This window comes from Tamandua tetradactyla, chromosome 18, assembly GCF_023851605.1.
Source record: "Tamandua tetradactyla isolate mTamTet1 chromosome 18, mTamTet1.pri, whole genome shotgun sequence".
NCBI classification, from domain to species: domain Eukaryota; kingdom Metazoa; phylum Chordata; class Mammalia; order Pilosa; family Myrmecophagidae; genus Tamandua; species Tamandua tetradactyla.
Window position 1 is genome coordinate 66,656,820 of NC_135344.1, and position 288,358 is coordinate 66,945,177.

The 288,358-nt window shown below is 38.9% G+C and overlaps 3 protein-coding genes and 4 pseudogenes across 23 annotated transcripts in view; 3 read left to right on the top strand and 4 right to left on the bottom strand.

Moving 5' to 3' along the window:
• Window positions 1-200: 200 nt before the first annotated feature.
• Window positions 201-162,078, bottom strand: LOC143662295 (uncharacterized). Its single transcript, XM_077135900.1, has 4 exons — window positions 161,874-162,078; window positions 159,217-159,290; window positions 140,340-140,433; window positions 201-447 (listed from the first exon to the last, which is right to left on the bottom strand). The coding sequence occupies exons 1-4, from the start codon at window positions 161,990-161,992 to the stop codon at window positions 420-422; spliced, it is 315 nt and encodes a 104-aa protein (XP_076992015.1). The 5' UTR covers window positions 161,993-162,078; the 3' UTR covers window positions 201-419.
• On the bottom strand, window positions 33,365-64,887 carry LOC143662770 (heterogeneous nuclear ribonucleoprotein D-like pseudogene; annotated as a pseudogene).
• On the top strand, window positions 95,391-99,370 carry LOC143662771 (mitochondrial import inner membrane translocase subunit Tim9 pseudogene; annotated as a pseudogene).
• On the bottom strand, window positions 101,606-106,952 carry LOC143662689 (G1/S-specific cyclin-E1-like; annotated as a pseudogene).
• A 198-nt stretch (window positions 162,079-162,276) lies between the features above and the next one.
• Window positions 162,277-169,761, top strand: TGIF1 (TGFB induced factor homeobox 1). 7 transcript variants are annotated; one of them, XM_077135896.1, is made up of 4 exons: window positions 163,020-163,177; window positions 163,511-163,546; window positions 167,707-167,933; window positions 168,709-169,761. In XM_077135896.1, exons 3-4 carry the CDS (start codon window positions 167,751-167,753, stop codon window positions 169,282-169,284), a joined length of 759 nt encoding a protein of 252 aa, XP_076992011.1. In that variant the 5' UTR covers window positions 163,020-163,177; window positions 163,511-163,546; window positions 167,707-167,750; the 3' UTR covers window positions 169,285-169,761. The 7 variants fall into 7 exon arrangements, with proteins under 7 accessions (XP_076992009.1, XP_076992012.1, XP_076992011.1 ...); XM_077135894.1 differs by lacking the exons at window positions 163,020-163,177; window positions 163,511-163,546 and adding an exon at window positions 162,277-162,505; XM_077135897.1 differs by lacking the exons at window positions 163,020-163,177; window positions 163,511-163,546 and adding an exon at window positions 162,914-163,013.
• Window positions 169,762-195,893: 26,132 nt separating this feature from the next.
• The window catches only part of DLGAP1 (DLG associated protein 1), a 1,070,811-nt gene continuing 978,346 nt past the window's right edge, over window positions 195,894-288,358 (bottom strand). For 6 of the 15 annotated variants that reach the window (XR_013165259.1, XR_013165253.1, XR_013165258.1 and 3 more), the window contains exons 8-14: window positions 278,482-278,852; window positions 264,829-264,920; window positions 222,735-223,156; window positions 207,074-207,165; window positions 203,347-203,499; window positions 199,831-200,588; window positions 197,150-199,613 (exon numbers count right to left, since the gene is read on the bottom strand). Coding sequence is in view for 2 of the 15 variants with exons in the window: in XM_077135901.1 (XP_076992016.1) it covers window positions 200,379-200,588; window positions 203,347-203,499; window positions 207,074-207,165; window positions 222,735-223,156; window positions 264,829-264,920; window positions 278,482-278,852 (1,340 nt within the window). In the remaining 13 variants the exon portion in view is untranslated. The other 9 variants (XR_013165266.1, XR_013165264.1, XR_013165255.1 and 6 more) reach the window with 9 other exon arrangements.
• LOC143662772 (polyadenylate-binding protein 1-like) lies at window positions 255,062-264,803 on the top strand (annotated as a pseudogene).

Below are 288,358 nucleotides of genomic sequence, written 5' to 3' on the forward strand. Positions count from 1 at the left end.
GCATCAAGCATCGTCTCACCTCTGAGTCATTTCCCCACGCAGATAGAATAATCTCCCTCTACTTTAGGTCCCCATTATGCACGCTCCATAGTTCTAGCATAGCCCCAGAAAGAGGTTTCAAACTGTTTTCATTCACAGGTCTCTGCATAGAATAGAGTTCACCTCTCTAGCCCCTGTGTCAATAAACCAAGAGAAATGAGTGACAAATATTAACTCCTTTTAAAAGCCATCTTCTCTGGTTTAAACTAGCAGAACTCCTGGGCAAGTCTTCCAAAGACCACGATATGCCAAAGACCCATAAATTTTCTAAATTCTCCTCTGCAGACCTGGCAGTGCAGGCAAGAGATAGTGGGGCTGTGGAACAGAAGAGCAGGGCTGTAAAAATCCACCATAATCCCCACTGTTGGAGTACTCTGCCGTCAGGTCTTTGCAATCCATTTTGGTGTTCTGAAAATAACAATGATAAAATAACAATGTCAGGCATCGTTCCAAGATCTTTGCATAGATTTTCATTTCAGTCTCAAAACAATCCTATTTGTAAGATTACCCTCATGTACACTAAAGAAACTGACACTAAAACGTTACCTGTATGATTCCATGTTTGCAACAACCCCGTAGGAAAGTGAGGCTCAGAGAGACCAAACAACTTGCTGAAGTCACGTGGCTACAGGGCTAGGGAATGGGATCAAATCCAACTATGCCACTGAATTGTTTAAATGGTTGGGAAGCACCACCAGATGGAGTTTAACAACTGCTATGCCAGTGAGATACTTTTGCCTGCAACCACAGGTCAGATCCATTTAAACAGTAACCAGAAGTCCTGAGATAGGGTGGCACCAGGCCTGCTCTGGTTAGGACCTTCACTCCCTTCTCTTTTTCCTCTCTCCCCTCTGCATGGCCTGGATATCATTCTGAGGCTGGGTTCGTGACACCCAGACACAGCAGGCTTTTCCTAACAGATCAGGCACAAGGCGGTGGAATGGCCATGATCCACGCAAGGGTTGGAATGGATATGGGGAAGCAAACTGCAATCTCCATCACCTGGGATACTCTTGCATAATGCTTCTTTCTTTTGATTTTCACAACATATGTGATACGTGAGTTGTGGGGTTGTCTTCAAGGATGTTTTGTGCAGAGGAAAAAAACTAAAATTTTATTACATTAACATATGTGTAAAATTCCCCATTTTTAATTGTATAATACAATGGTATTAATTGCATTCACAATCACTACCATCCATTACCAAAACTTTTTTATTTTCCCAAAAGAATATCTATATACTTTAAATGTACTTTTCCCTCCCCCCAGATCCTGGTTTTAACCTCTAATCAACTTTCTGTCTTTACAAATTTATATCTCACAAAAGTGGAACAATACTGTCCTTTTGTGTCTGGTTAACTTTACTCAACATCAGTGTCCATCCATATCGTAGCATGTATCAGAATTTCATTTCTTTTTATGGCTGAATAATAATAACATAAACTTTTGGCCATTGTATGTATATACCACGTTTTTGCTTAACTATTCATCTTTTGATGCACACTTGGGTTATTTCCACCTTCTGGCTACTGTGAATAATATTGCTATGAATATTGGTGAACAAGTATCTGAGTCCCTGCTTTCAATTCTTTGGGATATGTTTCAGTTTGCTAAAGCTGCAGGCATGTAATATATCAGAAATGGGTTGGCTTTTAGCAATGGAGATTTATTAAGTTACAAGTTACAATTCTAAAGCCATGAAAATGTCCAAATTAAGGCATCAAGAAGAGGACACCTTCTCTGAGTAACAGCTGCTGGCATCCAGGGTTCCTCCGTCACATGGGAAGATACAAAATGACCTCTGCTGGTCCTTCTCTCCTAGTTCTTGTTTCAATGGCTGTCTCTAAATGTCTCTGAGCATTTCTCTCTCAGCTTCTCTGTGCTCTCTGACTTTCATCTTTTATCCTCTCATAAAGAACTCCAGCAAGGGGATTATGACACCTTGAATGGGCTGGGCCACATCTCCATGGAAACAACCTAATCAAAAGGTCCCTCCAAACTATAGGTCTGCCCCCATAGGGGCAGATTAAGAGGACATGGTCTTTTGTGTGGGTTCACAACAGCTCCAACCAGCACAGGCTTATATATCTAGAAGTAGAATTGCCAGGTCATATGGTAATTCTGTTTCACTCTATGAGGCATCACCAAACTGTTTTCCACTGTAGCAGCACAATTTTATATTCCCACCAACAATGTATGGAGTTCTAATTATTCTGTGTCCTCAATAACACATTGTTTTCTGTTTCTTAAACAATAACCATTCTACTCTAATTTAAAAAAAGAAAAAGCCATCCTAGTGATGTGAAGTGGTATGTCATTATGGTTTCGATAAGCATTTCCTTAATGACTAGTGATATTGACCATCTTTTCATGTGCTTACTGGTCCTTTTTATGTCTTCTTTGGAGAAATGCCTATTAAAGTCCTTTGCCCATTTTTAAATTGGGTTATTTGTCTTTTTGATGTTGAATTGTAGGAATTCTTCATATATTCTGGATATTAAGCCATCATCAGATACATGATTTCCAAATATTTTCTTCCATTCTCTTGGTTGTCTTTTCACTTTCTTGTTAATGCCCTTTGCTGCACAGAAGTTTTTAATTTTGATGAGGTCCAATTTATCCAGTGTTTTCTATTGTTGTCCTTACTTTTTCTGTTACAGCTACGAAACCACAGCCAAATACAAAGTCATGAAAACTTTCCCCTATGTTTTCTTCCAAGAGTTTTATGGTTTGAGTTCTTAGGTCATTGGTCCATTTTGAGTTAATTATTGTATATAGCTTGAGGTAGGGGGCCCCATTCTTTTTTTTTTAGCATGTGAACAGTCGATCTCCCCATTACCATTTGCTGATGAGACTATCCTTTCTCCATTGAACGTTCTTGATACATTTGTCAAACATCAACTGAACAGAGGGCTGTGGGAAGATGGCAGAGTAGGAAGCTCCAGAATTAAATCTTTCTATCAGAACAACTGTTAAGCAGGCAGGAACTATCTGAAACAACTATTTCAAAATTTCCAGAGTCAAAGAGATTGCTGTAAAGCATCCAGGGAAAAGCAGGAGGAAGAGGTGTAAAAACCAGTAAACTGCTGTCTCTGTGCAGTGGCTTTCAGTTCCCATGCACACTCTCATGGCAGACCACCATGGGATCCAGTCCTTAGCTAGCTCATTGGTGAAAAAAAGGGACATAAAAATACTCTTCCCCAAGAGCAGGGGTGGGTAGGGCCAATTGCTGATCACAGCTTTTGATTAGTGACTTTGGATTTCTGGGGGCCGGCCTCTGAAAACAGCCATCGTCCCAAACAATCTGGACAAAGGCAGCTGAAGAGACTTAAAGTTGCTATGCAGAGCTGCAGGGGACAGTTCAGGGTCTGCATTTGCTGGGCAGATCAAGAAAGTGCAGCTTTGGGAAGCTGTGGAATGAGCCCTTGATGGCCTTTGCGATTCCCTCCCAAGGGCAGTTTGGAGCCAATCTGTACCCTCTTTGTGGGTTCCTGGCCTCATTCCAGCTGAGAAAGACTAATTTGGGAAACTCTTCTCTGGCGTGGTCCCCTGTGGTGCTTTGAAGCTATATGTACCCCTAGGAAAACACATCTTAAACTTAATTCCTGGGCATATGGACCCATTGTAAGTAGAACTTTTGATGAGGTAACTGCAGTTAAGGTGTGACCCACCTCAGTCAGTATGAATCTTAATCCTATTACTGGAGTCCTTTATAAACAAGACAAAATTCAGACATAGGGAGAGAAAGCCACAGAGAGAACAACCAGAAGCTGAACATCAGCAGACTCTGGAGGAGAAAGGAGAGACCAGAGAAGCTGTCATATGCCTTGCCATGTGACAAACTAAGAACTAAGGCTCTTCAGCACCCAGCCCCAGAACACCAGTCTTTAGGGAGAAAGCATCCCTTGATGACAATTTGATTTGGACTTTGTTTTGGCCTTTAAAAAATGAGCAAATAAATGCACATGGTTTAACCTGGTCCATTTTATGGTATTTTCTTGAGCAGCCTAGGAAACTGCTCTTCCCAAATTTGCCCTTCAGGTGATAGCCAGTTGCCATGACAACAATTACAAGGAAAACAATATAGGAAACTATCGAGGCAGATGGCCTGAGGCAAAGGATTACCTGCTTTAAATGCCCAGAAGAGGGAAAACCAATGTCTTCTGGATGCAGAGGTGGCATTCAAACTCCTGTAAATAGGGGAACTCTGAAACCACCACCAGCACAAGCCCAGGACAAGACAGAGGTCCGAAAGACAGGGGAAACCCTGCAAACTGCATTCGCCTTGGGCAGATGGTCCTAATAGAAAGACTGAAGCTCAAGAAAATCTATGCCTTATCACCGGCTGGTTACAAATCCAAGAAACAGACATCCCAGGTAGTAAATCCCAGAGTTAGCGTTTTAAAATATTAAAATTTACAGTGTGCAACAAGAGTACAAGACAAAGAAACAGGAAATGATGGCCCATCCGAAGGTATAAGTTTAAAATCCAGAAAATACCAACAAAGAAGATAAAACTATGGATATGCAGGAAAAGACAAAAAAAATCATTTAAAAATGCTCAAGGACATGAAGGAACATAGGAAAACAATGAATTAACAATATGAGACTCTCTATAAAGAGATAGAAATTATTAAAAGGAACCAAACAGAACCACTGGAGTTGAGTGGAAGACCACAGTAACTGCAATGAAAAATTCCCAGGAGGGCTTCAGCAGCAGAATAGAGCGGGCAGGGGAAAGAATCCATGAACTTGAAGACAAGACAACTGAAATGAGTCAAGCTGAGTAGCAGAAAGGATAAAAAGAATTATAAAAAGCAAAATTTCTAAGAGACCTTTGGGATGCTGTGCTAGTTTGAAAGGATGTATGTACTCTAGAAAAGCCATCTTTTAATCCTAATCCCATTTTGTAAAAGCAGCTGTTTCTTCTAATCCCTATTCAGTACTGTATGCTTGAAACTGTAATTAGATCATCTCCCTGGAGATGTGACTCAATCAAGGGTGGTTGCTAAACTGGATTAGGTGGAGACATGTGTCCACCCATTCGGGTGAGTCTTGATTAGTTTACTGGAATCCCATAAAAGAGAATGACAAGAGAGAAAGGAAGGAGATTCAGAGAGAGCAGAGAATGCTGCAGCACCACGAAGCAGAGAGTCTCCCAGCCAGCACTTTGGAGACGAAGAAGGAAAACACCTCCCGGGGAGCTTCATGAAACAGGAAGCCAGGAGAAGAAGCTGGCAGATGATGCTGTGTTCACCATGTGCCCTTCCAGATGAGAGAGAAACTGTGACTGTGTTCACCATGTGCCTTCTCAGATGAGAGAGAAACCCTGAACTTCATCGGCCTTCTTGAACCAACGTATCTTTCCCTGGATGCCTTAGATTGGACATTGTTATAGACTTGTTTTAATTGGGACATTTTCTTGGCCTTAGAACTGTAAACTAGCATCTGATTAAATCCCCCTATTTAAAAGCCATTCTGTTTCTGGTATATTGATTCCAGCAGCTAGCAAACTAGAACAGACAAGGAAAGAGTTCTAAAACTGCAAGAAAAAAGCAAGGTGTTATGTACAAAGGAGTCCTAATTAGACTGAGTATTGATTTCTCATCAGATCCAATACAGGAAAGAAAGTAGTGAGGTTAAATGCTTACAGTGATGAAAGAAAACAACTGTCAAACAAGAACTGTATATTGGGTGAGATTTTTGTTCAAAAATGAGGGAGAGAGAAAGATATTCCCAGATAAACCATCACCACTAGATCTGCCCTACAAGCAATGCTGAAGGGAGTTCTTCAGATTGAAAGTCAAGGACCCTAGACAGTGGTTCAAAGTGGCATAAAGAAATAAGAACCTCCAGTAAAAGCAACCAATTATTTTGGAAATACAATATACAAAGATATAAATGGTAACAGGTACAAAAAAAAGATGGGGGGCAGTATGGAGGGGTATAGGAAAAGTATGTGTATATGCTACTGAAATCAAGTTGATATAAATCCAAATATGACATGTATTTTTTTAAATTTTTTATTAATTAAAAAAAATTATAAGAAACACAAACATTCCCAACACATACACTCAGCAATTCACAATATCATCACATAGTTGCATATGCATCATCATGATCATTTCCCAGAACATTAGCATCAATTCAGAAAAAGAAATAAAAAGTGACTTATGTATTTAGGATGTTAAATTTTAACCGCATGGTAACAAGGAAAATGTATCCAGTTGGAAATGAGAAGGTGCTCAATAAAGTATAACACAAAAAAGTCAAATAAATGTAAAAGTCAGCATTAACAGTAGAACTGAAGGACAAAAAAAGTTGAAGGCTAAAATAATAACTCCTGGGGAAGGTGGAGGAGTAGGGAGCTCCAGGACCCACTCCTTCCACCCAAAAACAACTGTTAAACAGGTAGGAACTGTCTGAAACCATTATTTTAAAACTCCAAAGGTCAGAACAACATTGTACAGCATCCAGGGGAAAGTGGGAGAAAGAGGCTGATAATCATGGTAAAGGATTGTAAGTTGCTCTTTCCTTGCGGCAGCTACCAGTGCCCATCGTGGGAAACAGCCACAGACAAAGATATTGTGCTTCCTCAGGGCTGCAGCGAACAGTTAGCTGAAGGGCTGCATTTGCAAGGCAGGCTGGGAAAGCTCAGCTTGGAGGAGCTGTCAAAGACCTGGGTGCCCTTCCTGACGCCATCCACAGGTCACTTTAGAGCAGGTCTGCACCTCCTTCACAGGTCCCTGGCCCTGTTTTGGCTGGGAAAGAAAAATTGGGGAAAGTCCTCCCCAGGTTGATCCTCTTTCCAGAATTTGCCCTCCAGGCAAAAGCAGCGTGAGACAATGAAAAGAATGGAAAAACTATAGATGCAGACAATATGGGATGAAGGTCTGCCTGCTTCAAATACCCAGGAGAGGGAGTTTGTCCCTGGGAAAAAGAAGGGACAACCAAACTCCTTTAACACAGAACTCCAAAATAGCTAACGAGCAAAAGCCCAGGACAAGACAAAGGCCCAGAAAGACAGAGAATGTATATCCTGCTGTTTGGGGGTGCACTGTTCTATATATGTGAGCTAAGTCTAGTTCATTTATCAAATTATTTAAGTTCTCTGTTTTCTCATTGATCCTGTCTAGATGTTCTGTCTATTGATGTAGTGCTGTATTGAAATATCCAACTGCTATCATAGATACATCTATTTCTCCCTTCAGTTTTACTAGTGCTTGTTTCATGTATTATGGGACACCCTGGTTAGGTACATAGATATTTATAATTGTTATTTCTTCTTGGTGAACTGCTGCTTTTGTTAATGTTAGGTCGGGGGAACGGGGAAGGGCACTGCAACTGGAGCTGCGGAAGCTGTGTCGCCCCTCCCAACCTGACTTCCAGAACTAATGAACCACCCCTTCCAGACGTCACCTGACCTCCATCCATAAAAGCTGCCTGTGCCAAAGCCCACACGCGCACTCACCTCCCTCCATCTTGGGTTTGGTGAGTTCTGCCTGGGAGCACAGAAATAACCCACACACACACACTTTAAATTTCCTGGTGTACCTTTCTTCTTTCTCACCCTTTCGCCTCCTAAACCTTTCAGTTAACATATTGTGTCCTTCTTTATCTTTTACAACATTTCTGCATTTAAAGTCTATTTTGTCTGATATTGGTATAGCTACCCCAACATTTTTTTGGTTTCTGTTGTGTGGAATACATTTTTCCAGCTTTTCACTTTCAATCTATTTTTATCCTGGGGTCTAAGGCAAGTCTCTTGTAGAGAGTATATAGCTGGCTCACATTTTTTTAAAATCCAGACTGCCAGTCTGTGTCATTTGATTGGGGAGTTTAGTCCATTAACATTCAATGTTATTCCTGTAAAGGCAGTGCTCACTTCACCATTTTGTCCTTTGGCTCTTATGTCATATCTTATCTTTGTTTTTCTTTTTATAGTTTTAGTTACCTTTACTGATAATCGTCATTTCTACATTCTCCTCCAAATTTCTCTCTCTTCTCTTCTCCTGTCAGCCTGCAGAATCCTTTAATATTTCTTATAGGGCAAATCTCTTGTTAACAAGCTCTCTCAGTTTCTGTTTATCTGTAAATGTTTTAAAAGAAGAGTTTTGCTGGATAGAGAATACATAGAGCTGACAACTTTATCTTTCAGTATCTTAAATATATTATACCACTGCCTTTTTGTCTCCATGGTTTCTGATCAGAAATCAGGACTTAGTCTTACTGGGCATCCACTGTATGTGATGAATTGCTTTTCTCTTGCTGCTTTCAGAATTCACTTATTATCTTTGGCATGTAGCATTCTGATTAGTACATGTCTTGAAATAGGTCTATTTAGATTTATTCAGTTTGGAATATGTTGTACTTCTGGACATGGCTATCTCAGTCTTTCATAAGAGTTGGGAAATTTTTTACCATTATTTCCTTAAATATTCTTTCTATCTCCTTTCCTTTCTCTTTTCATTCTGGAACATCCATGACATGAATGTTTATGTGCTTCTTGTTATAATCAATTTCTTGAAACCCTCCTACATTTTATGTATTCTTTTCTCTATCTGTACTTTTATCTGTTTGAAATTTTAACTTAACCACAAGACAAACAATCCAATCTTAAAATGTACAAGAGACTTGAATGCACACCTCTCCACAGAAGATATTCAGATGAGCAAAAAATACTTGCAAAGATGCTCAACATGATTATCCGTTAAGGAAATGCAAATCAAAACCACAGTGAGATACTATTTCATACCTGCCGGAATGCCTGCTATTTATTGAAAAAAAAAACAACAACAGAAAATTACAAATTTTGGAGAGGATGTGGAAAAAGAGGAACAATCATTCATTGTTGGTGGGAATGTAAAATGGTACAGCTACTGTGGAAGACAGTTTGGCAGTTCCTCAGAAAATTAAATATAGAATTACCATATGACCCAGCAATCCCATTTCTGTTTACATACCCCAAAGAATTGATATCAGGGACTCAAACAGACATTTGCACACCGATGTTCATATTAGCATTATTCACAATTGCCAAAAGATGGAAGCTAGTGGGGTTGAACATCTTTTCATCTGCTTTGTAGCCATCTGTATTTACTCTTTGGAAAAATGTCAAGCTTTTTGCCCATTTTTAAATTGGGTTGTTTGTCTTTTTATTGTTGAGTTGTAGGATTTCTTTACATTTTCTGGATATTAAAACCTTACTGGATATGTGAGCATACTCAACAGGTTTTTTCTCCTATTTTTCTCCTTTGCTGCCTTTTCACATTTTTGTCAAAGTTCTTTGAAGCACAAAAGTCTTCAATTTTGTGCAGGTTCTACTTTCAAATATATATTTTTTTACTGCATTTACACATTTTCTATTCGATTTCATTAAATAAATGTCTGGCTTAATAAAATCTTCCTGAACACTAAATAATTCTTTTAAATCTCATACATTAAATTAAATTTATATTTTGAATGTGAAGTTCTCTTCAATATTTTAGTCCTGGCTCTCAACTTATTTATGTGTCTGCATCAATAATGCATTTGCTCATTTAAAATTGAATTTACAAGGCCATTACTCTGATACCTCAATTATCTTAAAACATAACAAGTTTATGAAACGTATGTACAAACTTATTAACACAAAAAATACAAATTCCATTCATTTTGTTCCTTCAAATCTTCTTTGGCTTATTAGATGTTTCCCACTTAGGTTATGATTTTTCCATGTACTTACTGTTTGAGGTTGCATAACCATCAAAAATTTTGGCCAGGGTGCTAATTGAACCATTATTTGTGAGCCTGAGAGGACAAACAGAATTCTACTTGTTGTTGCAATGTCAATTACCCTTCATTTCAGAAAATGAAAGAGCAGGATCCTCTAATTCACTTCCTGGGAAGTCTGGTCCTTCCATATTACTTGACATTTTTGCATTTCTTTGGCTCTTAAGTTATGTAAATGTATTTTCCTTGACTCACTAAAGAATGTTAAATTTACTTGATTGCTCTATCTTTTCTATTTTTAGGGACTGGTAATTCATGTTGGTATTAAAATGATATCCAATTGAGAAAGTTGTTTCACCACTTCCTAGGTAATCTGATGGATTAGCTCTATACTAGACATATGGGCTGGAAATCACATGGTTTGGCTCTAACTCAGTGCCATACTTTCTCTCAATGCAAACTTTCTAAAATCCAGATTAGAAAACAGCCACCTGTCTAACTCGCAAAACTGGCTAGTGACAGGGCACCAACTTAAACCCAGTCTCCCCAGCACAAGCTGCAGCACCGTAACAGTACTGAATTTTACCTGAACCCTGTGATCTTAGAAAACAGTATAGGTCAGGAACCCCCACCCCACCCTCACCTGACCATTGTGTTATTGACCGAGAGACATCCTTAACTTACCCTTACAGTGGCTAAATTTTAAACAGGCTTCTTCCTTACTCTAAGATGCTGACCTCCTTCACTTGGCCCGTAAGAATCTAGAGAGAACCTGTTCCACCTGGCCTGGACAGCAAACGCAGGAGATAACATCATGTAACTGACACACCCAATTTTTTTTTTTTTTTTTATCTTCTCCCTCCAGGATTTTTCCATGAGCTCATCCCATGGGAATCCCCTGCTCAGAACCTTCTATAGCTGCCTTAGTCTGCCATGCTGCTACTATGAATAACACCCTTGGCTAAAACAATGGGAGTTTATTGGCTCATGTTTCTGAGTCCAGAAGAATTCCAAAATCAAGGCATCGGGAAGATGATACTTTCTCCCCAGAGTTTGTAACATTCTGGTGCTGGCTGCCAGCAGTCCCTGGGGTTCCTTGGCTTTTTTCCTTGCCTTCAATCACCTGGTGATGTCTTCTCTTTTCTTTTCCAGGTTCCTTTGACTTCCTGCTCCTTCCAGTGGCTTTCTTTGGCTACCTGTGAATTTCTTCTGCTTACAAAGGACTCCAGTAATTCTGATTAAGGCCCACCCTCATTCTGTTAGGCCATACTTCAACTAAAGTAACATCTTCAACGGGTCCTATTTACAATGGGTTCACACCCACAGGAATGAGGATTAAGATGAAGAACTTTTCTAAATTGTCGATCTACACACTGCCCTTTCTCCTTAGAGTAAAAGCCAGGTTCTTACAGCACCTGCAAGTCCTATACGATTGGCTAGCCTTGTCCCCCCTTTCCACACCTTTCTAATCTTATTTCCTCCCCTGCTTCCCCTCCATTCTGTTTGAATCCCTGGGCTGCTTTGCTGCTCCCAAACATGCCAAGCACATCCCTGCCTCAGAGCCTTTGCGCTCGCTGTTCCCTTTACTTGGAATGCCCTTCCCTCAGTTCTTTGCAAGGCTCACCTCCTCATGGCCTCCAGGTCTCTGTTCAGATGCTTAGAAGTCGCCAACTGGAAAAACTTTCACCAACAACCTTTTATAAAATAGCTGCACACATTCTGTTGCAAGTTGGGCTCCTGGACAAGATTGTTGTGCAAAATGTTTATTAGGGATCAGCACCTGTGAGGGGAAAAGGGAAGCGCAGAATTGTGCAGAAGGAGAAGTTGAGTTGCTATGCAGGCCCAACAGGTCTCGGCCAGCCCAGTGGGGACTTCTAGAGCAAGTGCTGCAGCCAAACTTGTCCCATACTGGCTGAATTGTCCGGCCCTTTCTACCCCTATGTGCTCAGCCACCAGACACAAGCTGCCTGGGGAAGGGCATGACCTCCTATAGCTGAGATGACACTGAAGGAGTAGCAAGTTTTTTTCTTGAAGGGGGATCTGAGTGGCCATCATGGTCCCCACCTGTCCCCCACCATCTCCCTCCCCTCACACCCACTATAACGAAATTCCATGAGGACAGGTCCTTTTTCTCAAAAAATCACTGATATATCACCAGTACCTAGAAAAATGATTGGTTCACAGTAGATCTCAGTAAATGTTGGTTAAATGAATGAATGAATGAAATCAGTTACTAGACCGGTAGGAGACCTTATTAAGACTATGTGTGAAATGATGTATTCATTCAAATTTGTATCCCAACAAATAATAGAGCTCCTTTGATCTTTTTATTATGCAAATGTTTTAATCTGTCTTCCCCCATATCCGATAACATTGTAGAATGAAGAATAACAGAAGAATGATGTACCTTTAGCAACCTGAGTAAGAACAGAAATTCTCTGTGAATTTCTTCCTTCAGGTTTCTTCCAGAGAGACTGTGTATTAGTTAAAGTTCTCTAGAGAAACAGAACCAACAGGAGATATCTGTAAATATGAGATTTATAAAAGTGTCTCATGCAACTGTGGGAATGGAAGAGTCCAAAATCTGTAGGCCATTCTGAAACCCTGCAGCTCCAATGAAGGTTCTCAATGAACTTCCCAGGAAGACTGGCTAGCTGAAGTAGAAAGACAAATTCTCTTTTCTGAATTCTCTTTAAAAGCCTTCTGGTGATTAGATTAACATTGCCTATTGCAGAAGACACTTCTCTTAACCGACTGCAGATATAATCAGCCATGGATGCAACCGATGTGCTCATGATTTAAGTCCATGAAATGTCCTCACAGCAACAGATAGGCCAGTGCTTGCTTGACCAGACAGCTGGGCACCAACAGCTGGCCTAGATGACACAAGAATCTAACCACCACGGGCAGCATGGCAGAGTAACAGAGTACTGCACAGGAGTTCTGGGGACCCTCCTCTTTCAGGCACGGTCTGTTCCCGAATGACTTTGACCCTGAGCAAGTCACAGCTTGGCTGGATCTCAGTTTTCTTCTTTCTTTTGCATGGCCAGGCACCAGGAATCAAACCTGGGTCTCCAGCATGGCAGGCAAGAACTCTGCCTGCTGAGCCACCGTGGCCCTAAATGCTACTTTCTTATTTAAAGGTCTTACAAGTGTCATCTTGTCTATGAAGTCTTTTTTTTTTTTTTTTTTAACATTTTTATCAACAAAACAACATACAAACATTCCATACATGGTGTACAATGGCTCACAATATCATCACCTAGTAGTATATTATGAGATCTTCTTAGGTCATCCTTTATCTACCCGCTTTTTAAATTCTTCTAGCATTTTAATTCCTTCAATGCCACTCTTATATGTATAGTCTAACTAGAATATAAGTTCTTGAAGCTAAGAATTAAGTTTTATTTATTTATGATAGCATTTACTAACAAAAAATATACTGATTGACATTAACAAAGTCACTGCAAATTCAAATTCTTCCACATACTGAGATAACAAATGGCCAAGTAAGTAAAAGCCAGATTCTTTGAAATCCAGGTACTCAAGGTTATAAAAAAATCCCTTTGTATTTCTTACTAAACTTAACTGATTTCTTAAATAGAATGTTTGGATCATTAGCATATTTTAATTTTATATTTACATATTATATTTATATATTATAAAATGTATAAGTTTACTATACTTTATTTATATTATCATTACCAGGTACATTGCTCAGTTTATGTTTATATTTCCCTCTGTCTGTTCCAATATACCAGAAAGCAAAAAGGAATATTTACATAATTATTCAGTAATTGAAATCATCCCTTAAATCTTAATTTCTCGGATATGTTTGGTGATAACAATTACAGAGTAAGTCCCAGCTAATTCAGACATAGCACAGATGGGGCCAACTAGAGTAGTATCAGTCCTTAGCGACTATATAATAAATACAACCTCCTGGGCAATTCTCACATAAGCATGTGCTTATTTAATAATGCATTACATTACATTACATTTAATAATACCATAAAGTCTTTTAGTTTCTTTAGGTGGAAGATCACTTGTTCCTTAAGGAACTGATGACAGGTGGTACTATAACTGTGGCTCTGGAGGTTTAAAATAATTTGCCAGCGCCATTGACTCACTAAATGGAAGCCCTAGGATTTAACTTCTAGCTTTCTTGCTGAGGGCTTAGCCTCTTTTTATTGCGTCACAATAACATCTCACTATAGTAAGCATCATCTTGAGGATTCCCAAACAGGATGTGCCTGTGAACTTGTCCCAATATGTTTCAGGTCAGCTCCTAAACCTATCGTCCTTCCAACCAGACACCTAATATGGTACACACAGAAGGAAGTAAATCTGGCTTAATTTAGCAGCATCTAGAAGGAATTGCTCACACCTCCCATTCTTGAAAGCTTCCCCTTGACTATCACAGATAGCCATCTGATCCGGAGAGTTATCTGCGGCCACGATCTGGAGGGTACTTTAAATCAGAACAAGATAAAGCAACAAAAAGAGTTATTCAGGAATGAAGGGACATGCACCAAAGGAACATGCACGCACTCTGAAGAGTTTATTGTACAATCAATATAAATGTATAACAAACTATGAGTAACATAGAGTGAGTTTCTTAAGCCAACTCCCAATTTGTTCTCACTAAAATTAATTTAGGAAGGTTGCTTTTGTTCTGTTACAGTTCAAATATCCTTTAGCTTTTTTCTTTTGCAGTCAAATTTCTGTTCATCTAGTTCTTTGTGTCCAACTGTCTACGCTTGATCAATTATTTCCTTGTGCCAAATATTGCCAGTTCTCTCAATCTCTGTTAACAACTGCTCAAAGTGTAGATTTTAAGAAGATTTAATAAACCACACTGCTAAAGAATTTGCAGAATCCCTGTCTTCCTTTCTACCTGCCTGAGGACAGCTAGTCTCTATTTGCTGATCTGCAGCTCTTGGCCTGTCTCTGAGCAGTCTCTGCCACCTCTGAGTTCTGCGCCAAAGTCAAATAGGAAGAAGGTTTCCATTGTCTTGTTGTAGTGGGGAGGATTTTCTAGAGAGTGGCTCAACCTGCAAACAGTTTTCTCCACCATCCAGTCATGAAGGCCTCATACTTTTCTCTGCACTTGCTACCGTAGTCCCTTTTTTGCTAAAGTGGAGAGAAGAGACTGAACCTCAAATACCCAACACCCCAATCTTCCTCCTTCAGCTCCTGTCTGGGCCAGAACTGAACTAGGGAAGTGGGAAGCCCGTGGATTTCTTGGCTTGATCTATCAAGGTATCCATCTGGACAGGAATCTGTGGGTGGATGCTGTGCGTGACATTTTCCTTGGGGCTCCTGGAGGAGGTGAATTTTGAGTGGGACTGATACGGGAGGTAAGGCTGCTCTTTGGTACAGATGAAGTCCTCCCATATTGAGGTCAAAGAGCACGAGCAAATGCTGGGAGATGTGACCAGATACGGAGTGGAATTATAGGCTTGAAAACATTGTAAACCACAAGCCGAGCTGAGATAAGTCTAAATGACCTACTTTTTCTTTGTTATTTTTTAATAATTCTAAATTGTATCTAATTCTATAATTTTAAAAGTATTATTATTAAAGAGTAGTTTAGTTTAGTTTAGTTCTGTTTCCTCATTGGGTTTGTATAAATAAGAAAACTCCCACACTAAACCACAGAGTTCATTATCTGTGGCCAGCAAGTCCCTATTTAGAAGGGAGAACCCCAGGACAGTACAGAAATCTTTGAGCTGCTCTTTGAGCATCAGGAGGCTCTGAAGAGGGGTAGACCACTTAGTATAGTAGAAAGAAGATGGGCTTTGGAGTCAACAAACCTGGGATCAAACTTTATGGTTGTGTGACCTTGAGCAAGTTAATCTCCTTGGATCTCAGCTTCTTATGGTTAAGAAAGGAATATTAACTATCAAGTAGGGTTTTTTTGAGAAATAGTTAAAAAATGTAAGTAAAGGACTTAGAATATACCAAATTAGTTATTCTTAAGCTGTGGAGCTTTCTAAAAACACACGCTCAGATTCTGCTCCAGTTGGAGCTCCACTGCTGATTTCTATGCTTTAAAACAGTCATTCCTGCCAAATATTCATGCAAAACTCCTTTCCTAATTTAGTTGTTCAGTGTTTTTGACACTTCTTGCCATTATCTACATTGCATTAACCTTGATAAAGTTTATGAAGTTTCTTTTCTTTCATGCCACACCTGTTGTAACACAACAATCCACCAATATTTTCTCTCAGTGTTTTAGATATTGGGTTTTCAGGTTTGATTGTTACCAGATGCTCTCCTGGCTAATTTGGTGATCATATCATGGAGGTGAGAGAGGAAGCAGTGGGCTAGGCAGTAGCTCTGCAAGAAAAGCAGTGTAAATTCCAGCAGCAAGCCTGAGACCATTCACTCAGAGCATCTGGAGACAGGTCAACCCTTCTGGGTCGCCTATTTCCCTTTCTTACCTAGAAATGCATTACCCTTCTCACCTCCACCCCCACCCTTCTCTGTGCCTTACAGAAAAATTTCCAGATTTCTTTTTAAAGTATGCAACACTGATGATAACAAGTTATTCTTCCACCTAGGAATGGCCCAGGCTTGTTGGTTAACAACTTGTTCCTTTACAAGTACCAAAGGCTAAATTTAATAGTTGTAACCATTTAATGGATGGGGTCACTGATGCCTAGAGAGAGGAAGTTAACTTGCCCAGAATCAAGGCCATGATGGCCTTCTTGCTGATTAACAGATAACTACTGAGCACTGTCCAAGGGCTCTGCCTTTACTAAATCATGTCATCCTCACAATATCTACAATAGTATCTTCATTTTTTTAGAGGTGGAAAATGAGGCACCATGAGGTGAATAACTGCATGTGGTCTTACAGGTCATACGTGACAGAGCAGTCAGCTTCTGGAGCCCACCCTGCACTATCTCATTAGGGGTCCAGTCACTGTGTCTGGAGTTGGGGGCATTTTAGAAAACAAACAGAAAAGGCTCAGCTTCTATTTGTAGAAATGCACTGAAACCCAGCTGCTTCGAGACCTTATCTCCTGTTTATTGCCCCCAAAGTAAAATATCAGATAGTAGGATGTTTAATCTAAATAATGAGCTTTTTGATTTAAAAAAAAAAAAAAGCAAACCTGCTCTATAGAACGATAATTCTGTAAAAGGTTATGCAAAACAGAATTTTAAAAATAAGGACGTAGAGTGGTTTTATCTCAATGATCCTTCCTTCCCAAGACTGAAGGAAGATGGAAAAAGAGAGATCAGGCCTGCTAATTTTATAGCATTTCTAGAAAGCAGCATTTGAGTATCATTGCCTCTAGTTTCCTTGGTGAGCAGATTCCTGCACAAAGGAGAAAGAAGGTCAACACTTCCAAATAACTTCAAACCAACTCCATAAAGCAAGGCTGGCCAATAACTGCTGCCAGCAGGTAAGAAGAGTTCCAGGGAGAGCAGCTCAGCTGGGTGCCTCCCAGCTAGGCCTGCCAGCTTCAGCAAATATAAATACAGATGCCCAAGGAAATTTGAATATCAGATAAACAATGAATAATTTTTTTATATAAGTATGTCCCTATTGTTTATCAATTCAAATTTAACTGGGCGTTCTGTATTTAATCTGGCAACCCTACTCCCAACCCTGAGAAAAAGTGTACATTACAGTAATGCTCACGGCAGCATTATTCATGATTTCCAAAAGGTGGAAGCAACCCAAGAGTCCGTCAACAGAGGAATGGATAAACAAAATGTGATGTATACACACACAATGGACTATCTTTCAACCTCAAAAAGGAATGACGTTCTAATACATCCTACAACATGGATAAACCTTGAAGGCATTAGGTTGAGAGGCACAAAAGGACATATATTGGATGATTTGATTTATATGAAGTAACTAGAGTATGTAAATTCATAAAGACAGAAAGTAGTTTACAGGATATCAGAAGCGGGAGATGTGGGGAGGTGGAGGACTGGTCAGTTAGTTTGATGAGTACAGACTTTCTTTGGGGGCTGATGAAAAAGTTTTGGTAACGGATGGTAGCACAATATTGTGAATGCAATTAATGGCCCTGAATTGTATATGCCAAAGTGATTGAAGCAGGAAATTTTGTGTTGTACAGAAAATAATTTTTTTAAAAAAAAAGAAGAAAAAGTGTAGTTTCTTCTAGATCCATCCAACTTCTTGCCTCGTTTTATCCCAAAGAGGTGAATTTCTTGCATTAAAGAGAAAAGTTGTATGTGAAATGACCTAGGAAATTTAAACATGACTGCTGTAAATCAAGGCAAAGCACCACTGGTATAAAGTGGGTTTTACTGTTGTTATTCTTCCCAAGTAAAAGAAACAATTCAAAATCATGTAAAAACTTCTGGCTTGGGAATGAAGAGAAACAGGCTGTAGCTCAGTGCTGTTGTCTGACCCTGTCATCAGCTCCCTGTGTTCCCCACAGCTGCTTTCTTCTCCTTTCCTTCCTCCACCCAGGAGCTTCAAGCCTGGCATCTGTTACTGGCAGTGGGAGCTCACTCAGTGGTAGAGGCTTGAAGAAGTCAGGAAGGAAGGTAGAGGTGGGAAGATGTGTGTGTGTGTGGCTGGCAAGTTGAGAACAAACCATAGTTTAATATTTTAAAGTATTTATTAATATGATTAGATTTTAGTTATTCTATCCATAATATATGCATGTTGTTTTAATAGAAAATTAAAAGTATCCGTATCTGTCCTTGAAAAGAGAGCTAGAGAGAGCTGGGTAGCAATGCCGTGCTGCCACTAGTTAGCTCCAGCACCTTCCTGAGCACAGGTTTTGCACAGATTCTTCCCGTGTGAAATGGCAGAGCTGGCCTGGAAGACCTTGAAGTTCTCTTCCTGCTCTAGAATTCTTTAAATAATTCCTCAATGGGCTTTTGTGGGCTGCAGGCGTTTCATAACTCGGGCTTTTGTGGGCTGCAGGAGTTTCATAACTCAAAAAGAGAATCGTATCACCATTTATCTAGTTCCAGCTGAAGGGACAAACTAGCTTCAGCTTTGCTGCTGCATAGCAACTATAAAGTGAAAAAGACTGAACCTAAGTAAAAAAACAAATAAACAAACAAACAAAAAACACCCTCCTTATTAAGTAATAGTGGCATTCATTCTCCTGCACTAGAAAAACTTGCCAAAGGAGCAGTTGTTCAAAGGCAATTGCCTTCAAGCCCTGGCTCTGAAGCCTCCTTTTGAATTAACATTAACCCTTTTGAGTCCTGACCCAACAAATAGGAAAGGTATAAGATATATAATCTTAAGCTTTCCACCCCCAACTGTCTAAGGATGTTCTGAGGATTCTGAAATTCCATCTTTTGGAGCTATTTCCCAGCAAAGAAAATGCTTTCCTAATCTCTGTGTTTCCTTGCTTACTATTAGTCACCACGTGTTCCCCAGCCTTCAGTCAAGAAAAGTGCTTACCTCTCTGGCTGTTCTCAGTTCCTCGGGTATATGAGCATACTTCTCTTACCCACATAAATGTTTTGTACCTTGATTATTTAATTCTAAATATCAACAAGATCCGTTAGCGTATGGCTGAAATAGGTACAAATTTTACAACTCCTATTTATTTTGTACTACAAATGAGAAAAAACGTAACAGCTATTTAAATACAGCCAGGCAGAGCCAAATGTGGTTCAGTTGCATATAAAAATGCATGAGTCTAAATTTAAAACTCATTTCAAAATTCAAAAATTTTTGAAAACTATGCTTTAATAGCACTTTCCAAAGTTGTTGAACTGTGAGATGAAAAACTTCAAATAGAAAAATCGATTGCCTTTAAAGCGATATTAATAACAATAAAAATTTTATCATTATTATAAAAATATTTGGCCTTGAAACATCCCTTTCCTCAAACAACTTGAAGCACTTAACAATACACTTGTCCTCAAGACACAAGGGTTATGGATGGGGAACATTATTATAAAGGAACAGAGAGAGTTTTGCATTACTCGAGCTATATATCAATGTTCAAAATGAAGGGAGAAAGCTTCCTTTTTCTATTTTCTTTTTGAATCAATATGGATAACTAATCAAGATAAATTAGTTCCCAAAGCAGATCTAGGTTAACTCTCTATCCAGCTTAAATTAACCAGACAATTGCCAACTCTCTTATATTCTTGGTCAAATCTATCCATGCTTAACATCTGGCTTGGGATAAAAACTATCTTTAAGAAGAGTGTAAGTTCAGTTCTGTCCCCTGGAGCTCAGGGAGGGAGGGAGGAGAGCATTCCTGACTTTCTTTCATCTGTTACCCACATGAAATTTTCTTGATGGGGCCAGTCTTATGTCTGCCAGTCCCCAGAGACTCCTGCCCACTGCAGCCGTTGTGGCCCCACCAGTGAAGTACTGAGAGTGTTGACAAGAGCCTACCAGCAAAGGCACTTCTGGGGTCTGTGACAAGATGCCAGGGTCACAGCAGAGGGCTCCCTGTTTCACCATGGCCTGAGTTTCCCAAGGCCACTGTCTAAGATGAAGGGGGAAGAGACAAATTTGAGGTACCCAGAAGTTATTGAGTCACCTCCACAATGGATTCTAGTTTTGGATCAGACTTTTACATCCCAGAATGGTTTTTCTTTGGGTTCAACCCTTCTCCTGCATCCCTGAGTCTCCCCAAATTCTACCTTGGCTCACCTTCAGGGAAATCAGCCTTGCAGCCTCATCTTCCATTATCTTATCTTCAGCTTCTCCCTCCCTTCCTTCCTTTCTGAACTGTTTTGTTCCTTTCTCTCTCTCTGCTCTTGCTAAACCTCCCATGACTTTCCCACCTTTTACAACTAGAGCCTTTCAGAAGACACTGTATTCTAGAGCAGCACTGTTTAGTTGAAATATAAGGCAGGGCAAGTATAATTTAAATTTCTCTGGTGGCCAAATCAAAAAAATAAATAAACAAAAGAACCTAATTTTAATAATATATTTTATTTGACCTAATATATCCCTAATATTTTCACTTCACTATGTCATTAATATAATAACTATTGGCCTGTTTTTTAATTCTTTTTCATACTAAGCTTTTGAAATCTAGTGTACGTCTTATACTTACAGCACTCTTTGATTTCAACTAGCCACATTTCAAATGCCTAATAATCACATGTGGCTTGTGGCCATTATTTTAGTTTCTTTGTTGCTAAAGCAAATACCATGCAATGCGTTAGCATAAACATTGGAAATTTATTGGTTCATGGGTTTGAAGCTATGAGGAGTCCAAATCATGGAATATCATCAAAGGGATACTTTTCTCCCTGAAGTCTGAGGTCCTGGGGCTGGCTGCTGGTGATCCTTGGCGTTTGGCACCTCTGTCAAATGGCTATGCACATGGTGGCCTGTCCAGGTCTGCCCCCTTTCTCCTGGGTTCTGTTGGCTTTGAGCTTCTGCCTGCTCCCTCTGTGGCTTCTCTTTCTCTTTGGAATCTAGCTCCTAGAAGACTTTCAGTGATTGGATTAAGGCCTGCCCTGATTAGGGTGGGCCACACCTTATCTAAAGTAACCTCATCAAAAGGTCCTTTTTATAAGATTTCACACCCACAAGAATGGATTAAGTTTAAGAACATGTTTGTCTGGGGTACATGGCTCCAAGCCACCACACCATCATATTGAACAGTACAAATCTAGAGACTAATTTGTCTGCTACTGTGGCAGAGATCGATCATTGCCTCTCAATATTCATTAGGCAGTTCTAATTTAAAATTAGAACCCCAAGTTTTAGGTTCCCTTTCTTGGTTTCCCCTGTCAAGGGTGTGGTCATGTGGCTAAATTCAGGCCACTGAAAGGTAAGTGGAAGCATGCAGTGCCCTGAGGATGGGCGGTCTCCTTAAAGGAAAAAGGTACAGATTCCTGTTCAACTCTTCCTGGGCTTAACATCCAGCTTGGGATAAAAAAATCTTTAAAAAGAGTAAGCTCAGTTCTGTCCTCAGGAGCGGGAAAGAGAAGAACATTCCTTGCCTTCTTTCATCTATTGGAATGAGCCTGGGTCCCTGAGGCTTCAAGGAATTATTCTCCCAGTCTGGGGCTTCCACATGACAGAGAACTGAACTTCTACCTGATTTTCTGAGCCTAATATTATTTGATACCTCTACATGAGATGGTTTTTGCCTAACAAAATCAGTTACAAGAAGTAGCAGGAAACCTTGGAAAACATTTTGTGGCAGTATCCTCCCCAATATCTTCTCTAAACGCAGTCTGTCTTCCAGAGATGGAGGACAAAGACCCTTTGATTCAGTACATAAACTTAAAAAACCGGTGTGATCGAATGAATCATGTGCCACAATTTAGACATGTTTTTTGTCTTAATCCACATTCCTGTAGGTGTGACCCATTGAAAGAGACCCTCTGGAAGATGTTATTTTAAATTAAAGTGTGGTCCAGCTGAATGAGGTTGGGTTTTAATCTGGATGACTAGAGACTTTATAAAGAGAAAGAAACCAGAAACTAGAGTGAGAGAAAGCCACAGGGAGGACCCAGAACCTGGAAGTCAGTGGGAACCTGGAAGAGAAAGGAGAGGATATGGCCATATGACAGGAAGCAGAGATGAAGGCCAAGGAACCCCGAGGATTGCAATGAGCCAGCACCAGAACCCTGAGGGCCCCAGGAGAAAAGCAAGTCTTCTGGCTCCTGAAACCATGAGACAATACATTTCTATTATGTAAGCCAAACCACTGTGTGGTAACTGTCATAGCAGCCTGTCAAACTAAGACGAGGAGGCTCTATCATAGCTCGTTCACAGATACTGAGAAAGAAATAGAATCACTGCATCTCTTTTTTTAATTAAAAAAAGATTTAATTAGAGAAGTTGTGGCTTTATAGAAAGGTCATGCATAAAATACAGAATTGCCATATACCACCCTATTATTAACACCCTGCGTTGGTTGTGGTTCATTTATTACAACTGATGAAAGCAGATTTTTATAATTATGATGTTAACTATAAAGTCCATGGTTTAACCTAGGGTTCACTGTGTTGTACAGTTCAAGGTTTGTTTTTAAATTTTTATTTTAGTCTCACAGGGAAATGCAAATCAAAACCACAAGAAGATACCATTTCCCTAGATACCCACTAGAATGGCTACCATTAAAAAAGTAAAATTTACAAATGTTGGAGAGGATGTGAAGAAACAGGAACACTCATTCATTGCTGTTGGGAATGTAAAATGGTGCAACTAATGTAGAAGACAGTTTGGCAGTTCCTCAGAAAGTTAAGTACAGAATAACCATGACCCAGAAATCCTACTTCTAGGTATATACAGACATGCCTTGGAGATAATGTAGGTTCAGTTCCAGACCACCACAATATAGCTAATACTGTAATAAAGTAAATGTTTTGTTCCTCAGTGCATGCATTTTTTGGTCCTCAGTGCCTATAAAAATTATGTTTAAACTATACTATAAATGTGCAATAGCCTTATGTCTAAAAAAACAATGTACAAACCTTAATTAAAATGTGACACAGAGACACAGAATGAGCAAATGCTGTTGGAAAAATGACACCGATAGACCTTCTCATTGCAGGTTGCCACAAACCTTCAATTTGTAAAAAAAAAAAAAATGCAGTATCTATGAAGTACAATTAAACAAGGTGTGCCTGCACTCAAAAGACAGGAAAGCAGACACTTGAACAGGTATTTGCACACCAGTGTTCACAGCATCATTATTCACAATTGCCAAAGGATAGAAGCAACCCAAGTGTCCATCAACCAATGAATGGACAAATAAACGTGGTATATACTCATGGCATCTTTTTTTTTTTAACTTTGTTTATTCTATAATATAACATATATACAAAGCAAAGAAAGAAAAAAGCAATAATTTTCAAAGTACTCTTCCACAAGTAGTTACAGGACAGATCCCAGAGTTTGTCATGAGTACCATACCATCCTCTCAGATTTTTCCTTCTAGCTGCTCCAGAATACAGGAGGCCAGAAGGAATCACAATCAACTTTTTTTCCTTCTTTTTTGTGAAAAATAACAAATATACAAAAAAGCAATAACTTTCACAAAAAAGCACAACAATTAGTTGTAGAATAGATTTCAGAGTTTGGTATGCATTACCATTCCACAGCTTTAGGTTTTTACTTCTAGCTGCTCCAAGATACTGGAGACTAAAAGAAATATCAGTTTAATGATTCAGCAATCATATTTGTTTGTTAAGCCCTACCGTCTCTGTATAACTCCACCATCACCTCTGATCTTTCTTGCCTACTCTTTAAGAGTATTTGGGCTATGGCCATTCTAACTTTTTCATGTTGGAAGGGACTGTTAGGGTAGGAAGATGGAACTAGTTGATGTTCTGGAGAGGTTGGGCCCTCTAAGTTCCAGGACTTATCTGGTCTAGGTATCTGGACCCATCTGGAGATTGTAGGTTTCTGGAAAGTTACCCTAGTGCACAGGACCTTTGTAGAATCTTATATATTGCCCTAGGTGTTCTTTAGGATTGGCTGGAATGGTTTTAGTTGGGGTTTGGCAAATTATAATAGGTAGTAATGTCTAACCGAAGCTTGCATAAGAGTGACCTCCAGAGTAGCCTCTTGACTCTATTTGAATTCTTTCTGCCACTGATACTTTATAAGTTTCACTTCTTTTCCCTCTTTTGGTCAGGATGAAATTGTTGATCTCACAGTGCCGGATTTATCCCTGGGAGTCATTTCCAATGCCACCAGGGAGACTTTCACCCCTGGATATCATGTCCCACATAGAGGGGTGGGCAATGGTTTCGCTTACAGAGTTGGGCTTAGAGAGAGTATATACTCACTGCATCTTGATTGCCTGAAACTACTTATGGCAGTGTGTTCTCTTGAGTGGGAAATGTCAATTATATACACTAGAGTTTTAGACTATGTTTACCTTTCTTTAAGATTTAACATTTAAAAATAAAAATTTCCTTTTCCTGGTTCACAAGTGTCATGTCATTATATCATGATACACAAAACTAAGTGTCCTCCATTTCATTAAAAATGAAAAGTGTTTCCTCATGTACTTTAGAACATGTTGTCTTTGAACTGAAAAATACTCCAAAGGCAATTTAGGCCAAATAAAAGGAAAACGAGGTCCAGCAGGCAGAGCTACATGAGAATGACTCTGGGAGACCTTCCCAGGTTACTTATAGACTTTTGGGACCAGAGCCCCATTTTTACTTCCTATGGGACCAATGGCTTCTTTCCCTGGTAAGGAAAGCTAAAACTTCCCAGGACACAGCAGACATTGGCTGGCAGATAGTGGCCATGAAAGGGCTCACCTAATACAATTGAAGAAGAAATTTTTTAATATATCTGCCTGAATCACTTTGGGAAAAATTCTGGAAATTTCTTTATACACTGAATATACACCCACCCTATGACCTAGCAATTCCACTCCTAGGTGTCCTAGGTGTTTGCCCAAGAGAAGTGGCAGCAGATGTCTACAAAAAGCCTTGCACAAGAATGGCTGCAGCAGTTGATTCCTAAAAGCCCCAAACTGGAAGAAGCCCAGGTGTCTCTCAACTGGCTAAATGAATGGTGGTATATTCACTCCAGAGATTTTGTTCAGCAATAACAATCAATTACTGATACAATCAGCAATATGGGAGAAACTCAAAAACATTATGCTGAGTGACACTGTATGACTCCATTCATGTGAGGTTCTAGAACAGGCAAAACAATCTATGGTGGGATAAAATTAAAACAACAGCTTTGTCTGGGGGAAGGAGGAAAGATTGACTGAGACCATCACTATCTAGAGAGGCATTTGTTAACATAGGTGTATGCAGTTGCCAAAACTAATGAAATGGTACTTTTAAGATGTCATTGAAATTTTTGTATTACGATAATACAAATTACATACAAAACTGTACAAAAATATATACAACATAAAATTTCCCATTTTAACACTTTCAAGTATATAATTCAGGGGTATGAATTACATACCCAATGTTGTGCTACCATCATCATATTCCATTTTCAAAACTTTTTCACCATGCCAAATTGAAACTCTGAGCCCATTAAAGCATTAACACCCTTCCCAGTCTTGTAAATTGGCTTGTGTGGGTTCCAACTTTCATAATTTAGCCAGCCTAACAATGAGCCTAAAGAACAACCCAAGAAGAAAGTCTAGTCTTTGCTGAACATGCATCTTGTTTTGGGCATGTAGATGTGACCTTAGAAATTCCCCTATTAGAAATCCCCCCTTCTCCCAGATGCTATTTTATGTCTTCAAGCTGGCAATCCTTCACCTTAGGTTTTGAAATTGGATTGTTTCTTACATTGTTTTTGTTCTGTGAGCTGCTTCTACCTCAAGAAAAAGTTCTAGGAAGGCAGGACCAATTTGAGTGCCCTGGTTCAGTCATTCAAGCTTCCACCAGACAGAGTGGTACAAACATACATGCCTTCCAGCATGCCTATAAGGTTGCTCTGCTTCTTCCAGAGATGGGACAATGGACCTGCACAGGGAGCCTGAGCTGGCTCCACACTAAGCTGGGGAAACTTTTATATCGCCTTTTCCTTGAGTCAGTGTTCACCCAGTCACTGTCAATCCTTTGTTTTCTGAACCTCTGAGACAGATGTTTCTCCCAGTTTTTGCTTTTTGTTTAAAAATTCTGTGGGGGAACAACCTCCTGGAACATCTCACTCTGTTATCCTAGTGACATCACTTCTTCATTAAATTTTACTTTAAAAAAAGAATCACAAAATTATTTTGAACTCAACTTAATGAATGCATGAAGTATTTAGGGATGAAGTTACTGATGCTTGTAACTTCCATTCATCTCATTGCTTTGAAATTAATCAAAACATAAGATAGATTGATAGATAGATAGATGGGTGAATAGATATGTGACAAGACAAATATAGCAAATGTCAATTATAAAGTTGTAAGTGTTAGATACATTGGTGTTTATTGTGGAATTCTTTCAATTTTTTTGAAATATTGAAAAGTTTCACAATTAAATATGGTGAAAATTTACCTCTGAAATGTCTAAATTAAAAAGAGAAGATGGGGCGGTACAATGGTGGCTCGGTGGCAATAGCCATGCTGGAGACCCGGACTCGATTCCGAGTGCCTGCCCATGCGAAAAGAAAACAACAACAACAAAAAAAAAAAGGTAGAAAAAAGAGAAGATGCTACTTCTAATAGAGTGGAACTCAGGTATTGTGATAGACATTAACAGCTCACATAACAGCCCATAATGGCCCACATAACAGCCATTGCCCTCCCCCTTCTTTCTTTTTGACACAGCCTAATTGCCACTGAAAAGGCTTAAATTGATAACAAAGCTTTCCTGGCATCCATTGCAGCTAGGCTGTCCACATGACCCAGCACTGGTCAATGAGACATTGGAGAATTCTGCTGGGATTAAGTTCTCTTCTGATTCACCCGCAATGAATAACTAGAATCACGAGGAATCCCTGAAATATTCTTGCTTTCTGTGGTTCATGCCTTTGAACTTTGTCATGTAAGGCCAGGATGTCTGGCACTTCAACTGGCATCTTGAAACCATCAGCTTCTTCTAGTCTGGGAGCAAAAGCCAACAAGATGATGGATCACAGGATGGAAAGAGCCTGGGTCCCCTATGACATCACTAAGTTGCTGAACCAATGCTGCCTAACTCCAATGTCATGTTACATGTAATGATGAATGCTTTTAAATAAAGTTGCTGATGGTCAAATATTTTACTTTCAACTAAAAATATTTAAAAAGACACGACTCTTAAAAATATGTGGTGGTCACAGAAGACCTAAATAGATGGAAGGGCATACCGTGTTCATGGATTGGAAGACTAAATATAGTTAAGATGTCAATCCTACCTAAATTGATTTACAGATTCAATGCAATACCAATCAAAATCCCAACAACTTATTTTTCAGAAATAGAAAAATCAATAAGCAAATTTATCTGGAAGGGCAGGGTGCCCCGAATTGCTAAAAACATCTTGAGGAAAAAAAACGAAGCTGGAGGTCTCACGCTGCCTGACTTTAAGGCATATTATGAAGCCACAGTGGTCAAAACAGCATGGTATTGGCATAAAGATAGATATATCGACCAATGGAATCGAATAGAGTGCTCAGATATAGACCATCTCATCTATGGACATTTGATCTTCGATAAGGCAGTCAAGCCAACTCACCTGGGACAGACCAGTTTCTTCAATAAATGGTGCCTAGAGAACTGGATATCCATATGCAAAAGAATGAAAGAACACCCGTATCTCACACCCTATACAAAAGTTAACTCAAAATGGATCAAAGATCTAAACATTAGGTCTAAGACCATAAAACAGTTAGAGGAAAATGTAGGGAGATATCTTATGAAACTTACAATTGGAGGCAGTTTTATGGACCTTAAACCTAAAGCAAGAGCACTGAAGAAAGAAATAAATAAATGGGAGCTCCTCAAAATTAAACACTTTTGTGCATCAAAGAACTTCATCAAGAAAGCAGAAAGACAGCCTACACAATGGGAGACAATATTTGGAAACGACATATCAGATAAAGGTCTAGTATCCAGAATTTATAAAGAGATTGTCCAACTCAACAACAAAAAGACAGCCAACCCAATTACAAAATGGGAAAAAGACTTGAACAGACACCTCTCAGAAGAGGAAATACAAATGGCCAAAAGGCACATAAAGAGATGCTCAATGTCCCTGGCCATTAGAGAAATGCAAATCAAAACCACAATGAGATATCATCTCACACCCACCAAAATGGCCATTATCAACAAAACAGAAAATGACAAGTGCTGGAGAGGATGCGGAGAAAGAGGCACACTTATCCACTGTTGGTGGGAATGTCAAATGGTGCAACCACTGTGGAAGGCAGTTTGGCGGGTCCTCAAAAAACTGAATATAGAATTGCCATACGACCCAGCAATGCCATTGCTAGGTATCTACTCAAAGGACTTAAGGGCAAAGACACAAATGGACATTTGCACACCAATGTTTATAGCAGCATTATTTATAATTGCAAAGAGATGGAAACAGCCAAAATGTCCATCAACAGACGAGTGGCTAAACAAACTATGGTATATACATACGATGGAATATTATGCAGCTTTAAGACAGAATAAACTTATGAAGCATGTAATAACATGGATGGACCTAGAGAACATTATGCTGAGTCAGCCTAGCCAAAAACTAAAGGACAAATACTGTATGGCCCCACTGATGTGAACCGACATTAGAGAATAAACTTGGAATATGTCATTGGTAACAGAGACCATCAGGAGTTAGAAACAGGGTAAGATAATGGATAATTGGAGCTGAAGGGATACAGACTGTACAACAGGACTAGATACAAAAACTCGAAAATGGACAGCACAATACTACCTAATTGTAATGTAATTATGTTAAAACACTGAATGAAACTGCATCTGAGCTATAGTTTTTTTTTGTTTTGTTTGTTTTATATATATTTTTTGTATTTTGTATTTTTATTTTTTTCTCTATATTATCATTTTATTTCTTTTTCTGTTGTCTTGCTATTTCTTTTTCTAAATCGATGCAAATGTACTAAGAAATGATGATCATACATCTATGTGATGATATTAAGAATTACTGATTGCATATGTAGAATGGAATGATTTCTAAATGTTGTGTTAGTTAATTTTTTTAATTAATAAAAAAAAATATATATATATATGGTGGGAAGTTCATGTTAGTGTCTTAATTAGAAGGGATCAGTTTCCTATCTGTCTCGGTTTGCTAAAGCTGCCAGAATGCAATATACCAGAAATGGATTGGCTTTTATAAAAGGGATTTATTAAGTTATAAGTTACAATTCTAAGGCCATGAAAATGTCTAGATTAACACATCAACTATAGGATACCCTCAATCAAGAAAGGTCAATCCCATCTGGGGTTTCTCTGTCACATGAAAAGGGATATGGCCATGTCTGCTGTCCGTTTGCCCCCAAATTTCATTTCTTTCAGCTTCTGTTTCCAGTGACTTTCATTCTAAGTGTCTGTGTGCCTTCACTTAGCTTCTCTGGGGCAGACTCTAGATTTCATCCTTTAGTTTAGCATCTCTAAACACCAGTGTCTTGGTTTCAACTCTCCAGGCACCTGAACTCTCTGCTTTTTATGTCAGCTCTTTTGAGGACTCCAGTAAACTAATTAAGACCCACCTTGAATGGGCAGGGTCACATCTCCATATACTCAAAAGATCACACTCACAATTGGATGGATCACATCTCCATAAAAGCAACCTAATCAGAAGATCCCACTCTAAGCAATAGGTCTGCCCCCACAAGACTGGATTAGGATTGAAAGAGCATGGCTTTTCTGAGATACATAACAGCTTCAAACCAGCGCACCATCTAATATAAGAAGTCCTCCTACAACTTCTTTGACAGGTTGTGCTTGAACTAGCTGCTTAGACTTTCAAGGACAGAAGGCTCACTGTTTTCCTGGGCAGTGGCCAAGACTACCTTCACTTCCCTTTAACTTGACTAAGCTTTAGACAGACTTCTCCCTAGGCACTTGAACTCCCTCTCACCCTGGCCCTTATGCTATCAAGGTGTGTGAGAAGCTTCTAACCAGGTAGTTCCTAGTTCATTATCTTCTAGGGCTTTTCCTCCTTCAGCCCTTAAAAGCTTGTTATTCCTTGTTTCAATGGAGTTGAGTTCTACTCTCTCTCCCTTACCATAGTAGCTGTGCAGTAAAGGCACCCTTGCCTGTATTAACCAATACAGTTTTTTCTTTGACAGCACTGTAGTTGTCAAATCTCATTTAACAAAAGTCAACCAAAATATACCTCTTAACTACTTCTACCTTTGAGTTCCTTGTTTAAAAACACACACACACACACACAATAATGTTACTCCTTTCTCCATATCCCATATATCTGGAAGGATCCAACAAATATCTGAAAATGATTCCTTCATATTTTTTTTGCATTATCTCCTGAAGATTTAACATTCCCAGTTGTTGTGTTGTTGTTGTTGTTTTAACTATTTCTTATGGGACACTGTTTTAAAATATTTTGATATCCTAGTCACCCTCTAGTTTATGCCAGTTTGTTTTTAAAAATTGTATCTAGAACTGAACACAACACTCCAGATGAAGTCTAGGAAGGACATGGTAAACTAGGATTCAACTAGGATTAAGCTTAAGATTACCTAGGAATGTCATCAAACATCTAAATCATAAACTAGAGTCTGCAATATGTCCAGTTCTTTTCTGTCCTGTACTCATGAAATAGGTGTTTTTTAAACTAAAAGCATTTTTTCTTATGATTTTAATTCATGCTCTCTCCCTGGAAATTTTTGTGATTCTTTGCTTTTGTCATCCTGCATATAAACCATCCTTCTCAGCTTGACACCCAGTTATTTAATGAGCCTACCTAATAGATTTTCATCTAAATCCTTGATTAAAATGTAGAACAAGAGCCCCAAGTTACATCATCGGGAACTTATCTGCAGTTTCACACTAATCAATCAATCCTTTTTGGGTACAGTTGTTCAACCCACTGAAGTAATATAAAATGTTATTAGCTAGGCACAATTAGTACTCAGAAAAAGCCACTTCAAGAAAATCCATTTAAAATTGAAAAACAATCTAGTAAATATTGAAAATAATACTTGATTGGAGTTCATCTTAAAACCAACAGTTTTGCAGATAAATCCATTTTGCCTCAAGGTTAATATACATCCATTCTTTATTTTTTTTAAAAAAACTTTTTTTTATTGTATAATATAATATACATACGAAGCAAAGAAAGAAAAAGCAACCGTTTTCAAAGGACTTTTCAACAAGTAGTTACAGGACAGATCCCAGAGTTTGTCATGGGCTACCATACCATCATCTTAGATTTTTCATTCTAGCTGCTCCAGAATATAGGAAGCTAGAAGGAATAAATATTTTTTTATCATCACAATTGCCTTTTTTTTTCTTTTTTGTGAAAAATAACATATATACAAAAAAGCAATAAATTTCAAAGCACAGCACAATTAGTTGTAGAACAGATTTTAGAGTTTGGTGTGAGTTACAATTCCACAATTTTAGGCTTTTACTTCTAACTGCTCCAAGATACTGGAGACTAAAAGAAATACCAATTTAATGACTCAGCAATCATATTTGTTTGTTAAATCCTACCTTTTCTGTATAACTCCCCCATCACCTTTGATCTTTCTATCCCACTCCTTAGGGGTATTTAGGCTATGGCCATTCTAACGTTTTCATGTTGGAAGGGGCTGTCAATAATATGGGGTAGGGAGATGGAACTATCTGATGCTACAGAAGCTGGGTCCTCTATATCTCAGTACTCATCTGGTCCAGGGACCCATCTGGAGGTTGTAGGTTTCTGGAAAGTTACTCTAGTGCATGGGACCTTTGTAGAATCTTATATATTGCCCTAGGTGTTTTTTAGGATTGGCTGGAATGGTTTTGGTTGGGATTTGGCAAATTATTATCACACATTCATTCTGAGAATGAAAAAAGAATAACTCAAGTTGTGAATTTTTTTTGAAGGGGAGTTGGAATTTTTTTTGACAAAATTGTATGAGAGCCCAATATGACAGTCTTCATTTTACTTTGGACTTTCAGATAGCAATCATAATGATGGTCATTTTTGCAAATATAGTCAAAGGCTTTTTAATTTTCCAAAGGTCATCACTTTTCCTTATATAGCCAATGAATTCACAGAGGTCCTTTGACATCTTCATTAATTTTTTCCTCCTCAATGAATGAATCTGCCTCTCCTAGATCCTCCTTTGTCTTTTTTTCACAAAAGGAAGCATTTATTTGAGGTTTAACATGAAATCATACAAATAAAATTTGTACAAACAAATCCACACCGAGGTATAACACAGACAGCAAAGGACAAAAAACCAAAGAGAACGAAATGGCAGCATATACAGTTGGACAGTTATGTCTTGTTCACTAAAAAGTCTTTTACAAAATAATTATCTTAGATCAACAGAAGATCAATCTTCAACATCGTTGTATTAGTTAGGGTTCTCTAGAGAAACAGAATCAACAGGGAACACTTGCAAATATAAAATTTATGAAAGTGTCTCACGTGACCGTAGGAATGCAGAGTCCAAAATCCACAGGGCAGGCTGCGAAGCCGATGACTCCAATGGATGGCCTGGATGAACTCCACAGGAGAGGCTCACCAGCCAAAGCAGGAATGGAACCTGTCTCCTCTGAGTCCTCCTTAAAAGGCTTCCCATGATTGGATTTAGCATCACTAATTGCAGAAGACACTCCCTTTTGACTGATTACAAATGGAATCAGCTGTGGATGTAGCTGACGTGATCATGACCTAATCCTATGAAATGTCCTCATTGCAACAGACAGGCCAGCGCCTGCCCAATCAGATGAACAGGTACCACAACTTGGCCAAGTTGACACCTGTCCCTAACCATGACAATCGTCTTGCAAGATGGGTTACTTTAGCATTTCCTCCTGTTTTCTCCAAGGTCTTCCTTTAACATGGCTGGTAATTGTTTTGGTGATTGCCACCCTCTCACGATGCCTTGCCATTTGTGCTCTGTTGGCCACTGTAGTCTGTATATCCCTGTCCATATCCATAGTTCCTGTAGTTACACACACCTGCCATAGCCACTACAGTTCTGATCACCACCATAGGCACCACTGTAATTTCCCTGTCCTTGATCCATAATTGTTATTGAATCCTTGGTTCCGGTTTTGGCTCTGACCTCATCCACGACCCCTAGTACTACCTTGGCCAGTAGCTGCAGTTCCTCTTCTCCTTTCTGTTGTTGCTGTTGCTGCCTATATGTCTCTTTGGATTGCGCGACCTTGATTTCCCACTTCCCAGAATCAATTTGATGATATCTGCTTTCTAGTAATTTCCTTACTGGCTCTTCCTCTGTATATGAGTTAAAACGAAATCCTCTTCTTTCATTTGTCTTTGTATCCATGGGAACATGAATATTTTCAATCTCTCCAAATGTTCCAAAATATTCTTTTATTTGCTCTTCAGAAGTATCCAGACTCAACCCACCCGGAAAAACTTTTGGGGGTAGGGGGTTCTTTCCCTTGTAAAGCCTTCACCCTTTAGGGTCTATTGATTTGCCATCCAGTTTATGTTCTTTCAGTTCTAAAACCTTATCAACACTAGCATCTTTGAAAAGCAGAAATCCAAATCCTTTTGATCTTCCAGTGACAGAATCTGTTTTACTTGTGCAGTCTACAACCTCTCCAAATCGAGACAAAGTCAGATCTTTCTTGCTTGTATCCTAGCTCAAGCCTCCAATAAACATTTTACCATCATCCTACTGATTCTTGCTCGTGTTAATTTTAGATCCCTCTGAGAATTCCTCTATGCGTTCTACTCCTTCACGTCCTCCATGGCGGCGGAGTGGTTGGCAGGGGGATGTTGATGCACAGACCAAGTCCCAGTAGCAGCAGCAGTGGAGCATTGCATGGAGCTGGATTTAAATGGGCAGTGATTTAAAATAAAGGAGGTGGAAGAGGCCTCCTTTGTTTTTTACTTTGAGTTTCATTCAAGAGTTCTCCAAAAGACTTCTTGAAATCCTAGGTCTTTTGTAAGATTTATAATTTCAATTTGCAATGGATTTGAATTCCTATACATAGGATAGCTCTTAAAATGTGTTCTGGATCTAGATCATCTAAGTTCAAATCCTATTCTGACACTCACTTGACCTTGGGGATGTTAGATCACTTTTCTATGCCTTGATGTCATTGCAAAGTGGGTTAATAGCAATGTTTACCTCATATGGTTTTAAGGAGGATTAAATGAGTGCATATAGGTAAGCACATGAAACAGTGCCCAGTACCTAGTAAGCATTCTATTATATGGCACCCATATTTATTATTGTTTTGTACAAGACAATCAGCCAGCTACCCACAAAGAAATTGTCACCTTGGACTGGGACAGATGCTGATGTTAAGTGAGGAGGCATACTTGAATGTAACTGTCTTAGTTTTAAAATTCACTCATTTAGACGGGTTCATGGATTGAAAGACTAAATATAGTTAAGATGTCAATTCTACCTAAATTGATTTATAAATTCAAAGCAATACCAATAAAAATCTCAAAAATTTACTTTGCAGAAATAGAAAAACCATTAACCAAATTCATCTGGAAGAGCAGGGTGCCCCAAAGAGCTAAAAATATCCTGAGAAAGAAAAATGAAGTGGGCGGTCTCATACTACCTGACTTTAAGGTGTATTACGAAGCTACAGTGGTCAAAACAGCATGGTACTGATATAAAGAGAGATAAACTGGCCAGTGGAATCTAATCTATGGATAATCGATCTTTAATAAGGCAGTCAAGCCAACTCACCTGGGACATAACAGTCTCTTCAATAAAATGGTGCTTGGAGAACTGGATATCCACATGCAAAAGAATGAAAGAGGATCCATATCTCATACCCTATACAAAAATTAACTCAAAATGGATCAAAGACCTAAACATTCAAACTATGACCATAAAACTTTTAGAAGAAAATGTAGATAAATATCTTATAAAACTGGAATAGGAGGTGGTTTCCTAGATCTTACACCCAAAGCACTGAGCATTGAAGAAAAAATGATAAATGGAAACTCCTCAAAATTAAACATGTTTGTCCATCAAAGAACTTTGTCAAGAAAGTAAAAAGACGGCCAACACAATGGGAGATAGTATTTGGAAATAACATATCATATAAGGGTTTAGTATCCAGAATATATAAAAAGATTGTTCAACTCAACAACAAAAAGACAAACAACCCAATTACAAAATGGGCAAAAGCCATGAACAGATACTTCTCAGAAGAGGAAATACAAATGGCTAAAAGGCACATAAAAAGATGCCCCATTTCACTGGCTATTAGGGAAATGCAAATCAAAACCACATTGAGATATCATCTCACACCCACCAGAATGGCCAATTTCAATAAAACATAAAAAGACAAGTTCTGGAGAGGATGTGGAGAAAGAGGCACACTTATCCACTTCTGGTGGGAATGTAAAATGGTACAATCGCTGTGGAAGGCAGTTTGGCAGTTCCTCAGGAAGCTAAGTATAGAATTGCCATATGATCCAGAAATACCATTGCTAAGTATCTATTCAGAGGGCATGAGGGCAAGGATGCTAATGGACCTTTGTACACCAGTGTTTACAGCAGCATTATTTACAATTGCCAAGAGATGGAAACAGCTAAAATGTCCATCAACAGACAAGTGGCTAAACAAGATGTAGTATATACATATGATGGAATATTACGCAGCTGTAAGACAGAATAAAGTCATAAAGCATGTAACAACATGGATGGACCTTGAGGACATTATGCTGAGTGAGATTAGCAAGAAACAAAGGGCAAATATTGTATGGTCTCACTGATATGAACTAACATTAATGAATGAACTTGGAGAATTTCAGTTAAGAACAGAGGTCATCAGGAATAGAAATAAGATAGATATTGGGTAATTGGAGCTGAAGAGATTCAGATTGTGCAACAGGACTGATTGCAAAAATTCAGAAATGGATAGCACAATACTACCTGATTGTAGCACAATAATGTAAGTACACTGAATGAAACTGAATGTGAGAGTGATAGAGGGAGGAGGGCTGGGGGCACATATGAAACCAGAAGGAAGATACATCGTAAACACTGAGATGGTATAATCTACGAATGCTAGAGTGTACAATGATAGTGACTAAACATACAAGCTAAAAAATGTTTCTGCATGAGGAAGAACAAATGAATGCCAATATTGCAGGGTGTTGAAAATAGATGGTCATGCATATTTTAAAACTTCAACTTCTGTGTGAGACTAAAGCAAAAAATGTTTATTTGGTACAAAATTTATATTTTGACTAGTGCATTTCCTAATGTAACTTATATGAACAGGTTAATTGAACACCCTAAGTACACGGAACCTTGAATAGGGCATGAGATTTTGTAGGATTGCCCAGTGTGATGCCCCTGATAAATCCCAAGGTGATTTGAACTGTGAATAAAGAAGTATTTGCAAAATCCCCTTGAGGGAATGGTAAGAAAGGGGGAAATTTCGACTTCCCCATTTGAAGAATTCTTGATATTCTTGCAAGCAGTGGAGACAACCAAATCAATATGCTGAGCTCTTAATCTTGGGGGTTGTTCATATGAAATTTATCACCACAAAGGATAGGCTAGACTTACTTAAAATTAGTCCTAGGGTGCATGGGTAACTCAGTGGTTAGAATGCCTGCATTTCATATAGGGACCCGGGTTTGATTCCTGGACCATGTATCCAAAAAAAAAAAAAAAGAACATTAAGCCTAAGAGTCACCTCCAGAGAACCTCTTTTGTTGCTCAGATGTGGCTTCTCTCTCAGCCAACATGGCAAGCAAACTCACTGCCCTCCCCCTCTCAAGTCAGTGGGACATGACTCCCAGGGATGTAAACTTCCCTGGCAATGTGGGACAGAATTCCTAGAATGAGCTGGGACTTAGCATGAAGGGATTAAGAAACCTTCCAGCTGAAAAGGGGAAGAGAGAAATGAGACAAAATAAAGTGTCAGTGGCTGAGAGATTTCAACAGAGTCAAGAGGTTATCCAGAGGTTATTCTTATGCATTTTATAGATATCCCCTTTTTAGTTTAAGATGTATTACAGAGGCTAGAGGGAACCGCCTGAAAATGTAGAGCTGTGCTCCAGTAGCCATGTTTCTTGAAGATGATTGTATAATGATATAGCTTTCGCAATGTGACTGTATTGACTGTGAAAACCTTATGTCTGATGCTCCTTTTATCTACGGTATGGACAGATGAGTAAAACATATGGATTATAAATAAATAATAAGGGGAACAAATGTTAAAATAAATTGAGTAGATTAAAATACTAGTGATCAGTGAAAGGGAGTGGTAAGGGTATAGAAAAAAAAATATGGGGAACAGAGGTTAAAATATATTGGGTAGATGAAAATACTAGTAGTCAATGAGAGGGGTAAGAGGCATGGTGTATATGAGTTTTTCTTTTTCCTTTTTATTTATTTTTCTGGAGTGGTGCAAATGTTCTAAGAAATGATCATGTTGATGAACATACAACTACGTGATGATATTGTAAGCCATTGATTATATACCAAGACATATACTTATTCTACCAAGAAGAATGTTTGTTTTTGTACGTTGTTATATTTCGTCAATAAAAAATATTTTAAAAAATTGAAGCAAAAAATGTTTTGTTTTGTCAATGAAAATATAAAAATAAATAAAAATTCATTCATTTAGAAAACACTCCTTAGAAAAGATTTCTGGTCTATAGTTTATTGAGGTCTCCCAGGTGAATACTTGGATATGGAGAACCCCCAGAACCGCTCAGTGCACATTCCTCTGTGCACAGGATGTCACAAGAGACTTTCGGCAAGTGCCCTGATAAAATAAGTAATTTCTGACTATGGTATGTTCCTGACCTTCCAGTCGAATGCTACAAAATGGAAACAAGGTTGGCTGGCATGAGCTCAGGTTTCAGGGAACTCATGATAGTACCTAGCAGTCACCACTGCGTGTAGCAAATATGCACAAAACCCCTTTAATCATCCACTCTGGAGTTTTGCTGAAGCTCAACATTAAACTTAGGCATGGCCTAATCCATAAGTCACTTTTCCTGTTGTGTTAGAAAATCTGGAACTCATTTGCCCATCTCCGGTCTTTTGCTGTCTTTAATCCCCCCTCATTTCTCCCAGGTCAGCCAGTCTTTCAGGACTCAGGGGTGTCATTTATTTAAGCCAACAGTCCAGCTCTCATTTTAAGCACTTAGATGCTCTCTTTGCATCTGTCTTGGGTTGAAGATCACTCTGCTTGAGAGAGAAGAAAAAAGCTGGCTCAACGCTGTCTCATCATATACGTTACACTTTATTCATTTACACTGATTACCTTTCTTCGTGTCTTTCCTGGTTCCGCTATGCAAAATTTTATTCCCTGCCACAAATATCCTTTATACTGCAAAATCCCATTAAGCAGATATTAGCTTAAATTCAATACTGCACTATCCAAGGCTGCATCAATTCCTTTGCTGATTATAGGATTCACTGATATTATTTCATAAATATATTTAGGGATTGCAAATACAATTCTCTGGTTTTTCCCTACTTCCTTGAGTTTGGAACTAATATTGAGTCCTTGTCATATACTACAAACAATATTTTTAAAGGTATAAGTATCAGAAAAGATATAAAACATGTACTTAGACTTTTAAAAAATATATTTTTATTTAGGTATCTTCACACATCATACAGTCCATCCAAAGTATACAATCAATGGCTCACAATATTGCCACATAGTTGTGTATTCATCACCATGATCATTTTTAAAGAATTTGTATCACTCCAGAAAGAGAAATAAAAAGGGAAAAAATCCATACATCCCATATCACTTACCCTTCCTTCTCACTGACCTCTAGTATTGCAATAATCCTTTTTTTTTTTTTACCCCATATCCTTCCCCCACTCATTATTTTTTTTTTTTCCTCATCTGTCCATACACTGGATAAAGGGAGGATCATGCACAAGGTTTTCACAATCACATGGTCACATTGTAAAAGCTATGCAGTTATACAGTCATCTTCAAGAATCAAGGCTCCTGGAACACAGTTCAACAGTTTCAGGTACTTCCCTCTAGCCACTCCGATACACCATAAACTAAAAAGGGATATCTATATAATACATAAGAATAACCTCCAGCAGCACTATTTACAATTGCAAAGAGATAGAAACAGCCAAAATGTCCATCAACAGACGACCGGCTGAACAAACTGTGGTATATACATACAATGGAATATATTATGCAGCTTTAAGACAGAATAAACTTATGAAGCATGTAATAACATGGATGGACCTAGAGAACCTTATGCTGAGTGAGACTAGCCAAAAACTAAAGGACAAATACTGTATGGTCCCACTGATGTGAACAGACATTAGTGAATAAACTTGGAATATGTCATTGGTAACAGAGACCATCAGGAGATAGAAATAGGGTAAAATATTGGGTAATTGGAGCTGAAGGGATACAGACTGTGCCCTGTCTGGATGCAAAAACTCAGAAATGGACAGCACAATACTACCTAACTGTAATATAATTACGTTAAAACACTGAATGAAGCTGCATGTGATAATGATAGAGGGAGGAGGGCTGGGGACATAAATGAAATCAGAAAGATAGATGTTAAAGATTGAGATGGTATAATCTAGGAATGCCTAGAGTGTATAATAATAGTGAAATGTAAAATGTACAAATTTTAAAAATGTTTTTGCATGAGGAAGAACAAAGGAATGTCATTATTGCAGGGTGCTGAAAATAGATGGTAATTAATATTTTAAAATGTCACCTTACGTGTGAGACTAAAGCAAAAAATGTTTCTTTGTTACAAAATTTATATTTTGACTAGTGCATTTCCTAATATAACTCATGTAGATAGTTTGATTGAACGCCATAAGTACGTGGAATCTCAGGTAGGACATGAGATTTTGTTGGTTTGTCCAGAGTGATGCCCCGATGAATCCCAGAGTGATTCGATCAGTGAGTGGAAAAGTATTTGCAAAGCCCCCTTCGGGGAATGGTGAGAACGGGGAGAAATTCAACTTCCCCAAGTTGAATTCTTGATATTCTCACAAGCAGTGTGGACAACCAAAGCTATAGGCTGAGCCCCCAGTCTTGGGGTTTGTTCATATGAAACTTAACCCCACAAAGGATAGGTCAAGTCTACTTAAAATTCAGGCCTAAGAATCACCCCCAAGAAAGCCTCTTTTGCTGCTCAGATGTGGCCTCTTTCTCCAGCCAACACGATGAGCAGTCTCACCACCCTCCCCCTCTCTGCATGGGACATGACTCCCAGGGGTGTGGACCTTCCTGGCAACGTGGGACAGAGATCCTGGAATGAGCTGAGACTCAGCATCAAGGGATTGAGAAAAACCCTAGAATGAACTGAGAATTAACATCAAGGGATGTTTGGTAGAGAACCTTCTTGACCAAAAGGGGGAAGAATGAAATGAGACTAAGTGTCAATGGCTGAGAGATTCCAAACAAGAGTCGAGAGGTTATCCTGGAGGTTATTCTTACGCATTAAGTAGATATCACCTTGTTGTTCAAGATGTAGTGGAGAGGCTGGAGGAAACTGCCTGAAAATGGAGAGTTGTGTTCCAGTAGCCATGTTTCTTGATGGTGATTGAACAATGATATAGCTTTCACAGTGTGACTCTGTGATTGTGAAAACCTTGTGTCTGATGCTCCTTTTATCTACCTTGTCAACAGACAGATAGAACATATGGAATAAAAATAAATAATGGGGGGAACAAATATTAGAATAAATTTAGTTTGAAATGCTAGCGATCAATGAAAGGAAGGGGTAAGGGGTATGGTATGTATAATTTTTTTTTCTGTTTTCGTTTTATTTCTTTTTCTGCAGAGATGCAGATGTTCCAAGAAATGATCATAATGATGAATATGCAACTATGTGATGATATTGTGAATTACTGATTATATATGTAGAACGGAATGATATCTTAATGTTTTGTTTGTTTGTTATTAATTTTTTTAATTAATAAAAAAAATTTTTAAAAAAAGAATAACCTCCAGGATAACCTCTCAACTCTGTTTGAAATTTCTCAGCCACTGAAATTTTATTTTTTCTCCTTTCTCTCTTCCCCATTTTGGTCAAGAAGGTTTTCTCAATCTCTCCCTGGGTCCTGGCTCATCCATTTGAATCATGTCCTATGTTACCAGCAAGATTTATCCTTGGAGTCAAGTCCCAAGGAGGGCGGAGGGCAGTGAGTTCCCCTGTTGAGTTAACTTAGAAAGTTCACATCTGAGCACATCTGGAGGTGACTCTTAGGCATAATTGTAAGTAAGTTTAGCTTCTTTGCAGGAATAAATTTCGTAGGGGCAAGCCCTAAGATTGAGGGTAGAGCCTACTGAATTGGTTGTCCCCATTGTTTGCGAGAGTATCAGGAATTCCCCAGGTGGAGGAGTTTAATATTTCCTCTTTCCCACAGCCGCTCAAGGGGACTTTGCAAATACTTTTTAACTCTCTGCCCAAATTAGTCTGGGATGTATCAGGGCATTGCACTAACCTGCACAAACCAACAAGGTTTCACTCCCTACTCAAGATTCCATGTAATTTAGGTGTTCAAGTAAACTGATCATACAAATTAAATTAGATAATACACTACTAAAAATATAAATTTTGCACCAAATAAATATCTCTTTCTTTGGTCTCACACAGAAGTCGAGGTTTTAAAATCATCCTTTATCCTGTATTCTGATTTACCTTAGTCTTATCCAGATCAGCTTCATTCACATCTCTAATTGAAGTCTAATAATTTTTTCAACTTTTTTTTACAGTTGCTGAATGGGGTAATGCTGACTTTCATAGCTTCAGAGCTCTAACTCTGAGTCTCAGGGTCACAAAAATACCCGAAATTCCAGGGAATGACCACGTTATACACAAATAGATCAACATCTCCGAATTTAAAAATAATAGTCACAACTCCAGAATAGATGTGACTGCTGTAAGAGCTTACAATCTAGCACCCTTTACAATAGGCCCCAATCTGATAACCCATGCTCTCAACTTCCATACTCTGAATTTGTATGTTATAGTCCACATGTGTGAGGCCTGATAATATTTGTCCTTTTATTTCTGACATTTCATTCAACATATCGTCCTCAAGTTTCATTCACATAGTTGTGTTTATCACAGTGTATTCAGTCTTGCCATAGTTCCTAAATTAAATTCTTTTCTCATCTCTCACCAAATTAAAATAAAATGATTATGGTTTAGAGGGGATAAAGTGAGGAGAAGAAGAAAAGAAACATCTAGAAATTTCGATCTTAAAGAAAATTATATAACTTAATTTGAAAACGTTCCAGTTAGGCAGGAATGTTTAACAATGGACTGAACATATATATTTACATTTATATTGCTATTCCTTTCTGAAATGCTATTGGAAAAAAAATGGCATAGGGGAGAATAAAAGCCGTAAACCCACAGAACAAAGAGATCAGGAGGGAAGACGAGAGCAACGATATTTTGGAAAGCAGAAAGAAGAAGAAAGGGGGTAAACTGACAGCGGTCCATAGAAAACCACCTGCTTTCCCTAGAAACACAGGAGGACTCAGGAAAGGACAGCACTGGGCCACGGGAGCATGAGGACAGGAGGGGTGGAAGACAGTCTACCTCTGAAGCAGTTATATCCTTAGGACCCCTCCCCCAACCTTCAGTTAGGTAAATGTCCCTCCCCTACCTTTTCAGAGGATCTTAATTGCTTCCTGAATTCTAACTGTCTGGTTTACACCTCCCAGGTAGGAAATGGAAAGACTTCTGAGGACACTGATCAATTCCAAAGAAAATTCCTAAGAATCCTGAGACTGGAGGTAGGCAATGTCCTCAATGAAGAAATCCAGCTGCCAGGAAAGCCCAAGCCTAACCCTTGTGAGCAAAATGTCCAAACTGCTTTTTAGTATTTAAATTATAAGTATTAACAAGTCAAGGATTAACACAGCGCTGGGAAGACTGGCTATCTTCATGCAAAAGAATGAAGGTAGACTTCTGCCTCATACCATGTGTGCCGGTTTGCATATATTGTGCACCCCAGAAAAGCCATGTCCCCTTTAATCCTCATTCAGTATTGCTGGGTGGGATAATTTTTATTATTTCCACGGAGATATGACCCACCCAATTGTGGGCACTGACTTTTGATTAGATGGTTTCCATGGAGATGTGTCTCCTCCCATTCAAGGAGGGACTGCTTACTGGAACCTTTAAGAAGGAACCATTTTGGAAAGAGCCAGAGAGCCACCAGAACCAACACCAATGTTTATAGCAGCGTTATTTACAATTGCAAAGAGATGGAAACAGCCGAAATCTCCATCAACAGACGAGTGGCTAAACAAACTGTGGTATATACATACGATGGAATACTATGCAGCTTTAAGACAGGATAAACTTATGAAGCATGTAATAACATGGATGGACCTAGAGAACATTATGCTGAGTGAGTCTAGCCAAAAACTAAAGGACAAATACTGTATGGTCCCACTGATGTGAACAGACATTCGAGAATAAATTTGGAATATGTCCTTGATAACAGAGTCCAGCAGGAGGTAGAAACAGGGTAAGATAATGGCCAATTGGAGTTGAAGGGATACAGACGGTGTAACAGGACTAGATACAAAAACTCAAAAATGGACAGCACAATAATACCTAATTGTAAAGTAATCATGTTAAAACACTGAATGAAGCTGCATCTGAGCTATAGGTTTTTGTTTTTTTTGTTTTGTTTTGTTTTGATTTTACTATTATTACTTTTATTTTTTTCTCTATATTAACATTCTATATCTTTTTCGGTTATGTTGCTAGTTCTTCTAAACCAATGCAAATGTACTAAGAAATGATGATCATGCATCTATGTGATGATGTTAAGAATTAATGATTGCATATGTAGAATGGTATGATCTCTAAATGTTGGGTTAATTTCTTTTTTTCCGTTAATTAAAAAAAAAAAAAGAGAAGGGATAATTGGAGCTGAAGGGATACAGACTGTACAACGGGACTGGATATTAAAACTCAGAAATGGACAGCACAATACTACCCAATTGTAATGCAATTATGTTAAAACACTGAATGAAGCTGCATGTGAGGTATAGGTTTTTTGTTTTTGTTTTTGTTTTTTTTTTCTTTCTATTATTGTTTTAATTCTTATTCTGTTGTCTTTTTATTTCTTTTTCTAAATCAATGCAAATGTACTAAGAAATGATGAATATGCAACTATGTGATGTTATTAAGAATTACTGATTGTACATGTAGATTGGAACGATTTCTAATTGTTTTGTTAATTCTTTTTTTAATTAATAAAAAAAAAAAAGAAAGTAGAAAGACAGCCTACACAATGGGAGACAATATTCGGAAATGACATATCAGATAAAGATCTAGTATCCAGAATTTATAAAGAGATTGTTCAACTCAACAACAAAAAGACAGCCAACCCAATTACAAAATGGGAAAAAGACTTGAACAGACACCTCTCAGAAGAGGAAATACAAATGGCCAAAAGGCACATGAAGAGATGCTCAGTGTCCCTGGCCATTAGAGAAATGCAAATCAAAACCACAATGAGATATCATCTCACACCCACCAGAATGGCCATTATCAACAAAACAGAAAATGACAAGTGCTGGAGAGGATGCGGTGAAAGAGGCACACTTATCCACTGTTGGTGGGAATGTCAAATGTTGCAACCACTGTGGAAGGCAGTTTGGCGGTTCCTCAAAAAGCCGAATATAGAATTGCCATACGACCCAGCAATACCATTGCTGGGTATCTACTCAAAGGACTTAAGGGCAAAGACACAAATGGACATTTGTACACCAATGTTTATAGCAGCATTATTTACAATTGCAAAGAGATGGAAACAGCCAAAATGTCCATCAACAGACGAGTGGCTAAACAAACTGTGGTATATACATACGATGGAATATTATGCAGTTTTAAGACAGGATAAACTTATGAAGCATGTAATAACATGGATGGACCTAGAGAACATTATGCTGAGTGAGTCTAGCCAAAAACTAAAGGACAAATACTGTATGGTCCCACTGATGTGAACCGACATTCGAGAATAAACTTGGAATATGTCATTGGTAACAGAGTCCAGCAGGAGTTAGAAACAGGGTAAGATAATGGGTAATTGGAGCTGAAGGGATACAGACTGTGCAATAGGACTAGATACAAAAACTCAAAAATGGACAGCACAATAATACCTAATTGTAAAGTAATCATGTTAAGACACTGAATGAAGCTGCATCTGAGCTATAGGTTTTTGTTTTTTTTGTTTTTTTTACTATTATTATTACTTTTATTTTTTTCTCTATATTAACATTCTATATCTTTTTCTGTTGTGTTGCTAGTTCCTCTAAACCGATGCAAATGTACTAAGAAACGATGATCATGCATCTATGTGATGATGTTAAGAATTACTGATTGCATATGTAGAATGGTATGATTTCTAAATGTTGGGTTAATTTCTTTTTTTCCATTAATTAATAAAAAAAAAAAAAAGAGATGACCAAATACTTCACCTATGAAACAAGAACAGGATATTACTTAAAAGAAAAATTCAGAAAAAAAACAGCTCTTAGAAATTTAAAATATCCATATTAAGATGCTATCAACTATAGGACACACCATTCTCTTCTGGACTGTGAAGAAAGAAAAAAAGAGCTAAATAGCTTTTTTACACTTAGAATTTTTATTTTTGCCTTTTGAGGAACTCTTTTAACATTGCTTGAGATCATTTCATCATATATCATCATTGTGCACATATATAAATGAAAATATAAGCAAAATATATTACTAAAAAAAAATCCTTAACCACTTTGCATCAGAATCTGTGTCTTTGGGAACCACTTCCCAGCTCCAAATCATGGATATTCTTTTTTCCCAATTTCACATATTTCTACATGCTAATTAGAGTACTGATCATGTGTGATTTCTTAGCCAATTACTTTTCTACTGTCTCAGGGATTTTTCCTGAAGCTACTGACACCCATTGCTCAAATTCTCAAAGCAGCACTTTTTATTTGCCTGAAATCATAGTATCCTCTTTTCTGAATTGAATCACACATTACTGGATGTCATGAAACATCTGTTCAAAGTCAGGAGGAAGTTTCTGACAAGCAGAGGTTCAATACTCTGATAACAATCCTGCAGAATGCACAAATTGGTCACACCAGCTTCTCGTTGCTTTGAAAGTTCTTTCACCTATTCCAAGGGATTTGGCATCTTTCCTCCTTGAGCTACATTTCTTCACACATGTTATCAATGATGCACATAACCCAATTGAAGGGATGACACCGCGAGCAGCCATGGCTCAGGGAATGACAGCCTTGCTGTGACTGCCACCTGAACAACATTCCTTTAAATCAATGAGAAAAAATTTTAAAACAAATTACTAGAGATAAAATTTAAGAAGTTTCTCAGAAAGTAGGGGGGAAAAAAGATGTAGAGAAGGAAGAGAAGAGGTTCATAAATAACTGGAGAATCAATCCAGGTTGTCCAACAAATTACTGAGTTTGAAAAAAAGAAGACAAAATGGAACAAATGGAGAGAGAAAACAACGAAGAAATAATTCAAGAACATTTCCTGAAACTGATGTACTAGAGTTTTCAGATGGAAAAGGATCACCAAATATCCAGAGCAATGGATAAAAATAGGGATATTCTAGGGTTTGTCATTGTGAAATGAGGGAGAAGAGGAAGATCTTTAAAATTTCCTGAAAGGAAGAAACTGATTTCTCATAAAGGAATCGTATTTTAGAATGGCTCAAAATTTTGTCTTTCTTATTTTCCTTGTCTTTTTTATTTTTTTAGTAATTTTTTTATTGTGATAACATGTATATATTCCATAAAATTTGCAATTTTAACCAATTTTAAGTGTACAATTTACAATGTTGTACTTTCCTTACCACCATCCCTTAACAAAACTTTTTCATCACCCTAAACAGAAACTCTGTGCCCATTAAGCAATAATTCCTTATTCCCCCTCTCCCCAATTTCTAATCTACTTTCTGTCTCTATGAACTTGCTTATTTTAGACATTTCATGTAGGTGTAATCATATAATACCTGACCCTTTGTGCCTGGCTTATTTAATTTAGTATAATGTTCCATATGACTTAATAATCACCTTGTAAGTGAAGAAAATGGGATAATACAAAAATTCTGAGGAAAATATTTATATTTGACAAACTGTCAGTTGAATATAGGACTAGAATAAAGATATCTCCGGATATGCAAGTCTCAAAAGTTGTATTTCCATGTACCCATTCCCAGGAAAAAAATAGAGGAAGTACTCCACCAAAATGAGAGAGTGAACCTAGTAAGAAAGCACTGAATTCAGGGCATCCAGCAAAAGAAAAATGTGAAAAGAATTCCTAGGAGAAAGGGGAAGGAAGACCCAGGATGAAAACCAGATTGCAAACCTAGAGAATAAGCAGTCCCAAAGGAGTAGGTCAGAGGCCTCAGGGAAAGGTGATTCCAAGGTGAAACTAATAGAAAATCAGGTGTACTGAGAGGAGAGTTAGGCAAGTGGGGAAAATATAGTTATAAATAAGTTGCCTGGAAAACTAAGCAAAGGGGAATAACTTGGCAATTATTAACTCCAGGAAAATACAAGGTTAAGCAGTAGAGGAAAAGCAATCACAGTATACTGTTTGGCTCAGCTATTCAGCAGTGACCAGAACTTACAGAGTCATTAAAAAATCATCACTGAATACTGATGTAACCAGAATTATGGTCCACCTAGAGCAGGACTATGGGGGTGTCAGGTAATAGTTGTATGTGAAGGGGGCAAGGGCAGAGGCAATGAAAAGAAACCATATCCTCAACTTTTCGGTGGAAAAAAGTCAATAGATACTGCCAAAAATGGTAAAATCAAGAAACAGCAGTGTAAGCATGTTGAGATGTGAGGATAAACACCAAAGGTCACAGCTACAGTGTGAGAGTGTTAACTGCTAGCCACTGGTAACAGGGCTTGGATGGGAGGGCAGTGCAGGGGACCGCTCTTTTCCACAAGAAATCTTCCAGAATCATTTGATCCTTTAAAACTATATGCAGTCCTACCCCAATCAAGATAGAGTGACACACTTCAGGGTTCCATCCTCCCCCAGAGAAGCTTTGAACAAACGGTAAGAACTGGAAGAAACAATTTCTCAAAGCTCCAGAAAACTGTTAAAAGCCTAGAGTAACAGGGCAAGCACCAAATCAAGGAAAAGTTACTTTAAAATGGTAGGATTTTTGGGTGCTCTGGATGGCCCCACCCCTCCCCTTGTGGACTCAGCAAAGAGCTGGGTCATGTTCCCAGTGTGAATCCTGCATCCTGGTACCAGGGAGAGCAGAGTAACCCTTGTGCACATATTGGGAGTGTGCACAGCTTGTCCAATCTGCCTGGTAGTACCGTAAGGGACTTGCTGTTTCGGAACTTACACTGTATGTAGAAAGGGGCTCGCAGAGCTCTCCTATAGAATGCTGTGGGAGAACAGTTAAGTTGTGCTGCCTGGGCAAGGGATAGCTGATAGAACGACATAGAGTGCAGTGCCTGGGACCGTGAGGCTACTGCTTCCTAGGGAAGATGGGACATTGGTATCCCTGTAAATGGGGAAATTCCTAAGGCCACATGTGCAGATGCAAGAAAAGATGTATGTGTAGGAAGGAGCATGGAGGCCCTAAGCTTTGGTTCAGAGCTATTCTCTAAACTGTTTGTATGCATATGCCCTGAAATAGAGTGTTTGCATGGGTCAATCTGCAAAGACTAGGGAAAATGTTTTCTTTCCTTTTTTCATTTTTATTCTTCATTCTTCTTATTCTTTCCTTTTCTTTCTTTTTTTACTTAGTTAGCTCCTGGTATTCAAGAAAAGCTCTTTCATAATACTTATGGATAAATCTGAAGGAACAAATATCTTAGAGTTTAAAGTCCAACATAATACATTAAAATATCAAGACGTCTAGACTACAAAACATACAAGAAACAGTAAGTGATGGTCTAAGCAAAGGAGAAGAATAAAGTATCAGACCCTGGACACACCAGATAAAGATTTTAAAAATGGTACTAAATTCAGCTGCTGTGGAAGACAGTTTGGTGGTTCCTCAGAAAATTGAATATTGAGTTGCCCTATTACCCAACAATACCACAATTTTGTATATACCCAGAAGAGCTGAAAGCAGTGAAAGGAACAGATATTTGCACATTGATGTTCATAGCGGTGTTATTCATAATTGCCAAGAGAAGGAAACAGTCTAAGTACCCATCAACAGATGAGTGGATAAACAAAATGTTAATAAACATAATGGAATATTATGCAGCAATAAGATGAAATGAGGTCTTGAAGCATATAACAACATAGATAAATCTTGAAGACATATTACTGAATGAAATAAGCCATACACAAAAGGATAGGTACTGTAGTATTTCTCTAATATGACCCTGGTAAAGGTAAACTCAGAGTCTAATAGAGCAGAATATAGTGGATCTAGAGACACACAGAATCTTGAGGTAGGTGAACAGTTACCTAATGAGGTTGGACTTAAATGTATAGGAATGGATAGACGTGATGGTAGTTCTTTAGTGGGTTTATAAGTGATATTTCTGTATTAAAGGTAACTATGATTGAAAGAGGTTGTTTAGAGCTATGTATCTCAGCAATTAATGTTACAAATATAAATAAGTTCTTGCATGAACTACTTCAAAGGTATGAATCTTGTACAAAGAGTCAATAATAGAGGTGCATGGGGAGAAACTACTATTGCATGATAGGGCCTGTATTTAACAGGAAGACATCATCAGTACCACAACATTGCTAGGGGTAAATAATTTGTGGGAAGGGACAGGAGTTAAGGGGAGTTTTGGATTTTCTCTTTGGTGAGGGTGTGTTTAGCTGTTGTTCTTCTCTTTGGAGCAGTGAAAATTGTCTAAAATTGAGAGTGGTGATGATCGTACAACTAAATGAGGATACTGTGAGACATGGATGTTTTATTTTGGATGTTATCCATGATGGCCAATGAATGGAGATGGTTGAAGGGTACAATGACTGAGAAGCAGAAGGGCAAACTGTTGTGTATATAGATGATGGAATATTTTATGGCTACAGAAAGGAATGAAGTCATGAGGCATGAATGAAGTGAATGAAACTTGAAGACATTATGTTGTACAAAATGAGACAAAACAAAAGGACAATATTGTATGGTCTTTTAGAAAATACTTAGAAAATTGGGGCCTCAATTGTAAGCCCTTATAGCAGTCACAGTTATTCCAAAGATTTAAGCGTTATTTCTAGATTCTGAGATGCTGTGCTATATGTGTATAACCATGGAACTTGACACCTAAGACTCAGAGCTGGAGTTCTGCAGCTCTGAAAGTCATCATTGCTACATACATCAACTGTTAAAGAAACCAAAAAAAGAGATCAGTCTTCAACTAGAGATAAGAACGAAGCCGATCTAGTTGGGATTAAGGTAAATCAGAATACAGAATTTATCAGAATACATCTGTAAAATACAGATGACAGTGTCTGTATTTTAGAACTTCACCTACTGCATGAGACCAAAAGAAGAGAGCTTTATTTTGTTCAAAACCTAAATTTTCTGTAGCATACAATCAAACTCAACCTATCTGGATCGTTCATTTAAACAACCCAAATACATGGAGCCAAGAATGGGAATGAAGGATTGCGATTCTGTATAGCTTAATATAATATGTGGCTACATTCCAGACTGTGTTGGGTAGATAATTTAAAAGATTTGGCAAAGTCCCTTGAGCGACTGGGGAAAAAATATGGAACTATTAAACTTTCCCACCTGGGAAACACCTGCTACTCTTTCAAACACTAGGGACTCCCAAGTTAATAGGTCCAGCCCTTATTCTTGAGTCTTGTTCTTACAAAACTTATTTCTATAGCAGAGAAGGTAAGCCTACCTATAACTATGCCTAAGAGTTACTTCTAGGCCTCTCTCTCTCTAAACTCAACTGTGCAAGTAAAATCATTACTTTACCCCAACATGAGACATGACATTCAGGGGTGACAGTCTCACTGACAACATGGAATGTGATTCCCAGGGATGAGCCTGTCTCTGCCATTGTGGGAGTGAAAATGCCTTCCTGACCAAAAAAGGGGAAATAAATGTAACAAAATAAGTATCAGTGGCTAAGAGAGTTCAAATAGAGTCAAGAGGTTATTTTGGAGGATACTCTTATGCAAGCTTCAGCTGGATATTGTTAATTGCTACAGTTTGCCAAATCCTAACCAATTTCCGTTAATATGAAAAAAACACCCAGGGCTCTGAGATCCTAGAGAAATTATACACACTAAGTACTTTTCAGAAACCCCAAACATTCAAATGGCTCCTAGACCAGTAATTCCTGAAACTCAGAGGTTCCAGTCTCTCTAGGAACATCAACCGATTCCATTCCCCATACCATACTGTAAATATCCATTTCCAACATGAAATAAGTTAGAATGGGCATAACCCAAATATCCCTAAAGATTGAGAGAAGGATCAAAGGAGGAGTTGTAACAGAGAAGTTAGGATTTAAAAAATGAGTATGACTACTGAATCATTATTTTTTTACCTGATTTTCCTTTTTATTTAATCAAAGAGTGGTGGATAAATATAAATATAGAACAATTACTTCAGATCATTCTTCATATTGTATACATACAGACCAATGAATGTAATTGAATGTAATCTGAAAGAAACCTGAAATCAGCAATGAAATGCATACAGCTTTTCCTTCCTTCACTCAAAAAAATTTTTAAACCGCACAAACTTAGAAATTCATCAGCACACACTCTCCTGTGATAAATGTGAATCATTATATTGATATTTCTTTTCAGTCTCTAGTGTCTTGGAGAAACCAGAAGGACAAACCAGAAATTGTGGCACTGTAACCCATTCCAAACTTTGAAATCTGTTATATAACTCCTTGTTTCAATGTATTTTGAAATTTGTTGATTTTTTGTATGTATATTATAATTCACAATAAAAAATGTTAAAATATTAATACTTCCTAATACATATGCAGAAAAAAATGTACTAAATATGCTCAAGGAGTTAAATGAAAATATGAACAAACAATTGAGGAAATGAGGAAAGCAACTGATAAACCCAAAGAGAATATCAGCAGTGACACAGAAATTATGAAAATGAGGCAAACATAGCTGAAAACCACAGTAACAGAAATTTAAAATTCCCCAAAGAAGTTCAACAGCAGATTGGGGCTGGCAGAAGAAAGAATCTGTGAACAATATGAAGATAAAACAATTTTAAATCATCCAATCTAAGGAGCAGAAAGAAGAAAGAGCAAAGAAAAGTTAACAGAGCCTGAAGACCCTCTGGGAAATCATAAAGTTTACCAATATATGCATTGCGGTAGTCCTAAAAGGAGAAGAAAGAAAGAAAGGGCAGAGAGAATACACAGAGATAAATTTGTTATGAAAGACATGAATATGCACATCCAATATATTTAAGGAACACCAAAAGGATAAACCCAAATAGTCCCACTTTATGGCATATTAAAATCATACTGCTGGGGGAGGCAGGGCAAAATGGTAACATAGTGAGGTTTGGAATTTAGTTCATCCTCCAGAGCAGCTATTTAATAGCCAGGAACAGTGTGAAACAACTTCTGGGGGGGGGGGGGGGACAATAGTGACCAGACACACAGTGTACACTACTAGTTTGGAATGGGTAGAATGGCTGAGATCCACACAGAACTGTAAGTCTCACAAGCCATGAAGGCTGGTACCCCTCCCTGATGGGCATGGCAGGCTGGTTCCCTGAGGGAAAAGGAAACAGACATTATCATTAGTAAAGGCTTAGCTCCACCAAGGTCCAATTGCAGAATTAATGAACATATTCTGACTACTAAAAACATACCAACCTAAATGGGTGGAGACATGTCATCACCTAATCCAGCTTAACAACCACTCTTGATTAAATTACATCTCCAGGGAGATGATCCGATTACAGTTTCAAACATACAATACTGAAAAGGGATTAGAAGAAGCAACTACCTTTACAAAATGGGATTAGGATTAAAACATGGCTTTTCTAGGGTCCATACATCATTTCAAACCAGCATAGGCAAACATAAAAAAGAACTTGAAAGTTTGAAAAAACAAATCATAGAACTTATAGGAATGAAAGACACAACAAAAGAGAAGAAAAAAAACAATAGAACCCCACAACAATTGAAATTGAAATTGAAAAATTTCAATTGAAAAGCCAATTCAAATTGAAAATTAGAATTGAAAAGCCAGAAGAAAGTATTAGTGAACTAGAGGACAGGACATCTGAAATCTGACACACAAAAGAAAATATAGGGAAAACAATGAAAAAATAGGAGCTGGGTCTCAGGAAATTGAATGACAACATGAAGCACATGAGTATACATTTGTGGATGTCCCAGAAAGAGAAGAGTAAGGAAAAAGAACAGAAAGACCAATGTAGGAAATAATGACCGAAAATTTCTCATCTCTTATGAAAGACATAAAATTACAGATCCAAGAAGTGCAGTGTATTCCAAACATAATAGATCTAAATAGATATACTCCAGGACACTTACTATTCAGATTGTTAAATGTCAAAGACAAAGAGAGAATTTTGAAAACATCAAGAGAAAAGCAAACCATCACATACAAGGGAAGCTCATTAGGACTATGTATGAATTTCTCAACAGAAATCATGGAGGGAGAAGGCAGTGGTATGATATATTTAAGATTCTGAAAAAGAAAAACTGTCAACCAAGAATTCTATACCCAGAAAAATTGTCCTTCAAAAATGAGGGGGAGATTAAAATATTTTCAGACAAAAAGTCACTGAGAGAATTTCTGACAAAAAGTCACTGGATCTATAAGAAATACTAAAGAGAGCATATAGGCAGATAGGAAAAGACAGGAGAGAAAGATCTGGAGAATAATATAGAAATGATGACTATCAGTAAAGGTAAAAAGAAAAAAAAATAGATATGACATATGCTTTAGTGTGAAGCCTCCTGGAATGTGAAATAATAGAAAGGGAACAGCTTTTAAAAAGGGAATTTATTAAATTGCAAGTTTACAGCTCTAAGCCTATAAAAATGTCCAAACTAAGGTATCCAGAAAAAGATACCTTAATTCAAGAAAAACAGTTAGGTCTGCAACACCTCTGTCAGCTGGGAAGTCATGTGGCTGGCATCTGCTGATCCCTTGCTCCTGGCATCTGTGGCTTTCAGCCTCCATTTCTGTGGGCATTACTAATTTGCTTCTCTGGGGCTGGCTTTCATCTCGTGGCTTCCCTTGCCTCTCTTCAGGTTCTTACTTGCATAGCATCTCATGGCTTTGTCTTCAGGGCTCCAAGCATCTTCAGACATCCATAATGGAATGAAACTGGAAATCAATAATAGACAGAGGACCAGAAAATTCACAAATATATGGAGACTACAGAACACACTCTTAAACAACTAGTGGGTCAAGGAAGAAATGAGAAGATAAATCAGTAAATATCTTGAAAAAAATGAAAATGAAAACACAACACATCAAAATTTATGGGATGCAGCAAAGGTAGTGCTGAGAGGGATATTTATTGCCTTAAATGCCTATATCAAAAAATAAGAAAGGGCAAAACTTGAGGAATTAACTGTTCACTTGGAAGAACTAGAGAAAGAACAGCAAACTAACCCCAAAGCAAAAAAAAAAAAAAGAATGAATGAAAATTATAGTAGAAATACATGAAATTGAGAATATGAGAACAATTGAGAAAATCAAGAAAACCAGAAGTTGGTTCTTTGAGAGAAAATCAATGGAACATCATGGGGGAGACCTGGGTTCTATTCCTGGACCAAGCACTCAAAAAAAAAATTGATGGAACATTAGGTAAGTTGAGAGAGAGAGAGAGAGAAGCAACATAGATGAAATGGACAACATCCTAGAAAGGCATGCACAACCAACACTGACTCGAAAAGAAATAGATGAGCTCAACAAACAAATCACAAGTAAAGAGGTTGAACCAGCCATCAAGAAGCTCCCCAAAAAGAAAACTCCAGGACCATAGAGCTTCACATGTGACTTCTACCAAACATTCAAGAAAGAATTAGCACCAAACCTGTTCAAACACTTCAAAAAAATTGAAGAGGAGGGAAAGCTACCTAACTCATTCTATGAGCCATGTCACCCTAATACCAAAGCCAGACACAGATACTACAACAAAAGACAATTACAGACCAATCTCTTTAATGAACATGGATGCAAAAATCCTCAACAAAATACTTGCAAATTGAATCCAGCAGCACATCAAAAGAATTATACACCATAACCAAGTGGGATTCATTCTAGATATGCAAGGCTGGCTCAACATAAGAAAATTGATTAATGTAATACACCATAACAATAAATCAAAGCAGAAAAACCACATGATCATATTGATTGATGCAGAAATGGCATTTGACAAAATTCAACATACTTCCTTGACGAAAACACTTCAAGGGATAGAAGTAGAAGGGAACTTCCTCAACATGATAAGGGAATATATATAAAAAAAAAAACTACAGCCAAAAATCATCCTCACTGGGGAAAGACTGAAAGCCTTCCCTCTAAGATCAGGAACAAAACAAAGATGTCCACTGTCATCATTGTTATTCAACATTGTGTTGGAAGTTCTAGCCAGAGCATTAGACAAGAAAAAGAAATAAAACACATCCACATTAGAAAGAAAGAAGTAAAATTCTCACTATTTGCAGATGACATGATACTATATGCCAAAAATCTCAAAAAATCTACAGCAAAGCTACTAGAGCTAATAAATGAGTAGAGTGAGGTGGCAGGGTATAAGCGCAACACCCCAAAACCAGTAGTGTTCTTATATACTAATGATGTGCCTGAGGAAGAAATCAAGAAAAAATGCCATTTAGAATAGCAACCAAAAGAATAAAATATTTACGTATAAATTTAACTAAGGATACAAAAGACCTAAATGCCAAAAACTACAAGAAATTGGTAAAAGAAATCATGGAAGACCTAAATAGATGGAAGGGCATACCATGTTCATGGATTGAAAGACTAAATATAGTTAAGATGTCAATTCTACCCAACCTGATTTGTAGATTCAATGCAATACCAATTAAAATCTCCAAAACTTACTTTTCAGAAATAGAAAAACCAGTAACAAAATTTATTTGGAAAGGTAGGGTGCCCCAAATAGCTAAAAATATCTTGAGAAAGAAAAATGAAGTTGGATATCTCACACTATCTGACTTTAAAGCACATTATGAAGCCATAGAGGTCAAAACAGATTGATACTGGCATAAGGATAGATATCCTGACAAATGGAATCTAATTGAGTGTTCAGAAATAGACCCTCTCATCTGTGGACAATTGATCTTTGATAAGGCGGTCAAGCTAACCCACAGGGACAGAGCAGCCTCTTCAATAAGTGGTATTTAGAGAACTGGATATCCATCTGCAAAAGAATAAAAGAGGATCCATATCTCACACCTTATAGAAAAATTAACTCAAAATGGATCAAAGACCTAAACATTAAAGCTAAGACCTTAAAACTTTTAAAAGAAAATGTAGGGAAATATCTTATAAGCCTTGCAACAGGTGGTGGTTTCCTAGACCTTACACCCAAAGCACAAGCATTGAAGAGAAAAATAGATAAATGAAAACTCAAAATTAAGCACTTTTGTGTAACAAAGAACTTTGTCAGGAAAATAAAAAGGCAGCGTATGTAATGGGAGACAATATTTGAGAACCACATATCAGATAAGAGTTTAGTATACATAATATATAAAGAGATTCTTCAACACAACAACAAAAAGATGAACAACCCAATTACAAAATGGGCAATAGCCATGAACACACACTTCTCAAAAGAGGAAATACAAAAGGCTAAAAGGCACATGAAAAGATGCTTAATTTCACTGACTATTAGGGAAATGCAAACAAAAACCTCAATGAGATATCATCTCACACCCACTAGAATGACCATCATCAAAACAAAAACAAAAAATGACAAATGCTGGAGAGGATGTGGACAAAGAGGCACATTTATCCACTGTTGGTGGGAATGTAAAATGGTACAACTGCTCTGGAAGGCAGTTTGGCTGTTCCTCAGGAAGCTAAGTATAGAATTGCCATATGAACCAGCAATCTCATTATTAGGTATTTATTAATAGAAACTGAAGGCAAAGACACAAACGGACATTTGCACACCAATGCTTTTAGCAGCATTATTTATGATTGCCAAGAGATGAAAACAGCACAAATGTCTGTCAATGAACGAGTGGCTAAACAAGCTGTGGTATTTACATATGATGGAAAATTACACAGCTGTAAGACAGAATAAAGTCATGAAGCATATAACAACATGGATGCACCTTGAGCACATTATGCTGAGTGAAATTAGCCAGAAACCAAAGGACAAATACTGTGTGGTCTCACTAATATGAACTAACATTAATAAGGGAACTTTGAGAGTTAAAGTTAAGAACACAGTCTATCAGGAGATAGAAATAGGGTAGAGATTGGGCTTTTGGTGCTGAAAGAATACAGATTGTGCAACAGGATTGACAGTAAAAATTGAGAAATGGATAACTCAATACTACCTGATTGCAGTACAATAATATAAGTACATTGAATGAAGCTAAATATGAGTATGATTGAGGGAGAAGGGCTCGGGGCACATATGAATCCAGAAGGAAAGATGGAGGCTAAAGTCTGAGATGGTATAACTTAAGAAAGCCTAGAGTGGAAATGTACAAACATAAAAATGTTTTTGCATGAAGAGAACAAATGAATGTCAACATTGTAAGGGGTTGAAAATAGACAATAAACAGGGAAAACTATGATCAATGTAAGCTAGGGTTTTGGCCAACAGTAACATTATAATATGCTTTCATTGAATGTAACAGAGGCATTAGGCCAAAAACTAAATATCAACAAATGGGGGGTATTGGGGAAGGATATGGATTCTTTGTGGAAGAAAAGGAAAATTCTTCATATAGATTATGGTGGCTAAGGCATATCTATTTTAGATTGAATGATGTGCAAATAAAACTGTTTAAAAAGAATGGGGGGAGGGGTCCCAGACGGTGGCTTAGTGAGGTGTGGAATTTAGTTAGTCCTCTAAAGCAGCTAGTAAATAGCCAGGAAGAGTACAAAACAACTGCTGGGGCCACGTCAGTGACTGGACACACAGTGTACACCAGTCTGGACCAGCTGGACCAGCTGCAATCCCACCCAGAACTGAGAGTCCCCCAACCGGCAGAGGCCAAGGCCCCTTCCCCACAGGGTGCCTCCCAGAGGGGAAAGTAAAAAGACTTTACTAACAGCAAGGGGCTGAGCTCAACCAAACTCCAACTGTGGAATTAATTAACAAATTCTGACTACTAAACTAGGCCCCCAGTCAGCTGAACCTTGAGTAAAAGCTGAGGTTGATGGTTTTTGCCCCAGCTCAGAGGGCACAAGGCTGACAGAAAAAGGCTGATCAGACAGCACAAGTACTTGAAAGGGTCTGGGCCCTGAATGAAAGGAGGGGGCACACAGGACCTGAAGATACACAGAGCAACATACCCACTAATGCTTTTGATTGGCAACCCAAGGAACGGGGGTCCTGCTCTGAAAAGGAATTTTTTTCTTTTCCTTTTTGTGGCTGTGTTTCTATGGCTTGATTGCTCTTTGGATACAACTGCAGGGCTTCTCAAGCTCCAACTGCCCCAGGCAAGGGTGGAATTATGCTTGTCTGAGAGCTTGTCTGGAGGCTGTGCCTTTCCCAGAAGAGAGGTGGGGCCCAGCTCAGGTAGAATCCCTGCCTCAAGGAATTCAGACCCCAGGGTCTGGAAAACTGCAGCACTAGGGGTGCACGGGTAGTTTAGTGGTTAGAATGCCCACCTTTCATGTGGGAGACCCGGGTTCGATTCCCAGACCATGCACCCCCCCCCAAAAAAAAAAAAAAAACTGAAGCACTTAATGCCAGCCTACAACCTTTCCTCTGTCTCAACCAGACCCCCAGCAGGGAGAGTCTGCTGCAATTAAAGGTATTGCATCCCTTATGTTTGTGCAACCCAGAGGCAGACAAGCGCCACATACTGGGCAGAACAGAAAACACACAGAGTCCAAAGGCTCCATGGAAAAGTCTCACAACCTGCTGGTTCTCACCCTCATGGAAATCTGACGCAGGTGACTCTTTCCTCCTGAGAGGAGGCCAGTTTGGTCTGGGAAAATCCAGCTGGGTTCTATAATAACTAAGTAGACCCTCCTAAGGGGGGAAAAAAGGCACCATTCAGGCAGGGCAAGAAACAAGAAAACAAGAACTGAAAAATTCTGATCTGTTAAACAAAACCTAAGCTAGAGGTCTAGAATAAGCTGAACTGAATGTCAAAGAACAGACAGACAACAAAGTCATCCAGCAAGAAAATCCTAGGTTAAAAAGAAGTGAAAACAATCTCCAGAATAAACTAATTAAGGAAATTAAATGCCTAGACTGGCCAGCAAAAAATAACAAATCATACTAGGAAAATTGAAGATATGGCCCAGTCATAGGAACAAACCAACAATTCAGAATGAGATACAGGGGTTGAAACAATTAATTCAGGGTGTTTGAATGGACATGGAAAACCTCACAAAAATCAAATCAATGAATTGAGGAAGGATATAAAGAAGGCAAGGAATGAACAAAAACAAGAAATCAAAAGTCTGAAAAAACTAATCACAGAACTTATGGGAATGAAGGCACAGGAGAAGAGATGAAAAAAACAATGGAAACCTACAATGTTAGATTTCAAAAAGTAGAAGATAGGATTAGTGAACTGGAGAATGGGACATCTGAAATCCGACAAACAAAAGAAAACATAAGGAAAAGAATGGAAAAATATGAGCAGGGACTCAGGGAACTGAATGACAACATGAAGCACATCAATATATGGTTGTGAGTGTCGCAGGAGAAGAGAAGGGAAAAGGAGGAAAAAAAAACTAATGAAGGAAATTGTCACTGTGTTGTTGAGCCTCCATGTATTTGTACCTACTCAGAGGACATGAGGGCAAGGACACAAATGGACATTTGCACACCAATGTTTATAGTAGCATTATTTACAATTGCCATATAAACAAACCAAAGCAGAAAAACCACATGATCATCTTGATTGATGCAGAAAAGTCACTGGACAAAATTCAACATCTTTTCTTGTTGAAAACACTTCAAAGGATAGGAACAGAAGGGAACTTCCTCAACATGATAAAGGGAATATATGAAAAACCCACAGCTAACATCATCCTGAATGGGGAAAAACTGAAAACTTTCTCCCTAAGATCAGGAATAAGACAAGGATGTCCACTATCACTATTGTTATTTAGCATTGTGTTGGAAGTTCTGGCCAGAGCAATTAGACTATATACATATATATATATATATATATATATATATATATATATATATATATGGCCTCAAAATTGGAAAGGAAGAAGTAAAACTCTCACTGTTTGCAGATGATATGATACTATATGTCGAAAACCCTGAAAAATCCACAGCAAAACTAGTAGAGCTGATAAATGAGTACAGCAAAGTGGCAGGTTACAAGATCAACACTCAAAAATCTGTAGAGTTTCTATATACTAGTAATGAGCAATCTGAGGGGGAAATTTCAAGAAAAAAATTCCATTTACAATTGCAATCAAAAGAATAAAATATTTAGGAATAAATTTAACTAAGGATACAAAAGACCTATACAAAGAAAACTAAAATTGCTAAAAGAAATAACAGAAGACCTAAATAAATGGAAGAGCATACCGTATTCATGGATTAGAAGACTAAATATAGTTAAGATGTCAATTCTACCTAAAATGACTTATAGATTCAATGCAATACCAATTAAAATCCCCAAAACTTACTTTCCAGAAATAGAAAAACCAAGAACCAAATTTATTTGGAAGGGCAGAGTGCCCCGAATTGCTAAAAATATCCTGAGAAAGAAAAATGAAGTCAGAGATCTCACACTACCTGACTTAAGGCACATTATGAAGTTATAGTGATAAAAAAAAAAAAAGCATGGTACTGGCATAAAGACAGATATTCTGACCAATGGAATCAAATAGAGTGCTCAGATATAGACCCTCTCATCTATGGACAATTGATCTTTGATAAGGCAGTCAAGCCAACTCACCTGGAACAGAACAGTCTCTTCAATAAATGGTGTCTATGTGTGACTGTGAAAACCTTGTATCTAATGCTTCTTTTATCTACCTTATGGACAGATGAGTAAAATATATGGATTAAAAATAAAGAAATAATAGGGGAACATATGTTAAAATAAATTTAGTAGATTGAAATGCTAGTGATCAATGAAAGGGAGGGGTAAGAGGTATGGTATGTATGAATTTTTTTCTATTTCTTTTTCTGAATTGATGCAAATGTTCTAAGAAATGATCATGATGATGACTGTACAACTATGTGATGAAAAAAGGATGTTCATATTGTATATTGATTGGTTTTATTAAAAAAAATTTTTTAATGGAAATAGCAAGTCTTTGAAAAAAAGAAAAAAATAAATGATGTCTAGAGAGCTGGATATCCACATGCAAAAGAATGAAAGAGGATCCATATCTCACACCCTATACAAAAATTAACTCAAAATGGATCAAATACCTAAACATTAGATCTAAGACCATAAAACTTTCAGAAGAAAATGTAGGGAAATATCTTGTAAATCTTATAGTAGGAAGTGGTTTCCTAGATCTTACACCCAAAGCATGAGCATTGAAGAAAGAAATAGATAAATGGGAACTCCTCAAAATTAAACACTTTTGTGTAACAAAGAATTTTGTCAAGAAAGTAAAAAGACAACCTACATAATGGGAGACAATATTTGGAAACAATCTATCAGATAAGGGTCTAGTATCCAGAACATATAAAGAGATTGTTCAACTCAACAACAAAAAGACAAACAACCCAATTACAAAATGGGCAAAAGCCATGAACAGACACTTCTCAGGAGAGGAAATACAAATGGGTAAAAAGCACATGAAAAGATGCTCAACTTCCCTGGCTATTAGGGAAATGCAAATCAAAACCACAATGAGATATCATCTAACACCAGAATGGCCATTATCAATAAAAACAGAAAACGACAAGTGCTGGAAAGAATGTGGAGAAAGAGGCACACTTATCCACTTTAGGTGGGAATGTAAAATGTTACAACTGCTGTGGAAGGCAGTTTGGGAGTTCCTCAGGAAGCTAAGTTGGAATTGCCATATGATCCAGTAATACCATTATCCACATGGTAACTACAAAGAAAATATCAGAGAATGTGCAAGCTCATAAAGACAGAAATTAGAGTAAAGGTTGCCAAGGGTTGGGGACAGAAGAAATGGGGAGTTAATGCCTATTGTATATGCCTAATATAGAGAGTTTCTATTTGGGGAGGTGGTGAGAGTACGAATATTGTGAATGTGACTAATTCTGTTGTACGCTTGGCGGTGGTTGAAATGGGAAAGTTTATGTCCTGTATATGTTCCCACAATTAAAAACAGAATGGAAGAGCAATTACAGAGACAATGACAATTAAACAGAATACATGATCCTGGATGGAATTTAGCAAGAGCAGAATAAAGGTTCAAAGGGACAAAATTGGGACATGTGGAAACATTGGAATATAGACCATAAGCTTTATCTCAATGTTAGATTTCTTAAACTGGATAACTGCCCTTAAGGTGGTTTGGTTACTTAAGTGAATATCCTTGTTCTTAGGAAATGTACATGACAGTGGTAAGTATTCAAGTAGCATGATATGTACAACCTACAGACAGGTGTTCAGAAAATGGATTGATAGAAAAAGAGAGAGGCAGGGAAGGAGAGAGAGAGAGAGAGAGAGAGAGGGTAGGAAAATGAAACCGTAAATGTGGCAAAATATTAAAATTGGTGCATTTCGTGGGGGGGGCAGTATGTTGGAATTCTCTGTATTGGGTTTGTATTGTTTTTATAACTGTGTGTACATTTGCATGTATTTGAAAATAAAACATTTTTTAAAAGCAACTATATGCATAATCTTCCCAGCTGAGAGAGGTGTTCTGGACTGATCAGCCTTCCCTTTTTTTTTTTTTTTTTTTTTTTTTACATGGGCAGGCACTGGGAATCAAACCCAGGTCCTCAGGCATGGCAGGCAAGCATTCTTACCTGCTGAGCCACCATGGCCCTGATCAGCCTTTCTTGAGTCAAGATATCTTTTACTGAATGCCTTAGTTTGGATATTTATATGGCCTTAGAACAGTAAACTTGTAACATTCCCTTTTTAAGTCCTGCTCCCTCCAAAAAAAACATACGCATAATAAAAAAAAATAAAGACTAAATGCTAACAATATATGCAGAGAGTAGAACAAATAAAAGACACATTGTAATGTGGTGATCAAGAGAATGAGAAACCTATGTCTAAGTCTTTAGACCTCTGAAATAAACCTCTCTGAGACTCATTTTCCTTGTTTATAGAATATGTATTGTAGTACCAACCCTAACTTCCTGGGTTGATTGCAAGGTACAAATACTGAAATCTGCATGTAAGTTTTTGTAAACTTAACACAGATATGTAAAGAATGGTATTTATTAAGTGCATGGCGGCAAAATGCAGCCTTTTAGTAAATAAAACTAGTTTAATACAAATAAACAGATGGTTCTGTAATACTTGTTTACAGCCCTCGGAAAAACTGAACTGTAAATCACTGCCAAAGACAATGTCATGGCTGAACCATGGAAAAGGGAGTGCTGCCACCTTCCATAGGAAACTAAGGCTGCCCCTTTGCAGAAGTCCATGGAGTTCAAAGTCAAACCACAATGTTTTGCAGTATGTGCTTTATCCCAGGATATTTCCTGAGGTTGTTCCTGTGCCGTTTCTTTTAAATACCACATAAAGGTGGCCAGATCTGTGGTATAGTTAATTATATTCTACAAATTTCAATCTCCTGGCTTTGATAATATATCCTGATTATATAACATATTATCATCAGGCAAATCTGGGTAAAGGGTAACCACTGGAATTCCACTGTTTTTGCAACTTCTTTAAATCTGAAATTAATTTCATACAAAAAAAAAAAAGATTGAAAAATAGAAGTGGCCAGACTCAATCAGCACCCCCGTTTCAAGGGAATCCAAACCATCTCTGGAACCCAAAGGACTCTGAGCCTACAAGACACTGGATTGTGCGATAGCTGCATCTATATGCTCTCTGTTCTTGCCAAGAAGGAACAGTCATTCCCCAGTCAGCTTTTTGGAATCATGTGCTCAATACCTCCTTCTCAAATCACTATTTCATTTATGTCACTCAGAAAAAGTACCAGGTATGCTCACCAGCCTTGAAGAAGGAAAAGAATATAATCATTTTGCTTACTTTCAACTAACAAAGAAGGAAATCAGAAGCCCTGGATAACTTTAAAATCCCAACTTGGGGGTTTATTTAAGGATGCCAAGACTCCTTGTGCCCCCAGTAGTGTAGTTGGGGAGATTTCCTGCATGCTAAATCACTAATGCAAGATGCATTAGTCCATAGCTTTAAAATTCCAGATTTTTTTGGCACCAAGTAGTTATGAATAATCCTTTCTATTTCCCTTGAGGGTTGGAGGCTTTTCAATATATCCTAGCCCCTAGTCCACCCGCCCTCTCATCTTTCAGGGCAAATGCAAGATGTCAAGCTATTTATACCGTAGACCAGCTGTAGCGCTTCTCCGACATTAATGTACACAGAAATCACCTGGTAAAAATACAGACTCTGAACTTCTGATTCCGCAGATCTGAGGTGGGGCTAAATTATCTCTAATCTTTCTGATAACTAAAGGTGACTTGATGCAGGTTGTCCGTGAACAACTGAGAGAGTTACTGGCAGAGAATACTTGCTTACAGAAAATAAAGAAAATGACTTGTGATACGCAAGATTTAATGAAAAGACAGGAATATCAAAGGATTTGACATCAGCAATGAATCATTAGAAGTGAAAATGTGATCATGGTTTTTCAGCTCACAGTTTCACCTTTAATTTTCCTTTTGGTAATCACACATTTAAGAATGAAACTTGAGAATTTTCCAGCTCTTTTCACTTGGGAGATACAGCATCGAAATTGTTATTTCAATAAGCCTAAACAGACCAAATGAATTCCTTAGTGTCTTTTTTTCTCAGTACTTGCCATTTAAAGTGACTGATGTCTTTTTTATTTTTTTAATAAATGTTTTCCTTTTAAATAATTTCAAGCTAACAGTACAGTTGAAAAAAAAATACAAAATCCATACAGCGTTGAGCTGTGTTCCAGTAGCCTTGATTCTTGAAGATGATTGTATAACAATATAACTTTTACAATGTGACTGTGTGATTGTGAAAACCTTGTGTCTGGAGCTCCTTTTATCCAGGGTATGGATAGATGAGTGAAAAGAAAAAATGATGAAAATAAATAAATAATAGGGGGAGATAAAGGGTAAAAATTGGGTATATAGAATACTGGTGGTCAATGACAGGAAGGGATAAGGATATAGGATGTATGAGTTTTTTCTTTTTTCTTTTTATTTCTTTTTCTGGAGTGATGCAAATGTTCTAAAAATGATCATGGTGATGAATACCCAACTAGGTAATGATATTACGAGCCATTGATGGTATTCATGTATGGACTATATGTGTATGAAGATTTCTCAATAAAGATATTAAAAGAAAAAAACATCTCATACAGAGAACTCCAAACATACCCTCACCCAGATACAAGATTCACCAACTTTTATTTTACTGCATTTGCCATTTCATTCTGTCTGTCCATCCAGTTGTCAATCTATGCTCTAAACAGTTGAGAGTACGTTGTATATATCATGCTCCTTGAACTGACTCTTTTTTTTTAAGTATAAATAAGTACACAGTAGAAATGAGTTAACATACAGACTGGCCTGGTTCACCTGGATTGTTTATTCAGGAAAGTTCAGCAAGCGAATTGCATTTTAAAGCTGTGGTAGTATGGTCTTCAAGCAGGCTTTTATTATTTTTTTTCAACTACTCCAACCCAGTTCATATTTCCCCTTCCTGAAAAGCATTTGTCCTGGAATCTCATTTACTTTCAGTTTGGCCATTAATCAGTTTTTCAAGCACAAGTCCTTTGTCTACAGCTGGACTACGAATTCTGGGCAGAGCAAAATCATACTGCCCTCCTGCAGAGCTTTGCATATAGTAGCTATTCAATAAATATTTGTTTTATGAATCCATGAATAAATAAATTTACGTGAGCGGTCAGCCAAACTACCTTCACCAGACAAATTAGCTCTGGGAGAAAAGGAATGTATGTTAGAAAGAGCACTAAATTTCCAGTCAGAAGCATTAACCATCTCTGGTTCCTCATGTTACAACCTGTAAAACCAACGCTATCCATAGAAATGGGGCACAAGTCTCAAATGCAAGCTGTGTATATCATTTAAAAGTTTTAGTAGCTATGTTTTTTAAAAGCAAAAATAAAGAGGTGAAATTCACTTTAATAATATATTTTACTGAAACCAATGGATCCAAATATTATTTCACCATGTAATCAATATAAAAATGCACTCATGATATTTTTTCCATTTATTTTTCAGACTTAGACTTTGAAGCTGGGGTGGCTTTTACACTTACAACAGAAGTCCCAAGTGACTGATACTGTGGTGTTGGAAAGCACAGCCTCAGAATTATACTGGTATGAACAAGCCTGAGTTTTACCTCATTTGTAAAATTGAGGATTAAATGGAACACCGGGTGTGAAGGGGTATGGTGGCTGATAGCACAATGGTTTGTTCCTTGCTGTCCTATGCAGCCATGGATTGTAGACTGGGGACTCTGCTCACTGGCTCTTAAAGTTTCTATTACATCCAGCTAACACACACATGAACTTCAATGGGAAGGGAGAACTGCAATGCTACTGTGACTATGGAAAGGAGAGAGCAAGGAATATCTGGTGAACGTCACAAAGGACAAAATCAAAGGGTATTTCAACATAATCATTCTAATTACCATTTTTACTAACTTCCTAAAGAATTCTCTGGTCCATACTACTCCCAAAGACAGCATTTTAAAACATACTATCTGGATGGTACAATGGTGGCTCGGTGGCAGAACTCTTGCCTGCCATGCTAGAGACCTGGGTTCGATTCCTAGTACCTGCCCGTGCAAAAACAAAGATATCTCAATAAAACACACTGTCTTCTCCCAACACATGCTTGTGTAGGGGGAAGGGGGTGGGGAAACAACAAATAGCTCAAAGGAACCGAATTCCAAAGGTCTTCATGCCAACACACCTTTGCATGGGTCCTTCGTGGGAAACCAGTCTGTGAAGATTCAAATCTTACTTCCTTTTATTTATTTTTTAGAGAAATCCTTCCATGTGCTTGGCACTGTCCTAGGATTGGGGGCCACTGCCCACTGTTTGTTGTATAAACAGATCAAATATCTGCCTTCCAGAGTTGACTTTCCTGAGTTTTCTCTGCAAAAAGTCAGTCTTTCCCCTCTAAGTTATATGCCTTGATTGCAGCCTACTACCGGACAGACTCCATTTACATGTCCTTCTCTCTAACTTCGGTGGCAAGAATGTTGGCAATCCTTGGTCCATGGTATCAGAACTATGGGTTAAACTGAAGCTTACTGTATTTTAGGACTGCAACATTTACAACATTTGTAGGAAAAACTCAGGATGTTGGTTGCATCTTTAGCCTTCAAAAAGGAACTACAGTCAAGAGACAAGTTTAGCTGAAGAAAGACCATCTGAAAGAAAAGAGGGAAGAAAACAAATAGCTTTCCTCAGAAATGTCCTTTCTGTCTCCAGAGGGAAATCCAAAATTGTTGAATATCTGATTGTTTGAAGTCTTCCAGAATTTGAAAAGCCAAATTTTCTGTCCAGCTAGGCATAGTGTCAGCAGAGGAAGGAAGGTGGAAGATTTAGCCAAAGGTAGAATTGGAGCCCAAGAGCAAGCCATCTTCTCACCCAACTCTCTTCTTGTAAGCATCTCCTATTAGATATTCAGTGCCTATCAAAGGGGATGGTGGGCTCATTTTGAAGATTCAGTTGGAAGGCAGCCTAGAAGCATGGAGCACCTTTTTAGCAGTTTTCCCACCCAAGACTATTGTATGATATTCTTAGTACTGCTGTAACAAATTACTATAAACTTAACGACTTAATAAACTTATTTTTGTATAGTTCTGTTGGTCAGAAGTTCTAAATGGGCCTCACTCAGCTAAAATCAAGGTGTTGGCACCACTGCATTCCTTTCTGGAGGCTTCATAGAAACATCTGTTTCTTTGTCTTTTCCAGCTCTGAGAGGCCACCGCATCCCTTGGCTCATGGCCGCTTCCTCCATCTTCAAAGCTAGCTCCAGTTGGTCAAATATTTTTCACATCGTATTACCTCAACACTGACTCTTCTGCTTCTTTCTTCCACTGTCAAAGACTCTTATGATTACATTGGGCCCATCAGGAAATCCCAGATAATCTCCTTATTTTGAGGTGAGTTGATTAGCAACTTAATTCCATTTGCTACTTTTATTCCCCCTTGGCAGGTAAGCTAACATATTTACAGTTTTCAGGATTCAGACATGGACAACTTTGGGAGGTCAGTATTCTACTTAGCACAGTGGTCATTTGAACTTCCTTATTGTTGCATAACACAACAAAACATAACATAAAGAATAAGTGGCCACATCAGAATTTATATTTAAAATCTCTCTCTTGATAAGCGTCTTTGGGGTTTAGTTTTGTTTTTTCCTTTGACAAATGACGCTCTAATGAATATCTTTGTAAATATGATTGTATATTTTGAGTATTTCTTTGGGATTCTTGGAATAAAGGATAGGAACATTTTTATGATATTTAATATCCATATCCATACTGTTTGTTAAAATAACTTTGTAATAAATATATCAGAATGTCAGTAAATGTATGTTGATACCAGTTTTTTTTGTTTTGAGCATGTAACATAGTTTTAATTTCAAGTTCTTTGACTACTGCTGAGGTTGAACACTTTTCCATATTTTAAGCTTCACAAAGACAGGGATGTTTGGCTTTCTTAATTCCTGCATCTGCAGCACCTAGAGTGGTACATAGCACCTCAATAAATCCTCATTAAATATTTGTGGAATGAATGAATGAGTAAGTTAATGAGTGAATGAATGAAAGGGCATAGTGGTTAAGAGCTTTGAAATCAGACAAACCTAGTTCATATTTTCAAGCGATTTTTATAGCAATTTATATAGCTAATTTTTTAATGTAGCAATTTATTTAATTTTCACAACAATCCAATAAGCTAGGTACTATAGTACAGCTAGGTACTAGCTTTTAAGACAAGGAAATTAAGGCACAGAGAGATTAAATAGCTTTTCAAAGGCCACACAGTAAGTAAATTGCGACCAGGATTTAGGTCTAAGTTATGAACTATGTTTCTAACATTGCGTAGCTTCTATGATATACTAGTGTCTACCTCATAGGATTGTGATAAGCATTAAGTAGCTTAATAGAAATACAGTATTTCTATGCCCAAACAGTGCTTGATTTAGAATAAAACACAAAAAGGTTTTGCTCTTTTGTTATTTATGTTCATGTTATTCTTGTTATGTTTTTTGGATTGTCTGTATTTTTTACATATTTGTCTATTAGGTTCAAAAAGCTTTTGTTGCCTATTTTTATGGGGGGGGTATATAATAAAAAGTTATTTCTTTGTAAGGTTTCCTTACTTTATCTATAGAGAATTTATTCTCACTAGAACAGTGTTTACCAATTAAAATGGAATGTTATGTACTTTGACTCCTGGCTCTATTCTATATGTTCCATAATAAAATAATCTTACTATAAACTTTCTTTTTATTGTGATTGAGACAACCCAAAATAGACCTGAACAGGGACAGACACACAACTTAAAGCTATGCCTACAGCCAGCTTTACAGGTCCTTAAGGGACCCTAAATTCATCAACATCTCTAGCTAAGAAAAATTTTCTAAAGATCGCAAAAAGTTTTCATATGAAAAGATGTCATATCATATTTATCCATCAGTAGTGTTATGAAAGTAGATCTTCTTTTGATAATAATTAATTTTTGACAATTTTCCCAAGCATTAAGAAATCAATACCTCCTACATACACATCCAAAACAAGAAAAAAAAAATAAGTAGATAAATAGCAAATTTCTGAAATGTTATTAAATATTAAAAATCAAAATGTGTTAAAACATTTACGAGAATTTGTACAGTTGCTCTCATGACTCAGACTTAAGAAGAAGCTCTTGTTTCCGGAGAAGATGGCGGCTTAGTAAGACGCGCGGGTCTTAGTTCCTCCTCCAGAAAAGCAACTAAAGAAACAGAAACAATACGAAACAGCTCCCGGAGTCACGACAGAGACCAAAAAGACAGCGTACCCCATTCTGGAACAGCTGAACGGGCAGGGAGAATCTGCTGCGGTGAGATACCCGAGGGGCGCACGTTTTCCCGGCCGGGGCGGCTGGCGACTGGGGTCCCCTCCACGCACGTGGCTCCCCGGTCTGACTGGGAACGTTGGATAGCGGGGCCCTCCCGTCACGCTTGGCGTTTCGGGGCAGCTGGGCAATTGGGACCAGCACTCTCCCAAGCCGCGGTGGCCAGCGACCCCCGCCTCCACGCGCGGTTTCCCGGGCCGACTGCCGTGCAGACAGACGAGCGCCACGAGCGCCACCTACTGGGCAGGAAAAGAAAAACAGAGCCCAGAGATTTCACAGAAAAACCTTTCAACCAGCTGGGTCCCACACCCAGGGAAATCTGATCAAATGCCCAGACACCAGCAGAAAATAATGGATGACGCTCGGAAAATTGAAGATATGGCCCAGTCAAAGGAACAAACCAATAGTTCAAATGAGATACAGGAGCTGAGACAACTAATGCTGAATATACGAACAGAAATGGAAAAACTCTTCAAAAACCAAATCAATAAATTGAGGGAGGACATGAAGAAGACATGGGCTGAACAAAAAGAAGAAATAGAAAATCTGAGAAAACAAATCACAGAACTTATGGGAGTGAAGGACAAAGAAGAAAAAATGGAAAAAACAATGGATACCTACAATGGTAGATCTAAAGAGACAGAAGCTACAATTAGTGAACTGGAGGATGGAACATCTGAATTCCAAAAAGAAACAGAAACTATAGGTAAAAGAATGGAAAAACTTGAGCAGGGGATCAGGGAACTGAATGACAATATGAAGCGCACAAATATACGTGTTGTGGGTGTCCCAGAAGGAGAAGAGAAGGGAAAAGGAGGAGAAAAACTAATGGAAGAAATTATCACTGAAAATTTCCCAACTCTTATGAAAGACCTAAATTTGCAGATCCAAGAAGTGCAGCGCACCCCAAAGAGAATAGACCCAAATAGGCATTCCCCAAGACACTTACTAGTTAGAATGTCAGAGGTCAAAGAGAAAGAGAGGATCTTGAAAGCAGCAAGAGAAAAACAATCTGTCACATACAAGGGAAACCCAATAAGACTATGTGTAGATTTCTCAGCAGAAACCATGGAAGCTAGAAGACAGTGGGATGATATATTTAAATTACTAAAAGAGAAAAACTGCCAACCAAGACTCCTATATCCAGCAAAATTGTCCTTCAAAAATGAAGGAGAAATTAAAACATTTATAGACAAAAAGTCACTGAGAGAATTTGTGACCAGGAGACCAGCTCTGCAAGAAATACTAAAGGGAGCACTAGAGTCAGATACGAAAAGACAGAAGAGAGAGGTATGGAGTAAAGTGTAGAAAGAAGGAAAATCAGATATGATATATATAATACAAAAGCCAAAATGGTAAAGGAAAATATTATCCAAACAGTAATAATACTAAAAGTTAATGGACTGAATTTCCCAATCAAAAGACACAGAATGGCAGAATGGATTACGACCCAGCAATACCACTGCTAGGTATCTACTCAAAGGACTTAAGGGCAAAGACACAGACGGACATTTGCACACCAGTGTTTATAGCAGCATTATCTACAATTGCAAAGAGATGGAAACAGCCAAAATGTTCATCAACAGACGAGTGGCTAAACAAACTGTGATGTATACCTACGATGGAATATTATGCAGCTTTAAGACAGACTAAACTTATGAAGCATGTAATAACATGGATGGACCTAGAGAACATTATGCTGAGTGAGTCTAGCCCAAAACTAAAGGACAAATACTGTATAGTCCCACTGATGTGAACCGACATTCGAGAATCAGCTTGGAATATATCATTGGTAACAGAGACCAGCAGGAGTTAGAAACAGGGTAAGATAATGGGTAATTGGAGCTGAAGGGATACAGACTGTGCAACAGGACTAGATACAAAAACTCAAAAATGGACAGCACAATAATACCTAAGTGTAATGTAACTAGGTTGGAACACTGAATGAAGCTGCACCTGAAATATGGTTTTTTGTTTGTTTGTTTGTGTGTTTGTATCTTTTGGTTTTGTTTTTTTCTTTTTCCTTTTTATATATATATATATATTTTATTAGTATTATTATTTTAATTCTCTTCTCTATATTAACATTCTATATCTTTTTATGCTGTTTTGCTAGTTCTTTTCCTAAATCGATGCAAATGTACTAAGAAATGATGATCATACATCTATGTGATGATACTAAGAATTACTGAGTGCATTTGTAGAATGGAATGATTTCTAAATGTTGTGTTAATTTCTTTTCTTTTTTTTGATTAATAAAAAAATTAAAAAAAAAAAAAAAGAAGAAGAAGCTCTCATGCCACTACTTACAAGATTGTAATTGTCATTACAATTGACAATATTGTAATGTAACAGATGTAACTGTTTTGTGCATCATATCAATGAATCATTCAATTAAATAAACAATTACACAAACCAATTCCAGTAGAGATCATTATCATCATTTCAAGCTCATACACTATCGAGTTAGAAGGAAAGTTTAAGATCATGTACTAGGATTATTAACTTGGAATATGCTGAGAAGAAAGTAACACCACCCAAGCCAAAAATGATTATTCTGAATCTAATTCTGGCAAATTCCATAAAACAATAGGCCTGGACCCTTTCAATGTTATATAATAAAAGAAAAGAGAAAAAAAAAAAGCAGTGAAACTGTTTGCAATTAAGCTATCTAACAAGTAAATGCATGATTCTAGATAAAAAAAGAAAAGAATCTATGGATATTATTGGGACAATTGGGGAAATTTGGTTATTGGCTATTTTAAATATTTTATAGTAATTGAATATTTGATAATATATCAATATTAAATATGTTGATATGATAATGGTGCTGTGGTTATGCAAGGAAAGGTTCTTTTTCTTAGAAGTTAGGGATATCGTGTAAATGTATCTGGGAAAGTAAACTGTCTGCAATTTACTTTCAAATGGTTTAGAACAAAATACAGCGAAGAAGTGGACAAATATTAAATGTTTGTAAGTCAAGGGAATGAGTACTTGGAATTCCTCATGTAACTCTGTCAACGTTTCTGTTGGCTTGAAAGATTTCAAGATAAAAAGTTGGAGAAGGGTGCAGGAGTAGTTTAGTGGTAGAATTCTTGCCAACCATTTTGGAGACATGAGTTAATTCCTAGCCCTTGAACTCAAAAAAAAAAAAAAAAATCAACAAATGGTGCTGTGATAACGGGATATTAATTCACATGGAACGGAATGAAATTTGGCCCCCACTGCACACAGCACACACACAAAAAAAGTTAGAGGAAAACCACATTAACAAAACTCTATTATGTGTGCTATTTACTCTGCTTTATTTTCTTAATATTGCTGGGTTATTTCTAGTCTTGTAAAATTCTGTATTCAGACTGATAACTTATTTTCTAATACTTTTACCAAAATAATTACTTTTTAACCACATGGAATAGGCAATTAACACAGTTAAACTATTCTTGCCTGGAGATTATTCCTTTGTTAAAATAAGTTGGAAAATGAATCAATCTAGGCTTAATATTTTAGATTTTCTAAGGAAATTCTACCCTGGGATATCATTTTTTACAGCTTTGATAAAGTTTTCAATGATCTTTAGCAGATGATTATAAAATTAAATCATGTTCTAATCCTTACGGAAATATTTTTTAAATAATAGCAAACTACTTTCATTTATTGAATATTAAATATGTTCATAACCTCATGCCTAGAGAAGTGGGGCTGCTGATTTTAAAAAATAATTAGAGGAGACTTCCTGGAAGATGGCGGCTTAGTAAGACGCGCGGATCTTAGTTTCTTCTCCAGGACAGCTACTAGGGGAGTAGAAACGATACAGAAAGCGCCCAAAGCCACAACAGAGATAAAAAAAAAACAGCGTACCCCATCCTGGAACGGCTGGCTGGCTGAGAGAAGCAGCTCGGGTGAGATCGCCGAGGCGCGCGGGCCTCACCGGGCGGGGCGGCAAGCGGCCGGAGTCACTCCCTTCCCCCTTCCTGGGCCGGCTGGGAGAATTGGAGAGGCGGTCCCCTGAAACCAAGGAGGCAGGCGCCCACACCACGCGCAGCCCCCCGGACCAACTGAGAGAATTGGATCGGAAACCCCCAGGCCGCGGAGAACGGTGACGGGTGGGGGAGGCCACTTCCAAACCCGTGACTCCCGGGGAACGTGCACTCTCCCGGGCGGGCTGCTGCCACTGGCGCCCTCCCGCCCCGCTTGTCGCCCCGGGCCGACTAGGAAATTCGGATGGGCTCTTTCCCGGGCTGCGGCAACCAGCAACCCTCCCTGCATTTGGACCCCGGGCCGGCTCAAGCCGCTTCGGCTAGCGAACCCCCCGGACGGCGAGAGTTTTCCAAAGTTTAAGGTCCCACAGCACCTTTTACTGGTGGGACCCGCAGACAAACGTGTGCCACGAGCGCCACCTACTGGGCAGGATAAGAAAAACAGAACCCAGAGATTTCACAGGAAAATCTTCCAAACTTTTGGATCCAATACCCAGGGAAATCTGTCTAAATGCGCAGACGCCAACAGAAGATAACGGATCACGCTCAAATAATTGAAAATATGGCCCAGTCAAAGGAACAAACCAATAGTTCAAATGAGATACAGGAGCTGAGACAACTAATGCTAAATATACGAACAGAAATGGAAAACCTCTTCAAAAATGAAATCGATAAAGTGAGGGAGGACATGAAGAAGACATGGGCTGAACATAAAGAAGAAATAGAAAAACTGAAAAAACAAATCACAGAACTTATGGAAATGAAGGACAAAGTAGAAAAGATAGAAAAAACAATGGATACCTACAATGATAGATTCAAAGAGACAGAAGATAGAATTAGTGATTTGGAGGATGGAACATCTGAATTCCAAAAACAAACAGAAACTATCGGGAAAAGAATGGAAAAATTTGAACAGGGTATCAGGGAACTCAAGGACAATATGAAGCGCACAAATATACGTGTTGTGGGTGTCCCAGAAGGAGAAGAGAAGGGAAAAGGAGGAGAAAAACTAATGGAAGAAATTATCACTGAAAATTTCCCAACTCTTATGAAAGACCTAAAATTACAGATCCAAGAAGTGCAGCGCACCCCAAAGAGATTAGACCCAAATAGGCGCTCTCCAAGACACTTACTAGTTAGAATGTCAGAGGTCAAAGAGAAAGAGAGGATCTTGAAAGCAGCAAGAGAAAAACAATCCATCACATACAAGGGAAACCCAATAAGACTATGTGTAGATTTCTCAGCAGAAACCATGGAGGCTAGAAGACAGTGGGATGATATATTTAAATTACTAAAAGAGAAAAACTGCCAACCAAGACTCCTATATCCAGCAAAATTGTCCTTCAAAAGTGAGGGAGAAATTAAAACATTCTCAGACAAAAAGTCACTGAGAGAATTTGTGACCAAGAGACCAGCTCTGCAAGAAATACTAAAGGGAGCACTAGAGTCAGATACAAAAAGACAGAAGAGAGAGGGATGGAGAAGAGTGTAGAAAGAAGGAAAGTCAGATATGATATATATAATACAAAAGGCAAAATGGCAGAGGAAAATATTATCCAAACAGTAATAACACTAAATGTTAATGGACTGAATTCCCCAATCAAAAGACATAGATTGGCAGAATGGATTAAAAAACAGGATCCTTCTATATGCTGTCTACAGGAAACACATCTTAGACCCAAAGATAAACATAGGTTGAAAGTAAAAGGTTGGGAAAAGATATTTCATGCAAATAACAACCAGAAAATAGCAGGAGTGGCTATACTAATATCCAACAAGTTAGACTTCAAATGTAAAACAGTTAAAAGAGACAAAGAAGGACACTATATACTAATAAAAGGAACAATTAAACAAGAAGACATAACAATCATAAACATTTATGCACCGAACCAGAATGCCCCAAAATACGTGAGGAATACACTGCAAACACTGAAAAGGGAAATAGACACAAATACCATAATAGTTGGAGACTTCAATTCCCCACTCTCATCAATGGACAGAACATCTAGACAGAGGATCAATAAAGAAATAGAGAATCTGAATATTACTATAAATATGCTAGACTTCACAGACATTTATAGGACATTACATCCCACAAAAGCAGGATACACCTTTTTCTCAAGTGCTCATGGATCATTCTCAAAGATAGACCATATGCTGGGTCACAAAGCAAGTCTTAACAAATTTGAAAAGATTGAAATCATACACAACACTTTCTCGGATCATAAAGGAATGAAGTTGGAAATCAATAATAGGCAGAATGCCAGAAAACTCACAAATACCTGGAGGCTCAACAACACACTCTTAAACAACGAGTGGGTCAAAGAAGAAATTGCAAGAGAAATTAGTAAATACCTCGAGGCAAATGAAAATGAAAACACAACATATCAAAACTTATGGGATGCAGCAAAGGCAGTGCTAAGAGGGAAATTTATTGCCCTAAATGCCTATATCAGAAAAGAAGAAAAGGCAAAAATGCAGGAATTAACTGATCAACTGGAAGAACTGGAGAAAGAACAGCAAACTAATCCCAAAGCAAGCAAAAGGAAAGAAATAACAAAGATCAGAGCAGAAATAAATGAAATTGAAAATATGAAAACAGTAGAGAAAATCAATAAGACCAGAAGTTGGTTCTATGAGAAAATCAATAAGATTGATGGGCCCCTATCAAGATTGACAAAAAGAAGAAGAGAGAGGATGCAAATAAATAAGATCAGAAATGGAAGAGGAGACATAACTACTGACCTCACAGAAATAAAGGAGGTAATAACAGGATACTATGAACAACTTTATGCTAATAAATACAACAATTTAGATGAAATGGACAGGTTCCTGGAAAGACATGAACAACCAACTTTGACTCAAGAAGACATAGATGACCTCAACAAACCAATCACAAGTAAAGAAATTGAATTAGTCATTCAAAAGCTTCCTAAAAAGAAAAGTCCAGGACCAGATGGCTTCACATGTGAATTCTACCAAACGTTCCAGAAAGAATTAGTACCAATTCTCCTCAAACTCTTCAAAAAAATCGAAGTGGAGGGAAAACTGCCTAATTCATTCTATGAAGCCAACATCACCCTCATACCAAAACCAGGCAAAGATATTACAAAAAAAGAAAACTACAGACCAATCTCTCTAATGAATACAGATGCAAAAATCCTCAATAAAATTCTAGCAAATCGTATCCAACAACACATTAAAAGAATTATACATCATGACCAAGTAGGATTCATCCCAGGTATGCAAGGATGGTTCAACATAAGAAAATCAATTAATGTAATACACCATATCAACAAATCAAAGCAGAAAAATCACATGATCATCTCAATTGATGCAGAGAAGGCATTCGACAAGATTCAACATCCTTTCCTGTTGAAAACACTTCAAAAGATAGCAATACAAGGGAACTTCCTTAAAATGATAGAGGGAATATATGAAAAACCCACAGCTAATATCATCCTCAATGGGGAAAAATTGAAAACTTTCCCCCTAAGATCAGGAACAAGACAAGGATGTCCACTATCACCACTATTATTCAACATTGTGTTGGAGGTTCTAGCCAGAGCAATTAGACAAGAAAAAGAAATACAAGGCATCAAAATTGGAAAGGAAGAAGTAAAACTATCACTGTTTGCAGACGATATGATACTATATGTCGAAAACCCGGAAAAATTCACAACAAAACTACTAGAGCTAATAAATGAGTACAGCAAAGTAGCAGGTTACAAGAGCAACATTCAAAAATCTGTAGCATTTCTATACACTAGTAATGAACAAGCTGAGGGGGAAATCAAGAAACGAATCCCATTTACAATTGCAACTAAAAGAATAAAATACCTAGGAATAAATTTAACTAAAGAGACAAAAAACCTATATAAAGAAAACTACAAAAAACTGCTAAAAGAAATCACAGAAGACCTAAATAGATGGAAGGGCATACCGTGTTCATGGATTGGAAGACTAAATATAGTTAAGATGTCAATCCTACCTAAATTGATTTACAGATTCAATGCAATACCAATCAAAATCCCAACAACTTATTTTTCAGAAATAGAAAAACCAATAAGCAAATTTATCTGGAAGGGCAGGGTGCCCCGAATTGCTAAAAACATCTTGAGGAAAAAAAACGAAGCTGGAGGTCTCGCGCTGCCTGACTTTAAGGCATATTATGAAGCCACAGTGGTCAAAACAGCATGGTATTGGCATAAAGATAGATATATCGACCAATGGAATCGAATAGAGTGCTCAGATATAGACCCTCTCATCTATGGACATTTGATCTTTGATAAGGCAGTCAAGCCAACTCACCTGGGACAGACCAGTCTCTTCAATAAATGGTGCCTAGAGAACTGGATATCCAATGCAAAAGAATGAAAGAAGACCCATCTCTCACACCCTATACAAAAGTTAACTCAAAATGGATCAAAGATCTAAACATTAGGTCTAAGACCATAAAACAGTTAGAGGAAAATGTTGGGAGATATCTTATGGATCTTACAACTGGAGGCGGTTTTATGGACCTTAAACCTAAAGCAAGAGCACTGAAGAAGGAAATAAATAAATGGGAACTCCTCAAAATTAAACACTTTTGTGCATCAAAGAACTTCATCAAGAAAGTAGAAAGACAGCCTTCACAATGGGAGACAATATTTGGAAATGATATATCAGATAAAGGTCTAGTATCCAGAATTTATAAAGAGATTGTTCATCTCAACAACAAAAAGACAGCCAACCCAATTACAAAATGGGAAAAAGACTTGAACAGACACCTATCAGGAGAGGAAATACAAATGGCCAAAAGGCACATGAAGAGATGCTCAATGTCCTGGCCATTAGAGAAATGCAAATCAAAACCACAATGAGATATCATCTCACACCCACCAGAATGGCCATTATCAACAAAACAGAAAATGACAAGTGCTGGAGAGGATGCGGAGAAAGAGGCACACTTATCCACTGTTGGTGGGAATGTCAAATGGTGCAACCACTGTGGAAGGCAGTTTGGCAGGTCCTCAAAAAGCTGAATATAGAATTGCCATACGACCCAGCAATACCATTGCTAGGTATCTACTCAAAGGACTTAAGGGCAAAGACACAAACGGACATTTGCACACCAATGTTTATAGCAGCGTTATTTACAATTGCAAAGAGATGGAAACAGCCGAAATCTCCATCAACAGAAGAGTGGCTAAACAAACTGTGGTATATACATACGATGGAATACTATGCAGCTTTAAGACAGGATAAACTTATGAAGCATGTAATAACATGAATGGACCTAGAGAACATTATGCTGAGTGAGTCTAGCCAAAAACTAAAGGACAAATACTGTATGGTCCCACTGATGTGAACAGACATTCGAGAATAAATTTGGAATATGTCCTTGATAACAGAGTCCAGCAGGAGGTAGAAACAGGGTAAGATAATGGCCAATTGGAGTTGAAGGGATACAGACAGTGTAACAGGACTAGATACAAAAACTCAAAAATGGACAGCACAATAATACCTAATTGTAAAGTAATCATGTTAAAACACTGAATGAAGCTGCATCTGAGCTATAGGTTTTTGTTTTGTTTTGTTTTGTTTTGTTTTGATTTTACTATTATTACTTTTATTTTTTTCTCTATATTAACCTTCTATATCTTTTTCGGTTATGTTGCTAGTTCTTCTAAACCAATGCATATGTACTAAGAAATAATGATCATGCATCTATGTGATGATGTTAAGAATTAATGATTGCATATGTAGAATGGTATGATCTCTAAATGTTGGGTTAATTTCTTTTTTCCCGTTAATTAAAAAAAAAAAAAAGAGAAGGGATAATTGGAGCTGAAGGGATACAGACTGTACAACGGGACTGGATATAAAAACTCAGAAATGGACAGCACAATACTACCCAATTGTAACGCAATTATGTTAAAACACTGAATGAAGCTGCATGTGAAGTATAGGTTTTTTGTCTTTGTTTTGTTTTTTTTTCTTTCTATTATTGTTTTAATTCTTATTCTGTTGTCTTTTTATTTCTTTTTCTAAATCGATGCAAATGTACTAAGAAATGATGAATATGCAACTATGTGATGTTATTAAGAATTACTGATTGTACATGTAGATTGGATTTCTAATTGTTTTGTTAATTCTTTTTTTAATTAATAAAAAAAAGTGAAAAAATAATTAGAGAAGTTATAGGTTTATAGAAAAATCCTGTAAAAAATACAGTGTTCACATATGCCCCTCTATTGTTGACATTTTGCATTAGTGTGGTAACTTTGTACAAATGTTGAAAGAATATTAAAGTTGTACTATTAGCTTTAGACCACAGTTTATATTAAGTGTCTTTTTCCTCATATACCACCTGCACCAGTTTGAAAGGGTTTATGTACCCTAGAAAAGCCATGTTTTAATCCTAATCAATCTTGGGGGAGCAATCATTTCTTCTAATTCCTGTTCAGTATCATAGGTTGGAAACTTGATTAAGTCATCTCCATGGAGATGTGACTCAATCAATTGTGAGTATTAAACTTGACTAGATGGAGACGTGTCTCCACCCATTCTACGTGGTCTTGAATAGTTTACTGAAATCCTATAAAAGAGGAGACACTTTGGAGAGAGATCCCTTTGAGAAGGAGGAGCTAGGCTCAGAACCACAAGAGAATGACGAGAGAACCAGAGTTAACCAGCCAGCAACCTTTGGAGATGAAGAAGGAAAACACCCCTGGGGGAGCTTCATGAAACAAGAAGCCAGGAGAGAAAGCTAGCAGATGTCACCATGTACACCATATGCCTTCTCAGTTTAGAGAGAAATACTGAATGTCATCAACCTTCTGGAACAAAGATATCACTCCCTAAATGCTGTAGTTTGGACATTTTTACAGACTTGCTTTAATTGGGACGTTTTCTTGGCCTTAGAACTATAAACTAGCAACTTATTAAATTCCCCCTTTTAAAAGTCGTTCCATTTCTGGTATATTGCATTCTGGCAGCTGCAGACTAGAACACCACCGTATTAGTAACATCTTGTATTTGTTATAACTCATGAAATATTTTTATGCTTGTACTATTCACTATAGTCCATCGTTTAAAATAGGGTTCACTGTGTTATACAGTCCTATGTTTTATAATTTAATTTTTATTCTATTGACATATATATGTCCTAAAATTTCCACTTTTAACCACATTCACACATATAATTCAGTATTGTTCAGTACATTCATGATAATGTGCTACCATCAACAGCATCCAATTCCAAAACTTCATAATAAACCTAGATAGAAATTCTGTACAAATTAAGCATTAACCCCCCATTCTCTACCCCCAATCCAGCCCCTAGAAATCCATATTCTGGATTCTAACTCTATGAGTTTTCTCATTCTAATTATTTCACATCAGTGAGATCATACAGTATTTTGTGTCCAGCTTATTTCACTCACCATGATGTCTTCAAGGTTATTCTATATTGTCACATTTATCAAGACTTCATTCCTTTTTATGACTGAATAATATTCCATTGTATGTACATACCATATTTTATCTTCCATTCATCAACTGATGGACACTCAGGTTGTTTCATCTTTTGGAAATTGTGAATAATGCCACAAAGACATCAGTGTGCAAATATCTGTTTGAGTCCCTCCTTTCAATTCTTTTGGGTATATACCTAGTAGAAGGATTGCCGGGTCATATAATAATTCTATGCTTTCTGAGGAACTGCCAAACTGTCTTCCCCAGCGGTTGCACCATTTTACATTCCCAACAGCAATGAATTTGTCTTCCCATTTCTCATCCTCTCCAACACTTGTAATTTTCTGTTTTTCCAATAGTAGCCATTCTAATGGGTGTAAACTAGCATCTCACTGCGGCTCTGGCCTGCGTTTCCTTACTAGCTAGTGATGATGAGCATCTATTCATGTACTTTTTTAGCCAATTGTATATCATCTTTGGATAAATATCTATTAAAGTAATTTGCCCATTTTAAAATTAGGTTGTCTTTTTATTGTTGAGTTGTGGGATTTCTTCACATATTCTGTGTATTAAATCCTTATCAGATACGTGGTTTCCAAATGTTTTCTGCCATTAAGTAGGTTGTCTTTTCACTTTCATGATAATGTCTTTGATCAACAAAATTTTTAAATTTTGATGAGGTCCCATTTATCTGTCTTTTCTTTTATTGCTGTGCTTTGGGTGTAAAGTTTAATGAAAAATTGCTTAACACAAGATCCTGAAGATACTTGCCTACATTTTCTTCTTGGAGTTTTATGGTCCTGATTCTTAGATATACTCATATTTAGATATTTGATCACTTTGAAGTTTTTTGTTGTTGTTGGGGTGGTGGTGTGAGACAGGGGGCCTGTACTGGTTTGAAGGTGTTCTGTGCCCTAGAAAAGGCCATATTCTTTTAATCCATCCTTGTGGGGAAGACCTGTTGATTAGTTGTTTCAATTGAGATGTGACCCAGCCCATTCAAGGTAGGTCTTAAACCTTTACTAGAGTCCTTTATGAGGATAAGAAGAGAGAAATACCCACTGTTTTAGTTTGCTAAATGCTGCCAGAAGGCAATATACCGGAAATGAATTGGCTTTTATTTTTAATTGAGAAATACCCACATACATGCAGTCCATCCATATTATATAATCAGTGGCTTACAAAATCATCCTATGGTTGTGTATTCTTCACCATGATCACTTTTAAAACATTTGCGTCACTCCAGAAAAAGAATTACAAAGAAAAAAAAGGAATTCATATATCCCATACTCCTTACCCCTCCCTCTCATTGACCACTAGTATTCTAATCTACCCAATTTTTATACTTTATCTCCCCCCTATTATTTATTTATTATCCCCTTTTTTTTTACTCATCTGTCCATACCTTGGATAAAATGAATATCAAACACAATGTTTTCACAATCACATAGTCACATTGTAAAAGCTACATGGTTATACTGTCTTCTTCAAGGATCAATGCTACTATAACACAGTTCAACAGTTTCAGGTACTTTCCTCTAGTCACTCCAATACACCATAAACTAAAAAGGGATAGCTATATAATGTGTAAAAATAACCTCCAGGATAACCTCCAGACTCTGAAATCTCTCAGCCATTTTTCTCAGAAATGTTTTAATTCTCTCTTTTCCCTTTTGGTCAAGAAGGCCTTCTCATCCTGATGATGCCAGGTCCTGGATCATCCCCAGGAGTCAGGTGCCACATTGCCAGGGATATTTGCACCCCTGGAAGTTATGTCCCATGTGGGGCGGGGAGGGCAGTGAGTTCATCTGCCAAGTTGGCTTAGAGAGAAAGGCCACACATTAAGCAACAAAAGAGGTTCTCTGGGGGTGACTTTTAGGCCTAATTACCAGTAGGTTTAGCCTCTCCTTTGCAGGAATAAGCTTCATAGGTGCAAGCCCCAAGGTTGAGAACTCAGCCTGTGGATTAGCTTTTTTTAAAATATTTTTTGTGTGTGAGTTGTATGGCAGGGTCGCATTTCATTCTTTTTCCACGTGAGTATTTCCTTATTGCAGCACCATTTGTTGAGCTTTGTTTGTTTCTTTGGCTTTTTGTTTGTTTGCATGTTTGTTTGGGAAGTGAATGGACCAGGAATCGAACTCGGGTCTCCTGCATGGCAGGCAAGAATTCCACCACTGAACTACCCTTGCAGCCCCTCTCTATTGTTTTTTATTCTCAATTTTACTTAGTTGTGCTCTTATCTTTGTTATTTCTTTCCTTTTGCTTGCTTTGGGTTCAGTTTGCTCTTCTTTTTCTAGTTCCTCCATGTGTGTACTTAGGTCTTTGACTTGAGCTCTTTCTTCTTTTTAAATTCAAGCATATAAGGCTACAAATTTCCCTCTCAAGACTGCCTTTACTACATCCCTTAAGTTTTGATATGTTGTGTTCTTGTTTTCATTTGTCTTGAGATAGTTACTGATTTTCCCTTGCAATCTCTTCTTTGACCCACTGATTGCTTAAGAGTGTGTTATTTAACTTCTATATATTTGTGGATTTTCCAATTTGCCTTTATTCACTTTCCACTTCCTTCTATTATGTCCAGAGAAGATACTTTGTGTAATTTCAACTTTTAAAAACTTACTGAGACTTGTTTTGTGACACCGCGATATCATTCTGTGCATTAAGATGGTAAATGGGAAGATGAAATCAGCTCCAAGGAAATTTGAAACTAGAAGGGATTATGAGTAAATCATGGTTTGTGTCCTTATGTGGCTCAACTATTGCAGTCATCAGTGAAAGGGAGAGCAGCAGAAACTGTTTGGCTATTCCAGTAAATGTGCAATCTGGGAATAAAAGGAGTTAACACAATGCACAGCCCCTGATCTCTGTGGGTTGGGAGATGGTTGATAAGTATGCCCTTCTTCTATCCTTCAAGTGGACAGTTCTGAAGTGTATTATACATGGCTCCACAGAAGACCCCAGTGGGGCTAAACTCCAAGAACCTATAAAAATGAGTATTTTGAAAACTCACCCTTGGACTGATTTTCTTTCTTCTCTGTTTCAACTCTTTCTGTCTCAGTGTTATTAGGATCACTCTTCATTAGGATTAAATTTTATTAGGATCACTTTCCCCAAGGAAAAAAAACACACAAAAATATCTACATACAAGCACAATTTCCAAATTGCTCTGATTTCATGCAGACAACCACATTCTACAAGAAAGAACTTAAACTGGTATGTCAGTTTAAACATCTTACTCATCATTGATATCCTGCTCTATCAAACAAAAGCAGATTCATCTTTTCTGCTTCAACTTGTGAAAATTCCCTTATAAGCTTTTCATATTGTGGATATTCACTGAATGGTTGTTGTCTGTTGGTGGGTCCTCTCCCATTCTCTTTACCTTTGTAAATTTAAATCATTTAATTCTTGTATTGTTATTTTAGCTAACAAACATTGAAAATGAAATAATATATATTTTTTAAAACCCACAGGAAAAAAGTAGCCTACTAAAATCTTAGCCAGAACTTTCTGGAGTCCAGCTTATTGGTGATATTCTTTTACAACTTAGGATCCTTCGACTCTTGCTGATGTCCTCCATTTTACTAGGTAGGACTAGGAGAGGGTACTAGATATATCCCTGAAAATATCTGCAGATGAATTTCTGCAAGTTAAAATAGTCTCTAATAAACTTATCTATGTAAAGTTTGGCTATCTGAGAGTAATTTATTCATTGTATAATATCAGTATTTCCTATTTGCCTTTGTCCTCCTTCCTCCTCACACCTCCCCTTCCTTCCCACCTCTACCAAGCAAAGCATTTTTTATGGCAGTTCTTAACCTGGCTTGTGGTAGGGGGTCGGAATGGGGATTCTGTGAACATCTTGATGCATATCTATTAAATTTAGTGTGCATTTTTCTGTGGAGGCTCATTCCTCCTCTATCCCCTCAAAAAAAAAAAAAGGATTAGAAACATGACTTTGAAGAAAATCATAGTGAATCTTCAGCAAAATAAGTAATCTTTACTCTAAAAAAAAAAAAAAAACTCCACAAAATCTCACATCAGCTCAGCACAGAATGGAGGTGACAGAGTAAAAGTTCCAATGAATGTGAAGCTAAAACAAAAGAAATTACAATCTGTAAAAAGAATGAAAGTATTCTTTGAAGAAAAAGAACAGATTCTCAAGTACCCACAGGACTATAGTACAAGACTTAACATCTTATTTTAAAACCTTTGCTTAATTAAATGTTGCAACAATTTCCTCCTATTTTTTTTCTAAACGTTTTATAGTTTTAGTTTTACATTTGACCTATGGCTCATTTTGAGTTAATTTTTGGGTATCATGTTGGAGATGGGTTGAGTTACATTTTTTTCTCCGTAAGGATGTCCATTTGAGACAGGACTATTAGTTGAAAAGACTTTATTTTACCCATTAAATTATCTTCACATCTCAGTAGAAAATCAACTGGCCACATATGTGTAGGTCTCTTTCGGAACCTTGTATTCTGTTCCATTGATATATGTGTCTATCCTATAGCCAAAATCACACTGTCTTCGTTAGTGTAACTAAACAGTCTTGAATCAGAGTTTAAGTCCAACTTTTTTCTTCTGTTTTAAAAATTGTTTGGCTAGTCTAGGTAATTTGCATTTCCAAAAATTTTAGAATCATCTTGTTAATATCTAAAAATAACTGATGGGGTTTTAGTTGTTCCTCTGAATTAATTTTCTGGAGGTAAAGGGTATCAGGTTGATCGAGATACAATTTACCTAAGGTAAAATGAACTTTTTTAGTGTATAGTTTCATGAGTTTAACAATGGCATAACCAACAAAGCAATCAAGATATAGAGCAGTTTCCTCTCCTCAAAAATCTTTCTCAGGCCCTTCTACCAACCCCTGTCCCTAACAAATACTGATCTGCTTACTGTCCCTACCTATGCCTTTTGAAAGATATCATATAAATAGGATTTTGTAGAATATAGCCTTTTGCATCTGACATCTTTCATTTAACATAGTGCATTTTACATTCACCCATCCTGTTGCATGAACATCTATTTCAGTCCATTTTGTTGCTGAGAAGTATTTCACTGTCTTGGTATACCACAGATCATTTATCTATTAATTTAAAGGACATTTGGGGTCATTTTCAATTTGGCAAGATCATAAATAATTTGCTGTAAACATTCACATACAAACTTTTGTGTGACCATAAGTTTTCATTTATCTTGGTTAAATAAATACCTAGGAGTAGTATTCCTGGGTGTGCTGGTTTGAAAGGATTTTTTCTAGGAACCCTAGAAAGGTCAGGTTTTAATCCTAATCCCATTTTGTAAAGGCAGCTGTTTCTTCTAATCCCTATTCAGTACTGTATGTTGGAAACTTTAATTAGCTTATCTCCATGGAGAGGTGACTCAATCAGTGTGGGTATTAAACCTGATTAGGTGGAGACATGTCTCCACCCATTTCAGGTGGGCTTGATTGGCTTTACCAGAATCTTTTAAAAGAAGAAGCTTTCTGGTAAAAAGCTAGAGAACGACAAGAGAGAAAGCCATGAGATTCTAAGACAACAGAATGCCATACAACCACGAAGCAGAGTCCATAGGCCAATGACTTTTGTAGTTGAAGAAGGAAAACGCGTCCCAGGGAGCTGGACAGGAAGCTAGAAGATGACACTGTGTTTGTCATGTGTCCTTCCAGCCGAGAGAGAAACCCTGACTGTGTTTACCATGTGCCTTTCCACTTGAGAGAGAACCCCTGAACTTCATCGGCCCTCTTAAATCAAGGTATCTTTCCCCTGATGCCTTGGATTGGACATTTCTAAAGATCTTCTTCGTCTGGAACATTTCCATAGCCTAAAAATTGTTAACTTACACTGGATTAAATTCCCCTTTTTAAAAGACATTCCATTTCTGGTATATTGCATCTGGCAGCTAGCAGAACACTGGGTCATACGGTAAGTATACGTTTAACTTGATAAGAAAATGCCAAACTGTTTTTCCTAGGAGGTTGTATCATTCTGCACTCTCACCACAAAGGTCTGGAGTTCCATCTGTTCCACGTCCTGCTAGCATTTGGAAACGCGAGATTTGTTTTTGTTTTTGTTTTTAACTTTTAACTAGTAACTTATTATGATTTTAATTCGCATTTCCTTCTGTTTGCAAGTATTTTTTTTCCCAGTCTGTGGCTTGTCTTTTTATCTTTCTAAATGTCTTTCAAAGAGCAGAAAATTTCAAATTTTGATGTCCTAAGGAATCTTTACCTAATCCAAGGTCTCAAATGTTCTCTTTTGTTTTCTTTTAAGAGTCTTATAGTTCTAGGTTTTACCTTTAGGTCATGATCCCTTATTACTCGTTTTTGTTAAGGTGCAAGATCAAGGGCTTTCATTTACTTTGTGTTTTTGCATATGAATGGCTAATTGTTTCTAGTACCAGCTTTTCCCATTGAATTGCCTTTGAACACTTGTCAAAAAGTAATTTTTCTCATTTATGTAGCTCAATTTCTGGACTTTCTCTTCTGTTTCACTGATACATGTGCCATTCTTTTCACCAATTTCACACTCTCTTGGTTACTGTAATTTTTTTAATATTTAAAATTTCCTTTTTAATTATGAGTGAATTCAAACAGCCTCTTATAAAACAGAACACCAGTGGATTAAAAGAGAGTTTCGGAGGAGATGGCGGCTTAGTAAGGTGCGCGTCTTAGTTCCTCCTCCAGAACAACTACTAAATAACTAGAAACAGTACAGAACAGCTCCCAGAGCAACGACAGAGACCAGACACACAGTGTACCCCAGTCTGGAATGGCTGGACCGGCTACAAGACTCCGCTGCAGTGAGGTGCCCAAGCGGTGCGTGCTTCCCCAGGCCGCGGCGGCTGGCGGCCAGCTCCCCTCCCTCCCTCCTTCCTGGTCCGGCAGAGAGACTCGGATCGGCAGTTCCCCAAGCCACAGCAGCCGGTGACCGGAGCCCCTCCAACATACATGGCTTCCCAGGCCGGCTAGGAGCCTCGGATCAGCGGTTCTCCAAGCCGCGGCGGTGGGTGACCGGAGCCCCTCCCACACATGCGGCTTCCCGGGCTGGCTGGGAGCCTCGGATCAGCGGTTCCCCAAGCCGCCGCAGCTGGCACCCCTCCCCCACAAGCGGCTTCCCGGAGGGAAAGGAAAGAGTCTCCAACAGTAGTAGAGACTGAGTCCAACCTAACACCAATAGTGACATTAATGAATAAATTCTGACTACTAAAAATAGGCCCTCAGCTCAGGCAAAACTGATCAAGGCGGAAGTCGCCTATTGGGCTAACTGAAAAAGAGGAAAGGGGGTGAAACAGAGCCTTCTGCGGCTGTTTCTATGGAGGCCTGGTTGTCTCTGGGCTCAGCGCTGGGATTACACAGGTTGCGATTGCCCCAAATGCAGAGGCGAGCTGCTTTCAGGGCTCTCTACCACCTGAACCTTCCCCGCGGGAGGGGTGAAACGCAACTCAAGTGGAATCCCTCTCTCAAGGAATTCAGATCCCAGGACTTCACAATTTGAAGTCATTAAAACCAACCTACAACCTTTCCTCCGTCTCCACCACACACCCAGCAGCAAGAGTCTTCCAAAGTTAAAGGAGCCACGACATCTTTTGCTGGTGAGACCCGCAGACAGACAAGCACCACATACTGGGCAGGATAAGAAAAACAGAGCCCAGAGACTTCACAGGAAAGTCTTTCAACCTACTGGGTCCCACACTCAGGGAAATCTGATTAAATACCCAGACGCCAGCAAAAAAATAACAAATCACACAAGGAAAATTGAAGATATGGCCCAGTCAAAGGAACAAACCAATAGCTCAAATGAGATACAGGAGCTGAGACAACTAATTCTGAATATACAAACAGAAATGGAAAACCTCTTCAAAAATCAAATCAATAAATTGAGGGAGGACATGAAGAAGGCATGGGATAAACAAAAAGAAGAAATGGAAAGTCTGAAAAAACAAATCACAGAACTTATGGGAATGAAAGATACAGTAGAAGAGATGAAAAAACAATGGAAACCTAGATGGTAGATTTCAAGAGATAGAGGCTAGAATAGTGAACTGGAGGATGGAACATCTGAAATCCAAAAAGAAACAGAAACTATAGGGAAAAGAATGGAAAATTTTGAGCAGGGGCTCAGGGAATTGAATGATAATATGAAGCACACAAATATACGTGTTGTGGGTGTCCCAGAAGGAGAAGAGAAGGAAAAAGGAGGAGAAAAACTAATGGAAGAAATTATCACTGAAAATTTCCCAACTCTTATGAAAGAACTTAAATTACAGATCCAAGAAGTGCAGCTCACCCCAAAGAGAATAGATCCAAATAGGCGTTCTCCAAGACACTTACTAGTTAGAATGTCAGAGCTCAATGAGAAAGAGAGGATCTTGAAAGCAGCAAGAGAAAAACAATCCATCACATACAAGGGAAACCCAATAAGACTATGTGTAGATTTCTCAGCAGAAACCATGGAGGCAAGAAGACAGTGGGATGATATATTTAAATTACTAAAAGAGAAAAACTGCCAACCAAGACTTCTATATCCAGCAAAATTGTCCTTCAAAAATGAGGGAGAAATTAAAACATTCTCAGACAAAAAGTCACTGAGAGAATTTGTGACCAAGAGACCAGCTCTGCAAGAAATACTAAAGGGAGCACTAGAGTCAGAACCGAAAAGACAGAAGAGAGAGGTATGGAGAAGAGTGTAGAAAGAAGGAAAATCAGATATGATATATATAATACAAAAGGCAAAATGGTAGAGGAAAGTATTACCCAAACAGTAATAACACTAAATGTTAATGGACTGAATTCCCCAATCAAAAGACATAGACTGGCAGAATGGATTAAAAAACAGGATCCTTCTATATGCTGTCTACAGAAAACACATCTTAGACCCAAAGATAAACATAGGTTGAAAGTAAAAGATTGGGAAAAGATATTTCATGCAAATAACAACCAGAAAAGAGCAGGAGTAGCTATATTAATATTCAACAAATTAGACTTCAAATGTAAAACAGTTAAAAGAGACAAAGAAGGATACTATCTATTAATAAAAGAAACAATTAAACAAAAAGACATAACAATCATAAATATTTACGTACCGAATCAGAATGCCCCAAAATACATGAGGAATACACTGCAATTACTGAAAAGGGAAATAGACACATCTACCATAATAGTTGGAGACTTCAATTCCCCACTCTCATCAATAGATAGAACATCTAGACAGAGGATCAATAAAGAAACAGAGAATTTGAATATTACAATAAATGAGCTAGACTTAACAGACATTTATAGGACATTACACCCCACAACATAGGATACACCTTTTTCTCAAGTGCTGATGGACCATTCTCAAAGATATACCATATGCTGGGTCACAAAGCAAGTCTCAACAAATTTAAAAAGATTGAAATCATACACAACACTTTCTCGGATCATAAAGGAATGAAGTTGGAAATCAATAATAGGCAGAGTGCCAGAAAATTCACAAATACGTGGAGGCTCAACAACACACTCTTAAACAACAAGTGGGTCAAGGAAGAAATTACAAGAGAAATTAGTAAATATCTCAAGGCGAATGAAAATGAAAACACAACATATGAAAACCTATGGGACGCAGCAAAGGCAGTGCTAAGAGGGAAATTTATTGCCCTAAATGCCTATATCAGAAAAGAAGAAAGGACAAAAATTCTGGAATTAACTGTCCACTTGGAAGAACTGGAGAAAGAACAGCAAACTAACCCTAAAGCAAGCAAAATGAAAGAAATAACAAAGATTAGAGCAGAAATTAATGAAAGTGAAAACATGAAAACAATAGAGAAAATCAATAAGACCAGAAGTTGGTTCTATGAGAAAATCAACAAGATTGATGGGCCCTCAGCAAGATTGACAAAAAGAAGAAGAGAGAGGACACAAATAAATAAGATCAGAAATGGAAGAGGAGACATAACTACTGACCTCACAGAAATAAAGGAGGTAATAACAGGATACTATGAACAACTTTACGCTAATAAATACAACAATGTAGATGAAATGGACAAGTTCCTAGAAAGGCATGAACAACCAACTTTGACTCAAGAAGAAATAGATGACCTCAACAAACCAATCACAAGTAAAGAAATTGAATTAGTCATTCAAAAGCTTCCCAAAAATAAATGTCCAGGACCAGACAGCTTCACATGTGAATTCTACCAAACATTCCAGGAAGAATTAGTACCAACTCTGCTCAAACTCTTCAAAAAAATTGAAGTGGAGGGAAAGCTACCTAATTCATTCAATGAAGCCAACATCACCCTCATACCAAAAGCAGGCAAAGATATTACAAAAAAAGAAAACTACAGACCAATCTCTCTAATGAATATAGATGCAAAAATCCTCAATAAAATTCTAGCAAATCAAATCCAGCAACACATTAAAAGAATTATACATCATGACCAAGTAGGATTCATCCCAGGTATGCAAGGATGGTTCAACATAAGAAAATCAATTAATGTAATATACCATATCAACAAATCAAAGCAGAAAAATCACATGATCATCTCAATTGATGCAGAGAAGGCATTTGACAAGATTCAACATCCTTTCCTGTTGAAAACACTTCAAAGGATAGAAATACAAGGGAACTTCCTTAAAATGATAGAGGGAATATATGAAAAACCCACAGCTAATATCATCCTCAATGGGGAAAAATTGAAAACTTTCCCCCTAAGATCAGGAACAAGACAAGGATGTCCATTATCACCACTCTTATTCAACATTGTGTTGGAGGTTCTAGCCAGAGAAATTAGACAAGAAAAAGAAATACAAGGCATCAAAATTGGAAAGGAAGAAGTAAAACTATCACTGTTTGCAGACGATATGATACTATACGTCGAAAACCCAGAAAAATCCACAACAAAACTACTAGAGCTAATAGATGAGTACAGCAAAGTAGCAGGTTACAAGATCAACATTCAAAAATCTGTAGTATTTCTATACACTAGCAATGAACAAGCTGAGGGGGAAATCAGGAAACGAATTCCATTTACAATTGCAACTAAAAGAATAAAATACCTAGGAATAAATTTAACTAAAGAGACAAAAGACCTATACAAAGAAAACTATAAGAAACTGTTAAAAGAAATCACAGAAGACCTAAATAGATGGAAGGACATACCGTGTTCATGGATTGGAAGACTAAATATAGTTAAGATGTCAATTCTACCTAAATTGATTTACAGATCCAATGCAATACCAATCAAAATCCCAACAACTTATTTTTCAGAAATAGAAAAACCAATAAGCAAATTTATCTGGAAGAGCAGGGTGCCCCGAATTGCTAAAAGTATCTTGAGGAAAAAAAACGAAGCTGGAGGTCTCACGCTGCCGGACTTTAAGGCATATTATGAAGCCACAACAGTCAAAACAGCATGGTATTGGCATAAAGATAGATATATCGACCAATGGAATCGAATAGAGTGCTCAGATATAGACCATCTCATCTATGGACATTTGATTTTTGATAAGGCAGTCAAGCCAACTCACCTGGGACAGAACAGTCTCTTCAATAAATTGTGCCTAGAGAACTGGATATCCATATGCAAAAGAATGAAAGAGGACCCGTATCTCACACCCTATACAAAAGTTAACTCAAAATGGGTCAAAGATCTAAACATTAGGTCTAAGACCATAAAACAGTTAGAGGAAAATGTAGGGAGATATCTTATGAATCTTACAACTGGAGGTGGTTTTATGGACCTTAAACCTAAAGCAAGAGCACTGAAGAAAGAAAGAAATAAATGGGAGCTCCTCAAAATTAAATACTTTTGTGCATCAAAGAACTTCATCAAGAAAGTAGAAAGACAGCCTACACCATGGGAGACAATATTTGGAAATGACATATCAGATAAAGGTCTAGTATCCAGAATTTATAAAGAGATTGTCCAACTCAACAACAAAAAGACAGCCAACCCAATTACAAAATGGGAAAAAGACTTGAACAGACACCTCTCAGAAGAGGAAATACAAATGGCCAAAAGGCACATGAAGAGATGCTCAATGTCCCTGGCCATTAGAGAAATGCAAATCAAAACCACAATGAGATATCATCTCACACCCACCAGAATGGCCATTATCAACAAAACAGAAAATGACAAGTGCTGGAGAGGTTGTGGCGAAAGAGGCACACTTATCCACTGTTGGTGGGAATGTCAAATGGTGCAACCACTGTGGAAGGCAGTTTGGCGGGTCCTCAAAAAGCTGAATATAGAATTGCCATACGACCCAGCAATACCATTGCTAGGTATCTACTCAAAGGACTTAAGGGCAAAGACACAAACGGACATTTGCACACCAATGTTTATAGCAGCATTGTTTACAATTGCAAAGAGATGGAAACAGCCAAAATGTCCATCAACAGAAGGGTGGCTAAACAAACTGTGGTATATACATACAATGGAATATTATGCAGCTTTACGACAATAAACTTATGAAGCATGTAATAACATGGATGGACCTAGAGAACATTATGCTGAGTGAGACTAGCCAAAAACTAAAGGACAAATACTGTATGGTCCCACTGATGTGAACCGACATTAGAGAATAAACTTGGAATATAGTTCCAAGTTTATTGGAACTTTGTTCCAAGTTTATTACCTCTGTTCATTGGTAACAGAGACCATCAGGAGTTAGAAATAGGGTAAGATAATGGGTAATTGGAGCTGAAGGGATACAGACTGTGCAACAGGACTGAATACAAAAACTCAAAAATGGACAGCACAATACTACCTAATTGTAAAGTAATCATGTTAAAACACTGAATGAAGCTTCATCTGAGCTATAGTTTTTTGTTGTTTTTTTATATTTTTTATTTTTATTTTTTCTCTATATTAACATTCTATATCTTTTTCTGTTGTCTTGCTATTTCTTTTTCTAAATCGATGAAAATGTACTAAGAAATGATGATCATACATCTATGTGATGATATTAAGAATCACTGATTGCATATGTAGAATGGAATGATTTCTAAATGTTGTATTAGTTAATTTTTGTTTAACAAAAAAAAAAAAGAGTGGATTAAAGCACAAAAAAACAAACAAACAAAAAAACAGAACACCATGCAGTTGTCTGTATAAATTACAGAAAACATGAAACCAGGATACTGAGTGGGTGCTACAGGGCCAAAACTTGCTCAAAATGAACTGGAGGCCACTGCAGCTTAATGCTGCAACTCTAATGCCAATGGCTTTGCCAACTGCCTAACCCTAAAAATCAGTCCTTTTCCTTCTTCCTGGGCCAGGACAGCCTAGCTAACCAGACAGTAAATTGTTTTTTGAAGACCACTAAGGAATCTGTGTCTTCTGAAATGGAAACATGAGGCTTAATGGGAGAATCATTTCAGTCATAGTATGCAAGGTAACTTCATCTCGCTGCTGCAGTCAGTCTCTTCCATCCCTGGTGGAGGAACCTAGAAGGCTCCAGCTTCTGAAGATTTGGCCTTTCTCTCTGCATATGCAGACTGCTGCCCAGACTGTTTCAACAGGATGAGGCATCAGCCTTCTTCCTTGCCTTTTGTCTTAGTGATCCTCAGCTGCTGCTGTTGCCACTTCCCCTCTACAGCTGAGCCCACTCTACCACTCCTTGGTCACTCCTAGCAAGCAGGAGGCAAGCCTCTATGGTTTACTGTAACTTTTTAATAAACCTTGGAGTCATGTCAACTGAGCCGTTCTCCTTTGTCCCACTCTTTCAGATTATTTTAGCTATTCCAATTCCTTTTCCTTTCCATATACATTTTTTAATTACCTTTTGGATTTCTACCAAAAAAAAAAAAAAACTCTTTTTTTTCTGGGGCTTATATTAAATCTATAGGTCAATTTTTGAAAAATTAAAATCTTAGCACTTTAAGCCCTCCATACCATGAACATGGTCTAGCTCTCCATTTATTTGAGTCATTTCAATATCTGTCAGCAATGTTGTATAGTTTTCAGTGTACTGGATTTGCACATATTTTGTCAGATTTATCCAAAAGTATTTCATGTTTTCTGGACACAATTGTAAGTAGAATTATTTCATTTTCTGTTTGTTGTGAGGTTTTTTGTTTGTTTTCTGTTTTTGCTGCTGATATATAAAAACCACAATTGATTTTTGTATATTAATATTGTATCTTGCAACACTGTTAAACTCATTTCTTAGTGGTTTTTTTTGGCTTTTTAAAAAAATTTATTTATTAACTAAAAAAATTAAGAACAAACAAACAAAAACATTAACATATAATTCCGTTCTACATATATATTCAGTAATTCTCAATATCATCACATAGTTGCATATTCATCATTTCTTAGAACATTGGCATCAATTCAGAAAAAGAAATAAAAAGACAACAGAAAAAGAAATAAAACAATAACAGAAAAAAAAAGATTGTACATACCATACCCCTTACCCTCCACTTTCATTTATCAATAGCATTTCAAACTAAATTTATTTTAACATTTGTTCCTCCTATTCCTTATTTGTTTTTTGTTTTTTAATTTATTTATTAATTTAAAAAATTAACAAACCAAATAAAACATCAACATATATAATCAGTAATTCACAATATCATCACTTAGTTGCATATTCATCATTTCTTAGAACATTTGCATTAATTCAGAAAAAGAAATAAAAGGACAATAGAAAAAGAAATAAAATGAACACAGGAAAGAAAAAAAAAAGATTATACCTACCATACCTCTTACCCCTCGCTTTCATTGGTCACTAGCATTTCAAACTAAATTTATTTTAGCATTTGTTCCCCCTATTATTTATTTTTATTCCATATGTTCTACTCGTCTGTTGACAAGGTAGATGAAAGGAGCATCAGACACAAGGTTTTCACAATCACACAGTCACATTGTGACAGCTATATCATTATTCAATCATCCTCAAGAAACATGGCTACTGGAACACAGCTCTACATTTTCAGGCAATTCCCTCCAGCCTCTCCATTACATCTTGAAAAACAAGATGATATCTACTTAATGCATAAGAATAACCTCCAGGACAACCTCTTGACTCTGTTTGGAATCTCTCAGCCATTGATACTTTGTCTCATTTCACTCTTCCCCCTTTTGGTCAAGAAGGTTTTCTCAATCCCTTGATGCTAAGTCTCAGCTCATTCTAGGGTTTTTCTCAATCCCTCGATGCTGAGTCTCAGCTCATTCTAGGATTTCTGTCCCACATTGCCAGGAAGATCCACACCCCTGGGAGTCATGTCCCACGTAGACAGGGGGACGGTGGTGAGATTGCTTGTCTTGTTGGCTGGAGAGAGAGGCCACATCTGAGTAACAAAAGAGGCTCTCTTGGGGGTGACTCTTAGGCCTAAATTTCAAGTAGACTTGACCTATCCTTTGTGGGGTTAAGTTTCATATGAACAAACCCCAAGACTGGGGGCTCAACCTATAGCTTTGGTTGTCCACACTGCTTGTGAGAATATCAAGAATTTCATTTCTTAGTTTTAATAGTCATTTTGTTGCTTTCTTAGGGTTTTCTATATAAACAATCATGTAATATGAAAATAGACATAGTTTTACTTTTTTGTTTCTGATCTTTATACATTTTGCTGCTGCTGCTTCTTTTTTTTTGGCTTATTGCAATGACTCAGAGTTCAGTACAATGTTGAATAGATGCCATGTGAATGGACATTCTTGCCTTTTTCACCAGTGTTGGAGGAAAGCGCTCAGTCTTTCACCATTAAAGATGATGTTACCTGGAGGTGTTTTCCTAGATGCCCTTCATTAGATTGAGGAAGTTCCTTCTATTCCTATGTTGGGATAGATTTTGTGATGAAGAGTTGTTGAGTTTTGTCACTTGCTTGTTTCTGCATCTACTGAAATGTTCATATGGCATCCCCCTTCCTTTTTTTATGTGGTCAAATTGGTGAATTACATTGACTGACTTTTGTTTGCTTTAAATCAAGCTTGCATATCTTGGTGATGGTGTTTCAGTCTGCTAAAGCTGCCAGAATGCAATATATCAGAAATGGGTCGGTTTTTACAATGAGGATTTATTAACTTACAAATTTACAGTTTTAAGTCAATGAAAATTTCCAAATTATGTCATCAACAGGATGATACCTTCCCTGAAGAAAGGCCACCAGCATCTGGGATGCATCTGTCACATGTGAAGGCTGGCATCTGCTGCTCCGTCTGTCTCAGTTTCATTGCTTTCAGCTTCTGGCTTCAGTGGCTTCCTCTCTCAGCTCCTCCAGGGGCTTTTTCTGTCCAAATTTCTCTGGGTGTTTCTCTCTGGCTTTTTCTGTCTTTCATGCTCTCATAAAGGACTCCATTAAAAAGATTAAAATCCACCTTGAATGGGGTGGGTCATATATCAATTGAAACAGTCTAATCAAAAGGTCCCACCCACAATAGGTCTGCCCCCACAAGAATGGATTAAAAGAACATGGCCTTTTCTGGGGTACATAAGAGTTGCAAACCACCACACATGGTGTAGTAGCTTTTACGCTTATTATTGAATTCTAGTTTCTGATATTTATTAAGAATTTTTGCATTTGTGTTCATGGAGATAATGATGATATTTCTTCTTTTTAAAAAAGTACTATTCTAAAATTGATTGTGATGATGAGTGCACTACTATGTGATGATATTTTGTGGATGAATTGTATTAAATAAAATTGCATTTAAAAATAACAGGTTGCTCTCCAGCTTTGGTGGCGACCTCTCAGACCCCAGCCCACCACCCCCAAACTCGACCACAGTCAAGTTCCAAGTCTCTTACTGTTGTTGAATGCAAAACCTGTACTCAAGTATGAAATCTGACCTCACTGGAGAAATTCAAGCAAATGCTGGACAACCAATTTTCCAGAATAAAGAGGGAACTCACGCATCAGAAAAGGTGATTAATAAACATACCAAAAGAATATAGTTGCACAAATACCAGAATCTGATCAGATTAAACAGTTTAAAGAATTTCTTGGAACTTACAATAAACATACAGAAACCTGCTTTTTGGACTGTGTTAAAGACTTCAGAACAAGAGAAGTAAAGTGTAAAGAGACCACCTGTTCAGAACATTGCTTACAGAAATATTTTAAAATGAAACAGAGAATATCCATGAGATTTCAGGAATATCATATTCCGCAGAATGAAGCCCTGGCAGCCAAAGCAGGACTCCTTGGCCAACCATGATAGAGAAGTCCTGATGGATGGACTATCAATGAATGGTTGCACTGGAAATGAGGATTCATCTAATAGAAATCCCTAAAAGCAGTATCCACCATGTTAAACCACTTGTCATGAATGGCATTGAAAGCCACCAGAGAAACAAAATTACTATTTACCAAGAATAATCAAAATAGAAGGTCTTAATTTTTCAGCGAAAATAATAAGAGGCAACGTGTTGTAGCTTTAAGTGTCAGCAGCTTGGTCACTTAGGTAGAAAAATAAATCATTGTTTCTTCAATTGAGGCTGCTAATTTTAAAGCAACATATGTGTTCAATTGTACATGAGATAGAAAAAACTGATTATTATAAGTAAAATAAATGGAAATATCACTGAGCAGTTGTTTATCCTATATAATACCATAGTATTTGCCTGGACTGTGGATACATGGAAATGTTTTTCAATCAGGACCATCTTCCAAGCATTCTTGTTCATTCATGTCTGCCTCAAATTACTGGTAAATACACAAAATTGTTACTTGCTAATCATTTCAGTGCATTATCCTTTTCTAGCCTCCCTACTTATGTGAGGATGAGCACTACGCATTCTTATCCTAGCTATATTTTCATGTATCTTCAGTAAACATCCCATATGCAGCTAGCTAGGAAAATGTTAAATAACTGACCATTGTGCTCTAGTGTAGTCTGGGATTATTTTGTTCTTGTTGTTTTGTGTTTTGTTCAAAGGCTAATCATCAAACTTAAATGATTCCAAATCAGACTAACAATATACAATTTATTCTTGGCCAAGACAATTTTGGAGTGTTCAAACTTTTCTCTTGTGATCAGTGTAATAAAAAGTGAACCAAAGTTAAAAATAACAATAATAATAAAATGTTCAATTTTTGCATCTTATGGCTGCTATCATTAAACATGTTGGAAAATGTTATTCTCCCCTTTATTTTCTGAAAAAGTCTATGCATTATTTCTTCCTTCTATGCTTGATAGTATTTGATAATTTTATTTAAGCCTTGAATTCTCTTGTGTGAAGGTTTAATAATACCAAATTCAATTTATTTAATAGAAATAGTCTAACTAAGATTAGGATTTAAGGGATGATTTTGATTACTGAATATTGATTACTGGTATATTGGAGTAGACAGAGGAAGTACGTGAAATCTCTAAATTGTCATCCAGCTGCCTTGATCTCTGATAATGATTATATAGCCTTTATCTTCTACCCCTGTGATTATAAAAACCTTGTGACTATCGATGCAAATGTACTAAGAAATGATGATCATGCATCTATGTGATGATATTAAGAATTACTGATTGCATATGTAGAATGGAATGATTTCTAAATGTTGTGTTAGTTAATTTTTTTTAATTAATAATAAAAAAATTTTAAAAAAAACTTGTGACTAACCTTCATTTGTACTGAGTTATCCAGATTTTCAACTTTAGAGTCTTGTAATCACTAAAGACAGCACCTAATGTTTATTAATGAAGGGTCTTGGGTCAGCCAAGAACTAACCCATCCCAAGCCCAGTTATCCTGATAACTGAGACTGGATCTAACCAAAGTAGGCTGGCCTTATGTGCACAGTAGCTCAGACTTTAACCTACAAGTCGTCTGTGCCTCATTCCACCATTTTCCTGCAGTCATTCTGTGACTAAGCAAGTAATCAGTCTGCACACGCTCAAAAATTAAACCACCTCTAATTACATCATCTGGGCCCACTGTGCTCATTATCCTAAATCCTTCCCATCTTTTTCTCTAATAAAACTAGAATTACTCCAGTTTAAGGAGTCAGATTTGGGCCAGTAGGCCATCTGCTTTCCTACTATGCATCTGGTGATAAACTCTTTCTCTGTGGGAACCCCTGTGTCTCAGAAATTGGTCATTAGAGTGCATAGAGCAAAGCAATCTATGGTCTTTGTCCAGAAACATAATTTCAGTCTTTTAAAATTTATGGAGACTTACTTTGTGATCCAGCATATGGTCTAATTTTGACAATGATCCATAAGCACTTGAGAAAAATGTATATCCTGCTGTTGTGGGGTATAATATTCTGTAAAGTCTGCTAAGTCTAGTTCATTCATCATATTATTTAAAATCTGTTTCTTTATTGATCCTCCATCTAAATGTTCTATCCATTGATGAGAGCAGTGAATTGAAGTCTCCAACTATTGTTGTAGAGGTGTCTACACATGTCGTGTTTGCCTCATGTATTTTGGGGCACTCTGGCTTGGTGTATAAATATTTATGATTGTTATGTCTTCTTGATGGATTGTTTCTTTTATTAATACATAGTGTTCTAGCTTTTAAGCTGCTAGAATATGATATCCCAGAAATGGAATGGCTCTTTAAAAGAGAAATTTATTAAGTTGCAAATGTATAGTTCTAAGGCCATGAAAATATAAAAATGTCCAAATTAAGGCGTCCAGGGAAAGATACCTTGGTTCAAAAAGTCCAATGATGTTAGGATTTCTCTTTCACCTGGAAAGGCACATGGCAACATATGCTAACCTTCTCTCCAGGCTCCTCCAATGGTTTCCCCAGGGCACTGTCTGTTCTATTTGCTCTGTTGGTTCTGGTGGCTCTGTAGCATTTTCCAAAATGGTTCTCTCTTAAAGGGCTCCAGTCAGCAACCCCACCTTGAATGGGTGGAGACACATCTCCATGGAAACCATCTAATCAAAAGTTACCACCCACAATTATGTGGATCATACATCCATGGAAACGGTCAAAAAAGACTCCACCCAGCAATACTGAATGGGTATTAAAAGACATGGCTTTTCTGGGATACATAATAGTTTCAAATCAGCAAACATAGTGCCCTTCTTTGTCTCTTTTAATTGTTTTACATTTGAAATCTAATTTGTCAGATATTAATATAGCCACCCATGCTATTTTCTGGTTGTTGTTTGCATGAAATATCTTTTTCTAACCTTTTCCTTTCAATCTTTTTAGTCCTTGTGTCTAAAGTAAGTCTCTTTTAGATGGCATATAGATGGGTCCTGTTTTTAGTCCATTCTGCCAGTCTGTGTCCTTTGATTGAGAAGCTTAATCTATCAACATTTAATGTTATTACTATAAAGGTAGTACTATCTTCTACCATTTTGTCTTCTGGATTTTATATGTCATACATATTTTTTTCTTTTCACATTTATTGATAGTCTTCATCTCTACCACTCTTCTCCAGACCTCTCTCTCCTGTCTTTTCCTATCTGCCTGCAGTAATCCTTTAGTATTTCTTGTAGACCCAGTCACTCAGTCACAAACTCTACAGTGACTGTTTGTCTGAAAATATTTTAAACTTCCCCTTGTTTTTGTCAAAGACAGTATTATTTTTATTAATAAATGGGTAGATATAGCAGAACTTACAGAACAATAGTTCATAAAAGGCATTAAACATTATCAACTTAGAGTGTGGATAGGGCAGGCCCCTATCAGAACTGGTTGTAGGTTCTGCATCATTACCCTAAGAAAAACCTGATGCACTCAATATGCCTCAGCCCAGAATACCCAAGGGAGAACCAACAGCAATGGTGGCACTCCTCAACTTCAAGATTTTGTTATTTATGTGAATAGTCAGTCAAGTATCACCCGCCTTAACAGCATCTGGCACACCCGGTGGTATTCTGGAAGTGGCTGGTGTTCTTGACCCATTTATTTTTTTCAAAAAATCTAAGCATTCAAAAATAAAAAAATAAAACCACTTCTTCCTGTCCAATGCTATCCACAGAAACACTACTGTTGTGGAAGAGATACACTCTTCCATTTAAATATCTGTAAAAGCTAATGCACGGCTTTGCTGCAGCTGACAGAAGAGGATTAGAGGAGGCTTTTACTTCTACACAAGAGTCTTTGGTGGAAAATGCTGGTGTGGTCACACTATCCCCTGCTCATTGCTCGGCTTTTTACTGCTCTAGTGGAGGTGGGGGTGAGCGAGGACCCCAGTGGGCAGAGGAGAAATCTCATTTTGTTCAGACCATATGGTTTTCTTTGCTTGGACTTTGTCCAACAAAAAAAATCCAAGCTGTTTATGTGGCTTTGTGTGTTGTATGCATTTTCAGCAGAAACTCCCCTGAAATGCTTAGGTTTTGAAACTCCTAACTCTCTTATAATCATGGCAGATGGAATCATCCACTTGACATACTTCTCTATATTGCGCCACTGATATCCTGAAACTTTTTGCATCCATGTAGTTGAAGAGAAGTGATACATGGCAGAAGCAGCAAATACCCAAGCCCAGAATACTCAAGGGGGAACCAACAGCAATGGTGGCACTCCTCAACTTCAAGACTTTGTTATTTATGTGAATAGTCAGTCAAGTATCACCCCCTTAACAGTATCTGGTGCATCCAGTGGTATTCTGGAGGTGGTTGGTGTTCTTGACCCATTTATTTTTTTTCAAAAAATCTAAGCATTCAAAAAAATAATAATAAGAAGAAAATTATATACCATTAGAAAATTCTAAGCAGCCAACATCCAGGACATCTGGTGGGGATATTGTGGCAGTAGCACTTCATATAAGTCATTTAGATATGCAACCTGCATGCATACATTCAGCCAGGACACAGTTGCCAGTGGACTTTAAATGCTACTTAAGGCCTTCCTAATGACTAATTCCATGTTAAGAACATCATTTACTGTACAAGTCCCATCTGTAACATAAGCAAACTTGTGCAACTCTGGAGGATAGATTTTTTCGAGTTTGGCATCAATAAATAAAGATGAAATCCCAATAAGTTATAAAAGTGTTTTACAACATTTTGTGGTGTTGCCATATACTGATCAAAGAAACGTTGTGTTGAGTAAAATGCCTCCCTGTGAAGTTTATAGACTTCACACACATTCATTAACCAATCCAGAAGAATTGCCTGCATTTTAGGCTGCAGAAGAGGGTGTCACTGTATAAAGTGCTTGTATTAGTTTAGAAACTGCCAGAATGTGATATACCAGAATTGTAATGGTTTTACAAAAGGGGAATTTAATAAGTGAGATGTTTATAGTTCTATGCCTATAAAAATGTCCAAACTAAGGCATCCAGGCAAAGATACCTTAATTCAAGGAAGGCTGATGGGTCAGGAACACCTCTTTCAGCTGGGTAGTCATATGGCTGGCATCTGCTGGCCTGTTGCTCCTGGGCTCCATTGCCTTTAGCCTCTGGTCCTGTGGGCATGCCTCATTTTACTCCTCTGGGGCTGTCTTTCATCTCTAGGCTTCCCTTGGCTCTCTCCAGGCTCTGGTTTGCTTAACACCTCATAGTGACATCTGCTGAGCTCCAAGCAACTCCAAACAACTGTATCTGTGTTCTCCATGTGTCAGCTCTGCTCTGAAGTTTCTGTCACCTCTGAGGTTTCTGGCTCTCTCCAAAATGTTTCCTCTTTTAAAGGACTCCGGTAAACTAATCAAGACTCACCTGGAATGGGTGGAGTCACATATTCATCTAATCAAAGGTCATACCCACAACTGGGTGTGTCCCATCTCTGTGGAGAAAATCTAATCAAAAGATTAGTATTGAATCAGAATTAAAAGAAGTGGTTGCTCCCACAAGATTGGATCAGGATTAAAACAGGGCTTTTCTGGGGTACATAAAACTTTCAAACTGGTGCAGCACTTCTCTCTCAAGGATTTTTCAAACCTCTCTATTTTCCCAGTTCAATACTGGTAGCGGTGAGGCTCTAGATGGTGCAAAACTCTGAAGTTCATGCCTAGAATTTGGGTATACCACGCATCCTCTTCTTTGTCAGGTGTGGGAATCAAGGAGCAGGGATTTTCACAGACTGTACTATTATCCCACAGATAACTACTACACTGGCTTCTCACAGTCCTGTCAATTTTGACAATTTCTTCATCTGGATCCTGCAAAAAAAGACTACATTTGCTATCTTTTTCCTGGAGTGAACAGAAGAATTGGTGCTGCCTTCCTCTTTCATGATGTCCCTCTTTGCATCCCTCTCCTTTCTCTCCTTCAGCATGTGCAGGACATGGGCTCCAGCCTCAGGCCCAAAGCCTTTTCCTCAGCTGGCAGGTGGGCAGGAGCCAAGGCAGGAGGCTGGTGGGGTAGCAAGCTGGAAGCCAATGGCAGGCAGTGGCAGGCTGAGCCTGTGGTAGTAGTGGGATCAGTGCCTGCCCCTACTCTGTACTGGTGACCAAGGCAGCTGCTCCAGAGCCTGGCTCTGAGCAGGACAGTAAAAAAAACCCTGCACACAGAACCAGCCCCACCCTGCAGAACCAACTCCAGCCTGCCCCCATGACTTCCCTCTTGCTTTTGAAGGACAGTTCCACTGGGTATAGAATTCTTGGTTGGCAGTTTTTCTCTTTCAGAATCTTAGATATGGTGTACTACTAACTTCTCACCTCAATGGTTTCACTGAGAAATCCACACGTAGTCTTAGTGAGCTTTCTTTGTATGTGATGGATTGCTTTTCTCTTGCTCTTTTCAAAATTCTCTCTTTCTCTTTGACATTTGACAATCTGATTTGTAAGTGTCTTGGAGTATGTCTATATGGATCTATTCTGTTTGGGGCATGCTGCATTTCTCATATCTGCAATTTTATGTCTTTCATAAGAGATGGGGAATTTTTGGTGATTATTTCCTCCATTATTCTTTCTGCCCCTTTTCCCTTCTGTTCTCCTTCTGAGACACCATATTTCTGTGCTTCATGTTATCATGAAATTTCCTGAGAGCTGCTCATATGTTTCCATTCTTTCCCCTATCTGTTCTTTTATATGTAGGATTTCATATGTCCCATCCTTTAGTTCACTAATCCTTTCTTCTGTCTCTTCAAATTTGCTGTTGTAGATCTCCACTGGTTTTTTTTAATTTGTTTGTTTGTTTGTTTTTTAAATGGGCAGGCACTGGGAAACAAACCCAGGTCTCTGGTATGGCAGGCAAGAACTCTGCCACTGAGCCATTGTGGCCCACCCTCTCCATTGTTTTTTTAAGCTCTTCTATTGTGCCTTCCATTCCCATTAGTTCTGTCACTTGTTTTTTCAAACTTTTGAGTTCTTCTTTATGTTCACCCAATTTCTTCTTTGTATTTATCTTTTCTTTTGACATATCTTCCCTCATTGATTTGGTTTTTGATGTGATTTTGTTCTGCAAAAAATTAAATAGTTGTATCAACTCCTGTATCTCATTTGAGATATTGGTTTGTTCCTTCGACTGGGCCATATCTTCAGTTTTCCTATTGTGCTGGTTTGAAAAGGTTTATATACCCTAAAAGGCATGTTTTAATCCTAATCCCATTTTGTAAAGGTAGCTGCTTCTTCTAATCCCTACTCAGTTCTGTATGTTTGCAACTGTAATTAGATCATCTCCCTGGAGATATGACTCAATCAAGAGTGGTTGTTAATAGGAAGAACAAAGGAATGTCAATACTGCAGGGTGCTGAAAATAGATGGTAGTTAATATTTTAAAATTTTAATGTATGTGCAAGACTAAAGCAAAAAAATGTTATTTGGTACAAAATTTATATTTTGACTAGTGCATTTCCTAATATAACTTATGTAGATAGCTTAACTGAACGCTATAAGTACATGGAACCTTGAGTAGGACATGATATTTTGTTGGTTTGTCCAAAGTGAAGCCCTGATAATTCCCAGAGTGATTTGAATAGTGAATAAAAAAGTATTTGCAAAGTCCCCTTTGAGGAATGGTGAGAAAGGGGGAAAATTCAACTTCCCCAACTTGAATTCTTGATATTCTCATAAGCAATGTGGACAACCAAAGCTATAGGCTGAGCCCCCAATCTTGGGGCTTGTTCATTTGAAACTTAACCCCACAAAAGATAGGTCAAGACTACTTAAAATGAGGCCTAAGAGTCACCCTCAAGAGAACCTCTTTTGTCACTCAGATGTGGCCTCTCTCTCCAGCCAACACAACAAGCAAACTCATCACCCTCTCCCTGTCTACATGGGACATGACTCCTAGAGGTGCAGACCTTCCTGGCAACATGGGACAGAAATCCTAGAATGAACTGAGACTCAGCATCAAGGGATTGAGAAAACCTTCTTGACCAAAAGGGGGAAGAGTGAAATGAGACTAAATAAAGTGTCAACGGCTAAGAGATCCCAAACAGAGTTGAGAGGTTATCCTGGAGGTTATTCTTATGCATTAAATAGATATCACCTTGTTAGTCAAGATGTAATGGAGAGGCTGGAGGAAACTGCCTGAAAATGTGGAGCTGTGTTCCAGTAGCCATGTTTCTTGAAGATGATTGCATAATGATATAGCTTTCACAATGTGACTGTGTGATTGTGAAAACCTTCTGTATGACGCTTTTATATACTTTATCAACAGACGAGTAAAACATATGGAATAAAAATAAATAATAGGGGGAACAGATATTAAAATAAATTTAGATTGAAATCCTAGTGGTCGATGAAAGGGAGGGGTAAGGGTTAGGGTATGTATGAATTTTTTTGTTTTCTTTTTATTTCTTTTTCTGAATAGATGCAAATATTCCAAGAAATTATCATAATGATGACTATGCAACTATGTGATGATATTGTGAATTACTGATTATATATGTAGAACGGAATGATCAAAAGTTAAAAAAAATGGCGGTACACATACATGTCATTCTGCATCTTACCCATTTTATCTGACTTTCCATATCATGCATGAAGAGCATTCTCATTTTTTAATGTGAAAATTCAAAATTTATATAAAACTATGAAAAAGATGATGCTCAAAAAAAGAAGAGTGGTTGTTAAGCTGGATTAGGTGGAGATTTGTCTCCGCCCATTTGGGTGGGTCTTGATTAGTTTATTGGAATCCTGTAAAAGAGGAAACATTGTGGAGAAAGCTTGAGAGATTCAGAGAGAGCAGAGCATAACAACATAGCCACAAGAAGCAGAAAGTCCACCAGCCAGCGACCTTTGGAGATAAAGAAGGAAAATGCCTCCGGGAAGCTTCATGAAACAGGAAGCCAAGAGAGAAAGTTAGCAGATGATGCCGTGTTCGCCATGTTGCCCTTCCAGACAAGAGAGAAACCCTGACTGTGTTCACCATGTGCCTTTCCAGATGAGACAGAAACTCCAACTGTGTTCACTATGTGCCTTTCCACTTGAGAGAGTAGCTCTGACCTTCATCGGCCTTCTTGAACCAAGGTATCTTTTCCTGGATGCTTTAGATTGGACCTTTCTATAGACTTGTTTTAATTGGGACATTTTTCCAGCCTTAGAACTGTAAACTAGCAACTTATTAAATTCCCCTTTTTTAAAAGCCATTCAGTTTCTGGTATATTGTATTCCAGCAGCTAGAAAACTAGAACACCTGTTATGACTTATTTTTTTATGGCATCTAGGCCTTTAATTTCCCTAATTAGCTTATTCTAAAGGTCATTTTTACTTTTTTACCTAGGGATTTTTTGTTTTTCTTTGTTCTCTAACTGTTCTTTGCATTAAGTTCAACTTATTCTATACTTCCAGCATAGCTTCTGTTCAACTGATCAGAATTTTTCAGTTCTTGTTTTCCTGGTTCTTGCCCTCCCTGTATGGAACTTTTTTTTTGAGGAGGGTCTCCTCAGATATGATCAACTCCAACCAGATTTTCCTAGACCAGCCAGGCCCATTTTTCAGGAGGAGGGTGTAACCAGTATCAAGTTTCCCTGAGGGTGAGGCCCAGCAGGTTGTCAGACTTTCCTATGAATCCTCTAGATTCTGTGCTTTTCCTATTCTGCCCTGCCTGTGGCACTTGTCAGCCTGTAGCTACCCACCAGTGTCAAGTGTCACTGTGCCTTTGATTCTCAGCAACCTCTCCCTGCCAATGGTGTGGTTGAGACAGAGGCTGAGTAGAGGGCAGGCTTAGGTTGCTTCTGTTTTCCAACCCCTGGAGCCTGAATTTCCTGAAGGAGGGCAGTCACTTGATCTGGGCCCTGCCCCTCTTTTCTTGGGGAGATACAACCTTTAAGGAATTATCCCCATTCACCTGACTTTGTTTCTTAGACATGCCTTAATTCCATCATTGCTGGGGCAGTACTGAAGCATAAGAGTGCTTGTAGTTCTATCGAATGAGTTGTCAAGAAGTGAAAAAAAAATGGAACCCAGCTCCCTGGGTTTACCAGTCAAGAGCTGGATGTGTTATACAGCTCTACATGTCCCCTTTTCTTGGGGCCCAGATCTTTTCCAGTATTTTGCGCTAACTCAAAAAGCCTCTGTTGTTGGGTTGTTGTTTGCTTTTTTTTTTTTATCAGCCCTGCACCCTCTCTGCTAGGGCAAAAACTCCTGGTTTCTTAAGTGCCTACTCCAGGTTTATTTGTGCCCAGGGTCTGTTTCAGCAGTCCAGATTTGTTAATTAATTCCATAATTGGAGTTTAGTTGAACTACCTTCCCTGCTCCTAGTATAGGATCTGTTTCTTTTTCCCTCAGGAACCAGCCTGCTGTGCCAATGGGGGAGGGTCTGCAGCTCGGGAGACTTACAGTTCTGTGTGGGATCTCAGCTGTTCCACCAATTCCAGACTGGTATATGTTGTGTGCCTGGTCATTGGTGCCCCCCACGCCCACCCAAAAGTTGTTTCATTTAGTCCCTCGCTATTCACTAGCTGCCCTGGATGATAAACTAAATTCCACACCTCTCTATGCCACTATCCTCCCACCCCGTAACCCTTGTATAGTGTGAGAAAAGAAAAGGGTGGACTTCAACTGGGCCAATTATTCCCATGAGATTCTTTAATTAATTTATGATTAGCTCAGGCTTGTTTGGATTAGGTATGGCTAAGCAATAATCCCAAAACTTAGTGGCTGAAAACAACTTCCATTTTATTATCTCTAAAGATTCTGTGGGATAACTGGGTTTAGCCAGGCAAGCTTTCTGTTCCACTTGATGTCACCTGGGCTCTCCATTGGGCTGGCTCACTCTCATGGCTGGAGGTGATGCTGGCTATTGGCTAGCAGCTCAGCCAGGACTGTTGACTGGAGCACCTTCTCTTCTCCTTCCTTGTGGTCTGTGGTTCTTACAGTGTGGCAGATGGATTCTGAGAGGGAGTTGGGTTCCATGAATTCCAAGAGGAAGGAAATCGAAGCTGCCAGTACTCTCAAAAGTTAGACCTATAACTGGCATGCTGTTACTTCTCTAGTATGGGACTTCTCCAGAGATATCCCTGGATAAAATCTTTCTTACACCTGATGTTTAGGATTTTGAAATCACCCCCTTAATTTGACCCTGAAAACTCTTCTACTCTCTTTCTTCCATGATTACTTCAAACTTTGTGGTTGGCTCGCTCTCTTTGCTTTATAGCACCCTTATGATTTCATGATCTTTTGATGTCTTTTCAATTATTTCAGTGGAACCTGGGAGGAAAAGAGACATACCTGTTTTGTCTGCCATCATCGATCATCTCCAAATCTTTCACTTTTTGTTGGCATGTTCTGGGATTTTTAACTCAGTCTATTATTGACAAAGTATTATTGTATTTCCACTGTATAAAAACTAAATATACTTTTCTTTCAGAAGTCTTACTAATCCTATTACTCAAAAGCAATAGGTACCACAGTTATAATGATTTATTCCATGTTAAACAAAATATAATATTTGCTGCCAATATGTGTGTCCTGCACAACTTTTCCATTTGTAAATTCTGACTCTGATTCTTCTTTCAGAGGAATCTATTCTTTCAAGTAGATTTTTCAGGAAGATTTTATTTATGCAAAAACTATAGAATTCTTACATATTTAAGAATGTTGATCCTGTGCCTTTAGAGATAGTCTATACAGATATTTATAGATATTCTGGCTAGGTTAAGAATTCTTTCTTCTCATCATTATTCTATTACTTTCATCTAGTGTTGCCTTTTCTATCCTTTTCCCCTTAAGAGTGACAGATTTCTTCTGTCTAGTTGATTGTAAGATTTTTCTCACCCTTGGAATTCAGTTATTTCTTTAGGATATATGTTTATTTTGGTGGATCTCATCACTTTTTTTCTGACACCTTGTTTAACCTAAAGATTTAGATCTTTCCTTTTGGGAGAATACTCTTCTATATAATCTTTGAATTACTTTCAATTATATTTGTTTTGTTCTCTTCTTCAGCAACACCTCTTATGCATGTGCTGAATCTTCTTTGCTTCTTTTACATCTGTGACTCAGATGCCAGCTAAGGGCCCTTGGTCTTTTGATGGTCTAGATAACTGGTTAAGTCCCCAGCCAATTCCAGAAGCCATAAAAGATTGAGGCACTCACAATGTCAGCTATATCCTCTGTTTCTGTTTCTCTCAAAATCAGACACAAAACTCAATTTAAAACAAAACAAAACAAAACTGGTTTTCCCAAGAAATCAACTGACATCAATATTTAGTGATCTCTAGTTTAATGTACATAATATTTGGAAAGATTTGAGGAGGGGTCATATCACAAGGTTTGCAGCCTCCAATCACCTGTCCCCCGACCCCTGTACTTCTTCTGCCTTTGCTCCTTATCCCCTCCATCCCAGATGGCTGCCCCAGTTCCTAATTCTTCCTCCTGTAGTTTTGCAGAGTAACTTCTCTTTTTTCTTTAAACCCTTCTTGCTACCTTACCAAGCTAGACGCTGGGGGTGGGGACATTAGAACTCATTCTCTACCCATGCAATCTGCTCAACCAAACAAAGGCTTTAGTCACAGGTGTATTCAAATGTTTAAATGATGTCATCAAGATTATATTTCCCACTCTCCATCTCAGGTTATGTTTGTCCCTACTTTTTTTTTTTTTTTTTGCGTGGCCCTCATTCTCTTCTGACACAATTATGCTCATTATATGTGACAGAAAAATGGTTCCTGATAGCCCGAATTCTATAACCTTATAAAAGTGAGACACTCCCTCTCTTTCCCAGCATTTCATATATTAAACCTCTTAGAAGAAATATGGTTGGGTTATCTTGAGTCGATGCCCGCAAGGATTGTGTCAACATGGCTGGGGTATCATGACTAGGTGTATCCACCCGGTGGCCAGTCCTGTGGGAATCATATGGGCTCTTTGAACATCAACTCCCCAGTGTAAGGACAGTGTGGTTTGGGAAGACAAAAGCCACAGATGTCTACCACACCTCACATTCTTTGGTGTGGAAATGTGCCGTAGCTGTTTTCCCTTTCCCTTCTGGGGCTCATCCTGCTTCTAGTGAAAGGTTATTTGCAGGTGCTTTCAGAAGCTTTTCACTTAAATATCAATATTTGTATCCTGGTAAAGATTTGAGGAACTAGCATAGGCTTGTGTTTTCATCTCTTTTGTGATTCATTTTTGCCCTCTCACTAGATTTCAGGGAGAGGAGTTAAGATAAGGGGAAGTTATTTTTATGAAAGGTCTTTTGTTTACTTTTGTTCTGCATGCATGCAAAATATGGTGGAAACTGAAAAGTAAATATGAGGTATGAGGAAAAAGAAGGAAGGAAAATGACCTCATAATCCCAGTCTTTCAAAGTGAAATTACAGTTGCTGCACTGGTTCAGCATGCAACGGGATAAGTGAATCTACATGGACCCTTAGGGCAATTACATTAGTTAAAAAGCTCAATCAACTAGGTAGCTAAATGTTACCGGAGTTAAAGAAAAGCCTTGCCTTGAAACTCTTCACTAAAAGCAACACATGAGCATTCAAGATTTGCCAGGCTCTGTGCTAAGTCCTATGCATAAACATTGGTCATTAAAACAGATTATGTCTTAAGAACCTGAAACCTAGTTCTTATGTTGCATAAATCTGTTCCTTCCTCTGTGCATTCCCTTCTTTATGACAAGTGGCAGTTTTACAAGATACTACTGTATTTACTTCTTTTAAAAAAAATACTTTTATGCATAATCATAGCCACCATTTGCTGAATTCTTAATATGGTATCTACACTTTATTTGGACCATCTCTAATCCTCCCTGTAATCCCTATGAGGTAAGTATGATTACCTCCAATACAGGGATGAGAAAATGTGGGTTAAAGAGGTTAAGCAAATACTGCAAGATCAAGTGGCAGTCTCTCAGTCTCCAAACATTTCTGTCTCGAGGCTTCTCTCTGTGCATATGCTAATCCTACTTTTCCTCAGGTAACTACTTCCCTCTCTCATAATTTCTCAGAATGACCCAGTTCATCTTTTCCCTCTTGTGGATGCCATGGTCTACAGCCGCCTTTGGTCCACACAGGTCTAATCATCTGTGAGTGACGTGGGTGAGAACTTGTGGTCTGGTTCAAACATGGCCCCTCGGTCTGCCTCTGCAGCTGCGGCCATCCGAGGGTGAGTGCCTCTTGGAAAAGGATGCGAGCATTAATTAAATGACTGGCCTTAAATGCAGATACTCCTGAATGATGTGATTTTCGTAGTTTATTCACTAATAGGATTTGATAGAATTTTATATAATCATTGGTTTAGGGACTTGCCCAGAGTCATCACATGTAGGTGAGGGGGTGTTTTGCTCTGCTGGAATGCAATCTACCAGAATAGGGGATTTATTAAATTACAGCCCATGAAAATGTCCAAGTTAAGGCATCAATAAGTGGATACCTTCATTCAAGAAAGGCAGGGGGTTTCTCTGTCACGAGGGAAGCACATGGCAACATCTGCTGGCCTTTGCTCCAAGGTTTCATTGCTTCCAGTAACTGGTTCCAGTGGCCTCCTCTCTCAGCTTCTGCCTGCAGGCATCTCTAGACATCTGTCACCTGGTTTCATCTCTCTGTTGTCTGTGTCAGCTCTGAGCTCCCTCTCCATGAGCTCTTTTAAGGACTCCAGTAACTAACTAAGATCCACCTTGAATGAGCGGGGCCACATCTCCATGGAAACAACCTAATCAAAAGTCCCACTCTGCAGCGGAGCTGTCCCCACATGTTTGGATTAAAGTGTGTCGCTTTTCTGGGGTACATAATAGTTTCAAACCACCACAGGTGGGTAGCCAACATCAGAATTAGATGTAATATTGGAAAGTGACAATTCAAATGTCCAAAATAAAGAAGTGGTGAAGTAATCATAGTATGTATGATTGAGTTATGTTTTTAAAGCTTATTTAATGACATGGGAAAATGCCCCAGATATGCTAAGAGGAAAAAATACAGGAATTAAGTTCTAAGTGTATCACATATTAAAGGACATGATGGGGCAGGCCACAGTGACTCAGCAGGCAAGAATGCTTGCCTGCCCTGCCAGAGGACCCGGGTTCGATTCCCGGTGCCTGCCCATGTTAAATAAAATTAAAAAATAAAGGACATGATAGGCATTTTTCAATGATTAAAAGGAAATACTAAGTTGAAATAAAAAAGAGGCAGAAAAGAAGGGGGGTGCTATCCTTTTAAAGTGTCAGTCAAAGGAATTCTAGAAAAAGGAATGGAAGGAAGAAATCCTGTGTTTCTCTGTATCAGTGCCAAGAAAAGGTTTTCTGACCAGGAGGCATGATTCCTGGTGGCAGATATACACCAGGGTAGATGGATTCATTATAGACTCTCACATTCTGGTTAAAAGAAAAAATGTGGTTACACAGTTAACTTCCTTTGTCTGGATCTTCTATAGCCAATTTATGACTTTTAAGCTTACCAAGCCTCTTGGCACAGGAAGAATGATGCTTTAGCAAGTACTTCTGTCTTTTTGAAAACATCCCCTTCTCTGCTAGAATACTAAGCAACCCCCTGTTTAGATAAAGTAAGACAGTTACCTCCACGACCTCATTCACATCCAAGTTCTCCATGAAGGCTCTGAAACTTCAGAGCAGAAAAGCAAACCCTAAAATTGTGGTCACCTCACCACAGCAAGAAGAAACCAAACAGGTTCAACCCGAAACTGCCTACCAACCTTTCCCATTTCCTCACCCCCAGAGAGTTTCGAGATCATTCAACTAAGGGACCAGCTTTTGTGTCTGTAACTGACATTCTGCCTAAAGTAAACGCACATGTCCTGAGAGCTCACCAGTTTACAGGTAGGGCCCAAACAATGCCTCTACTGTATGCCCCTGACAGCTGTAACCTCACACATCTTGAGGTTACAGGGGTAGATTTTTGTGGATAAGGAAGGAATAAATTCCATAAACACAAACTGGGAAACTGCTGGTTAGATGGAACCAGGGGAGAAAAATCTAGAAAGGAAAGCCTACCATAAGCAGAGTACGAGTCAAGAAAGCAACAGTAAACAAACACACACACACACACACCACTCAGCATTCAAGAATGTTCAACGAGAATTTTGTTTATAGGTCAATTTTACCTCTTTATCTGTCCCTCTCTAATGAAGACAGGAGTAGAGAACTGTGGTGGACAGAATCAAAATAATAGCATGAAATCTAGAAAACAAATGATGAGAGAGTGAATAAAAACTAAGATGATTTATAGAAGTGCCAACAGTTATCAATAAATACTTGAGTGCTTACTGTGTTAGTTTGCAAGCTGCTGGAATGCAATATACCAGAACTGGAACGGCTTTTAAAAAGGGAAATTTAATAAGTTACAAGTTTATAGTCCTAAGGAAGTAAAAGTGTCGAAATTAAGGCACTGATAAGAGGTTACCTTCACTCCAGAAAGGCCCATGGGTCAGGGACCCCTCTGTCAGCTGCACAGTCACATGGCAGGCATCTGCTGGTCCCTTGCTGCTGGGCTCCATTGCTTTCAGCCTCTGTTCCTGTGGGGGTTCCTCACTTTGCTTCTCAGAGGGTGAATTTCATCTCTTGGCTTCCCTTGGCTTTCTCCAGGTTCTGGCTTCCGTAGCATCTCATGGCAACATCTGCTGGGCTTCAAGCATCTCCAAACATCCGTGTTTCTTTCTCCATATGTCCACATCTGTGTCAGCGACGCTGTGAAGTTTCTGTCGGCTCTGAGGCTTCTGTCGTTTCTCTTATTTCTGGCTCTCTCCCAAATGTTTCCTTTTTTAAAGGATTCCAGTAAACTAATCAAGACTCACCTGGACTGGGTGGAGTCATATCTACATGTAATTTAAAAATTACATTATATCATTATATTGACATTTATTTCAGTCTCCAGGATCTTAGAGCAGCTAGAGGTAAAAATCTAAAATTGTGGAATTGTAACCCTGTACCAAACTGTGAAACTTTTGCTACAACTAATTGTTGGGCTGTGCTTTGAAACTTATTGCTTTTTTGTATATATGCTATTTTGCACAAAAAAGGAAAAAAGATCAATTGTGATGATAAAAAAAAATATTTATTCCTTCTAGCCTCCAATGTTCTGGAGCAGCTAGAAGGGAGAATCTGAAATGATGATATAGTGGCTGTTCTAGTTTGCTAGCTGCCAGAATGCAATATACCAGAAATAGAATGGCTTTTAAAATGGGGAACTTAATAAGTTGCTAGTTTACAGTTAAGGCCAAGAATATGTCCCAATTAAAGCAAGTCTATAGAAATGTCCAATTTAAGGCATCCAGGGAAAGATACCTTAAAACAAGTCTATAGAAATGTCCAATCAAAGGCATCCAGGAAAAGATACCTTGGTTCAAGAAGGCCAGTGTAGTTCAGGGTTTCTCTCTCAAGCGGAAGGGCACAAGGCGAACATGGCGGCATCTGCTGGATTTCTGGTGGCTCTACAAAAAGGACTCTCTCCAAAATGCTTCTTCTTTTAAAGGATTCCAGTAAGCAACTCCACCTTCAATAGGTGGAGATACACCTCCATGGAAATCATCTAATCAAAAGTTACCACCCACAATTGGGTGGGTCACATCTCCATGGGAACATTCAAAATGCTCCCACCCAGCAATACTGAATGAGGATTAAAGGACATGGCTTTTCTGGGGTCCACCATAGATTCAAACCGGCACAGTGGTCCATGACAAACTCTGGGATCTATCCTGTAACTACTTATTAAAGAGTGCTTTGAAAACCATTGCTTTATTCCTTTGTTTGCTTTGTATATATGTTATATTATACAATTTTTAAAAGCCAAAAAAAAAAAATTACACCCACAATTGGCATGTTACATTACATCTCCATGGAGATAATCTAATTGAAACTTTCCACCTTGCAATACTGAATCAGGACTAGAAGAAACAGATTGAATCAGGGTTAAAACATGGCTTTTCTGGGGTACATAATACTTTCAAACCAGCACACTTACATTTAAAGAAATAGCAAGGAAGAGTGAGAAGGGAATGATTGTAGAGGTTGTTCACACCACTCATTGGCAGAAGGATAAGGCACAGTCATTAGTCTCAAAGGTTTAAATTGAGCATTCTAAGATTAAGCAGCTTAAGCTTAAGAGAAGAAAAGTCTTCTCTGATCTGGGATAAACTCTATCATTTGGCTACCCAGATATGATAGTAGCTAAAATTGATCTAATATTTATTTGCCTGCACCCTTCAAAGGGTTTTAAATGTATTAGCTTATATACTCCTCAAAGAAACCCTATGACATGGGTACTATTATAATCCTCATTTCAAATAAGGAAATTGAGGCAGAGAAAGGTTACATATCTCTACCAATGATTTACTACTAGTAAGTGTAAGTGGAAAGTTTTGAACCCAGGAAACCTGACAGCTATCCAAGAGAGGCAGCTCCAATTTCAATACCATGCACCACCTGTCCTTGGCTTCTCCTTTTGAGTTTTTTGTAACACTATAATAACTTTGGGGACCTGGTTTTTAGGAACCTCCTGTAATCCATAAAGAATACTTTTCACGCTATGTCTGCTCATCATAAGAATCCCTCAGAATGAACTAAGATTTAATCGTTACAACAGTGTGTATTTGCCATGCAGTGTTATAAGTACTCACTTTCTTACCAATGCTCTGACTGCTCCTTACAAAATCTTGGACCACTCTATGAATATGGATTCTAGTCCTGGTTCTGTCACGTGATAGCTGTGTGGCCTTGGGCAAGTCACCTGGACTCTCAGAAGTCTGTAGGTGGCTCACCTATAGAATGGGGATAATAATCCCAGTTTTGTCATGGTTTCAAGATTTTTTTAAATTATTTTTTCTTTGTACTTCATCTTAATATTTTTCTGTGTTGTCTGAAATGTTACTTTTGAAATAAAAATAACATCTAAAAAAAAATCTTGGAACCATGATAAAACTGGGATTATTATCCATATTCCATAGGTGAACCACCTAGGGTTCTGAGAGTACAGGTGACTTGCCCAAGGTCACGTAATTATCATGTGACAGAACCAGGACTAGAATCCATATTCATAGAGTGGTCCCCATTCCACCCCTTGCGCCATAACCTCTGGGCAGAGACCAGAGGCAGGTCTTACTCTTCAGGATTTCTCACACCACTAATATGGTAATACATGGTCCATAAAAGACCTTCAGTAGATAAGTTGAAAGATTTTGGTAGCAGGAAGAATTTTAAAGTCCTGGTTTAAAACTGAACCCCCCCCCAAACAAATCAAAAACTGAAGAAGAAACTGCATTCTGCATTCTTTATTTTTTTCTAGGAGGCACTTTTCCAGAGCCCATGCAGTTCTTTGTTCTTAGGACTGCTGGTAGTGGAGTGATCCAAATGCACTGAGATGGGAGGTGCAATTTAATAATGCAATGAAATGCCACTGTGTTACTGTGCCTTTTGATAATGTAAATGCAAAGGGCAGTATCTTCATTTTGAACGGAGTTTTTTTTTCTTGCTAAGGACTTTTGCTTCCTGTACCTGAAGACAGTTGGAGAGGAGTGACTGGACCCCAACAATATGGTGGTAGGTTAGGGGTAGAGAAGAGAGGGCCTGAGGCAACCCCAACTGAAGGGGTGTGGCCACAGGATGCTACTAGCATGATACTAGATATTCAGCCTTCACCATTCCTTTTCTGCAGAACAGCTCACTTGTGTTAGCTTCAAACCTTGGCCAAAGCTGTTGAACATGGCAGCTGTGGCTTGCATCCTTTGGGAAATAAGAGAAATAAGAGGGCCTGGTGTGGGACGAGGAGAGATTAGAGACAGGGCAGTGTGGAGAAATGGTTCTGAAACAGCCAGAGGTGAGGGGTAGGGAAGCTCAGAGGTTGTGGCAGTGAGAGGAGAGAGCTGACAACCAGGAGGAAAGGGTGAAAGTCTCAGCAGCCAACACCATCTCGAAGGACACTCAGAAATGGTTGGAGTGGAAATTGGACAAATGGGATGGGAGTTTCATTCTATTTGTGTGGATTTTAAATAAAACTCACCACACATACACTCATAAGTACATACACACATGAACACATTGAAAACTGCAGTACCTGGGGAATATTCAGGTTACTTTTGTTAAATGAATGAACTTCCATATGTCCTGAATCTTAGAAGACTAGCCTGGATAACCGGAAAATGATATTACCTCACACTAAAACGCTCTCTGTGGAAGATGCAGGAAGGTGAGATAAGGGAAATAAAACCATAAAAGCAACCAAATTGCAACTATGAAAAAAATTCTTTGTATTAGCCACACGTAAATGTGTGACGTTTTGCAAATAAAACTTTCTCTCTCCTAATGGTTTTAGACACCTGAAGGTGACCCTGTGCTAAATCCTACATAGGTCATTATTTTGGCCAGGGGAATTCAGATTCCATTGACACGCTTATTCTTTTTTCTTTTATAATATGCTTATTTCCAGAGCAGTTTTAGGTTTACAGAAAAATTGCACAGAAAGTTCAGACAGCTCCCATCTATCCCTCCCACATACAAACACATAGATTCCCCTAGTATTAATATGTTGCAGTAGTGGGTTGCATTTGTTAGAACTGATGAACCAACATTGATGCATTATAAGTAACTAAAGTCTACAGTTAACACTGGAGTTTACTCTCTGTGTATACTGTACACAGTTCTACGGGTTTTGACAAATAGACAATGTTATGTAACTATCATTAGGGTATCATACAGAATAGTTCACTGTCTTGAAAACTGACATTCATTTTTATAAAGAGTACAGTATCTTAAGGACCACAATCAACCTTTAATTATTTGCATTTGTGAGACAGTCCTGTTTATATCTTTGATATAATCTATTGTCTAGTAAAAGAAATGTAACATTAGTGCATAGTTGGTGCACCTGGTCATAATGGGCTGCTAGATGCTTCTAGAAGAACCATCAGCAATGAAACAATAACAGTGAAAAGATTTAAGGGACAGTAGTTAGATTTAATTAACTGGGCACCGAGATGAGCTCTATATTTAGTCATTGTTTTGTTTCAGAGTCTACAAAAAGGGCTATACCCTGAACGTAATCTTTATATACTAGAAAAAGCTAGTTTTCATCACAATGTACTATTTAATGCTCTGAAATTGTTTTCAGGAAGACTGTTTTTAAGGAACTTGTGTAGTTCTTTTCTGATGTGATAACAATAACTCCTTGGCATTTTTAATGCAATTTTATTGAGATATATTTACATGCCATATAAATAAAGATATATTTACATGTCCCATGTAGGGATGAAGGCAGTGACTTTATCTCCAGAGTTGGCTTAGAGAAAGAGGCCACATCTAAGCAACAAAAGAGGTTCTCTGGGGGTCACTCTCAGGTATAACTGTAAAAGGTTTTAGCTTCTCTTTTGCAGGAATAAGTTTCATAAGGGCAAGCCCAAAACTGAGGACTTGACCTATTAAATCAGTAGTCCCCAATGCTTGCAAGAATATCAGGAATTTCCATGGTAGGAGAGTTTAATATTTCCACATTCTTCCCCAGTCCCTCAGGGGGACTTTGTAAATACCTTTTTATTTTCTACCCAGATTACTCTGGGATGTACCAGGGTATCATACTGACCTGTATAAACCAACAAGATCTCACTCCCTATTCAAGTTTCCATGTAATTATGGTGTTCAAATAAACGGGCCATACAAGTTAAATTAGATAGTGTGACACAGAAAACACAAATTTTGTACCAAATAAATATCTCTTCCTTTTGTCTTATACAGAAGTTGAAGTTTAAAACACAATTAATTACCCACTATGCGGCAAATGACAACTTGAGTGAAAGTCTCTCTGACAACATGGCCATAACTCCCAGGGATGAGCCCGGCCCTGGCACCAGGGAATCAACAATGCCTTCCTGACCAAAAGGAAAAAAAGAATTATAACAAATAAGGGATCAGTGGCTGAGAGAGTTCAAATAGAGTCGGGAGGCTATTCTAGAGGCTCCTCTTAAGCAAGTTTCAACTAGACATTGCTATTTATCATGGTGTGCCAGTTTGAAAAGATTTTATGTACCCTAGAAAAGGCATGTTTTAATCCTAATCAATCTTATGGAAACAACTGTGTCTTCTAATCCCTATTCAGTACTATAAATTGGAAACTTGATTAGGTTATATCTACGGAGACATGACTCACCCAATTGTGGGTTTTTTGGGGCGTGGACAGGCTCCGGCATGGCAGCCCAGAATTCTGCCACTGAACCACCATTGCACCACCTCCAGTTGTGGGTATTAACTTTTGAATCAAGGGAGATACGATTCCACCCATGCCACATGGTCTTGATTAGTTTACTGGAATCCTTTAAAAGAGGAAATACTTTGGAAAAAGCTTGAGAATGAAGGGACAGTAACACAGCAGAGTCACAAGAATAACAAGAGAAGCAGAGTCCACCAGCCAGTGACCTTTGGAGATGAAGGAGAACGCCCCTGGGGAGCTAGAAGATGTCGCCACGTTCACCACGTGCCTTTCCAGTGGAGAGAGAAACCCTGAACTTCATCGGACTTTCCTGAGTGAAGGTAACCTCTTGTTGGTGCCTTAATTTGGACATTTTTATAGACTTGCTTTAATTGGGACATTTTCTCGGCCTTAGAACTGTAAATTAGCAACTTATTAAATTCCCCTTTTTAAAAACCATTCTGTTTCTGGTATATTGCATTCTAATAGCTGGCAATATAGCCAAACCCCAACCAAAACCATTCCTGCCAACCCTAAAGAAATCCTAGGGCTCTATCTGAGATTCTACAAAGGTTTTGTGTACTATGATTACTTTCTAGAAACCTACAACCTCCATATGGGTTCTTAGGACAGATAAGTCCTGAAACCCAGAGGGACCAACCTCTCCAAAACACCAACTAGTTCCATCCCCCTATCCCATATTATTGACAGCCCTTTCCAACATGAAAAATTTAGAATGGGCATAATCCAAGTACCCCTAGAGATTGAGAGAAAGATCAAAGGAGAAGGTGGAGTTATAACAGAGAAGAGAGCATTTAAAAAATGAGTATAATTACTGAATGTTATATTGATATTTCTTTTAATCTCCAGTGTCTTGGAGCAGCTAGAAAGAGAAACCTAAAATTGTGGAACTGTAATCCATACCAAACTCTGAAATCTGTTCTATAACTAATTGTTGCAGTGTGCTTTGTAATTTATTGCTTTTTTGTATATATGTTATTTTTCACAATAAATAAATGAAGGGGGGAAAAAGTCAATATAATTCTTTACCTTTTAGTTTGATTTACCTTAGTCCTAACCAGATCAGCTTCATATCTCTAATTGAAGTTTGATCTCCTTTTCAGTTTTTTAAATAATTGCTGTATGGACTAGTGCTGGTTATACACACAGAGCTCAGCATCTCAGAATTTAGGAATAACTGCTACAGCTCAGGAATAGATGTTCTGTTGTAAGAGCTTACAATCTAGGAAACTTTACAATAAGCTTTCCCCTGATAACTTATGCTCTCACATTCAATTCTCAGAGTTTTCATTATAGTTAGTCCATATTAGTGAAGCCTTATATTTGTCTATTCATTTCTATATGTGTGCACAATTTCCCCTTCCTTTCATCAGTCCATGCACCCTTAGGTCACCTCCATCTGTTGCAAATTGTGAATACTGTTGCCATAAACACCAGTGTGCAAATGTCTCTTTGTGTCCCTGCTCTCAGTTCTTCCAAGTATAACCTCATAACAGGACTGCGGGATCGTATGGCAGCCCTGTACTTAGCCTGTTGTGGAGCCTCCACTGCCTTCCAAAGGGGCTGCACCATTCTACTTCCCTACCAGCAGTGCATAGGTAAAGCTCTCTCTCCACATTTTCTCCAGCACTTGTGTCAAACTGTTATTTTTAAACAGTTTTATTCACACACCATGCAAGCCATGCTAAGTTAACAATCAATGGTTCCCAGTATTATCACATAGTTATGCATTCGTCATCACAGTCTATAGGAAGGCATTTTCCTGGGCATTTTTAAAAAGTGTTTATTTATTCCTCTCACTGTGAATATTACTGTAGCAATATTAATGAGTTTTATTAAGGGGTGCTTCTCCAGACTCCAGTGGGGATATTATATATATGGAATATTCACCATATTACCATTTTTATTATGAAGATATATATATAAACATATCATAAAAATTGTCATTTTAATCATTTTTATGTATACAATTCAGTGACATCAATTACTTTTACTATGTTGTACTATTACTAGTACCTTCATTACTAAAATTTTTCATCACCTAAAACAGAAACTCTGCGCCTATTGCCCTTTTCCCTGGGTCCCTAGTCCCTGTCTCTATGACTTTGCTTATTCCACATATTTCATATAGGTAGCATTAAACGATACTTGTCCTTTTGTGTCTGGCTCACTTTGCTCACCTAATGTTTTTAAGAGTCATCCTTGTCACAGCATGTATCAGAATTTCACTCCTTTTTATGACTGCATAATATTCCATTATATGGCTATCTCACACATTGTTTAGCCTTTCACCTTGTGATGGACACTTGGGTTGCTCCAACTTTTTGCTATGTATATAAGGCTGCTATGAGCACTGATATAGAAGTACCTATCCAGGTCTCTGCTCTCAATTTTTCGGGATATATCTTAAAGTGGAATTGCCAGGTAATATGGTCATTGTATGTTTAACTTTCTGAGGAACCACCCATTCCACAGTGGCTGAACCACTTTACATTACTACTGACAATGCGTATGAATTTCAATTTCTTTATATCATTACGACACTTGCTATTTTCCATTTAAAAAAAAATAACACATTCTGTTTTGCGTGGAGTGGTATATCATTGTGGGTTTGTTTTTTGCTTTTTGTTGTTGTTGTTGTTTTGGGGTGGTGGTGCATGGGCTAGGAATCAACACCCAATCTCGGGCATGGCAGGCAAGCATTCTATCACTGAACCACCACCCGTACACTCTTATCAGTGTGGTCTTGACTGGTGTTTCCCTAATGGCTAATCATATTGAGCAATTTTTCATGTGCTTGTTGGCCATTTATATATCATCTTTCAAGAAATGACTATTAAAATCCTTTGTCCATTTTAAAAATTGGATTGTCTTTTTGTTGTTGAGCAGTAGGAGTTTTTTGTATATTCTGGACATTAAACCCTTATCATAAATATGACTTCCAAATATTTTCTCCCATTCTGTTGGTTGTCTTTTCCCTTTCTTGATAAGGTCCTTTGATGCACAAAATTTTTTTATTTTGATGAAGTCTCATTTATCTTTTTCTTTTGTTGCTTGTGCTTCTCATGTAAAGTTTAAGAATCCTTTGCCTAATACAAGGTCCTAAAGATTTTCCCCTGTTTTCTTCTAAAGGGGTTATATTCAGCTCTTATATTCAGATCATGATCCATCTGGACATAATTTAATGTTTGCAAAATTTTAACTCGGAATAAAAGTCATTCATTGAATAGAAATATTTGAATAATATGATTCCAATACAGATTAAAAATTTAGAAACCAAGTTTTCTTCAAAAGGAGTTTTACCTTTTTACAATATTATGCAGGTGTTTATGTAAACTAATTTTGAAAATTTTTGGCTAACTTTCCCTCTACTCATCAGGAAGTAATTGAAATAAAGCCCTTTTAGAAAAGGAAGCCCATCAAGATGGGAACAAATGCCCCTGCTTATCTCACAGGATAGTGAAGTAGTACAAGGTACACAAACTTTGGGATCCAGCAAAGGTGGAATTAACTTCAGCCCAGTCATTTCCTTCTGGTGTGATTTTACACACATTAATTCATTTAGCCTGTTTGCTCAGCAATATAATAGAGATAAGTTCATCATAAGATTATTGAGGATGGTAATTATTAAATTTATGAAAGTTTTGAGGCACATAATAAATTCTCAAAAACCTGCTAATTTAGACAACTTACATATGAGCTCATTTAAGTGGCCCATCAATGTTCAAGTTATTCTGGAATTATTTTTTTACATGTTGTTTCCACTTCACTTGTTGATGTGCTTATTCTGATGTTTGTTCACTCATGGAGTTTAAGAACTCTTTCTTTCTTTTCAATATTTTTAAGGAACTTTATATTTTGAAATCACTTCAAACTTGCAGGAAGGTTGCAAAAATAATACAAAATCAGTACATAGAATACCAAACATAACTCCTACCCAGATACCCAGATTTATCAGCTATTAGCATTTTGCCACATCAACAATTTTTAAAATACCTCTTTTGGAAATCTAAACTTCTAAGAACCTGGATCATCAGTCACACTTTTGACAGCAATGATAAAAAGGAGGTACTCTTAATTAATAAAAGAATAGAAAACTTCCTCATTTATATGCGCTACAATATTTTCCAGTCGCAGATATCCCTAGTTCCCTAGTTCCCTTAGTGTAATTTTACCCCACATAATGGGTAAAAATGATAGGTGAAAATTTCCAGGTAAATACAGTGCTTGCTAATCTAATTATATCTTGAATGTGCTAAAAAAAAAAAAAGTTTTTTGAAAAATAACCGGATGATATTCTTTCAAAGAATACTAAAATGTGAACTACCCAACCTAATGACTCAGTTTAAAAGTCTGAGTTATTTATTGGTCTTATTAAAAGGGGATAAAACTTCTAGTTCAAGATGGAGAAGTGACATATTATTTATGTGCTCTTCCTCCCAAGACCCCATTAAAATGATAGTAAAGAAATTTAAGAAGTATAATTTAAGGACAATTAAGCAAAGAGGAAGGGGCTGTTGGCAACCTAAATATTTCAATGCATTTCTGAAAGATAGAAAATTTCTTCACAGTGGTTCCCGGAGAAAACTACAGCCTGAAGTATGAACAGAAGAACTAAAGCTAAGGAAGAATCATGTTGCTTACAGGACCCAACGTGCAAGGACTCCTGAAAACATACTTTCCACCCATCTTTTCTTAGAAAGTTACTTGACTACATGCCTCAGCAAAACAACCCATTAACCAAAGAAAAGACTGGGATCCAAGAAGCAGAGGTGTGTAATTAAGGAAGTCCTAGGATGACAGCTGCAGACCCAGACAGGAAGCAGCAAAGACCTCAGAAGGATGTTTTCTGGGGCAAAAAGGGAAGGCAATACATTTTGTTTTTTTAATTTTAATACCAACTTTGAGATTTTAGAATAATGTAAGGAGGCCAATTATGGAACAAAAAGAAAGAAAGATTTTTGTATATATGTTATTTTTCACAATAAAAAATGTTAAAAAAAAAAAGAAAGAAAGAAAGCAAAAGAAAGGCAGGCTGATAATTAGAATGCCATCTTATTAGTTAGGATGATTTGACTACAACAGGAAAACCAACTCAAAGTGGTTTAAAAACTAAGAATATTTATTACTTGACATAACATGGGTAGGAAAACTTCTGGTTCATTCACTGGTTCTGGTTCTTCATCAAGCACACAGGTTCTTTCCATCTTTCTTTCTGTCATCCTCACTTTGTAGACTTTATACAAAGGCTGGTTCCCTACAGCTCTTTCAAGGTTCACATCTAGAGTGACAGATTGGAGAAGCAGCAGCCACCATATCCGTTCACAGAGACAGGAAAACCTTCCCAGAAGCCCCCAACAGACAGCCTCTTGTGTCTCACTGAAATTGTGTACACCCATGCCTAAACAATTTCTGGAAAGAGGAAACCACTGCAGCAGAGATTGTTAATTGCTTCCTAATGCTCGTTCTTTCTCCCCTTTCTTTCTGTAATAGAACTCCCCTGAATCTTATCTGGGTACACAACCACCAAGCTAGAGGTTACCTCTCCCAGCCTTCCTTGTATCTAGGTGTTGGTTGCCACATGATTACATTCTGGCCAATGCGTGTGAGTGAACCCTGGACTATTCTTCCAAAAGAAGTGGAGTACTCTCCACTGCCTCATTTCCCCTGTCTAGCTTGAAGGGAGTTTTGGTGATAGTGGGTCTGCTTCAGACTTGAAGATGGTAGAAATTCCCAAGGAGATGACAGAGCAACAGGTAGAAGGAGTCTGAGACCCAGGAAGATCCTGCAAAGCAGAGCCACCCTATCTATACTGTCTGTTAGGAATTTTATGTGATAGAGAGATAAACTCCTATTTATTTTGGTTACTATTAAGACTGCCAAAATAATAACGTAATGCAATGGCCATGCTTGCCTTAGACCAGGGGTTCCCAAAGTGTAGTCCCAAGACTAGGAACACCCAGGAGGTTGTTGGAAATGCAAATTATGGGGCCTCACTCCAGATTTACTGAGTCAGAATATCTGTGGGTGTAGTCATGCAGTCTGCCTTGTGACAAGCCTTCCAGGTCATCCTGATGTACACTCGAGTTTGAGAAATGCTGAGTTAACCCATGCCGGATTCCCTCCCTCTAGCTGGGAATGGAGCTGGCCCCCCTCTGAAATTTATGGACATGTGGATAGACAACTGAAAATTTATGGAAGTGGATAGACAACTGAAAAAAAAACTAGGTTCTGGTAGGTGGGGGGGTGAAATGGGTGCTGAGTGGGCAACCATTAAGGTCCACACTGTTATAATAAACACAGTTAATTGATTTTCTACTTCTAGAATTAACCTACGGGTTTGTATATTATTTTAGATCAGATTGTAGAAGTTATTGCCTTGTAATATGAAGGGGCAGATGATACAATAGTGAAAATCAAGAGGAGAAATGAAAGATAACAAGGGCATAAAAGGCAATGTAGGGTGGTGCAATGGTGGCTCAGTGGCAGAGTTCTTGCCTGTCATGCCGGAACTCAGGTTCAATTCCCAGAGCCTGAACATGCCAAAATAAAACTTTTTTTTAATGTAGTGTACTAGTTGACATAACAAGTAATAAGAGTGCTGATTCAAATTACAAATGCAACCACCAGAGAAACTCAAAATAGGAAGATAACGCTACTGGGAGAAAGGGCGAGAGAGCTGGCGGTGGAAGTGAGCTCGGTCTTCATTTGCTGTAGAAGGAAGTCAACAGATAATGGCAGAAAACAGTCTATCAAGAAATAGCTCTGTTCTACAACTCAGCGAGCATTGCAGTGTGCTTTGAAATTTATTGCTTTTTTTTGTATATATGCTATTTTTCACAAAAAAAGAAAAATAGACATTTCTTCAAGCCTCCAGTGTTTGGGAGCAGCTAGAAGGGAAAACGTGGAGTAGTGGAATGGTAATCCATAACAAACTCTGAAATCTATTCTATAGCTACTTGTTAAAGTATACTTTGAAAATCATTGCTTTTTTCCTTTTCTTTGTATATATGTTATATTTAAAATTTAAAAAAACATTAAAAAAAGCACAATGTTAGCATATTATTTAAATACGTGAGGCAAACACTATTAATTAAAAACAGGAATGACTGAAAAGAGTTCATTATTTCTCCTCTGGTGATCAGGCTGCGGGTGGGACGTGTGGGAGCAGTTGCCTTTTTTTCTTAGCCTTTCTGTACGACTTCAGTATTTTTTAACCCTAGGGCATGTATTCCTATGATGAAACATTTAAAAATTGTTTTCATAGGTGGTGTCCACAAGGTGAGGTACTTTGTAAAACTTTGTCCAGGAGGGTGTGGCCAGAATTGTTCGCAGAGCCCCAGCAGGCAGCGTGAAAAATGGTTGGCTGGGGCCAGGCTTTCTGACCAGAGGCTAATCCTTGGAACATCTGTCCAGACACACATGTGGCCCTAGGGCAAGAGGGTACAGCCTAAAGGCTATCCCGTTTGCTATCCCGTTCTGGAGAAGAACATTTCAGGCCCACCTTGCTTTCTCATGCAGATGGAGGACATCCAGCCTTAATGGGGAAGGGATGTTTTCAGGGGAGAACCTGCCCATTAGCCTCTCAATTCTGATTGGGTTGCTGAATGCTCACATCAGGGGAAGTCAGAATATTTAAACAGTCAATTGGCCCTGAAGCCTTTGCTCAGACAATAGTGGTAGCTCACTCTGGCATGTTTCCTCTTACCACACTGTCATTTTCATGATTTACTCTGTGCCCATAATTACTTGTCTCAAGAGTTGATGTCAGGCTGGAAGAAAGGAAGACAGTTCAGGAGCAGCGCAGCCCGGGGCAGTGGCTTCTAGAGTGTTCTCCACAGAGCCTAGGCATTCTGCAGGACACAGTCACCCCAGGAAGTGGGGGGGGAGGGGTCTGGGAGGGAGCAGCGAGGGCTGTGGTCAGAGGAGCTGATCAGACCTGCCTTAGACGCTAGGCTCCGGGACACGTGTTTGATTTTAGGGTGAAGAAGGGTCCACTAATAAATTCTGGAAAACTACTGGTGGTGTAAAGAAGGTCAGAGCCTGAACCCCCCCTCTCCACCCCCGCCCTCCAACTTGATAGCTCTGCAACTGTGGACAAATCATATTACTTCTTTGACTCAGTTTGCTCACTTGTAAAATGGAGATGATGGAATATTCTTTGCCTATGTCACAGGATTAGCTTTGTCAGTCATAAAAACCCTATTATAAAAATACAAAGGATGATTACCTTGAACAGGAAGAGTACAGTCTCAGGAGAGTTCATTTAATTTGTTTTAAGATCGACAGAGGACTAACAGACCTGTTTTTATAGATTGGCCAGCAAAGCTACAGACAAGCGACATGTGGGGATGGCTCTGCTTTTTCCTTTTGAGCTCCCAGTTTGTATTAAATTACATATAGAAATGAAACTTGTGGGACTCCCTGTGGTATCTGTAATTATTTTTGTTGTAGTTAATTTTTCCAAAGACATGGATAAAAATCCTGAAATCAGTGGGCTGTGTGTGTACCTTCAGCTCTCAGAGGCCCATTTATGCAGCCCCTAAATGCAGCCTTTTGATTCATAGTATACAGAGATTCGGATGCAGCAAGGTCATACAATTACTTCTACCACAAGTCAGATGTGCATGAAATTTGGAGTTTATTTTTCCTAGGACTGTTCATTTACAGGCACAACTCTCCTTCCCACAGTCACTCCTCTTCGTCTCCTGGGTGGCAGGGAAAATGCTAAATTTAGTCTCTTTATGATATTTTTATTTCTTTTTTACAAAACTTCCATTCCATTCTGTTTGTACAGGCTTGTTTCAACCCTTTAAACATTTGCTTCATTCAACGTTCAACTTCTGTGGAAATATTTATCTGTATGAGTAAAATGTCTTTAGGTAAAATACTCCACACTTAAATTTAGTTTTGTCTTCCTCTTTCCTGGCTGGGAGAAGGAGGTGGGACTGACCTTATGGAGACAGGGTCCTTGCATGGGGCAGTGGCCTCTAGGGTGATGTCCCATATCTTCTTGGTGCTGCGTAGCATGCTGCTTTGAGGCAAGTGCAGTTTGCGGCTGGAGTAGTTGCAGCCTGACCTCACCAGGGCCCAGGTGGGGTCTGGCTGCAAGCTCTCACCAGGGCTAATGCAGAGCCCATGCCACGCTCCACACCCAGGTACTGGCCCAGGAGTCCACCCAGGCCTGTGCTGTCAAGTCCTCTCACTCTTTCAGCTCCAAATCTGTAAGGACCATGCACTCAGGTCAACCACCTCTGTGTCTGCTCCAATCCATAAAACTTGCAGGAGCTTCCCGGCCCAGTGACACTTCTCAGGAACCAAGAGCAGCCGGGGAAACAGTATCCCCTTCTCTGCCCCAACCAGGCTGTATGGCCTCAGTCCAGTGAGAGAAGATGGGAGCACGTCTAACCACGGATCCCCTGACTTCTGCCACACTGACCCCAGCTACAAGGGGTCACTCCTCCTCTTCCATCTGAAAAAACATTCCCCTTCATCATAGCCTCCTTCTTCCAGAAATGGAAAGTATTCAGGAAACAGAAACCAACTTATCATATGGAAACATGGTCAGGAACCTTACAAAAACTCTTATCAGGGGTACAAGGGTAGTTCAATAGTAGAATTCTCCCTTGCCACGTGGGAGACCCAGGTTCAATTCCCAGCCCGTGCACCTCCCCCCACGCCCCTATACGCCCCCCACACACACACACACAAAATTCAACACATGGTGCTGCAATAACAGGATATTCACATGGAAAAAGAATGAAACGTGATGCCGGCCACACAGCACATACACACACAAAAATTTAAAAAAAAAAAAAAAAAAAAAGGCCAATACTCACAATAAGCTCACAAGGGGGAAAGAAGCCCTTAGGAGAGCAGTGATTTGCCTCAGGAGGGCCAAGGGAAGAGACTAATGGGAAAAGCTGGCCCTCGCAGAGGGCAGCTGGTGTCGAAGCCCCCCTAGCAGCCAGGGGTTCCCACAGTTCCAGGGCTGGCACTCTGTGTAGTGTGTAGCTCGCCCCGCCCCTGCCAGCAGAAGCTGAGAGAGGGGCCCCCAGCTGTGCAGAAAGAGACCCAACTCATCTCTGTATCCCCAGGAACTGCCAGCAGGATCTGACTCAAAAAGATGCTCAGGAAATGTTACATTGAGCAGAATGAACTAATTCTGGCCTTTGCTATTGACTCACTCTGTGAACTTACCAAGTTTCCTTGCATAAGTCGGAGTTTTCCCCTCTACAAAGTAGAGCTGATAATATAAAATCTATTTTATGAGGTTTTCCCAAGAATAAAATAAGATGCTGTACTGAATGTCCCTAGGTAAAGCAGAAATAGGGACTAAAGACTGCTAATTCTCAAATACACCCAAAAAAAGAAAAAAATACACCCAGATATTTATAGCCTAGTGACTAAAAAGGAATGCTAATTTTCTCCTAGGTTTTTTTCTTTTTCTTTTTTTTAATAGCACAGAAAAAGTAAGAAGAGTATTTTCCCCCATAGACTCAATAAAACTATTTTACTTCCAAAGAGGAAAATGTGATTTGTGAACATTTTTATTTTATTATTATTATTATTTTTTTTTTTACATGGGCAGGCACTGGGAACTGAACCCAGGTCTTCGGCATGGCAGGTGAGAATTCTACCTGCTGAGCCACCGTGGCCCGCCCCATTTTGATTCTTTTGACCTGGCTTTTATGGAAAGTGTGCTTAACTTCTGCCCAAAGATTATTTTATTTACTGCTCATAATTTGAAAGAAATTAGTTTAAAATCATTAAGTAAAGTTCTTCCCCCCAAACTGAGCTGGGATTTAATTAGAACTTTGTTAAACCAGATATTTTTATAACACCAAACCTTCCCATTGAAGAAGATGGTAGTTTCATTTGCTTATTTATTTTTCTGAGTAGATGTTGGGATTTTCTTCAAAGAGTCTAAAACATTTTTTACTAAGAGTATTTTAAAGAATTTTATGAGCCTTTATTTACTTATTTTTACTACTATAACTGTGGCTTCTTTTCCTTATCATATCATATTTTAGCTATTTATTGAGGATAAAGGAAAGGTACTGATTTTAAAAAATTTTTGTATAGCAGTCATAATAAAAATAACAGTGATAAAATTATAGTAGTATCTAACAATATTGGACACTTGCCTTATGGCGGGTGCCATGTTATATGTTTTACATGTATTTTCCCATTGGATCTTTGCAATAATCCTATAAATTAGTTACCATTATTATCCTAATTTAGAAATGAAAAAAAAATTGAAGCTCAGTGAGATTAAGTCACTTGCCCAAGGTCACGCAGGTTTTTTCTGGACATTTATTCTCTTAGGTTTTCTAGATGCACAGTCATGTCATTTATATAAAATGATAATTTTGTCTCCTCCTTTCCAAGGGTTATACCCTCTATTTTTGTTTCACACAGCACTGAACTGGTCATATATAACAAAATGTTAAGCACCAATGTTGTCTCTTAAATATTCCTAAAACTTTCACACACTCAGTGGACTCGTGTATCTGATTCCTTCACTGCAATTATGACAATAATTCCTAACTCTTACTGTGCACTGTGCTGTTATAAAGCACTGTATGTGTCTTAGGCATGTTTGACTATCACAACCCTATGAGGAAGGTATATTATTTTTTCATTTTATAAGTGAAAACAATTACTTTTTTGGCTTGCATGAGCAAGATCAGCCACTACTGAGCCACGGTTTAAAGACTGGAATGCTGTCCAGGACACCACGTAGTTTGAGAAACCAGACCCCACCAACTAGCCCCTTGTTTAAATATGTCTACTAGAAGTTTAGCACATCACAGCCGAGGCATAGAGTCAGAATTTGAGCCCAGGCAGTCTGAGCTGAGAATCAATGCAACTAATTCAGAAGCTACCCTAGCCTTCATCTCTTTTTTTTTTTGAGGGATGGGTTCTTTATTTCAAAGTGAAATTTGTCCATTTTCAGCATCAAACAGTTGCATTGTTGGTTTCTCTTTTTCCCAATCTGCCCCCCAAAAGACCAGACGAAAGGAGGGTACATTATAAGCCACTAATCTGAAGGATGCACACCTAACAGATCTCAGAGAAACGTCACCAAAAGGGGGAACTGAATGGGGAAAGGAATATAAAAGATCAGCATGCTGCCAGCCCAGACTGTAGAGATGGGGTGGCCAGTGTTCCCCAACCCCAAAGAAGCAAAGTTTCCAAATAATATAAAATTTACAAAAAGTTTTGCGCATAAGCTATTTAAGATTTATCCAGCACTGGCTGATACAAAGCATGAGATGGCACTCTTAAAGACAGCAGCTTCAAACCCAGAAAGGGGTGATGAGATGTTTCATATAGCTAAATTAGTGGGAAAATGTTAATTTTCCTTTCTTTCCTTTTTAAAAAAAGGGACAGGAGAGTACATCAGTGGTTACCCCAACATAAGGGGCACATGATCCATTCTGTATCACTTGGGAATGGGGTAGAGAAAGGATAGGACAAAGATTTGGTCTCAGAGGTCACATTAATTTGATCACTTCCTAGCCTTGGTTTTTGGTCCATGTACTTCAAACGTTCTCCCCACCATCTTTCCTCAGTTCTCTGGCTTTAAAATCAGGTTTTATCTCTAAATTTAATCCTGATCAGATTGGTGATCCTACTTGCTTTACTGTCAGTTTTATATGGTACTTCCTTATGATACTACTTCTAATAATGGCCCCTTGGCTCTACCCAGTGAAATTAAATAAAGAGGTGACCCATCTCTATGTCTTTTCAAGGTCTCACAAATCCATCCCATTTAAGACAACAGTTTCTTTAACCAAAATACCCCAATGAAGTCTATTCCAATTTCCCTTTAGAATATCTTTGAAAACAAAGAAATTTAGGAGGTGGCAAGAATTTTTATCAATTAAAAACCTACAATATCTAATGTCACAAAGGCTAAAGAGAAACATGATACTCAACCACATTATACTTCTGCATCCTTTCTAAAGGGCAATTTGACAATGCACGTAAAACAAACAAACAAACAGAATATTGTATATTCCTTGACTTGGAAAACTCACTTGTTGGAATTTATCTGAAGTAAATAATCTGGATGAGAGCAAATACATTTTTACAAAAATGTTTATTATTTATGATAGCTAAAAATTTGGAGCAATCTAGATGTCCACAATGTATGACTTTTTTAAACAAATTATACTTTAAGCAATTAACACTCATATTATACAGGAATATTTCATAATATGGAAAAGTTCATGATATATGCTTTCAGGTGAAAGAAGTATAACAAAACTGAACAGGTAGAATACAATCCCATTTTTGTTATATATAGCTATATCCATTTCTCTACACAAATATAAAACTATAAAACTCTCTCTAAATATATGTAATATATATGTACATATCACCATAGAATTCACTATAAAAAACAGAAATGTGTTCCTCAAAGTATCTATCCCTTGGTGGTGTAATTATGAGTGATTTCTACTTTCTTTTTGCTTACTGTTTTCTGAATTTTCTATTATTTAAATGTATTACTTTTGGATAGAGAAAAACAAATTTTGCCGACTTTTTGTTAGTTACACTACTGGCAAGGAGACACAAAATATAGGGCTTAAAAATAAGACGGAGGGCAGGCCACGGTGGCTCAGCAGCAAGAATGCTTGCCTGCCATGTCAGAGGACCCGGGTTCGATTCCCGGTGCCTGCCTATGTTAAAAAAAGCAAAGAAAAAAAAATAAGATTGAAGTGCTTTTCCTCTTTGCAAAAAATTCAAGGGTGAATGGTCCAGTGTTTCTGTGAGGCTATACTCCATAAAGTCATTCTGGGATCCAGATTCTTCCATTTTGTGTCGCCACTGTCTAGGCTGGTTTTCTTTCTACATGGAATAAGCTGGCTAACTTGCATATCCTCATTCTAGTCTAAGGGAAAGTCCAGGCCAAGTAGACTTTTCTTTAAGGGGATGACCTAAAAGTTGCCTACTTTGTTTTCACTCACCAAAGGCTTGAACCTGGTCACATGACCACACAGCTTTGCAAGGGAGGCTGGGATATGTGGTCCCCAGCTGGCAACCACACACACACACACACACATATATATTTGGCTAAATTTTAGGGGGTAGGGATTATTATTAAAAAGAAGGAGGGGGTACATAGGTGGTTCAGTGGTAGAATGCTCACCTTCCACGTGGGAGACCCAGTTCGATTCCCAGACCATGCACCCCCCCCCAAAAAAAGGAAAGAGGAATGAATAGTGGGGGGCAATTAATGGACTCTGCCCTAGATATTATAAAGCTAAAATATTTTAAACACTGTAATACTGGTATAAGAATAGACTAAACAATTGGGCCAGCTACTAGGGAAAATATACAAGATTTACACCTACAAAAAGGGTAGCTTTTAAAATTAGGTGGGGTAGGGGGAGAAGGAATTATTCAATCAGTGGTGTTGAGACAACTGGATAACCATTTGGAAAAAATAAAGGTAGATCAAAAAACAAAACATATTCCAGATGTATTCAAGATTTAAAAGTGCTATAGAGAAATTTTAATGAAAATGGCAACCAGACTATGAGCTCTGCTTCAGTTGGTTCCCCATTTCCCAGATCTCTGGACCCTATTTAGCTTAATTATCTCTTCCTTGATCTTCAACAACCAAAACTATATGCCATACACCACCTGTAGAGGACCTTCTTTGCATTGTCAGGAAAATGCTTTCTTTTCTTTCTTTTTTACAATTTACCCTTTCTTATGAAGGGGTCTTCTTTTCATTGATATTCTTTGCAGCTAGCTACAATGCAAAAAATGAACAAACAAGACAGATACGCAATAACTTCTAATTCCCATTCCTGAACTATCCTAGGGTGTATCTGATTCTATTTGCTGCATAAAAATCAATCTCATCACAGCATTTTGTGCTTTCAATTGCAAGAATAATAGATAGGGTTCCTTAGATTGATACTGTCCAATATGGAAACCACTAGCCAAACGTGGCCACTGAGCACTTCAAATGTGTCTAGTCTTAATTGAGATAAGTGGAAAATATATGTAGGATTTTTGAAGACCTAGTTCCAAAAATGTTAAATATCTAATAATTTTTTATACTGATTACATATTGATATTTTAGATACATTAGGTTAAGTAAAATATATTATTAAAACTAACTTCACCAGTTTTCTTTTTTACTTTTTTTTTAATGTGACTAGTGGAAAATTTTAAATTACATATGCAGCTTGTATTATATTCCTATTAGATAGTATTGCCTTATATGAACACAGGAGGAAAAGGAGGAGGCAGTGAGCTGGCTTCACAGAGATGAGAATTTTGTCCAAGATATAAGGTATTTCTAAAAACCAGGCTACACCTTGCAGACCACTGTCAAGTGTCTAATGCTGTCTACATTAGTTCTCTGCCATTGGCTATGCTACTCTACCTCTGGCTCCAAATGTGTTAGCCATCCCAGGAGCACAAAGCCATCGACATGCCTCTCTGAGGCCCCTTTCTGCTCTCCCCATGAGCGAAGCTGGGCTGGGTTGAGCCAAAGCAGCCTCTATAAGGCATCAGGGAGGGGCAGGGTGGTCAGGGTGATGGCTCAGAGCAGCGTAACTCACATGCAAGGAACCTTTGGGGAGGGAGCTATGTGGAGAAAGCATTTGAACGTGGCTGGCAGACATCATGCATGGGTTGGCCACACACCACACCCCTCCTGCCCATTATTATCATCAGACACCTGCTAACCTTTTGGCACCTGTTGCTAATAAGATTCATTTGGGTTATTTCCTCCAAAGTACATTTCCTACCACAAATGCAAAGTTGTTCCAGAGTGAAAGCATGTTCATTCACCACATGATATTTTACACACATATGAGAGAATTCAATAACCGTAGAAGACAACAGCACAATCTGATTATCCACTGTAAAAAAAATACTCTTGAACACTTTTTTAACCCATGGACTGTTAGAAACTGAGTAATTTAAGGGTCCATAATCAAGATGCCCATGTAAACATGGATTAAAAACCATAAAAGAGAGATAAACAGAAATATGAAAACAAAATTGCTATATATAACCATAAACCCACATAAGAAATATGAAAATACCTACTTCGTATTATTAAACTTAGTTGTAGGCAGATACAATAACTGAGGAGGAAGAAAGTATAAAATATAAGGGAGTCAATAAAAGTAAATAGACATTGAAAAAAAAATCTGAGATGATGGTATAGTAGCCCATGACAAACTCTGGGATCTGTCCTATAACTACTTGTTGAAGAGTGCTTTGAAAACCATTTTTTCTTTCCTTGCTTTGTATATATGTTATATTATACAACAAAAAAAATTTTAAAAAAAAGCAAATGGACATAGGCTGTAAAGATTACATAAGAGTCTTGAGAATTTTCAGAGTAGAGACAAAAGTTTTGGCACATACCACACATTGGAGGAAGTAGGTGAGAATGTGCATTTGGAGGAAGCACCAGAAGCAAGTCACTTAAACTATTTGGGCCAATAATAATTAAAATTAGGCTTTTGGACAGCTTAGTTATTCCCAGGTGTATTTATAAGTGCTTCACATATATTAATTCATTAAACTAAAAAAAAAAAGACTAACAAGTGAGTGCATTACATCTCCATTTTACAGATGATGATACTGAGTTATAGAAAGGTCAAATAACTGGTCCAAGGTTGCATAACTAATAAGTGGTAGACTTTCGATTTTAGAGTCTTGACACCTCTTTTAGCTCAGACCTTTACCATGTCTTACAACGATGTTTCAAAAACCTTCTCAGTTGGTCTCCCTGCTTCTAGACTAATCTGCACCAATCTTTCTTCCATACTGCTGCAGAAGCTATCTTCCGAAAATGTAAATATGGTCACATTCCTTGTTTTCTTTAAAGCTATTAGGGATTCCCCATTTTCTAAAGGGTAAATTTAAACTTGACCTGCTGAAAATACACCGAACTGCTTGCTCTGTCCTCTGCTTATCTATGATACCTTTATCTCAGCTTTTTCTTCCCTCTTTCCAGCAGCCATTTTTAACTATTTAGAGGTCCCAAATTTGCAGCAAGTGGTTATCTCTTTATCCATGTTATTCCCTGGGCCTGACACACCCTTCTCCAGAGCAAAATGCAGATGTTCCCATCTCTATGTTCCCAGATGTCTTCAAGCACAGCTAAGCAAACTTCACTCAAAACAAAATTTGCTGACATGCATTGTACTAAGTACTTAAGGTCCAAATACAAAGAAATAATACTGCATGACAGAGAGTTATAATGGTCTATTCTTTCCTCTTTCCTTTAGTAAGGAAGCACACAGCTACCCAGTTAAAGACAATATTTTCCAACGGCTCTTTCAGTGTTGGGCAGCCATGTGACTTGGTTCTGCCAATATGTGAGCAAAAGTCAGATATGAATCTTTTGAACCATATCCTTAAAAGGATGCTCTCCCGTGCTCTTTGCCCCTTCCCATGGCAGGGAAGTGGCCACCTCAACTCATGAGCTGAAAGTCCATGTGTAAAGAATGGCAAAAGAATGAGATGGATAGCAGTTGAGTCCCCAATACAATGGATCCACCATTTCTGCCCCAGATTGTTTATGTGCAAACTGTTTCATTAAAGAAAATTGTAAATATCCATCCTGTTTAAGCTACTATTATATTCACTCTTTGTTATAGTGGCCAGGACCTATATGCTAACTATGATGGTAAATTTTATGTCAGCTTGGCTAGGTCATAGTGTCCAATTGTTTGGTCAAACACTGGCAAAGTGTCACAGTGGAGGTATTTTTGTAGAATGGATTAGCGCGTAGGAGATTAACCTCAGCAATGTGGGTTGGCCTTATCCAATCAGTGGGAGGGCTTAAAAAAGCACAGAACGGGGAGTTTCAGGGTCAGAGGAATTCTGCCTCAAGACTATGCCCTCTACTCCTCTTTGGTTTCTGCTACAGGCTTGGGCTAAAGACTTTATCACCACTCCTGAATTTACAGCTTCTGACCTGTCTTATAGAATCTGGACTTACCAGCCCCCACAAGTGTATGAGCCAATTCCTTAAAATAAATCTTTTTATCTCTTTCATCTCCCTCCCTCCCTACTCCCATCCAGTTGGTTCTGTTTCTTTGGAAAATTCTGGATAATACACTAATAACAGATTTTAGTATCAGAAGTGGGATGCTAAACAACAAAATCTCAAAATACATGGCATTGCCTAGTAGTTGGGTGGTAAAGACACAGAACTACAAGCTGGAAATCTGGTGATCTTTGATATGGTATGGCAATACATTTGGTTAAAATGTGATAAACTGTCTCATGCAATATCTTGGAAGGCAATTCTCATGCCAATCCGTCCCCCAGCTTCAGGAGAAGTGTTTGAAATGTTTGGGTATGTTGTTTGTGTATGTTGACTGTTTTTAGTTGCCTTTAGCCAAGTCCTATGTGAGAGACGAATTCAGTTAAACATTAGCCCATTTGAAAGCAGAATGAGTTTCAGTGGAGGGTTTTTAAAGCCTTTCTCAAGGGTTCTTCACCAGACAATAGGAGTAAGTCCATTGCAAAAACAGACTAATAATATTGCTTTCCAATCCAAGTCTATTTATTCACATGGCCTCAGAATATCCACCATAATATAGCTAGTGTGGGGGGATGTGCCATGCACGAAACCAGTAAGTAAAAGTTCAGGCATAAGAACATTTTCCTGACAAGATCTATGGCTATGAACTGAATGGAAAGAAATATACCAGAGATGGATTAAGAATCCATAAGACCAGTTTCAGAACCCTGTAATTCTTCAATCCTAATGAAACCCCCAGAGTCCCCTCCCAAACCTCAACCTACGGAGAATATACTCTTCAATACCACTTGAGAAGTGACCATGGAGGATAACTGGTGGAAGAACCTCCCAGGGCAAAGCCAAAGGCCTCAAAAAACAATAAGCAAGAGATTCAAGAACTTACTTTACTGCCAGGGCAAGGAGTCTTTGCATGTCAAGCCCAGTGGATTTCAACATTGCTCTTCTCCATCGATTGCTGTTCCATATCCTTTCTTCTTCTGAAAGGAGTTTTTTATTAGCTTCTTCTTCAACCACCACTATTTCTTGGTGGGGGGAGGTGGAGGGCACAGATAACTTGTCTTTCAGAGAACGCCAGCTAACACAAAAGAGTCACAGACAGCCCTGATGGAGAAGACTGGGTATCACTCAGAGATCTTAGATTTTGAACTGAATGTGGTAGCTGGATGGAACTTTGAGTTGTTTCACTTGGGGAAAGGATAATTGTATTTTATATGTAGGAAGAATAGTGAGCCCAGATATTTGGGTGGTGAGGAGGTAGATTATACCAAAGACTGCTAGTTGACTTCCTATATACATTTTTCCCTCTTCCTCTAACAATAGAATTAGGTGAAATTTGGTCCAACCCATGCCTACTCAGCTAAAGGATATTTTTCTCAGCCTCCCTGGTAGCTGGGTTAGACCATGTGACTTGGTTCTAGCCCAATAGGATGTGGGAATAAACCATCTGTACTATATCTTCTTGGGCTGTTAGAAAAAATAGGCATGCCTCCCGTGCCAGTTTGAAAATATTATATACCCCAGAAAAGCCATGTTTTAATCGTGATTCAATCTTGTTGAGGCAATCATTTCTTTTAATCCTGATTCAATACTGCAAGTTAGAAATTTTTTATTAGATTATCTCCACAGAGATGGGGCGTGACCTTCTGATTAGATGGAAGTCCAGGTGGGTCTTGATTAATTTACTGGAATCCTTTAAAAGAGCAAACATTTTAGAAAGAGCCAGAAATGAGAGAAACAATAGAAGCTTCAGAGCCAACAGTGGGAGCAGATGTAGATGCTTGGAGAACAGTTGCTTCAGAGACCAGAGACACAGATGTCTGGAGATTCTTGGAGCCCAGCAGACATCACCATGAGATGTTAAGCAACCCAGAATCTGGAGAGAGCCAAGGGAAGCCAAGAGATGAAAGCCAGCCCCACAGAAGCAAAGTGAGGAACCCCCACAGGAACAGAGGCTGAAAGCAATGGAGCCCAGGAGCAAGGGACAAACAGATGTCAGCCACATGACTTCCAGCTGACAGAGACCCATCGGCCCTTCTTGAATGAAGGTAAATCTCTCATTGGTGCCTTAATTTGGATACTTTCACTTCCTTAGAACTGTAAGCTTGTAACTTAATTAAATTCACTTTTAAAAGGCCATTCCTTTTTCCATGAGGAAGAACAAAGGAATGCCAATATTGCAGGATGTTGAAAATAGGTGGTCATTCTGATTTTAAACCTTCAACTTCTTTGTGCGACTAAAGCAAAAATGTTTATTTGGTACAAAATTTATATTTTGACTAGTGCATTTCCTAATTTAATTTATATGGACCATTTAATTGAACACCTTAAGTACATGGAACCTTGAATAGGGTATGAGATTTTGTAGTTTTGTCCAGTATGATGCCCCAGTAAATACTAGAGTGATTTAAACAGTGAATAAAGAAGTATTTGCAAAGTCCCCTTGGGGGAATGGCGAAAAAGGGGGGGGGGGGAATGCAACCTCCCCATTTGGAGAATTCTTGATATTCTCACAAGCAGTGGGGACAACCAAATCAATAGGTCGAGCCCTTGATCTTGGAGTTTGTTCATATGTAACTTATGATAGGTTAAGTTTACTTAAAATGAGGCCTAGGAGTCACCCCAGAGAACCTCTTTTGTTGCTCAGATGTGGCCTATCTCTCTCAGCCAAAATGGCAAAAAAGCTCACTGCCCTCCCCCTCTCTACATAGGATCTGACTCCCAGGGGTGTGGACCTCCCTGGCAATGTGGGACAGAAATCCTAGAATGACCTAGGACTCAGCATCAAGGGATTGAGAAAACCTTTTCGACTGAAAGGGGGAAAAGAGAAATGAGACAAAATAAATTGCCAATGGCTGAGAGATTTCTAATAGAGTTGAGAGGTTATCCTGGAGGTTATTCTTATGCATTACATAGATACCCCCTTTTTAGTTTAAGGTGTATGAGAGTGGCTAGAGGGAACTGCCTGAAACTGTAGCGCTGTACTGCAGTAGCCATGTTTCTTGAAGATGACTGTATAATGATATAGCTTTCAGTGTGACGGTGTGACTATGAAAACCTTGTGTCTGATGCTCCTTTTATCTACGATATGGACAGATGAGTAAAACATACAGATTAAAAATAAATAAATAATAGGGGGAGCAAATGTTAAAATAAATTGAGTAGATTGAAATACTAGTGATCAATGAAAGGAAGTGGTAAGGAGTATAGGAAAAAAATAGGGGGAACAAAGGTTAAAATATATTGGGTAGATGGAAATACTAGTGGTCAATGAGAGGGGAGGTAAGGCATATGGTATATATGAATTTTTTCTTTTTATTTCTTTTTCTGGAGTAATACAAATGTTCTAAGAAATGATTATGGTGATAAACATACAACTATGTGATGATATTGTGAGTCACTGATTGTACACCATGTATGGAATGTTCGCATGTTAAGAACGTTCATGTTTGTATGTTGTTTTGTTTTGTCAATAAAAATTTTTTTTAAAAAGCCATTCCATTTCTGGTATATCACATTCTGGCAGCTGGCAAACTGGAACACCTCCCCTTTTCCTTTTTCTCTTTTCACTGAGTAAGAGTTAAAGCAGCCATCTTAGATTACAAGAAGCAGCCATTTTAGGTTAGAAGCCACCAGTCCAGGATGAGTTAAGAATGGTAAAACAACAAGATAGGAATGTGGGTCCTCAACACCACAGAGCTGCCATATTAGCCCTGGAGGGCTTAAATTCAAATTGTGACACAGAAAGAAATAAACTTCTTTCATACTGATTTGGATCTTTGTTAGAACATCTCAATCTTGACTCCTAATTAATGCATGTTTATGATCAAGTAGCACTGCTCATTATATTGCAACTATTTGTCTTAGTCATTCTTTTTATGAAAAATAGCTAATCAGCAATAATAATGATAATTATAATAATATCAGAAAATAATAACATGTAGCTACTCTTTACTATAATCCAAGGGCTGAAAGTTCAACTGAGCCTCACAGGACCTGGGACAGGAAATAGAGAAGCCACCAGCAGCTAACATTTTCTCTTCTCTGCTTCTGCAAACCAGTTTTCTCTACTTTGCTTGGTATATGGCCAAATATGACTAACTGGCCCTAACTTTACATCATTTCCTAAAAGAGACAGACCAGGATTTCAGTTCTAATTTCAGAGTTTCCAGGATAGGGAACCTGAACCAGCTTTGGCCAAGGCCCACTTCTAATTAATCAACTGATAGAAAAAGGTTGGTGTTGACTCTTTAGACAATGTATCTAGTATTAGATAATCAAAATCTAATACTTGACCAAATCCCAACCAAAACCATTCCTTCCAATATTAAAGAATAACTAGGGCATTATATAAAATTCTGCAAAGGTTCTATGCATTAGGGTAACTTTCCAGAAACTACAACCTCCAGATGGGTTCCTGTACCAGATAAGTCCTGAAATGCAGAGGGGGCCAGCCTTTTCAGAACATCAGCTAGCTCCATCCCCCTATCCCATATTATCGATACCCCTTCCAACATGAAAAAAATAGACTAGGCATAGCCCAAATAACCCTAAAGAGTGGGAGAAAGATCAAAGGTGATGGTGGAGTTATACAGAGAAGGTAGGGTTTAACAAATGAGTACGAGTGCTGAATTATTATATTGATATTTCTTTTAGTTTCCAGTACCTTAAAGCAGCTAGAAAAAAAACCTTAGAATTGTGGAATTGTAACCTATGCAAAACTCTGAAATCTGTTCTACAATTAATTGCTGCAACGTACTTCGAAATTTATTGCTTTTTTGTATATATGCTTTTTTCACAAAAAAGAAACAAAAGAGAGGAAGAATATAACAGAGAAGATAGGATTTAACAAATGAGTATGACTGCTGAGTCATTATATGATTTTTTTTTTGGTTTCCAGTGTCTTGGAGCAGCTAGAATAAAAAATAAAAAACTCATGGAACTGTAACCCATATGAAACTTTCAAGTCTGCTCTATAACTACTTGTTAAAATGCACTTGGAAATGTACTGCTTTTTTGTATATATGTTATACTTCACAATTAAAAAAAAAATTTTTAAAGATCTAATACTTGATTACTTTACATGTTCCTATTTTCTGTACTATACTTCATGGCTAAAGCTGTGGAGAAATAGGAACTCCCATTCATTGTTAATGGAAATTGGTACAACTGTTGTGAAGGAGAATTTGGCAAAATCTAACAAACCACATATGTGTTTATCTTTTAACCCAGCAATTGCAATTCCAGGAATTTGTCCCAAGAATACATCTTCAATAATATGAATATGCACAAAATTGTTCATTGCAGCATTGTTTGTAATTGAAATCTAAATGCCCAAATATAAGAGAGTAATTAAACGGTGGTAATTCACACAGTGGAGCGCTATGCAACTGTAAAAATAATAAGGATGATCTCTGTAAACTGATATGGAGGAATTTCCTGAATATATTTTTAAGTGAAAAAAGAAAAGTACAAAAGAGTATCTATGATAGCAGCTCTCAGATTGTGCTTCCCACACCTGGGGGTGCCTGAGACATGGTCAACTAGTCCATGAAGCTAAAACTATTTTCTTCATAATACCAAGACATTCTTTACCTCTCTCACTGTGACATTTGCACTCATGGTACAAGCTGCTGGCACCTCAGAACAAATAAAGGCAGTACCAAGTTTCTGTACTGCTACACACTCACAGTAAATCGATGACAGTCTCACTTAAAATGTCTTGATGGGAAGATTATGGGAAGATGGCAGAGTAGGAAGCTCCAGGAAGCAGTCCCTCTACCAGAACAACTTATAAAAGGGCAAGAAGTGTGTTAATAGTAGGAGACTTAAATACACCACTCTCAATAAGAGATTGAACATCTAGACAGAAGATCAAAAAGGAAATAGCAGACTTGAATGATACTCTAAACCAACAAGACTAGCAGATATATATGAAACACTTGCAATACACATTCTTCTTGAGTGCACATGGACTGCTCTCTATGATAGACCATATTTTAGGTCACCAGAGAAGTGTCAGTTAATTTTAAAAATATTGAAATCATACCATGCATCTTCTCAGACCACAATGGAATGAAGTTAGAAATCAATAACAGGGAGAAATGGGACACTCACAAATATGTGGGAATTAAACAACACACTCTTAAACAACGAATGGGTTAGAGTAGAAATCACAAGGGAAATTAGAAAATACTTTGAAATGTATGAAAATGAACATACAGTATACTAAAACTTATGGGAGGCAGCAAAGGCAGTGGTGAAAGGGAAATTTATAGCTCTAAATGCTCACATTAAAAAACAAGAAAGGCTGGTGAGACAGTGACTCAGTGGCAGAATTCTTGTCTGCCATGCTGGAGACCCGGGTTGGATTCCCGGTGCCTGCCCATGCAAAAAAAAGAAAGATTTCAAATCAGAAACCTAACCTCAAAACTAGAAGAACTAGAAAATGAAGAGCAAACTAAACTCAAAACAAACAGAAAGAAGGAAGATTAGAGTGAAGATAAATGAAATAGAGAATTAAAAAACAGAGAAAAGCAACCAATCTAAAAGTGGTTCTTCGAAAAGATCAATAAAATTAATAACTATATCTATATAAACAATTGTATATATAGATAGATATAGACACATAAACTGTTAGCATACTACCTAATGGTGACTGTCTGAAAGCTTTCCCTCTTAGATCAGGATTAAGACAAGGATGTCCACCATGAACACTGTTACTCAGCACTTTTCCAGAAATTCTAGCCAGAACAATTGGGCAAGAAAAAGAAATAAAAGGCATCTAAATTGGAAAATAAGAAGGAGACCTTTCTCCATTTGCAGATGACATGATCTTACATGCAGAAAATGCTGAAAAATCCACAACAAAGCTCCTAGAGCTAATAAATGAATTCAGCAAAGTGGCAGGGTACAAGATCAATACCCCAAAATCAGTGGTGTTTCCAAAGAGTAGCAATGAACAATCAGAAGAAGAAATCAAGAAAAATTCCCTTTACAATACCAACTAAAATAATCGATTATCTAGGAATAGATAATAGGAAGAAGGAGAAATGTGAATCCAGCTGTCTTCTATTAAAGCAGATATTAATGAGAGTTGCAAAAATATAAAATGATACCATCCTTCTTTTCGTTGTTGTTGTTCTCAATTAGCAAAATATAAATCTGCCCAGCACACTGGGTAAGAACATTACATCAATGTTTTACATCAACATTAATTTCCTAATTTTGATTATTGCTTATGTAAGAGAATGCCTTTGTTTTAGAAAATACACACTGATGTATTTAGAGCTCAAGGGAAAAGCATATCTGTGACTTATTCTTATACGACTCAGAAGAAATAACATATATATGGAAAATGATTATGTATGTGTATATATATGTGTGTGTATATATCAGTGTGTGTGTGCATGTACACATGTGGGCATATATAAAAAATGAGAAACCAAATCTGGTAGAATGTGAACAATTTTGGTGGTGAAGAGTATATGGGGTTTATTTGTACTATTCTTACAGCTTTTCTGTAAAATTGAAACTATTTTAAAATTAAAAATTACAAAAGTAAATGAGGGTTAACAGCACCAGGTTTATACTTCAACAACATAACGGTTCTCTTTCCCCACCCCAGGACTGATGATAAAATGTAGCTGCATTCTACAAAATCATTTAAGAGCAGTCCCTTTCCCCACTGGAGATATTCTAACGTCTCGCCAATCAAAGCGAGAAAGAGCTTTTTAAAATACTAGATATGATCTGGCTCAAGAGGTGATCTCACGCACTACAGTCATTTGCCAATGGTCTGCTTGCAGTGTGACACTTCCCAGGAGGTTATGCTGAGTAACCCTGAGAAATTAAGAATTTTGAAAGCCCTTATCTTCCACACCCTTTGACCTGTACAGTGTGATGAGGAAAAGTAAAGCAGAGTAAAATAGCTGACTTAAACGGTCTAAATTCTAGCGTGGGTCTGGACTGAAGTGGGTTTACTTTCTCATCTAGGTTATTCAATACTCATGAATTTTTCATAGTACAAACAGTGATAAAATGTCTTCTATATTTCAAATGTGTGTACTAACCTGTATAGCATCAAACACAAAGGCACTGTAAATCTAGACTTATTTTTAGAAACTTAAACTGCCAAGTGAAAAGTCATTTCCCTTTTCACAGGCAAATGGCATTTCAGGCCTTTAATAATTTAAAAACCCTATTCAACAGACTTTTTGCCTCTAATTCATTCTAGAGAAAACTATAAATTCCATATTCCCAAAGTGTTGCCCAATACAGTCACTATTTCCTACAGAAAAAGGCCTGGATCCCACCTCAATCTAGTGCTCTACCCTCAGTACACCTTTTGAGGCTCATCATCCACTCTCTTTTGTATTTCCCAAATTAGATTACAAAACCTTAGAATAAATCCCCAAAAGAACTATTGGGTCAACCAGTAAGCCCATTTGCAAGACTTGGATATGCATTGGGGAAACGCTGTCTCACTTGATTTGAACAAAAGGCTTCCTTTTCCCCAAACCCTTACCAATACTGCTTCCTTCAATTTAGGAAGTTCACTGAACTTCTACTTCTCTTTTATCTCTCCTTAACTCCTGAATGGTTTACCTATTGCTAGTTTACTTATTTTATTTTCATACCAACCATCCTAATCCTTTCAAAGAGTGAGTGCTGAGAAATATTTATCAATGTTTGCCAAATGAATACTATCACTACTTTAGCTCACAAATAGAATCTTTAATTGTACCAAGAACCCAGTGACAAAGATAGGCAATTTTTTATTTATTTAAAAAAACTGCTTCTTTCTTTCTTTTTTCCTTTTTTTTTTTTTTTTGGTGCAGGGTCTGGGAATCGAACCCAGGTCTCCCACATGCAAGATGAACATTCTACCACTGAATCACCCGTGCATCCTTACTTGCTTCTTTTTATGATGATAAAAGTAAGAAAGTACAAAGTCATTGCAGAAAACTTGCAAAACACTAAAAGGAGGCATAATCTCACAACTCACACTTAGGCATTATTTATATTCAGCGTGATAGTCAAACTTGGTCCAGTAAAAGCCTAATTCTAGAAAATAATTACACAATTTTATTTATGTCTTATTTTGTTTTGATGGACATTAAAATAATGTCTAGAATGGACTTAGAGTGTAAAACTAGAAGCCCCCAGATTAAATAAAATTGATCCTCAATTTCCTTAATCCAAAAGAGTACAATCTCTTTTTTTTAAGTCCTCCAGACCTTCTCAGCTTTATTTCTCAAGAACAATTGATAACTGGGACGACTGCTCTGTGTGATCTCTTATCTTACAGCTCATTGATAAGGAATAAGGAATGAGTGTAAACTTCCCATTCCAGTATTTTACGTGTTTTTTTTTTCTTCCTAGCTTAGACCATTTTTACTAGGTAAAGAGTCACTAGCAATAATTTAACTAAATTTTATTAACTTAACTTGAAGTCGAACGATAAAAAAGTTATGTTTTTCATGAAATAATGTGTAGTTTGTATTTTCAATGCAAAGTAGCTTTGTTATAATTGGTAAAATAACATGAGATGAATTTAGGGGGATGAAGAAGAAATGGGAAGAGAAAGTGCATGTTAAAGTGATATTAGAGAGGAAACCTTTAAAAAACGTTAGCACAAAGTATGAAAAAAGAGGTTATTTTGTGAACTGGATTTCAGAGCTATGGGAGTATGTAGAACGGATTGTATTTCAGATGGGGGTGGGGTGGGGTTGTCAAAAATGCTTCTTAGAGATTTGACAAAATGATAAGAGAAGGCAGAGCATTACAGAATCACTACTCCATTTGGAAAATGCACTTTGTGATCAGACAAATCAGATGTGACAGGTGACTAATCAAGTAGAAGTTTGTGCAGATTTTGCTCGATCCTTTCCCATGAAGAACTGGGAGGATGAATACACCATTTCATTAGTTGAAAGCAGTGAACACAACTCAAGAAATAAAGACCCCATTTTTCAAACACTTGTTTTGCTGAATTTGTTTGTTTTTAAAGCACATAGGATTCTTGTTAAGTAAAAAATATTAATAACTAGTCACAGATTTGTGACTGTCAATTGGGGTAGTATGTGCAAGAATTATGAAAGAAAAAGAGAGGGAGGAAGGGGAAGGGAGGAAGAAGGGGGAAAGGGGGAGGAAGGAAAGAAAGGATAGAGAGAGGGAGGGAGGAAGGAAGGGAGGCAGGCAGACAGGAAGAAAAGGAGAGGAGGAAGGACAGGCTTTCAGATAAGCTATTTAAAATTCTCCTACTTTTTTCCAAGCAGGAGAAAACGGTCAGAGTGCTATGTTTTAAACTTCGTTGAATAGTTTTTAAAACTTTAGAACACTAAAGGCCTGCTGGTGTTACCATCTAGCTGTCCTGCTGAAAGCAACTCCAAACTAGATGTATCACGTCCTCCAGACTTTACCTTCCCTATTCCTGCCCTAGACACACACACACCAGTGCACAAGAAGGAAATAATTAGCCTTAAGTAATTTATAGCCATTAATTAATTTAAAAAATAATAATTTTGTGTGGCACTATTAAACTTTACAACCAGGGAAACCCCTGATATTGTGTCGAACATTAGGGACACCCAAATCAATAGACTAAGCCCTTGATCTTGAGGCTTACTCTTGAGAAGCTTATGCATGTAACTGAGAAGCTTAGCCTAACTATAGGTATGCCTAAGAGTTACTTCTGGAGGACCTCTTTTGCTCAGATGTGGCCTCAGTCTATCTAAGTTCAACACTGCAAGTGAAATCATTGCCCTCCCCCCTATGTGGGACATGACATCCAGGGGTGAAAGTCTCCCAGGCAGCATGGGAGATGACTCCCAGGGATGAGCCCAGCCCTGGTACCATAGGATCAACAAAGTCAACCTGACCAAAAGGGGGAAAAGAAGTGTAACAAATAAGGTATCAGTGGCTGAGAGAGTTCAAATAGAGTCGAGAGGCTACTCTGGAAGTCATTCTATCACAAGCTTCAGTTAGACATTACTACCTATCATAACTTGCCAAACCTCAACCAAAACCATTCCAGCCAATCCCAAAGAACACCCAGAGCAATATATAAGATTCTACAAAGGTCCCAAGCACTAGGATAACTTCCCAGAAACCTAAAACCTCCAGATGGGCCCCTGGACCAGATAAGTCCTGAAACCTAGAAGGGCCAGCCTTTCTAGAACATCAGCTACCCCATATTATCGATAGTTCCTTCCAGTATGAAAATGAAATTTCATATAGTATGAAATGGTATTTCTGCCCACAGAAATACCAAAGGTAGGAGAAAGGTCAAAGGTAATGGTGAGTTATACAGAGAAGGGAGGGTTTAACAGATGAGTATGATTGCTGAATCATTATAATATTGATATTTATTTTAGTCTCCAGTATCTTAGAGCAGCTAGAAGTAAAAACCTAAAATTGTGGAATTGTAACCCATACCAAATTCTGAAATCTGTTCTAAAACTAATTGTGGTACTGTGCTTTGAAATTTATTGCTTTTTAAAATATATATGTTATTTTTTACAAAAAAAGAGAAAAAAGTCAATTGTGATGATAAAAATATATATATTCCTTCTGGCCTCCTATATCCCAGAGGAGCTAGAAGGAAAAATCTGAGTGATTCGTATAGTAGCTCATGACAAACTCTGGGATCTGTCCTATAACTACTTATTGAAGAGTCCATTGAAAATTGTTGTTTTTTTTTCTTTGCTTTGCATATATGTTATATTACACCATTTAAAAAGTAAAAAAAAAAAAAAAAAAAAAAGATTTTGTGCCTTTAGTCAACAAAGCAAAACAATGTTTCTAGACATCTCAAAGTAAGATACTAACTTGGTGAACATGTTTCCTATACCAAAAATAAAACAACCACCACCAAAAAACAAACAAACAAAAAAACAGGCACATTAGTTTGACAAGTTCAAATAGAAGAAATGGAAGAAAATATTGTGAACTGTCCAAAAGAGAAAATTTACCACAACATTGGTCTAAAACAGGCTAACAGAACTTAGGGCCTTAAAGTATCACCTAAAGATAAAATGTAATCCTTCTCTCTGACAAGAAAATGTTTAACCATAGGAACAGAAAGGAGGTGGGGGGAAGGGGAGACAAAAGGGCATAATTCTGGGACTTTTAAGTCCCACTAATAAAGAACCATTTGACAGGGCAAGTAAGGATTTACTGAGTGGGAAAGCTGGAACATTAACTATACGAGCTTACTCGGAAACTATACGATGTACAGGATTTGCTCGAAAATAACAGAGGACGGAGGACATGGGAGTGGGGGGGATATAGATGCACAAGAGTAGCCATGAGTTGGTAATTGTTAAACCCAGGTAATGGCTATGTAGGGATTTATTATACTAGGATCCACACAATTGGATATGTTTAAAATTTTCCATAATAAAAAGTAGCCAAACAAAGGGGAAGGAGAGACAAAAGTATGGCATCATTTAGGCATTTATTTCATCTCAGAAAAGGAGGCCTGCTAATTTACTACTGTAAATGTGTTGTTGAGGAAAAAGTAAGTAACATATAAATTAAAATAAATATAGTTAAATCAATAGCAACTAATAAAATTAAATAAAAATATAAACTAAATAAAATAAATGTACCTCAGTAGCTTGGAAATGAATGTTTGCCTCCCATTTCAGGTAACATGGAAGAATGGTTTTGGTTTTTACCTGGTATTCCACAGGACCTGATGAACACTTTAGGAGATAACAGATCATGCCTTTTTACAAATAAGCCACTGAAATAAGAAGCCTTTGTTGAAATGCTCCATGACTTTCAGGGGATGTGCTAACTCTATCCACACACTGGCAGGACTCATTTTGGGAAAAAGCATCTTGCTCTACTTTTTTTTTTTTTCTTGCTCTATTTATACATGTTATAATATTTGACTAAAATTTCTATAAAAATTATCTAAATAAGGATTGAATTTCCAGTTGGGCAGATTTGGTCATCCAGTCCAACAGTATAAATGGTCTGACAGCCTTTGCTGTTATTTCTTGTAAATGGCAATGAATAATTAGCTCTCAGGGTATTATTGAGGGTTATTCATACTTGTGATGATTAACCACTTAGGGTTCTTGGGCTGTGGAGCCAAACTAAAAGGGCCCCACATACAACTTTGTCCTATTTTAGATCCCTGCTCAGGTTTTTATATAGGATTTGTAAATATCCCTTCCAAGACACACTGGAACAAAACCTAGATATTCAACAATTGGGGATTGGCACATAAATTATACCCATAGTTACGAGTTATAATTTAGTCACCAAGAATGATGATACAGCCCCCTACGGCAGGTTATGACTGGCCTTATGTCTTCACTAGCCTCACCAGGTCCCACTATCCCTGTCCCCGCACTTAAGCATCCCAGTCTGTAGTTCTTCAGTGAGCTCCTCCCCTCACCTGCAGTCCAGGCAGTGGAGTCTGCCTGTCGGGATGCTCTGACACTCCCTTCTCCCTTCAGTCATCTCACTCACCCTTCAATTCAGGAGTGACTTTATCCCAAAGCTCAAACAGCATAACACAATAAAGGTATACGAGGAGAAGGCCTCTTCCTCTCTCTTTCTAAGCCCAATTCTGCAAGTAAAATCATTATCACCACTACCACCACTCCCTGACAATGTAGGACATGACTCCCAGATGAGCCCAGCCCTGGTACCATGGGATCAACAAAGTCAACCTGACCAACAGGGGGAAAAGAAGGTATCAACAAGGTAACAAATAAGGTATCAGTGGCTAAGAGAGTTCAAATAGAGTCAAGGGGCTATTCTGGAGGCTGCCCTTATGCTAGCTTCAGTTAGATATTGCTAATTACCAGGGTTTCCCAAATCCCAGCCAAAACCATTCCTGCCAACCCTAAAAAGACCTAGGGCTTTATGTGAGGTTCTACAAAGGTCCCATGCACTGTGATTACTTTCCAAAAACCTACAACCTCCAGATGGTTCCGTGGCCACATAAGTCTTGAAACTCAGAGGGGTCAGCCTCTCCAAAACATCACGTAGTTCCATCCTCCCATGCCTTATTATCAACCCCAATTTTCAACATGACATAGTTAGAATGGGCTTAGCCCAAGTACCCCTAAAGATCGGTAGAAAGATCAAAGGAGAAGGAGGAGTTATAACAGAGCAGAGAGAATTTAACAAATGAGAATGACTGCTGGATCATTATTTTGATATTTCTTTTCAGTGTCTTAGAACAGCTAGAAGGAAAAACCTAGAATTGTGGAATGGTAACCCATACCAAACTCTGAAATCTGTTCTATATCTACTTGTTACAATGCACTTTGAAATTTATTGCATATATATATGTATAGTATTTCACAATAAAAAATATATTTTTAAAAGGCCTCTTTACCCCAAACATTCCATTTCCTTTTCCCTTCCCTTCCTTCAAAGATAGTCATTGTTAGTATTTTCTTGAGTATTAGTCCAGAAAAATATAGGCATAACAAATTTTATACAGAGATAATAATGTAGCATTCTATACCTTTCTTTTTTTAAACTTATCAACACACTATTAATCTTTCCATATTAGTTCAATCTGATTCACTTCATTGCTGCAATGACTAAAAAAATAATAATCCAGTGTAAGACAGACATCTTATTTAAGCAATTCCCTGTTGGTGATTATTTAGATTTACAGTTGTTTTTTTTTAAATACTGTGATATGAAATCTGTGCACACAGATGGAAATATATTGTAGGAAAAATTCCTGGACAAAAAGGTACAGACATTTTTAATATCAATGGGCACTATTATTTTTTCTCCAATTTACCCCACCACCAAATTTTACACCTACTACCAAATTTATACTACCTCATAGTGTTGAACAGTGCCTAATTCCCCAAAGAGCTACAGCCTGCAGGCTTGCCAGTTTTGGGTATTATGATAAACTTTTAATGTTTGCCAATTAGATGAAAATTTATATCTTTTAAATTTGCAGTTATTTAATTATGAGCAAGTAAGAGCATCCTATCATGCTTTTAGGTTATTTGGATTCTTTCTGTGTGTGGGTAAACTGATTATTCACAGACTTTGCCCAACTTTTAAAAATAGGGTTCTTCTTTTTCTGTGGTTTGCAAAAAAAGCTCTTCATAAATAAATCATTCCTATACCTGACATGTGCTGCAAATATTTTTCCTGCTTTCTTTTTAAAATTTTACAGAATTTTTCCTCAAACATAAGCTCTTTTTAAAAAACAAAATGTTTATAAACATGCATACCTTCTATTGTTTCTCCATTCTGTGTCCTGATTAGAAAGTTCTTCCTTTCTAATATATGATCTTCACTGGAAGACCATGTATTCAGTTGTGCTCTTTTCTAGAACAGGGTTTCTTAACCGCTGCACTACTAACATTTTGGACAGGATAATTTTTGTTGTGGAGGGTTGTCCTGTGCATTATAAAACGTATAGCAGCATCCTTGACTTCTATCCACCAAATGCAGGTAGCATTCCCTCCTCCCCAGAAGTGATAAACCAAAATTTCTCCAGACATTGTCAAATGTCCCCTGGGTGGCAAAATCTCCTCCCCTGCTTGGGAACCACTGTTCTACAACATACATAGGTGCATTTTTAATTATTTTTACATTTCAGCCTTTGAATCATCTGAAATTTATTTTTGTTAAAGAAGTGAGATAGAGATTCAGAGTTTTTTTCATGGGCAGGTACCTGGAAGCGAACCTGGCTCTCTAGAGTGGCAGGTGAAAGTTCTGCCACTGAGCCAGGCATGGCAGGTGAGAATTCTGCCAGGTGAGAAGTCTGCCACTGAGCCACTGTCGCACCACCCCAGACTTATTTTTAACTAAAGGTAGTCAGTTAGCTTTCCCCAATTTCTCTCTGATAGGAAAAGCCAACTTTGCAGAAAATCTAAATCTTCATACATATTCTAATCTGTTTCACTGTTTCCTCTGTATTTATTCTCTAGCACCAAACCTTTACATCTTAATCATTGTAACTTCCAAATAAACTTTAACATTAACTTTCCTCTGCCCTTCCCCACCTTAACTTTTGTATCTCAGAATTTCCCTGGTGCTTCCTGGCTGTTAAAACAAATACCATACAGTGGATTGGCTTAACAACCAGAATTTATCAGCTCACGATTTTGAGGTTACGAGAAATCCAAATTGAGGCACCAGGAAGGGAATACTTGCTTTCTTTCCCAGATCCGTGGCGTTCTGAGGCCGGTTGCCGGTGCCTTGGCTCTTCCATCATTGGTAATATCCTCTCCTTTCTCTTCCGGGTTCCACTGACTTTCAGCTTCTAGCTTCTCCTGGCTTTCTCTGCAAGGCCTCCAGTATTAGGATTAAGAGCCATCCTGTTTCAGTTGAGCTACACTTTATCTTAAAATAACATCTTCAAAAAGCTCCCATTTACAATGGGTTCACACTCACAGGAATGGATTAAGATGAAGGACGTGTTTTTTTCTGAGGCCTCAATCTACTGCACCTGGCTAGATGAGATGGTTACTTTCCATTAACTGTGACATCCTTTTGTCAATTAAAAAAATTAATGATTTGGGGAGAATAAACATGTTGAGGCTTTCACTACTGAATCTTGCTAGAAAGAATCAAGTATGTTCTTTATTTCACCTAAGCCTTCCTTTATGGCCTTCAGTGGGGCTTTAAAGTTTTCTTCATAAAACTTACACATATTTCTTGCCCATTTTATTTGTAGATATTTTGTCATTTTATTGTAATTTTAAATAGGTCCTCGATGGTTTGGGGAAGAGGTGATGGTAGGGAAAATGGTGATAAATGGAAAATTGTGAATTGATTAACTCTTTGATGGAAAGGAGAGAAAGTAAAGAAATTAAAAACTAGCCCAGTATTCTGAAGGTCTTCATTTACCATATAAATACGATACGCATTCCAAAAATATCAATCTCGCTATCAAAAATAATCAGGAGACTTGGCTTTCCTGTATCTATTACTGGTCTCACTTCACCAGATTCCTGAATATTAGTCAGTTTACTGCTGCTGGCTCATTGTCAGGTGAACATTTAAGGTAACAGAAATAGGCTGACTAACACAGAAACAGTCTTCCTTAGAAGGAAGAAAAGAGAAAAACCAACCAACCAATAAAAATAGAAAATTTAGTAAGATTGTGAATAGGCAAGAAGAAGAAATAAAAATGACCAACAAATACATTAAAAATGTGCTCACTCTTTCCAACAAATAAAGGCAAACTTTCAAAATAATGTATTGCTGTTTATTTACCTAGGAGTCTGCCCAGCATGATTGATGTATGGAATGTTTGCTAGCGTGCAGAGAGAGAGATCTTCTCACATACCATCGGTGGGATTTTAAATAGGTAAGATAATGTGGTGGGCAATTTGGCAGTATCTCAACCTTTTGAATGCACACACTTTTTCACCTCCCAGACACTCATTCAAATGTACTCAAACAAGCCCAGAAAAACCTGTGTCTCAGTAACATTCTGCTGGGATAAGCTGATCCACATCAGCAGGCTGCAAATGAGCTCCTTTGGGTCGGTCGCTGCCCATGATTAGAACAGTTGTTAAATATTTCAAAAATAACTGTACTTACTTTTCTGCTAAGCAGAAAATATCAGAAACTATTTAAATGGTCATCGCTGTTAAATATATTAAAAAGAAAATTGCAGAATATCATTATTAAATAATGATAAAATATCATTATTTCGTTAAATAAACGAAAAAGAAAATTGCTGAATACCGTTATTGTTTCAAGCACTGACAAAGGGGTCAGAATGGCGTGAGAAGTTATTTAACTCCCAAGACTTCAAATATTCTTCCTTTATAAGATAGGGATAATAATAAGGACTATTTATTAGGGTTACTTTCAGGAATAAATAAGATAAAATATGTAAAGTATTTGCACATTTCATGGCATGCTGTATATACAATAAATGTAAATATTATTAATTCTTAGAATCTCATTTTCATGCATAATTTTGTTTGACAAATATTTACTAGGTACCTATGATGATTTGGGCAGTGTGCTTGATATATGGAAATTCAAAAATGACCAAGTACATACTTTTTACTGGGGGGAGGCAAAGGGAAAAAAGTTAATAGTCAAAATAACTGAAAATTGTGGTTATGTTAGACATAAAGAAAGGCTTAAGCTAGATCTGTGGTTCTCGATCAGGGGCAATTCTGCCCCCTTTCCAAGCTCCTAGGGAAGCTTGGCAATACCTGGAGACATTTTTTTTGTTGTGACAACACGGTGTAGAGGAGCTACTGGTAGCTAATGGACAGAGGCAGGGATGCTGCTAAACCTCCTTCCATCAAGGTCAGCTACTGCAACAAAGAATTTCCCAGCCCCAAATGTCAATAGTGCTGTGGTTGAGAAGCTCTGAGCTGGTAATGGCAGCAGGGGTACCTAATTTAGGCAAGAAGGTCAGAGAAGACTCCTTTGAAAGGTCAGAACTTAACTGGTGACAAATAGCCAGACAAGTGCTCCAACAGGTGGTAAGATAGCCTTGTAGGCAGAGGTGGATACAGATTTGAAAACAACAGAGAACAATGTGGTAACATTTGTGTACTGCCTTTTTTTCCCTTGTAACTTTTGATTGAAAAACTACTCTCAAAGAGCAGGAGTTGATTAAATGACAAATATACGTGCATGAATTTGTGACATGGATTGTGAAAGTGGGAAAGGAATAAACTTTATTGACCCATATGCTTATATGGAGAGAGGAAAGGGATAAAGTAAGGTGTCATTCATATCTCAGTTGTATATTCCTTATCTGAATCTGTGATTTATAATATAAATTTTTTAATATAAAAAAATGAGAAAATGAAAAAAAAAAATCACACAAAGCAGAGAGGTTGGAAGAGAGGACCTGGTGTCCTATTCTCCACCCTATCCCACCTTCCATTCCTTCTGACTTTCCACCAATATATGAAAGGATTTCCTAGAGAACACTTGATACACAGCCAGATAATTTATGTCCACACATGATTTAATCCTTTTTAGCTCTATTATATTTAGATTTGTTATTTAAGTTCTTTGAGTATCAATTTTCTTGACTTTAAGGAAAAAACAAACAAATCCTACATTATTCGTTTGAATATTAAATGAGATAATTCAAATAAATGTCTCATAAATTGTAAATCACAACACAAAAACAAGATGTTGAGAATAAAGGAATAAAAGCTGAACTCAACAAATGTTTTTACTGCCTCTCCTGGACCCCAATACTGCTCTAGGTGATGACTGAAAAGAAAGTGATGACAGAGGACAAAGGGTGGTAGAGGTAGGCAGGCAAGGGGGAAAGTGATTTAATATAGAAATGGTAGTACCAGGTACATATATGGCGTAACTAAATGCAGAATAATCCTGATGGGCTTGATAAAATCACCAGAAGATGGTGGTAACTCAGTCCAAGCTCCTTGAAAAGACACTGGTCATTTCTCCTCAAGCAGTCCAAGATGTGAAGTCTTTGGAGCTTGGAGGCCAAAGGATTTTATAAAAATATGACAGCCATCCTCCATTCCCCACAAAAAAGGTCTCTGCTTAGTGTGGAACAGAAATCTTGCTCAACCAGTAGCTGCTGAATTGATCAATAAAACACATGCATTCTCCAGTCACTGGATGGGCCCAGTGTCAAAAAGTAGTAACAGCACCTCGCCAATGATTTGCCCATTTTTTTTTTCTTCTTCAGGGTTATTCACTTCAATTTCTGTACTGAACACTTTTCTAGGTCATACGCTTCACCAAGTTTCTGAGTTTTTGCCTTCGCAGGATTTGCAGACTGAAAAGTAACTTACCTTTATACAACTGTTTCTTTTCTTGGCCTCGAGGCAGCTTCAGTAGATAAAACACGAAGTGGAACTTTGTGTGCCTGGGAGGAGGAAAAATGGTGTAAAACACTTATGAATAACCTCCCCAAGCACCCATGCATCGTCTCAATTTTACTCATGGAATTTCCCAACTGAATTAAAATTCATATTAATTCAGCAAAATAATATGTAGCAAATATTAATCGACTTTTTTTTCAGCAGTATAAGGAATCTTTGAAGACACTGAATCCATTTTACGGAGAGGCCCTGAGACACTAAGGGTATAGACTTTTCCACCTTGAGGAAAAACAAACTAAAATACCCTAAACAATTGCTAGTATTTGCAGCCCACGTTTTGGGGTTTTCCTTTCCCGGGCTGCACAGACGCCAGGCACTTTCCTCCCATAATGCACTAGCATCCCGAAGCTCCAAAAAGTTTGGCTACAGCCTCGTAGGTGGGGAGAGGGTATCCATAGAGTTCGAGGTTTTGGGGGGGGCGGCGGCGTTGGTGGCAGATATAAGGCTTTAGCTTCAACAGTTTGCCCTGATTTTCTCTTCTGGGGCATCTCGCCAGCCTAGTAACTGCTTTTCTATGCTTCACTCTAGCAAAAGGTGTGCTTTATGCCAGATCAAGCTGGTCTTCCAGCGAGTTTAAAGCTTGATTCTTTCCTCTTCGCAATTTGAAAGAGGCTTTTAATTCTCCCCGCCCCTCTCCCACCCCCTCCTCCTGTAAAGTTTGCTCGGAGGCTGTAAAGTCGCTTCGGCTCTCGGTTTTCACTTCGGTGGCCCGAGATTCGCAGTAATTAGCCAAATTCACTTTGACGAGGAAAAAGACACCTTTGTGGATGTAATGAGAGCCACGGCGTGGCCCAGGATGACTAGGGGAAGAAGGAAACATGTTCCTCCCGGTCGGCGACGGCGGGCTGGGGGCGGGCGCCGCCGACCCGAGGCGGGCTTTGTGGAGTCGCTCGGACCCAGCGGCCGCGGCGGCCGGAGCAGTTTTGGGAGTCGGCAAACAAAGCGTCTCCCCAGCAACCGCCCGGTGGCCGCGAGGCGCCAGCAACTCAGGCCCGGCTCCTCCCCCTGCGCCTCTCCTCCTCCCTCCTCGCCCTCTCCTTAGCGAATGTGAGCGGATGTGAGCCACCAATCCCGGCCACAAACAATCCTTCAAATGAAAGAACTGGGCGGCCCACTAACGGGCGGCGGGGCGCGCCCCTCCCGCGCACAGCTGTCCCGCACTCGGGCGCCGCGGCTGATTCAAGGGCAGCCAGTAGGCTGGGGGCTGCGCTCCATCAAGGCTCGGGGTGGCTTCCAGGCCGGCGGCTCCCCCCAGGAACGTGTTTTCCCCGCGCTGCTGTTTCAGATGTGTGTTCTCTTATGTGCCGAGCAGTCGGCAAACCACAGAAGAAGAAAAAAGTCGCCTTCTTGGAGTGACGCTTTTCCCCCTGTTTATTCACTTCAAGTCGTGTATTGGAAAAATCACCAAGCCTCTTAAAACTCTGGCTTTCACGCTCCTCGGGGCTGTGTGTGTCTTTGGGACTGGGGTGGGGGAGGGGGGCGAAGCTGGCTTTAATTTTCAGTGTAATCCTAAAACAGAGGCTCCAAAGTCTAGTTAGTCATTCCTTGGCTTCCTTCGTCCTCCTTGGGTTTAACCTTATTTCCACGGCGCTTCTGCTACCGGGATCGCCACTGAGGTTACAAAACAGCACAGAGCCGAAACTGGAGGCAGCCCCGGCGCTGACGTCTCTGCTGGGCTTATTTACGCTCTGGGTTTTTCTTTTCTTTTTAAGTATTGGGGAAAGTCTTACTGTGGCGTGTGACATTTCATTTGCTTCAAAACAACGGAACATACACGCGAAAACTAGTCCCAGAGGAGGGGGACGGGGAAGGGGGGTGTCAAACAGCATCTGGTCTTTTAAAAGGGTAATTGCATCAAGGGGCTCTTGTTGGAGTCCTCATAACTCTTAACCAAAACAAACCAACAGGAGCATGTGTTTACTCAACCGCCTGTTTCTGTTTGAAATACAGGAGGGGACCCCTAACAGGGTTTAAGTCCTAAAAGTGGCCTGTTCACCCAGAGGAGCAGCCGAGCGGCGTTGTCGCCCCTTGCCCAGAAAGGCGGCAGCTGCCCGGGCCCGGGGTGCGGGGGTTGTGAGCCCCGAGTGGCACAGGGGCAGGCGCGCGCCCCAGCCGTCCCCAGGCAGGGACGTTTAAAGAGCATGTGAGCATGACAAGTGTCTGTCCACAAAGTGTTAGATTTCGAAACTGCCTAGCAATCCAGTCCGGAACTCGCAATTACAGCCCGAGGGAAGAGACATACGCCAGGGGTGTCTGTGTCTCACCCCCTCCCACGCCCAGCCACCCCCCACCCTCCAACACACACACACACATGCGACGAGACGCGCCCGCGGGTCGGTGGCAGCCGCGAGCTCTGGAAGAAGTTGGTTCTTGTCCTGAATACTTTTCCTGTCGTGTGCCCCGCCCCTTGACTCAGAAGCCGCGGTCCCATCCAGCCGCCAGAGCCGGGACGGTGGAGTTGGGAGCAGCTGTCAAAAGCGAAAGGGGGAAGGGGGGGTGCTTTTCTTCCCCGGGGTGGAGGGCGGGGAGGGAGGGAGGGGTCGTCCTCCCCCACCGCACACACTTACTGGCAATTTCCTAAACCAACGCGCCCTCGGCGGCGCCGGGAAGAAAAGCCTAAGGCGAGTCCCGCAGCGCCCTCCGGCTCCCGGCCGCCTAGCGAGGCTTGTGGGCCCGGTGCGCGCATAGGCCGGGAGGATTGGGTTTCTCCGCTCGTCTCAGCCCCCCGCGCGCTGGGCCGCCCCCGAGTGACGGTGACAGCGGCCGGGAGTCGCGGTCGGCGCGGCCGCGGCGGGGGAGGGGCGAGGCGGCGCAGGGCGGGCGGGGGACGGGGCGGGGGCGGAGGCAGGACCTCGGGCACCTTCCTCCTGGCCGCGCACTCTGACAGCGCCGAGGTGCGCCGCGCAGGAGCCGGGAACAAAGAGCCGAGCGGGGAGGGCAGCGCGTGGGGGCGGGCGGGCGAGCCCCCGGCCGGCCGCCAGCAGATCCCGGCGGGAGGCCGTCCCCGTGTCCGCTGAGCCGGGCCCAAGGCCGAGCGCGTCGTCCAGCACTAACGGCCCGAGCGCCTCCTTCTCAAGTTGCGGGAGCGCGTGGGGAAAGCAGGAGCGCCGTCGGCCCGCTGCTCCGCCACTCCTGGCCTCGGAGACCGCGGCGCTAACCGCCGCCGGACGGGGGGGCTCGAGAATGAAAAGCAAAAAAGGTAAGCCGGCGGCGCGCGGGGACTCCCGGGGTGGGGAAACGTGCTCGCGGGCCGGCGGGGCCGGGGCTCCAGGGACTTGGCGGACTTTTCCGCCTCGGGGACTCCGGGGCAGCGCGGCCGTTTTCTTTGTTGAAATGGCAGTTGACGGTTTCCTTCCAGACGCAGTGAGGGGGGCTGTGGTCTGGATACCGGCCTCCCCACGTTGCTGGCTCCCTGTCAGGAAACCCGCGCAGCCGCCGGGCGTGAAGCGTTATTGTCTAAGCCCACTCCCCGCGCTCCGGCCCGTCGCCGCCGGGCTCCTACCTCTTTTCCTCAAGCCCGGGCTTCCCCCACGGGGTCGTCGGCCCCCGGCCCCCTGGGGCTGCGGAGCCACCCCCACCCCCACCCCCCGAGCCTTTGTCTGAAAGTTCCACAGAAGCTTCCTTGCTTTCGGAATGTGGCGTCTCCCCAGTTGAGGGAGCGCAGCCCTGGACCCCGAAGCGTCCTCGGGTGTCAAGAGGTTTGAAAAGTTAAGACTTTTTTTTTTCTTTTAACCTTCCGGGTCTTTAAAAACATTTCTCACGATGCACTGGGCCAGAATGAGGAGTCAGAACACCGGGAGAGCTGCCCCAAACGGCAGGCAGGCGAAATGTGGCCAAGTGTGACAAGTGGGCTTAGTTGTACGTGCAAAAAGTGAGTCTGTCATTGTTTCCACGCAGCGCTCAAACTTGGGGTCAGTGCGCTTTAAAAACAAAACACAGGCAGAAACAAAAAAATCACCACAAAAGGTCAAAGAACTTTCAAGCCCTGTGGAAGCCAACGTGGGAGACCCTGAGTGGGGAAGGGACCCTGGAATATCGTGCCGTTAGGCTGGAGTTGGCCTTTCTGTTGTGATTTCTGCCGAGCCGCTCCAAACAGAAGTTAACACCGGCGGAGGCCGGCGCGGGCGGGGGCGGGGGGACTCCTGCGCATGCCCAGCAGATTCCTCGAGTTTTTTCAACTCCACATTACTCCACATTCTTTCAGACGCCGAGGCGCGGGTAGACCTTGCAGCCAGCACGGGTAAACCGAGTCAAGCGAAAGTGGAACTGCCTCGTGGCCGAGAGAGTGCCTTCGGGCACGCTTTGACCTCGGGGTTCTGTTCATGTGATTCTGGGAGAGATTTTCTCGAAGCATGTGGCGCTTCGCTCATCACCACTTTTCCCAGCGAGAGAAAACTTAAAACGTCAAAAGCAGCTTCACGGCGTAGTAGTTCGTAGTAGACTCCCCTTTTCCCCAGGGACCCTTTCCCCAAGAGACGAAGCGAGAAAATGGGGGTGGGGGAGAGCTAAAGCTTGGGACGCTTATCTCGGTTCTGGGAAAAAAAAAACAAACCAAGAAGCCTCCGTAGGAACGCGCAGCCGCCTACTTGCAGCTGCCTGGGCGTGCGGCGGGGCTGGCGGGGCTGACGGGGCTTGTCCTTACAGTGGGGTTTCCTCTGGGTGGAAGTGACTTGGGTACGTTGGGGCTTTTGTTTTTGAAGCGCAACGCAAAGCGGGTTTCCGCCCCGGGTGGGCGCCCCATTGTTCGGGCATCGGAGACGGGGAGACGTTGCCCAGGTGCCGCGCCCCCTCTCCCCGAACCAGGACGGAGGGACGCTCGCGGTCCCCAGCCCCGGGCGCGCCGGCCCTTGCTACTCAGCGCCGACTCATGGAAACAATGAAAGGTGACATGTTAACAGGGGAAACTTTGTGACTGGTTTAGAGCTGGGGAGGGGGGCGGAGGAGACGGAGACTACCGAAGTGGACCGAGTTTCTTTTCCCTTTTTAGGTTTTCCTGGCAAAATTGTATGGGGCTGAGCTGGCCACTCAGAACGCTTAGCTTCCTGGCATTATTTCTGGTTTCGTCTAATAACCTGAGACTTTTTGGAACTCCTCACGTGGCCGTGCTGACTTGTACGGTGTTGGGGACGGGTTTCAGTTGAGGCTGAGGAACTCGCCCAGAACAAAGCGACTTTGCTTTCCTCGCCCGCGTGGCCCCTCCCTCTCGTCGCGGCCCTCCCCCGTCCTTTGTAAAGCCTCGGTGGAGGGGCGAGCTGGTTCCCAGAGTGGGCCCGGGAAATACTCTGGAGAAAATCTGTCCCGCTTGGCTGGTGAAGTTGGACTATTGTCCCGTCTCTTTTACAAAAGTCTGTGAAAATCTTTTCCAGTGTACTAGAAAACAAAGGCACCTTAAACTCAATTACAGACCCCGGGATTGGGGAAGACTGATTTGTGATTGTAATATATCCTCTTAAAAAGCTGACGATTCCCAAAATGTCTCGTAGAATGGCTCAAGAACAAGCAGGAAGAAGGTTCGCGAGGGAGAGGGGGAAAAAAAAAGCCTCGCTCGAGTCTTTTTGCTCCTGGCTTCTGACACCATTGGATTCTGCTGTAGAATTTCTCTTTGGCTGCCTCTAGCCCAGAGCACCCTGGATTTAGTGGCTCGAGCTACTAAACTAAGATTCCGGTTGCTTGAGCAGAGAAGAGAGTCTGGTCAGGAAACTTATTAGGTTAAGTTTGTCTTTTGTTTTTACTAGGTTTTTTCTTATTTCTCGATTCTTTTCTAGCTTCTGGATTTTTAAGTCCAAATTCACAAACAGCATGTCTTTGCCCCCTAACCCCCCTGCCCCGCGCGGCCCATCATGATGTTACCGAGGTTTTCAGAAAAGAAAGTGCAGAAACAAGATTGCTTAAGAGCCGTGGGACCCACAGGCCATCTTGTGACTTTCCAAACAGCATTTCCTTGTATGTGGATAGAGTCAAAAGAGGCTTGCGAATTTTCGCCTCCCTCTGGAAACACATTTTTTTTTTTAAAGTGTAAGCAAAGCAAGAAGTTTGGAAACAAGTCCTAACCGGGAAACTTCTCAAAAGCCCTGTTACTACAGGAAGTGACTAACGAGGAAAAGTGTTTTTGTTTTCCAAAGCTGAGCCACCATCAGAGAAGGTTTTAATGAAAACAGTCCTGACAGCAGCGGACGTGGGTTTGCCGCAGTGAAATATCAGCTGGCGTCGCCAAGGAACGCAGTCTTAACTTCCTGTTACTTCAGCTTTTGTGCACATATTGGAAATATTTGTTAAGAGGCCCAGAGGCCTGGCATTCATTTATTTAAATGAACTGAGGACAGAGTAGAGCTGCACTGCAGTTTGGTGTTGCTTAGCTAAAACTTGCTTTTGTGCCCGTGTCACAGGCCCATTCTGAGAGATCAAACTTCGTGTCAAACTAAGCAAGCAGATCAAAGGGCAGCCTTCAGGGTTTTTTTGTTTGTTTGTTTCCATCTCTTTGTTATTACCAGTTTACAGTTGGGAATTCACAGTTAAATGAGCAAATTTTCACACTTTCTCTAGATTAAAAAAGGGAGGGGATAGATAAATAGCCTTGAAGAATGTCTCCTTTTCAGAATTTGAGAGTTTAAACAAACTGCTTTATTCACATTACCTTAGTCATTCAATCATTTGACGCATTTTTAAAAGTTAGATTTCTTTAATTGTCAAAGCAAATTTAAAATAAAACACTCAGTTTCTTAAGGCTCTTCGTACAAATTTCGTAGGTTTTTTGAAAATTTACTGTTTTCTCAACAAGTGAAAAGCAGTTTCGGTTTTAAATGTGCCCCTTTTTTTCCTTTTATTTTTCTTAACAGTGAAATCTTCACTGAAGGAAAATTTCACTACAGTGGTTAAAATTTAGGATGTTAGGCAGTTTATTTATGGCTGTCTATTAAGCCTTGAGCTTAAAGTGAATTTGCAATCTTTTCTCTTGTGTTGGAACTTGCTTTACTTTGTCTTTGGAGAGTTCTGGCTTCAGACACTCCCCCTTCACCTTCTGCCCCCTGCAGTCCAGAACTAAAATTGTGTCACCAAGTAAAGTAGGAGTCAATTAACTGGTGAGCTATCTCATCAACAAATCTTTGAGTGACTTTTTCAGTTTCATTGTTAAAATGCTTCTAAAACAAAAGTTTTTTAAAAAAAATCCTTAAAAATATTCTATCAAGACTATTCTACCTTTGTTTCTTATCATGGTAGACCATCTCAGTCAAGGTTGAATAATTTTTCAACCAAAATCAAATACGACAGAGAAAAAATACAAAGAATGCTTACTTTTAATTTAGTGTTATTTTAATTAATTTCCCTAATATGGAAATGCTGGTATTTTCAAATGTACTGTAGTTTGTGATTAATACACATTTTTTAAATTCAAAAGAAAGAGTATTTCTTTAGTCATTCAGAGTTGTCTTTTGTAGTTTTGAGGTGGGGGTGGTTAGCCGCATTTGTTATTTAAATTTTTTCCATGTTCAGAATGAGGTCTGAATTTTTATTGAACCCAAACTGTATAATTTAAATATTCTCTATGTCTTGTGAATTCTTAAATTTCTGCTAGGGTTAAAGTACTTAAAATCAGAAGGGCTTCCTTTGGGGGTTGCACTTTTGAGTTTTCTTTGCTGTGCAATAATTTGACTGAATTGTTATGCAGAATTCTTGGCAGCTGAAATTTATGGAAATTTTTACATGTATTCATTATTAAGCATCTTTTGACCTTAATGAAGTACTACTGGTAGGAAAATATTTGTGTGTAATGAAACTGAAAACTGCAGTGGTAATTTGTATTCAGTGAAAAGTGATTGATACTGTCCATTAAAAGTAGTTGTCTAGTTTTGAATAAATGTAGGTGGCAATGAGTAAGAGATGACCTTTGTCTATAGAATATTAACTGCTTCAAGTTTGTAATTTTCCCTCCTGTGAGTGGGAAATAAATGTACAAATCTTCCCTTTTATTTCAAATCTTGCGGTAGAATAAGGAGGAGGAAGAGCACTTAAAATGTACATTAGATGTTTTCCTAGTTAGCAGGAGGTTGTTAGGTTCATTCCAACCACGGCACCTCAACCATGTGGGAAGCTATTCACTTTGGGAGCAGTTTGTCTGCTCTGCTGGATCAGAGGAAAGATTTTTCTGAGCATCATTCGAAAGGAATGCAAGAAGCTAATTCCTATAGGGAAGCAGGCAAGAAAGGGCATCTGACAGTTTGTTGAGAATCCACCATATGCTGCTAATCAAATTACTTTATGTGTACTCTACTGTTTTAGGACAGAAAACCTTGGCCTTTTGCTTAGCTCTCATAGTTGAGAAAACACCATTGCATTGAGTGGTCTTTGCAATAGGTGTTCTGCTGATCGTAGAGGTTGATGGGTGGCCTTTGTCTTCTGTAGGTGTTGTTGCAGCATCCGGCAGTGAGACCGAGGATGACGACAGCATGGACATCCCCCTGGACCTCTCTTCTTCAGCTGGCTCGGGCAAGAGAAGGAGAAGGGGCAACTTGCCCAAGGAATCTGTTCAGATTCTCCGGGACTGGCTATATGAACACCGTTACAATGCTTATCCCTCAGAGCAAGAGAAAGCATTACTCTCCCAACAAACACACCTATCCACACTACAGGTAAGGAGAAAGAACATGAGGTCTATACACACATTTTATTTTTTCAGAGTCCTTTTAAAGCATTCCTGTGTGTTAATTGGTTAAGCTCCTCCCCACTGGAAAATTAAAAAGAAGGCACTTTTATAGTAAACTTTATAGTGCTAAAAGCTAAAAACTTGCTATTTAGAGAAACACTTGATAGTCATCTGTCAAATAGCATTTCCTTTAATGCCTTAAAGTGCCTTCCTTTATGCAACAAACATAAAAAGGAGATTAAACCTCACTCTATTACCCAGGAAACTGGTTTGGTATTTAAACAAGGGCAGACTTCAGTGAGGTAATTCATGTTATGTCTGTTGACACAGTCATTTGAACTGGGAAAAATCAGTATCTGGGAGGAGTGGCCCTTTTCATACAGGGAAGGTTTTCCTGTAGTTGATTAACCTGTGTACTGGGGCAGTAGGTAATAGGTTAACATGGAGAGTTAAAAGGTAACTCTTCCTCCCTAAAAACATGGTTAGAAGTTTGAGAAGTGATAGATTTTTCTTCCTGAAAAGGTTTAAGGGTGACAAGACAAAAAAGGGAATTTGTCTTAGAAGATGAGGAGGTTTATAACAGGAAGCAGCTCTCTCTGTCTCTGCTGGGTTCAAATACCTTGAAATAATTTTATAAGTTCAGATAAGCCTTTTCATACCTTCTTTAATACAAAGAGATCAGTTAGGCACCCCATGGAAGGTTCTCAGAAAGTGTTTGCTGAATGAATAAACAGTATTCAAGCATACTGTTATGATTACAGGTCTGTAACTGGTTCATCAACGCCCGCCGCAGGCTCCTCCCTGACATGCTGAGAAAGGATGGCAAAGATCCAAATCAGTTCACAATTTCCCGCCGTGGGGCCAAGATTTCTGAAGCTAGCTCTGTGGAGCCAGCAATGGGCATCAAAAACTTCATGCCAGCTCTAGAGGAGAGCCCATTTCATTCCTGTACAGCTGGACCAAATCCAACCCTAGGGAGGCCGCTGTCTCCCAAGCCATCATCCCCGGGATCCATTTTGGCTCGTCCATCAGTGATCTGCCATACCACTGTGACTACATTGAAAGATGTGCCTTTCCCACTCTGCCAGTCCATTGGTGTGGGACAAAACACAGATCTACAGCAGATAGCAGCCAACAACTTTACAGACACCTCTCTCATGTACCCAGAGGACACGTGTAAATCTGGACCAAGTACAAATACACAGAGTGGTCTTTTCAACACTCCACCCCCTACCCCACCGGACCTCAACCAGGATTTTAGCGGATTCCAGCTTCTAGTGGATGTTGCACTCAAAAGGGCTGCAGAGATGGAGCTTCAGGCAAAACTTACAGCTTAACCCTTTCTAAAGCAAAACAGTTCTCAAAAATGTTGTCATGATTGCCGGGGTGATGGCAAGAGTTGAATTGCATTATTTTATATATTTTTTTATTAATATTTGCACATGGGATTGCTAAAATGAAGATTCCTGTTACTGAGATGTCTTCAATGGAATACAGTCATTCCAAGAACTATAAACTCAAAGCTACTGTAGAAACAAAGGGTTTTCTTTTTCAAATGTTTCTTGGTAGATTATTCATAATGTGAGTTGGTTCCCAAGATTATGTGATCTTTTTTTTTCCTCCCTACCCTTTTTTTGTTGGTGTTTTTTCAGACTGTGCAATACTTAGAAAACCTATAGCATCTTCTCATTCCCATGTGGAACAGGATGCCCACATACTGTCTAATTAATAAATGTTCAATTTTTTTCAAACAAGTATGAATCTAGTTGATTGATGATGCCTTTTTCATAACATAATAAAGTATTTTCTTTACAGATGATTGTAATGCAGAGTATTTTGTTGAGGGGAGGTGCTTCTTAACAATGCATAGGAATAGAACATCCTAATGAGCAGGAAATTGGGGGTAGGGTGGAGTGTGAGATGGGGATGTCACCAGCTCTTTGAAGAATGGTGGACAACAAGCCAGTATGTATAAACAGGATGTGTGATATTTACTTTTGATAGGAGGCATAGCAGGCCCTTAAAGCTTTACTTAAAATTGCATGGCAAGTTGGAATGAATCTTTTCATCAGTCTTTAGCTTGCCACTTAATCCCTGGGTGATCTGCCCTACATATTTTAAGATGTGGCCAGTGTTGAAAAGAAAGGCCTTGAACCACCTGGTTATGGTTTAAGTTTTTAGAAGTAAACAACATTCCAGCAATCTCTTAGCATTGCCCATCTTCCCCATTTGCCCTTTAAAATAACCTTTGCTCAGTGGTACAACTAGTTAGGCTTTTGCTTCACATGTGGCATTAAATTGTACAGAGATCACCTTTTAAAACATCTTAAAATATATACTAAAGAAATAAATGGGGGTTCCATTTATGGTGGGTTTGTTCAGTTATCATGCAAACATTTTAGAAGCTCACAGTTTGCAGGAAAAATGGTGCCACACACCATTGCAGTTTGTTGGGATGGACAGCTACTTATAAAGCGAGGTGTCCAGAGGAAATTTGTGGTGTTCCCTTCACATGTCACATGCCACAAAACCATTCTTTGTAGTCATGCTTGGTATGAGGTTTCTCTGTTCTAGTCATGTTCTTTCCAACTCTGCTCCAGCTATAAATTGTCTTGTTTGAGGAAGTATAACTTCAGTACTTTTTAAAGAATGTTGAAAATTATTCCCAAGTTTTAGTTTATCTAAACCTGAAACCCTTCTTTAAAAAGTCCCTGTTACAGGGTGGGCCACATTGGCTTACTGACAGAGTTCTTGCCTATCATGCCAGAGACCCGGGTTCGATTCCCAGTGCCTGCCCATGTCAAAAAAAAGTCTCCATTACAGAAAAAGCTGAACTCAATGACAACCAATAGGTAAAAGAAGCAGAATGTAGTGCTCTGTCCTGTGAAAAGTGTTGCTGTGTAGGACACGTGGGCTTCACGTGAGCTGGTCCCACCCCAAAGGAGCATGAAACGATCAACCAAAAAAAATAAATAAATAAAATAAAAGGAACAAAATAAACTTTAATAAAAGTGATTAAGAATCATTACTTGCTCCAGTATTTAGATCAAAGGCCTACATTTCTCTTTGAGTACAGATAAGGGAGGTCAGCAAATCCGAAAGCCTTCTCTTGTTAAGACAGTTCATTAATCGCCCTAGGAAAGGGAGAAAAGGAGGCTTATGAGTGATTTTTAAAACAAGTCAAATGAAATCCAGAGGTAAAATAAAAAATCTCCTAAATGGGGATCTGCCTGTATTATTATTTTTTTTTTCCTTTTGGGGATTTGACCTTTTTTGAAAGACAGGTAAATATAATTGGAAAGGTACACTTGAAAACTAAAAGCTATTAATTGCATGTCAAGGCAAAGTATAAATGATTTTTATGTTTACTCTTTACATGGTATCTTATTTTTTTACTTTTAACCTAGTTATTTATTTCTTTGTTTAAGGTTCACCTCTTTTAGAGAGGAAGTAGTCCTATCTTTTTTAATCTAATCTAATAATCTGCTTTTTCTTGGCATGTTTAATCAATTTTCATTTAATGTGATTATTGATATGTTTAGATTACGTTTATCATTTGTTCCCCACCCCCCATTCCTCCTTTCTTGCCTTCTTTTGGATTAATCAAGTATTTTTTAGAATTTAAACATTTTTCCCCATTAGCTTATAAACTAACTCTTTGCATTATTTAATGGCTGTTCTAGGTATTAATATACATCACAGTCTACTCAGTATTAATATGCAGCTTCATATAAAATGTAGACCCTTCTAACAATAGAGTTTCATTTACTCTCTCCACTCTTCTTTTGTTTTCATTTGTGGTACAGCTAGATCCATGATAAACCTAACTACAATGTTATAATTTTTGCTCTAACAGACCTGTGCTTTTAAAACAAAAGAGAAAAAGATACATTATCATCTTTTATATTTTTCAGTTATTTACCATTTCTGGCACTCTTCATCCCTTCCTGTGGGTCCAAATGACATCTGGTGTCATTTCTCTTCAGCTTGAAGAATTTTCTTAAGAATATCTTGTGGTGCAGGCCTGCTAGTGACAACTTCTCTCAGTTTCTCCTCATTGAAAATAGTTATTTCACTTTCATCCTTGAAGGATAGTTTCACTAGATACAGAATTGTGGTTTGGTACTTTCTTTCAGCACTTTAAAACCATTATTCTGTTGAGACATCAGCTGTCATTTGTATCATTGTTCCATTGTATAAAACATCTTTTTCTCCCTAGCTGTTTTATCTTTGAATTTAAACAATTTGAATATGATGTGTCTAGGTGTGTTTTTCTTTGTATTTGTCCTGCTGGAATTTGTTAAACATCTTGGATCTGTAAATTTATGTTTTGTTTTTACTAAGTTGGGAGATTTTAGCCATCATTTCTTCAAATATATTTTCTCCTGTTTCCTCTCCTTCTGAAACTCCAGTAGATCTATATTAGATCACATGAGGTTGTACTACAGGTCTCTGAGGCTCTGTTTTCTATCCTATTTGTCTACTTTTCTGATTGAATAATTTGTACTGACTTATTTTGATTTATTTTCAAAGCTATTAACTCTTCTGCTGTGTCTAATCTGCTGTTGAGTCCATCTGGTGATTTCAATCGATGTATTTTTCACCTTTAGAACTCCCATTTGGTTCCTTTTCACAATTCCTATTTCTCTGATGACATTCCCCATTGGCTTATTCATTATGAGTATATTCCATACAAGTTATTTATAATAGATGCCTTAACATCCTTGTATGTTAATTTTAAAATAATCAGAGTCAGTTTTTATTGAATGCATTTTCATTCAGTATACATTATGTATTATTTTTTTGTTTGCCTAGTGTTTTGTGGGTTTTTTTGTACGCTATATGGCAGGCTCACAATTCATTATTTTTTCCATGTGAGTATCCCATTATTGCAGCACCATTTTGTTGATTTTGTTTGTTTGTTTTTCTTATTTATTTTTTTTTTGGGAAGTTCATGGATCGGGGATTGAACCCACATGGCAGGCAAGCTAGTGATTTTTTATATTATAGTGGTTGGTATGATAGGCAGTACATTATAAAGACTCTGGATTCTGCTACATTCCTCTGAAGAGTGTTAATTTTTGCTCTGGCAGGCAGTTCCTTTGGCTGGACTGTAACTTGAAACTCTATCCCAGGCAGTGTGCAGTAGCTAAAATATATGATCAGTTTTTTTCAGCTTCCAGCTGTTGCCTGTTTTAAAGGGCCTATTGGAGTCTCCTCTGCATAAGCTGGCCAAGAATTTGAGCAGAGTTTATATGTAGATTGCAAGGATTATGCTTTCTGTAGCTCCCTCCATTTCAGGATCCTTCTCCTGACTTTGCATTGCTATGCCAGCCCCAACTCTGTCCTTGACTTCTCAAGATGACAGCTTCCTGCTACCCATAATCTTCTCAAGAATGAAGGAAAAAGCCACAAGCTTGCACATCTTAACCCTTGAAGTTCCCTGCTTTTAAGGGTAGACAACCCTTCTGTTTCTGCTTTTGGTCATTTTCCAGACCCTCAATTGGTTCTAGTTTCTCTTTTACTTTTTTGTTCACACTTTACTATTCTTACTTGTTGGGGTGGGGGTGGGGATGGCTAGCTAGTCTGGGAAAAAAAACCCACCATTATTAGAAATGTTAATTTATTATCAGTGGTTCTCAAATTTATCTGCACATTAGAAAGCTTCAAAAAATATTTGGAAAGCTTAAAAAAATACTTTAGCAACAGGCTGGGAATTATTAAAAGATCTCTGAGTGGTTCCAATATGTAGACAAGTTTGGGAACCACTGATCTAAATGATTCTTCAAATTAAGCCATTGTTTCTCTTTCTGAACAGAAAATTGGAAGTTGACAATTTATCTTTTCAGACCTAAAAAATAAGTGATTTTGTGATCTTTTTTGCTTCAGTGTTACATAATTTTGTAACAAAAATGCAATTTGCTGTAGAATTATTGTATCACTCATGTCAGTTCGTTTAATTGGAGTTTAACATAAATTTGATATTTGGCCCTGGGTCCATGCTAGTATACAAATAGCCCATACAATATGTCAAGCCAAGCCACTGATGAATAGACCTGAAAGCAGCACAGGAAGCTAAACATTCACTTGTATCAAACCAAATAGAAAAGTTTATTTCTGGAAACTAGCCAGGGAGTAAAAAGCAATGTTCAGAGATTTTTAGGTCTCTGTTAGCACACTAGGAAAATGTGTTGAGCTTTGACTTCCAACTAAAACCAGACTGCCTCTGGACTGTTTTATGATTCAGCAGCTGAAAAGAGAAAATATTCCACAATCGCCTTGTGGCTGAACGAACAATAACTTATGATTGATGGTCACAATAGGAAAGGTGACAAATAAGGGAGGCATGATAATGCTATGAATAAAACAAAAAACAGTGCAGGAATTTCGCCAAATATCAAGGAAACAGGGTTTTTGCATGAAATGTTTTACAGACATCAATAGAATGGACAAATTTTGAAGCACCGTGTGGATGACAGAAATGGAATCAAATCCCATGTTGAAAATTTACTCTAATTTGAAAGAACATATTTATAGATAGTCACTTAACTAATACCATACAGGTAAGGAAAATAAAACTATAGAGGGGTTTACAAGATAAATTGTGAACCTAGGAAGCAGTCAGTCTTGCTTCTTTTCAATATTCTAAGCTATTATCTTCATATACAATTACCCAGACTCTAACTTATTTTAGCTGTTGATATTTGATTGGGTCACTTAAATGTATGATCTTAGGACAAATTCAGCTCTTCTATCTATGTAAAATAATGTCTTATATGTATACTAATAATCTAAAAATTTTTAAGTGAGGATAGAACTTTCAGAAACTATAAATAGACTGAAATACAGCAAAAATAGTGATTTAAATTTTCATTTAGCCCTTTTCTTTTTCACAAAATTTTCTTGCTATCTTTTGATGTGTTACCTAATCTGATCATTGTTTTGTTGCTTTAAAGTTCTTGCCAGTGATTTGTGTTTTGAAATGTGATACTCAAGTGAGTCTGTGAAAAGCTAATGTGTATTATATTAGTCAGCCTTTATGTATAGTAAATGCACAAAATCCAGAACATTGTTTGTTTATTTAAAAATAATTCTCCTTCTAATTGTGGGGTCAGCTTTTTATACCAGCTTCTATCCAGTATTAAAATGAAAATGTTAAATTCATTTGGAAAAGATACAATATTTATTGAACACCTACTAAGCAGTAAGCATTCCTTATGTACATATCTTATGTTTCTATCTCATTTAGTCCTTATAATCCAGATGGGCTGTGGTTATTCCCATTTTATACTTGAGGAAGCAGACACTCATAAAAGTTCAACTTTGTCCATGGTTACCAGAAGTTACTCTGCAGGCTTCACATTCTTTCTCATCATTTTATACTTGGAATGAAATACCTTTTAAAATTATACAATCTTTATTCTACTCTTCAACAGCATCAAGATTTGGTGGTTGCTTTAGCAGATGAACATACATTTTTATTTTCTAAGTACCTCAACTTCTTTTTCTGCTGTCTATAATCCCCAACCCCTTCCCATCCTCCATCCCAATTTCCCTTTGCCCAGGTCAGCTTCTCCAGAAGCCTCACAGGATGTAACACATCCTCCTCATTTCCTAAGTCTAAAGACTAGCCAGCACCCGAAATAATGTGGAAATCACCAACGCCAAGAAATCTGTTATGTTTCTCTGTGTAAGTATCAACTTCTACTCAATCCATTTCATTTCCCTTCCTAGCAATCAACTTTCTAAGCCTGCGACCTTTGGTTATTACCTTTTAAAATTAAGTTTCTGTTCTTTGGTTTGTTTGTTTGTTTACTTTTGAGTCTGTCAGAACATTTAAACTTACCCTAGTAGATATAGCTTACTTGAGCTGCTCCTTTCAATTCCCTCTTTTAAGCTCTATTTCCCCAAATGTAGATGAGGGATGGTTTTTGTACAAGGCATAGTTTCATCTAATAGCACTGGCACTTTTCCGTCCCAGCTGCAGTTACATCACAAGGAAAGGGAAGATTTATGACAATGCCTTCCCACTCTAGTCTTCTTCAATGCAAATATCTCCACCTTTTTTTGAAACAAGACAATGCATGTTGATTAGAACCAGAGATGCTTAACAGTAAATGCACCCTAGAGCAAAGATCTGCTTTCAAATACCTTCATGCAGACAAAAATAAAGCAGACATGAGATGTACCAGGAATGAATTTAGCTGGTGTAGATTTTGTAAAAGGATTGCCTCCGCCAAGCCCGACTGAGCGATTAACTTTACTTGGTGAAATGTGTTGCTCTTTGCAGGCAGGTGCCGCCGATTCGCCGACTCAGTTAATTTGAACCTGCAGAGCTACCTTTGATCAGCTCTCTCAGAGCCTCAGCTGGCTCTGACTTGGTTCGGGAAACATCAAAAGAACTGTAAAGCAGACTCTAATCTCAGCCTTCCTGTTTCCACGCCTGCCCACGAGCTTCACATAACAGCCTGTTTTCCTGGAAGGGCATTTTCTACTCTGTCCTCCACTGCTTTACAGATGATTATTCCGGGTGTTGGTGTTGCGATGCTAAACTCTGCATCCACTTACAGGGGGTGATCCCCTTGGTATTGCAAATCTTTGCCTAAGAGCATCCAGACTTTTAGGCTCTTTTGCAGTGGCATTGGTGCGAGTATGTAAATTAATGCCTGGTGCCCTGAAACTGAAAGTGGCAAGAAGAAGCAACTCAGTTTAGGGGAGAACTGTGTTAATGGTAAAGTACCCAAGCACAATATAATCTGTCCATGAAGATGGTACTCAGATAACAGGTTTGGATGGTATTAGGTTCAGAAGACCCAGTGCAATGCTAGCACAGCGAGACCAACTTTCCTGAGTGGTCTCCTCATCTGTGAAGTGGAGAGTTGGCTATGGTGGTCTCCCAGGCCTCTGAAAGCTCTGATATCCTAAGGACACAATAGCACGTGCAGCTCTAACAACAGTGTTAGGTAGATTACTTGAAATCAAAACCCCATAAAATACTGATCCTTCTAAACACAATGAAAGGTTTGCTTATATCACTATGCACATTTAGAAGTTCAATATAGGGGTCTCGATGAACACCTCTTTTCTTTGGTCAAACCACCAAAAGGGTGATTGTAAACTCTAAGATGTCACTTCCAGTCCAGGGAAGAGAAGAGTCTGTGTGAAAAAATTAATTGGGAGGTTCTAAGAATTTTGTTTCGGGTAGAAGGAAGAGGAATTGGTTTGAAGAGAAAAAATGCCCGGATGCAGCTGGCAGAGAGCTGAGGTTAAGGTGCTGCCGGGAGGTAGAATGGGGGCAGGGGGTCTCCTGGAGGCAGCGGGAAGCAGAGCCATGGCCTGAGGCTGGAGAGCGCCAAGAACTGGTTCCAAGTCCTTCCCTGGAGGCAGAATGAAGACAGGATTTATTGGGGTTGAACAGAGCTCCAGGGAAATCTGCAGTTGATGGAGAGCCGATTAGGAGAAGGACTGAGTTGTGTCTGTGTTTGTATGAGAGATGGCAGAGGGTCACTTGGGGCCTGATTAGGAATGAGCCTTGTGACTCCAAGGAATGACAGTGCAGAGCTCCAAAGTCAGGATGCTGTCATTCCCGCAGAGCAGCTGGGCTACGCTATGCTTTAAAATTGGGGACCCTTGAAGAGTAGTGTTGTCTTACTTGAGAGACAGCTGCAGCTGTGCAAGGCAGATGACTTTTTTGCACAGAGAACCATGACTTCGTGTAGGACTCCAGTAGGCAGAGAGGTGGGGTAGGCGGTGGGGTGGGTTTGGGGCAGCTGGCAGGAACAGAGCACTGGAAAGCCTTTGAATCGGCCAAAGGTCGCCAGCAGGGACTGTGCATCCCGGTCACCCTGGAGGCCACAGATACAGAATTCCGGGCTCCACCAGAATTTGCAGGCCTCCATGCAAAATAAACACATAAGCCCCTTCTTCCAAAAAGTAGGAAAAAAGAGCCACTGAAGGTAATCAAATATAAAGACTTTTCCTTTCTCTCAACCTGTCACGGTGCTTTTTATTTGCTATTAAACACTGTTTTAAGTGAAGGAAAATTACAATTTTAAGATATTAGGGTGTATTTTACCACTCCTCTTTGTAATGTGTAGTGCCAGTTTTGAATAAAAATGTAAGAGCATTTAACTCATATGCAGAATTACCGCAATGACACAATTTCTATTTTATAACTTGTGCATGCATGTATGTTTTGTTCTTACTAGACGAGTGGAAACCCTGTGTGTTAGTTAGGGTTCTCTAGAGAAACAGACCAACAGGAGAGACTGTAAATAGGAGATTTATAAAGGTGTTTCATGTAACCATGGGAATGGAAGAGTCCAAAATCTTTAGGGCAGCCTGTGAAGCTGGCAGCTCCAATGAAGCTTCTGGAAGAACTCCACAGGAAAGCCTTGCTGACTGAAGAAGAAACAGTGAAAGAGTCTCTCTTCTTCCTTAAAACCCTTCAAATGATTGGATTATCATGTTCGTTGGGGTGGGGGGGGAGACACACCTTAGTTTATTGAAGATGCAATCAGCCACAGGTGTGATCAACTGACTGATGATTTAAAGAACCAGCCATGAAATACCCTTGCACCAACGGTCAGACCAGTGCTTGCCTGAACAGACAACTAGGCATAATCATTTGGCCAAGTTGACACCAGAACCTAACCATCACACTCTGCACAAAACTAAACTGTGTTATTTCACTTTTTAATATGCTTACCTACTACCAATATGCTCTGCCTTAGCTCACTGATGAGTAAGAAAGGACTGAAAGAAAAGGAACTGTGGTTGCCCTTTCTTTTCCTTTCTTTCTGTGTCATAATATTCAGTATCAGTTGAAGAGTTTGCCACCACTAAGCTGCAGGTCACATTGGGAAAGCACCAAGTAGGTGCTTTCATTGTATAATTCTCAAAGTAGGAGAAAGTTTGGGACCAACGAGGTGACTTTTGGCGAGGGAGCTGCCCCTCTTCCCCACACTGCATTTTTGCTTCAGGCCTTGGAAGCCAAGGGATAGTGACAGAAGCCAGGCTGAGATCCCGAAACAGGATGCCCCTGTCTGGTGGGCTGGAGTTCAGCATCATTTACAATGAACTCTAGCTGAGTAAATCCTAAACCCCCTGTTCTAGTTTGCTAGCTGCTGGAATGCAATATACCAGGAACAGAATGACTTTTAAAAAGGGGAATTTAATAAGTTGCTAGCTGAGAAAATGCCCCAATTAAAGCAAGTCTATAGAAATGTCCAATCTAAGGCATCCAGGGAAAGATACCATGGTTCAAGAAGGCCGATGAAGTTCAGGGTTTCTCTCTCAAGTGGAAGGGCACATGGCGAATACAGTCAGGGTTTCTCTCTCATCTGGAAGGGCACATGGTGAACACGGTCAAGATTCCTCTCTCATCTGGAAGGGCACATGGCGAACATGGTGTCATCTGCTAGCTTCTTCTCCTGGCTTCCTGTTTCATGAAGCTCCCCGGGAGGCATTTTTCTTCTTCATCTCCAAAGGTCGCTGGCTGGTGGACTCTCTGCTTAGTGGTTCTGCTCTTTCTGAATCTCCCATTCTCCAAAACGTTTCCTCTTTTATAGGACTCCAAAAACCAATCAAGACCCACCCATATGGGTGGAGACATGTTGTCACCAAATCCAGTTTAACAAACACTCTTGACTAAATCACATCATCCAGGGAGATGATCTGATTACAGTTTCAAACATAGAGTATTGAATAGGGATTATTATACCTTTATGAAATGGAATTTTGATTAAAACATGCTTTTCTAGGGGGCATACATCCTTTTAAACCAGCACACCCCCACGTGAGGAAAGCTGGTGGAGAACACTAAGTGTGCTCTTTATACTCAGGCCCAAAGAGCAGAAGGTAGTGTCCAAACCAGTTTTGCCACAACCTTTTTTGAAAGTGGAAATTTCAGATTGAAGTGTAATTCTGTCCAGGAGAAGACGGCCTGAGTCTATCGATATGGTTGACAAATCGTTTTCATGGATCGAGAACCAACAAAATGTCTTGGTAGTACAGTATTGCCCCACACTTTCATACCATGGCAGGCATAGGAAATGGTTCCATTGGTCCCACATATGTGGCTTCTCAGGGCTAGACAAACCTGCCTGGGTTCTCTGGCTGCCCCAGCCTTGCCTGGCACTGCAGGGCCTACCAGATTTTCTGGCATATTTAACTTAGTCCCACCATGCAGCCAAGACAATTGGATGGGAAGCTCTGCAGTAGTAGACACTTATTGTTTCCTGCCCTATAGCCATTTCCCCTTTCTCCTTCCCAACAGCCTCTGTTTCTCATGTGGGGAACCACATTGCTCAGGGAAAGGTGATACTACCCAAGGCTCATATAATGAGCACAGGAATTTGGTTAAGCCAATTGGTGTTCTCCATGACTAATTTACTATGGTACCCAAGAGAACACATCAGAATGAAGCAGATAGTGTTGCCTAGAATGCTTGTGCAAAGCCAAACTATCCTCCTTTGGACATGTTCATGGCTGTGGAACCAGGCTCTGCTGTGGCCATTGCCTACCATAATAGAAGCAAAGCTAAAGAAGCCAACACTTGATGAGCACAGAATCAAGTGAATGGAAATCAGGAGCCCTGATTATATCACAAACCTAGATAATTCCAGAACCTGAAGTGCATGTTATTTTTGAGCTTCGTACTAATAGGAACCAATGAAAATATTTAACTTTTACACCAGGTTGAATTGATTTTTCTCTGTGCTGTAACTTGATGCTTTCCAACTGGCACATGTTATCATACCGCATCTAATAATATGTGTATCTCTGGCTAGCACTTGAGTTTCCCAGTAATTGTATGGAAATACCTATCCATAAATTTCATCCATACTGCACTGTTATTAAGAACTTCCATTTGAAAGACATTTGGCCAGGGTTAGACAAACTGATCATGAAGAGTGGCAAAGTGATTGAGCCATAAATAAAGCAAGCCTTGATGTTGACTTGCTGGTGAAGCTTATGAACCAAGTGAGTTAAAGCCACATTGTGCCCAATATACCACAGACCCCAAGAGACGTAGGGGTGGCCACCACCCAGCAGCCCAGCAACAGATGCAGTGAAACAACTTCCCCTTTTAGGGTCAGAAGATTCATCTTTAACTCTTGATTCTTCAATTTCCTTTCTCTATCACCTTGTGTGAGCCTCAATTCCCTCATTTGTAAGTTGGGAGTACCATCTGCCATATCTGCTTCGTGGACATTTTATAAGGATAAAGTGAGATGATGGATGCAGATGTGCTTCCTAAACCATAAATATTTGCAAACATGGTGGATTGCTGCTAGAACATTTTTTGAAGACCTTATTCATCAAAGAGTAATATTTCCTTTCTTATTTTAGGGCCCTTAGTTACTAGCGTGACAATTTTTTGTTTATGATTTCTCTGTCACCTCTTATCAACACAGAAGTGGGGTTGCAAGATATTGATTTTACAGTCTTTGATAAAATGAGCCAATCATTTCAATCATTTCAATCTATTTAAAGTCCATTTAGAAGGACCCAAGAGGAAATTCAGAAAATCTAATGAAATCAGGAAAATCCTAAAGCATGCCTAGAATGTTACTTAGGGTCATCACTTTCAAAGCTGGTGCCTTTACCTGCCATGATTTGAGAATGCAAGTGCTGGCTTAGGTGCTGACTCCGTTTCCGGGTCTGTAGAATGAGGGAAATGAGACTGGATGATCCCCCCTGCATGCTTTTTAATGACAAAATTCCGTGATTAAAAGAATATAAACACACATTGAACTCTAGTTGATAGGCATGCTGACGTATTCGAAGGAACGTGTACTGAGATCTACAATTTACTTCGAAAGGCACACAAAAATAAGGTGGCGTAATGGCTGATGGAGGGTTGGATAAATGGAGAGAGAGAGGTGATAAGACAAGTATAGCAAAATGTTAATATTTGGGATCTAGATAGTGGGTGTAAGGATGGGTACTCACTGAAAAAAATTCTTTCAGTTTAGCTGCATTCTTGAAATTTTTCATTGAAAAATATTGGGGAAAAATGTTAGTAATTTGACATTCAATTATTATAACCAATGTGGGAAAAGTGAATAACATGAAGTAACTTGTTCAACTGAATAAAAGGCTGTCAGATTTAATAGCTAATCTAAGACGTTATATCTGAAGAGTTTCGGGCCTTTGTTTAAGAAACAAAAGTTCAAACATTCTGCTATTGTAAAAATTTTAAGGTATGAACTCATGGATTTTAATGCATTTCAGGTGTTTTAATCTGTTGCAGTTATTTTCTTATCTATGCTCAAACTGACTCATTTTTGGCCAGTGAGAGCCTCTTTAAGTTGGCTCCTAAATTCATTTGATATGACATAGATGCTGTAGTTTTCTTGATATCTGGTGTAATAATGTATCCTGGACTTCTTTGGCACATTGTCCCAGATCTGGAAATCATCTCTTTTTCAAGAAGCTTGAGTCAATCTCTCTCTCTCTTTTTATTGTGGTGACATATATACAATGTAAAGTTTCTCATTTTACCACTTTCGAGTGTACAATTCTGTGGTGTTAATTACATTGGCAATATCGTCCTACCTTCACCAATATCCATTACCTCTCATCACTTCAAATAGGAACCCTGTACCCATTAAGCAATGCCTTCCTCTTTCCAACCCCCAGTCCCCCTCGCCCCTTACCCCCACCCCTGGTAACCTATAACCTACTATCTGTCTCTATGAAGTTTGCTTCTTCTGGATATTACATATAACTGAGATCATATAATATTTGTCTTTTTGTGCCTGGCTTATTTCACTCAACATGATATCTTAATGGTCCATCCATGTTGTAGCATGTATCAGAACGCCATTCATTTTTATGGCTGAATAATATTCCATGGTATGCATATACCACATTTTGTTATCCATTCATCTGTTGAAGGACACTGGGTTGCTTCCACCTCTCAGTTATTGTGAATAATGCTGCTATGAACATTAGTACAAGTGTCTGTTTGAGTCCCTGCTTTCAATTCTCCCCCCCATTATTTATTTATTTTAATCCATATGTTTTACTCTTCTGTTAGTAGCGTAGATAAAAGGAGCACCACACACAAGGTTTTCACAATCACATAGTCACATTACAAAAGCTATATCATTATACATTCATCTTCCAGAAGCATGGCTACTGGAACACAGCTCTGCAGTTTCAGGCACTTCCCCCTAGCCACTCTAATAGACCTTAAACTAAAATGGGGATATCTATAAAATGCACAAGAATAACCTCCAGGATAACTTCCTAACTCTGTATGAAATCTCTCAGCCACTGACACGTTATTTTGTCTCATTTCTTTCTTCCCCCTTTCAACTGAGAAGATTTTCTCAATCCCATGATGCTGAGTCCCAGCTCATTCTAGGATTTCTGTCCCACGTTGCCAGGGAGGTTTACACCCCTGGGAGTCATGTCCCACGTAGAGAGGGGGAGGGCAGTGAGTTGCTGCTGTGTTGGCTGAGAGAGAGAGGCCACATCTGAGCAATAAAAGAGGTTCTCTGGGGGTGACTCTTAGACCTATCTTTTTAAAAAAATTTTATTAATTAAACCAATCAACATACAATATGAACATTCTTTTTATTTCATCACAGAGTTGTATATTCATCATCATGATCATTTCTTAGAACATTTGCATCAATTCAGAAAAAGAAATAAAAAGAAAACAGAAAAAGAATCATACATATCATACCCCTTACCCTTCCCTTTCATTGATCACTAGCATTTCAGTCTACTAAACGTATTTTAACATTTGTTCCCCCTATTACTTATTTATTTTTAATCCACATGTTTTACTCATCTTCCCATAAGGTAGATAAAAGGAGCATCAAATACAAGGTTTTCACAATCACACAGTCACGTTGTGACACCTGCTTTCAATCCTTTTGGGCCTATACCTACGAGTGGAATTCCCAGGCCATATAGCAGCTCCATGTTTATATTCTGAGGAACTGCCAAACTATTTTTCACAGTGGCTACACCGTTTTACAATACCACCAGAAATGCATGAGGATTCCTATTTATTTCTCTGCATCCTTGTCAACACTTCTTTTCTTTCTTTTTTTTTTTTATAATAGCCGTTTTAGTGGGTATGAAGTGGTATTTCATCATAGTTTTGATTTGCTTTTCCCTAATGGCTATTGAAGTTGAACATCTTTTCATGTGCTTATTGGCCATTCATATATCTGTTTTGGAGAAATTCTGCTCAAATCTTTTGCCTATTTTTAAAATTGGCTTGTTTGCATTTTTGTTGTCAAGTTGCAGGAATTCTTTATATATTCTGAATACTAAACCTTTATCAGATATATGATTTCCAGGTACTTTTTCCCACTCGTCTCACTTTCTTGACAATGTCCTTGGATGCACAAAAGTTTTTAATATGATGAAGTCCAATTTATCTATTTTTTCTTTTGCTGCTTGTGTTTTGCTGTCTAATTACCTAATATAAGATCCTAAAGATATTTTACAGTGCTTTCCTCCAAGAGTGTTATACTTTTAGCTCTTATATTTAGGTACTTGATCCATTATGAGTTAATTTTTTGTACAAATGTAGAAGGTAGGAGTCCACCTACCTTCTTTTGCTTATGGACATCAGTTTTCTCAGCCTGTTAGTTGAAGAGACTATTCTTTCCCTATTGATTGGACTTGACACTGTCACAAAGCAACTGACCATGGTTAAATGGTTTTAATTTGTTTCTTTTAATGGAAAAAAATTTTTCAGAGGCCACAAGTTACATTCTCGAGTGTTAATTGCTTTGACTAAATAAAAAATTTTTATTGAAAACGCTATGACTGGGGGTGCAAGGGTAGTTCAGTGGTGGAATTCTCACCTGCCTTTCAGGAGACCCAGATTCGATTCCCAGCCCATGCACTTCCCAAAAAACAAACAAACAAAAATTCAACAAATGGTGCTGCAATAATGGGGTACTCACGTGGAAAAAGAATGAAATGTGACCCTGCCATACAGCATACCAGAAAAAAAAAAAAAACACAGAAAACAAAACTTTATGGCTAAAAAAGAGCTTTACCTCAACCCGTATTTCACATATTCACGATATCCATGCTCATTTTTAATGAAAATGGATTTTAGTTCAAGAAGGAGGCAGTGAGACCCAGAATAACACACACACACACACACACACATATACACACATTCTTTGTACATCTACTCCACATTGTTCCAGAAAGGATGCAAAATCACTATATCCACTTTAAAGAAAAAAAAAGTTCATTTAAAATTGTTTCCTGATAAGCACTGAAAACATAACAATAGCTACCATTACTTCTGCTTGTGTGGTGGGCATGGACTTATTGTGCTGCTTTGTAGATGTTAACAGTCTTAATCCTCAGAATGAAGGGCAGCTCTTAGGATCCAAATCGTTCCATATAACACCTTTGTCTTGTTACTATATAGAATCTCTCACTTTCTGTATGCAGGTAAAATTATAATGTGTATAGCAAGGTTAATTTCTTTCTTTCTTTCTTTCTTTTAATCTCCACTCTGATACTAGAATGAATCCTGGAAAAACTTTCTATAGATTTGACCCCTGTGCTAGTTTGAAGCTGTCATGTACCCCAGAAAAATCATGCCCATGTTTCTTTTAGTCCTGATTCAATATTGTGGGGTGGAAACTTTGACTGGAATCCTTCCATGGAGATGTGACACACCCAGTCATGGTTGTGGTCTTTGGGTTAGATGAAGAGGTGACTCTGTCCATTCAAGGTGGGTCTTGACTAGTTTACTGGAGTTCTTTAAAGGGGGAGACACTTTGGAGGAAATACAGTTGCTTCAGAACTGACAGAGAGGCCTAGTCACAGGCATTTGGAGATGCAGGACCCAGAAGGTGTCGCTAAGTGCCTTCCCATGAGATGCTAAGCAAGGCAGAAGCCAGAGTTATGTCCCCGAAGAGCTAAGTGAAGGCCCACGGAGGAAACGACTGGCCTCAGAAGCTGAACTCAGCGTACCAGGAACAGCAACAGGCCAGCTGTGTGTCTTCCCATATGACAGACATGGACCTTTCTTGAGTCAAGGAATCTTTCTCTGGATGCCTTAGTTTGGGCATTTTTATGGCTCTAGAACTGTAAACTTGTAACTTAATAAATTCCCTTTATAAAAGCCAACCTGTTTCTGGTATATTGCATGCTGGTAGCATTAGCAAACCAAAACAACCCCCTAGGAGTTAGTAGGTGAGACTTCTAACAAAGCTGGTCTAAAGGAAAGAGAGGAATTTATTTTCTTTCTAGAAAGGGAAGTGGGCTAATGTTTAGCATAGAGAGAAGGAAGCAAGAGGAAAGAGGGACTAGCAAGATGGAGAGTTGTGCCAGGAGCACAGCACCTGGTTCACAGGCTCTGCGTGAAGGTAGGATGGCTGAAGGATGCTTCGAGCATCCTGTTGTGCTCCAAGAAACCATTTTAAGTAATTAATAAAATATCAGTGGCAGAGAAAGTTCAAATAGAGTTGAGAGGCTACTGTGGAGGTTGCTCTTATGCAAACTTCAGGTAGACCTTGCTACCTATCATAACTTGCCAACCCCCAACCAGGACCATCCCAGCCAATCCTAAAGGACACCTAGGAATTCCAAAAGGGTTCCAGGCACTAGAGTAACTTTCCAGAAACCTACAACCTCCAGATGGGGCCCTGGTCCAGATAAGTCCTGAAACCTAGCCCAGCCTCTCCAGAACATAAGATAGTTCCATCTCCCTACCCCATGTTGGTGACAGACCCTTCCAATGTTGGAAATTTAGAATTGCCATAGCCCAAACAACCCTAAGGAGAGGTATGGAAAGATCAAAGGCGATGGTGGAATTATACATAGAAGATAGGACTTAACAAATGAATATGAATGCTGAATCACGGGATGATGTCTCTTTTAGTCTCCAGTATTTTAGAGCAGCTAGAAGTAAAAACCTTAAATTGTGAAATTGTAACACATGTTAAAGTCTGAAATATGTTCTACAACTAATTGTGGTGCTGTGCTTTGAAATTTATAGCTTTTTTGTATATATGTTTTTGTCACAAAAAAGGAAGGGGAAAAAAGTTGATTGTGATGATAAAAAAGTACTTAAGCCTTCTAGCCTCCTATAATTGGGAGCAGCTAGAAGGAAAAATGTGAGAGGATCGTGTGGTAGCCCATGACAAATTCTGGGGAGTGCTTTGAAAACTATTGCTTTTTTATTTCTTTGCTATACAAAAAAAAAGTTAGAAAAAGAAATGGTTTTATGCTGCTTGCTTTTTTGTGCTTTTGATACTACCTCTGTTTCCTCCCACTCCACACTTGAATTTACGCAGGCCCCTGGACGGTGGCGGTTATGTGTGTGTTGTGTGTGTCTGTACCTGAAAATGGAAAGGGGGCGGGGTTTGGGGCTGATATAATGCAGGATATAAGCATTCTATCTAGAAGCAGAAAGACCAGAGATCGAAAGCCCCTCCCAGATAACTAAGAGAAACCCTGGAGGTTATTTTGGACTTCCACAGGCAAGGAAGAGGGGCTGGGGAGGAGGGAGAATGGAGTGGGTTGCTCAAAATAATTTAATCCCTAGGACGACAGAGGTCTGTGTAATCTCTGACATTCATATATACATATGTAAGTAAGAACAACAGATCGGGTCGTTATTTTAAGAGCAGGAAGGAGCAGGAAGGACCCCTCTGGAGGTGAGTTAGATTTGCAGTTTATATTCTGTGAAACAATCTACCTAGAAATCCAAGTAGGGAGAAGGGAGCAGCTGGGATTGATGCGGGAGAGAAGCAAAAATTGGGGCAGGATTTTTTTTCTGATTTGTATATGCATTAATATCAGCATCTACAGACAAACTCTATAACATCGAAGTTGTCATGGAGAAGTCAGGATTTTTATTTTTCTTATTTATAGTTCAAAATTGCATTCCTAGATACCACATTCAGATTGAAATTTCAAATCTGGCTGTGAGAAAATACATGGTTGTGAAGGCTGATTGAAACAAGGAGTCCATTCACAGACCAGAACCTGAGGACCTTTTCATGGTACAAATTTTCACTGTCTTTTTGTTGTATCATTTGGCCTTTTAATCAAACATCGTACTTCTGACTGCTATGTTAATGATGGTGTACATATGCCCAGTTATTCTCTAGATCGTGAGTTTATACAAAAAAGCCAAAAAATGGTCAATGAGAAACTGTCGTTTTAGGTGGTTCCTTGTAAGGGGCTGATTCTCTCTGCCAGGGAACCATTGTGGGGTGAATTGTGTGCCACCAAAAGATTTGTTCAAGCCCTATCCCTGGGTACCTGTGAATGTGAATTTCTTATTTAGAAACAGGGTCTTTGACAACGTTATTAGTTAACATGAGGCCAAGCTGGATTGGTGTGGACCCTAATCCCACATGACTGGTGTCTTTATAAGGCGAGAACTGGACACAGACAAACCGACGCAGACCTTGCGAAACTGAGAGGCCAAAGCCCAAGGATTGCCAGCAAAGCTAGGAAGTGGCAAGGAAGGAGTCTCCCCTACAGATTTCAGACTTCTGGTCTCCAGAACAGAGAGACAATAACTTTCAGTTGCCGCAAAGATGTGTGGGTCGTCGTTATGGCAGCCTTTAGCAAATCAAGACGATGACCACACAGGAGTGTGGTAACTGAGCCACATGTTGTGGGAAATAAATGGAGGCAGGCTGGTCAGTACAGAGACATGAGTGATGTAACATGGAGCTTTCCGCCTTACGTGTTCTAGTTTTCAGAGTGACAGCTAAAGAGCCAGAGATGTTCGACATCAACGGGAAATCCCAAACCAGAGTGATACACTCACTTATGCCCCAGACAAGTGCCTCTTTCATAGGCATCTAGAGATGGTTTGTGTCCACTCGTAAGCTGATCATAAAACGCCTAGCAATGCTTTAGGTAAGGAAAGAATTTTTTTTTTCCTTGTACACAGTACACTGGTTCTTATTTATCCTTGCCCTGGCATATGGGTGAAAGTACAAGCCCCACACTGAGCCTGGCAGTCTGGCCATACCTGTTTACCTGTGACTGAATCCTCAAATGTTTGTTGCACCGACCCTCCTCCGGGCTGTTACTCAACCTACTTCTTTTGCCTCAAATGCCTCTGCGATGGCATCTGACAACTCTGACTGATTTTGCCCTCCCCTGCCTCCCCCCCGTTCTGCTGTTCTTGGTCCAATGTGCAACCAGGGCTTTGGGATTTCTTAAAGCTCCCCAGGTTGGAAACCACTTCTGTACAGCAGTTTCTCCAAGGTGGTCCACTGACTCCAGCCTTAGCTCCACCTGGATATACCTGTTAACATTCCCAAGACAACCTCCTGAAGCCAGATCCCTTTTTTTTTTTTGAAGGGGGGCACCCTAAGTGGTTCAAGGAACAAGAGTTTGAAAACCATTTTCTCAGGGATGTTAAATCCTGCAAATCAAACCCCACCTCTTCTATAAATCTGTGCCTACTCCTTTGAAATTAATCACCATATGCATCTATTACAGCATTTTTTGAAAGGTAGAATGCTATAGCCTGTTTACAAGGTTCTGGTTTGGTTTGGTTGCTTTGCATCTGTGGTTAGATGTCTTCTTCTCTTTCCTCTCCCTCCCTCGCCCCCAAATACTAGAATGTGGCTACTAGACGGTGGAACAGCTTGGCTCAGTGTTTTACATAAAGAAATCATGTTTAAATTCAATGTCAAAGTGTCATCTTTCCAGGTTTCCAGGTCTGGAGCTGAAATGTTAACCAGACCTTAGAAAATTGCAGCTACTGTGTTCACTCCTCCAGGTGCATTTCTGCAGTGAACAAGAGACACCCTAATGCGCACTCAAAGGGCCAGGGTTGTTTGCAAAATGCTGCTGATACCCGCCCTGGGGTTGCAGCCCAGATGCAGCTTTGGGTGGCGCCAAGCCCAAGAGAACCTGCTGCAGAAAGGGCCTTGGAAAGGGCTGTCCGGGCGCGAGTGGACCTTGGGGTCCTGAAAATCCCAGGCCCTGACAGGGGCACAGGCTGAGCAGGAAACCAGGGACTTCTTATTTGTCAGGAGGTCTGCTTGAAAAGAAAAGAAAAGGAAGAAAACACCCACTGAAATATTGCTTACTTCCTAGACAGGAGGTCAAGACTGAGCGCCAAAGGATGTTGGACTTAACAAGAACGTCAGAACTAACCCGGGCTTATTCGCGGATCATTTGCTTGCCAAGAACCAAAAGACACTTAAACTAGGTAAACAAGAGAGGTTTGCTTTCGAAGTCACCATCGATGCGCTTCATTCTGAGTGATCGCACGCGGGTGCTCTGATGAGCGGGGATTTGCAGTCCCGTGGGCTCCCATCAGGGTGTTGCAACACAGGCAAAATCGTTTTTTGTAGCTTTTTGAAAAGACTTGAAGATACCTTTAAAGTTCTGGTGTCTCCAAACTGGATGAAGGCTAGCATTGAAAAAAATGCTGACCACTTCTTCCGGACTGCGAAGAAGCCCAGAGAGAAATTTAGTATTTGCCATAATTCAGAGAAAGGGGTGAAGGTGGGGTCTGGGGGGCCTGTGTAGTTATTTATCTACATTTTGTTTTCTCTTTCTTTTTCCATGTGAAAATTGAGTCTTTTATATTTTAATTCTGTAACTCATCTGAAAGCCCTTTAAAAAGGAAGTGGAGTTTCATTTAAAAAGAAAAACTAAAACAAAAACGAATTAAAAAAAGAGAACTGCCACGCATTTTGGAGTCCCAGCTGTGCGAGTGTCCCACCCCGCTCCCCCCCTGGCTCCTGCCAGGAGATGGTTCCCCCGCCCTTAGCAGAGGCACTCGCACCTTGGGGCCCACGGCCCAGGGCTGACCTTATGCAAATTCCTTCCTTCAGTATTGCTATTTTTTTGTTCTGGGAGTTGTGTAGAAGACTGCATTAAAACCACCTCCACATTTCTAGAGGCTTTTTCCCCCTTCCTTATTGAAAACCTTGTTGAAAATGCTCATTTTTTTTACCCTTTAGCGTGCCTTTGAATTTATTTTATGAATGCTTTATTTCCTTGTTGCTAAGGTAGGTGCTAAAATTCGTACAGGGTTGGAGGAGTAGAAATCAGGATAGACTTTTTGGAAAGCCATTTGACAATATTTAAAAGAAAAAAATTCATTTCCCTTTGTCTAGCAATTTAATCTATAGAGACCCAACTGCACGCACTGAAGATACCTTGTAAAATGATTTTCACTGCAGCATTTTTTTCTCATAACAAGCCTCATAACAAGCAATGGAAACTGCCCAACTGTCTGTCAATAAGGAGACTGGATAATGTATTAAGGTCATCCAGAAAAGGCAGTGAGTGCTATGGAGCCATTAAAGAGAATCAAGTGGGTCATAATATTCTGAAACGGAACAACTCATAACTAAATGAAAAAAGCAAAGAAAAAAGAGACGTGCATAGTATTCTTCCATTTATGAAAAAAGGTTTATGCGCCTTTAAATAGTTATAAACTCTGGCAGATATACAATCCATTGTTCAAAGATGGTGCATAACATAGTAAAAATTGGAGTGAAAAGTAGGGTTATATTCACTGCATATCCTTATGTTCTGTTAAAATTTTTCATCTTTTTGTACTTTTTTTTCACTACCCCCCCCTCCACACACATACACACACATTAGCCTATAAGACAATGTTGGTTTTCTCTTAATAACAGCCTCATAAAGGAGTTCTGCTGTGCTTTCCCCATTATTACTTCCCTTGTTGTTTTCCTCGGTCAATTATAACCAAATTAAGATTAGGTGATTTTATAGAGATACTAATTAGACAATACTGTATAATTAACAGGTTATCATGTTGTAAAAAGAGATGTCTATACATTGTAAATGACTTCATTTCATAATATAAAAAGTTTCACACTTAATATTCATATCAACATTGGGTGCAAATGATTTGGTAGTTTCAGCTTTAGTTATAAAAAACTGGATTTTTCTGCTGACAATTTAGGTTGTATGGGTTCTGCTTAAAAGCTTTACAACCGGTGTTCCCTGTACCTGCCACACTATGTTAGAACGTGTCCTTCAAACATATCCTCCTATAACTTCTCAAACTGTACTAAAATTGATATTACTTGAAATCTAACTCTTTGCAAACAGATCTTCCTTTTAAATAGAATACAGTTTTAATTTTTGATAAGCTGCTGAATTTGAAAGAGAGTTTTTTTAGGCCACCAAATATTTTGGATCATGCTGAGCCTATATATTGTACTGTAGTAATTTTATATTTACGTTTGTATGATGTGATATAATAGTTGTGAGTGTTAATCACTGCTTGACTATGTTAATAAAAATGTTTAACTATTAAAAAAAAACAACCTACACAGATAAATTGTTTGGCTTGCATGAATCCCACACAAATGCACAAAGGATCTAGAGGTTGTGTTGGCCTCAAATACTAGGTCTCTCCTTTCCAGCGACCTTGGGGCAGGGGATAGGAGTCCCTCCTGGCTCTGTAACTTACTAGTAGAGACTGCCTTGTGGAGGAACTTATACAAAACAGTACAGCTGGGACATGCAGTCCTTCCTCGGTGAGTGTAAAGCATGTAATAAGAATAAAAATGTCAGGGACAATATTGAACATTCGTTGAGTGCTTATTCTGTGTAGGGCACTGTCCTAAGAACTTTCCAGTTGTAATTCATTTCCTTCTCTAACCACCCTATAAGGTAGGTTGTATCTTTTTTTTTTTTTAACTTTTTTTATTTTATGGTATACATATATAAAAAGCAAAGAAATAAAAAAGCAATAGTTTTCAAAGCACTCTTCAAAAAGAAGTTACAGGACAGATCCCAGAGTTTTCATGGGCTACAATACAATCTTCTCAGACTTTTCTTTCTAGCTGCTCCAGAATATAGGAGGCTAGGGGGCTTAAATATTTTTTCGTCATAACAATCGACTTTTTTTTCTTCTTTTTTTGTGAACAATAACATATATACAAAAAAGCTATAAATTTCCAAGCACAGAATTTGACATGGGTTACAATTTCACAATTTAAGGTTTTTACTTCTAGCTGCTCTAAAATACTAGAGACTAAAAAAGATATCAATTTAATGATTCAGCATTCATATTCATTTGTTAAGTCCTATCTTCTATGTATAATTCCACCATCACCTTTGATCTTTCCATACCTCTCTTTAGGGTTGTTTAGGCTAGGGCAATTCTAAATTTTTGATATTGGAAGGGTCTGTCACTAATATGGAGTAGGGAGATGGAACTATCTGATGTTCTGGAGAGGCTGGGCTAGGGTAGGTGCTATCGTCATCCTTTTTTTTGCACATGGAGAAAGTGAAGCACAGAGAGGTTAACTTGCTCCAAAAGACCCATCCTGTAAGTGGTAGAGCTGGAATTCAAACCCAGAGCCTGGCTCCATAACCTGGGATTTTAGCCACTTGGTGAAGGCCCTGTCACTACTTGTGGCAGACCTGTAGTGGAACTTTGAGTCTAACAGAGGTTCTGTCAGGTTGCCACAGAACAGCTAGGGATGTTTGTAAACGTTTGGTAAGCTGAAGGAAATGCTTTGCTATCCAACCCCAAGCTGTAATATTATCATCTAAATGATGGGCAGTAGAATATGTGGAGATTCTTCCCTCTGCTTCCTTTTCCTCCCGATCACGTGTGACCATGAGTCACGGGCAGAAACCTTGCTGGGGAGTCATAACTCTGGGCTGAACCCAACAAGGACCAATGGGGTGGGCATGATCGGGGTGACCTGTCTTTTTTGTATCTACCATCTAATATACAAATTTAAATCCTAACAGCCACGAAGGATTTGCTCTCTTAATGGTGGATCATTTGGGTGATGCGGTTCCGTCAGAATAACCCTGTCGGGATGCAATATCAAGGTTTCTCATGGCAGTTGGGACCTAATATTTTCTTTAGGTAAGCATTTCCTTAATATTTAACCCAAGTTCTCTCAGTTGAATATTTAACCCAATTCTAATGTGTTGTCTTTGCTAGAAGAAAAGCCGGCCCTTGACCTGCTCATAACCTGTCTTAAAGTGAAGTGCTGTTGAGAACAATTACATGAACTCAGCCACTGACAAATCCTGAAAGGATACTATGAGTATATCCCACTGGGGCCGAGGCCCAAACATCATCCATCCCCATGAGCAGATGTTTTATTTTGTTTCTGTCTTTCCAAAATTATCCAGAATTATTGGAATAATTATTCCCCACTATTTATAAATAATACACCCACCTTCTGTTTCGGAATCCCCATTTTCCCATGCTGACACTGCCCCACTCTTCCCTTTTCCAAACTACTCATCAAGTTTTCACTCTCTCTGTAAGATTTCATTTTGAACAACCTGCAGAGTTAAGGGATTGCTGGGGCGCCAACTTGAGACTGGACTGGAAGAGAACCAGCGCCTTGGAAGGGGCCCCCTTGCAATCATTCCTTCTTTGACTCGTGTAAGAAAATTTAGCAGCCCTTGTGTTGCTTTTCACCTTTGCCAGGCTCAACAGTGTTAACAGAAATGCTCCAAGGCTGCCTGGACACTGCTTCAGCCAGAGGCCAGGCTGTGGGGAAGAGAAAAGTGACTCCTGCCAGCGAGGGCAGTGAGGCTCTTTTTCTGGGAGCACACTGGGGACAGGGGAGGCTGCCCAATCAATGGGTTGAATTAAATCATACTGGAAAGGAATTTAAGGGTAAACGATTTAACCTGCCCCCTTCTCACCTTTGCTCCAGTTCTGCCTTTGCAATCTGCTGCTTTTCCCACTGGGGAACTACAAGGAGACATCGTATCAGGTGAGGCTCTAAAGCATCTTAGGTCTTATTCTAGAAGGGAAACGATGTGACAAATTTGGTATTTAAAAAAAAATGTCACGTCCAGAAGTAAATGTTTTCTGTAGCAAAAGGTATTTCCTGAAGACAAAAGACCTTTAAATTAGACCCTTTTTTTAGTTAGTACTTTTCTTTTCATCTGGGGCCACCCAGATAGTATTATCTGACTCTTCAGATATTTCTCCTCCACTCTTCATAATTGAAAGTATTGGTGGGCATTAGATATGAAAGCCCTAGAAAGAAGGAAGTATTCAACTAACCGTTGTGTGTGCAACTCTCAGGAGGCTAGCTATGTACAGATAACTTCCATCTGCAGAGCGTGGCTGTCAGAAGCAGTGAATGAACCGGGATTTAAGACAACAGAAATCTGTCATCGCTGATAACCTGCTTGCAGTGTCAATAAGAAGGTCCTTTCCCCTATGTTCCTCAAGAGGAAACTGAGGCTCTATTTGGACCCACTTCCTCTTCTCCAAAGTGGGAGTTTTTCTATTGGAGAATCTCTTAATTGAGATCTCAAGGGAGACTCTCTAGTGACCCTGATTTATCTATCAAGTTCCCAAATGAAATTGGCATCTACTTCTTTAAGAAGGCACTCAAACGGTGTGACAAGGAAGCATGGCAATCTTCAACATTTGGCTGCAGTGAATGGCCACGGTTTAATCAGCTGCGTAGCACAGCCTGACTTTTGGTGTTTAAATGCTTCCTTGCGTTCAGCCATTTTCTACAAGTTCAGGCCTGTGTTTATGTCCTTAGAGGTCATGACAAAATGATCCCTTTGAATCTAAATAGGAGCTAAAGAGAGGATGGCCCTGGGGCTCTGCATTTCTGGGACTTTCTAGTGCTGGATCCCTGAGTCAGCAGCAAAACCAGAGGAAAGGATAAAGACCAGAAGGAGTGAACTATTCCTTCTCTCTTTGCTTTCTGGGAGATAATGAGTGACTTACAGAGGAATTTAAGGTCTATTTTATAAACTTGTACTAGTAAATGAGTTAGGACCAAGAGAGCGCTTTCAGACTGGGCCATTACTTTCTGTTTGCAAAAGGAGTGGCTCTGATCTTGGTTTTGCAACTGAAGTCAAACATCCTATTGAACAAACCCATGGTCAATTTTGGCACCCTTTAGTATCAATGGCATTCAAGAATGAATTCATTCAGACACTATGATTTTTAAGGTGTTTATTTAAACCAAAATCAATTTTTATTTTCAAGGAGTAGATTTCAAAGATATAAAAAGAAAGTCATATGAAGAACAAACAATTTTGTTCAATTTCTAGTTAAAAAAACTGTTACTTTTTTTTTTTTTTTTGAGGGAGGTGGACCTTGCAACATGTGAAATTGCTTCACTGAAATTCAGATGTCTATATACAAAAATTAGTCCATTTAGCTTGGGGATTGGTTGAAATGCTTAAGGATCCTTGATGAAATATAAGGATTAATTTGTGAAAAGGCAAGAAGTGTGATCACGGTTCAGACTATAAGACTAGTTAGTGTATGCACCAAAGTCACGAGATCTTAATAAACAACCTCACAAGGGATTCCATCCCTGGGCCATCCCTCTTCTGAAGCAGTTTCAAAATTACATTGTGTTACTTTGGTGATTGGCATAGATCTTGCATGTGTGTAAAACCAGGAAAAGTGGCTCATCTGCTGAACAGTTTCTAAGTTTATTTCAGGTAAATGGATGGATTTGCCCCCAGAATATTCTGGTGGAGACTGGCGGGAAGCCCTGTGGAAACGGATGGGAGAATTATGGCATTTTCAGACAACACCTAAGTCCAAGAACACTTATTTCATAGGGCATTCCAATTTATCATTTTTGGTAAGTCTGTATTTTTTGTGTATAAAGTAAGGTTATACAAATATGATCTAGATTAAAACCAGACAACATTGACAGTGGCAAACAATTACTAATTTTAGAGGTGGAAGGAAGAGAGAGGCAGCACTGAAGAGGAAGCTGAATGCAGATTTGGACTTCGGATTCAAACCTGTCACTTAATAATTGGGTCACTTTGGGTTACTAAATCTCTGGGAACACAGCTTTTCATTGCTGTGGAGTTAGGTGGGAAACTACAAACATTTTTATTTTCCTACCCTTGAAGATGGTGTAGGAAACAAAACTGATGAAATGTATGTGAAGGACTCAACAGGGTGAAATATAATGGATTTAAACGTGGTGGAGAGGTTATTAGCTTCTTTCACAAAATATAGCTCCCAACCTGAAACTTTTCACATGTGGCTGATCGTTGCAGCAAAAGGAATTTCCAATTCTTCAGCACTTAAATCTCTTAAGTAGGATGCAAGGTCTAAGTCACCTGCTCAAGAGCAGATTGCATGCATGTTGTTATGATCAAAGGGAGATGATATGGTGCTTCATTGCTTCATGACAACTGTTTCTGCTTTGGAAGAAGCGGAACTCTGTAGTGAAAACATGCAGACCTGAAAGCAGTGCATTAATTATTTTATTAATTTCTTTTTACATTATGGGAAACATTCATCTATTTACAGTTGTGTTTTGTTTTGTTTTTGTCCACACACAATCTAGGTAAATAAGCCTATGAAATTCCAATTCATAAAGCCATAAAAATGTTTCCCACCCTCCATCTGAAGGCTTTCAAATGAATCTTTTTTTTTTCCAAACCAAGATAATTTTTAAAAATTACATTTGGGAATTCAGATAAGCTAGTGATTTACACTCCAGTTATTTAAAATATGCATCTAGACAGGTTTTTAAAAAGAAATGGTAAATTCACAAGGATAAGGCTTAAATTAAAGTGGATAATGCACAGTAAAACATTACAGAAACATCTATAAATAACAGAAATATATTACAAATAAATTAGTTCTATTTACCATTTCAAATATTAAAAATCTTTAATCCATTTCTTCATCTCTCTTTACAAAAGGTTATGTGAATTGTATGGAAACATCTGCAAAAAATATAATAAATACTTAATTTCTTTGAACGTTTTTTGATGCGGGAGGCAAACTTTCCTTTTGTAGTCCCACCCCCCTCCCCCCAAGAAAATGCCCAACGACTTTATACCAAAGTTAAACAAAATAAGTAATTTTTCAGGGTACATACATTTTCCATCATGAACTAAAAAACATTACTACAAAGTACATCAAAAAGAACAATGTAACAAAGGTTATGCCCATGAGTGTTAGTTTAAGGGGTCAAGTGGTTAACAAGCAGCATCATCCGGGGCCATGTTTTTTTAACATCAATAATTCACTTTTTATAAAGTGTTTGTACAATTGAAATTGTGTTTTTAAGGAAGGCGAAGGTCATGATGCCTTGTCCACAATATGAACAGATAGGCAATTAGGTAAAAGATTTAAAATTCTTACCAAAAATATTGTATGAATATACAAATACCATTCATACAGACAAGATAAATGGCTGCTCTCTTGTCTCTCTTTAAAATATCCTGGGCTAAATCAGTTTCCAAAGAAAATACTGTAGGATGATCCTGAACTGGGTTACGCATCCATTTCTTAATCCAAAACTTAACTCTACCTTGGGGCACTGAACTGTAGTTGGGAAGGAACATGGATCTTCAAATGGATGCTGCTTTGTTCATGCTACTTCAATGAGTTCCAAGCCATTTTCAGCACTGAACATGACCTAAGGCTACCCAAGGTGACAGTTGCCATGACTCGATCCAAACTGTGTGTGACCTTTTGTTGCTGCTACAAGGTAAAGAAAAGGCGTATTCTTTTAAAAACTAGCAAATACTTGAAGCTCAAAATCTCCATATGCTCCAGTTTTACAAAGCACTCGAGGGGCTTTGCTCACCCAAGTTAAAAGTTGACTGGTTGTGTTTAAATAAGTTAGTAGCCCTTTTCTTGTAAGCCACAGCAGTAAACATTTGTGCCCTGTGTATAAAGATAGCTCAAAGCATCGATGGCTCTGAGAGGTAGCGAATTCTCTAGTGGTTTTAGAATGTGTTCGTGAGAATATTTGTTGCCAGAGCCCAATCATGCCTCTCTTAATTTCATAAATAAGTTAAATTAGCACCCAGCTATGAGTGTATTTTTAAAAAGTCTTCTCTGATGCAGGCATATTTGATATATGTTTTTAAGTCATTTGTTTTTCAATGGTAATTTCTATTGTTTTGAGCTGGACACAAAATGCCAGTGATTCTTTAAGATTGCCACATTCTAAATGTTTAAACTGCTCCGAATAAGGACATCTAAAGAGAACTTCAGCTTGACGGGAAGTGCATGCTGCCCCAACCATGACTAAAGAAGAAAATCAAGGCCCTCTGCCAAAAGCCTGGATTTCTTTCAGTGATTATGAATCATAACTTTTCCCCCCTGCTTATGGTTGTTGAACCCTGCAGGTCAAATTTCTTCCCTCAATACCTGGAACTCAAGATGACTGTGATGGCTCTTGGGAATGATGCAGCACGTCTACAGGGGAAGACAATTTATTTGATCAGTTTGACATAGGACAAAACCTGGGGTAGGACAGAACTCTGTGTAGTTGTCAAGAGGAGACTAAAGGAGAAAGTGTGTCTGAAATATCAGCTATGGGGTTAAAACAGATGGTGTGTGTAGCATTGAAAGGGATGCTAGGAAAATCCCAACTTTTCTCTGAGGACAGCCCTGCTGCCATTTAACAGCACTTTCTCTGCAGATGTGTACCTAAATTTGTGTCATCAGGTAGGTCTGCCAGGGTGGATACTAACAAATTAGTAGAACCAACACTTTCCCCTTTAAAAACCACGGCCACAACAATATAATATACATAGTACAATAAAAATTGATATAACATTTCAGGTCTAAATTTTCTTAATTACAGGACCGAAAAAAAAAAAGTACCCTATGTATTATCTGCAACCACCAGTGCTTCGTTTTCCTTGTCTTTCCTTTCTTCGTTTTATTGCCTTTCAGAATAGATTAATTTCCCTGAAAGATCGAATTTACAATCGTCTGCTGACGAGAACATCTGAAGCAGTGACTGATGAAATAACGGTGAGGCAGTGTGTGCAGCTGTGGGTGGCACAGGTCCCCCCCCCCCCCCCGCCCCCCAGGCGCTGGGCCCCTTCCCACGCCTGCAGGTCTGACTTTCCCCCTTTCCCAGGCGCAGCCAGGGCCCTGGGCCCTGCACCTCCATTCCCGCTACCTGTTTGTCCTCATCGTCCCCAGCGAGATGGTGTGATTCTGAGGTTGGAAATAAAGTGCTCCATCTGCTTTGAAAAATAAAAACCCTTTAAGGGGGGGAAAAAAGGGGAATCTGAGCCCTAGTCTCTTTCAGGTGGAAGACAGTAGAGTCCCAAAGGATCACCCGTGATACTGGAGTTCTGAAATACCCTATGGTGTGTATATTGCTGAGCTCTAGGAACAGACTAACTTTAGAGAACCGAGGATGGAGGATGACCTAAAGCTGCCGCGTCTATACAGGTGCGCCGGGTTTTGCCAAGAACGTAAAGGGTCGCCCGGCTGTCCGCGGCAGGGCGACAGCGTCTGCACAAGGCGTCAAAGCGCGGTGGAGAACATGGGCCAACTTGTCTGGAAAGCAGGGGGGACTGGAGGACGGCTCCTGCGAGGCTGACAACGACACCACGACATGGGGGCTCACTGGGCTCGTGAGGAGGGTGTGGGGGGAGGGTGGGGAGAGAGGAAGGGGCGAGGCAGAGAGGGCGGGCGGGGCGCGGGGACGCGACAGGGCGCTCAGAGCCGGGTCTGGGCCTCGGGGATGTAGATCTCGATGCTCTCGGCGCTCTCGGTGGCCGAGCTCTGGCGGACGGACGCGGCGCGCTTGGCGGCCATCAGGCGCTTGCGGGCCTCCTGGCGCTGCGAGCTCTCCAGCGAGCGCTCCCGGATCAGCGGCGCGGGGCCCTTCGCCGGCTTCTTTGGCACTGGAGGAGGGACCCTTCTCTCCTGATCAAAGCAGAAGGGTCAGGACATTACACAGCTTCTCAGGACAGAGCTTGGGGAAAAACTGGGACAGGTCAGGAGTTAGAACACACATCTTTTACCTAAGGGTGGTTAGTTCTTATCTGCACGCTGCATTTTATTTTATTTTTTCTCTTCATTATTCTGGCTTGGGTATTCAAAAGATGCAGAAAGAAAAAAAAAATACCGGTAAGCTTAAGGCAAAGGGTAAGGCAGGATTGCAGGACTAGTTCTCTCCAAGGAAAGCATGTGGGGATTTAAAAGGCCCCCTGCCGAAAGGCTGCAGCGGCTCCCTGCACATTTAGTGTGGTTCCCTGGAGACTCCACTCTTCTGGTGCCAGAGATGGGGCAGGAGCAGCGGCTTAGAACTCGGCCTCCCCTCTACGGAGGCAAGTCACCGGGTGCAAGGTTGGTTAGGAGTTTAAAACCATCACCGCCCTCTCCCCAGGCTCACCCCCTCTCCCTCCCCACAAACCTCAATGACCAAATGAGTAGGAAGAGATCAGAGAGTAAATGACTGTTCCTTAGATCTGTAGCTGCCACAGTGAATTACACCCTTTTGCACATCACACACAAACACACACACAAGCAGTATACACAACCCGGGTAGGGGGAACAGAGGACACTGAGACTGCCTCTGCTCAGGAGGAGGGTCACTTCCAAGACCCAGGCCTCTAAAGCATCCTGTGGTGCCCCCAAAGGTGGTTCCGATCACAGGATCATTTCATGTCCCATGAAAATTTAACACAGTATCAGAAGAGGTCACCCCCACCCCTCTTAGCAGCAGCAGATTTTAAATGGCACTGGAAAAAAAAACACACCCTGTTCATCATTGTGCCAGAAAAAAAAAAGGCAGTGGGAAAGGAGACTCAAACCTCAAAAGGTTGCTAGGCAAAGGGTCAATTTTCAAGCTATGAAAGGGTCCATAAAAATTTGATGTTTTCATTTAAAATGAAATACTCTCAATTTCTCACAAATCTAAATATGAAGATTATGTCAAAATATGAATGATATGATTCTCCAAAGGGCATTCTTTAGATCTTAACACTTGGGCTCATCACCATAGGACTTCTTTGCTAGCGAGGGTGAATGCCTATTTTGACTTATTATGCAGGTGTGATTGAGTTTCTTTGGCTGGCCATTGAAACAGATTCTTTGTGGCCCATAAGGGAGAAAAGGGGAGCACAGAGTGTTGACGCCATTCCACCAACTTTAATCGTGTTTGTTCATTTTTCTCTTCCTTCTAATTCACGAGGTGCTGAAAAACTCTGATCACAGACAAACTGTCTACGAATTTAGGAATCCAGTTAACTACCGCTTTAGTACACAAATGCCAATACATTACGGGTATCAATTCTTCTTAGCATCATTTCTTTTGGGCATTTTAACTCTTCATTGCTGGGAAACTCAGTGGATGTTGTTTAACGTACTGGGAACTTTTTAGTCATATTTTCCTGTCCTTCTTATCCATTTTATTTTATTTTTTCACAATAATTAAAAAAATCAACATGAGGCATGAGATGAATCAGCTCAGAAATTAAGTTACCAATGTGAGTGTACATCTGTAGTTCTGTTTTTTAAAAGCTTATATAGCAGAGTTTTAAACACAGACTAAAGAATGCTAGATTGGGTGCAAATGTTTGGCTTCCCAAGTGAGACATCACTCAACCATCAATGGTGCTTTCATGCTTAATACAAAAACCCCCCGGTTTGAGGGTGATGGCTTTGCAGATGGGGGTCAGTGATGACTGCATTGCCCTCCTGTCCCTTTAAGGACTGTCCCTTGGGAGCGGATTTCTCCTAGGAACCCACATACCCCAAGAACCCTGAAATGATGATGGGGTGGCAGCAGAATGGATTAGATTGCTGTTTAGCTTTCTGACAGGCGAGAAGTCCTATAAAGAGCAGGGTCACCCAGGTTTCAAAGGGACAGCCATCCCTAATTTTTAGAAGTTGAGTTTCATGGAACTATTTGTCCTCAGGCCATAGGAAAGCAAAGGGTGAAAAAAGTCACGCACAACAGGCCAGCCTAGAGAGGTGGGCATTGGGTACCGGTGTAAGCCTGGTGAAGCCACCATGATCAGATGTGACAATTACAGTTTATTCATTAAAGAAAAAGGATTTAAGTCTTTATTTCTAAACTGTTGAATGAGGAACCCAGCGAACAGTATTCCCCAAGGCAAATCAACCCAGAGTAAAACCCTTTGGAAAAGAAAAATCCCATCATTTATAATTACTGTAAAACTTTATGGTGTATATTTATATACTTGAACAACAGTAATTTCTTTATTACTATATTTATGAAATGATTTTCAAAGCCAGTTATTTTTCAGGGCTTCCTATTTTTTTTTTCTGAAACACATCCTAGGGGTGCAAGGAAGTTGAATTCTTGCTCTATGTAATCATGCACTGAGATGTCATTTATTTTAGTTTAAAAAGCAAAATGGAGGCAGTTCCTTCCAGTGACTAAAATGGTTTAACTTAAAGTTTAATTAACAAAAAAAAGCCACATTCCCATTTTTCGATTCACAAAGACAGGTTTTTCTTTAAAAATATGCCTGAAACATATTACAGATAATATCCCAAATGATTACTATGTAAACATTGTCATTACAATGAAATTAATATGATTTCAGCTCCATTTCACATTGTAAACGGCAGGACTGAGTGCAGAAGCCTATTTAGACTGTCCAGTGTTTGTGCAGGTTTTTAAATGAACCATACAAAATCTACATTGTTCTACCTTCTTGTCAAGAGGATCCATCTGTTTCCAATTATTGGCCTTTAACTGATGAAGTTCATCAAATTTCATACTAATATTTTCTATGGACAACTGCAGCATGTCCCAGAAACCCGCCAAATCCTGGGAGGTGGGCCGTGGGTGAGCATTAGGATTCTGTACAAGAGAAAGAAAAATATCCATGCTTTAGAGGCGAGCCATGACAACGAGCACAGGGCCAGAGTGGCCTTTCCAGATATTTCAAACGACATAAGGAGGATGAGTTTCTTTTGGTTTTCAGACAGGATAACAGTGAGGCCACAAATGGTCATTTCATACACGCATCTGTTTTGAGTCAGTGATTCTCAAATGTCAAGGCTGTAAAACTCTACTGTTGTAATATAACATCTATCAAAACATAGCATAGGAGGGAGGGCCTAAACACTGGAAAAATCCCAGAATATGTGATCTACTACCCAAGATGCATTTTAAAACACTACATGTAAATGAAAATACCATCTTGGGAAAAAAAAATACAGTATATTGTTATTAGAAGCTGTATTCAACTCCATGCCACCCAACTTATTCAGAGAACAGATAAGGAATCTAAAATAAGATTAGTTTCAATACTCATGTTGAGTGATATACAAGAGTCAACATATTATGAGGAGTAATAACATAAAATAATTGAATTTTCAAAAGTATTATGTGTTTACTACTTAAGATGTTACTAATAAATGTTGTTTCATCATATGACTGCTTTGACAAAAACATTTCACGTTTTAAGTTGACCAAAACATAATATAGCAAAATATGTTGGGCTTGCTTTGGCAAGCTATGATATACATATTGTAGCAAATATGAGAACATGCATCTGTATATACATGCATATGTCTATAAAGACCCCCTTGCTAGATAATAGTAAAAGTTATTTAGTTGTGAAGGATGGACTTTCGTTGCCCCTATCCATTCCTCCCTGAGAAGTACTAGAAAGTATGACCCATTAATTTATATGCTCTAAAACAGAAAAAAATACAAAGAGGCTGAAGGTACTGGTTCCTTGGTTAGCACTACCTGCAACAGCAGCTAACTACCCATGGTAAGACTGGGTGGGAGCCTTCCTAGGCCAGGGGTTTCCAGTTATAGTCAGTTTTGGTGACATCTGGGTATTTCAGGCAACCGGAGAGACTGTGAAACCTCATGTCATATAGTAACTTGGTGCTTTTTAAACTAACCCCTAATAATAAAAAATAACCTAATAAAAATCAGAATTTAAGAAAGGGCAAGGTCAGTGACCAGTGAAGTTAATAGGTTGGAAAGAACATTTTAGTCCTTGATGGACTAGTATTCCTGGTCTGGCACCAAAACAAATACAAATATGGGCAGCAGGAGGGGGATGGGGTATTCCTGTGCAATGGACACAGAATTTCTATTTGGATTTATGGATTATCAAAATGGATGGTGCTGTTGGTAGTACAACATTGCGAATGTAATGAGCACCACTGAAATGTACATGTAAAAATGGTTAAAATGGGAAATTTTGTTTTATATATATGTGGCAGCCCAAGAAAAAATTTTTAAATATGAATAAAGACATATTTATAAATTCATAGTTCTAGAAAAACTCATGGTTCTGAAATTCATGGGAAGAAGTAGGTTTTGATGTTTGTAAGTGCTTGGTTCAGTACTAAAATCTAGTCTAAAGACACTTGACTTTACAAAAGAGTTCCTCTGTAGTATTTTGATTTAATAAGCTACCAAAAAAATGTTTCTCAATATCTAGGCTCAGAATAGACAGATAATAGCTTTGACAAATGACCTCTTAGATGGAACTTTATGATCGCCCAAGATGTCTGACCTTCTCTGCTTGGTAACTAAAAACTAAACTGCTCGTATTTTGGGGTTCAGTGAAAAGTGTTCTTCACTAAATGATTTAAGTGCAGTGATGCATGAAAGAATTCAATGGGTCCAAAGTGTTTATTTAACTCCATATCTTGGGCAATGTATTCCCCCTCAGTAAGAACTGCCTTGCTCCCACATCATCGAGAGGATGAATGAAGAAATTACAGCCACTCCGACCCCGAATCCTGTGTGTCATGTGACCTCCCTTGCCCAAGAAGCCGCAGCTCTCTCTTTAACCCAAACAAGGCCATCGTGAAGGATGTGGAGAGATAAGGAGGGCTGGTTCCTGGATTCAGTTTTGTTGGGAAAAACCAACTCATCCACTCGTTTTAAGCCTGAGAGTCTCATCTGGGATAATGTGTAAGTGGTTTCCAAATAAGCAGCTATTATTTTTCTCCTCCCCAGAGTAAGAGCTCAAGAAAGGAGGGCTGGTCTGTGTCTAGACCAATCTAACACTAAAAAGCTCAGTGTTGCTTTTCTGCAGCCGTGCATCTGCCAGGCCACCCTGCTTCCCTTGCAGACAAAGCTGAAGCAGGTCCTTGCTATGAGGTGGGGAGTGGAAGGCAAACCCTGGGCGGGATTTACAGGGAGCATGAGGTCAAACGGACTTGGATTTGCATCTTGGCTCTGCCTCTTACCATGTGGTTTGGCCGAATTTCCTTAGCTTTTCCAAGCCCATTTTCCTCGTCTGTAGAAGTGCAGTGAAAAGAATGTCACTATCAACTCTACGGGGGGGTTTTGAGGATTTTTTTGGTACTGTGATTTTGAGGTCACCATCCCTGCCAGGGCCTGGTTTGACCAGCCTCAGTGGCAGCTCTGCTTCCCTCTACTTCTAACTGCTTCTCACATTTCGTCACCAAGTTCCTCCTGTACCTAAGGAATAATGGGAAGCTATAGCCCAGGAATTGGAAAACATCAAAAGACCAGCTTCAACCAGGTTAACGTCTCCTAGAAGTTGCAAATTTTTCTAACAGTTTTGTTTGCAATTTTATCTTTTAAAATCTGCACAATATTTTTACATTCTACTTCATAGCACACTGGCTCATTATCTGTTTCTTTGAACAAGGTGTACTGTATTTGCCCTATAGTGCCTACATATGACCAGTTTGAGAAATACGGCTTTATGCAAGCTATCTTAGATTTAAAAGAACAAAGAATCTGTGACACATTGACGAGTTTGCAAATTAGCAGGAATTAGCAGGAATTCTGTACTTGCCACATAGCTGAAGCTCAATAAAATATTTGTTAAATTAAATTCACTTATCAATAAACTCAGTAATATAATTTATTTCATAATCCAGAATAGAATTTCTGAGAAAGTGTTTTCCTTTGTTTTAGTCTATTTTCAAGAAGACTGCCTTACTCATTTGTCTCAGGGAAATCAAATCTGCACTTTGAGATGCCTTCAAACTCTGACCCTTGAATTTATTTAGGGAATAGTCATTGGCTGCTATTTTAGAAAGAAAATCACTCTCTAAAATGATTTCTTTTTATAATACTGTTTTGATATATTAGGCTTTTCTATATTTTGGTCAGACAGAATAAAATCAGAAATGCCACACGAGAGCCGGAAAAATGGAAAATTTTCAGTTAAAAAAAAAACCACAGGAAATGGAGTTTTAACTTGATTGGATTTTTCTTCCATGATTATTTAATTGTAAAGTAAGTGTTTTTGAATTTTAAGAAGGACACGCAAGAAATAAGGTTCATGAGAAAACTCCCTCTTGCAGGTGAGACGATCTGATGGACCCTGGCTTGTTCCCTTCTGCTCTATGTCAGGCGGCCTGTCGTGTTGGGGAGTTCTTATGGTACTAGCAGGGCAATGGTGGTGACGGGGAAAGTTACATACCAGGTTTTCTTCACACAGTTCTCTGAACTGGTAGAATTTCTGGGCCATGAGAAGTTGGGCACTGCCCACTGCAGTTCGGATTTTCCCTAGAACTGAAGAGAGCAAACATACAAGAAATTTACACGTAGGTCTCACTGTTGAGATTTCGTCTGGTAAAGCAAAGTGACTTATTATTTGTAATAATTACGGTACGCTGCACACACACACTTGCACACGCACACACAGACCCAACTGCTGCATCTGGGTTCAGGTGACAGAGGGGCCTGTGTTAAAGTGTAAAATGACATGGAAAACCACATGCTCGTCATGCATATTCCTTGGGAGTAGCAGAGTTTCCCACCACAGCACTCAATGTTACCAAGAGAACAAAGAGCTGCTTCTTTTTTTTTTTTTTCCCCTTCTACTCAAGTGTGGACTGGTACAGTTATAGACTCATGGAGTCAGCAGTCAGGGTCGGCTGGCTCGTTTCTCTAATCCAAATCCAAACACGAGAACGACAACAAAGGAAAACAAGCCTAATGTGGAGGGGGGTTCTCTCAGCACTCACCATATCCCATCCACATCCTTCATTATTTTCCCGGAGCTCAGCCACTGGTACTGTCAGGAGAGAGCCATGGCAAGTTGAAAGGTTTTCTAAGGATGAACATTTTCAGCCTGTTGCCTAGGGAACGCCACCACCGTCCCAGCTTTTACACTCAGCAGACCAGTGTTATTGTCGGTATAGACTGAATTTCCTGAGCACCGAGCTGAAAATATTCCCCTCTGCAAGCTGCTTCTTGTGCCTCGTGCAGTCTAAGGCGAGACCTTTCAAGGGACAGGCGTGCTCAGACGGGCTGGTGAGCTCGGGGCCTCCCCGGGTCCACATTGTTCCAGGGGCCCTCCCTGCCCCGCTGAGCCCTCGGGACCAGCTGCCGCTGCTGGAGCCCATCGGGCAGCTCCTAACACGCCCTCCGAGTAGGGGAAGGAAGGGGAAGAAGCCATGGTGCGTGCGCCGTCCCTGCTAGCGGGGAGACTTTTCAGATGCAGTCTTCGCGGGGGGTGTAGCAAGGGATTTAGGCAATCCTTTTGTGGTTGTTGGAAGGCAGCAGAGTGGAATTAGGTCTCCTTTTCTCTCCCTCATTCCCCACAAATTCCGTTGAGAAGAAAACAAAGGGAAAAGAAACTTTATCTTTGGCCCAGGGCTTTCTAAACATTTGCTCCTCTGTTTAAAACTGCCAGGCTTGAGAGTGATTTCTGAAGCACATTAAACCTAGGAACTACTCAAACATTTCAGCTTTCCCACATGCATAACTCAGGGCACTGATGAATTCTCTCACAGGTCACCAGTCAAACCAAAGAGCTGAGCTGCAGAAATGGAAACCGCCTGGCCTCTCGGAGAGAACAAGGAATCCCTTTGACAGCTACCTGGTAGCAGTTCCCCAGGCCTAACATTTCACTTCTCTTTCCCCCCAATTGGCTTTTAAAATCTTTAGGGATGGTTATCCTGTTTCCCTTTAACTGATAGATCAGTTGTGTGAGGCCGCCTCTCCTTTTCTTGTCATCTCCAATGCACAATGGATATCATGAACTGAAAGGAAGACTGCGGCACCCCCTGAGCCTGCCCTGAGGCCTGGCTCCAACTCCTACGAGCTACTCCCCTGGAAAAGGCACCGAGGCTCTGTTTTCTCACCTGTAAAATGCAGTTCACGGTACCTATTTCTAGGGCTGTTGTGAAGGTTAAGCAAGTTTAATGGATGTGAATTGCTGAGGACAGTGTCTGATATGGAGTAAGCAGTCGATAAATGTTTATTATACGGGATCAGAGCACTAGGCTTCCTCTATGGTGTGCCAGGGGGAAGAGCCACACTCGTCCGGGCCAGAGGAGAAGAGGGAAAAAACAAAGTCTGGATTATGAAAGGTGACGGTATATCCTGGTTGCCTGGGACAGGTATGGTCTTTGGATGACCTGCCCCAGATGGCAGAAGATATGTTGAGCAGACACTTCCTAAGTGAGCACGTGGTTACTGGCAAATTCTGAGGTTTGTGGATAGTTCTCTGAATTATCTTGCTGAAGGGAACGATCATGATATCAGCAAATCTAAGAATTACTCATGGGAGCTTAGGATGAAGGTACCCAGGTCTCCAATTTGCTGGCTTAGACTCCATAACTGCAGGGGACTAGCAAAGACAATCAAGCTGCTCTGATATGCCTCCAAACACTGAGCTAATGGTTCTCAATTACACCCTCATACCTGACCAACACACTGCCATAGTTAGAGCAGCTGATTTAGACAGAGATTCTCAAATAAGGAGAAATCAGTTTCCAATGAGCATCTGGGCAAAATCCAGCCACCAAGGTAGGGGCTAACGTGGATGTCTTCTTGAAAGCAAAACAAGGGCCATCTTTCTTCATTCAACAAGGTTTGGCAAGAGTCCTAGACTCAGTGCAAAAATATGTGGGGTGGAGTTTTGGCCCTTCTGTTTGCCAGGCTCTTGCCATCATGTTCCTTGATGGAAATTCCCAGCTGGCTCCAGGATTGTTTGCATTTTCAGTGCCCACGTGATGATATTTCTTAGGCATAGGGTGGGAGATGTCTATTTGGACCAATGAATGAAGGAAACATGAGGGCTTGGGACAGGCAGGTGACATCTCTTATTTTCTTTCCATCCATTCTTTCTTTTCTAGAGAATTACAAACTCACTTTAATTTTAAGAAAGAAGATTTTTAAAATGGAGTTTGGTGGGTTTATTTATTTATTTTTTTCCTATTAGACACACACTTGGCATCTGAGATAACCCTTTTTTCCCTGAAAATAAACTTCATGCTTGTTACCTATGCCTTGAGGAAGTAAAAAAATTAATAAACAGAAAATAGTAGAAAGTAGAAAGTAAAAGCCTGAAATTTGCTAAAGAAATGAGGTAAAAAAAAGAAAGAAGAATCTGTCATTTTGAAACTATTCTTAAAATGATCAGTGCCAACTTTCAGCAGAGTAAAAAGAAAAATACCTCTCCTGGGGAATTCCAGGTTAAGAAGGGTCCAGTGGCAACAGTGAATGAAATATATGGGTAGCAATTTTCCCAGGCATATAAAACAGCCCAGCCTGGTAAGAGAAAGTTTCAGAAGAGCCCTGGATATAGCACATATCTTCCAGGGTTAGACTTGCAGTTACTGTTTTACTGGTTAATGGTGGCAGTTAACCTTAGCTGGCTGGCCCAATCCACAAAGCCAAGGCCTAAAAAGCTAAAGGATCTGGAAAGGAGTAGTGAGCTATGGAGAGCTGTTAGGAAGGCAGCAGTGGGGGCAGTTGTTGGGGTTCTGGGGATCATTAATTCATTCATCAAATATTTACTGAGGGAATACCATGTGCCAGGCACTGTACAGATGGACATGATATGGTAAGACGCAAGACGGTGTTCCTGCTTGCTTGGAGCTTACAGTTTAGTGGGACAGAGTGGGAGAAATCCATCTCAAACATACAAATGTAGACATGCACATTTTAGATTGGCTCAATTACTGACATTGGGACAGATGGGGCTGAGCATGACTGAACATTTCAAGGAGTAGCGTATTCCTTAAATGGTGGTTAGAGAACATTGAATGTTCTTAAGTCTCTCTCCATAAAATAGAAAACAAAAAGAAAAACATGGATTGGATCAGATTGGGTTGTAATGCGAAAATCAGCTCTGGACTCAACAGTTTGTTTTCGTAATGACCACTTGTGCAATATTTAATCATACAACAGGCCTTGTTTTGCTGTCCCATTCTTATTATAAAGCTAAGTCTAGTATCTCCAGGTGCATTATAGGCACCCTGACAGTAATTTTCTTAGACTACTTCCTCCTTTCCCTCGCCAGCTCCTTTGTTAATCCATCCCTCAGTGAAGTAAAAGAATAACAAAAAATGCTGTTCTTTCTATTGAATAAGTGGGCGCCACTTTATTAACTTCTACTCTTGTAATTCTAGAAACCTCTCATTCTGTAACAGATGTTTCGGGAGAACCAGGCCTGGGTGAGTTCACCACCCAAGGCCAGGAAGATCTTTTGGAGGCCATCCTGACTGCCTTTGCAAAAAAACCTGCCTACTTAAACTATTATCTTGTTTTTCAAAGCACTTTCACATGCTTGGCTGATCCCCAGTGGACTCTGTGAGGCAGGGCAGATACCATGTTTCCATCTCAGAAAATCTGGGCCCTGACTAGGAAGTGGCATCCCAGGCCCCAGGGCCACTCAGTGGCATGTGGGGTGCAATCTGTGTCTTCTCGCTCCCCGACCAATTATGCTCTTGTTTTCACATTGGGTGGTTTCTCTCAACACCTATTGAAAATGGGTCTGAGTCTGTGGAAGTGGAAGCCTCTGAGTGTGAGATCTTCCAATAGTGGTCATTTCTAGCACCCGTGGGTGGGGGTGGGGTGCTGTAACCAGGGGATGGGAGGAAGCTGAAGCCTTCATCAACCCGATCACTGCAGATGGGAGAGCAAAGCGCCTGTAAGGGATTTATGGTTTCAGTCATGAAACGAATGGGAACAGGGATAACTTGAACAAGATGGTCAGTGTGAGTGTCGAGTTTTATTTCTTTTAACAATGATACATCACAATGAGAAGCCGAGGAGTACTTGGGGTGTGTGTATGTGTGTGGGGGTCTTTCATTAAAATTATGACTTGAAATTGTATCACCTACAAAATTCTACTTTAATCAGAAAAATAAATTAACTATAACATTCCAGTCTTTAAGCATTCTGCTCCTTTAAGGTTTTACCGTGTCTAGGACTACTTTTTCAGTTATAGTCTTGACTCATTAGCTAATATCCTCTCAGCTGGGGCAGGAGTCTTCTTGGGTTTCCATCTATAGTGCCAGCTCAGGGGCTTGGCTAGATGCGCCAAACCATTTGGGATAAGTTGAATGTCTTTGTATGTGAATCAAACTGCTTATCCTCAAGTTTTGGCTTCTTCTTTTGTAATGTTATAGACTTGAGGGAGAAGAAAGAGAAAGGAATTGTGATAGTTTCAGGTGTCACCTTGGACAGGTGATGGTGCCCAGTTCTGTTGAGGTGGACTTAAATCATTTGCATGTGAAATTCATCTATGGCTGATTACATCTGTGGTCAGCTAAGGGAAGGGCCTTCCACAATTGAGGGAAGCTTAAGGGAGAGTTCAGAAGAGAAACACCTCAGCACAGCTCAAAGGAGCTCCATGTAGCTATAATGCAGCTGAGAGCTCAGGGCCTGCTCAGACCCAGAAGTTTGGAGATGCAGAAAGGAATTGCCCCAGGGAAAGCTGTTTGAACCCAGAAGCTGGGAGGGAAGCCCAGCAGACGTCCTGTGTCCCTTCCCATGGGACAGAGGGACTTCGATGAAAGCTACCTGCTTTTCCTCTGAAGAATTGTAAATTTGTAACTAAATAAACTCCCTTTATAAAAGCTAGCTCATTTTCTGGTATATTGCATTCTGGCAGCTTTAGCAAACTAAAACAGGAATAAAAAAGAATGGGTCCACACAGTTACTTTAAAGTCATGTGTATTTGTCAGGCAAAATCAGTGTGATAACATCAAGTTGGGCTTATCCGTGTGGAGTGCATTCTTATTTACCAGTGTGTCCTTGGAGAAAATAAATTCTCCAATTTACTGCCCAGCTGCCTCTAGCAAACATCTGTGATCCAGCCTTGCTGTCAACTAAAGCTCACAGTAGAAAATACAGATACGTGTCATTCCCGATGGACACTGGCTGTTCTGCATCGAACAAGTGTGCTTTTTTTTTAAAAGGGAATTCTTAGGCAGAAATTTTCCAAAAGGCTAACACTAGAGCTTGTGCAGAACTAAACCATGGAGAAAAACACTGCTTTGTTTTTAAAGAGCAAGCTGTCAAATACTTTTAATTTCAGTTTGTGTTTTCTTTCCAGTCCATGCTCCTCGTGAAAAGATGGTTACCCTTTAGGACCATAGCTTAATTTCTATGGCCAGGAAATACTGACATCATGAGCATGACATGAATAAAGGCCATTTTGTGCCTTTGAAAGTTGAATGAAATGAAAGTTAGTTTACCTTGCCCTTGGTAATACAGAAGAAAAGAATTAGATGCTGTTTAAGTCGGTTGGCTGTTTAAGTCAGTTGCAATTGTACACCACGGAAATAATTATTGTTGGAAAAACGATCAACAGGTATTATTAAAGGCAGCCTGGAATAACAAGAGAGCCATTGGCCAAGGGAACGGGAGATAGGCTCCCTGCCAGGCCCTGCCCGTAGCGAGCGCTGACCTCCAGCTTCGCGTGCCTCAATGCCCTCCTCAGTAGGAGCCGCGCTCAAGATGAAACACACCCCCAAAAGGATGCCCCATACTGTCCTGCCAGCAGCGGCACGTTCCTCCAGGTGCCCAGGGCTGTGCAAAGTCAGGTGAAGTGAGCCTTCCAGGAGGGTAGGTCAGGAAGATTAGCCGTGACCCCTCCGAGTTCCTGCCACCTCCTCCGTAGTCACCAACGTCAGGTCGGGCGAGTGGTGGAAAAAAAGAGACTGTGTGGCGGGAGGAGAGGAAGAGGGTAAGCAGGGACTCTAAGAAGGTCCGCTTCAAAAGTCAGACGAGGGAAAAACAAGAAAGTCGAGATGCAGCCGCCACTCTCCACTTAGGAATCCACGGGGACTCGTGGCAGAGGAGATGCAGGAGGCCCAGCATGCGCTTTGCGCGCCGCCCAGGATTTCCCACGCCGCAGCCACTCGCAGGTGGGCCCTGGAGGCAGCGATGGCTGTTCCCTCACCAAACCTGAAACCAGGTAAACCCCATTTGTTGCCAAGGCTCACAGAGCTGCTTCTGGGGGGACTGAAGGCCAGGTTTCACTGCCGTGGATGCTATTACCAGGCAGAATTAAAGTGGAATTAATCTGTCTCCCGCACACGCTCTTGGGTTATCAGTTAGTTTCAGATAAGGCCTGCAAATTCAACATATGAGTCGTCCATGCTTCAGGAGGCAGAGACAGACTTCGAAGTACAATAAACCAGCATTGAAACCTGTACTTCTTCCCAGCGCCCTTGAAACCGTAGCCTGTGTTTTTTACCCGCAGTGCTAGACCGCATTCCTAGCTAGACGCCTTCAATCCCATCTGCAGTTTCACTCCCGTTAGATAAAACCAGGCGTATCTATGTAACATGCAAGCCTCTGTCAAACAGCACTGAGCCATCTCCTGAGACAGCTGGTTCTCACAAAGGCTGCATTGTCTGAGAAAAGCTTGGATCGTTTTACCTCAAGGGCTTCGGGAATAAGCATTCTGTCTGCTGCCCCAGCCTGGAGGAAACCTCATTCACTGAGGATATTCCTTAGTTTCTTATCAAGCCCAAAACACACTTCTTAGGGCTGAAAGTTCAAAACAAACCCTAGAGTTTTTGCTCTGCATTTATTTTATCAGGTAAAGTAATAGCTCTACATGCCCCCAAGAACTTCGAGTTATACTTTCAAGAGCTAGCTTTGAGGTTACCAGGCTACTCTGAGCACTTGTTTCCAGTCTGCCCTTCACTGGACACAATGATTCACTGCAGGTGCATGAGGAAAGCTGTCCGGCCCTGGTGTGCCCAAAACAATATTCCTCGGATACAGCCGTCAGAATTCAGTTATTGGCTTCATAACATAACCGATAACTGAATCTTTTAAATTGGATTGATCCTTTCTTCTACAACCCTCTGTAGAAGATGATTACAACTACCTTCTTGCCGAAAATCTGTTCTTCAAATGTTTATTGAACAAATAAGGTATTTTGCAAACATGTTGACTTATTTGAAAATTGGGAACATTCTGGCACCCCACAAAATCAAGTAAGCAAGTATGATTAGAATCTTCCTTTCTCCCACTCTATCTTAGTCATCGGTCCATGATGGTTTTAAAGACCAAATCTCCTTGAAAGAGCTTGGCCAAGGAGACACCTGTGCCCTAAGCCTCCAAAGAACATGTAAAATGGCTGGGCCAAGAGAGTGATACATCTGTGCTTGACCTATTTATATCAAATATTTTTCTGGGTGCACACAGATTCTAAAAACAAAAACTAGTTACTCAGAAATTGGCTATGCCCACCAAGAAGAATTGGCCTCTCTTCCTCATCACCCCTTATAAAAAAAGAGAAAAAGTTAAATAAGAGAATCAGTAAAACAAAGGCCCTCTGCAACTCCAGGCCCTGCTATCATTAATTATGGTTGCTGAGAAACTAGAGACAGATATGAATGGACAGCTTCCTTGAGGACACAGAGCATAATTATCTTGTCAAACGTTATTCATGTCGTATCTGTTTTATCAGGCACTTATGTGTCCCGTGACCTTGGACACCATTCTGCCACAGAGCTGTTTTGAGGGCAAATAAAACAACATGTGTTAAAGTCTCTAGCCCACTGCCTGGGGTATTGTAAGGACAAGGTGAATATTCCTTGCAGACTTATCTTCCCCTTTTTTTACCATTGAGGGTTGCTACTGATTTGTTCTGGATTTCTGGAGTTGGTATGTTTACCTCTCTACTGCTTTGAATTTTGGAATCCATGTGGTTTAAACTCAGCATGTTGAAGCTCTTGTTTTGTATTTCAGAGAGCATGAAAAATATGGAAAGCCATCAAATATTTGTGGAATGGAGTACTGGGGCACACAGGGCTCATCTAGATGGCCCAACTGGAAGGCACTGAAGCACTTTCCACCATGTCTGTGGCAGGTGCTCATCTGTCTCTTTGTCAAATGCCTTCCCTGATTACAATGGCTCAGCACCTCACAAAAGTGCCCACGCCAGCTTCCTGCAACAATAACTGCTAGTTATTTATTATTTTTTAGCTCCTCAGGAAGAAAGCTTTTGCTAGGTAAAGTAATTTTATAAAATTTGCAAAATATTTTGGGGACTCAAATACGTATTTACTGATGCACTACTAATGTGCCAGGCACTGTGAGAGGTACAGGAAAGATGAAGATGGGGAAGACACAAAGAATCTCTGCCCCGAGAGAGCTCACTCTCTAGTGGAGGAAGCAGACACTTAGACTACCATTAAATAATGTTCCACCTGATGGAAAAATGTACATTTTTTACCAAAGCAGCAGGGAGGCACCCCTTTTCTGACTGAGGGGTACAGTCCATGTTGAGACTTGAACAAAGAGCAATGTTTTGTTGGCTAGATAGACTTATATGAATAGATGCAACTAATTTGAATCAGTTTTGTTCTTTTAAAGTCATGTTTAAAGCACATCTGCTCTAAACTTTGTGTTATAATTGGAAGTTATAAAATTCTATTTAAAAATTAATCATTTGAAATGTTCACTAATTCACAAAGACCACTGGCTTTCAAATTGAATTCCTAGAAATCTTAGGATTTTTTAGAGGGGAATGTTAGGGACCTTGGTCCAGGGGGTTGCAGAGGCTGAGCAGACAGGACTCTGAGCCCTCATTTCTCCTATAGCCAAAAGAGCTTTATTCTTCTCCAAGTTTTATTTATCATATTTGTGTAATTTTTTTAAATTAAAAAAGGTGATTCTGATGCTAATGCGTTTAAACTACAGAGGAAGGCCAATTCATCAATGAAGATGATTTCATTGCACACTCATCTGTTATGGGTTGAATTGTATCCCACTATTAAATATGTATGTTGAAGTCCTAATGCTCAGTACCTCCAAATGGGACCTTCTTTGGAATTAGGATTGTGCAGGTGGAATTAGCGGCTGAGTTAACACAAAGTCATACTGGAGTAGGGTGGGCCCTTAATCTAATAAGACTGGTGTCCTTATCAGCAGGGGAGTGGGGACTCAGACACACGAGGGGAGGAGGCCGAGGGACAATGGGAGGCGGGGGCTGAAGTGCAGCAGCTCCAAGCAGGGTGTGGTAGTTAGAGTCAGTTGTCAACTTGGCCAGGTGAGCATACTTAGTCTTGTTGCTGCGGACATGAGCCAACGGTACGTGAACCTCATCTGTTGCTAATTACATCTGCAGTCGGCTAGGAGGTGTGTCTGCTGCAATGAGTGACATTTGACTTAGTTGGCTGGTGCTTAAATGAGAGAGGGCAACGAAACACAGCCTAAGCAGCTCGGTATTCCTCAGCTCAGCACTTGCAGCTCAGCCCAGGCCTTTGGAGATGCAGAAAGAAGTCACCCCTGGGAAAGATGTTGGAACCCAGGGGCCTGGAGAGAAGACCAGCAGAGACCATCCTGTGCCTTCCACGTAAGAAAGAACCTCAGTGGAAAGTTAGCTGCCTTTCCTCTGAAGAACCAACAAAATAAATCCCCTTTTATTAAAAGCCAATCCATCTCTGTTGCATTCCGGCAGCTAGCAAACTAGAACACAAGGGCTGCCAGCAAAACCAGAAGTTCTAAGGAAGGAAGGATTCTCCCGTACAGGTTCCTATAGGAACACGGCCTTGCCAACACTTCGAATTTGGGTTTCTAACCTCCAGAACTAATGGACAACACATTTCCGTTGTTTTAAGCTACCACATTTGTGATGATTTGTTATGGCAGCCCCAGGAAAGTAAGACATGATCTCTGACTAATTTACTCAGTTGGGTACTTTTGAGCAAAGCATCAGAAAATACTCCCGTCTCCAGTTAGATTTGCCCGGTCTGCAACCAGGGTTCTCGCGTCACATCCCAGGCCACAACTCAAATAAAATAAAAGACGAAATAAAGTGGTAGATGCAGGAAAATTCATCACGCTCTGAAGAAAAAGTCTTCAAGAAATACGACATATTGATGGTAGCCAGTGGAGCCTTCCTGTACAAAGACAGCAAGTTATCGTTCCTTAGAATAAATCTTGTTATAACAATACTGTTTATAACATTTCTTCACGTGGAATATGCTTATGTATCCTATTTATGAGTCATTACTTTAAGCAACATCTGAAGTAAAATTCTGGAAACAACAAATGGTTCAATAATTCCTTGATGTTCGTTATTTGGGGAATTTCCCAGTAGTTTATATTCTAAAATACAAATATGCTTCTCTTTCATCCCAAAACCCAGGATGAAAGAACCTGTTTTTTTTCTGACAAGATTTTCGTTTTTCAAATATATGTGACTGTATCAAATTATCTATTTTCATAGCTCCTCTTAATCTCAAGGAAGATTTTCCTAAATCCTTACAAAATGATTATCTTCATGCAGCACTATAAAGCGAGGTTTAGAGAAGTAGAACTAGTCCCACTTTGGAAGGCCGATGAAAAGAAAACATCAGATGAACAGCTTTCCTGGGTCCCACTGGAAGCCAACTGGGAAGCTAGAACTGGTCCCAAATTAACCTGCAGTAAATTCTGAAAGATGGTTTGTTCTGTTGAGCTGCAGCATAAGATGCTGCAGCATAAGTTGCAGCTGCTGTTTAGACATTGGCATTTTTTTCGAGGAAAATCTAATAAACTTTGGGAATGCCCACAAAGGAGAATAAACAGATACAACTCCTAAGACTTTCTTTTTGACTCCTTCTTTCACCCCAACCCTCCACTGCTCCTTGGCGGTATCCCATTTACTGGTCACCAAGGCAAGAAAGTTCATTCTGCTTGTAAATCAACACTCAGGTGAATCAGACTCCAATGGTACCCACGGTTGGGGGCAAATGCCACTTTCCACTGCCAAGTTTTTTTGCACTCAACAATTTGAAAGAGCCGAAGGGAAATTTACAGAAACTCATGCATGAATCTTCTAACCTGCTCATAAAGGCAGCAGATAAGCTGGTCAGCCATCTCATCAAGTTCAAGCAGAATAACCCCAGAGAAGAGCTGTGAGAGAGACCAGTGAACACAATAGGGAATTCCCACCACCTGCTGTTGTTTTCCAGACTTAGTTTTCATTAAAAACAAAACAAAACCTCCTTTATGAGATATTTCATTGCTCCTTACAGCTAGTTTGGTCCATTTCCACGAAGTTTATTTAACATGCTTGACAGCAGACTCTAGATCTAGTAATTAAGAAATTATTGTTTTTGTTAGGGATGAAAGTGCCTGGTGGTTATGCAAGGAAAAGTACTTATCAGAGTGAACTGTGCTGTGAAATGACATGATGCATTGGATTGTCTTAAAAAGACTCCAGAAATAATGAAAATGTTCAAAAATCAATTGTGGTGACAAATGCACAGCTATATGATGATGCTGTGAACCACTGTATTTTTGACTGATTATATGGTATGTGAATATATAATATATCTCAATACAACTGCATAAAAAAAATACTCCAGCAAAAGTAACAACAATAGTTGTAGGAAAATATATAAGACTGGCTAGTAGTACATGGGGTTCTTTAAACTCTTTTACATTTTGAATGTTTTAAAATTTTCAAAAGAAAAAGACTGTCATTGAAAAAAACAGGTTTAAAAATCACATAGTCTCTTCAGCCATTTATCTCTGTTTCTCTGTTCCTAAGGCCTAAGAGTACGGCCACCCCACAAATCCCAAGGTTACATATGTAACAGGATAAGATGTTAACCTGTAAAGTTTCTATAGCCTGGTTTTGGCCAAGGCTCAGAGGCTGAGAACAATAAAGTGGGTTTCATTTACCTGCACATTCAAATGGGAGAAAGTAGTCTTTTACTGCAGATATGCTAAGACTATAAAACCTGTTTTCCTACTATGAGTCATCACCTACTTTCCAGGCTATTTAGGATTCATCCAGAGAGATTTAAAAAAAATCACATCCTGATAATTCTCTTCTAGGTGACACCAACTAAAAACTGAAGACTGCTTAATGGCTATCATTGAATTTCTTTGATCCTAAAATGATATCAGTTGAAACAGCCACCATTAATTTTCTAACAACTTTTCAGAGGGGTTTAGGGGAAACATGTGACATTAAGTTACCTACCAGGTGAAGAAAAAGCTGGGGTAGCGACTATTGCTATGGTAGCACAATATTGTACATAAAATTAATACAACTGAATTGTACAATTGGGAAATGGTTAAAATGAGAAACTTTGAGTTGTACATATGTTACTACACTAAAAAGTTTAGAAAAACAGAGTGATTATAAACTAAATGCCAATTTCAAAATTGCCAAAAATATGCTAAATGGGTCTTAGAGATGAGGTAATCTGGTCATTTTTCTTGGTCAGTTGTCAATAGGAATTGTTGTTGTTAAAAGGCCAGGTGTGTATAGGTATGTCTAAGAGTTACTTCTGGAGGACCTCTTTTGTTGCTCAGATATGGCCTCACACTCTCTCTAAACCCAACTCTGCAAGTGAAATCATTGCCCTCCCCCCTACATGGGACATGACATCTAGGGTGAAAGTCTCCCTGGTAACATGGGCGATGACTCCCAGGGATGAATCTGGCCCTGGCACCATGGGATCAACAATTACATCCTGACCAAAAGGGGGAAAAGAAGTATAACTAATAAAGTATCAGTGGCAGAGAGAGTTCAAATAGAGTCGAGAAGCTACTCTGGAAGTTGCTCTTATGCAAGCTTCAGTTAGACCTTGCTACTGTCATAACCTGCCAACTCCCAACCACGACCACTCCAGCCAATCCTAAAGAACACCTAGGGCTATATATACCCCACAAGGGTTCTATGCACTAGAGTAACCTGTAACCTCCAGATAGGTCCCTGGTCCAGATAAGTCCTGAAAACTAGAGGGCCCAGCCTCTCCGTCAGATAGTTCCATTTCTCTACCCCATATTAGTGATAGACTCTTCCAATATGAAAAATTTAGAATGTGCATAGCCCAAACACCCCTAAAGAGAGGGATGGAAAGATCAAATGTGATGGTGGAATTATACAGTGAAGAGAGGATTTAACAAATGAATATGAGTATAATGTTGAATCATTAAATTGATATCTGTTTTAGTCTCCAGTATCTTAGAGCAGCTAGAAGTAAAAACCTAAAATTGTGGAACTGTAACCCATGTCAAACTCTTTGAAATACGTTCTACAACTAATTGTGGTGCTGTGCTTTGAAATTTATAGTTTTTTTGTACATATGTTATTTTTCACAAAAAAGAAGGAATGAGAGTAGATTGTGATGATAAAAAAGTATTTAAGCCCTCTAGTTGCCTATATTCTGGAGGAGCTAGAAGGGAAAAAAAAATCTGAGAGGATCGTATGTGAAGGCATGTCTATACATGTAGGCTGGATTGCATGATGTGTGAATAAAACTATTTAAAAATGAACAGAGAGAGTGGGAGATGACTCCCAGGGATGAGTCCTGCCCTGGCACCTTGAGATCAACAATTCCATCTTGGCCGAAACGGGGAAAAGAGGTGTAACCAATAAAATATCAGTGGCAGAGTTCAAATAGAGTCGAGAGGCTACATCTGGAGGTTGCTCTTACACAAGCTTCAATTAGACCTTGCTACCTATCATAACCTGCCAACCCCCAACCAGGGCCATTCCAGCCAATCCTAGAGAACACCTAGGGCAATGCATATGATTCCACAAGGGTTCCATGCACTAGAGTAACTTTCCAGAAACCTACAACCTCCAGATGGGTCCCTGGACCAGATAAGTCCTGAAACCTAGGGGGCCCAGCCTCTCCAGAATATCAGATGGTTCCATCTTCCTACCCCATATTATTGACAGAACTTTCCAACATGAAAAATTTAGAATGGTCATAGCCCAAATATCCCTAAAGAGAGGGACAGGAAAATCAAAGGTGATGGTGGAGTTATATAGAGAAGACAGGATTTAACAAGTGAATATGACTGCTGAATCACTAAATTGATATATCTTTTAGTCTCCAGTATTTCAGAGCAGCTAGAAGTAAAAACCTAAAATTGTGGAATTGTAACCTGTGCCAAACCCTAAAACCTGTTCTACAACTAATTGTAGTATTGTGCTTTGAAATTTATAGCTTTTTTGTATATATGTTATTTTTTACAAAAAAAGGGGAAAAAAGTCAATTGTGATGATAAAAAAACAGTTATGCCTTCTAGCCTCCTATATTCTAGAGCAGCTGGAAGGAAAAATCTGAGAGGTTTGTATGGTAGCTCATGACAAACTCTGGGATCTGTCCTGTAAATGTTTGTTGACGAATACTTTGAAAACTATTGCTTTTTTATTTCTTTGGTTTGTATATATGTTATTGTATACAATAAAAAAGCTAAAAAAAAAAGGCCAGGTGTGAGAGTCATAGCGCCCAAGGTTTCTAAAAGATCATTTACTTTATTTAATCCATTATACTGGAATTTGGGTTGTTTTAGCAGCTGAAGATTGCTCCCCAAAACCTAATCAAGAAAGTACATATTAAATGCACTGAAGTATGTTTAACAAGCACAGGCCTTTACTGAACTGTATCTTATCAGCCTTGTGTTAATATTGTATGTTGATGAGCATAGTAAAATGGTAAAGACTATGGACGCCCAGCACATGGGTACCTGAGCATCTTGAAATGAGTTAGAATTATTTTCAACCCCCAGAGAATCAGCATTGTTTCAGGAACACCTTAGGAAAAGGACTCCTGGTGGAAAAATGCACCCACCTCCTTACAAAATGGAGCTTTGTGTTTTTTTCAGATAACAAAAAGAATGGATGGCTCTAGAGCTAAGGAAGTTGTTCCATCTGCCCAGTGGTTTTCTGCGTATTTTGCAGCACAGGAGCAGCTAGAACCTCAGCTGGAATTGTCCAGCTCCTCCGCAGATCAGGGTTGGGTTGTGAGACTGCAAGGCTATCCCAGCACATGTGGCAGGGAAGAAAACAACCCAAGTTTAAAACTGCAAAGTAACCCCAAGCCCAAGTAACAGACACCCCTGTGTGCAGTGGCGCCATGACTTACTGTCTTCGGGCAGGCTGTTTTCCCGTTCCTCTCTCTCCATCTGTTGGCACCAGCCTTCCATACGGTCTCGCTCTGCCTGAAGGAGCTTCAGAAACCAATGGCCATCTCGGTGACACACTGACCTCTGTACGGCCTCCAGAGGGTCTTCGGTGATAGAGTCAATCCAGGGATCAGGAGGGGGCAGAATAGAGGGGTCAAAATCTGTGTCAAAGTCGTCGTCAGCTGCACAGGCGTGGTAATGGTTTCCTGAGCCCTGGATGCTCACGGTGGAGGTGCTGGCGTCCCGGGAAAACTGTCTGGCCATTGGGCCGGGACATGAATTGTCCTCTATAGATTCCATAGAGTTTTCCAGATTATCGTGGAAGTCCAGGTCAGCTTGTACTGCTGTTGTCACACTGTTGGAGCGAGTGAACCTGCGGAAGCTTGGGAGACAGAGAGAGGGCATTTAGTTCAAGGACATTTCTTAAAGTGAGGCTGCAGTCCACTTTGGTCACTTTTCTTCATGGGTGTGGTCATAAGAGGTCTCATCTCCTCAGTCTGCTGGAGGTAGGCCCTGGACATAACATATACTGATTGCCACAGCTCTAATGTAAAGAATACAAATCTTTGGGTTGGGATATTGAGGCGTATCTAGAGAAGTTCCAGAAGTGGAACAAACTGTACACCTGTCAAAGCCAGGATAATGTCCCACGTCTATCTCTCTCCCAAGTCTGGGTGGTTTGAATCCTGATATCCTGAAACAGGTAAGGAAATAATAAAACTACACCTTAGTCTGTGTAATTTGCTTAGAAATGGGGAAGAACAACTAATCCAACCAGGGCTAAAACTACCGGTAATCCTTCATAATGGCATTTTCCCAGGGGCAGCTCTTACCAAGTAAGACTTCCTGAAAGCAAACTAAAATTTCATTAGGTTTCTCCTAAAATTAAAATTCCTTCCCCTGGAAGGGTTCACTCATTTCTTGGTCTTACAGATCATCATGATCGCCAGCTGATTTGATACAAAACCTTTGGCACAACAATCAGATCACAGACCTAGAGTTCTACAGTATTGTCCATCATATGCCTTTACTTTTCCTTCCCACAGTCCTCTTCCAAGGTGACAGAAGACAACTCGTGAACAGAGTCCATCTGACCATCCTGCACGGATATGGATGAAATCTGTGTTTCTCAACCATATGTCCTTAGATACCTTTGGCTGACCCTAGAATGAAGATGAAGACGTATGGAAGGTACAAGGGGTACCGGAAGAAGAGAGGAGCAGGGAATTCCTTCCCAGAAGAGGGTCAAGGGAAGGAATGGCCTGCAGCGCAAAAGCGTCATTCCTTTGTAGAACAGGCAGACACATGACTGAGAACAGAAGCTCACTGAAGGCAGCACCATGCCTGTGTTACCACATGCTATTTTATTTCTTGCAGAGCTGGACACGTTGCCATGCACTCAACTCACCAGGAAGCCAAAATAACAGCAGCAGTCTTCTACCTGCCACAGCAGAAAGGTTTTTCCCCTTTATTTATTATTGTCCTGTGTTACTGGCCTAGAAGCTTCAGGTTAAAACAGGTAAACCAAAATTCCCGGTCAGAGCAAGAAGTTTGTAAGAGAAAGTGGTGCAAGTGCTTACAAATTTCTCTTGCCTTAACTTGATGGCTGGAGGCACTGTGCAAGGTCATTTTGCATTTCCTTTCTGGCCTGTTCATCTTCCTACTCTCCTCCCCTCATGATCTCCCAGAGCACATCCTGAGAAAGCTTCAGTGTCCTCTCCCTCCTCCTCTTTTCTGTATATCCCATTCATTCTCTTACCCACCCACCCAGCCCTCCAAATTCAGCTCATATTCTATCTACCCAATGGAAATTTTCCCAACCCCAAAGCAAAATCAGCCTTCCCCTCCTCTATATGTTTAGTGTCCATATTAACCTGCCCAGGTGATTACATTTTCTTAACAAGCTCATAATTATGCCATTTTAACATGCTGCATTTGCCAGTTGATTTTCAATTACTGTTTCCTATTCAATAGTGCCAAACCCTAAAAGATAGGTCACTAAACAATGTCCATATAACATTTATTATACCAGATTATATGTTCTTAAAAACTATCCCAGACTACTCTATTCAAGCCAATTGAAGCAATAATCCAGTCTATCAAAAATAAAGAACGGCCAGGACAAAACAGGCAAGCAGTTATTTGCTACACAGCAGGAAAGACTGGGAGCAGCAAAAAGGAGAGAGTACATCATCTCAGTAAATCCCCTTTATTCTTTCTTCAGAGGACACATGTCAAGGAAAAAATGACTGCAATGTTGATTTGTTTCAATTTAGTCAAAATGATCAAAAACGTTGCAGACCAGCCAAGGCTGACCCATCTCACTGATTGCTGCTTTCAAGAAATCACTTCTGTCTAAGGCATTATACTGAGTTGTTTTGGTAAGTTCTTTAACTCCCAAATGAGCTAATAATAATAATAAAAAAAAAAGTTCATACAGTGTGAAAGTCTGAACGAAACATTACAGGTTCTCTTGTCCTAGCAATGAAAGGAAGAACAATTTTGCTAAAGTGGTTCTTCAGACAGCCACTCATTTCTTGGCCAGGGTGGGCCATTTCTGCATTCTTTCTGTCATCTCCCAAATGTAAAATATCATCTCCTGAAGCTGAGCTTTCTCTCCAGCTGCACACGTGTGAACTGGGTGACTTGCCTTGCAACAGTTGACATTTTGGCTGTTCTACTAACATGAAATCCCAGATATGAAAACACTGAGTTTCACTTTCCAAAACTATATACTGCCAGAGGCATTACATTTCAAAACTAAAAGGAGTACTAGTCTCTTACTGTTTTTAATCGGGGCAATCTTGCCAAGGACAGAGCCTGTTCCACATATAAAACAAAATGACCTATTTTCTCGTGCCTCTGTTTTTATCTACACAAAGCCGTACCTCCAGCATTCCTGACAGATGGCTCCTGGCTAGGAATCTTGTAAAAGTATCCACCTTCTTAAGAAAAATTACTTGGCAGTAGATTAATAGAAGTTTGCAGTTTAGTCACCCAGAAAGAAATAAAAGTTAAGTAAAATTAAAAAGGTTTGGGATTAAAAGCGGCGTGCCTTTGAACTCAGGCAGGCCTGTCCAAGCTGCACTGCTTCTATCAATTAAGTTCCTAAAGCAATTTCTTTCTTCCACCCAGAGCTTTCAAAGAATGTTCTGCTCTACAAAACGTGTTATCTTTCATGTGAAAAGTTCCTTCTGGGTGAAGGGGGCAATCAAGTCATTATTGCTGTTTTTAAATACTGATAGGAACACGGAAGGGGTTGCTAGATTAACTTCTGTATTTTTTTTTTTAAATATCAACCAATTGCTGGTTGTGGCCTGCTGTTTCTGAAGCCACAACTGCCAGTCTCAAAGCTTCTTCGGGCCTTTATGCCCTGCAGGTACAAAGTGTAATAATTGCAACTTCTGAAAAGTACCAGCCGCTATCCTGACCTAAGGAGCAGGAAACCACGACACCAAAGACTGGATCAGCCGGTATGGAACATAATACCCGGTCTGTTCTAAAGAGCAAGAATGAAGTCACTTGTTAGCATCCCCCTCTGCTTTGCTTTGTGTTCCTTCTATGAAGCAAGCTTACGTTCCTAATGAGAGGATTTTCTCCTCACTCCTCTCCCTGCTTTTTTCTGTACAGCAGGTTACAAATCAACACATAGATGGTAAACTGCAGAGGTCTCGTTCTGTCCCTCTCCTTTGAAGCTTTCAGCTCTGAGCTTGTATATGTAAATGATGGGGCCACAGTTAGCAAAACAAGTCACGGACCCGAACCAAGCACAGTCAGTACCTTTATAACATGCAGGCTTCAGCCTGTAACACAGGTCTACGGGAGACGAAAGCCGGAAACCTATTTCAGGAACACTAACTCAGCTGTCCCATTTCAGAATTCTCTGACCTGTGGTGATCTACTTTACCCTTCTCGTTCACAGAATGGTTGGTTCTCAGGGCTAAATCCAGTTTCAAAGGGAGAAAGACTCGTTCTGTGCTATGCTGTTCTTTCTTCCTTGTAGAAGAGTTAGACATTCTTTACTAAGCCTTCTGTCTAGGCTGAATATATGTGGAATCTGAAAATGCTACCCTTCAAATGTGCAACCATCTTGGTATTTCATGAAATGGCACCCTTTAACTGATGTAAAGTCCAAGATGCCTCATTATATAAAAGAAAGGTTGGGTCAAAAGAAAGGCGGGGGTGGGGTGGGGAGAGTGTGATGAAGAATTAAAACTTCCTAAAAAAGAGATCTGCCCTTTTTTGTCAGATCAGCTTCCAAATTAGAATAGTGCATGGAGGAATATGGGCTTAAAGCAACCTTGTTCAAACATTCAGTTGGAAAAACTGTCCTGCTGCCTGTTTGCTTTCAGTTAGTGTTTTCCCATTAACCTATTTTAACAATCTCTCAAAACAAGCATCGTTAGTTATTTAAAATCCTCCCTGTTCATCATTCTTAGGCCCACTATCTCTTTAAGCTAAGGAAAACAGAACAGGTTTTCAACATAAACGTTTTCTCCATTCTAAATAATTGTAATGCATGTGTCAAATCAAAGAAAGTGGACTTTGGTAATAGAAAGTGGTGGGAGCAGATGGGAAAGTTTATGTTGATTATATGTTCCCACAGTTAAGAAAAAGAAAAAAGAGCATGTAAAGAGACGACAACAATTAAATGCAATATATGATCCTGGACTGGATCTAATAATGGAGGAGAAAAGGTGCAAAAGGACACTGGTCATTTAGATATGAAAAAGTTGGAATATAAACTGTAAACTTTATATTAATGTTAAAGATTTTGTGTTCCATAACACATGGAAGTATTATGTGTTCAAGGAGCATGATGTATACAATCTACTCTCAGATGTTTATAAATTAGATAGGTAAGTAGTCAGAAATAGCAACGGTTACAAAATGTTAAAGTTGCAGGATCCTGGTATCAAAATGTTGGAGTTCTCTGTATGGGTTTGTATTATTTTTGCAACTGTTGTAACTTTCAAATTATCTCAAAATAAAAAGTTTAAGGGGTATAAAAAGATAGTGGGCTTGTGTCATCTGATCACTTCTGAGGTCCCCAGCAGGTTCCCAGCATCCTTTTAGTACCAGCTGGGCAGGTGCTAATACCTTGATGGCTGTCACTAGGGACCTTTGTGTAGGAGTCTCGACAACACACCTGTGACCTGCATATGCCCCAGAAGTGGCTTTTTAGGTCACTCCTGGGCTATGACCTGAGGTAACTAATGAAAGCATGAGCAATCTCACTAACAGTTATTTTTTATTAAAGTTGTGTTTTTGGTTGAATGGAGGCCACTGATTTCTAGGCTGGTGAGTTAGGTGGTCATTTTTCTTTCTGCAAACTAAATTATCTTGAAAACCATGTAAAAAGCAAAGAAGGAAGAAAGAGAGGGAGGGAAAGGGGGGGTAAATGACAGGGAGGAAAGACAAGAAAGAAGGGGAAGGGAGGGTAGAAGGAAAGAAAGGAAAATAGATATAGGTAGGTAAGTAGGAATTATGCCAAGTTTCAGGCTTTTGAAATTTGATATCCATGAATGCCATACCTTTAAAGACTCGATTGTATGGTAAGGAACTATTTGGTCATGGAAGTAGGTGGCAAAGAAAAAAAGAATATTAGCCAAATATGCTATCACGGGTGGGTGCTAGGCTATGTGGTACTCCGAGGAGTCTGTGAGGAGCAGGGGTTGATCCAAAGCTTCTGGATTGGCAAAGAAAGGATATTTTTGACTGCACAGAGGCCTTTCCAAGTCTGTGGTCCCTGAACAGGGTGTCAGAAGATGATTTCCTGATTTTGGCTTTTTGTTTTAACATCCTGCTTAGTTAAAAAGGCACACATCAGTACAAGCCTAAATGTTTACATATTCAAGTCACTTAACGATCAAAAGAGATCTTTTATAGTACTTGAAAATTGTGCTAAAAGGGAAAACAATACTTTCTTCCCATTTGCTTGTTCCACTGACTTATGAGGCCATGAGCTTTAATATGTGAAGCAAGGAAGATTTTAGAACTCAAAAGTATAACTTACTATTCACAGATACATTTGTTTCTAGAAACAGGAAGAAGCTCCCATAATAGATCAGTGGTGCCTTCTTTCAAAACCTGACTTAGTCTGTGCATTCACAGTCTGAAGGAATAGCAGATGTCAATCACAAGCACATTGAATGGCAGATGTCAATCACAAGCACATTTTGATGGCAGTATTTTTCCCCTCAGTATTAAGTGTGTCCTGGAGATTTCAGCATTGTTTAATGTATATGGATATATTAGGAGAGAGGAGATGGCTCCACCAGCTGGAGAAGCAAAGCATCAAAATATCCGTCTGCTTCCACTCCCTCCCCACAAAAAGAACTGACTTTCCGTTGCATCCGTGCACCTCCTAATCCTCAAGTCTTCCTATTCTAGACATTCACTGTTAATTTCACCTTATTAACATAGGAATGGCAAGACAGTGGAGGAGCAGTTGATGGTGAGAAGAAAAGAGGCAAAAAAGTGGTTGGCAACCCATTTATTCCAGGCAAGGTTTTCTCCTCTCATTCCCCAGATGCTGAAAGCAAATGGTTCCTTGCAGCAAAACAGATTCCCACTTGGATGGTGTGGTAATTAGATTCAGTTGTCAACTTGGCTAGGTGAAGGTGCTTAGTTCTATTGCTGTGGACATGAGCCAATGGCATGTGAACCTCATCTGTTGTTGACTGCATCTGCAGTCAGCTAGGAGGTGTGCCTGCTGCAGTGAATGATGTTTGATTTAATTGGCTGGTGCTTAAATGACAGACTCATCGTAGCACAGCTCAAGCAGCTCAGCATACCTCATCTCAGCATTCGCAGCTTAGCCCAGGCCTTTGGAGATGCAAAAAGAAATCACCCCGGGGAAAGTTGTTGGAACCCAGAGGGCTGGAGAGAAGGCCAGGAGAGATCATCCTGGGTCTTCCCACATAATAAAGAACCTCAGTTGAAAGTTAGCTGCCTTTCCTCTGAAGAACTAACAAAATAAATCCCCTTTTATTAAAAGCCAATCCGTCTCTGGTGTGTTGCATTCCGGCAGCTAGCAAACTAGAACAGATGGTGTTTAGATAAAGAGAGTCAATGAAGAAGGTGAGACAAGATGGTGGCATAGGTGGGTATGGAATTTACTTAGTCTTCTAGAGCAGTTAGTATATAGCCAGGAACTGCCTAGAACAACTGTTTGGGGGACAACTGTGACTGTACACACATAGTACACCAGTATGGAATGGGTGGAATGGCTGAAATCACAGTGCAGAACTATAAGTAAAGTCTCCAAACTGTGGAGGGTGGTGCCCGTCTGCCACTGGCACAGCAGGCCCTGTTGGAGACACTTCCCCATGAGAAAAAGAAAGTCTCTACTAGGAGCAAGGGAAGTAGCTCAGCCAAGCTTCAAGTGTGGTTTTAATCAACAAATTTGGAGTGCTGAATACAAACTCCAAGAACAGATAAGCTCAGAGCAAGCAGGAAGGGAAACCTGAGATCTCTTTTGGCAGAGAGGCAGTGGTGCTGATGGCAAAAAAAAAAAAGCCACAAAGAATGGAGACTTTTGGAGTCAGCCAAGCTCGTAATACTGGAAAAGGGCTATGCCACAAGAAAAGGGGCACACAGAGCCAGGTACCAACTCTGGCTCTTGACTGGCAAAATATGGGGGCTAGGGGCTAGCTCTGAAAAGGGATTTCTTTTTCTTTTCTTTTCTTTCTTTCTTTCTTTTTTAAAAAACTATCCTAAGTAGCTCACTAGAGAAAGCCTCAGGCATTTTCAATTGTCAGCCCTGACCCAGGCAAGAGTAGACTTAAGATAGGTCTGAGAGACAAAATAACTAGTCAAGTGAAGGAGATAATTCCCTAAAGGGTGTTTCTCCCTCAGGAAAAGGGAGGATGGGCTCAGCTCAAGTGGCTTCCTTCATTCAGAGAATTCAGACCCAAGGGCTGGAAAACAGACACAGCTCAAGCTTTTCTTCTACCTCAGCCTCTGTCTCAACCACATTCCTGGCAGGGATAGGGTGTGCTGAAAATTAAAAGCACCGCATCACTATGTGATGATATTGTGAATTACTGATTATATATGTAGAACAGAATGAGCATATATTAAGAATGCGTTTCTTCTTGTAATTTTTTTATTAATAAAAAATTAAACAAAAAAACAAACAAAACAAACAAACAAAAGCACTGCACCACTTTATGCCAGTGGGGAGCTGTGGGCTGACAAATGCCACCTGCTGGGCAGGATAGGAAAAGTACAGAATCTAGAGGCTTCACCAGGAAAGTCAGACATCCTGCTGGGTGTCATCCTCAGAGAAACTTACCTGGGCCTGTCTGGTCTGGGGGAAAAAAGATCCCATATAAGCAGGGCAAGAACCAGAAAAATAAGAGCTGAAAAATTCTGATCAGTTAAACAGAAGCTTATGCTAAAGGTCTAGAATAAGTTGAACTGAATACAAAAGAACAGAGACCAAAGCCAACCAACAAGAAAATCCTAGGCAAAAGAGTTTAAAACAATCTCCAGAACAAACTAATCAAGGTAATCAGGTGCCTAGAAACCAGTAAAAGATTATGAGTCATACTAGGAAAAATGAGGATATGGCCCAGTCAAAGGAACAAACTAACACTTCAAATGAGAAATAGGAGTTGAAACAACTAAGATGTTCAAAGAAACATGCTAAATCAAATCAACGAGTTGAGGAAAGATACGGCAAAGGACAGGAAAGACATAAAAAAGATGTAGGGTGACCATAAAAAAGAACTCGAAAGCTTGAAAAAAATGGCAGAGCCTATGGGAATGAAAGGCACAATAGAAGAGATGAAAAACACAATGGAGACTTACAACAGCAGATTTGAAAGGGCAGAAGAAAGGATTAGTGAACTACAGGACGGAACATCTGAAATCCTACACACGAAAAGAACACATAGGGAAAAGAATGGAAAATTTGAGCAGGATCGCAGGGAATTGAATGACAACATGAAGCAAATGAATATATGTGTTATGAGTGTCCCAGAAGGAGATGAGAAGGGAAATGGGGCAGAACGAATAATGGAGGAAATAATCAGTGAAAATTTCCCATCTTTTATGACAGAAAGACAAAAATTTACAGATCTAAGAAGCACAGCATACCCCAATCAGAATAATTCCAAATAAACCTACTTCAAGACACTTACTAATCAAATGTCAAATGTCAAAGACAAAGAGAGAATTCTGAGAGCAGCGAGAAAAGTGATCACATACAAGGGAAGCTCAATAAGACTATCTGTGGATTTCTCAGCAGAAACCATGGAGACAAGAAGGTGTATGATATATTTAAGATATTACGGAGAAAAACTGCTGACCAAGTTTCTATATCCAGCAAAAATATCCTTCAAAAATGAGGGACAGCTTAACATATTTTCAAACAAGCAAACACTAAGAGAGTTGGTGAAGAAGAGACCTGCTTTACTAGAAATACTAGAGGGAAGACTACAGGCAGGTAGGAAAAGAAAGGAGAAAGAGATTTGGAGAAGAGTGTGGAAGTGAAGATGATCAGTAAGGGTACAGAAAAAAGCGATGATGCCTACAACATGGGTGAACTTTAAGGAAAGCATGTTGAATGAAACTAGCCAGAAAAAAAAAAACCCACAAATACTGTATGGTCTCACTAATGTGAACTAATATTAATGAGTGAATTTTGAGAGTTAAAGGACACAGGTTATCAGGAGAAAGAAAGAGGGTAGAGATTGGGCATTTGGTGCTGAAGGAGTACAGAATGTTCACAGAATTGATTGTAAAGATCCAGACATGGACAGCACAATTCTATCTGATGGGAGCACAATATTGTAAGTACACTGAACAGAGCTAAGTATGAGTATGATGGCTGAAAGAGGAAGGCTAGGGACATGTTATGACACCAAAAGGAAAGACAGAAGATAAAGAATAGGAATGTAAAACTTAGTAAAACCTGGAATGGACAATGATGGTGATTAAATGCAAAAATATAAGAATTTTCTTGTGTGAGGGAGAAGAGATGAATATCAACATTGCCAGGTGTTGAAAATGTGATGGTATGTGGAAAAAATACAATCAATGCAAACTAGGGTCTACAGTTAACAGTAACATTGTAATATGCTTCCATTAAATGTACCAAAGCTAAATGTCAATAAGAGGGAGACAGAAGTAAGGGGTATAGGATTCTTGTTGTTGTTTTTCCTTTTTCCTTTATTTTATAGTCTTTATTTTTTTCCTCTTCTTTCTTTGCAGAAGAAATAGAATGTCTTCATATAAACTGTGATAATGAATGTATAACTATATGATTATACCAGCAACCACTGATTTTACTTAGAATGGACTGTATGATGTGTGAATAAAATTGTTTAAAAATAAACAGAAGACTTCTGGGTCAAGATGGTGGCTTAACAACCGTGCGCGTTTTAGTTCATCCTCCAGAACAACTACTAAATAACCAGAAACAGTACAGAACAGCTCCTGGGGCCACGTCAGTAACCGGACACACAGCGTACCCCAGTCTGGACCAGCTGGACCCGCTGCGAGCACCCCCCTGAACCGTGAGTTCCCAAAGCTGCGGCGGCCAGCACCCCTCCCCCACAGGCCACTTCCCAGAGGGGAAAGGAAAGGACTTTACCAGCAGCAGGGACTGGGCACAATCAAATGCCAATTGTGGGACTAATTAACAAATTCTGACTACTAAAAATAGGCCCCCAGCTTAGGTGAACCTGATCAAAGCAGAGGTTGCTCATTTTTGTCCCGGCGCCAAGGGGGCAGGACTGACAGAAAACGGGGAAAAAAAATAAGGAAACAGAGGTTTTTGTGGCTGTGTATCTACAAAGGCTTGACTGCCTCTGGATACAGCGGCAGGACTTTTCAGGCTGCAACTGCCCCAGGCATAGGCAGAAGTGAGCTCTTTTGGGGGCTTGTCTGGAGCCTGTGCCTTCCCCAGGGGAGGGGTGAAGCCCAACTCAGGTGGAATCCCTCCATCAAGGAATTCAGACACCAGGGCTTGGTAATTTGAAGCCATTAAAACCAGCCTTCAACCTCTCCTCTGTCTCCACCATGCCCCCAGCAGGGAGAGTCTGCCAAAGTTAAAGGTACCGCATCATCTTATGCTGGTGGGACCTGCAGTCAGACAAGTGCCACACACAGGGCAGGATAAGAAAAACAGAGTCCAAAGACTTCACAGGAAAGTCTTTCAACCTGCTGGGTCTTACCCTCAGGGAAAACCGACACAGGTGACTCTTTCCTCCTGATAGGAGGCCAGTTTGGTCTGGGAAAATCTGGCTGGGATATATAATATCTAAGTAGACCCTCGTAAGTGTATGTGTGGGGGGGAAGGCACCACACAAGCAGGGCAAGAAACAAGAAAACAAGAACTGAAAAATTCTCCTCTGTTAAACAAAACTTAAGCTAAAGGTCCAGATAAAGCTGAACGGAATGTCAAAGAACAGATAGACAACAAATTCATCCAGCAAGAAAACCCTAGATAAAAGAATAATTAAGGTAATGAAATGCCTAGACGCCAGCAAAAAATAACAAATCACATTAGGAAAATTGAAGATACGGCCCAGTCAATGGAACAAGCCAACAATTTAAATGACATACAGGAGCTGAAACAATTAATTCAGAATGTACGAACAGACATGGAAAACCCATCAAAAACCAAATCAATGAATTGAGGGAGGATATAAAGAAGGCAAGGAAAGAACAAAAAGAAGAAACTAAAAGTCTGAAAAAACAAATCACAGAACTTATGGGAATGAAAGACACAGTAGAAGAGATGAAAAAAACAATGGAAACCTACAATGGTAGATTTCGAGAGACAACATAGGATTTCTGAACTGGAGGACAGAACATCTGAAATCCGACAAGAAACAAACACTATAGGGAAAAAAATGGAAAAATATGAGCAGGGACTCAGGGAATTGAAAGACAATATGAAGTGCATGAATATACGTATTGTGGGTGTCCCAGAAGGAGAAGAGAAGGGAAAAGGAGGAGAAAAACTAATGGAGGAAATTATCACTGAAAATTTCCCAACTCTTATGAAAGACTTAAAATTACAGATCCAAGAAGTGCAGCGTACCCCAAAGAGAATAGATTCAAATAGACATACTCCAAGACATTTAATAATCAGAATATTGGAGGTCAAAGAGAAAGAGAGGACCTTGAAAGCAGCAAGAGAAAAGCAATCCATCATATACAAGGGAAGCCCAATAAGACTATGCGCAGATCTCTCAGCAGAAACCATGGAGGCGAGAAGACAGTGGGATAATATATTTAAACTATTAAAAGAGAAAAACTGCCAACCAAGAATTCTATATCCAGCAAAATTGTCCTTCAAAAATGAGGGAGAAATTAAAACATTTTCAGACAAAAAATCACTGAGAGAATTTGTGACCAAGAGACCAGCTCTGCAAGAAATACTGAAGGGAACACTAGACACAGATACGAAGACAGAAGAGAGAGGTGTGGAGAAGAGTGTAGAAAGGAAGACTATGAGTAAAGGTAAAAAGAAGGAAAATTAGATATGACATATAAAATCCAGAAGGCAAAATAGTAGAAGAAAGTACTACCCATGCAGTAATAACACTGAATGTTAATGGTTTAAACTCTCCAATCAAAAGACATAGTCTGGCAAATGGATTAAAAAGCAGGACCCATCTATATGCTGTCTCTACTCAAAGGACACGAGGCCAAGGACACAAATGGACATTTACACACCAATGTTTATAGCAGCATTATTAACAATTACCAAGAGATGGAAACAGCCAAAATGCCCATCAACAGACAGTTGGCTAAACAAACTGTAACATTTACATAAGATGGAATATTATGCAGCTGTAAGACAGAATAAAGTTATGAAGTATGTAACAACATGAATGGACCTTAAGGACATTATGCTAAGTGTGATTAGCCAGAAACAAAAGGACAACTACTGTATGGTCTCACTGATATGAACTCACATTAATGAATAAACTTGGAATATTTCCTTGGTAACAGAGACCATCAGGAGATAGAAATAAGGTGAAATATTGGGTAATTGGAGCTGAAGGGATACAGATTGTGCAACAGGACTGAATATAAAAACTCAGAAATGGACAGCACAATACTACCTAATGTAATTATGTTAAAACACTGAATGAAGCTGCATGTGAGAATGACAGAGGGAGGAGGGCTGGGGACAGAAATGAAATCAAAAAGAAAGATAGATGGTAAAGATCGAGATGGTATAATCTAGGAATGCCTAGAGTGTATAATAATAGTGAAATGTACAATGTACAAATTTTGAAAATGTTTTTGCATGAGGAAGAACAAAGGAATGTCATTATTGCAGGGTGCTGAAAATAGATGATAATTAATACTTTAAAATGTCACCTTATGTGTGAGACTAAAGCAAAAAATGTTTATTTGTTACAAAATTTATATTTTGACTAGAGCATTTCCTAATACAACTCATGTAGATAGTTTGATTGAATGTCATAAGTACTTGAAATCTCAGGTAGGACATGAGATTTTGTTGGTTTGTCCAGAGTGATGCCCCAATGAATCCCAGAGTGATTTGATCAGTGACTTGAAAAGTATTTGCAAGCCCCCTTCGGAGAATGGTGAGAGTGGGGAGAAATTCAACTTCCCCAGTTGAATTCTTGATATTCTCACAAGCAGTGTGGACAACCAAAGCTATAGGCTGAGCCCCCAGACTTGGGGTTTCTTCATATGAAACTCAACCCCACAAAGGATAGGTCAAGTCTACTTAAAATTTAGGCCTAAGAGTCACCCCCAAGAGAGCCTCTTTTGTTGCTCAGATGTAGCCTCTCTCTCCATCCAACATGACGAGCAGTCTCACCACCCTCCCCCTCTCTGCGTGGGACATGACTCCCAGGGCTGTGGACCTTCCTGGCAACGTGGGACAGAGGTCCTGGAATGAGCTGAGACTCAGCATCAAGGGACTGAGAAAAACCCTAGAATGAGCTGAAAATTAACATCAAGGGATTGAGAGAACCTTCTCAACCAAAGGGGGAAGAGTGAAACGAGACTAAGTGTCAATGGCTGAGAGATTCCAAACAGAGTTGAGAGGTAATCCTGGAGGTTATTCTTACGCATTAAGTAGATATCACCTTGTTGTTCAAGATGTAGTGGAGAGGCTGGAGGGAACTGCCTGAAAATGTAGAGCTGTGTTCCAGTAGCCATGTTTCTTGATGATGATTGAACAATGATATAGCTTTCACAATGCGACTCTGTGAATGTGAAAACCTTGTGTCTGATGCTCCTTTTAGCTACTATATCAACAGAAGAGTAGAACATATGGAATAAAAATAAATAATAGGGGGAACAAATGTTAAAATAAATTTAGTTTGAAATGCTAGTGGCAAATGAAAGTGAGGGGTAAGGGGTATGGTATGTATAATCTTTTTTTTCTCTGTTATCATTTTATTTCTTTTCCTGTTGTCTTTTTATTTCTTTTCTAAATCGATGCAAATGTTCTAAGAAATGATGAATATGCAACTATGTGATGATATTAAGAATTACTGATTGTATATGTAGAATGGAATAATATTTTAATGTTTTGTATGTTAATTTTTTAATTAATTAAAAAATAAAAATAAAAAAATAAACAGAAAGGAACAAGGAAAAAGAAGCAGTTTACAAAGACATAGACAGAAACATTCAAGTTATACACATCAGAAAATAAAAACCAGTCCGGGCCTCTCTTTCTAGAAAATTGTTGTGAGGCCAGGAGCTTCTCTCTATAAAGCCACTAAAGGCAGATCTTTTGAAAAATGTCAATAAATAACCAAATACACTTTTTTCGAAGCTGCTACCCCCTCTTAACATTTTCAATCCTGAAGACCAAAGAGGATTGCTTTATAAATCATACCAAATTTCATCTTAAGTATCTTTCTAATCTTATGAAAGGAAGCTGAGTCAGATGGGGGCAGGAGGCCAGGTTAAGCCACACTTATCCACAGTCTCTTTTGTTTCTGGCTTATTTCCGCCTGAATGGATATTACGGTAGCAGTGTAGCAACCTGGAAAATACAGCAATAGGCAGGAAGGCAATACCCAAAAGCATGGGTTTAGACTTCAGATAAGAGTCACCATCTCCACCGTCTACCCTGCCACTCTAAAACTGAGGAATCACCACCGGGACAGTGGTCCCAGAATTTACACCCAAAAGAGGTTACAGAAATTAACTGTAACTTCCTAATTTTAAAGAAAGGTAACGTTACTTTCAACCTGGATTTCTTGATTAGAATGCGCTTTCCCCCACGATTCCAGTAATTTCCAGTACATGCCATGACTTCCCAAGCCACAGAACAGTACTAAATAACAGGCCTTGCTCCACTTAACAGGCAAAATATAACTTCTATGAATGACTTCTGCTTCTGGCAGCAATGGAGTAAGGAGGAGCACATTTAATTTTCTACCTAGAACAATTGAAAAAAAAACCTGGCAGAATACACAAAACAACCTTTTCCAAGACATTTGATTTCAGGCAATAAAGAGCAGTGATTGCTGAGATACAGGAAAGAATGTGCTCTGTGACTATCCCTGTTTGCTAACTGGACTTTCGAGGCCATGGCACAGGCCAGCCTGACGTGATGAGACACAGATGGGCATCTGAGGATGGCAAGTCAGCTGGAGTTTGCAAGACAATGTACAGGAGAGGTGAGAACTGCCAGGGAGAATTCTGGAGATGTGCTCAGGGTCCCCATAAAATACTTACCTAGGTACTCTTCAGTGCAGTTGGTGAGAAACCTACCCAAGGGTGGGGTTCCTTCTGGAATGGTCAGAGGGAACAGTTCCTGGAGTTTATACACTGATGGGGATATTTTGAGTTCCCACCAGCTGATGTAAAAAACCATGTATTTTATGGCAGATCGCTCAAAAGGTTTCTATTCAAGTTGTGGAGCAAAATTACCTCTCTACTAAAGATTGCTCTACTCTGACCTAACAAAGTTTAAAAGCAATACCTGAACTGATTGAACTGTTTCCAAGTAAGTGAACTGTGTTCCAAACAAAGCTCAAGAACACATAGAGAACTGTTTTAAAAAGAACAGAGAGAGGGCAGGGCCACGGTGGCTCAGTGGCAGAATTCTTCTGCCATGCCGGAGACACAGGTTCAATTCCTGGAGCCTGCATATGCCAAAAAAAAAAAAAAAAGGAAAGAAAGAGAGAGAGAAAAAATGTGGAGAGGGAGATGTACCTAGTCACTATCGGTAGGGAAGATGAGATGTGCAGCCCCTTGGAGGGCAGTGTGGTGGTTCCACAGGAGGCTAGGGGTGGGGTTGCCATATGATCCTGCAAACCTGTTGTGAGGTATATATATACCTGGAAGACCTGAGAGTGGGGACAGGAATGGACATTTGCATACTGGTGTTATGGTGGCACTGTATGTGATTCACAATGGATGGAGGTAGCCTAAGGGGATATCACTGAGGAAGGGAAGAGGGGACTGTAGTGTATACATAAGATAGACTAATGAATGGCTACAAGAAGAAATGAAGTTGTGAGGCATGCAACTAGGCGAATAAACCTTGAGGACTACTATATGTTGAATGGAATGTCAGAAACAAAAAGACAAATATTATCATGCCTCACTCATATGGATTAACTATAATACACAATCTTGGAGAACTGAACTTGTGAGCATGAGTTATCAGCTTGGGGCATTTTGTAAATGGTCCTAGATTTTAAGCTCTTACATCAGTCACATCTATTCCAGAGTTGTAACTGTTATTGCTAAATTCTGAGATACTGAGTTATTTGTGTATAAACTTGTTCTCCGAAACTTTGGGTCTTTATGTAACACCCAAGACTCAGATTAGAGCTCTGAAGCTATGAAAGTCAGCATTATCCCATACAGCAACTTCTAAAAAATATTGAAAAAGTGATCAGACTACAAGTAGATATGAATGAAGCTGATTTGGATAGGACTAAGGTAAATCAGAATACAAGGTAAAGGATGATATCATCCATATTTTAAAACTTCAACTTCTGTACAAGAACAAAGGAAGAGATGTTTATTTGGTGCAAAATTTATATTTTGGGTACCACATTATCTAATTTAGCATGTATGGCCATCTTATTCAATCACCACTAATTACATGGAATCTTGACTAGGGCATGAGGTCTTGGTTCGTACAGGTTAGTGTGATGCCCGGATACATCCCAGAATAATTTGAGCAGAGAATAAAAAAGTATTTGCAGAGTCCCTTTAGAGGACTTGGGAGAAAGGAGGAAATATTAAACATCCCCATCTGGGGAATTCCTGACATTCTCAAAACAGTGGGAACAACCAATTCAATAGGCTGAGCCCTTGATCTTGGGGCTCGCCCCTATGAAGTTTATTCCTGCAAAGAAGAAACTAAGCCTTTATAATTGTTACATAATTATAAAGCCTACTTTATAATTATGCCTAAGAGTTGACCCAGAGAACCTCTTTTGTTGCTCAGATGTGGACTCTCTTTCTAAGCCAACTCAACAGGGGAACTCACTGCACAGGACATGACTCCCAGAGGGGCAAATCTCCCTGGCAATGTGGGACATGACTCCCAGAGATGAGCCAGGATTTGGCATTATGAGATTGAGATAGCCTTCTTGACCAAAATGGGAAAGAGAAATGAGACAAAATAAAATTTCAGTGGCTGAGAGATTTCAAATAGAGTTGAGAGGTTATTCTGGAGGTTATTCTTTTGTATTATATAGATATTCCTTTTTAGTCTATGGTGTATTGGAGTGGATAGAGGAAAGTACCTGAAACTGTTGAGGTGTGTTCCAGTAGCCTCGATTCTTGTATAACTATATGGCTTTTACAATATGACCATGTGATTGTGAAAATCTTGTGGCTGACGCTCCCTTTACCCACAGTATGGACAGATGAGTAAAAAAATAAGGACAATAAACAAATAAATAAATAAAAGTGAGGTATGGGGTAAAAAAAATTGGGTAGATTGAAATATTAGTGGTCAAAGAGAAGGAGGGTGTAGGGGTATAGAATGTATGTGTTTTTACTTTTTAAATTTCTTTTTCTGGAGTGATGCAAATGTTCTAAAAATTTATCATGGTGATGAATACACAACTATGTGATGATATTGTGCACCATTGATTGTATATTTTGGATGGGTTTTATGTACATGAAGATATCTCAATAAAATTTTGTTTTCAGCAAGAACACTGAAGAAGGAAATAAATAAATGGGAGCTCCTCAAAATTAAACACTTTTGTGCATCAAAGAACTTCATCAAGAAAGTAGAAAGACAGCCTACACAATGGGAGACAATATTTGGAAATGATATATCAGATAAAGGTCTAGTATCCAGAATTTATAAAGAGATTGTTCATCTCAACAACAAAAAGACAGCCAACCCAATTACAAAATGGGAAAAAGACTTGAACAGACACCTATCAGAAGAGGAAATACAAATGGCCAAAAGGCACATGAAGAGATGCTCAATGTCCCTGGCCATTAGAGAAATGCAAATCAAAACCACAATGAGATATCATCTCACACCCACCAGAATGGCCATTATCAACAAAACAGAAAATGACAAGTGCTGGAGAGGATGCGGAGAAAGAGGCACACTTATCCACTGTTGGTGGGAATGTTAAATGGTGCAACCACTGTGGAAGGTAGTTTGGCGGTTCCTCAAAAAGCTGAATATAGAATTGCCATACGACCCAGCAATACCATTGCTGGGTATCTACTCAAAGGACTTAAGGGCAAAGACACAAACGGACATTTGCACACCAATGTTTAAAGCAGCGTTATTTACAATTGCAAAGAGATGGAAACAGCCGAAATCTCCATCAACAGAAGAGTGGCTAAACAAACTGTGGTATATACATACGATGGAATACTATGCAGCTTTAAGACAGGATAAACTTATGAAGCATGTAATAACATGGATGGACCTAGAGAACATTATGCTGAGTGAGTCTAGCCAAAAACTAAAGGACAAATACTGTATGGTCCCACTGATGTGAACAGACATTCGAGAATAAATTTGGAATATGTCATTGGTAACAGAGTCCTGCAGGAGGTAGAAACAGGGTAAGAGAATGGGAAATTGGAGTTGAAGGGATACAGACGGTGTAACAGGACTAGATACAAAAACTCAAAAATGGACAGCACAATAATACCTAATTGTAAAGTAATCACGTTAAAACACTGAATGAAGCTGCATCTGAGCTATAGGTTTTTGTTTTGTTTTGTTTTGATTTTACTATTATTACTTTTATTTTTTTCTCTATATTAACATTCTATATCTTTTTCGGTTATATTGCTAGTTCTTCTAAACCGATGCAAATGTACTAAGAAATGAGGATCATGCATCTATGTGAGTATGTTAAGAATTACTGATTGCATATGTAGAATGGTATGATTTCTAAATGTTGGGTTAATTTCTTTTTTTCCGTTAATTAAAAAAAAAGAAAAAAAGAGAAGGGGTAATTGGAGCTGAAGGGATACAGACTGTACAACGGGACTGGATATAAAAACTCAGAAATGGACAGCACAATACTACCCAATTGTAATGCAATTATGTTAAAACACTGAATGAAGCTGCATGTGAGGTATAGGTTTTTTTTTTTTCTTTCTATTATTGTTTTAATTCTTATTCTGTTGTCTTTTTATTTCTTTTTCTAAATCAATGCAAATGTACTAAGAAATGATGAATATGCAACTATGTGATGTTATTAAGAATTACTGATTGTACATGTAGAATGGAATGATTTCTAATTGTTTTGTTAATTCTTTTTTTAATTAATAAAATGAACTGATTCTAGTTAAAAAAAAATTTTGTTTTCAAAAAGAATATATAGAGAAGCAAAAAAATATTCTGCACTTAAAAAGGTAAAATGTACACTATCTGGCATCCAATCAATATCATGCATTCTAAAAAGCAGGAAATTGTAACCAATAATGAGGGAAAAAAAATCAATCGATAGAAACCCAGTAATAACACAGATCAAAGATTTAGAAGCCATGGACATTAAAATAGTTATTATTACTGTATTCCATATGTTCAAGAAGCTAAACTGAGCTTCTTATCACACTATACACTGAGCATGTCGAGGTAGAGACATGAGAAGACCCAAAAAGAACTTCCAGAGATGAGAACTACAATGTCTGAGATGAAAACTACTATGAATGGGATCAAAGGCAGATTAGATACTGCAAAGGAAAAGAGCAGTAAATTTGCATACATAGCAGAAACTATCCAAATGAAAGGGAGAGAAAATGACTGAAAAGAATGAATATAATATCAGTGAACTCTGCGGCAACTTCATTCATGTAACTGGAGTCCCCAAAGGAGAGGTGATTGTGGGATGGGGGAAGGTAGAAAAGATATTTGAAGAAATAATGGCCTAAAGGATTCCAAATTTGATGGAAATTATAAACCCAGAAATATAAGAATCTCAACAACCCTGAACACAAGAAATGTAAAGAAACTACATCAAGGCATATATTAGTTGAACTATTTAAACCAGTAATTAAAATGAAGTTTAAAAGCAGACAGGTTCAAACAGTCAAGAGGTTATCCTGGAGGTTATTCTTATGCATTCTATACATATCCCTTTTTAGTTTATGGTATATTGGAGTGGCTGAAGGGAAGTACCTGATACTGTTGAGCTGTGTTTCAGTAGCCTAGATTCTTGAAGACGATTGTATAAAGATATATCTTTTACAATGTGACTGTGTGATTATGAAAACCTTGTGTCTTATGCTCCTTATACCCAGGGTATGGACAGATGAATAAAATATATGGATAAAAATTTTAAAAATAAATAATAGGGGGGATAAGGGGTAAAATAAATGGGGTAGATGGAAACACTAGTGGTCAATGAAAGGGAGCGGTAAAGGGTATGGAATATATGAGATTTTTCTTTTTCTCTTTATTTCTTTCTCTGGATTGACACAAATGTTCAAAAAACAATCATGGTAATGAATTTACAACTGTGTGATGATATTGTGAGCCACTGATTGTACACCATGTATAGAGTGTTTGTGTATGAAGATTTCTCAATAAAAAAAAAAAGGAAGGAAGAGAATAAAAGACATACTGGGTACAGGAGACTAAAGATCAGAAATATTGCAGCTCTCCATTCAAAATGATGCAAGCCAACAGGCAACTTCAGAGTATTGAAAGAAAAAACTGTTAATCTGGAGTGCATATGCCATGAAAATAGCTTTTTAAAAATGTAGACAACTGTGGTGAGAAATGTACAATTATGTGACGGTACTATGAGCCATTGCTTGTACACTTTGGATGGAGTAAAAATTGCATTAAAAATGAAGACAAAATAATGACTTTTTCAGATACAAAAATGCTGAAAGAATTCATCTCCGGCAGATGTGTACTAGTAGAAAGGTTAACGGTACTTCTAGTGAAGGAAAATTATGCTAGATAGGAATTTGGATCTAAAAGGAATGCCTAATACTGGAAATTGCAACTTCATTGGTAAATATATGACTTTTCTTATTATTTAAATCTCTTTAAAAACTGTTTGGAGCAAAAATAATAACATATTGTGGGATAGCACATGCAGCATTAAAATGTTTGATAACAATAGTACAAAGGTTGAGAGTTAGGTAATGGAAGCATGCTATTTTAAAGTTTTTATACTACATATGAAGTGATAATTTCACTTGAAGGCAGAGGTTGTGATCAATGGAAGATATATGATATAATCTCTAGAGCAACCACAAAATAAAATGAAAGTTATAGCTAATAAGTCAATAAAAGAAATAAAAAATGGAATCATAAAAAGATAATAAACTAATCCAAAAGAAGGAAGAAAAAGATGAAAAATAGATCAAAACAGAGATACAAATAAAAAATTAATAGCAAAATGGCAGGTTTAAACCCAGGAATATCAATCATTGCAATAAATGCAAAAGGTCTAAACACCCCAATTAAAATTAGAGCTGTAATTTTCACTCAAAAGAAAGATCCAACTATATAGCTGCCTATAAAATATAAAAGCACAAATAGTTTAATGGTAATGAATATAAGGATACATCTTGACTACATGATTACACCAATGAAGAGAAAACTGGAATGTCTATATTAGTATTAGATGAAGGTAATTTAAGAACAAAGAATATTACCACAGAGAAAGAAGTATATTTTAAGGGGTCAATTCATTGAGAGGTCATAACAATCCTAAAACTTTATGCATTTAAAAAGAGGTTCAAAATACATGAAGCAAAGCTGATAGAATTACACAGAGAAATAGGCAAATTCACAATTTGAGTCAGAGATTTCAACATTGCTCTCTCAATAATTGAGGGAACATGTATACAGAAAATTAGGAAGAATATAGAAGAATTCAATAACTAATCTGGCTTAATTGACATTAATAGACCACTCCACTCAAAAACATCAGAATACACATAATTTTCAAATGCACATGGAACATTTATCAAGATAGACCATATTTGGGGCCATGAAACAAATCTCAACACATTTTTCAAATGTGTTTAAAAATATTTAAAATTTTTTGTTTGTTGTCTGACCACAATGAAATTAAATAGAAATCTATAGCTGATAGATATTTATAAAGTCTAAAAATATTTAGAAACTAAAGACCACAATTCCAGTAACTCATGGGTTAAAGAATAAATAAAAAAGGAAATAAGGAACTATTTTGAACTGAACAAAAACATATCAAGATTTGGGAGATGTACTTAAAATAGTACTTGGATGGAAAACTTACAGCAGTAGATACTAACAGTAGAAAAGAATGAGCATCTCAAACTGATGCTCAATTTTCACCTTAAGTAAATAGAAAAGCAAATGTAATCCATGGTAAATAGAATAAAGGAGGTAAAAAAATATAAAAGTAGAACTCAATGAAAAAAACAGAAAAGCAATAGAGAAAAGTGAGTGAATGAAAAACTCCTTCTTTGAAAAGATTAATAAAATTGGTAATCCTTTACCTAGCCTGATAAAGAAAACAAATTACCAATATCAGAAATGAAATAGGTGACAGCAAACAGATCCTACAGATATTAAAATGACATTAGGGGAATATTATGAAAACCTTATACCAATAAGTTGCATAATTTATATGAAATTTACAAATTCCTTGAAACTATACAAGGCCAAGCAAGCTACCAAAGCCCAAGCAAGAAGAAACTGATTACCTGAATAGTCTTATATACATCTTAAAGAAATTGAATTTATAGTTAAAAACTTTCCTACAAACAAATTTCCAGATCCAAATGGCCTCACTAGTGAATTGAATCAAAATTTTTAATGAAAAAAAAAACACCAATTCTACACAAGTTATTCCATAATACTAAAGAGGAAAAAATATTTTCTAAGTCTTTCCATGAGAATAGTATTACTGAGAAGGGGCCAAGGTGGCAGTTTAGTGAGGTGTGGGACAGAGTTCATACTCCAGAGCAGCTAGTAAATAGCCAGGGACAGTACAGAACAACTGCTGGGGCCACATCAGTGACCGGACACACAGCGTACACCAGTCTGGAAAAGCCGAACTGGCTGCGAGTTCCCCAGAAGCATTAAGTCCCCCAAGCTGTGGTAGCTGGTGCCCCTCCCCCACAAGCTGCTTCCCAGAGCAGAAAGGAAAGAGACTTTACCAGCAGCAGAGGGTAAGCACAACCAAGCTCCAATTGTGGAATTAATTAACAAATCCTGAGTACTACAAATAGGCCTTGAGCTCAGCTGAACCTTGAGTAAAAGCTGAGGTTTTGGGTTTGGCCCCAGAGCAGAGGGGGCAGGGCTAAAGGAAAAATAAAAAAGGAAAAAAAACACCAAAAAACGGAGTTTTATTGGATCAGATAGTACATAATACTTGAAAGGGTCTGAGTTCTGAAGGAATGAGGGGACACAGAGGACCTGGAGATACACAAAGCAACATACCAACTTAAACTCTTAATTGGTAAACCCAAGGAATGGGGGTCCTGCTCTGAAAAGGATTTTTTTTTTCTTTTTTATGGTTGTGTTTCTATGGTTTGATTGCTCTTTGGATACATCTGCAGGGCTTCTCAGGCTCAACTGCCCCAGGTATGGGCAGAATTAAGCTTGTTTGAGAGTTTCTCTGAAGTCTGTGCCTCCCCCAGGAGAGGGGTGGGGCCCAGCTCAGCTGGAATCCCTCCCTCAAGGAATTCAGACCCCAGGGTCTGGAAAAGTGAAGTGATTAAAGCCAGCCTACAACCTCTCCTATGTCTCAACCACGCCCCCAGCAGGGAGAGTCTACTGAAGTTAAAGGTACCACATCACCTTATGCTGGTGGGACCCACAGGCAGACAAGTGTCACATACTGGGCAGGACAGGAAAAGGCTTTCACAGGAAAGCATTTCAACCTGCTGGGTCTCACCTTCAGAGAAAACTGACCCAGGTGACTCTTTCCTCCTGAGAGGAGGCCAGTTTGGTCTGGGAAAACTTGGCTGGGGTCTATAATACCTAAGCAGACCCTCCTAAGGGTTAAAAAAAAAAAATACACCATACAGGTAGGGCAAGAAACAAGAAAACAAGAACTGAAAAATTCTGTTAAACAAAACCTGAGCTAGAGGTCTAGAATAAGCTGAACTGAATGTCAAAGAACAGACAGATAACAAAGTCATCCAGCAAGAAAATCCTAGGTAAAAAAAAGTAAAAACAATCTTCAGAATAAACTCATTACGGAATTAAGTGCCTAGACGCCAGCAAATAATAGCTAATCATACTAGGAAAATTGAAGATATGGCCAGTCAAAGGAACAAGCTAACAATTCAAATGAGATACAGGAGTTGAAACAATACATGGAAAACCTCATCAAAAATCAAATCAATAAATTGAGGGAGAATACAAGGAAGGCAAGAAATGAACAAAAAGAAGAAATCAAAAGTCTGAAAAAACAAATCACAAAACTTATGGGAATGAAAGGCACAGTAGAAGAGATGACAAAAACAGTGGAAACCTACAGTGTTAGATTTCAAGAGGCAGATGATAGGATTAGTGAACTGGAGGATGGGACATCTGAAATCCAACAAGCAAAAGAAAATGTAGGGAAAAGAATGGAAAAATATGAGCTGGGACTCAGGGAACTGAATGACAACAAGAAGCGCATGAATATACATGTTATGGGTGTCCCAGAAGGAGAAGAAAGGGAAAAGGAGGAGAAAAACTAATGAAGGAAATTATCACTGAAAATTTCCCAACTCGAATGAAAGACTTAATATTACAGATCCAAGAAGTGCACAATAGATCCAAATAGAAGTACTCCAAGACACTTACTAATCAGAATGTCAGATGTCAAAGAGAGAGAATCTTTGAAGCAGCAAGAGAAAAACAATCCATCATATACAAGGGAAGCCCAATAAGACTGCATAGATTTCTTAGCAGAAAACATGGAGGCAAGGAGATGATATATTGGATGATATATTTAAGTTACTAAAAGAGAAAAACTGCCAACCAAGAATTCTATATCCAGCAAAACTGTCCTTCAAAAATGAGGGGGAATTCAAAACATTTTCAGGCAAAAAAAAAAAACTGAGAGAATTTATGACCAAGAGATCAGTTCTGCAAGAAATACTAAAGGGAGCACCAGAGAGAGATAGGAAAAGACAGGAGAGAGAGATAGGAAAAGACAGGAGAGAGAGGTGTGGAGAAAAGTGTAGAAATGAAGACTATAAGTAAAGGTAAAAAGAAGAAATATTAGATATGACATATAAAATCCCAAAAGGCAAAATGGTAGAAGAAAGGACTGTCCTTACAGTAATAACACTAAATGTTAATGGATTAAACTCCCCAATCAAAAGACACAGACTGGCAGAATGGATTAAAAAACCAGACCCAACTATATGCTATCTACAGGAGATGCATGTTAGACCCAAGTGAAAGGCTGGGAAAAGATATTTCATGCAAACAACAATCAGAAAAGAGCAGAAGTAGCTATACTAATATCCAACAAATTAGACTTCAAATGTAAAACAATTAAAAGAGACAAAGAGGGACACTATGTATTAATAAAAGGAACAATTCAACAAGAACACATAACAATCATAAATATTTATGCACCAAGCCAGAGTGCTCCAAAATACATGAAGCAAACACTGAAAACACTGAAAAGAGAAATAGACACATTTACCATAATGGTTGGAAACTTCAATCCTCCACTCTCATAAAATGGACAGAACATCTAGACACAGGATCAATAAAGAAACAGAGAATTTGAATAATGCAATAAATGAGCAAGACTTAACAGACATTTATAGAACATTACACCCCACAACAGTAGGATACAAATTTTCTCAAGTGCTCATGGATCATTCTCAAGGGTAGACCATATGCTGGGTCACAAAACACGTCTCAATATATTTAAAAAGACTGAAATCATACAAAACATTCCCAGAGCCAGAAAATTCACAAATATATGGGGGCTCAACAACATACTCTTAAACAACCAGTGGGTCAAGGAAGAAGTTGCAAGAGAAATCAGTAACTATCTCAAGGGAAATGAAAATGAAAACACAACATATCAAAATTTATGGGATACGGCAAAGGCAGTGCAAAGAGGGAAATTTATTGCCCTAAATACCTATATCAAAAAAGAAAGAGCAAAAATGGAGGAATTAACTGTCCACCTGGAAGAACTAGAGAAAGAACAGCAAACTATAACCCCAATGCAAGCAAATGGAAAGAAATAATGAAGTTTAGAGCAAAAAATAGATGAAATTGAGAACATGAAAACAATTGAGAAAATCAGCAAAACCAGAAGTTGGTTCTATGAGAAAATCAATAAGATTGACGGACCCTTAGTAAGGTTGACAAAAAGAAGAAGAAAGAGGATGCAAATAAAATCAGAAATGGAAGGGGAGACATAAGCACTGACCCTGCAGAAATAAAGGAGGTAAAGAGAGGATATTATGAGCAACCTTATACTAATAAACTTAACAATGCAGATGAAATGGACAACTTCCTAGAAAGGCATGAACAACCAACTTTGACTCAAGAAGAAACAGATGACCTCAACAAACCAATCACAAGTAAAGAAATGGAATCAGTCATTAAGAAGCTCCCCCAAAAGAAAGTGAATTCTACCAAATATCAAGAAAGAATTAATACCAATCCTGCTCAAACTCTTCAAAAAAATTGAGGAGGAGGGAAAGCTACCTAACTCATTCTACAAAGGCAACATCACCCTCATACCAAAGCCAGACAAAGATATTACAAGAAAATAAAACTACAGACCAATCTCTCTTATGAATACAGATGCAAAAATCCTCAACAAAATTCTTGCAAGTCAAATCCAACAGCACATTAAAAGAATTATACATTGTGACCAAGTAGGATTCATCCCAGGTGTGCAAGGATGGTTCAACATAAGAAAATCAATTAATGTAATACACCATATCAACAAATCAAAGCAGAAAAATCACATGATTATCTTGACTGAGGCAGAAAAGGCATTTGACAAAATTCAAAATCCTTTCTTGTTGAAAACACTTCAAACAATAGGAATAGAACTTCCTCAATATGATAAAGGGAATATATGATTCCCACAGCTAACATCACCCTCAATGGGGAAAAACTGAAAACTTTCCCCCTAAGATCAGGAACAAGACAAGGATGTCCACTGTCACCATTGTTATTCAACATTGTGTTGGAAGTTCTAACCAAAGCAATTAGACATGAAAAAGAAACACATGGCATCAAAATTGGAAAGGAAGAAGTAAAACTCTCACTGTTTGCAGATGATATGATACTATATGTCGAAACCCCCCCAAAATCCACAGCAAAACTACTAGAGTTAATAAATGAATACAGCACAGTGGCAGGTTACAAGATCAACACTCAAAAATCTGTAGTGTTTCTATAAACTAATAATGAACAATCTGAGGAGGAAATCAAGAAAAAAATTCCATTTACAATTCAACCAAAAGAATAAAATATTTAGGAATAAATTTAACTAAGGATACAAAAGATCTATACAAAGAAAACCACAAGAAATTGTTAAAAGAAATCACAGAAGACCTAAATAAGTGGTAGGGGATACCGTGTTCACATACTGGAAGACTAGATATAGTTAAGACGTCAGTTCTACCTAAATTGATTTACAGATTCAATGTAATACCATTTAATATCCCAAAAACTTACTTTTCAGAAATAGAAGAGCCAATAACCAAATTTGTCTGGAAGGGTAGGGTTCTCTGAAAAGTTAAAAATATTCTGAGAAAGAAAAATGAAGTTGGAGGTCTCACACTACCTGACTTTAAGATGTATTACGAAGCTACAGTGGTCAAAACAGCATGGTACTGGCATAAAAATAGATATACTGACCAATGGAATCAAATAGAATATTCAGATATAGACCCTCTCATCTATGGACAATTGATCTTTGATAAGGCAGTCAAGCCAGCTCACCTGGGACAGAACAGTCTCTTCAATAAATGGTGCCTAGAGAACTGGATACCCACATGCAAAAGAATGAAAGAAGATCCATATCTCACACCATATACAAAAATCGACTCAAAATGGGTCAAAGACCTAAACATTAGATCTAAGACAATAAAACATTTAGAAGAAAATATAGAGAAACATCTTATAAATCTTATAATAGGAGGTGGTTTCCTAGATCTTACACCCAAAGCATGAGCAATGAAGAAAGAAATTGATAAATGGGAACTCCTCAAAATTAAACACTTTTGTGCATCAACGAACTTTGCCAGGAAAGTAAAAAGACAGCCTACACAATGGGAGATAATATTTGGAAACAATATATCAGATAAGGGTCTAGTATCCAGAATATATAAAGAGATTGTTCAACTCAACAACAAAAAGACAAACAACCCAATTACAAAATGGGCAAAAGACATGAACAGACACGTCTCAGAAGAGGAAATACAAATGGCTAAAAGGCACATGAAAAGATGTTCAACTTCCCTGGCTATTAGGGAATGCAAATCAAAACCACAATGAGATATCATCTCAGACCCAGCAGAATGACCATTATCAATAAAACAGAAAATGACAAATGCTGGAGAGATGTGGAGAAAGATGCACACTTATCCACTGTTGGTGTGAATGTCAAATGGTACAACTGCTGTGGAAGGCAGTCTGGCGGTTCCTCAGGAAGCTAAGTATAGAATTGCCATATGATCCAGCAATACCATTGCTAGGTATCTACTCACAGGACATAAGGGCAAAGACACAAACGGACATTCGCACACCAATGTTTATAGCAGCAGTATTTACAATTGCCAAGAGATGGAAACAGCTCAAATGTCCATCAACCACAAGCTGTGGTTTATACATACAATGGAATATTATGCAGATGTAAGAATAAAGTCATAAAACATATAACAACATGGATGGACTTTGAGGACATTATGCTAAGTGATGTTAGCCAGAAACAAAAGGACAAATACTGTATGGTCTCTCACTGATATTAACTAACATTAATGAATGAACTTGGAGAAATTCAGTTAAGAACAGAGGCCATTAAGAGACAGAAATAGGGTAGATTTTGGGTAATTGGAGCTGAAGGGATACAGGTTGTATAATAGAACTTATTGTAAAAATTTAGAAATGGATCACATAATACTACCTAATTGTAGTACAATAATGTAAGTATACCAAATGAAGCTGAATGTGAGAATGACAGAGGGAGAAGGGCTGGGGGCATAAATGAAATCAGAAGGAAAGATAGACAAAGTCTGAGATGGTATAATCTAAGAATGCCTAGAGTGTACAATGATAGCGACTAAATGTACAAATTAAAAAATGTTTTAACATGAGGAAGAACAAAGGAATGTCAATATTGCAGGGTGTTGAAAATAGATGGTAATTCATATTTTAAACCTTTAACTTATGTGTGAGACTAAAGAAAAAATGTTTATTTGGTTCAAAATTTATATTTTGACTAGTGCATTTCCTAATATAACTTTTATGGGCAGTTTAATTAAGTACATGGAACCTTGAGTAGGGCATGAGATTTTGTAAGTTTGTCCAGAGTGATGTCCTGATAAATTCCAGAGTGATTTGAACAGTGAATAAAAAAGTATTTGCAAAGTCCCCTTGGGAGAATGGTGAGAAATGGAAAAAATTCAACTTCCCCATTTACAGAATTCCTGATATTCTGCAAGCAGTGGGGACAACTAAATCAATAGGCCGTGTGCTCAATTTGGGTTTGTTCATATGAAACTTATCCCTGCAAAGGAGAGACTAAGCCTACTTAAAGCTAAGCCTCAGAGTCACCCCGAGAGAACCTCTTTTGTTGCTCAAATGTGGCCTATCTCTCTCTCAGCCAATACGACAAGCAAACTCACCACCTTCCCACTCTCTACATGGGACATGACTCCCAGGGGTGTAAACCTCCCTGGCAACATGGGAAAGAAATCCTAGAATGAGCTGAGACTCAGCATCAAAGGATTGAGAAAACCTTCGACCAAAAGGGGGAAGAGAGAAATGAGACAAAATAAAGTGTCAGTGGCTGAGAGATTTCAAACAGAGTCGAGAGGTTATCCTGGAGGTTATTCTTATGCATTTTATAGATATCCCCTTTTTAGTTTAAGGTGTATTAGAGAGGCTAGAGGGAAGTGCTGGAAACTGTAGAGCTGTGTTCCATTAGCCATGTTTCTTGAAGATGAATGTATAATGATACAGCTTTCACAATGTGACTATGTGACTGAGAAAACCTTGTGTCTGATGCTCCTTTTATCTATGATACTGACAGATGAGTAAAGAGTATAGATTAAAAAGAAATAAATAATAAGGGGAACAAATGTCAAAATAAGTTGAGCAGATTGAAATACTAGTGAACAATGAAAGGGAGTTGTGAGGGGTATAGAAAAAAAATAGGGAGAACTAAGGTTAAAATCTACTGAGTAGATAGAAATATTAGTGGTCAATGAGAAGGAGGAGTAAGGAGTATGGTATATGTGAGCTTTTCCTTTTTAATTTTTTTCTGGAATGATCCAAATGTTCTAAAAAATGATCATGGTGATGAATATACTACTATGTGATGATATTGTGAGCCATTTATTGTACACCATACATAGAATGTTTGTATGGTAAGAATTGTCATGTTTGTATGTTGTTTTGGTTTGATGATATAAAATAAATTTAAAAAAAAATAAAGTTTCAGTGGCTGAGAGATTTCAAACAAAAAATTTTACAAAAGTTTATATGTACATAGGATTATTTCAACAATTTTTAAAGGTTCATGGAAAAAGTATATATCAAAATATACTCATTTATTAGTTCATGGTTAATGGATGAGATTATGGGTGATTTTAGTTTGTAATTTATATTTTTTGTAATTAATAAATGTTTACAATGTACTATTTTATTTTTCTTATTCATTAATTGGATTATTCAATAACACAATATCCTTATAGAAAAGGTAGATAATACTTATAAAGAATGATATATTATATATAATTAATATATAACTATGATGTGTCATATAATAATTCAAATGCATATGATGTTCATATATACATGTACGTGTACATATCATAAATGTACACATATACTATGTATACGTACATTATATGGTGTGCAAATATACAGCTATATAATATGTATACACAAATATTAAATTGAGCTTTTTCAATTACTCCAAAGCCTATTAGAGAGTTACAAACTGTTAACTGAATATTTGCCCCCCAAATAAATTTTCACTGCACTTTTATAATGAAAAAGGAGTTATATTCTTTCTTTATGTCCACCCTTAAAGTCACTCTTGGGCTAATGTAAAAGAATGAACTTTGAGGTCACTGTTAAAATACAATTGTTACTAGGAAGGAAAGGAGATCTTTGGGAGGGTCTTAGCTATCTCATCTCAGTAAACAGAAGGGATTGGTTTACTCGATTTGCTAATTATCACCTTGAAAGGCAAAGAGAATCCCTGATACACAAATTTCTGGAGAGCAGTCAAAAAGGATGAGAGAGAAGGTGGGCAAGGAGTTGGGGACGTGATGAGGCTGAAAGCACTGGTGGAGATGCGTGCTCCTGTGGGAGAGTGCTGGCGAGATTTGCCTGCTCTGCTTAGGTTCGTTTTGGCATTATCAGTAAAGATGTGCTTTGTGGATTTCACAGAAAAGTGCCACTAACTGACCTATAAAACAGAAATTGGGGGAAGATACCTAACGCTTGACAAAGATGACAAGTGTCTCCACTGACTTAAGAGAACAGTCTTGTTTCAAAACCACGTCTTCATTGGTTATCTCTGGCTTGGCTCTGCCATGACATTCAAACTAGTGACCTTTAAACAGCATTCCTACGTACATGGTCTCCCCAGGAGGCTGCCCTGGAGAAAGGACATGATACGTTTACTATCCACGGCACTTTGAGACTGTCATGGCTACGGGCAAATGCATCGGCCAGACTGGTAAATACTCCATGTGGATTCTTTTTCCTTGCAGCAGGTGGTGCATTTTATTTTTTACTTAAATACTCTTAACTTACTCCTTTTCTTTTGATTTGGAGCACTGAAGAGTATCCTCAATTTACAAGTTTACCTGATGATTTATCTAGCTACTAGATAAATCATTCGAGTGGACTTTGTTGTGTTTGCTTTGGTTCTTAAATTGTGATTCAAAAGATGATAATAAGCTTCTGGACTCTGACAAGGTCTTTTAATCTTCCTCTCTTTGCTTTATCTCTTTCTCTGGCTCTATTTTCTTCCTCTCTCACACTTTTTGTTTGGGTGCGTGCTCTCTTTTATCAGTCTGCTTATTTGGGGAAGGAGGAGATGGTTTGCCATTGGCCATTCAGTGTGAAAACAACAATAGTCTCATCTTTCTCATATGATCATTAAAAAAAAAAATCCACCTGCTGTCATTAGGTAATCTCATCTTCCCAATTTTGCCTTTCAAGATCCTATCAAAAAGAATTACTACAGGCAAAATTATAAAAAGAATTACAGTTAGTGGCAGAAGATACAAGTGATCCAAGCTGAGCTTGTTTGACAACGGATTTCCCTTGGAGAGTTTCAAAACAATCATTTACATCAACTTATATGCTTAATTACTTTATAATGGTTAAAGTGACCTTGGAGGGAAGGGTATACTTTGGAACATTAAGCACCAAAATGGTTGGCCAGCTCTTCTGGGGGGAAGAATTTTAAATAAATTACTCAGTTTAAGGAGGACCTGTCCATCCCACAAACTGCATTAATTCATTAAATGTTCAACTTTTTAATAACATGATGAAATTGGCTTATTTGAAGTTTGGAAATTGCTATGAGGTACGCCCAAATAATGCAACAGTTGGCATTCTCACAGATGGATGTGTCAGAACGTTAATTGGGTAAGATAAACTAGTTGACTGACAGAGAATGTTTGAAGTAAAATATAAAGATTGAGATGACTTTCCCATGTTTTTAAAGACAAGTTGGAGGTATAATTAATCGCTTTCTTCAAATTTCAATCTTTAGAGAGATTCTATTTGGAGACAAAATAAAATAGAAATGTTTATATACTGCTTCCTCTGTGTCAGGCAATGTCCTAAAAGTTTTACTTCCATTATGCAGCACTTGTCATGCCAACACTCTGGGGTTAACATGATTATCCCCCTCTCTTTTTTTTTTTTTTTTTACATATAAGGAAACCAAAGCACAAATATTCTAAATAATTTGTTCAAAGTTAGGATTATTCTAGGTTTCTGGCTCCAGAGTCTCAACACCATTGAGGAAAAAAGCAAATTGGGAAAAGAAAGGAGAAAGGTGTTTTCTTAACATGAGATCTTTTGTGTCTAATAATTTTACATTTTTGAAGAATTTTCTGAAGTACTGAATTAAAGAAATAAGTGCCAAATGGGTTGGCTTGAAAACCATGATCATTAAAACTTGAGGTAAATACAATATAACGGTCTCTCTCTAAGCCAACTCAGCAGGTGAACTCACTGTCCTCCCCTTACATGGGACATTATTCCTAGAGATGAGCCAGGACCTGGCATCATGGGAAAGAGAAAGCTTTCTCGAAAAAAAGGGGGAAGAGAAAATTGAGACAAAATAAAGTTTCAGTGGATGAGAGATTTCAGAGTCAGAGTCGAGAGGTTATTCTGGAGGTTATTCTTATGCATTATATAGATATCCCTTTTTAGTTTATGGTTATTAGAGTGGCTAGAGGGAAGTGCCTGAAACTGTTCAACTGTACTCCAGTAGCCTTGATTCTTGAAGATGACTGTATAACCATCTTGCCTTTACAATGGGACTGTGTGATTGCGAAAACCTTGTGGCTGATGCTCCCTTTATCCAGGGTATGGACAGATGAGTAAAAAAATACGGACTCTCCATCTCCCCAGTGGTTAATGCAGAGAGTGTGGAGTGTGTGCTCCAGGCTCGGGGCACACATTTATTACTAAAAATTCCAAAAAATGATTTTTTAATCTTAAAAAAAATCCAAAACTTATGAAAAAGCTGTGTCTCTCCCGCAGGAGACTTTTTTTTCCATCTGTTTTTGTCTGCCAAAGCTTTTACAGAATGCAACACACAAGAGATGGATTGGTTTTTAATAAAAATGTGATTTATTTAGTTAAAAATTTATAGTTCTTCAGAGGAAAGGCAGCTAACTTTCAGCTGAGATTCTCTGTTACATGGGAAGGCACACAGCAAAGTCTGCTGGCCTTCTCTCCTGGTTTCTGGGTTCCAATGGCTTTCCCCAGGCAATTCCTTTCTGCATCTCCAAACTTGTGGGCTGAGCTATGAGTGCTGAGATGTGGTATGCTGCTGAGCTCTCTTCTGACCTTTCTCTTTTAGTCTCCAGTTAATTAAATTAAACCTCACTCATTGTGGAAGGCACTTCCTTAGTCAACCGCAAAAGTGATCAGCCATAGATGAATTTCACATACTGATGATTTAAGGGAACAGAAACAGAACAATGGGGCATCATCACCTCCCCAAATTGACACCTGAACCGAACTACCACACCTTCCTCTTTTATAAAATACCCCAGTGAAGCAGCCGAGACGGACCCACCTGCAGCCCCATAGCAGCTACAAGAAGGAACCAAGAGACAAGGCCTTCCTGCTGCCGGACCTGACACCGCCACCCCAGCTCCCCAGCCAGCAGCCAGCTGCAGGGGATTCACCCGACTCTGCAGCCACTGAGTAATTTTCGAGTCTAGGTGATTTTTGTCCCTCTGTACTTGCCCTCTCTCCCCTCTGCCTGGCTCCGCCCCCGGCCCCAGCACTTGCTCTCCTCTCACATAAAGGTCACAGCCAATGGCCTTGCAGGCGGCCATGCAGAGATGAACCCTGTGACCCCAGCTACCCCATGGCCTTGCTCTAGGGGCCAGACCTACATCCCAAACTCTCATAGCTGCTCTATGAGAAGTGCAGGTCTGCAGGGACGTGATCACCAGCTGCTCCTTGGCCTCCAGGTATGTGAATTTCCAGGAGCCGCAGATGTGCTTTGGATACCATGAATTTTGATGTTATAAAGGGCAAGCCAGTATACATAATGTGGTCTCAGCCTGATCCATTGCTTCACAAAAGGGAAGTGGGCAACATATTCATTACAAATTTGGACACTTACACCCAAAACATGAGCATCGAAGAAAAATAGATAAATGGAAACTTCTCAAAATTAAACAGTTTTGCGCATCAAAGAATTTTGACAAGGGAATAAAATGGAAGCCTATGCACTGGGAGACAGTATTTGGAAACAGTATAATAGATAAGGGTCTAGTATCCAGAATATATAAAGAGATTCTTCAACTCAACAACAAAAGGCAAACAACCCAATAACAAAATGGGTAAAAGACATGAACAGACACTTCTCAGAATAGGAAATACAAATGGCTAAAAGGCACAGGAAACAATGCTCAACTTCACTGGCTATTAGGGAAATGCAAACCAAAACCACAATGAGATATCATCTTACACCCACCAGAATGGCCATTATCAATAAAGCAGAAAATGACAAATCCTGGAGGGGATGTGGAGAAAGAGGTACATTGTTAGTGGGAATGTAGAATGGTACAACCACTGTGGAAGGTACTTTGGTGATTCCTCAGGAAGCTAAGTATAGAATTGCCATATGATCCAGCAATACCATTTCCAGGTATCTATCTATTCAGAGGATATGAGGGCAAGGACACAAATGGACATTTGCACACCAATGTTTACAGCAGCATTATTAACAATTGCTAAGAGATGGAAACAGCCCAGATGCCCATCAACGGATGAGTGGCTAAACAAGCTGTGGTATATACATATGATGGAATATAATGCAGCTGTAAGACAGAATTAAGTCATGAAATATGTAACAACAGGGATGGATCTTGAGAACATTATGCTGAGTAAAATTAGCCAGAACAAAAGGACAAATACTGTATGGTCTCACTGATATGAACTAACATTAATGAGTGAACTTGGAGAATTTCCGTTAAAAACACAGGTTATCAGGAGATAGAAATAGGGTAGAGATTGGGTAATTGGTGCTGAAGGAATATAGATTGTGCAAAAGGACTGATCATAAAAATTCAGAAATGGATAGCACAATACCACCTCACTGTAGCACAATAATATAAGTAAACTGAGTGAAGTTGAATGTAAATATGAAAGCAGGAGAGGGCCGGGGGGCTGAAACCAGAAGGAAGGATAGAAGATAAAGACTGAGATGGTATAATTTAGGAATGCCTAGAGTGTACAATGATGGTGATTAAATGTACAAATTAAAAAATGTTTTTGCATGAGGAAGAACAAAGGAATGTTAGCATTGCAGGGTGTCGAAAATAGATGGTATATGGGAAAAAGTACAATCAATAGTACAATAGTATAGCAAGCTAGGGGCTATAGTCAACAGTAACATTGTAATATGCTTCCAATGAAAGTAACAAAGGCATTATGTGAAATCTAAATGTCAACAGGCAGGAAGACTGGAAAAAGGGTATGGATTCTTTATTGGAGAAAAGGAAATGTCTTCAGAAAGAGTATGGTGGTGAAGGCATGTCTATACACATAGGCTGGATTGTATGATGTGTGAATAAAATTATTTAAAAATGAACAGAGAGAGTGGGAGATGACTCCCAGGGATGAGTCCTGCCCTGGTACCTTGGGATCAACAATTCCATCCTGACCAAAAGGGGGAAAAGAGGTGTAACTAATAAAATATCAGTGGCAGAGAGAGTTCAAATAGAGTCAAGAGGCTACTCTGGAGGTTACTCTTACACAAGCTTCAATTAGACCTTGCTACCTATGATAACCTGCTAACCCCCAACCAGGGCCATTCCAGCCAATCCTAGAGAACACCTAGGGCAACATATAAGATTCTACAAAGGTTCCACGCACTAGAGTAACTTTCCAGAAACCTACAACCTCCAGATGGGTCCCTGGACCAGATAAGTCCTGAAACCTAGGGGGCCCAGCCTCTCCAGAATATCAGATGGTTCCATCTTCCTACCGCATATTATTGACAGAACTTTCCAACATGAAAAATTTAGAATGGTCATAGCCCAAATATCCCTAAAGAGAGGGATAGGAAAATCAAAGGTGATGGTGGAGTTATATAGAGAAGACAGGATTTAACAAGTGAATATGATTGCTGAATCACTAAATTGATATATCTTTTAGTCTCCAGTATTTTAGAGCAGCTAGAAGTAAAAACCTAAAATTGTGGAATTGTAACCTGTGCCAAACCCTGAAACCTGTTCTACAACTAATTGTAATACTGTGCTTTGAAATTTATAGCTTTTCTGTATATACGTTATTTTTCACAAAAAAAGAAAAAAAAAGTCAATTGTGATGATAAAAAAAAAAAGTTATGCCTTCTAGCCTCCTATATTCTAGAGCAGCTAGAAGGGAAAAATCTGAGAGGTTTGTATGGTAGCCCATGACAAACTCTGGGATCTGTCCTGTAACTACTTGCTAAAGAGTGCTTTGAAAACTGTTGCTTTTTTATTTCTTTGCTTTGTATATATGTTATATTATACAATTAAAAAACTTTAAAAAAATGAACAGAGAGAAACAAGTACTAGAGAAATGTGGAGAAAGAAACGTACCTTATTCACTGTCAGTAGGGAAGTGAGAGGAGCAGCCCCTTAGAGGGCAGTGTGGTGGTTCCACAGGAATCTAGGGATGAGTTTGCCATATAATCCTGAAACCCCATTGCTCAATATATACCTGGGGAAGCTGAGTGTGGGGACATGAATGGACATTTGCATGCTGGTGTCTCTGGTGGCGGTGCTGGTGGCGGTGTTCGTATTCATAATGAATGGAGGTAGCCTAAGGGTACAACGACAGAGGAGTGGAAGGGAGAACTGTGCTGTATATATACAATGGACTACTAAGTAGCCTAAAGAAGGAATGATGTTATGAGGCACACAACTAGATGAATGAAACTTAACAGCTGTAAGCTGAATGAAATGTCAGGAATAAAAAGACAAATATTATCATCCCTCAATCATATGGACTAACTATAATATGAATTGAAGTTGAGAGCATGGGATATCAGGTTGGGGCATATTGTAAAGGGTCCTGTATATTCAGGAGGTGTAACTGTTAATTCTAAATTCTCAGATACTGAGCTGTTTATATATAACATGGTCTTTCCCAGAAATTTCAGGTATTGATGTGACACCTGAGACTCAGAGTTAGCACTCTGAAGCTATGAAAGTCAGCAGTACCCCATACAGGAATGGTTTAAAAAGTGGAAAAAGTGACCAGACATTGAATGGCGATATGAATGAAGCTGATATGGATAGGACTACGCTATATCAGTAGACTGGGTAAAGGATGATCTCATCCATATTTTAAAACTTCAACTTCTGTGTGAGACTAAAGGAAGAGATGTTTATTTGGTGCAAAATTTATATTTTGGGTAGTGCATTTCCTAATTTAACTTGTATGGTCAGTTTAATATGTAAACTATACACCATAAGTACGTGGAATTTTGACTAGGGCATGAAATTTTGCTGGTTTGTCCAGGTTAGTGTGATGTCCCTATAAATCCCAGAGTGATTCAGACAGTGAATAAAGAAGTATTTGCAAAGTCCCCTTGGGGGAGTGGGGAGAATGGGGAAAATATTCAACCTCCCTATTTGGAGAATTCCTGATATTCTCACAAGCAGTGGGGACAACAAAATCAATAGGCCGGGCCCTTGATCTTGGGGCTTGCCCCTGTGAAACTTATTCCTGCAAAGGATAAGTTAAGTCTACTTAAAATTATGCCTTAGAGTCATCCCCAGAGAACCTCTTTTGTTGCTCAGATGTGGCTTCTCTCTTAGCCAGTGCGGCAAGTGAGCTCATGCCCTCCCCTACTACATGAGACATGATTCCCAGGGGTATAAATCTCCCTGGCAACATGGGACAGAAATCCTGGGATGAGCCAGGATCCGGAATCAAGGGATTGAGAAAACCTTCTTGACCTAAAGGGGGAAGAGAGAAATTTTACAAAATAAAGTTTCAGTGTCTGAGAAGTTTAAAAAAGAGTCAAGAGGTTATCCTGGAGGTTAGTCTTATATATTATACAGAGAACCCCTTTTTAATTTATGGTGTATTGGAATGGCTACAGGGAAGTACTTGAAACTGTAGAGCTGTGTTCCAGTAGCCTTGTATTTTGAAGATTTTTACAATGTTACTGTTTGACTGTGAAAACCTTGTGTCTGATGTTCCTCTATCTATGGTATGGACAGATGAGTAAAATATATGGATACAAAATACACAAATAATAGGGAAACAAAGATAAAAAAAAATTGAGTAAACTGAAATACTAGTGGTCAATGGAGAAGGAGGGGTAAGGGATATGATATGGGATGTATGAGTTTTTTCTTTTTTCTTTCTTTTTCTGGAGTGATGATGCAAATGTTCAAAAATAATTATCATGGGGATGAATACATAACTATGTGATGATATTGTGAGCCACTGGTTGTACACCATGCATGAACTATTTGTATGCCAAAAATGTTTGTGTGCTTGTATATTAAGTTTTCACAACAAAAATATTTGAAAATTTTGGACAAATCTATTGATAATGAAGCACTGTATAATGTATTTTCTGCTTTTGGGAACATCCTTTCCAAGGTAGTTTATGAGAAAAATGGCTCCACGGGCTGTGGATTTGTACATTTTGAGACAGAGGAAGCAGCTGAAAGAGCTATTGAAAAAATGAAAGAGATGCTTCATGTGAAAGCAAAGTATTTGGTGGACCATTTTAAATTTCATAAGGAACGAGAAGCTGAACTTGGAGCTGGGGCAAAAGAGTTTACCAACATTTACAGCAATAATTTTGGAGAAGATGTGGATGATGAGTGCCTTAAGGATCTCTTTGGCAAGTTTGGACCTGCCTTATGTGTGAAAGTAATGACTGATGAAAGTGGGAGATCCAAAGGCTTTGGATTTGTGAGCTTCAAAAGGCATGAAGATGCACAGAAAGCTGTGGATGAGATGAATGGAAATTTGGAAAACAAATTTATGTTGGTAGAGCTCAGAAAAAAGTAAAACAACAGGTGGAACTTGAGTGCAAATTTGAACAAATGAAGCAAGATAGGAACACCAGATACCAGGGTGTTAACCTTTATGTGAAAAATCTCAATGATGGTATTGATGATAAATATGGTGTCTCTAGAAAGTTTTTTTTTGTTTCCCCATTTAGTACAATCACTAGTGCAAAGGTTATGATGGAGGGTAGTCACAGTAAAGGCTTTGGTTTTGTATGTTTCTCCTCCCCAGAAGAAGCCCGGTATCTTAGTTTATGGTGTATTGGAGTGGTTAGAGGGAAGTACTTGAAATGGCAGAGCTGTGTTCCAGGAGCCATGTTTCTTGAAGATGATTGTATAATGATATAGCTTTTGCAATATGACTGCACGATTGTGAAAACCTTGTGTCTGATGCTTCTTTTATCTATGGTATGGACTAATGAATAAAAAATATGGATAAACAATAAATAATAGGAGGAGCAAAGGTTAAAATAAATTGGGTAGATTGAAATACTAGTGGTCAATGAGGGGAGGGATAAGGAATATAGGATGTATGAGTTTTTTCTTTTTTCTTTCTTTTGCTGGAGAGAGGCAAATGTTCAAAAAAATTTATCATGGTGATGAATACACAATATATAATGATACTGTGAACCACTGATTGTACACCATGTATGTAATGCTTGTATTTCAAGAATGTTTGTATGTTTGTTTGTTGTTTACAATAAAAATAATTTAAAAATAACTGGTACATCACTTTTTTTCAGATTTTCATTTTATGTCCCAAGAAATTCTATTTACAGGAGGCATTCCACAGATATTTAGTGAACGGAAGGATGACAAATGGATGAATGAACATCCAAAAGCTTTCTCCTAGTTAACAGAGACAGTGGTGAAGGTGAGATAATATTCCTACTTACAATCTAGCACAATTTCTCCTACCATAACTGTAGTTTTACTTGATTCTGCTGACATACACTATGCACTTAGTGTGTGCAAAACACGATCCTGGAAGCTGGGTCTTGTGATATCAGTAAAACATAGCTCTGCCCATCCAGGGACTCCCTTACGATTCTGGGTCAAGCTCTTGTTTTTAAAATGAAGGTACTGAACTCAGAGTTACTTCCAGCTCCCAAGTCCTGTGGTCTTATACAACTCAAAATTTCCCACCTCTAGATACTAAGACTCTACAATAAGGTGATTTTAAAGAGTTATCTAAAGGAACTGGAGATTCAAGATTATGATAGGGAGGGTGAGGCAGGGATGTTTTCTTTTTCCTCATCTTCATTTATTCATTCATCATTTCTCATTCCTTGAGCACATACTAAACAACAGACACTTGTAAGTACTAGGAATAAAAATAGGAATAGGGTAAGTCCTCTTCTCATTAGAATTCTAGAGTCTAAAATGGGAAGGCTTTGTGAAGAGGAATCATTTGGTATTCCAAGAGTACCACATACAGTGTTTATGTGTATGAGTGTGATATACCTATGCTACTATTCTAGCTACAGCTTACATGGAGTTGTCTTCAGCAATAAATTATAGAATAGAATCAGCTAATATTAATTCAAGCTGACCTAAATGTCCCCCAAAGTTAGTAGGAAATATTGTTGAATCTTGATAAATCTTGTAGATTTATCATGGAGAAAAATACTTGTACCGTACTTGCCAAACATCAAGAGTAAAGAGGACGAACGTGTGTGGACTCACCACTTCTCTTCTTCTACTTGCACTCCTATGGACTGGAACTTACTGGGTGATTTATTCTCCCCTGCTTTGTCAGGCTCTTCAGCATCATCCACCTGAACAAATAAATAAACGGAGGAGCTCCAATTTAATTACCTCACTTGAAAAACAAATTCACTGTTCATTACATACATTCTAATAGTTCCCGCATGCTTTGTAATTGGTAGCCTTTTTGTTCAAGATTTGCATATCCGGTGAGCGCCATCACCTCTTTATTATCACGCTCTGTGACTCTGCTGATCTTAGTAAAATGAAATTTTGTTCACTCACATAGTGCCTGATAAATATCTATTATTTCTCTACAGATTTGCAAGTACGTACTTACCTATGAGTACAGTCTTAGTGCTTAGATATGGAAACGTGTTCTAGAAAGTTCTGAATTTGCAGATATGAAAATAAAAATAAAAGAAAGAAAAAGTCATTTATGATAGTTAGAATTATTGATATAAGGGCAATTTTACTTTGGGAGATTTAGGTACTAGCTTATTAAGATAAACTCTCAATTATCTTCATTTTTTTCCCCTTGTACTAAGGAACTGGCTTTGAATATCATACCATAGTTTCTAAATGGCTATGTATATATTACAACTCATACGGAAAATGTATCTACCCAAAACCGACAACTTATGTGACAGATTAGGCCCAACTCAAATTTGAAGTAAATTTTAGAGCTATTCAGAGCAATTAAGTTTGTTCCTCTTTTCCTATGTATTCAACATTTTTTTCTTCTAATTGAAAAAGCAACTCAATGTAAGTTATATATAATTAAAATAGAGAAATATGTCTTATAGAAAGCAAAAGTATCCCAACGTCTAATATGTTTTTGGTAACACATTATCTTATTTAACTTGTATGGTTAGTTTATTCCAACATCATAATTACATGGAATCTTGAATGTTGGTTTGTACAGGTTAGTGTAATGCTCTGACACATTCCAGAGTAATTTGGGGAGAGAATTAAGAAGTATTTGCAAAGTCCCCTGGAGGGACTGAGGAAGAAGGAGAAAACATTAAACTTCCCTGATATTCTTGCAAGCATTGGGGACAACCAATTTAATAGGCTGAGCCCTTGATCTTGGAGATTGCCCCCATGAAACTTATTCCTGCAAAGGAGAAGCTAAGCCTACTTATAATTATGCCCAAGAGTCACTCCCAGAGAACCTCTTCTGTTGCTCAGATGTGGCCTCTCTCTCTAAGCCAAACTCACATATAAACTAATTACCATCCCCTGCCCTGCTACATGGGACATGACTCCCAGGGGTGTAAATCTCCCTGGCAACGTGGGACGTGACTCCCAAGAATAAACTGGGACCCAACATCCTGGGACTGAAAAAATCTTCTTGACCAGAAGGGGAAGAGAGAAATGAGACAAAATAAAGTTCCAGTGGCTGAGAGATTTCAAATAGAGTTGAGAGGTTATTCTTATGCATTATATAGACATCCCTTTTTAGTTTTGAATGTATCAGAATCGCTAGAAGGAAATACCTGAAACTGCTGAACTGATTTCCAGCAGCCTTGATTCTTAAAGATGACTGTCTAACTATATAGCTTTTACAGTGTGACCACATGATTATGAAAACCTTGTGGTTGATGCTTCCTTTATCCAGGGTATGAAAAGATGATTTAAAAAATAAAGACAAAAAATAAATAAATAATAAGGGGGGATATAAGGGGTAAAAAAAAAAACTGGGTAGAGTACAATACTAGTGGTCAATAAGAAGGAGGGGTAAGGGGTATGGGATGTATGGGTTTTTACTTTTTTCTTTTTATTTCCTTTTCTGAAGTGATGCAAACATTCTAAAATTGATCAGGGTGATAAATACACAACTATGTGATGCTCTTGCGAGCCACTGATTGTATACTTTGAATGGACTATATGGTGCATGAAGATATTTCAAATAAAAAAAAGTACCCCAACAATCACTCTCAATCCTTTGATGCATGGTTGTCCATATTTTAATACATATTTAATAAAATGAGCATTAATATTAAATTTATATACATCAACATATATAGGAATTTGCTTTTCTGCAATGTGCTCTACTTATTTAGATTGCTCTCTTTAGGATATTTTATCAGGTCAGTAATATAGCTCTACCTCAATCTTTTTTACTGGCTTCATGAATAGTCCTTTAATGACTTTATCTAAGCAAGACAGGAACCAGGGTAATTTTCTCTTTGTGGCAATTACATACACTATTACAATTAATATTTTCTTTTTTTTTTTTAAACATGGGCAGGCACTGGGAATCGAACCTGGGTCCTCTGGCATGGCAGGCAAGCATTCTTGCCTGCTGAGCCATCGTGGCCCACCCACAATTAATATTTTATAGGTATCTTTTTACTAACTGGGTGAATGTTTGGAAAAATGCTTAGAAGGAGAAATAATAAATGGAAGGATTGAGCATGTTCAACTATAAGGAATATCACCAAATCGTTCTTCAAAGCATTTATGGTTCTACCATTTTCAGAGCATGGCAGTATTCAGTCCCCTACATCTTCACTAATACTAAATAGTTTCAAACTTTTCAATTTTATATACACAGGAGAAATTATTTATTTGCTTCTTGTGTGTCTATTCTGTAAATTGCCTGCTCATGACCTTAGCACATTTTTTTCCTCTTCTATTGTGTTGCTTATTTTCTTATTCATAGGATTTTTTAATATTTTATGACCCTTAACCTTTTTTATCAGTTTCATGTACTTCTCCCAGTTTAGCACTTTATTTTTAAACTACATTCTTCATTTTAGAGAATCTCAAATTATTTGTGGTCATATCTTATTTTTATGGTTTGAAAAGGCCTTCTTTACCTTAAGCATATTTTTAAAAGTTCTTTCATATTTTATTTTATGCTTTTGTGAGATTTTTCCCTGACCTAATATTTCATTCTTCAACCCGCCATCCTAAACTGTCTATGTGTAAGGTATAGAGATGTAACATTATTTTTTCCCGACATGGATCATCAATTGATCTGGCTCCATTTATTAGTGAATTGATCTTTTTTTTTTTTTGAGATGTCACCTTTATCTTATTCCAAACTTTATCCATATATATTATCCATATATTCCTGTTTTATTGATCTCCTTGTCTTATTGCCCCTTCCCCTCTGTGCTGGTTTGAATCTGTGGTGGACCCCAGAAAAGCCATGTCCTTTAATCCTCATTCAATATTGCTAGCTGGGAACATTTTGATTGTTCCCATGGAGATGTGACCCACCCAATTATGGGTGGTAACTTTTGATTAGATGATTTCCATGGAGGTGTGTCTCTACCCACTGAAGGTGGAGTTGCTTGCTGGAATCCTTTAAAAGAGGAAACATTTTGGAGAGAGTCCCTTTTGTTGAGCCATAAGAGCCACTAGAGCCTATGCAGCCAGAGTCATTTGGAGATGAAGAAGGAATAAGTCCCTGGGGGAGCTTTATGAAACAAGAAGCCTGGAGAGAAAGCTAGCAGATGTCGCCATATTCACCATGTGCCTTTCGAGTTAGAGAAACCCTGAACTTCATCGGCCTTTCTAGAGTGAAGGCAACCTCTTGTAGGTGCCCTAATGTGGACATTTTTATTGACTTGCTTTAATTGGGACATTTTCATGGCCATAGAACTGTAAACTTGCAACTTAATAAATTCTTCCTTTTAAAAGCCATCCCATTTCTGGTATATTGCATTCCAGCAGCTGGCAAACTAGAACACCTTCCTTTTTTTCCAATTATAACATCAATAAATCTTGATATTTACAGGCAAATCTCCTCCTGTAGCTATTTTTTTTTTTAAATATAATTCATTAAAAAAAATCTCTAAGCTCTTTTGGGTTTTTAACTTCTAAATAAACATCAAATCCTTCCTCGCACTAAGTGATAAAAACCACATTGTAATTGTTGTTGCAAATATTTTAAATATTTTTAATTGATTTTTAAAAAATTGTTGTCTGTACATTATTGTGTATTCCCTTATGGGGACACTGAAGAAGCTTACATTTATTCAGGTCTTCTCATATTTTTCAGTGAAGCGTTTAGATTGTTTACAGATAGGTATTATACATTCCTTGTGAAGCTCAATTTCATTGCTTTATGGCTTTTGTTACTATTGCAAATGGATTCTTTTTACTCCATCATATGTTCTGTTTATTGATAATGTACAGATAAGTTATTGATTTATTTCTACTTGTATTGTACTCTTTCACATTACTAAATTCTAATGGTTTTTCAATGAATTATACTGAATTTTCTAGGTGGACATGGATAGCAACTGCAAATAAAGTCTATTTTGTCCTTCCTTTGGAATATTTACACCTCTCTTCTTTTTCTTGAAAGGGAATGAATACTGAATAAACCTGTGAAAACAGCAATCCTTATTTGACAGGACACTGCATTCTAGTGGGAATATCTCCAGCATTTCCCTTTTAAGCATATGTTTAATTTAGTTTCTTATGGATGCTATATATTGTGCTGATATTTGGAATAGATTCTGAATTTTATCAAATATATTTTTTAGCATTTATCTGGATCTCATATTTCTAACCCCCCCCCCGAAGAGGATAAATAACTTTGAATTCCTGCATATACCATACTTGCAAATGGTATGAATTTATACATTAATTTGAAAAAAATTATACTTGGATAAATTCACAAATTTAGATAGAATTTTTACATCTATCTTTGTAAGCATGTCAGTCTGTAATTCTCTTTTACTTGTTGTGTTAGTTAGGATTCAGTTGTCAACTTGGCCAGGTAAGCATACCTAGTTTTGTTTCTGCAGACATAAGCCAATGGTACCTGAACCTCATCTGTTGCTGATTACATCTACAGTAGGCTAGGAGGCGTGTCTGCTGCAATGAGTGATGTCTGACTTAATTGGCTGGTGCTTAAATGAGAGAGCGCAACCTAGCACAGCCTAGCAGCTCAGCATTCCTCATCTCAGCACTCACAGCTCAGCCCAGGCCTTTGGAGATGCAGAAAGAAGTCATCCCAGGGAAAGTTGTTGGAACCCAGGGGCCTGGAGAGAAGACCAGCAGAGACCATCCTGTGCCTTCCACGTAAGAAAGAACCTCAGTGGAAAGTTAGCTGCCTTTCCTCTGAAGAACTAACAAAATAAATCCCCTTTTATTAAAAGCCAATCCGTCTCTGGTGTGTTGCATTCCGGCAGCTAGCAAACTAGAACACTTGTAATCTTTCAAGTGTATCAGAATTAAGTTTGTTTGACTAAATAACATAGGAATTATTTGCTCCTTGAATGTTTGGAAGAACTTGACTGTAAAATCATAATTTTCTACCATTTTGGGTAGCTATAATTTTTACTTCCCTTGTAATTTATTCTATGGTTGTTAGAACTCTTCCCCCAGGTTTTGTACTTCCTCTTGTGTCAGTATTTGTAGTTTACATAGTAAAGCCCTTTTATCTTGGCTTCAAACTTTACCAGCATAAAACTGTCACAAGAGTTTTTTACAGATTTTCTAAAGATTATATCCTTTTCTCAGTCCTAATATTGTTGATTTGTATCTTCCCTCTCTCTCAATCAGAATTGTCTATTTATATGTTCTTTTCAAAGAACCAATTTTGGTTTAATTTAGCAATTCTACTTGAGTTGTTGTTGTAGCTCTGTTTTGTTTTCAAAAGCATTCATTTCTACTTTTACCATTCATAATTCCTTCCTTTTAATTTGTTGTTTTTTTATCTAGCTGTGTGAGCTAAATGTTTAGCCTATATGTTCATATTTGTTCATTAGCTATGAATTGTTCTTAGATATCAACTATGGCTGTAGCCTATATTAAAAATTTATAAGATTCTCATTGTCGTTTATTTCATAATCTCTAATTTTCTCTTTAACTAAAGTGCTATTTAGAAGATGTTTTAATATTTTCAAATGGTTGGATTTTGTTGTCAGTTTATTGTTAATTTCTAGTTTTAATGCATGATGGTTGAAAAACATGACTGCAATATTTCTTTTTGGAACTAATTAAATTTATCTCTGTGGGTTAATTAGATGTGATTTGAGATAGGTTCCCCCAAACAATCTCTTCCCAAATATACATTGGTACTGATTTCAAGGACATCAAAATAAAGTTTATAAAGCCTGAATATATTAAGTACTATCTCCAGAGTTTTCCTTTGTTTTGTTAAGTTGATATATTATAAAACAGAGATAATGTGAGTTTTTTATTTCTCAAAGCCCTTTCAAATCACAGTAACAATTTGTTTGCTTTGTAATATTCTAAAACATTTCAATAAACTTGGCAGGGACAAGTTTTACCATTTGCAATTGGATTTAACTGTTCACTTCGGGCATAAGATATATCTCTGTACACTTGGGCAGATATAAAAGGTAATAAATACGTGAATTTTAGAAGTATAATCTCCAATAACAACTTAACTTTCTTTTACTTTAAGTCAAAGAATAAGAAAGCAACTGCATTTTACATGATGTAATTAAGCTTAAAACTCTTTTAAGCTGTTTTGTAACATGAGTTAAATAACAGTTGAGGGCCTGTCCAAGTGAAAAAAATGAATAAATGAATTAAAAATTACAGTTGAGAGAAGTCACAATAAAACATCTGGAGGTGAAGGAGTTAGGGTTTAAAGCTAGTATGTGAAACTCATCTGTAGCCAAAATTACTCAATAAACTAAAAGACCATGTAACAAACCATTGCCAGCGCCACCTTTGGGGCGATGAAAGGAGCTGGGTGGAAAGAAGGTGGAACTTCATATTTTGTTCTCTATACTTCTGTTGTATGAATCCTTTATAACAACAGTGTATTCATGTAGAGTAATTTTAAGGAAAAAAATTAACATTGACATTGTCCACAACTTTTAAAGTCATATAACTTTGCTCTGAATCCAAAGCAACCAATTCCTCCCCCACCACCCCCAGCACTAGAAGATGAGAAAAAGCACTAGAAGAAGCAGTTCTGGAACCATATTACATACAAGTACAGACGTTTAAATAGTTTAGAACCATATTTAGTTCAGTGAGATGCTCCCACTAGAAGAACCTGGGAACCGAGGTTGCCTACTCACCCCACTCATCTCAAGTTCTTAAATGCACATGCTCATTAAGTGAAATAAGGCCGTGTTTAAAATATTTATTTATTTCTATACCCATTTGCTCTGTGGCACTGGGGCCAGGAGCTGAGAAGATGCTAACACCTTGATGCTACATTTCCCAGGTGTCCTTACTAGCTGGCTTCCAGGAAGGTTCTAACAATGGAAGGTGGGAGGAGGGAAGGGATTCTGTGATTCCACTCTGTGTTGGTGCCCATCCTGCATCAGTGGACAGCTGTGTTCCAGGTGCCTCTCCTAGGACAGTCCATGCACTGGCTGTACCCTCAGAAGCACCAGCACTTGCCTACTTCCCCATGTTCAAGTGCAGAGGCCTTTGTTTTTAGCAATAAGGTACTGGTGACACCACCTTTTCCTTTTTGTTCCCCTAGTCCTGGAGGTGGTAACTGCATACCTGCATCCCCTTATGCCCTCTCAGCCTTCCAGCAACTATATAGCCAATTTTGTATATTAAATGGCCTCTTTGAAAAAACAGCAGGGGTTTGTTTCCTTGAATGGATTCTAAATGACAGAATATAGTTATACTCAAGAAAATTTAAAATGCTTAAAATGTAAGCCACCTGATGTCATTATCAAAGTAGGATGCTGCAGCCTTTTTCTAAGGGGTAGTACCCCAAATTGTACCCAAATTACCCAGTGAAACTTTTTTCAAAATGTGCATGAGAGTTATCTCCCTTCAGAGTCATGATCCTCATTGCAGAGAGAAAAGAAGAGGCAGAGGAGACAGTTAGGAGATAGAGAGCAGAGGAGTGAATCTCTGGACATTGTACTCTGGCTCTAGCCTCACCTCACCTATCTAAACTGTCAGCTTATTTGCATCAAGGTGTTAGCATCTTCTCAGCTTTACTCACTGTATTTAAATTTATCCCTGTAACTTCTACCCCCTTAGTTAGATTTAAAGAGAGACAAATGTCACTTCCCTTACTTATATTTAGGAAGTGGCTTTCAAAATCTTAAAGAAACTGCTGGGTAATCAAATCTCTGTCCTAAAAATAAAGCAAAAAAAGGTTGAGAAACCCCATGGCAGATGATGAAATTTCATTGTACTTCGCTGATTGTGATTTTAAAAGAAGATGATAATAACTAAATCTAATATATGTTAAGCTTTTATTATACCAAGTACTGTGATTAGAGCCTTACATATATTAGGTTAGTCAATTCTTACTACAGTCTAAAAGGTTTCTGTACATTTGGCACTAATATTATTCACATTTACCAGATGAGGAAACTGAGTCACAGAGAAATTAAGAAATTTGCTTAATCCACACAGGTTATAAAATAAATGGTTGTTATATTAACTGTTAGGTACGTATTCCATTAAAAATGTTGGGAAATTCCTGAAACATTGCAGACCCAACCTCCTCCTTTGGATAGCTGGATTCCTCAGAATGTTTGCCCAGTTCCTGATCTCAGATTTCAGATTTCCTAGACATGACTCTTTGCCTGGTCCTCCTGCCGCAGCTCAGGGTGTCTCAACCTCAGCACTAATGACTTTCTCTACTAGATCATTTTTGTTCTGGAGGGTTGTCCTATGCATGGCAGAATGTTTGTTTATCAGCATTCCTGGCTTCTACCCAATGGAAGCCAATAGCAACCTTTAGTGGTGTCAAAAATATCTCCAAAAGAACTTCATCAGGAAAGTAAAAAGACAGCCTACACAATGGGAGACAGTATTTGGAAATGACATATCAGATAAAGGTCTAGTATCCAGAATTTATAAAGAGATTGTTCAACTCAACAACAAAAAGACAGCCAACCCAATTACAAAATGGGAAAAAGACGTGAATAGACACCTCTCAGAGGAGGAAATACAAATGGCCAAAAGGCACATGAAGAGATGTTCAATGTCCCTGGCCATTAGAGAAATGCAAATCAAAACCACAATGAGATATCATCTCACACCCACCAGAATGGCCATTATCAACAAAACAGAAAATGACAAGTGCTGGAGAGGATGCGGAGAAAGAGGCACACTTATCCACTGTTGGTGGGAATGTCAAATGGTGCAACCACTGTGGAAGGCAGTTTGGCGGTTCCTCAAAAAGCTGAATATAGAATTGCCATATGACCCAGCAATACCATTGCTGGGAATCTACTCAAAGGAATTAAGGGCAAAAACTCAAACGGACATTTGTACACCAATGTTTATAGCAGCGTTATTTACAATTGCAAAGAGATGGAAACAGCCAAAATGTCCATCAACAGACGAGTGGCTAAACAAACTGTGGTATATACATACGATGGAATATTATGCAGCTTTAAGACAGGATAAACTTATGAAGCATGTAATAACATGGATGGACCTAGAGAACATTATGCTGAGTGAGTCTAGCCAAAAACTGAAAGACAAATACTGTATGGTCCCACTGATATGAACTGACATTAGTGAATAAACTTGGAATATTTTGTTGGTAACAGAGACCATCAGGAGATACAAACAGGGTAAAATATTGGGTAATTGGAGCTGAAGGGATACAGACTGTGCAACAGGACTGGATACAAAAACTCAGAAATGGACAGCACAATACTACCTAACTGTAATACAATTATGTTAAAACACTGAATGAAGCTGCATGTGAGAATGATAGAGGGAGGGAGGGCTGGGGACATAAATGAAATCAGAAAGAAAGATAGATGTTAAAGATTGAGATGGTATAATCTAGGAATGCCTAGAGTGTATAATAATAGTGACTAAATGTACAAATTTTAAAAATGTTTTTGCATGAGGAAGAACAAAGGAATGTCATTATTACAGGGTGCTGAAAATAGATGGCAATTAATATCTTAAAATGTTACCTTATGTGTGAGACTAAAGCAAAAATGTTTGTTACAAAATTTATATTTTGACTAGTGCATTTCCTAATATAAGTTATGTAGATAGTTTGATTGAACGCCATAAGTACTTGGAATCTCAGGTAGGACATGAGATTTTGTTGGTCTGTCCAGAGTGATGCCCCGATGAATCCCAGAGCGATTTGATCAGTGAGTGGAAAAGTATTTGCAAAGCCCCCTCTGGGGAATGGTGAGAATGGGGAGAAATGCAACTTCCCCAAGTTGAATTCTTGATATTCTCACAAGCAGTGTGGACAACCAAAGCCATAGGCTGAGCCCCCAGTCTTGGGGTTTGTTCATATGAAACTTAACCCCGCAAAGGATAGGTCAAGTCTACTTAAAATTTAGGCCTAAGAGTCACCCCCATGAGAGCCTCTTTTGTTGCTCAGATGTGGCCTCTCTCTCCAGCCAACACAACAAGCAATCTCACCACCCTCCCCCTGTCTATGTGGGACATGACTCCCAGGGGTGTGGGCTTTCCTGGCAATGTGGAACAGAAATCCTAGAATGAGCTGAGACTCAGCATCAAGGGATTGAGAAAAACCCTAGAATGAGCTGAGACTTAGCATCAAGGGATTGAGAAAACCTTCTTGACCAAAAGGGGGAAGAGTGAAATGAGACAAAGTGTCAATGGCTGAGGGATTCCAAACAGAGTCCAGAGGTTGTCCTGGAGGTTATTCTTATGCATTAAGTAGATATCATCTTGTTATTCAAGATGTAATGGAGAGGCTGGAGGGAACTGCCTGAAAATGTAGAGCTGTGTTCCAGAAGCCATGTTTCTTGAGGATGACTGAATAATGATGATTGTGAACACTTTGTGTTTGATGCTCCTTTTATCTACCTTGTCAACAAAGGAGTAGAACATATGGAATAAAAGTAAATAATAGGGGGAACAAATGCTAAAATAAATTTAGTTTGAAATGCTAGTGATCAATGAAAGAGAGGGGTAAGGGGTATGGTAGGTATAATCTTTTATTTTCTCTTTCCTGTATTCATTTTGTTTTTTTTTCTATTGTCTTTTTATTTCTTTTTCTGAATTAATGCAAATGTCCTAAGAAATGATGTATATGCAAGTATGTGATGATACTGAGAATTACTGAATATATATGTAGAATGGAAAAAAATATATATATCTCCAGACATTGTCCAATGCCCCCAAGGAGAAAAAGCACCCCCTTCTTGACTCTGGCTGAGAACCTTAGCCCCCACCTTAAACCTGACCTCTGGAACATCCAACCTATGACTCCTGCTTGCCAGTTTCAATATGTTTTAGTCAAAAACTATTCTTTTTCTTATCCTAGGGTTCAAAGCCTGGGATGTTCAGGAAAGTATTCTAATTCAAAACACATTGCTGTAAAATAATAAAACAGTTAAAATGTAGGGGAAAAATAAAAGGTTGGGAAAGGCTTGGAAACTCTGGTCTGAACAGATGTAAAGGAGCAGGGATGGAGGGAGCCCAAGATCTTAGAATTTTTGGAATTAGCTGTATAATGATATTTGATTAATGTTTTACATTTTGAATTTTTATTTACTTATTATTCCCCATCAAAGAAGCAGTATAATGGAGTCCTGTTAGATATCTAGGTAAAACCTTGGCTCTGCCAGCACAAGGTATGTGACCTTGGGCAAGTTACTGAAATTCTCACTGCTCTTACCTATGGGGTAGAAACAGCAATGACACCTATGCCATGGGGCTGCTGTCGGGGTTACATGGGAGAACCACACACAGTAATTGGACATAATGGTGGAGGAGTGACAGCAGTCTTTTTACTCAGTAAAACATTCAATATTTAAGAAGCAAGATGATTTATGAAGCAAAAACTTTTCTCTCCCAACATTATATGTGGATTTCAGAAATAGTTCCAAATTAGTGGGCGAAAATAATAATCTTAAAACTTGAATTTTATATAAATGCTTTATTCTAAGTAAGAATTATTTGGAGAGTAGTCTATAAGGTTAAGCAGCAGAGCCTGGGAAGTGACTGGGATAAATATACAGAAACTTTTAAATAGAACGAATGCTAAGTCTTGATTATACACTTTGGTGCTAAGATTGGTAAACAGCTGTCTCCAAAATATCTTAACTTAAAAAGCAGATAGCAGAATGGTATGAGGTATATGCTGACATGTGTTTTTAAAAAAGGAGTATAAAAAATATATTTTGTTGAACAGGCAGAAAAGATCTCTACATGGAGAAGAAAAAACTTGTTATGTTGGTCTCCTCCTGAGAGAAGAACTGACTGGCTGTTGAATAGGAATGGGGTGGTGGCTACTCATTGTACAACTTTTTATAACTTATGAGTTTTTTGAACCATGGAATGCATTACCTATCGAAAAATAATCTAAAACAAAGGAGGAAAGAAATAAATTAACTATTAAGGAAGTAGAAGAAAACCACTATTATTGCGTGCCAACCTTGCCCCAATAGGAAGCTAGTTTTTTCAACTCAATCCTCAAAATAGTACTCTGATGAATAGACAAAGAAACCGAGGCTCAGAAAGATGAAGTAATTTGTCTAGGGCAACACAGAGGACTGACCTCTGTTTGCCCCACTCCTCAAAGTCCCTTGAGTGGGGCAGGCCACACTGGCTCAGCAGGCAGAGTTCTCGCCTGCCATGCCGGAGACCCGGGTTCGATTCCTGGTGCCTACTCATGAAAAAAAAAATCCCTTGAGTGGTGTTAGGGGACCTGGTTTCTAGAGGAAAGCTGGGGACAATTCCAAATGGGGCTGTCTGAGGGCCTTGTCTCATACTGCGTCATTTACTCCCAAGCACCGTGCTACAAGTTCTTTTAGGGACCTTGACAAAAAGGCATTTGACTCATTGCTACTAGGAAAGTTTAACTGCCCTTCTATAGTGGACTTTGCAGAGCTGACTGTGAAAACATATCATCGCTGTGAGAATGCACCCCATACTTGGCATATATATGTGCTTTTGTGCTGGCTAAGAGTGGATGCACTGATTGGACACCAAGTTGGGCAGCTGTTAATCAAAAGGCACCTGTGGAAGGATGTGGCACAACAAAAGGGGAGAAAAAGAATGACTCTTGTCTGTCTATCTAAGGAAATTTCTAGTAGGGTAAGCCAAGCTGAACGGATGGGAAAACAAGGCGGAATCAATTTGATCTTATCTTTGAGAAGCAGAAAACAGTGACCTGAACTGAGAAGCCTGCCGATAGTCTACCATTTTTATGACACGCATGATTAAATAGCCAACAATATGCTGAAATGGATGCAGATTCCTCCCTGGTGATGCTGTGCAGTGAGTTATTGCATTCTACACTATCGGACATTTTGGTCTGGCTCTCCCTCATGCCCACATCTATGAGAAGTGATTCCTTCTCACATAGTTGTTCAATAGCGTTGAACATATTGTAATGCCATCTGATAATCCAGGTTACTATTGGATGTCCACTTCTTTTTTTTGAGAATCAAAACGTGCATTAGGAATTGAAGGCACTTTATGTTCGACTGTGTCCATGTTTGTTTCAACACTCTACAGTTTGAGTCACACAGTCAACGCAGAGAACAAAAATAATACTCAATCTCTACAGACAAAATACCATCATAATTTGGATCACATGGAACAATTTAGGGAGTTGAGAGCCAATTCTTTGAAAATCTGGCCCTACCCACAGTTATAGCACCCAAAATGGCATAACAGCAAATATTCTGAAAGATAGAAAAGTATGATGGTTCTTAGCTATTTCAAAGGACAGAAGGGGAGTCTTGTTACCTGTATCCCAATGGACAGGCACCGGTTTTTCTTGAAGTGGTCCTTCTTTCTGTCCTCTGCAGTGACAGTGGCTACGGTGGTGGTGGTGACAGTGGCAGTGTTATTGCCCATATGTTGACTTGCAGGACCGTGGATCTGGGCATTGGCGGCTTCGATGGCGGCCGTCAGAGCCTTCATGCTGTCCAGGCTCTCCGTGGAGTTGCTGAGTCCAGACTGGCTGATGATGTCCCCTCGCTGGCCTTGTCCATCCATGTAGGCATCCTGCGCAGACTCTGTGCTACTCTGGGCTGTGATAGAAATGAAAGGTTTCGTGGTAGTTCTGGGTGGGACTGGAGGTGGAGTCTTCTTATATGTTGTAATGCAAGATGACACTGGAAAACAGCGAAAACAAAGACACTGTGATTTCTGGGTGGGTTCTCATTCCTGATAAGTAACTGGTGTACGCTGGAAGTTGGGGCACATGAAACACACTAAGACATTTAACATGAAACAAATCCATTGGCAGGCTGAGTAGGATCAATGCTCTGGGGGAAATTTGCCTCCTATGAGGGGACCCCCTCGAAGTTGGAAGGGAAAAGGATTGATAAACATTGACTTCTGAAATGGAAATTAATACAAGTCAACATAAAATGGACACTATTGACCACCTGTAGACATCTCCCCAGGCAACAATGAGCCCTGAGAGATCATCTATAAATGTAGATAAGGCAAGGGTGGGTTCTACATTCTCAGGCAAACATTAAATTCAGCTGATGTTAAACTAAGTAACTTATCAGAGAAGATTCTGGTGGTTGGTAGTAAACATTGAAAAAAGAACAGGGAAAGCTAAGAGTTTGTGAACACGCACATTCCAAATGTGATCCCGAGTATGAGTGCCTGGGGAGTCGTGAGCCCAGGGTGAAGGACACATCGTCAGAGCTTTGTGTGACCTGCTTTGTTCTCATTTTTCTGTAGAAGTGCGCTGTATATAAACTTTTTTTCTTATTTTATATACAAACTTTTGATCTGAGTTTTTTTGTTTGTTTTCTGAGCACAACTACCCACTGACAGGGATTTCACTCTGCAAAAGTCTCCTATTGTAAAACTGAAATTAAATTTGCATTCTAGTTTATCAATCAGTCTTTTCTGTATGTTTGATCTGTATTTGCCTACTCCCAAAAATGCTTTCATAATAGATGATTTGATTGATTCAAGGGCTGGAATCTACTCAGCTGAGGTTTGCTTTTTAGACAGGTCAATTGAGTCAAAGTCCTCACTGAGGGCTACTCAGCCCCTTACTCCAACATCTGATTATCATGCTGAGGATCCTGGAGAAGCTTTGCACATTTGTTTTCAGTTTTCTACTTGTGGAATACGATTTAGAAAAATGATGATTAAAAAAGACTTACATTTCCAAGTAGGAATTCCCTTGGAAATGAATTATTCCTTAACCAGCTTTCTAATGCTTTTGCTTCATCCCCCAAAAAGCATTTCAACCAAGGATCAGACAGAAGAAAGAATGAATAAAAGTGAACAGAGCCTGAGAAACCTGCAGGAGTCCCAGAAGGAAAAGAAAGAAAGGGGCAGAGAGAATATTCAAGGAGACAATGGCTGAAAACTTCCCAAATTTAATGACTGATATGAATATACCTATCCAGGAAGCTCAACAAACTCTAAACAAGATAAATCCAAATAGACCCATGCTATGACATATTATAATCAGACTGTCAAATGCCAAAGAGAAAGAGAGAATGAGAATACTGAAAAGCATGGAGAGGCAACATGTCACACATAAGGGAGCCTTAATAAGATTAAGTGTCATCTTTCATCAGAAACCATGGAAGCAAGGAGGCAGCTGGATGATACACTTAAAGTACTGGAAAAAAACCTGCCAGCTAACAATTCTATACCTGGCAAAATCATCTTTCAGAAATGAAGGGGTGGGGACAACCAAATCAATAGGCTGAGCCCTTGACCTTGGGGTTCACCTCTATGAAACTTATTCCTGCAAAGGATAGGCTAAGTCTACTAAAAATTTGGCCTAAGAGTCACTCCCAGGAACTGCCTGAAAATGTAGAGTTGTGTTCCAATAGTCATGTTCCTTGAAGATGATTGTATAATGATAAAGCTGGCACAATGTGACTCTGTGATTGTGAAAATCTTGTGTCTGATGCTCCTTTTATCTACCTTATCAACAGATGAGTAAAACAAATGGAATAAAAATAAATAATAGGGGCAACAAATGTTAAAATAAATTTAGATTGAAATGCTCATGATCAATGAGAGGGAGGGGTAAAGGGTATGGTATATATGAATTTTTTTCTGTTTTCTTTTTATTTCTTTTTCTGAATTGATGCAAATATTCTAAGAAATGATCATGATGATGAATGTGCAACCATGTGATGATATTATGAATTACTGATTATATATGTAGAATGGAGTGATCATAATAAAAAAAAAGAGGAAAAAAAATAAAAGACAAAAGAAATAAAAACAGTCACTCCCAGAGAACCTCTTTTGTTGCTCAGATATGGGCTCTCACTCTAAGCTAACAAGGCAAGTGAACTCACTGCCCTCCCCCTCTACGTGGGACGTGACTCCCAGGGGTATATATCTCTATGGCAACGTGGGACAGAAATCCTGGGATGAGCTGGAACCAGCATCAAGGGATTGAGAAAAACTTCTTAACCAAAAGGGGGAAGAGAGAAATGAGACAAAATAAATTGTCCGTGATTTCAAACAGAGTAGAGAGTTTATCCTGGAGGTTATTCTTATGCATTATACAGATATCCCCTTCTTTGTTTATGGTTTTGGAGTGGCTAGAGGGAAGTACCTGAAACTGCAGAGCTGTGTTCCAGTAGCCTTGTGTCTTGAAGATGATTGTATAATGATAATAGCTTTTACAATGTGACTTTGTGATCATGAAAACTTGTGGCTGATACTCCCTTTATCCAGGGTATGGACAGATGAGTAAAAAAATATGGACTCCCCGTCTCCCCAGTGGTTAGTCCAGAGAGTGTGGAGTGTGTGCTCCAGGCTCGGGGCACACATCTATTACTAAAAATTCCAAGAAATAATTTTTTTACTCTTAAAAAAATATCCAAAATTTATGAAAAAGCTGTGTCTCTCCCGCAGGAGACTTTTTTTTCCCCTTCTGTTTTGGTCTGCCAAAGCTGATGCTCCTTTTATCTACAGTGTGGTCAGATGAGTAAAAAATATGGATAAAACTGTCTGAAAATGTAGAGCTGTGTTCCAGTAGCCATGTTTCTTGATGATGATTGTATAATGATAGAGCTTCCACGATGTGACTGTGTGATTGTGAAAACCTTGTGTCTGATGCTCCCTTTATCTACCTTGTCAACAGATGAGTAGAATATATGGAATAAAAATAAATAATAGGGGGAACAAATGTTAAAATAAATTTAGTTTGAAATGCTAGCGATCAATGAAAGTGAGGGGTAAGGGTATGGTATGTAAAATTTTTTTTTTCTGTTTTAGTTTTATTTTTCTGTTGTCTTTTTATGTCTTTTTCTGAATTGATGCAAATGTGTGGTAAATGATCATGATGATGAATATGCAACTATGTGATGATATTGTGAATTGCTCAGTGTATGTGTTGGGAATGTTTGTGCTTCTTGTAATTTTTTTTTAATTAATAAAAAATTAAAAAAAAAGATTTCCCATTTTACCGCCTCAAAAAAATATATGGATAAAAAATACACAAATAATAAGGAGAACAAAGGTTTTTAAAATAAATTGAGTAGATGGAAATGCTAGTGGTCAGTGAGAGGGAGGGGTGAGGGGTATGGTATATACGAGGGGTTTTTTTTTCTTTCTTTCTTTTTCTGGAGTATTTCAAATGTTAAAAAAATGATCTGGTGATAAATACACAACTATGTGATGATATTGTGAGCCACTGATTGTATGCCATGTATGGAATGTTTGTATATTAAAAGTGTTTATATGTCTGCAGGTTGTTTTATCAATAAAAATATTTTTTTAAGTATGAGGGGGAGATGAAGACATTCCCAGATTAAACCCAAGTTCAGGTAGCTCATCACAACTATAACGGATGATTATACAAGGGATGTTAAAGAAAGTTCTGCAGGTTGAAATGAAAGAGCAATAGACAACAGATTGAAGCCACATGAAGAAATAAAGATCTCTGGTAAGGGTAACGACATTGGTAAATATAAATGCCAGTATTATTGTAGTCCTGATTTGTAACTCCACTTTTTACGTCTCACAGGATCTAAAAAGCAAACGTAGAAAATGTAATGACATCAGTTTTTTTGACTCATAATATATGAGCATGTAATTTATGACAAGAACAATATGAAGGTAAGGAAACCTTAATATATAAAGTTTATAAAGGAGGAAAGGAGCATGGTTCAAGTATACTATTGAAGTTAAGTTTATATCAAAGCAAACAAGAGTGTTGCAGATTTAGGGTGTGAAATTTAAGCCCCATGGTAACCACAAAATATGAGAGAATATGCAACTCATAGAGACAGAGATTAGAGTACAGGCTGCCGGGGGGAGTTAAAGCATATGAGTATAGGGTTACTGTTTGGGGAGATGGGTAATTTTTAGAAACAGAAGGTGGTGAGGGCACTGCAATATGATGAATGTGATTAATCTCATTAAATGGTCTGATTTGTAGTGGTTGAGATGGGAATATATATATGTTCCCACAATTGGAAAAAAAAAAAGAGCATCTAAAGAGACGAAATGACAATTAAATGCAATACATGATCCTGGATGTGATACAGTAAGGACATTATTGGGACGTTTGAAAAAATTGGAATATAAAAAGACTTCAAGTTTTATATCATTATTAAATTGCTTGAACTTGGTTAACGGCACTTAAGGTGATTACATAAGTGAATATCCTTGTTTTTAAGGAAATGCACATGGCTGTATTAAGTGTTCAAGGTGCATGATGCATACAACTACTCTCAAATGTTCAGAAAATGGATCGATAAATAGGCAGACAGAATGAAACGGCAAATGTGACAAAAAGTTAAAGTTGGTGGATCTGGGAGACAGAGGTATGTTGAAATTCTTTATAGAGGGTTTGTTTTATTTTTGTTATAATTCTTCTGTAACTTTGACCATACTTCAAAATAAAAAGTTAAATGAACAAATAACATAACTTGAACCCACTGCGTTTCCATCACTTTCTCCCCAACATCAGGCCCACGCCCCCTGTAACATTCCCACTCACAGCTGGCATTGCTGTTGTTGCTTCTAATCCAGCAGACCTGGCCCCTTAGTTCCAAGGTATTACTGATGATTTAGCTGCCTCTCAAGCCACTTCACTGACTGAAACATTCGTTTGGATATTTAAGATGTTTTTTGAGGTCATGTAAAGGAAACATCCCGTACTGAACCATAAACAAAAGGATCCTATTATGCAGTTGTGCTGTTCCACTGTTCTGTGATTTGGAGTCATTTACTTAACCATCAAAGACAGGGACAGAAATGCTTCCCTACTTTCCAGGGATTGTATGAGAATTGAAGGGATTATGATATCGTATGTGTTCTAGAAGGTGTGTAATATAAATAATATAAAGGTAGTCACCTCTCAATTATCTGGAGTAGATATCATCAGAGGCTTACTTCAGGAAACTTTGCATCTAGCTCACTGCATGAAACCCACATTTTTAGCATTTGGACAGTTTAGATATGCAGCCTGACTGCCTATTTCTTAGCTGAGGCATCAGCTCAATAATGTGATTAGTCAAAACGTCAATGTGCAAAGCCAGAAGCAGTAGCCAGCTTTCGAGCAGCCCATTCTCAGGTTCATTCCAGAAGGCCACAGTGATGCCTTGGGCTATGTAATGTAAATATGCTCATTGTTGACATTTGATCTCACTCAATTTAGTTTCATGCACCGTAAACCACCTCTCAGAGCTAGCTTTTGGTGTCCAGGAAGGTTTGAATGATGGTAGCCCTGCTTGGAATAATGCTCTGCTATTCATCTGATGACTCGGTATGGCGGGAGGAAGGAGTGAGCCATAATGAGGAGAAAGTTTATCTATTCTAATCTAATGAAAGGAGATCATTTTGTTACTTCTCCTAATACAAGTCTTTACAATGTGAACTCATTATTTTGTTCAAAATGGATTCACAGGACAGTTGGCCCACTCATATTCCAAAGAAACTAAACAGCACATTCCAACATCAGATGTATGATGTTTTGGATTATTTATTGCTCATTGTTAGCTACCCTTGGTTTCCTCTTTCCATGTGGAAAATCAAAACTGGCCGATGAAACCAAAGAGTAACATTTTATTTGCTATCACATGCTGTAGAAACCCTGCATGATGTGATAAGTGATATGATATAAATGCAGGGGGTGGGTGGGTCATAGTATTCCCAGGTTTATGGTTAGATTTGGGGACCTGAGCCTTTCAATTGGTCCATACACTCCAGGGTCCAAATGCAATTTGATGCCACCTGGTGGCTGTCGTCAGCTCCACTTAGATATCAGCAGGGATAGCTCTGGGTGCCATGATGTGCTGGCACGTTCAGGACAGTAGCAGCAATGCTAGAAATCTAATGGGGTTAGATTGGGCAGGGAGAGTTCTGGGGACATGGTTTCCCCAACAGGTTGGCCCAACTCCAATTCACAAAATTGGTAAGAATTTAAACTTTTCTCACTTTGAAGAAGGATGCTGAACAGAGAGAGGGGCCATTTGCCATGGGGTTATGTTGTAGGGTCTTTGCTTTTATGAGGTTTTACTGCATTGTGAAGTTTGGCACAATCCTGCAGGAGTCCTACTCAAAGAAACATACTCCAGTCATCAAATAGGAATGTTAAAAGAATTCAAATCCTTATGGCTGCCTCTTGATGGAGAGGAAAGGGGAGCTAGTTCTCATAAGGCTTTCTTCATTCTCCAATTTATTTTGTACCATGAGGCTGCTTCAGAAGCTCGTTCAACCACCCTCACTCCTCTTTTTGCCAGTAACACTCTTTCCTAGCTTTGCAGGGTGAGCCCTAAATCATTTCTTCTCTCTGCCTTCTACTAAGGGTAACTTTAAAATTCTACACTCGAGATTCTGCACCACAAATAATTCAGAATCCACTGACAAGGTCCCAGTGCTGGGAGGCATGTGGTTGAGCGAGGTCCAAGGAGGGTGAAAAACAAGTTAATAAATCTTGTCTCTTTAAAACGAAAGAGAAAACGCACGGCTTTATACAATAAGTGAAATACCTGATTTAGGAGTAACAGTTTCAAAAAGACTGATTTAAAAATGCAAGTGCCATACTAAGAAACGATGATCATGCATCTATGTGATGATGTTAAGAATTACTGATTGCATATGTAGAATGGTATGATTTCTAAATGTTGGGTTAATTTTTTTTTCCGTTAATTAATAAAAATAAAAATAAAAAATAAATAAAAAAATGAAAAAAATGCAAATGCTGCTTTTATTTAAGTGGCAGGTGAAAAAGAAATTTGTATTTTTATCATTATTGTTGCTTTACCTAATAAAAAAAATAAATAATAAAATAATAAATAAATAAATATTTTTATTTTGGCCTAATATTTTTATTTCTCATTTCAAATAAGCTGTTTCCCCCTCCTCTGGGTCCTGATATACCACCCAGCTAAAAGTTGGATTCATCCATTTAAAAGCTGAAAGCTATTAGCTGAAAGGACTCATCCATTTACAAGAAGAGTTAGCAGGAACAGAGGACCAGATTTTAGCTGTGACATTTTTCATTCAGATTATACTGCAGAAGGCAGAAGGATTAGAGCTTAGTTTTTATGTTTGAGTTAAGAAGTTTAGGAGAAAATAAATGAGAAGAAATTCCTATCATTTCAGCTCCCAGCTGACTAGTTAATAATGTCTATATTTGCATAAAAATAATGCCAGGGCGGGCCACGGTGGCTCAGCAGGCAGAGTTCTCACCTGCCATGACGGAGACCTGGGTTCAATTCCTGGTGCCTGCCCATGCAAAAAAATAATAATAATAAATAAATAATAAAAAGAAAAGATAATTTAAAATTAATTTTAAAAATTAAAAAAAAAAAGGAACCTTCAAAAAAAAAAAAAAGAAAAGATAATGCCAGCGTTGTAAGCCCCAAGAAAGCCTGTGCCAGGAGTTATTTTTTTCTGTAATGGAGAAGGCTTTCTGGAAAAATATCTAGACACTTATACCTCTGGTTTTCCTTTGTGTTCAAGAACACACAACTGTCAGTGGTTCCAAAATATATGTAGAATCACACCCATTTTTTGTATCTTCTTCTTAATGCTTATTACTGGCTAAGCTAATGGGTCACAGACCCTACAGGTGGTTACTGAAGTTTAGAAATTCTTTCAAATATGAGTAATGGACCCACATAAGGAGCTACAAACAAAAACATCATACGACAACAAAAGCATTCCAAACTCACACGCCTACAGTTATACAGCAGTCAAACAACAGTTCTTTGATATCGACATGTCATCCTAGGCTGTGTTATTAGCCACAAAGCAAACTGCGTCTGATTGGCCTTCAGATGCAGGCTTCTAAGCAGAGCACGGGGCAGGTGTGAGCTTGGATTTGCTTTAAGTTCTATCAGATGGTCTGAGACACCACCACACCACGTAATAGTGAGCTGAAGCCCACCAGGTACTGCCGAGAGCAAGGTCTCCTGACGTTAAAACTGTGATTCAGTCTGGACAGAAGCACCCATAGCCTCCAAAAGGAATTGCTTTATTAAAAAGATTTCTAAAATTTACAGAGGTTAGCGGTGGTGTCTGCAACTGGTTCCTATCAGCTTGCTAGAACTGGTTGTGCCCAGGTCTTCCTGACTCCCGGCTGGCCTGGGTGTGAGGAGGTTCAGCATGGAAATTGGCACCTGCTGTGAGTCAGCAGCGTTTCCCTGGGAGAGCTGGGCGTCAGCCAGCTGCTGGTGCAACCCGAAGCGTGGCCTGCTGAATGGGGGCCGATTACAACTTTTGGATACATGGGGAGATGTGCCATGAAAATAGAAAATAAACTTTTGGAAATTTTTGCAGCAATTTTACAGAGGATTTTGTAAGTCTGTTGAATATCAAAAGAAGAAAACGGTGGGCTTCTTTGTTGTTTTTTCAAATTTCCACTTCCTAGTAATTCATCTTTACCAGAGGATAGCTCTGTGACGGACTGGATATTTAGAAAGCTTTTTAAAAATCAAACTCATCCTTTATCAGAGACAGTTGGAGAAGCAATGGTATATAGTGGTGATGGTAGCACAACATTGTGAATTTACAATATAAATTATATATTTATAGTATATATTTGGATGCAGTTTAAAAGGAAAATTTAGGTTATAAATACATTACTAGAATAAAAATGAAAAAAAGAAACAAAAAACAAAACAGAGACAGAAAAACCAGAAGACTAAACAACCCAAACAGTGAACCCTTATGTAAACCATGGGGACTATGTTTAATAGTATAATTATAAAAATGATCTTTCATCAGTTGTAACAAATGTGCCACACTAATGCAAAGTGTTGATATTAGGACGATATATAGGAACTCTGTATTTTATGCATGATTTTTCTGTAAACTCACAACCTCTCTGAAAAACAAAAACAATACAAAACAAAAAAAGCAAGAAACAGGGCAGAGGTAGTACAAGTGTGTTTAAGAACTTGTCAGAGAGGTAAATGGAAACTGCAGACTACTGCAAGAAAGCAAAATGATGTGAAAAGGCCAAAGACAAAAAAGAACGTGGAAGGACCCAAAGTTGGGACATAAAGAGCTGGAGGCACAAACATAGGGTGAGAAAGACTCAACTCCTGGTGCTGAAGTTAGGTGAGTGCCCATCGCTCAGAAGGCTCCTGGGAGCAGAGGCCGGTCGGGAACAAAGGAGATGCGCCAGGCTGCACATTCCCGGCACACCGGTTCAACAGGA

Excerpts from the sequence above, each read along its gene's own strand:
- LOC143662295 (XM_077135900.1), bottom strand. The coding sequence starts at position 161,992 with ATGCGCGCACCGGGCCCACAAGCCTCGCTAGGCGGCCGGGAGCCGGAG. Across the intron at positions 140,434-159,216 it reads AAAGAAACAGTTGTATAAAG|AAGAAGAAAGGATATGGAAC; the intron begins GTAAGTTACTTT and ends AACTCCTTTCAG. Across the intron at positions 448-140,339 it reads CTCCTTGCCCTGGCAGTAAA|AACACCAAAATGGATTGCAA; the intron begins GTAAGTTCTTGA and ends TGTTATTTTCAG.
- TGIF1 (XM_077135894.1), top strand. Across the intron at positions 167,934-168,708 it reads CACACCTATCCACACTACAG|GTCTGTAACTGGTTCATCAA; the intron begins GTAAGGAGAAAG and ends TTATGATTACAG.